General features: G+C 36.0%; 25 protein-coding genes across 60 annotated transcripts; 12 read left to right on the forward strand and 13 right to left on the reverse strand.

Moving 5' to 3' along the window:
* Nucleotides 1-5,874: 5,874 nt before the first annotated feature.
* On the forward strand, nucleotides 5,875-8,210 carry LOC127806800 (cytochrome P450 714C2-like). The gene is made up of 5 exons (XM_052344322.1): nucleotides 5,875-6,309; nucleotides 6,461-6,687; nucleotides 6,796-7,043; nucleotides 7,135-7,495; nucleotides 7,616-8,210. Exons 1-5 carry the CDS (start codon nucleotides 6,021-6,023, stop codon nucleotides 8,039-8,041), a joined length of 1,551 nt encoding a protein of 516 aa, XP_052200282.1. The 5' UTR covers nucleotides 5,875-6,020; the 3' UTR covers nucleotides 8,042-8,210.
* A 4,987-nt stretch (nucleotides 8,211-13,197) lies between these two features.
* LOC127806808 (uncharacterized) lies at nucleotides 13,198-15,953 on the reverse strand. 2 transcript variants are annotated; one of them, XM_052344336.1, is made up of 3 exons: nucleotides 15,604-15,953; nucleotides 14,424-14,665; nucleotides 13,198-13,743 (listed from the first exon to the last, which is right to left on the reverse strand). In XM_052344336.1, the coding sequence occupies exons 1-3, from the start codon at nucleotides 15,835-15,837 to the stop codon at nucleotides 13,551-13,553; spliced, it is 669 nt and encodes a 222-aa protein (XP_052200296.1). In that variant the 5' UTR covers nucleotides 15,838-15,953; the 3' UTR covers nucleotides 13,198-13,550. The 2 variants fall into 2 exon arrangements, with proteins under 2 accessions (XP_052200296.1, XP_052200304.1); XM_052344344.1 differs by having other exon boundaries at nucleotides 14,424-14,659; nucleotides 15,604-15,949.
* A 703-nt stretch (nucleotides 15,954-16,656) lies between these two features.
* Nucleotides 16,657-19,611, reverse strand: LOC127806821 (50S ribosomal protein L17, chloroplastic). Its single transcript, XM_052344354.1, has 2 exons — nucleotides 19,274-19,611; nucleotides 16,657-17,367 (listed from the first exon to the last, which is right to left on the reverse strand). The coding sequence occupies exons 1-2, from the start codon at nucleotides 19,485-19,487 to the stop codon at nucleotides 16,958-16,960; spliced, it is 624 nt and encodes a 207-aa protein (XP_052200314.1). The 5' UTR covers nucleotides 19,488-19,611; the 3' UTR covers nucleotides 16,657-16,957.
* A 134-nt stretch (nucleotides 19,612-19,745) lies between these two features.
* LOC127806830 (bifunctional bis(5'-adenosyl)-triphosphatase/adenylylsulfatase FHIT) lies at nucleotides 19,746-23,553 on the forward strand. Its single transcript, XM_052344365.1, has 5 exons — nucleotides 19,746-19,993; nucleotides 20,096-20,206; nucleotides 22,497-22,643; nucleotides 23,002-23,100; nucleotides 23,218-23,553. The coding sequence occupies exons 1-5, from the start codon at nucleotides 19,868-19,870 to the stop codon at nucleotides 23,332-23,334; spliced, it is 600 nt and encodes a 199-aa protein (XP_052200325.1). The 5' UTR covers nucleotides 19,746-19,867; the 3' UTR covers nucleotides 23,335-23,553.
* A 1,094-nt stretch (nucleotides 23,554-24,647) lies between these two features.
* On the forward strand, nucleotides 24,648-42,875 carry LOC127794709 (uncharacterized). 2 transcript variants are annotated; one of them, XM_052325961.1, is made up of 21 exons: nucleotides 24,648-24,795; nucleotides 25,092-25,204; nucleotides 25,337-25,412; nucleotides 25,489-25,631; nucleotides 26,278-26,364; nucleotides 26,524-26,607; nucleotides 27,996-28,200; nucleotides 28,823-28,908; nucleotides 29,125-29,356; nucleotides 29,496-29,619; nucleotides 36,173-36,309; nucleotides 37,739-37,847; nucleotides 37,970-38,012; nucleotides 38,220-38,391; nucleotides 38,815-38,885; nucleotides 38,995-39,088; nucleotides 40,589-40,801; nucleotides 40,911-41,120; nucleotides 41,255-41,647; nucleotides 41,750-41,828; nucleotides 41,985-42,875. In XM_052325961.1, exons 1-21 carry the CDS (start codon nucleotides 24,778-24,780, stop codon nucleotides 41,999-42,001), a joined length of 2,706 nt encoding a protein of 901 aa, XP_052181921.1. In that variant the 5' UTR covers nucleotides 24,648-24,777; the 3' UTR covers nucleotides 42,002-42,875. The 2 variants fall into 2 exon arrangements, with proteins under 2 accessions (XP_052181921.1, XP_052181916.1); XM_052325956.1 differs by having other exon boundaries at nucleotides 41,750-42,874.
* On the forward strand, nucleotides 42,239-43,772 carry LOC127790569 (LOB domain-containing protein 4-like). The gene is made up of 3 exons (XM_052320177.1): nucleotides 42,239-42,274; nucleotides 42,827-43,039; nucleotides 43,312-43,772. The coding sequence occupies exons 1-3, from the start codon at nucleotides 42,239-42,241 to the stop codon at nucleotides 43,663-43,665; spliced, it is 603 nt and encodes a 200-aa protein (XP_052176137.1). The 3' UTR covers nucleotides 43,666-43,772.
* On the reverse strand, nucleotides 43,760-48,782 carry LOC127794752 (calcium uniporter protein 6, mitochondrial-like). Of its 2 annotated transcripts, XR_008021705.1 has the most exons (3): nucleotides 48,151-48,782; nucleotides 43,965-44,761; nucleotides 43,760-43,880 (listed from the first exon to the last, which is right to left on the reverse strand). XR_008021705.1 is itself a non-coding variant. In XM_052326000.1 (2 exons), the coding sequence occupies exons 1-2, from the start codon at nucleotides 48,544-48,546 to the stop codon at nucleotides 44,282-44,284; spliced, it is 876 nt and encodes a 291-aa protein (XP_052181960.1). In that variant the 5' UTR covers nucleotides 48,547-48,782; the 3' UTR covers nucleotides 43,861-44,281. The 2 variants fall into 2 exon arrangements, 1 of the variants encoding a protein (XP_052181960.1); XM_052326000.1 differs by having other exon boundaries at nucleotides 43,861-44,761.
* A 4,678-nt stretch (nucleotides 48,783-53,460) lies between these two features.
* On the reverse strand, nucleotides 53,461-58,381 carry LOC127794759 (uncharacterized). 4 transcript variants are annotated; one of them, XM_052326012.1, is made up of 9 exons: nucleotides 58,269-58,381; nucleotides 58,027-58,173; nucleotides 56,916-57,004; nucleotides 56,676-56,814; nucleotides 55,059-55,133; nucleotides 54,719-54,840; nucleotides 54,562-54,637; nucleotides 54,310-54,369; nucleotides 53,461-53,867 (listed from the first exon to the last, which is right to left on the reverse strand). In XM_052326012.1, exons 2-9 carry the CDS (start codon nucleotides 58,138-58,140, stop codon nucleotides 53,730-53,732), a joined length of 813 nt encoding a protein of 270 aa, XP_052181972.1. In that variant the 5' UTR covers nucleotides 58,141-58,173; nucleotides 58,269-58,381; the 3' UTR covers nucleotides 53,461-53,729. The 4 variants fall into 4 exon arrangements, with proteins under 4 accessions (XP_052181972.1, XP_052181979.1, XP_052181966.1 ...); XM_052326019.1 differs by lacking the exon at nucleotides 58,269-58,381 and having other exon boundaries at nucleotides 58,027-58,046; nucleotides 58,138-58,258; XM_052326006.1 differs by lacking the exon at nucleotides 58,269-58,381 and having other exon boundaries at nucleotides 58,027-58,254.
* Nucleotides 58,382-59,810: 1,429 nt separating this feature from the next.
* LOC127794718 (ubiquitin carboxyl-terminal hydrolase 2) lies at nucleotides 59,811-65,948 on the forward strand. Of its 3 annotated transcripts, XM_052325975.1 has the most exons (6): nucleotides 59,811-59,971; nucleotides 60,114-60,158; nucleotides 63,985-64,031; nucleotides 64,621-64,667; nucleotides 64,757-64,859; nucleotides 64,939-65,948. In XM_052325975.1, the coding sequence occupies exons 2-6, from the start codon at nucleotides 60,128-60,130 to the stop codon at nucleotides 65,707-65,709; spliced, it is 999 nt and encodes a 332-aa protein (XP_052181935.1). In that variant the 5' UTR covers nucleotides 59,811-59,971; nucleotides 60,114-60,127; the 3' UTR covers nucleotides 65,710-65,948. The 3 variants fall into 3 exon arrangements, with proteins under 3 accessions (XP_052181935.1, XP_052181928.1, XP_052181932.1); XM_052325968.1 differs by lacking the exons at nucleotides 59,811-59,971; nucleotides 60,114-60,158; nucleotides 63,985-64,031 and adding an exon at nucleotides 64,295-64,429 and having other exon boundaries at nucleotides 64,531-64,667; XM_052325972.1 differs by lacking the exons at nucleotides 59,811-59,971; nucleotides 60,114-60,158; nucleotides 63,985-64,031 and having other exon boundaries at nucleotides 64,422-64,667.
* Nucleotides 65,949-82,334: 16,386 nt separating this feature from the next.
* LOC127794831 (CBS domain-containing protein CBSX3, mitochondrial) lies at nucleotides 82,335-85,193 on the reverse strand. The gene is made up of 6 exons (XM_052326088.1): nucleotides 85,076-85,193; nucleotides 83,742-84,005; nucleotides 83,476-83,557; nucleotides 83,058-83,131; nucleotides 82,814-82,874; nucleotides 82,335-82,703 (listed from the first exon to the last, which is right to left on the reverse strand). Exons 2-6 carry the CDS (start codon nucleotides 83,997-83,999, stop codon nucleotides 82,561-82,563), a joined length of 618 nt encoding a protein of 205 aa, XP_052182048.1. The 5' UTR covers nucleotides 84,000-84,005; nucleotides 85,076-85,193; the 3' UTR covers nucleotides 82,335-82,560.
* Nucleotides 85,194-85,791: 598 nt separating this feature from the next.
* Nucleotides 85,792-93,182, reverse strand: LOC127794732 (mitochondrial import receptor subunit TOM40-1-like). The gene is made up of 11 exons (XM_052325982.1): nucleotides 92,893-93,182; nucleotides 92,572-92,653; nucleotides 92,380-92,479; nucleotides 92,199-92,294; nucleotides 92,043-92,093; nucleotides 91,835-91,900; nucleotides 89,244-89,345; nucleotides 88,199-88,267; nucleotides 88,039-88,122; nucleotides 86,470-86,565; nucleotides 85,792-86,188 (listed from the first exon to the last, which is right to left on the reverse strand). The coding sequence occupies exons 1-11, from the start codon at nucleotides 93,023-93,025 to the stop codon at nucleotides 86,132-86,134; spliced, it is 936 nt and encodes a 311-aa protein (XP_052181942.1). The 5' UTR covers nucleotides 93,026-93,182; the 3' UTR covers nucleotides 85,792-86,131.
* Nucleotides 93,183-94,166: 984 nt separating this feature from the next.
* On the forward strand, nucleotides 94,167-113,467 carry LOC127794777 (oligoribonuclease). 13 transcript variants are annotated; one of them, XM_052326032.1, is made up of 10 exons: nucleotides 94,167-94,283; nucleotides 94,433-94,608; nucleotides 95,043-96,063; nucleotides 96,411-96,545; nucleotides 107,821-107,897; nucleotides 109,357-109,438; nucleotides 109,695-109,750; nucleotides 111,719-111,805; nucleotides 112,620-112,710; nucleotides 112,968-113,467. In XM_052326032.1, the coding sequence occupies exons 3-10, from the start codon at nucleotides 95,952-95,954 to the stop codon at nucleotides 113,087-113,089; spliced, it is 762 nt and encodes a 253-aa protein (XP_052181992.1). In that variant the 5' UTR covers nucleotides 94,167-94,283; nucleotides 94,433-94,608; nucleotides 95,043-95,951; the 3' UTR covers nucleotides 113,090-113,467. The 13 variants fall into 13 exon arrangements, with proteins under 13 accessions (XP_052181992.1, XP_052182013.1, XP_052182025.1 ...); XM_052326053.1 differs by having other exon boundaries at nucleotides 94,433-94,525; XM_052326065.1 differs by having other exon boundaries at nucleotides 94,433-94,525; nucleotides 95,923-96,063.
* Nucleotides 113,468-113,524: 57 nt separating this feature from the next.
* On the reverse strand, nucleotides 113,525-119,477 carry LOC127794740 (glyoxylate/succinic semialdehyde reductase 1-like). Of its 2 annotated transcripts, XM_052325988.1 has the most exons (8): nucleotides 119,212-119,471; nucleotides 118,400-118,510; nucleotides 118,224-118,325; nucleotides 117,181-117,282; nucleotides 116,745-116,860; nucleotides 114,767-114,845; nucleotides 114,511-114,681; nucleotides 113,525-113,862 (listed from the first exon to the last, which is right to left on the reverse strand). In XM_052325988.1, exons 1-8 carry the CDS (start codon nucleotides 119,320-119,322, stop codon nucleotides 113,779-113,781), a joined length of 876 nt encoding a protein of 291 aa, XP_052181948.1. In that variant the 5' UTR covers nucleotides 119,323-119,471; the 3' UTR covers nucleotides 113,525-113,778. The 2 variants fall into 2 exon arrangements, with proteins under 2 accessions (XP_052181948.1, XP_052181955.1); XM_052325995.1 differs by lacking the exon at nucleotides 118,400-118,510 and having other exon boundaries at nucleotides 119,212-119,477.
* A 2,141-nt stretch (nucleotides 119,478-121,618) lies between these two features.
* On the forward strand, nucleotides 121,619-137,078 carry LOC127805697 (MLO-like protein 1). Its single transcript, XM_052342454.1, has 14 exons — nucleotides 121,619-121,806; nucleotides 121,946-122,003; nucleotides 122,292-122,536; nucleotides 124,031-124,147; nucleotides 124,257-124,317; nucleotides 124,771-124,868; nucleotides 131,137-131,211; nucleotides 131,351-131,439; nucleotides 131,647-131,696; nucleotides 132,094-132,134; nucleotides 135,930-136,139; nucleotides 136,229-136,296; nucleotides 136,498-136,558; nucleotides 136,659-137,078. Exons 1-14 carry the CDS (start codon nucleotides 121,678-121,680, stop codon nucleotides 136,833-136,835), a joined length of 1,479 nt encoding a protein of 492 aa, XP_052198414.1. The 5' UTR covers nucleotides 121,619-121,677; the 3' UTR covers nucleotides 136,836-137,078.
* Nucleotides 137,079-137,253: 175 nt separating this feature from the next.
* Nucleotides 137,254-144,031, forward strand: LOC127805639 (adenine DNA glycosylase). 7 transcript variants are annotated; one of them, XM_052342398.1, is made up of 9 exons: nucleotides 137,254-138,076; nucleotides 138,744-138,860; nucleotides 138,944-139,041; nucleotides 139,595-140,136; nucleotides 140,300-140,406; nucleotides 141,218-141,354; nucleotides 142,057-142,493; nucleotides 142,626-142,698; nucleotides 142,791-144,031. In XM_052342398.1, the coding sequence occupies exons 1-6, from the start codon at nucleotides 137,408-137,410 to the stop codon at nucleotides 141,227-141,229; spliced, it is 1,545 nt and encodes a 514-aa protein (XP_052198358.1). In that variant the 5' UTR covers nucleotides 137,254-137,407; the 3' UTR covers nucleotides 141,230-141,354; nucleotides 142,057-142,493; nucleotides 142,626-142,698; nucleotides 142,791-144,031. The 7 variants fall into 7 exon arrangements, with proteins under 7 accessions (XP_052198358.1, XP_052198361.1, XP_052198353.1 ...); XM_052342393.1 differs by lacking the exon at nucleotides 141,218-141,354 and having other exon boundaries at nucleotides 137,256-138,076; nucleotides 142,057-142,171; nucleotides 142,402-142,493; XM_052342392.1 differs by lacking the exon at nucleotides 141,218-141,354 and having other exon boundaries at nucleotides 137,257-138,076; nucleotides 142,057-142,288; nucleotides 142,402-142,493.
* On the forward strand, nucleotides 143,947-146,473 carry LOC127805669 (uncharacterized). The gene is made up of 5 exons (XM_052342427.1): nucleotides 143,947-144,186; nucleotides 144,971-145,043; nucleotides 145,469-145,671; nucleotides 145,757-145,829; nucleotides 146,097-146,473. The coding sequence occupies exons 1-5, from the start codon at nucleotides 144,082-144,084 to the stop codon at nucleotides 146,249-146,251; spliced, it is 609 nt and encodes a 202-aa protein (XP_052198387.1). The 5' UTR covers nucleotides 143,947-144,081; the 3' UTR covers nucleotides 146,252-146,473.
* A 506-nt stretch (nucleotides 146,474-146,979) lies between these two features.
* On the reverse strand, nucleotides 146,980-167,938 carry LOC127805680 (uncharacterized). Of its 2 annotated transcripts, XM_052342438.1 has the most exons (6): nucleotides 167,688-167,934; nucleotides 167,541-167,575; nucleotides 164,336-164,527; nucleotides 152,356-152,406; nucleotides 147,403-147,467; nucleotides 146,980-147,286 (listed from the first exon to the last, which is right to left on the reverse strand). In XM_052342438.1, the coding sequence occupies exons 1-6, from the start codon at nucleotides 167,753-167,755 to the stop codon at nucleotides 147,206-147,208; spliced, it is 492 nt and encodes a 163-aa protein (XP_052198398.1). In that variant the 5' UTR covers nucleotides 167,756-167,934; the 3' UTR covers nucleotides 146,980-147,205. The 2 variants fall into 2 exon arrangements, with proteins under 2 accessions (XP_052198398.1, XP_052198405.1); XM_052342445.1 differs by lacking the exon at nucleotides 152,356-152,406 and having other exon boundaries at nucleotides 167,688-167,938.
* A 1,491-nt stretch (nucleotides 167,939-169,429) lies between these two features.
* On the reverse strand, nucleotides 169,430-182,032 carry LOC127805618 (auxilin-related protein 2). Of its 4 annotated transcripts, none has more exons than XM_052342371.1 (9): nucleotides 181,880-182,032; nucleotides 180,929-181,765; nucleotides 176,663-178,298; nucleotides 176,377-176,524; nucleotides 176,178-176,275; nucleotides 174,921-174,986; nucleotides 171,561-171,650; nucleotides 170,486-170,662; nucleotides 169,430-169,900 (listed from the first exon to the last, which is right to left on the reverse strand). In XM_052342371.1, the coding sequence occupies exons 2-9, from the start codon at nucleotides 181,498-181,500 to the stop codon at nucleotides 169,862-169,864; spliced, it is 2,826 nt and encodes a 941-aa protein (XP_052198331.1). In that variant the 5' UTR covers nucleotides 181,501-181,765; nucleotides 181,880-182,032; the 3' UTR covers nucleotides 169,430-169,861. The 4 variants fall into 4 exon arrangements, with proteins under 4 accessions (XP_052198331.1, XP_052198341.1, XP_052198336.1 ...); XM_052342381.1 differs by having other exon boundaries at nucleotides 180,929-181,586; nucleotides 181,880-182,011; XM_052342376.1 differs by lacking the exon at nucleotides 181,880-182,032 and having other exon boundaries at nucleotides 169,430-169,727; nucleotides 169,822-169,900; nucleotides 180,929-181,873.
* A 13,195-nt stretch (nucleotides 182,033-195,227) lies between these two features.
* Nucleotides 195,228-197,550, reverse strand: LOC127813995 (cytochrome b561 and DOMON domain-containing protein At3g07570). Its single transcript, XM_052355202.1, has 4 exons — nucleotides 197,368-197,550; nucleotides 196,839-197,244; nucleotides 195,778-196,064; nucleotides 195,228-195,632 (listed from the first exon to the last, which is right to left on the reverse strand). The coding sequence occupies exons 1-4, from the start codon at nucleotides 197,548-197,550 to the stop codon at nucleotides 195,402-195,404; spliced, it is 1,107 nt and encodes a 368-aa protein (XP_052211162.1). The 3' UTR covers nucleotides 195,228-195,401.
* Nucleotides 197,551-200,380: 2,830 nt separating this feature from the next.
* LOC127798324 (probable cinnamyl alcohol dehydrogenase 1) lies at nucleotides 200,381-204,195 on the forward strand. Of its 2 annotated transcripts, none has more exons than XM_052331831.1 (6): nucleotides 200,381-200,803; nucleotides 200,987-201,100; nucleotides 201,368-201,598; nucleotides 202,210-202,483; nucleotides 202,593-202,743; nucleotides 202,932-204,195. In XM_052331831.1, exons 1-6 carry the CDS (start codon nucleotides 200,718-200,720, stop codon nucleotides 203,126-203,128), a joined length of 1,053 nt encoding a protein of 350 aa, XP_052187791.1. In that variant the 5' UTR covers nucleotides 200,381-200,717; the 3' UTR covers nucleotides 203,129-204,195. The 2 variants fall into 2 exon arrangements, with proteins under 2 accessions (XP_052187791.1, XP_052187782.1); XM_052331822.1 differs by having other exon boundaries at nucleotides 200,383-200,803; nucleotides 202,198-202,483.
* Nucleotides 203,450-223,010, reverse strand: LOC127798313 (ubiquitin carboxyl-terminal hydrolase 5). Of its 3 annotated transcripts, XM_052331813.1 has the most exons (14): nucleotides 222,906-223,010; nucleotides 222,688-222,811; nucleotides 220,892-221,143; nucleotides 220,336-220,480; nucleotides 220,148-220,207; nucleotides 219,934-220,029; nucleotides 217,350-217,769; nucleotides 214,834-214,974; nucleotides 214,577-214,747; nucleotides 212,336-212,593; nucleotides 212,056-212,204; nucleotides 211,270-211,848; nucleotides 210,253-210,526; nucleotides 209,668-210,112 (listed from the first exon to the last, which is right to left on the reverse strand). In XM_052331813.1, exons 2-14 carry the CDS (start codon nucleotides 222,741-222,743, stop codon nucleotides 209,933-209,935), a joined length of 2,781 nt encoding a protein of 926 aa, XP_052187773.1. In that variant the 5' UTR covers nucleotides 222,744-222,811; nucleotides 222,906-223,010; the 3' UTR covers nucleotides 209,668-209,932. The 3 variants fall into 3 exon arrangements, with proteins under 3 accessions (XP_052187763.1, XP_052187773.1, XP_052187751.1); XM_052331803.1 differs by lacking the exon at nucleotides 209,668-210,112 and adding an exon at nucleotides 203,450-203,599 and having other exon boundaries at nucleotides 222,688-222,992; XM_052331791.1 differs by having other exon boundaries at nucleotides 222,688-222,992.
* A 666-nt stretch (nucleotides 223,011-223,676) lies between these two features.
* LOC127798332 (uncharacterized) lies at nucleotides 223,677-241,051 on the reverse strand. 2 transcript variants are annotated; one of them, XM_052331847.1, is made up of 8 exons: nucleotides 240,629-241,051; nucleotides 239,800-239,899; nucleotides 236,299-236,364; nucleotides 230,829-230,946; nucleotides 229,575-229,657; nucleotides 228,494-228,555; nucleotides 227,796-227,907; nucleotides 223,677-224,146 (listed from the first exon to the last, which is right to left on the reverse strand). In XM_052331847.1, the coding sequence occupies exons 1-7, from the start codon at nucleotides 240,820-240,822 to the stop codon at nucleotides 227,838-227,840; spliced, it is 693 nt and encodes a 230-aa protein (XP_052187807.1). In that variant the 5' UTR covers nucleotides 240,823-241,051; the 3' UTR covers nucleotides 223,677-224,146; nucleotides 227,796-227,837. The 2 variants fall into 2 exon arrangements, with proteins under 2 accessions (XP_052187807.1, XP_052187800.1); XM_052331840.1 differs by lacking the exon at nucleotides 227,796-227,907.
* Nucleotides 241,052-247,507: 6,456 nt separating this feature from the next.
* LOC127794552 (F-box/LRR-repeat protein 12-like) lies at nucleotides 247,508-250,646 on the forward strand. The gene is made up of 2 exons (XM_052325729.1): nucleotides 247,508-247,634; nucleotides 248,921-250,646. The coding sequence occupies exon 2, from the start codon at nucleotides 249,294-249,296 to the stop codon at nucleotides 250,467-250,469; it is 1,176 nt and encodes a 391-aa protein (XP_052181689.1). The 5' UTR covers nucleotides 247,508-247,634; nucleotides 248,921-249,293; the 3' UTR covers nucleotides 250,470-250,646.
* Nucleotides 250,647-253,413: 2,767 nt separating this feature from the next.
* Nucleotides 253,414-266,777, reverse strand: LOC127791475 (peroxisomal membrane protein 13-like). The gene is made up of 5 exons (XM_052321380.1): nucleotides 266,606-266,777; nucleotides 255,772-256,005; nucleotides 254,942-255,243; nucleotides 253,927-254,019; nucleotides 253,414-253,768 (listed from the first exon to the last, which is right to left on the reverse strand). Exons 1-5 carry the CDS (start codon nucleotides 266,628-266,630, stop codon nucleotides 253,577-253,579), a joined length of 846 nt encoding a protein of 281 aa, XP_052177340.1. The 5' UTR covers nucleotides 266,631-266,777; the 3' UTR covers nucleotides 253,414-253,576.
* Nucleotides 266,778-267,883: 1,106 nt separating this feature from the next.
* On the forward strand, nucleotides 267,884-271,501 carry LOC127793596 (60S ribosomal protein L5-like). The gene is made up of 9 exons (XM_052324381.1): nucleotides 267,884-268,041; nucleotides 268,549-268,618; nucleotides 268,708-268,799; nucleotides 269,197-269,323; nucleotides 269,403-269,482; nucleotides 269,600-269,716; nucleotides 269,936-270,070; nucleotides 270,203-270,372; nucleotides 271,097-271,501. Exons 1-9 carry the CDS (start codon nucleotides 268,039-268,041, stop codon nucleotides 271,212-271,214), a joined length of 912 nt encoding a protein of 303 aa, XP_052180341.1. The 5' UTR covers nucleotides 267,884-268,038; the 3' UTR covers nucleotides 271,215-271,501.
* The last annotated feature ends 3,235 nt before the right edge of the window (nucleotides 271,502-274,736 follow it).

The following is a 274,736-nucleotide window of genomic DNA, read 5'->3' on the forward strand; positions in this document are numbered from 1 at the left end:
CTCCTTGTGAAAGATACCCAAGCCTGTACCAATTCTAGTGTAGAGGAATTTCACTAGAATATGAGGTACCAAGCCTATACCAATTCTAGTGCTGTCATGTTGTACCCTCGTTGTCTTTGGAGGCCATGCCATGGTGGTAATATGAGAATGAGGTAGAGGAATTTCACTCTTAACATCATTAAACCACACATGCACATGCACATGCAAATTCTAAGGGCAAAAAGCATAAAAATGCCCTTTTAACTTTGTCTTTGGAATCATTTGGCCCCCTCAATTTTAGAGTAGATCTATCATCTTGCTCAATTGTTAATTTGGAACAATCATACATCTCACCTTGTAAATTTGAACCAATCGTGCACCTCCTTTTTTCTATTAGCATTGTGTGTGAAGTCACACACGGTATAGGAGTGTGATGGGTCAACTATAGGTTCCAACGCCTACAGTTACTACAACCGACAACCCATCGACTGGGAAGATAAGGAAGATGACGGACCAGCCACTTACATTCATCGCGTTGATCGACTGAGCTCTCTCACACGAAGAAGCACAAGACGACCAAGCGACCCACCACGCCAATCTAGCCTCCCCTATGTTGATCGACCAACCTCTCTCGCGTGAAAAAACACGAGAAAAATCACCAAGAGACCCATCAGACTGACCACCAACCTCCATCGCACCAATTGACTGACCACCCTTGCGCAAATAAGCACAAGGAAGACGACCACCAACCTCTATCGGCGGACTAACTGCATGTCTTCCTCGTTGCTAACCCGCCTGTAATATTCCAAATTTTCTAAAGAATTCAAGAGTAATTTTAACGTGGGTCATAAATAAAATTATCTAAAGATTAATGACTTAAGTGTAATTTCATATAGTTATAAGTGTCAAATTGACTGAAAGGAATATCCCGGAGTGTAATTGTCTAAGGAAAATGATATGGTATCGATGAGCGTCTCGAAGTAGGATTTATTGTGTTAAAAGAAAACGGAATTGAGACGATTTTCAGTACAACTAAAATACAGTTTCGATTCATGTTGAAAAATCGAATCATCGTAGAAGACTTTCGAAAAATAAACGGAACCTTAAAGGGGCTCCAGTTTTTCATAACAATCAACCCTGTGGTGCCTTCGGGATGAAACAAAAGTCCTATGAAAGCGTAAGGATGAAATCATCATTATCGAGTAAGTTTGAAGTTATTAATTTTGCATTTTAAGTATCGTAATGCAAATTAATTTCATGGTTGAGGGTGTATTTGTAATTAATGAAATGCCCAAGTGTAATAGGGAGGAAATATGGGATTTAATTGTGTAAATTCTCATATATTGGTGTAGTATATGTAATATATAGATATATATACATAAGTGCATGTGTGCTAGTTGCAACTTCTGGGAAGCTTTCGCAAACTTTGTGGGGGTAAACAAGGAATGAAAATGAAGGGAAAGAGAAGCAAGGTAATGGTTGAGAGCAACGAAAGTAGATCGAGAGAGTGAGTGAGATGAAGGATCAAGAGAGAGGGCCGATCGACCATGGCAGCAGCTGCCATGGCCGACAATGAAGCTCAACAGCAGAGGCAGTGAGTTGGATGGCTAATGGCCGATCGACAACAGCAGCAAGCACGTGTGGTATTGCTCGAAAGCAGCAAAGATGGCTGGAGGCACGACCATGGCTGCGGGCAGCAAGCAACGGTGGAGCAGGCAGCAGTGCAGCAGTGGCTGCTGGGGCAAGTGACGGTCGGTGAGGGCGGTGACGCTGGTCACAGTGGCAGCCGACGGAAGTGGGTGACAACTAGAGCGCATGGCGATGGCTGTGTGTGCATGGGGATGCAGGGGAGAAGAAGATGAACAGGAAGAATGAAAAAAAAAATTATGAAAAAATGGAGAAAATTGTAGAAAAATTCTAGAAAGATCTAGGACTTATTTGAGGCTTGAGGAGTATGCCTGGAGCCAAGAAATTGATCGGGCATATGTTTTCAGGTTAGAGCAAGCATACCGAGAAAGCTTGAGAGGCTAAGTTAAGGTGAGTAAAATTTCTTAGAAAATTCAGAAATGTTATTTTATGAATTGTTATAGTGAAATATTTGAGAAAATAATTGAGAAATATTTAGTTTGAATTTATTAAGGAAAAATAGGAAGAAATAGAGAGAAAAATAAAGAAAATGTAAGAAATTATGAAAAATAGATTTTAATGCTTATTTAAATAAATATGATGATCATGATGATTTGAGATTTAAGTGGAAGTGACTGGTCTAAATTTTAAGATTGACACGCAAATCTAGACTATACATGTATTTTGGGACAAGGTGTGAATATCGAGGTAGTCCGATAATCTTGAGAAAGTAAGTGGTACTATTCAGCTACATTTAGTTATGAAAATGGCTTGTAAGTGGTTCGACCCCAAAAAATTCGATTTTATGTAAATGATTTTATTATGTTGTCATAACTTGATATGAGTATATCATGTAGATTGCATTTACATGTATTGGTGATGAAATATGCATATGAGTACGATGAGATTAACGGTCATATGTTGCATGGGTTTGGGATTAGGGACTAGCGTCGTTGTTTTGTCAAGGATGTACCCATACACCTCAGTATGGCAGGGAAACTGTAAAAATGACAGATAATCTTAAGGTGCGCTCGACCCAAATATGAGAATTATGATGTTATGTGCGTTGCATTCATACACGTGTATTAAATATTTTGTTTTCTTAGTATTTAGACTTTGTTCCTAGAATATTCAAATGTTTCAGATGGAGATTATAACAGAAACGAGAATAAATGAGGCATGATATGGCACTTAGCAAAGTGCATGATGAGTTGAATGAATGTTATGTAGCCCATGTATTTAAGTTTCTGCTATTTTGAATTCTGAACGTTTCGAAAAATGATGATGTAAGAAATGATTTATGATTAATGTTAAAATGTTATGTTAGATTCTAGTTTTCCCATTTGATGTTATGATGATTCTCTTTCGAAATAAATGTATGAAATTTTTGGAATGGATATGAGGAATAATATGATTTAGTATTAATTTTTAAGAGAACAAATTTATTATTTTAGAATTGTCCTAAGTTATAATTCACTCGAGAAAGTAGGGTGTTACACCGTCTCTCTCATCCCTGGCCAGTGACCCACTTCTGGCCTCACCGATGAATTTGTAAATGGCAGCCTCATTGGCATTATGGATGGTGGCCTCCCTAACGAATTTGTTGATGGCGTTGAGGGTTTGCATAGCATGTGTACCTTACGCACGCACAATTGACAGTTAAGGGGTGTGTTTGTTACAAAATCAAGAGTTGAGGAGCATAATAGGTTTAGTGCAAAGTTGGGGGGGGGGGGGGGGAGGGAATTTGACTAAAGTTTTAGGGCATATTTATGCCTTGTTGTCAATTCTAAGAAGTTATTCATATTTATAGTAGTTTTGATTTGAGGAAATAATTTTGTATGTTGATGTGACACATGCTTGAAATTGGGACATAAACGAACAAAAATTGCAATTTACTAAAAGAATGTATAAGTAATAATTGACTTTAAAAAAATTCAGAACAGTCTAATCATAATATAAATATTATTATCCTGAGCGGTGAAAAGAAGTATACATATAGATTAGAGTGAGCGAAACATAACGCTTGACGTACTCAAATAGAAAAACAAATTTGATAGAATGAGTTACCTTCAAGTTTGGCGGGTAACAGGCTGTCATATCCACAAATTTCTGATGAGGCTGGCATGCATGTTGAATATCCAAAGTCCCCATGCCCATTCCCCATTCCTGTCCAAATTGGACTTGTTTTGTTGATGAGCTTCACTTTCACTATCATCCCTTCTAGTTTGACTCAACTTTGTTGTATTTTTTTTTATATAATATCATTATACAGAGTGAGCGAGATTATTATATTATTTGTATCAGATAACATAATATTTACACATAAATAAAAAAATAAATTTGATAAAATGAGTTAGTTTCAAGTTTAGCAGATGACAAGGATTGCCATATCCACAAATTTCCCCATTCCTGTCCAAAATGGACATGTTTTGTTGATGAGCTTCACTTTCACTTTCACTCTCATCCCTCCTAGTTTGACACAACATGTTGTATTTTTTTATATAATAATATCATTACATTAGGTGGTGATATAGAGAGAGATAGAATATTATGTTGATTGCGTCAGATAACGTAATATTAACAAATAAATTAAAGAATAAATTTGATAAAATGAGTTAGTTTCAAGTTTGGTGGGTGACAACGCCCTCATATCCACAAATTATGAGGCTGTCATGCATGCTGAATATCCAAAGTCCCCATTTCCATGCCCATTCCCCAATTCCCGTCCAAATTGGACTTGCTTTGTGGATGGGCTTCACTTTCTCTATCATCCCCTCTAGTTTGACTCAATAAGGTTTTACTTAATTTTTTTTTTAAATTGAAACCAAAGCTTAAACTTTCCCTATTTTGAAATATTGTTATATTATTATATAACTCCAAAATTAATTAGCATGCATTTGTGGGCAATATGGGTTTTATGTTTTCCAGCAAGAAAAATGTTGGAAAATTAATGAAAATACCTGGTTGTATTTCTTTATAGAAAATAACTTTTACATATATTAAGTACATAAAAATAAAAATAAAAACTTTAACTTCCCAAATGAAAAAAATGCAAAATTAATATTTTTATATGAGATCCTTACCAACATCAAAACAACATGCATGTGGCATGTTTGTTTGTAACCTAGTGGACAATATTTGATTAGTTTATTATGATTTATGTTTTTTATACATCATTTATGTACATCTCAAGTTATACAAGGTATATAAATATTTCACGTCGCCTCATTACGCATCACCACTTTGAGTAAAGGTATTTTAGACATTGGTACATCATTGTGTCTAATAACATTTTTCATTATTATTTTTTTTGTTAACGCGCCATCACGAGAGTCTCCGTTGTTCGACTCTACAATTTCAGCAGGAGATAAATTAAGGAATCCAGCAGACAGGTTTCAACCATTAACACAACTACAAACGTGAGAACAGTAAGTATTTTTCATTTTTTAAGATCACTTCTTATCTGTTGAACTATCTCTTGGTCAAGATTCAAACACAAAACCTAAAGACCCAAACAATAACATCCCAACAATACCAAATGATCTACGTTATCTACGCTTCGGGCGCATTTTCCATTATTAAATCATTACATGTATCACATGTGCGTTTAAGAAATAAACAGTGATTGTTATGATGGGTTTTCCATTCTTTTCGTCGCCGGATACGACCGGAGTTGCTGCTGCTGCCGCTGTTGGAACGGTCACGTCCAGCGGCGCTATTCAATCTGGACTGTTGACTTGGTTGGCTGAAAATGATACCAAAAATAGTCATTTATTATTATTGTTGCTCTGTTCGGCTCAATTTGACTGGACCACACCCAGGCTCTGCTTGGTTTGATTTTTTTTTTTAAATATTATTTATGTACCAAAAGTGCTTTTATTTTATCCACCTTGATTTGATTCTTTTTTTTTTTTTTGTTATTTATGGAGTTATGTTTAAATTATTTTATTTTATAAGTATTTTTATTATATCAAGCAAGAACGTAGCTGTATATATATATATATATATTTCAATGTTGATGCAAATCCAAAATTTTAAATTATTTATAATTAATTTTTTCCCAATTGATAAAACATTGGACGCTATCCAAACATGTTAGCAAATATTAATGAAGATTTTAGTTTTGAAAAAAGAATACCAAGTAATTTAAGTATATACATATACGTAAGTACGTGTACACATTGTTAATTACTTGTTCGAATTCAAATAGCATTTATGCTGGCAGCTAGTCCTGATTGTCGTCTATTTTCAATTTTCTACGTACGATCGAGCTTCGGTTGCGCCAGCAAACATCATCAGCAATGTGCTCCTTATATTATATATGCATCACCTACTTCTGGTAGTTCCATGTAAAAACCACCCAAGGCCAAAGGGTTGTTCAGCTCAGAAAGAGCAAATTGATCAGCAGTGGAGATATGGATGTCCAAACACTCCACAAGATTCTCGTGTCCGTTGCCGCCCTTCTCCTACTGGGCCTCCTCGTCCGGCTCTACGAATCCCTGGTGAAGAAGCCGGCGAGGGTCAGAGGCCGGCTCACCAAGCAAGGGATCACGGGGCCGCCGCCGGTATTTCTGCTTGGAAACATTCTGGAGCTGCGAAAGGCCAGATCGTCCGCGGGAAGTTCGGCCAAGGAAACCACTCAGATCACCCACGATTACGCCGAAGGCCTCCTGCCCTTCTTTCAGCAGTGGCGCGAGAAATACGGTACGTAGCTAGCTAGGCCCAAAAATCCTAAAGCACGAAAATAGTATTTCATTTGAAAATTGGAATTCTCCAAAATCTTTCAGCTCTTAATCTGTTCTTGTGTGTGTAAGTAAACAACATAGAAGGTGATAGTATTTCATTTTCCACACAGGAAAATTTTTTACATTCTCTCTTGGGACAAAGCAAATACTGCATGTAACAAGAGGAGATCTGGTGAAGGAGATAACGCAGAGCGCATCCATTAACCTAGGGAGGCCATCCTACCACCGAAAAGAGTTGGGTCCTTTGTTCGGAGCAGGCATCTTGACCTCCAACGGACCCCTTTGGCAATATCAGAAGAAAATCCTTGGCCCTGAATTGCACACGGACAAGGTCAAGGTATGTGTCGTCAATTCCAACGTCACACATCACGTCGGTAGTCTACTACGTACTAGTCTACTTCTACTCTTGCCTTGGATCGATGAGATTGATGTTGTTCTTACACAGGGAATGACAAACCTCATCTGGGAGTCGACAATGATGTTGTTGGATTCATGGAATAGCAGAATCGAAGAAGAGGGTGGAGTTGCAGACATATACATAGACCAGGATTTGCTTGAGATCTCGGGCGATGTGATAGCAAGAGCTTGCTTTGGCAGCAACTACTCCAATGGAAAACAAATCTTCTCCAAGCTTAACATTCTCAAGGAAGCCATGTCCAGGAGAATCTTCTCCATTGGCCTTCCCGGCATGAGGTGACTTCATTTCTATTTAACTATCTCTCAACAAATTAATTAATTAAGCTTTAATGTAAAATTAAAAATGGTTGATTTGATGATTTTGCAGCTACTTGCCGACCAAGAACAACAGGGAAATATGGAGACTGGTGAAGGAGGTTCACACTTTGATCGTAAACGTGGTGAAGGAGAGGAAGGAATCTGGCCATGTTCACAAGGACCTTCTGCAAACCGTTCTAGACGGTTCTAAGAACAGTGACTTCAGTGGACATGGCGCCGAGCAATTCATAGTAGACAACTGCAAGAACATCTACTTGGCTGCTCAAGAGACCGTCGCCATCACCGCTTCATGGTGCCTCCTGCTCCTCGCTGCCAACCCTGAATGGCAGGACCGCGTCCGCGCCGAGGTTGTAGACATCTGGGGAGCCGCCCGAGTCCCCGACTCCGACATGCTCCGGAAAGTGAAATTGGTACGCTTACAACGACGACGAATCAAAGTCTTTTATTTTACTTTTACTGAATTAAAAAAAAAAAAAGAATTACTTTATCCCAGCCAAACCACTAAATTGTTAATTTGATGGGCATAACAGCTGACGATGGTGATACAAGAGACCCTAAGGCTGTATCCTCCGGGAGTTGCTTTGTCAAGGGAAGCCCTAAAAGACCTAAAGATAGGGGGAATGGATATCCCGCAAGGAGTGAACATGTGGACGATGGTGTCCAAATTGCATACCGACCCCGACATATGGGGACCCGACTCCTACAGCTTCAAGCCGGACCGGTTCGCGAACGGGGTTTCGGGAGCCTGCACCCTGCCGCAGTCGTACCTGCCGTTCGGGTTCGGGCCCCGGTCGTGTCTCGGGCAGAACCTGGCCATGCTGGAGCTGAAGATGATCCTCGGCCTTATTCTGACCAAATTCACGTTCAGCGTCTCGCCCAAATACGTCCACTCGCCGGTGATGAAGCTGGTGATCGAGCCCAAGCACGGCATCCATCTCTTGATGAAGAAGCTCTGAGTTCGTTAATCACAGTCAAATAATTATATATAATTGCGTACCCTTCTTTAATTCTCTTTCTTTTTTCTTTTCTCTTTTTTTGTTTTGTTAGAAACACCTTCAAATTAAGAGAAAGGTATTGTTATTACTATGTTATTAAAAAAATAATACTTCTGATACAAATTCAATACACAGTGGTGATACTGATAGATAGTGATACCATTTACAGAAAATAGCTAGTTCGAGAAATTATTCTTTAATGTTAAGGCAATGATTAACGATAATAAATTATTGTTACTTAACTAACTACTGTTTAGCCATAGCCATTGATTAGGAAGCTCCCGTCTGAACATAATGAATATAAAATTGTGTGTTATTTGGTTTCATAGCGTTTCTTAAAATGAATTATTTTTTAAATTAAAATATAGAATGATTAAGACTATAAAGTATTTTAGAATTTTTATCGGATCGTTTGTTAATTTTTGTAGAATGCATTGAGGGATATATATATATATATATGTTAATATTTTTTATTTATAAGATTTAAGATAAATTTATCTGAATAATTTTAAATAAAAAAATTATGCGATTTTTTTTTTAAGATTGACAGATAAATTTAATAAAAATAATTTTATCTAGAATATTTTTCATATCTTACTTTTTTTTGACTTATATCTTAGTTAACAAGCATTAAAGTTGAGTTTTCTTTACTTTTTAATTTTTAATTTTAAATTTTTAATTTATTTTTAGTTTTTTGTCTATTTTTAAAAATTTGAAAACGCATTCTCTTTGTTATTTTAAAAAATTATTTTTCAAAAGAGAAAATTAGAAAACGAGTTCTTTTTGAAATTTTGAAAATATTTTTTTAATAATATTTTATTCAATAAATTTGATTATTTAGTAATTAATATATTATTAAAAAATATATACATTTTAAAGTTAATGAATTTTGTAATATTTTTTCCATTATAATAATAAAATATGAATAAATAAATGTATTTTGAATTTAGAATTTATTTTGAATGAAAACACTCAAAATAATTTTTTTTGTCTGATTTTTCTTTATAATTTTTTTTATTTTCAAAAATATATTTTTAAAAACAACAAAGAGAACGAGTTTTTATTATTTTAAAAAATTAAAAATTAAAAATAACTTGAAAATAATAAAAAGAACGCAGCCTAATTATTTGGAAAGAGTTGATAACAGTATTTGTGACAAAATATATTGCATTTGAGCACCATAAGTATTCAATTATTAATTACTAACAAATTTAGATAACAATTAATAAATATTATTATCCCTTTTGCACATACATACATACATACATACATATAGCTTTTTCTTTTGTTTGGGTATTTCTTTTGCTTGAATGATTCCAAGGAGTTGGTTGGTTCTTTTCTATATTGGATCAAAAGTTGGTTCCTTTTTTTTTTTAGTCTTTATTTATTTTGTTGTGTGGTCTGGATGAATATGTGTTTTTGAATTCAAATTTAAAAAAAAAAGACTTATAACACTTTGAAAATGGATAAGTGGTCCAAGGTTCCTTGGACAGAGGGTGGGATCTAAGATTTTAAAGGCTCTAAATGAAGCTTTTATATAAGGTCCTAGACATTTAAAAATAAAATTATATGTAATAAATATGAATAAAAAAATTTATTATATAAAAATATTCAAAACTATCGCAATAATAGTTTAAAATTCATAATATTTTATTTTAAATTTACTCTTCCAGTATTTTTAAATAAAAAATCAACAATTAAACTATTACAATTAATTTATTTTGACACATGTTGTTCAATAAACACCATCGCTAAAAAGTAACATAAGCATTCTATATCAAATTTTGGATATTCTTGCTCATTTTATTTTAGACATCTCCGAATTCATGTTATTCGTACATGTCATTTTGAACATTTTATCTATCAAACTATCACTCTTCATTTTTTATTGTATTACTAATGCTTACAATGACAAACCTGTCCAACCCTCATGCTTAAAATAGAATAAACTCTTTTGAATTTTTTTTGTTACTTTTTTCTCTTTTCATTTCCGAACAAATATTTTGTAGTAGGCATAATAAATCAATTCAAATACGAAAATCAATATAAAATTAAATTCAAATCTAATTAAGGAACAATAAAATTTGGTTAAATTTTATACTTAAATTGAAATCTGAAAAATAAATTAATAAAATAACACAATTGTAAAAATAGAAGAACATAATAAATCAATTAGTGTAGATTTACTAATAATAGAATAATCACAAATATTGAAATATATATACACAAAATCAATTGATAATTTAATGATAAACAAAAAAAAATAAATAAAAGATGTACCCTTTAGGTCACACAAATGGATGATAAAAGAGAAAATTGAAATCGTTGAAGACGAGGCGCACTTGTTAGATTAGTTGAATTTAGGAGCTACGCCTATAGATGCCATATGTCAACCACAATGGTTAAGAAATTGAGAAAGAGAGGAAAGTGTGCTTATAGATGCCATATGTCATTCATAATGATTAAGAAATTGAGAAGTAGAGGAAGGTGAAGGAGTAACCACCAACAACGTACGAGAGAGGGGATCAAAGTGGAGATTAATTTGGGTTTGAAAAGTTAAAAAAATTTTGAGAATCAGACAAGTTAATAGATAAACTTATAAAATGAGGATTAAAAGATTAAAATACTCTCGCTTATATTGTAATGTTGATGAAAGTATTTTAATTTTTTAATTTTTATTTTGTAAGTCTGTCATTAAGTATTTAAAGTTAAAATTAATTGAAAATGCAAAATATAATAGGTGTGAGGGGATGCCCCAATGAAGGAACGTGGGTGACTGAGAATAATTGTAAATTTGCAATGATGGGCATTGATAAAGGAAAGTGGATAATTGAGAATAATTGCAAATTTGCAATGATGTGCAGAGCACCCATCCCCTCACCTCATGTCACTTCAGTATTCAATTTTATTTTTTTAATTAATTTTAATCAATTTAAACTTATAGCTATTATTTGTGGATGGCTGGGCGCAATAATGTTACGTTTTTATTCATTTACGGGTGAACCTTTCTAAAATTATCACCAAAAAAAATTAAAATTAATTGAATCTGAAATGAGCCATAGGCAGCCGCCAAGACAGCCTTGGCCTTGGACCAGTCCTCACCAACCATCTCAAGGTCATGAACCAGACCTCCGTGGCATTGTCCTTTTTATTTTATTTTATTTTATGTATGTATTAATTTCACTATTAAGTTATAATATATATAACAATAGTTTTAATATATCTTACAATTAATTCAATCGAATGAATTTAGAAACTAAAGAAGTTGAAGGCATCGTGAATTGAGGAGGGAGTGATAATTTCTAATACTTATTTAATTTATTAAACTAATTAAGTAGTGAAATCAGGAATAGATGGGGGCCTTGGGGGAGCCAGCACCAGCAGGAGATGGCAGATTTCCAACCCTGGCCAGTGGCGGGCGAAGGCAACGCGCCAGCGATGTTGAGTTGAATGAATGAGTGTGACACATTTGCTCCATTCAAGTCGTTTCCATGTCCATGTCCATTAGAGGTGTGCACGGTGCGATTTGGACGATTTAAAAAGAATTTAATAAGTTAAATCACATGTGCGATTTGGTATTAAACCAGACCACGCGGTCTGATTTGCGGTGCGATTTGGTGCGCTTTCCGCGATTTGATGCTTTTTTATTGTTTCATTTGATGTTTTCTTCACTAACTTATAAACTTTTAATTAAAACATAAAAATCAATACATAAAATCATAATTTTTAAATTTTTATAGTATCTTGGAATTTAAAACTAAAATAAGTTACTATCTAATAAAAAATACAAATTTAAAAGTTTTAAATCTACAACATAACCACATGCTCATAATATAAAAATAACACAAAAATCCACAATATAATTCATGGTCAAGAAAGTATATATTTTTAATTTTTAAATTATTAGATATTTTTATTTTTTTTATTAATATACTACTTGGCCGGTTTGGTTTTAACCAAATCAAAAAAACCACCAACCGCAAATCGCACGGTTTGAGAATTTCTCAAACCGTGCCAAACTGTACTCCCAAAAAATCGCACGATTTGGTGCGGTGCGGTTTGGAGCGGACGATTTCACGATTTGACGATTTTTTTGCACACCCCTAATGTCCATTCACACCCACCCACCCACACACAGTACTCTTTGATTTAGTTATCCTTCTTCTTGGCTGCAACCATTCAAATCCATTAATTAATTAATTAATTAAGACCAACCACGTGGTTAATTTGAAACCTTTCTTTACGTAAAATATATATATATGTATAATAATAATGTAATAATTAAACCCAAGCGAAGCGAGAGAAACAGCCAAGATTCAAGAAAAACAGTTGAGGTGACAGTCCAGAGAAATGGTCAAGGAAGGAAGGGATTAGGGAGACATTGCGTCCCTCTCAAAAATGAAATTTTAAATTAGAGATGAAGATATTTTATTTTTATTACAAAATAAATTTAAAATTTAATAAATTTATTAATAACGAGTCTATTCATAAGCATTAACTGGTTAAATTTAACTGAATTCAAATTCAACTTATTAACAAATTAAGTTTTAAAGTTAGTTTTAACTATAATTTATTTATTTCAATAAATAAATTCGAATGACTTTTTATCGAATCAAGCAATAATTTGTGAACGACTTAACTCACTTGTACCTCTATTAAAACTAACCACGCCCTTATCGATGGTCTATTAGAAAATTTTATTTATGATTAACGATATATATTCTCACCTTACACAATGGAATAATAAAGGATTGTTATTCAAAATATTTAATAAAATTTATTCAAACATGTCTCATTATCCTAGCACCAAACTAAAATTTTATTTATTTATTTGCCTACATCTCACTACTTCAAAAAAATGAACTTGATTTAATTTTTAATTTTTTAAGTGAAAAAACAAGAACACTTTTAACTCTTTTTATCATTTGAAAAATGAAATAGAAATAAATATTTCTATAACCAAAATTCCGGAAATGATGGTTGATGGATGCGGGTAAAAAAGGCTTTTTGCAGTCGATGCATGTGATTTGTCTCCTATTGGACTTTGTTATGAACCCAGAAACTGGCAGGCATCTACATGGGAAAAATGTAGCACCATTATTGGAACTCTACGATGCTGCTTTGCAAGTGAAGTCTTAATTAATATCACATTAAGTAGAATCGATGCTGCTTTGCAAGTTCTCTATGGGTTCAAACAAACTTATGAAAGCTTCAACTACTAGGATTCAATACTTCGAGAGATGATGATGATAAGCACTCCTCATTCAATATTCATGGATGCCTCTCAGGATCATAAGTGTTGTGCTTGAGTTTTCACCTCTGGAGGACATCAACTAACCACCTTTGCCACTGTGACACGACTTCCCTGGAAAACCTTATCCATATCCTTGCCAACTTAATCACACATTCCTATAATTTACTTGGAAGATTAAAAGGGCACAAAATAGGAAGAGAAGGAAGAACACAACGACTACGCTTTTGGCTTTTGTGATCCTGGCGGCAAGAACGGCTCCCACCAGCCAAACTCATACTTCGTATAGGGTGCCACCCACTTTTCCGGCTTCTCAAACTCTAAATCAACAGGGTTAGATGCCAAAGCTTCTTCCAGACTGTCTGCCTCGTGGCTTTCTGTTAAAACTCTGTCTAGCCTTAGCTTCATGAACCTGTACATGGAACAGCATGATGCATCAACAGGAAGAGCACACAATTAAGTTCTAATTTGTGCAAGGTTTACAATGTTTCAACACTTGGAAGATTCGAATAAGTTAAAGAAAATAGTTTCTCCTTCCTTTTGATGCTATAGTCCCATTATATGGTATCAAATTATACCGCTTGGGACAGTTACAATTTCAGGATGGGGGTATGATAGCGCAAATAAGAAGAATTAGAGGCTCTGTTGTTCGAGGGCAAGCACCTTTGTAGCAATGGAAAGGGTGCTACTTGTGACTGGAAGGTCACAGGTTTGAGTTGCAACAATAGTCTCTTTACAAAAAAGCAACAATAAGGTTGCAAGCAAAAAACAACCCATCAACGATCCTCACAAATGGGAAGTCTCATGCATTGAGAATGCTATAGAGGCTCTGTTGCATAATGAGCCTTCACTTAAGGTAAAAGACTTCTTGTTTGATAAGACCTACTACAACAGTTCAACTTGAATTGTTGAATGATCTCCTTTCATGCTATGATATCGTTAGAATTTCTGAAGGCCAATTTTTTTTCTCCTATTTTGATAATGTATTCAACTTAAACCTGACCCGGTCCTTTACCTGCAACTTGTAGGCTGCAAAAGTTGCAGGAAAATTGAGAAAAAAAAATGAAACAAGTTACAGGAGTGTGTCCTTACGTGATCCATGGGCCATTAGTTGAAACAAGAGCAACGGCAGGTCTCTTAAGTCGGTTGATAATGTTAGGAAACTTATCCAAGAACTTGGGTTCAATCACAAGCCAGAAATCCTGCTCTTTGTTACGCTCTCCATAGTAACGAAGCCGCTCGTACATCAGTTCCTTGAAGTGCTCCTCCTCGTCCAGCATGAATTTTGCATTTGCTACTACGAAATAATACTTGGTTGTGGCCTGTTGCTGCAACTTAAAGTAAGCACGGGACATCAGATTGGCTTGTAAATTCATAGACCATCCATCCAGTCAGGAATTGAACTGCTTTAATCATATGATTATATAGCCAATTCTAAGATGTTTGAGAATCTAATTGTGTATTTCCATTCTCTATATCATTGACAGAGCAAAATGATCTTTACGCCCCCATTTATCGTATTTCCATTGATACTCAAAGGTCTTATAGTATAATTGCAACTCGGACAACAAAAACAAACACACGGGCTCTAAAACTCCAATGGCGAAACAATTAGTTCGACTAAGTACTAAAAGCTGCTAAAACCAAGTAACATCCCCAAAAATTTCCTAATGCCCTTGCTACACTAGTATAAGATTCAACACCTTATACAATGTGTGATTCTAGCATGTCTGAGCAGATAATCCCGGAGATCATGAGTGAAATCCTCATCCGCCACAAAAACTGCACCCCTGTCAATCTGTAACACCAAGATTGTCGCCTAAATTCGGTAAGCTGGAACTAATTTTAGAACCATACAACCAAATAATATACCCAAAATCAATTGGTTATGTCTAGGGATTGTGTGAGGCAAACAAGCCCAATACCAGGTCACATAGTTTCTGCTGTAGAGAAGAATTTTATCATGAAAATCTAGGAAGGTTAGTAGAATGTAGATCCGCTTTCAGAACAAATATTAAGAAAAAAAAAAAGAGTTGAGTGCATGAGTAAATCGCTGATTAATACGGATATCCATAGGAGTCATTGAACCTAATTTTAGGTCCGTACAAGTGTATGCTGCATTAACATCTTGAAGATTACTCTTTAATTTCAGTAGAAATTCTGGACATTTGATATTGGAAGCATCAACAACGAAAGGGTAACAAAGAAAGGGGCCTACGTCTCAAAGAAATGCACGAGAACGGATGATGTGAGAGGGGAAAGAGCAACTGACCTTCTCGGCCGGTTCAGAGGAATCAACGGCTGCAACTGCCGTCTTCACAGAGGAAGTTCCTTCCCAACCGCCGCTGCCGCCGGCGGGGGTGGTGCAAGGGCTAATGATCATTTTCTGGGGGAGATATGGGGGCGAGCATAGAGGCGCCGGTAGTCGGCGTTGGAAGCGGCTGCCGGCGACCGGCAAGGCGCTCAACGAGCAAGAATTCAGAGTAGCTGCTGCTGAAGCTAACATTGCAGCTCAGTACTACAGTAGACCGATGTCCAATGGAAAGGATAAAACTAAGAAAAAGGTATCGTCCTTTCCTCTCTCTCTCTCTTATCTACATCTCTCTCTCTCTCTCTCTCTCTCTCTCTCCTTATCTTCTCAATTCTATTGGATTGTTCCTTCTTCTTCTTCTTTTAGGGCTTTTTGAAATATTTTGTTTTTTCGTTCACTGGCTTTAGAATTGGAAACTTTACATCCTCTGATTGCATTTTTTAAAATAGTAATAATTTTATATTGGCTTTTATTATTTGTTACATTTTAATTTCAAAATTTGTTTTAAAGATTTATTATTAAAATTTTGATTTGATATTGATGCTAGTACTAGTACTATTTCAATTTTATAGAAATAATAATTTACCCGCATTGCCTAACACAAACATAAAGGGGTGAGTGGGTGTGGGCGAGGACAGCCTGCACCCCCTTTTGAGTTTATTTATGTTAGGTAAATATTATATTGTTCGATATAAATAATATAATATTTTATTTTAATTTTAAATCAAATAAAATAGCAGAATATATGATTTTTTTTGCTCTTTCAACTTTATGAATAGTTTTATGATTTAGTTATCTCGTGAGAGACGGGTTCGGCGAGAGCACGAATAATAGCACGTAATTTAAAAAAAAAAAAGAAATATCTACAAAATTAATTAATATTCCTAAATTGACCGGTGACTTTTACTTGCAACAACTTACCCTAAACATCCATTATCCAACAGCTGCCATGACACCAACCAACAATCACCAAAGCATTCACTTCAACTTCAACTCCTCTAACCTAAACACAAGTAGAAACAAATTTCTTTGATATAATAATACAATCAATCATGACCATTAGTAGCCAGACTGACTTGACATGTTCTATTAAATACTCCCTCCCTCCCTCGAGCATTATCCTCCTCCACAACTGTCAACAGAGAGAACATTAGTAACTGGGTGGGTCTCAGAAATGACTTGGGAATATTCAAATAACCACCTGTTCAAGGAGTAAACTACAACATCCAGGGGGTTGCAATCCCAATCCGTGCCTAAATTTGGCAAAAGCCATGAGAATCCAGCACAACAAAAACAATCACCAAGTTTTATGAATTTAGACAAGCTCAATATAGGCCATAGGCGCATTGTCCCCTCGCCTTGGCAGGGTTCTGATTATTCTCGTGTATCCACCGTTCCGCTCTCCATACCTTTCTTCAACCTCCGCAAACAATGCATGGACAATCTGTTTCTCGTAGATGAACCCAAGAGCCTGTCTTCTCTTATGTAGGGATCCCTCTTTGGCCAGCGTGATCATTTTATCAACATACTTCCTCATCGCTCTAGCCCTTGCTCTGGTAGTCTTGATGCGTCCGTGCTTGAGGAGCTGACTTGTGAGGCCTCGCAACAATGCACGGCGCTGGTCCGGGGGTCTGTTGAGTTTCGGGACTCTCTTCCCGTGTCTCATGGCAAAGAATCGGCCCCCATTGTCGATAATGGTAAAACTATGGTCAAAGCTAGTGAATTCTGGAAGAAGTACCAAAATAAATAAATAAACTAATCAAAATTCGACTTATGCAATGCAATAAAAGAAAACCCATATTTGACATTTGTGCCAATGAATCCATTAAGAGTTGAATATAAACATTGACCAGGCATGCCCATATCTAATCTCCAGGGAAAATAGTGTTGGATTTACATCCTTACTCCATTATTATATATCAGCTCTAGAATCACAGAAGGTAAAAAGTGACTACATTGAACAACCTTCTCGTGGTGAGAATCAACTACCATTTGCCCAGTGCAGCAGATGTATCAGAAAATTCCAGGACCTGACTCGTGGAAAATTTTAAGCAAGCAATAAATTTCTAATGGTTATCAGCTTTGAGAAGTATGGAAAGAACACAAGTTCATCAATGTAAGTATGCTGCGGATCTTGAATCATCCAGGAACAGCCTCATTTAGTTTATCAAGTAACTTGAGCTGTTTCTCAATGATATTACAATACAAACTCTTCTAAGATTAGAAGACGTCAAAATTGATAGAGATAATTCGAGAGTTATAATTTATGTAACCAACCATACCTAGCGAGATTAAAGCTTAGACGTCATTGTAAAGTCTGTAAAGGTCAGCAAAGAATAAAATAATTTAATATGTACCCAGTTTCATTTCTTTTGCAATTTTTTGTTAGACAATACCAGCACCCACTGTGTCCTAGAAATTCCAAATAAGTTCAAAACTATCACCAAAAGTGCAAGAAGTAGCATATAAAGTGATAGGATACTATTAGATGGTTGAACCATATAAAGTAACATGTGCAATCCAATAAAACTTGAACATGTACCCAAACAACAGAGCATTTTTCTCCAATTGCATTCTGTTTCTAAATTCTGTGAGGTGGATGGTCGTAATTCTAGTTAACAATGAAATTCGGCTAATCTCACGTACTGGAATAAAGACTTAATATGTTGTTGTTATTGTTGTTTTCTTTAGCAAATTCTATTTGCAACTAACTGTTTTGCTCTTCACGGCCACCTTCTACAATTTTATAATTATTTTCCAAAAATACCCTTATACACAGCCATCCACTTGTATCACTCATCGCCGGCCATCATCACCCATCCTCGCCGGCAGCCCAAGCTCCCACTGGTGGCCGCCATCAGCTCCTACCTCCCACCCATCCGCTCTCTCTCCCTCGCCGGCGCCGCTCCCACCAAACCCATTTTCCCCTCTCTCTCTCCGGCATCGCTCCCACCGAACCCACTTCCCTCCTCTCTCTCTTTCTGTCTCTCTCCCATCGGCGTTCCTCATGGCCGCCGGTGATGATGGGTGGCTGCAAGCAAGGTGCGGTGGGTGGGTGCAAACAAGGGTGAAATGACTTTTTCCCAAAATGTGGGTGTAGACAGCAAAATGGTTGGTTGCATATAGGATTTCCCCTCCCCCCCCCCCCCCCCCCCCCCAATTCTTGGATAAATGATAGATCTTCTTCATCTTGGCAACTAAAATTGAAAGTGTACGGCAAAGAAAAGCCCAGTTGAATCACCAACACGAAAAGGCCAAACCCAGCTAGCAAGACGGCCTAGTAATCATCTCGGTAAAACACAAAGCAAAATTCACATATTCTGTGTAGCAAAGTGAAGAAGCAGTTAGATGATAACAGCAACAAAAGAGCCCTGCCCGACCACAAATAACAGAATGAACAATAATGTCATGCTTGCAACTAGGATTCTCAAGAAAAAGGAAAGTGAAATATATTGGATAACCAACCCTACAGAAGTGTTCATTCTATTCACATTTCCTTACCCAACCATAAAGATAAATAAATAAACCCTAATTCCTTGGTTTCCTTGCCTTATCATACTTCCATTTTCTTTCCTCTCCCCAAATCCAGGTTCCAAACACAGAATTTACGTCGAGCCAATTCAAAGGGTACCTTGAGAGGCGAGGGGGAGAAGCGGGTGAAGAGGAGCCAGGCCGACGAAACAACCGAGTGATTTGGGCTTGGGAAGAGAGATTCTGAGGCGGGACGAAGAAGAAGCAATCGAGAAGCCAATTGAGGGAAGCTGAAGAGGCCTTTGCAATTGCACAGAGGGCAGGGCAGATCGGAGAGACGACATGCTCCAAGTAGTGCTCGCACAGGCTGCCATTTCCGGGCAAATTGAAGAGACGCCAACCAGTTCTATGGATTCAACTTCAACTTCCCACTCTCTCCTTCTCACTTCACTTGGCTGCCTGCCGCTGAAAGACGAAGCGGATAATTACACATTCGCCCCAAATTCGCCCACGCTTTTATTTTCTTTTCGGGTTCGGGGCCTCAAGAATCCGTTTTTTGCTTTTTGTATCGTTCTACTTCTATACATAACCAATGGGTAAAAAATTGTCCGCAATCCAGACGCCCATATAAGGAGATGAGCGAGTGACGGAAAGAAGTAAGACTTGGACCATGACCCGTTAAAAAAGTGGGCCCGTTTGGCCCAAGGTTCATCAGGAAAAGAAGACAGCTTAAAAACGAAGCATCTCCAAAACAATGGCGAAAGCCGTCAAGCTGTTGTTGGCTTCACTGCCTCCTTCCAGAAGCCCCCGATCCGCCGCCGCCAATTACCAACTTCGCATCACCAGAGCTTCTTCTACGTCTTCTTATACACACTCCAAGGCGAGCAGTACACATCGAACTCTACTGCCATTTGTTTCGTTCGTTCAATCCACCGGCAATTCTAATCAATTTCAACTTATTATGCTTTGTGGTTACGAACAGATGGATTCGGAGAACTACACATTCGGACCATACAAAATCGACCACAAGGAGGTCTTCTACTCCACTGACCTCTCGTACGCTATGGTTAATCTCCGGCCTCTTCTCCCTGGTAAACTATGCTTGAATAGCGTTTTCGAAAAGTCAATTGGTGCTTTGGTGACGTTTTGTTTCTTTAGGGTTTTGATATTTGTCAACAGTTTTCAAAATGACATGCAAACTTGCGTACTTATTTCGTGCTTTAGGGTTTAGATACCAAATCTGCTTTATCAATTGGGCCAACTTTGCTGCGATGTGTATTGCTTATAAATATTTATTCAGATCATCATTCCATGGTTCTGTTACTTCTGAATTATGTTTGGATCGGGGAACCAAGAATGAGAGATATATGCAGTCTGTATTTGTAAACAGTCAGCATAGGATATATGTAATTTAGTTGATCGAGAAGTGTAAAAAGCTATTCTAGCTCTGCATTAGCCCCATCCTTAGTTATTGTCAGTTGTCATTCTAGACGCAATACTGTGTTCAAGAGTTGTGGATTGTTCCATACCCTAGTTACTTTCCTTGATTTTTAATGAATTCTGTTTTCTTTTGCAGGTCATATCCTTTTTAAGAACTCTTAGTCAGATATTCAGGCTGAACTGGAGTGTTGGGATCGTTTTAGCCTATACAATAGACTAAAACGATGTTGTATTTCAGTAACAATGTTTATATTTGTAGCTCGAGGAGCAAACTGAAAGGTAATTCTGAGAAAAATTCAAAACATTCTTATGGTGCTTTCAAGTTGTCAATAGTTGCTGTCTTGTTGTTGGTCCTGCATTTGGATGCATTCAATAATACAGCTGTGCTTCAACAATCAGTTCAAGGCTTCAAGCAGGTGTTTGATGGTCATATCTCTGTACACTTTGCTTTCTATCTCTGTACACTTTGCTGAATGCATCAATATGCACAAATGTCTGTTAGAACTGATCATGTTAACTATCATGTTGATCTAGTCTTAAGTTTTGAATGCACACCAGAAAGGGCACTCCTTTTGTGGCAGACTAGGTTGTGGAGCTTTGGGTTTTTCCCCCTTAGGTAATTTTCCTATTTTCTTTTAGGATGATTTTCTATTTTTAAGATGATAAATAGCAAAGGGATGACCGACCTGGTGACAGGGGCTGTACCATATGGATATTATCATATATTATTTTATAACTTGAATTAGAAGTTCTCTTTGTTAATTAATTTGGTATGCCTATGTAATTGTGTGTATATGACTATATGTATCTACATGCATCACAATAATTATTGATGCAATCAAAGCATAGTTGCATTCCACATGAAGTATTGTTTGCTTTGGCTTAGAGGTGCATAGGCATGATCATAACTTTGTCTTGAAAAGAACCTTTGTGAGGAAGAGAAACAAACCCTTGCTTATAAGCCACAACTCTCACTTGACTCACACCAATGTGGGATTGTCTCTCCCTAGCACAAGCCCTCAATCATGCGTACATGGGATCTAGTATGGGTTTCTCAAAGATGACACCAAGTGATGTGATCAAAATATGGTTGCACCTTTAGCATTCTATGCTTCAGTATTCATCATTACCATTCGGTGCCCTCTTTTGGGATCCATGCTAGGGAATCCATATGCACTATCCACCCATGACTAGGGAACTTATGTTGGGAACGAATAATCCCATATTGATGTAAGTTAAGGGTGAATTGTGGCTTATAATACGCTCGTAACTCATGAGGACCCTTTTCAAGACAAGACAATAAAGCCACGACCATGTGCCTTTCAGCCAAAGTGGACAATACCTTGTGTGGTATGTAGCTATATCTTGATTGCATCATTTGCCACCATCTATGGAACACTCATTCAAGATCCCTTTTATGCACAACTCACCCTTTATTGGAAGGGATAATCTTACATCAGTATGAGTCTTCAAGAGAGAGTAATAGTTTATAAGCAAACAACCACTCCCCTTCCCTATGAGAGCCTTTTCCAAGACAAAATCCCGTGGCTATGTCTATGTGCCTTTGAGCCAAAGGGGACAAAGCCCTGTGTGGGATACAATAATTTTTTGACTGCATCCATTATCTTTACACAGAGGTTGTGCTTTTTTTTTTTTGCCTGAAGGAAGTGGATCAGAATCCTATGGGCCAATTGGGTAAGCAAACCATCGGTGTGTACTAGTACCATACATCTTTTTCTATCTTGGACACTTTTAGTTGTCTGTGCACCAGTATTTGACATTCAGACTGAACTATTGTTGCCCTTTTTTTGGGGGGGGGTGGGGGGGCTCTGGGGCTAGATATTGTTGCATTGTTTGATTCGTTTGAACATATGTGAAATTATACCCTTAGTCTATGGATTATAAATTTGGAGTTTGTTAGTTGGTTGACTTGACACTATATACATGTTCTTGTCTGCCCGAGGCGTGAAGTGAAGCGCTTCGTTGATCTCACTGCTGAGGAGACTGGTGATCTGTGGCTCACAGCGCAGAAGGTTGGTAGTAGGCTGGAGAACTACCACCGAGCATCATCACTAACATTTGCTATCCAAGTAAGATACCTAGTCTCTGTATTTGACCTGAATACCTGATGCTTCGTATTCCATACCTTGGAGCCAACAGGCAAAAAGGAGTGGATATCCTGGGTTTGTCTTTTGAAGTCTGATACTGAATTGATGGGTATGCATTGCGTCAATTACTCTATTTGTTGCTTGTTGGTTAATCAGTGTAACACGTTATATGAGCCCTTGTAAAAAATAATGTTATATAGATAGAAATAGCTGACAAGTTAGAATTTATGTAGTTGACCGCACGTAATGAGATTAAGGTTTGATGTGTTATTGTTGTTGTTTGTTGATCAGTATGTTATATGATTTAAGTGATAACTTTTTGAGATTGTATACATAATAGGATGGTCCCCAGGCAGGGCAGACGGTCCCTCACGTTCACATCCATATCCTTCCACGACAAAGCGGCGACTTTGAGAAAAATGACGAAATCTATGATGCTGTAAGACCAAATTTGCTTCAGTTCTTCCTGTGTTGGATTTTTTATTTGTTGCCCTTGGGGTGGACAAATCTTGAAAGAACAGAACATGTCATCTGGCTGCCATTTGTTGTTGTGTAGATTAATGAGAAGGAGAAGGAACTAAGCCAGAAGCTTGACTTGGACAAGGAAAGGAAGGACAGAAGCCTTGAGGAGATGGCTGGAGAGGCAGCTGAATATAGAAGGCTTCTGTTGTAGATGTTTGGATAATTGTAACAAACGACAAGGTTGTCGCTTATTCATCGCCATTATGTTATTTACATTATTAGACATCCATAGAATGAAGAATGTTTTTATTTTGTTAGGACGAATGATTTTTTTGTTTGGTTGTTACTCTTGTTAGGTACCAATGTTAAGGATATCATAAGCCTTATTTAACTCTTTTGGAGCTAGTTAGTATTATATTTCATTCGCACCTGGTGTATAAGGGTCATTTATCTAAGTTACCATGAACAACTCCCAATAAGCTATCAATTTACAACATTATTAACTAGTTTACTCTTTAAACTTTACTTTAGCCTAGGTTAACTACTAAAGTAGTATTTATTAACTAAGTCTAAGATATAGACTAAAAAAGGGTAAGATATAGAAAGTTTTTAAAACTTTTGTTATTTATAATGTGTTTGTTAAATTTATTTGTTAATGCTTGAAAAAGAAGTCACGTGACTTCTTATTTTAATTTTTTTATATATATTTATCTTCTCCTCTTTCAAAATAAATATATCTTGACTTTTATAGAAAAAATTATACTTATTCACTGCATTTTAAAAAATTTAACAAATAATTTGATAAAAATTTTAAAATATTTTTTAGTTTTATTTTAAAAATTCTATATTTTGGTCCGAAAAATATTTTAACCTTACCTTACTCATTTTAGCAAACGCTGCCTAAATATATTAACAAATAAATAATTATTATATTTTCTTAATAAAAAGATAAAAGCCAATTAAGTATAAATTTAAATTAAAACTTTTAAAATATTAGTAGAGATGCTTTCTATTTTACATTAATTATTTCTTAATTTGGGAAGGTAACAAAATATTAAAATGAATGGAAAATACTTTTTATTTTATTCTTATAATATTATTATCCTTATACAGGCAAAAAATATATAATATATATAATACTGTTGTATAATAATTATGTTAATTAAGTATAATAAAATTATTTCTTAACATCTATAATAATTGCATATTAAAAAGGAGTGCGAATTTGTTCATCCCCTTTAACGGGATGAACATCATCCTTACAATTTTTGTGAGAGTGAAAAATGTAACGAAACGATATTAATATTTAATACCGTTCCGTTGCTTTTTTTTCACCCTCACAGTTTTGTGAGGGTGATGTTCACCCCTTTAAAAGGGGTGAACAAAATTGCACTCGTTAAAAAGTAATGTTAAGATTCTAAAATATGTAAAGAAATTATTATTTTTTTCTCTTGCCGCTTAAAATATTTTTATTATTATATTAATTAACATCGTCAATCTCCCAAAAGGCACTTTTGAGCATAAAGTAGGTCCTCTGGAGAAGCGCGGGAAACGAAGCGTCAGACGTACACAAATGAATCATCAAATCCATTTCGCTTATTGATACTTTCTCTTCTTCCCCACGGATCGATCATCTCACGGCGAAGCAAGCAGAATGGAAGTCGCCCTTAAGGTTTCTCTTCTATTTTGTCCATTCTTTCCTCATTTTGTTGGGAAAAAAAACCCTTTCTGTTCTGCTTACTGCAACCCTAGTTTCATAGACACCATGCTTCTTCTATTTCTGCTGCCGCTATGTTCTGAATTGATCGTAAAAGGGAAGAAAGATAATTTTTATATATCTTATTTTCCTCTTCTTCTTCTTCTTTTTTTTTCTTTTTGTTGTGTGTGTCGTTCTCTATAGGTTGTCTTCTGTTGTGGACGTACTCGGGATTAAGGAGTGGTTTCATTTTATGTTGATTTTTATTACAGAAATACTTTGGGTATTCGGCATTTCGGCGATGTCAGAAAGAGGTCATTGAGAAAATTTTACAGGGAAGAGATTGCCTGGTTATCATGGCCACTGGAAGTGGAAAATCTCTGTGGTAAACGTGGCTGTTTTCTTTTCTTTTTTTTACTGCATTATTTTCCAATTTAATTTAGATATAGACTCCTTAAACTATCGGAGGATAAACAAATTTTACTTGTAACCTTTTCTTTAATCATGCAATAAAAAGCTATCAGGTCCCTCCACTGATTGCCAGAAAAACTGCTATTGTCATAAGCCCTCTTTTGTCCTTGATGCAAGATCAGGTAAGTCACAGCATTGCTGCCCTTTTTACCCGTTTGATTAAGATAGCATTACATCATACTATTTTTAATGCAATAGGTAATGGCTTTGCGACAACGAGGCATTAAAGCCGAGCATCTCTCTAGTGCTCAAACTGACTCTAGTGTGCAGCGCAATGCCCAGAGTGGTCAATTTGATATTCTGTACATGACTCCTGAAAAGGCATGCTCTATATCTTCCAGGTGCGTGTGGCTTCAGTATGTTTTGATAAAGAATGATTCAAATGGGTTTACCGTGTATTGCAAAAGAAATATTTTCCTTTCTAAATTGTTTAAATTGATAATCTGAATTCTGATAGCTGTTTGACTTGGGAATGATGTATTCATGCATCACAATGTAATATGACATGGTGGGAAGCTGCATTGATGTCTTACATCAAGTTTGTTGCCTAGTTACATGTATATCCCTGAATTGAATTTTGGGATGACATATAGTATTGATTTTTGTATTGACACTTTACATCACTTCTTTTGCCTAGGTACATTTAAGTCACTGAATTGAATTTTTGGATAGAACATTGATTTTTATCCATTCATTTTCTATGTCCATTTTGAGTTCACTATTGGGAGATATTGGTATCTTTTTAATAAGAAAGTTCAGTCAGCTACAATTGTGGGCTTTCTCTGTTTCTACATAATTTTCTCTCTGCTATGTTTGGCTTTGGAAGAAATTGAACAATAAGTGTTCCTATGAGTTCCAGTTGCTTGCATATATTGACTGGAGTGATGCAGCAATCGTATCTGTCTCCATGCATGCATAACTAAAGGTTTAGAGGCATGCTGTTTTATCTCCCAGTGTATTTGAAAATTTTCCCCCTTTGAATGACAGCTTTTGGTTAAATTTGCTAAACAATGGAATATGCCTATTGGCTGTTGATGAAGCACATTGCATTTCAGAGTGGGGCCATGATTTCAGGTAATATGCCTAGTGGAATTTTTTTTTTTTGGCAATTGTCTGCATAATTAACATTGGTAGTTTAGCACTTTGTTGGTCAAAGTCAAACTGATATGCCATAAGGATCCCCAGTAATATCGCATTTGTCTTCTTTACATCACGAGTTACTACTTTTAACAGGGTGGAATACAAGCAGCTAGACAAGTTGCGCAATATTCTTACGGATGTTCCATTTGTTGGCTTAACAGCAACTGCTACTGAAAAGTAGGTAACTTTTTAGGTCTTTTCTTTTTGAGTAATGTCTAGTGGATGCAAAACTGCAAGTTTGATCGTTACTTTTTTGGGTCTTTTCTTTGTCATGTTTTTGGTGTGCCATCTTTATTACTTATTATGATAGATATTTCTGTTCTACTGGTAGAAATTAGCGGAACAAGGCTAGGAGAATGATTTCTATCAGGCATGGCTGCTTCTATAAGGGAGTTATCTATTCTCTTGCATTGCAGATCATTTATTCCACACATCCATGTGGCATTAAACTATAATTGTTAAGAAAAATTCAAGAGCGGTTTCAAATACTTTTACAAACTCATTAGATATTTAACTATTGAAAACTGGTGGGTACAAGTATGCTGAGATTGGTTGTTTGTGTGTGCAAATAGTAAAAAAGTGCTCAATATATGTTTTATCATAGGTTTGTAATTTAGAATACTGGTAGATACATAAAGCTGGATTTTATTGTTTATTTTAGATTACAGACTTGCTCTTTTAGTTTATATCTCAGGAGTACACATGCATGTACATGGGTACATGTATCTTTACTTCTAATGCATTTACTTGTATCAGTTATTCCATATCATGTCAGAAGTGGATCCCATAGCTGCATCAATGCTGCATAGGCAGATACTTGTTACCTATGGTTTTCTTGTTTCATCTTTTTTTTTTATTTACTCATGAAATTGCTGTACTTCAATGAGTTTTCCTACTTTAATAGCATATCACTTAGGTGCTGTATGTCAAATAAGTTTTTCTGCTTCCTCAGACCCATCATTTTTCATTCCTGAACCCTAGAAATGACAGTTGCCTTAAAACATATTTGAGTGTTATGTGCCTGCTATAACTGTAGCTTTCACTTTGGCAGTTATTTCTTTGTTTTTTTGGGAGTCTCAAACTTGCATCGGTGCATGCAGATAGGCACTCTCAGAATTGTGTAACATATTTGAATATGTTTATCACTTTGAACTCACCTTAAGAAATCCCACTTCCAACTCATCAACATGAATCCTTTTCTTTTCTTTTTTCTTTTTTTTGCTTCAAATGCTTGCAGAATTTTCCTCTGCGGTTTTACCATGGTGAGAATGTTTTTAGTTGCTTTCAATCATTGACCACATGCCTATTCATAAGTGAAAGATGTACTGCCTGCCCTCCTGGATGACGGGGAAGCTTTCTATGTCATTGTGCTTCATCTGTTGTCCACGTCTCCCTTTTTCCTAGCTCAGAACTATAATGGATTCTTCTCTGTGCTGTGTAAGCTGGGTCATTTTTTTGAATGATATGTTAGAATAGATATAACATGATGAATTTCTCATCCAGTCAAATACTGACGCATGATTTATTGAAGAAGTTCTGAGTTGTTTTTTCTTCCATTGCTCCAGGGTTCAGAGTGACATCATGAATTCCTTGAAGATGAGAGACCCTTACATTGCTGTTGGTTCATTTGATCGCAACAATCTTTTCTATGGAGTCAAATATTTCAATGGTTCTTCATTCGTGGATGAGCTTGTTGGAGAAGTCTCTAAATGTGTGGCCACTGCTGGTTCAACTATCATATACTGCACAACTGTTAGAGATACTGAACAGGTAATTCTACTAAGCATCTTTGTATTCAGTTTATCATCATGGTATTCCATAATTGTCTGGTCCTGCTTATGATGTAAGATGGTTGCATTTGGGTATAAATAACATACAACAACATATCCAGCCGTTATCCCACTATGTGGGGTTGGCTACATGAATTTTAGACTTCTATGTGGATTACATCTCAACAGATAGTTTGTCTAGAATTCATATTTGGATCTGACTAGGTTTTACGCTGGCTGGCGGCTACCTAACGCAACCCTCCTCCTTTATGATAAGACTTTTTTCTTTTGGGAAGAAAAAAATAAGGAAAAGATGTTATATACTGATTTACTGATTTTCATGATAGAACCACCTAGATCACTGATGCAGTAAATAGTAAAGAAATGTTCCAACATCCTCCATTAATTTGTACTTGATTGACTTGGAAGAATAGGCCAGTTATTTAAGTTGGGAAGTAACCAGGCTGATAATCACATGCTCACATGGATACCAGGGGGCTGAAGTATTTAAAACTGAATCTGATGTTTTTTACATGCTCTTGGATGAACTTCCATGTGTTGCTCATGATTTCTGTTCTAATTATCATGTCTTTTTATAACAATTTTCATCATGTCTTCCATAGATTTTCAAGTCACTTCTCAAGGAAGGAATCAAGGCTGGAATCTATCATGGCCAAATGAATAATAAAGCTCGTGTGGAGTCCCACAGGTTTTCTGCTCCTTTATTGATGTTCCTGTCAATGGTTATGTTAGTTCCTGCATGGTGATTGTTAAGGTTATTGAATATTTAAAATTGATATCGATTTTAGAATTACTTTTATGCAACAGGATATCCCATCTCCTCTTTGTTAATATTCTTCCCTACCCTTAAGTTGAAGTTGAAGCTCTTTGTGAAAGCAATGAATTTTTCTTCTACTTGTTGCAGCTCATTTGTGAGAGATGAATTGCATGTTATGGTAGCAACTATTGCTTTTGGCATGGGCATTGATAAACCAAACATAAGGTATGTGATACACTATGGCTGCCCAAAAAGTTTAGAGTCCTATTACCAGGAAAGCGGACGATGTGGTCGAGATGGTATAGCTTCTACATGCTGGCTTTATTATACAAGAGCCGACTTTGCAAAAGCTGATTTCTACTGCAGAGAAGCAAAATCGGTATGCTAACTTGGTTTTAGTGAAGAGCGAGTGTTGGGAAGGATTTTTAATGCCACTATACTTCAGGCTGTTTTTGCTGGATTTTGTTGCATATATTGGTTATATTGCAACGATTTGTTATTTGGTCTTCATTCACCAGGAAAATCAAAGAACAGCTATTATGGAGTCGTTTATGGCTGCACGAAGTTATTGCATGCTGACAACTTGTAGAAGAAAGTATTTGCTGGACTATTTTGGGGAAAAATATGCATCTGATAATTGTGGTTTGGACTTTACTTGAATCTGTTTCTTTTATTGTTTGTTTGAAGTTGTCTGCTTTGGTAACTTATTCTCAAATTTTCTGACTAAAACTTCAATTTATCTGTTTAGTTGTTGTACGTGCGTGCTACTATAGAATTTAAAGACTCGAGTATTTGACTGTATTTTGTTCTTTTGCTAATTACACCAGTAGATGTATTGATTTATATGTATTATAGAAAATCAAAGGCTTGAGAGACTTTGCAGCAACATTATGAGAGATTATGAAGTGGATCGAATATTCTTACTAGCACATTCTTGAAAAACTGCAGTCACATATAATTAGTATGGCAAATTGGACCCAGTCCCTGTTGCTAAGCTATTGAAAGGAAGTTGTGATTAACTTGGAGGTGTGTTATCTTTTGAGCTTGTGGTGGTTCATTCAAGTTCTCTTAAAATTATCTTTAAATGGACCAGCCAAATTAGTTGTATTGGAAGTAATTACCTTTTGGGGGAAGTGGCTTCTTTTGAAATCTAGAGGACACTGGTTGGGGTCTGTTGAGTTATAAGGTTATATTTAGGGTTAATCTTATGTTAGAGCCCGTGGCTCATGGCCCATTGTATTTTGTATATATATAGGTGTATAGTCTATGAGTTTTATTAATGGTATATACACATTAAAAGCTAGGATTTTCTTCCTAAGCTTCACATGGTATCAAAGCCAAAATACAAACCCTAGCAACCACCATACAAACCCTAGTCACCGCCACCGCCCACATCACTGATGACCACCATCGGTCGCATCGCCATCGACCACTGCAGCTTGCCATGCCACCGCCGTCGCCGCCCACTGCGTTCCCGTCGCTCGCGCTACTGGTCTGCAGCAGGTCTTCACAGTCCGGCCATCGATCATGCACACAGCCACCGCCGTTGCGTTTGCTGGCCTCCGATCTGTTGACCCCTGAAGGCCCATTGCTATTGTCGCCTCTCGCACTGTTCGCGGAGACGTTTTTACTCCGATCTCTCTCTCTAGTGCTCCAATTGCAACGCCGTCTTCACCATTAGACTCGCCTCCTTCAGTCCATCCCAGTCCCGGTGGTTTCGTTGCCATCCTCCATCTGCCATCGCCGGTCACCGGCATCTGCCGTCTGTCGTCACTCTAGCGAGCCTCCATGCTTCATTCTCTATGCTGGATCATCCAACCTTTCTTTTTGGCTTATTTAACCCATTTTGTTTTAGATATGTTGATCTTGTAAGGCTCTTTTTTGTCCAACATGGTTGGTACCAGTAAATCTGGCTCATTCTCTGATATTCTGTCTCCCTCTCCAGCCATTGCTATTGAGAAGTTGATGGGCAATTTCAATTATATCTCTTGGTCCAAGGCAGTTGAACTATGGTGTATGGGTCAAGGTTTATAGGATCATCTAACTACCAAGGCCGAGAATGTGACCGCAGATAAAACTGTGATAGAGAGCTGATGCTCCGTTGTGCAGTCTCCTGTGGCAATCAATTGATCATTCTCTTCACCCAATCTATACTAACTACACCACGTATTATGAATTGTGGGCTTAGGCCAAGGCGCTATACACTAATGACATTCAACGTTTGTATTCAGTGGTGCCTAATTTTCTCAGTTAACGACAGCAAGCTCTGACTCTTCTTGATTTTCTTGGTCAGATGGCCTCTATTAAAGCTGAATTTAACTCCTTATTACCTGCTGGTAAGATTGCTGCAGAGGATCTAGCTCAACGGGATAAGTTTTTCATGGTGTGTACTCTTGCTGCCATTGGTCTTGAGCTTGCTCTTGTTTGTGATCAGATTCTTGCTAATCCTACTATACCTACTATGGATGAAGTGTATTCTCGTCTTCTTCAGGTTTCATCTGTTCCTACAGTACCTCCCTCTCCCTCTTCTGCAGGTGATCATTTAGTTATGGCTTCACAGGTTCAGAGTAGTGGTGAACAGGGAAGAGATCGTGGTAATCGGGGCAAACGCCCCAAGTGTAACTATTGTCACAAGTGGGGGCATACTAAGGAACTTATAAGTTGCATGGCCGCCCTCCTCATGTCAATGTTGCTCATGCTGATGGTTCTCGATCTGAGTCCTTTGATGGTCATCCACTGCAATCTGTCATTCTCATTGGGGCTGACTATGATGAGTATCTCAAGTATAAGACGTCCCAACAATCCTCATCCACAGTTGCTTCTATCGCCCACTCTGGTGATTCCACTGTCTGTCTCGTTCAGTCATCCTCTTTAGGACCATGGGTCCTGGACTTAGGTGCTTCTAATCATATCTCTAGTAATCCCCATTTGTTCTCTCATTTTACTAATTATATTTCTTTACCTTCTATAACATTAACTAATGGGTTCAAATCGGTTGCTAAAGCTGTTGGCACTGCCAAACCCTTACCTTCTTTGCCTTTAGATTCTGTCATTTATCTTCCTCATTGTTCCTTTAATCTTGTCTCTGTTTGTAAACTTACGCATGTCTTAAATTGTTCTATCACCTTTGATGATCATTCTGTTACTATCCAGGATCGCGATACAGGACAAATGATTGTTATCGGATGTGAGTCGCAGGGTCTCTATCATCTCAACCTTCCTGCATCTCATGTTGCTTTCTCGGTGACTGAGTCTCCTGCTCTTCTCCACAATCGTTTGGGACATCCTAGTTTGGCTAAGTTTCAGAAGATGGTCCCCAGTTTGTATAGTTTGTCGTCTTTTCATTGTGAGTCTTGTCAACTTGGAAAACAATCTCGCATTTCTTTTCCAAAGCGTGTCAATAATCGGGCTGTGTCCCTGTTTGCTTTAGTTCATTCCGATGTCTGGGGTCCTAGTCGTGTCGTGTCTGTTTTGGGTTTTCAATATTTTATAACGTTCATCGATATTTAATGAAAAATCGTTCTGAGTTATTCTCAATTTTTGAATCCTTTTGTGCTGAAATCAAAACGCAATTTCATACATCTGTCCAAGTATTGCGTAGTGACAATGCCTCTGAGTATTTTTCTATTCCCTTTACTACCTTTATGTCTTCTCAAGGGATCTTGCATCAGTCATCTTGTGCATATACCCCACAGCAGAATGGGGTTGTTGAGCGTAAAAATAGACATTTAATTGAAACTGCCTGCCCTCTTCTTCTACATCATCACGTCCCCTTTCACTTTTGGGCTGAAGCTGTCCTTGCTGGTTGCTATCTCATTAAGAGGATGCCCTTCTCGGTTCTTCAGCACCAAATTCCTCTCTCTCTCTCTTGTTTCCTGATCACCTATTATATATTCTTCATCTCCGTGTCTTTGGTTGCACCTGCTTTGTCCATAACCTGTCTCCCAATCTAAGATAAATTGTCTGCTCGGTCCATCAAGTGCATTTTTCTTGGTTACTCTCGCCTTCAGAAGGGTTATCGGTGTTATTCTCCTGACACCCGCCCTATCTTCTTTCGGCAGATGTTACCTTCTTTAAGTCGTCTCCTTTCTACTATTTGCCTCATTCTGAGTGTCAACCCATTTCTGAGGCCATCCCTCTCCCCACGAGTCTTCCTGCTCCTATTCTCCTTGTTCTTTTTTCTACCCCATTGCAGGTTTATTATCGGCGTCATCAGCCTCAGTCTCCTCCTAGTGGAGATGTTGTTCCCGCGCCTTCTCCTGTGTCTCCTACTACTTCAGCAACTCCTGCTATGTCATATCTTGCTCCAGTCTCTCCACCTGTTGCGGTCCTGCCTTCTGAGGATCTGCTTCCTATTGCTCTTCGGAAAGGTACCCATTCTTCTCGCAAACCTCACCCTATCTATAATTTTCTTAGCTATCACCGTCTCTCGTCTCCTTTTTGTGCTTTTGTGTCTTCCTTATCCTCTGTTTCAGTACTTAAGACTGTTAGTGAGGCACTTTTTGATTTGGGGTGGCGACAAGCAATGGTGGATGAGATGACTGTTTTGCATTCCAATGTACTTGGGATTTGGTTCTTTTACCCCTAGAGAAATCTCTTGTCGGCTATCGGTTGATCTATACTATCAAGATGGGTCCTGATGGGCAAGTTGATCGCCTGAAGGCCTGTTTGGTTGCCAAAGGGTATATTCAGGTTTATGGTCTTGACTATGGTGACACTTTTTTCCCTGTTGCTAAGATGTCCTTTGTGCGTTTGTTTCTCTCTATAGCAGCTATGCGCCACTAGCCGTTGTATCAACTAGACATTAAGAATGCCTTCTTACACGGTAAGCTTTAGGAGGAGATTTATATGGAACAACCTCCTGGGTTTGTTGCTCAGGGGGAGTTTGGGCTGGTTTGTAAACTTCGTCGCTTACTATATGGGTTGAAGCAGTCTCCTCGAGCTTGGTTTGGTCGCTTTAGTATTGTCATTCAAGACTTTTTGTATGACTCGCAGTAAGTCTGATCATTTGATTTTTTATAAACACACATTACAGGGGAGGTGTATATACTTGGTTGTCTATGTGGATGATATTGTTATTACAGGTAATGATCAGGATGGTATTGTTCAGTTGAAAAAATATCTTTTCCATCATTTTTAGACTAAGGACTTCAGGTTACTTAAATATTTTCTTGACATAGAAGTTGCTCAGTCTAGTTCTGGTGTTGTTATCTCTCAACAAAAGTATGTGTTAGACATTCTGGAAGAAACTAGGATGCTTGATTGTAAACCTATAGATTCTCCTATGGACCCTAATGTAAAGCTCTTATCAGAACAGGGGGAGCCTCTTGCTAATCCTGGGAGATACCACAGGCTAGTCGGAAAACTTAATTATCTTACTATCACTCGCCCAGACATTTCTTTCTCAGTCAGTGTTGTCAGTCAATTTTTACAATCTCCTTACGATAGCCACTAGAATGCGGTAGTCCGGATTCTTAGGTATATTAAGGGAGCTCTAGGTAAAGGAGTATTGTATGAGGACAGAGATCATACTCAAGTAGTCGGATATTCTGATGCTAATTAGTCAGGTTCTCCTTCTGATAGACGATCTACTTCATGATATTGTGTTCTAGTTGGAGGAAACCTAGTATCTTGGAAAAGTAAGAAACAGGAGGTTGTTGCTAGGTCGAGTGCAGAAGCAGAATATCATGCTATGGCCTTGGCAACATGTGAATTTATCTGATTAAAACAATTGTTTCATGAGTTCAAGTTTGGAGAGATATCGAAGATGAGATTAATTTGCGATAATCAAGCTGCATTACATATTGCTTCCAATCCGTCTTTCATGAGATGACCAAACATATCGAGATAGATTGTCACTTCATCCGAGAGAAGATTTTATCTTGTTGTATTATCACAGATTTTGTCAATTCCAATGACCAGTTAGCAGATGTCTTCACTAAGTCTCTCAGGGGTCATCGAATTGAGTATATTTGTAGCAAGCTTGGTGCATATGATATATATGCTCCAACTTGAGGGGGAGTGTTGAGTTATAAGGTTATATTTAGGGTTAATCTTATGTTAGAGCCCGTGGCCCATGGCCCATTGTATTTTGTATATATATAGGTGTATAGTCTATGAGTTTTATTAATGGTATATACACATTAAAAGTTAGGGTTTTCTTCCTAGGCTTCACAAGGTCCAATTTTGGTGCCAGGGCTCATGAAAAATTGATATGTGGATGAATGGGTTTCTTGATCATGGTGAACAAGACAGGGGAAGTCTTTCACCTATGAAACTGATGAGTTTTTTTTTTTTTTTTTTTTTTTAAGTAAAAAGATATGTAAAGATAGAGAAAACGTTTGTACATAATCCAAACCAAGGCATACCCCAATGCACAATAACACTAACAAACGAACTAAAGAAAACACTCAAGATCCCCACACAAATGAGATCAAAACAACATAGAGAAATAAAGAAGCAACACGAAAGAAATGCTAAGTTATAGCTCAAGATTAAAGTGTCAGCTCTAGAACCATCGGCACTTTAGACACATCTTCTGAATCAGTGAAGCTCCGCGAAGACCAAGATCATGCAGTGAACATGTAGGCAGCCGCAGACAGAGCCACCAACCTGACAACGTGTACAAAGTGAAAAACTAGGACTAGAGGGATAACCCAGCAAGATATGTTTTTGACATTATTTTAGTTGGAGTAATATGGTTTATGTTGGGTGAAGAAACAGTTTCAGATTAATCTGAGATACGATGTTAGGTTGAAACCAATAATCACTTTAAAGACATTGGAAATGGACTTCTACAAGCTGCCAAGCATTGTGCCCGGACATGTGTGATCTTGAACCTTTGCAATCCAAATAGATTAAAGAAAAAAATGAGAAATTATGAGAAGCTATTGCATCATTTATTTTATTCAAAAAGATTAAGATATAGGACTGTGGCCAACTGGATGGACCCAAGAATCATTATCCTGAAATGAATACCCAATTAGAGGTGATAGTCTGATATTATATCATTTTGGAAGGAAAGTTGGGATGCTATTATTACTGTGATGTATGCCTGTTCTTTATTCTGAAAATTTCTGCTATGCTTACAACTTTCTCAAGGTTTGAATAACAGGAAATTAACTTTGATTAATGTTCCCTGGTGATATTGATTATGCAAAGTTATTACTTAGCTATATTTGTTTTGTATTTCCAGGAACTTGTGATAATTGTACCACCTCACAGAAGAAGAGCGACATGTGTAGAGAAGCATTTCTTCTAATGGCCTGTATTAGGTCATGTAGGGGTAATTGGGGCCTCAATATGCCTGTAGACATTCTGCGTGGATCTCGGGTAAACTTCTCCTGTTTTATCATAAATTATCATTCTCTAAATACCTGATGTACATGTGTAGGTGTTTGAGGCTTGGTTGCTTGTTACATTTCAAGTGAACTTCTTTATAGACATGAGATATGCATTAGATCCTCAACTAGTCAATGATCTGAAAGTATGGAAGGTTTTTGAATCTTATTAATCTTGGAAGAAGTTTCTCCTTTATATCTTAATCTCTTCTGTACAAGTAGGCTATTGTTTGGATGTGTTGAACAGGAAAATTTCCAGCCATTAGATGGGGCTGAAGATAATGTTTGGTGGCCTTCTAATCATTTTTTAATAAGCTGACTTCTATGTGAGTCCAACTAATGGAGGATGGATATGACCATACGATGGGTTTTTGGGTGCAGAAATTTTTAAGGTCTTGAGATGAAATAAATAAATAATGAATGAATGAAGTGCACTCAAGTACCTACACTGAGAACTTTGTTTGTCAAGGGAAAGGAAAAAAAAATCTCTAAATACAAGAATAAAAGTGATATTAGCACCTTTTTTGGTTAAGGAATCATGTTATTGGTGTCTATAATTACTGTATCCTCTTTCAAGAGAGAAATTCTGTTTTTTGGTTGACTTCAACCTGAAAAAACCTGGCTGTACCGAGAAATTGTTTGTGATTTAATCTATTTTCTGGTTTGGGCCATCAAAAATATTATGTCAGATAAAGATATACCTTGATTTGTCAATGGTTTTGATGGAATATTTTGTGAAAAGTTGCAAGAGATTTCTTATCTTCAATGTGACAGGGATTCAAAGGCCTTTATGGTCCCAAAGTTTTACCACTTCTGAAGTGGCTTTCCCCTGTGAAGAACATTTTCAATAAGCATGTAGTACAACTGAAAAGAGTTTCTTGGGATATTCAGTTATTTTGGCCTGAATTTGTGTGGGCAACTTTCTAGACCTTTTTAAATCCCACAGGGTAGCACAGATGGTCCTCCGCACGCGTTCAGGAGCTTGGGTGCTATAAGGTTGTGGGTTCGAGTTTGGATCCATGCGGGCAGTGTATCAATTGTGACTATCCATGGGGCCAGGGCCCAAGTTTCAACCCATGTTATTATCTGTCCTACCCAATTGCCCTAGAGGTTGGACCACGGTTTGTAGGGAGGGTGTGACGGTCCAAGGCCGAAGGTTGTCTGTGTATCAGGACCCCTCGATTTCCATGATAAAAAAATAGTTTCTGAGGAATTAGTCATCTTTAAAGCTCTGTTCATCTGAAGCTGCTGTCTATGTGATTAATTATTAATGTTTTCTATTTGCCAGCACATGGATTTCTGTCTTTTAAGTATAATGAAATTCTTATAAAGTTATATATGCTCTGTTTGCTTCTACTGAACTGATATTTGCTCACTAGCTAGCTCTGTTCCTGATACTTTTGTCATTTTGTGTGCATTAGTCTAAGAAAATTCTCGATGCTCAGTTTGACAAGCTCCCATTTCATGGGCTTGGGAAAGAGTTGTCAGCAAATTGGTGGAAAGCACTAGGTTACCAATTAATTTCTCACGGTATCTTCATCAAAACTTTTTTCTGTCTAAGCGTGAAGCAAAGTTGACCTATTTAGATTTTAGGTTTTCAACACTACTTTATTCATTGAACAATTTCTTAGCTGATCTCAGTTCTGGTGCAGGTTATTTGTCTGAGACTGTTAAAGATGTGTATAACTTTGTGTGGTAATTTTTTTTTCCCCCCTGGATTATTTATTTGCTGTATTGATTTATGGATTTATTGCAAGTTTCACCAGTTCTCTTTGTAGCTTAGTTATCAATATGTCATCTGTTATCGATTACTGAATCTCTTCACATGGCTGAGAAAGGCAGCCTTCTTACAGAATCCATTCTGAGAATGTTGAATGATTTTCTTTCTCTGTCCGTCATCAGTGTCAGTCCTAAAGGATTGCAGTTTCTGAGTTCATCAAAACCTGATCATCAACCTGCCTTAGTTCTGCCAGTGACCAGTGAAATGTCCAGCAAAGATGAAAACAGAAACAGAGTAGGTGCAGTTGGAGTTTTCAATGGTTTCACTCCTCTGGAATATGAGGGTCTGTCAGAGGTTCGTGCTCCCAATCTGCTAAAGGATAATGTATATCATATTATAAGTAGTAAAGACCAATCTCTTTTTTCACTGTTTTCTATATCATTATGTTTTTCTCTCATCTCAATTGTTTTCATATTATTGTTGTAGAAACCACCTGGAAATATCTTGTTTCTTTCCTCTAGATCTTTGATCTTGCCCTTTGTCTTTGTCTGAAACTAGTATTTAGAACAGAAATATGTTTTATTCTTTGGTTAAATTACACTCACAGGTTTCCTCTGGATGAATTCTTACTGTCCTGTCTTTAAGGACTAGAGGTTTTTCCTTAAATATGATTAAACTAAGAGACCAAACAGTTGCTTGAAAACTTTTCTGAATTCTTATATGGTTATTTTTGCATTTTCTTATGCCCCGGTCAATATAATGATTTTCCTAGTTCAGGCTGAAGTACAGCTATACAAAATGCTTTTAGATGAGAGAATGAAGCTTGCAAGAGCCATCAGAACTGCTCCGTAAGTTCTTGTTGCATGATTGACACCAGCTGATGTACATATGCACTTCATTACTTCATAGGAAAGAAACTGTATTAAATCCTGCTATTGAATACTTTGAACTTCGCAGGTATGCGATATGTGGTGATCAAACGTTGAAAAAGATAGCACTGGCAAGGCCCTCTACTAAAGCGAGATTAGCAAACATTGATGGTGTCAACCAGGTATACAATGCTCACTTACATGGATGTAATCTACTATTTTTCCCATGCAATCTCTTGTTTTTGTTAATTTTTTGTTTTAAGTTTTTCCCAAGAAATTTTTGTAGCATACTCAATTGTAGACATTATTTTCAAGTTCTTGTTTTATGCATTTGGACATGAATACTTGTCAAAACTGTCTGTAAGCCTTGAATTGGAAAGAACTAAGCAATCTTTATATATGGGTGCTCTAAAGAGTAGGGTAGCTTCAAGGAAGAATAGACATTTTGTACTGTTGGAGTTATTGCATTCACTGGTTGGCAGCTTATGAACTCATTATCATCTACCGCTTTCCTTTTAGACTATCCAGGTTCTAATGTTTGGTTTACTTCTTATTCTTTTGTCATAATTTCACTCAAGAACTTGTCAGTTCTTGTGCATTATTTAGGAAGAATTACCTCGATTGAAATTATGGTAGGAACTTTTTTGCCACATGGAGAAAGAGAGCAGAAAAACTGGTGTCATGTTTTCTTTATGTGCTTCTTTCTTGTTTCCTTTACTCTCCTTATTTCCCAAACTTCTGCGCATTTCATCATTATTCTTCAAGTATTATAGTCATATCAATATTGTTCTATTAAAATAAAGTAAAATTGGGATATTGGGCCGTTATTCTATTCCATATGCACATAAATCAACATACAGTAAATCTTTTGGGTGGAAACATGAAAAAGTTCAAATTTTATTCCTGTTGGTGTTCAAAGCACTTATTTTCCTATAATCAAGCTAAGCTATGACTGACAGAGTTTTCCCTTAATCAAGAAAAGGTTTTTTTGTCAATGCTTCTCCTCAGTTAAAGGTTTTTTGATGCTGACATCCTGAATTTTCTTTCTAGTGATAAAGCTTGCTTTCTACACCATTGTTCTCTAAAACAGTTGGTTCTGAACAGAGGGACTATGCACTTATGTAGGATTCTGAGTTCCTAAGTAAGTTTAGATATGGCATCTTTCTACTTTTATTTCTATTTCTCCAATAGGGGGAGATGTGAAGCAAGATTCCCGTGGTAGGTTGCCTTTAGACATACTGTACCAGAAAAAAGAAACTAGAACCAGTTGAAAGTTCCCTTCCTTTTATAAGCCTGGATGCAAGCAGGATAAGGATGCTTTCCTGGTGGTTTGGAGGCTATGAGCAAGGTTTGTCCTTCTATTGTCTGGAACAGTCCCTTGACAAAGAATCTCTTTTCTGAACGGTGAGTGCAACTAAAAGGAAGACAGGTCATCATGTGTATGGTTTCTCTACTTTGATGGTAAACAGCAACACTTTACATAAGCACTCCTATCAAGGTAACAGGTGCATGGTAGGTTGTATGAAGGTGTCACCAACGCATTGGGTTGCAGTGTTCTGGTTAATTATGTCAAAGTTTGACGAACTTGTTTCTGGAAAAGCCTAGCTTTAAATGATTTTTCTTTTTCATTTTTATCCAAGGCAGAATTATGTATCCAAACTAAAGCTTGAATAATGATGCAGCACCTTCTGTCTAAGTACGGAGATCATTTTGTTCAAAATGTCCAATCTCTATCACGAGATTTAAAGCTTTCACTGGATGGGGATGCAAGTGCACAAAATACTATTACGAAACCCTTCCATACAATACCAAACTCCGACAGAAAACTAACACCATCCAAAATTGAGACTTGGAGAATGTGGCAAGAGGATGGTGTATCAGTAAAGAAAATTGCTGTAAGTCTTAATTAATAGATAACCTACACCTGGTCTTCTTAATATTAAGTTTGCTTCTCGTTTAGTCTTTTTTCTTCTTATAATGATTTTCTGCTTTCATTGCTGGTAGAATTTCCCTGGCAGATCAGCCCCAATAAAAGAGGAAACCGTTCACCAATATATCCTTGATGCTGCTCAAGAGGGACGTCCAGTTGATTGGACCAGATTCAGCCAGGAGATTGGATTAACAAGTGAGATTTTTGCAAATATACAGGGAGCTATCTCAAAAGTTGGTTCAAGAGACAGATTGAAGCCTATTAAAAATGAGTTACCAGAAGAAGTAAGCACCATGAATCAAGTAACTATTGCATTATGGATATGCATTTCATTGCAGTGCCTATATCTCAAGTAACCATGAAAGGGGTTTTTTCTTTATGCATATTAGAATACTGATAACTATCTTAACAATGGCAGATAAGTTATATGCATATCAAGGCATGTTTGAAGATGCAGGATTTGGGGATATCAGCAGATGTAATTGCCCCTGGCCAACACCTTTGCCAAGCAGAGGAGCATTCTATTGAGACATCAGATTTACTTGCAAAATCTGGCTGTCCATGCCATATGGAAGAAGAGCCTTGTGAATCTAATATACCTGTCGGGACGATGGTTGGTGAATATTCTTCAGATAAAAGCAAAGAGGCAGATTCTAATTTCCCAGCGAATAACACAAGCCCAAAACAACCCACAGTCTCAATTGATGATCTGCCTTCCCCTAACAAACGCCAAAAAGTTAACAAGAGTTTACTTGCATTGGAGGCAACGGAGAGCTCACTGTTAAACTGGCTTAAGAATTATGGTGATGGGGTGAGTGGTTGAACCTAGGATACATATAAACCAGCAGTGAATTCATGTTGTCTAGTTATTCTTCTCAAACTGAGTTAACTGCATAGTGATTTTAACTTGCAGGTTTGCCTATCTGATATTTTGGAGCATTTCAATGGTTCCACAGGAGAGTTGGTGCTTGAACTACTGAGCTGCCTGGAGGGTGAGTTTTTGATATTTAAGAAGAATGGCCTGTATAGACTCATGTAACTCATAGATCCAAAGTTTGCCGAGGAAGTGTGTCATGTATAGCTAAAACTTAGCCGAGTCTATGTAGCAATAAAACCCTATAATTTCTCATAACATCTCAAACTTCCAGCGCTTACCAATAGTTGAAGATTGACTACCAGTTTGGTTTCCCGGCTCTATCTGTGGGCAAAAGAATACTGTCAATCCGACTTGACATCACCCAAATGTATTCAGTAAGCTGTTGCTTTCAGCCTTGAAGCCTCGCCTCTCAAGTTCTATTTCAGTCTGCTGGATTTTCTATTTTACTTTTGAACATCTATGTGTATTAGACGATGCTGTTTATAATGAATTGATTGATGTGTTGCTTATCCCATCAGTTTCTACATGCCGCTAAGAGCGTCTAAAACAGCACACAGCACTGTTACTTGCAAGTTGGTCCCATGCTTCTACTACCCTTGTATAGATTTTTCTAGTTCATGCATCTTATCCTCTCACATGCATCTTAATAGCTTAGTCAACTGACCTCTTTGTTTTTCTTAATTGTTCTTGCTGCTGTTCGGGTGTGGTGTGGGTTGCCCTCGGCAAGTTTGAACCTTGGTGGCAGAAGTTGTTATAGCCTTGTACCACCAAATCAATTTTTGGCGGTTGAGTCAAGTGACACGTTTACTCAGCATCCTACTATTTGCCCTAGAGAGGCACCGCCATTGCTGAGAGTTGCTTGAACCTTCCCTTGAAGCCACGTGATATGTACGGCACTATTCATTCATGGGATGCACTTAGAAAGGACAAAACAGATGATTGGATATCCTCATGCTAGTTCTACCATTTTCCATAAGTTCAGAGCACCCGTGCCCATGAAAACGATGGGCTAAAATTGCAGCCAATGAGAAGGCAGATTGCTTCAATCTCTGAAATATTTTTGGCAAAATCTGGAGGATATTTATTGAGGAGAAACTGAAATGCTCGACATAGTTGGAGCATCTTGGTTGCTGTAAGTACCCAGTTGTAACTGGTTACTGGTCTCCAGCTCCAGGTATGAGCATGCCTTGTGCGGCTTGCAAGCTTCTCCGCAGGCGATGCACCAAGGACTGCATCCTACTGCCATACTTCCCACCAACTGAACCTGACAAATTCGAAGCCGTGCACCGGGTTTTCGGTGCCAGTAATTTCTGCAAGATGTTGCAAGTATGTACTACTCGCTTCAGCTCCATGTCTTGCTGTTAAAGTAGGCCTCAAAAAGAGTTTTTACTACTTCGTTGTTGTTTCACAAAACCAAACAGAAGAATACTAGAATCACTTTTATTTAATTAATTTTATTAATTAAGTACCCACTTTTATTTAATTAATTCTGCGTGCCCACCTTCCCAATTTATATCCTTTTGGTTGAACAAAAAAATACTAGAATCACCTGGTTTGGTTTCATGCAATATATCTTTTGACCTTGCTATTTGGAACAGGTGATTCCAATTGATAATAGAGAAGATGCCGTGACCAGCATGGTTTATGAGGCCAAGGCAAGGCTGAGAGACCCTGTATATGGGTGCGTGGCCTGCATCGCATCTCTGCAATGTCAAGTTTCCCAGTTGCAGTCGCAGCTAAATACAGCGCTGTTGGAAGCCATGACATTGAGAGCTCAACTGGCCAAGGCCTTATCGAAGGCGGATGCCGCCCAAGGCTGTTCATCAACCGATATGGCAGAGACCCACCAAAGTTATTACCAATTGCAGCCGGCTGAGTACAGCAATTATCATACTGGTATCTTCAGTTCGTACCATTCAGAGTCTTGGTGCCAACTTGAGGATACTTGTTAACATCTCTTTCTTTTGATCATCTTCTCTTACAAAGCACTTCCAACTCTTTTTCTTCTTCTTCTTCTTCTTCTTCTTCTTCTGTTTTTTCTTTCTCCTTCTTCTTCTTCTTCAAAAGAAAAAGGCAAAACCAAAACAAAGTCTCCTACTAAGACCAAGCACTATAGAATTTCATTTCAGATCATTGGGTCACCAATATATGGATCTCAACAGTGATCCTGTAATAGTATTTGTTAGATCATTAGCAATAAGAGGAGGGAATTTTATGGTACATGATTAACTGTAACGGCAAAAAATGGTACCTAAAGACATTGTACAGTTTTAGCAGACTTCGAAGTCAGGATCTTTAATCTGATGTGGGAGTCTCCTCTGGGATGGGAAGAGAGATTCACCAAACGGAGATATTAAATGTGTTTGGTCATAAGCCAGTAAAGAGCTTAAAGTTGTGTACTCCCCACACCTCATAAGTTGCATAAGACAAAAATTAGTGTCGCCCCCCTAATGAACGAAACTCAGGCAACATAAGATTTACCCGACGCGGAGAGGGGGGCCTGGGCCCCATGGGGGGTGGGACCCACGCCCATCCCCCACCTGCGTCGAGCAACAGATCGTCCCTCCCCTAATGAAAAGCATCTTCAGGTTCGAGTTCTGCCCCTCTACTATTTTTGGTGATTGGAGAAGCATCTAAGGGATGCTTGCATTGCTTCTGTAATTCCATGAACCTGTTGACATCGAAATTATGCTTCTTGATCAGCCTCCTCTGCCTCGATAGATATAGCCGCTTCATTAGGTCCTGGTAAGATGGGTCTCTTGAGGTAAAAAGGAAGTAGGCATAACCAATGACTATGCCAGTGGCTGTGGCGAAAAATGCAATTGGCTCCATAACATCCCAAGAGAATTCCCAGAATGTCAGGCGAAAGAAGAGCCCGACCTGTACAATAGCCATTCCTAGCCCTGACCAAAGGATGCGCCGGACCTGTCTGTGAGCCAGCATGTCAATTTTTCCCTTATTCTCCTGCAGCATTTTTAGCTCTTCCCTCCTGGGGTCATCTTCAGAAGACAGCACAAGGGGCACTGCTCTTCTAACCAGATCCACGACCTGGACACAAGAAATGAAGCAAGAAAGATCAACTTTGATATTTACAAAGAAATAACTGAAACGGATTGGAATGGTCAAATGGTGACTCTCATAGGCTCATTCAAATACCAACTTATATTTTGAAATAACTCAAAGCGCAGTTCAAATCTGGGATAAACTACATAAATTTGATCGATTGGGCCAGTGCATTTAAAATTTCAATAGGCCACCAGCAAAAGAACAGCAGTGGACCATCCAAATGCTTCATATCAACAGTCTTAAAAGGTAGAGGAGTCAGAAACCACCTTGGGAAGTGAATTACCATAGAAGGATTAATCTTCCAAGAAGGAAGAATTCTAATGCATACAACACAAAATGTGGAGATATGTAAAGAAGACAACTCACCCTGCAGTTACAAAATTTTACCACTTTTAACCATCATGAGGAATCAACCCAAAACCAACCAACCGTGAATCAACTAGATCACCAGCGAACAACATACCAAGGCTTAATCTCACTAGGTGAGATTTGATACATAGATTCTAACTTCGCCAATTGTCCTTATCTATAGCCATATCTTTTATTAGGTATTATAACGTACATCATACCAAAGAGGTCCAACCAAGTTATTTACCCTTTTTGTTAAAAACTTGTTCCATTTCATCACTCTCCTTAAAGGAGCATTTATTGGTCTTCTTGTCCCGTGACCAAACCAACTTTAACCTTGCCCACTTTGCCTTATGATGTATAACCTCATTTTTAATTCTCTCTTTTATTATATAGCCACATATTCACCATAATATTCTCATCTCCTTTACACTCAATGCTTCGCATGTTAATTCAGCACCCACTTTTAACAAAAACTGAAAACTGAAAACATAACGGCTGCCCAACTGATCTAAATTATCCATCAAGCTATGGTTAGTAGCAAGCCGATTAATTCAGCACCCACTTTAAACAAACAATATCTGCTCCATTATATTTTTTACCAAATAAGAGTATGGATGGCCTGAAATGATTAGTTTGCACTTGTCTCTGTTATTATTTAAACATAATTTTATTCTCCTTCTCAAGAAATAAGCTTGCATTTGGTATTAAGGGACCATCATGGGTATGGGGGTTGGAGAGGCATTTCTTGACTGGCAGTGGCTTTCTGATAGGTCTCCACTGCTCCACCCAGGTAAATGTCATACATACTCCTGTTTTAATGAATAATATAAACAGGTGCATCATTTAACTCATTTCTGACTATGTGCTTTACCATCAGATCTACAATACATGCAACTTTCAACCAAATTGAACATTAAACATTGAACATGCCCTTTAGTCCTTAATTATTTGGTAGTACATATGATGCCATGCCTAGAGAAGCATCATAGCAAATAGAACCAGTTTATCTTGAGTAATCCAAACAAGATTGATGGTTCGCAGAAAAAAGTTCACAACAGGATTCAAGAGAAAGTTATTTGAAAATACGGGAAATAAGCATGCCTAAATTGAAAGCTTATTTAGAAGAACCAAGAAAATAGGAACAGAGGAAAACAAAACCTGAAAGTGCAAAATTTATCATAGGGTAGTTTTTATATGGACGGGGATGCCAAAAACAATTTCTCGTCCAGTAGAAAAAAAGACAGTCTGAGATAGTATTATGGTACCATTACCATAAGAACAAAGAATAAGTAAATTAAAAAATAAGAGGCCATAAAGGGAAGAAAACTACTTAATAGAGGACAGGTATGACAGTAAGCATGAGGCAAAGTTTAAACAGTAGCAATCTATGCCACACATGAGGTGAAACGATCTGAAGAAAGAGGATAAACCAACTGGGATTGAAACACAGTCATGCAGATACAACATGGATATCGCGTTATGCAACACAAAAAATAATACAATAGCAAGCCCAAGAGAAACAAGGAAACATTATTGAAATTCTGGAATAAGAAAAGCCTCAATCTGAGAGAACCTAATTAAATTAAAAAAAACTACCACCAACTACAACCATAAACCATATCACAGGCCTATTGGGTGGAGTCTACTGTATTCCAGCTCTTTTTAAGTATCTCTATTCATGGTCGTATCTTTTGTAAGACCATTATATCCTATGTCATATCTAAGGGTTTCTCAACAAGTTTTCCTTGGTTTTTCCTCCTCTGTTGATACAAATTTCTTCCATTCCATCCACTCACTTCATAAGTGCATCAATTGATCTTCTTCTGACCTGTTCAAACAACATTAATCACATCTAACAATCTTATTTTCAATTGGCACCACACAAACCATATTACAAATAATCTCATTTCTAATTCTATCTTTTTTCATATGGTCATATACCTATGGTAATATTTTCATCTTAATTACGCTTATATTTTACACATGTAAGTACTCAAGTTCCAACATCTTGAACAATGCAACAAAAATGATCTTTATAGCAGATCAATAAATTGCACTAGAAGAGATAGACTCCATAGATTCTAGCTCCCCGGTCATCTTTATGCCTAAAAATTTTTCATCAAGTTCTTTCACAATAACATATCTTTGGTCTCTTGGGTGATTAGTCGTTGAAAAACTAATGGAAAGAAAAGTCGACTCCCAACCAACTTAGTGAAATAGATCACCGCCTAAGATAAAGGCCCTTGATAGCTCATATAAAAGAACAATGGAATAGGTTTCATGGCTCCATGTGCAAAAGTATCAGGCAATCCTGCATATCCTGCAGCTTAAATCCTTCTGCCAATCCTTGAGCCATTCTTGAAGAAAAGCAGGCTCTTGAAGCACCAAAATAGCCTAAAAATTGCTAGCCTACCATACAGCGGACAAATCATCTCCTATACACGAATAATTGCAAGGAAATAATCTGCATAAAACTACCAAATAAATTGGACCTAAGATCAAGTGTATGCAAAACTACCATACAGAGTGAAAAAAACCATGACTTTCGCCATTAATTCTCGATAGAAAGCCGTGGAAATGAGCATTCTTTCATCAATGACCCCCTTCTTTCTTTTACATTTCTCTCCCTTTCCTTGAGAGTCGACAAAATCAAAGCTTTGGAGGACCCAAAACCGAAATGGCACCGAGATCCGGTTATTGTCACTTCATTTTTATCAAAAATAAGAACGGCTGGACATAGAGAGTCTCTTTCTATCTCTGTTGCGGATATTACTTCCTCGAGACCCAAGAAAAGAGGAAGACCCCACAGATGACAGCTAGATCGAGATCAAACTGAGTCGCATCAAGATTTCCCAAATTTTTGTCCTAAGCAGAAAAGTTTCATCACCACCAATTAACTGGAATATTACGGATTCAAGTTTCTGGAACAGGATGCGTCCAGATACGACGCTCCCTTATCTGGAAAACAAAAAAAGAAAGAAAGAAAAAAGGTATAAGAGACAGAGAGAATAGAAGAGCACCTTATCAGGATGAAGATAAACTTTATCTCTGAAGAGAAGAATAACACCGGCCTCGTCGAGAACGCGCGCAAAGGCGGTGGCCTCGTCGCGCGATTTAGCTACGCCCATGGCCTCGCAGGCCTGGAGGAGATCGGAGTAGCCGATCACCTCCTTCCCCTCCGTGCCGAGCTTCATCTTCAAAGCATCCACATTCACCAGCCTCATCAGCCTCTTCGCCTCGGCGAACGAAATGCTCTCCCCTTCCCCCCCGCCGCCGCCGCCGCCGCCGCAGGAACTCCCCTCCGTCGAGAACGCGGCGGCGGCGCACAGGCGGCTCAACCCTAGCGGCGGCGACGGCCCGCAGCGAGCCGCCGACTTGAGAGTCCGACTCAACAAAAGACAAGACGATCTCCACATCCTAAAACGAAGTAACCACTGTCCTAAAAAGATCACTCTCTCTCTCTCTCTCTCTGTGCTGCGATCCGTAGTACTGTGATTACATCATATTTAACATCACCGCACGGGGAGAAGTTTCGTTCCATTGCCCGCGTTAAGTAACCGAATTTATTGTTGCGGGCAAAGGGCAGGGCCGCCCGCGCCTCTAAAACGACGACGACGCGCATTCGTGGCCACTCCCCCCCCCCCCCCCCCCCCCCCCCCAACGGATGCGGCTTCCCTCTCCTTCACTCCTCCTTCCTGGTCTGACAAAGACGCTGTTTGGCTTACGTTTTTTAAGATGATTTTTAACTCTTTTTATTTAAAAATTTTAAAATTATTTAACGTTTAAATTGATAATCTATTATTTATATAATTATGTATTTAATTTAAAAAAATTAATAACTTATTAAAATTTAATAAAAAGACTAAAATAAATATGTTACTAAATAATATAAATAAAATTTATAAAAATATTATTTTTTAGTAAAAATAAATATCCAACTAATAAAAATTTTATCATTAGACATTATAAAATATATAGTTATTAAAATATATTAATACAATACTTTATATTTATATTTAGGTTTAATTCATAAAAATGTTAAGTAAATATGTTGAGACATTAAAATATATATATGTAATATATATAGAGAGAGAGAGAAATGGAGGAGGCGGCAATAAAGGCGTTGATGAATAGAAGAGATGGAGGCGATGATGACAAACAAACATGGAGGAGGTGGCTGACAAAGAAATGAAGAAGATGACGACAACGAACAAAGATGGAAGAGGTAGCAAACAGAGAGATGGAGGCGACAACGACAGACAAAAATGAAAGAGGCAGCAATGGAGGTGACAATGACGAACAAAGATGGAGGAGGCAACAGACGAAAGAGATGAATGAGGCGACAACGGATGGAGATGAAAGCGACAACAACAAACGGAGATGGAAGATACGGCGATAGGAATGGGGATGGAAGTGGCGGTGGCAATGGAGGAGATGCAAGCGGCGGCGACAGAGAAAAGCTGGAGGGAAACGATGTAACACCTAATGTTATTGGTGTTAGGAAAATGAGAAAGGAAGTGAGAAACTTTTAAAAATGCTCTTGAGAATATGATGAATCTTTGAGAATACTAGTGTCCTATGAGAGGGACATTTTGGTAATTTGGATAGTGAAGTCCAATAAATGGTAAATTGGTACATTGAAAATAATTCCTAAGTGAAATTAAGTATGAAAGTGAATTAATTTCCTATTTTTATATTTATGTAGAGATAAATAGTAATTTAGAGTGAAATTTCATAAAAGAATTAAATTATGAAAAATATAAAAAATTGAGAATATTCAATTATGAGATAAAATAATTGATTTTCCTTAATTTTGGTAAATAAATGTGGTGGAGACACATGGATGGTTGTGATGGAAGCTTGGAGGCAAATGGTTGTGTCTAAATGTGACACTTGGCAAGTTCTCTTCCAAGAGAAAGGTGAAATTAAATAATTCTAAAAGAAAAGAGAAATTGGTCTTGTAAGTATTTAATGAAAGGCATAATTATGGTGAATTAAAAAAAATCTAAAATAAAATGGTATTTAGTCACCATTAATGCCTTAGAAAATATGAGAATTTAATTAAATAAGAAAGGAAATAGAAATTCAAGATGATCCAAGGGTGGAAGATTATTCTTGAAAATGGAAAGTGATCTAAGGGATGAGATAAAATCCTTCAAGTTGGCATGGATTGCCAACTCATTTAAGAAGTCTTTTTTAAATTGATTTTGGATGGTGGAGATTATGGGTTAAGAAGATGGAAGGCTATGATTAAATCTTAGTAAAACACTTGGATTATGCTTGTTTCAATGGTTGAGATTTTCTCTTGAAAAATAAATGAAATCTAATGATGAGATTAAAGAAGAAAAAAAACACATGGATTGTGCTTTCTTGTGTGGTTGAGATTTTCTCTCTAAAGGCAAAGGGAAATCTTGAAATTGAGATATTAATTGAGATGAAGTCTTGAAATTGAGATATCAAAGGGCTAAGATGAAGTCTTGAAATTGAGATATCAAGACAAGAGGAGTATAAAAAAGGAAAGAGAACTTTATGCTCAAATTTTTCCCATATGAAGAGTTTGGAAGGAGAAGTCTTCCAATGGAGAGAAAGAAATAAAGAATGGGAGAAAGAAAAGAAGAAGGAAAGGAAAAGAATAAGTAAAGGTAAGGATTCTTTTTTAGTATAGAAAATCCTTGTGGTTTTTCTTGAATGGTGGCTTAGCTACCTTGTTTTTTTTAAAGGTTTCTTTGAATAAGAAAGTTGGAAGGAATGAGGTTCTTGGAAGTTAAAAATTGTGGAAGATTTAAAGGAAAAGGTAAGGGATAGCCCAATAGGATAGTGGCTAGCAAGGTTGTAAGTATGATTCATGAATTTTTATGTGTGCATTGACATGTTTTTGTGTTTAAGGACCTATGACTATGAGATTGTGTGGGGTGGGGTAGGTTAAAGCCTCAAACCAATATGGTTGTGAGGATGTAGAAGTCTTAACTTTGTTGCATTGCATGCATTGACATCACATTTTATATTCATATTCATGGTTATTGTCATTGCACCCTTTTTGAGCTTAATAGCTCATGAGGTTTTACCCTCACATATAGGTTGTCAAGGCATGAGAAAGTCAAGATAAATATGGGATAGCATGTGAATGCATGAGAATAAAGATTCAAAACTATTGTATGGCTTATGAAAGCTTATTTTTGTGGTATTGTTTTATGTTATGATAAGCACCATGAGTGAGTGTAAGAAATATTAATTTTTTCTTTTTGTTATGTAAGCTTATGTGGAAAAAAAAAGTGGGTATTTGTTGTATGTTGTGGAAGCATCAAGAGTTTTGTGTAAACTTTATTTATGAAAAAATAGAAGCAAAATTGAATAATTGTGGAGTATAATTATTGTATTTATATTCTGAAAAATATAGACTTAAAAGCCCAAAAGAAAGGGGGAAAAAAAAAGAGGTAGAAGGCAATAGCTGGCAATAGTAGGGCCACAAGGTGGCCTACGGGGGGGTCACAATGGGTGTGGCCACGTGTGGGCGTGCTGCCTCACACTAGTAAGTCCTGCTGCCTAATTTTTTTAAATTTTTTTTGAAAAATTGGTAATTTTTGGGGCATTTCTTAGTTAATTTTGGGTCACGGAGCAATTTACAAAAATAAAGGAATTTTGGGTATTTTTAGAGAAAATGCCAAAATTTTTGAAAATTTAAATTATATGAGTTTTTCCTCAAAATTGGTAAAACAAATCAATGGGTTGATTGGAATTTTGAATTTTATGGAGCTCGGTGGAATTTTTGGAAAGAAGAAGAGTTGAAATGATGATTGAGCAAGTTTAACGGAAATTAATTAAACCAAGTGTGGTATGATTAAAGTCCAAGTCTATTAGTTGATCCTGGGATTGAAAGAAGGGAATGACGAAACTTAGTTCTTACCTAAGGCGTTTCGTGTCGAAACATAGTTCGCCTTTCACAAATGACCGGGTATGTGAATTGGTCAGATAATTGTTCAGGAATGACACCCGTAAGTGGGAGTGGGATATCATAGATGACGATAAAAAAAATGCAGAAGGATAAAAGAGAGGGATAAAGTTGAAAATATTAAAATTTTTGGAAGATAAAATTATAAAACACTTGATCAACGAAATAAACTGATAACAATATTTTGAAAAAAGATGAATGGAGATTTTCTAAAATATTATTAAAATAACGTTTAAACTCGGTAGTATTTAAATTTTTTAATTTTTAACAAACCTATAATTAAATAAGTTATACATCATTTAAACTTCATTGTGAGCTTATAAATGGTCAAACCACTATCCCAAACACCCCCAAAATCACACTTTTAACTGATAAACGTAAAATAAATAATTTATTATATATATTTTTAATTCTTAAATAATTTTATTGATTGATAAATAATATGCATTTATAGAATATTAATTATTGTCTTAACTAATAATAAAAAAAAATTAGATAAATAATTAAGTGAGGTAGAATGAATCCAGTCAACTTACCCAAATGTAACGTAATGTGGGGGGGGGGGGGGGGGGGGGGGGGCTGGCGATTGGACGCCAAAGAAGAAGAAGAAGAAGAGCAGCACGTGTTGGAGTTTGAATTTGAATGGAATGTAGGAATGCAAATTTCATAACAAAGTGGAATGGAAGATATGTAGGTTACATGGACAGTGGAGTGATAAGGACGCCGACTCCAACCTAACCTTATCGGGAAATTTCTTTGTTTTGTAGAAGAAATTAATTTCCGACCTTATTGCCCAATCCCAAAACTCCAGCATTGATTTGAATTAGTTGTACATGTCGGCTTAGGAGGAGACTTCCCACAAATTGGCAGTGGCACCTATGTTACAATTATGATTCAAAATTTAAATTTGATCGTGATTAAAATTTTTAATTTGATCGTGATTGAAATACTAATGTCATCATAATAATATTTTGTTCTTTTTATCTATGATTTTTTTCAATTTAAAATTTTCACATTAAATTTTAAATTCATTTGTATATTTGATGGTTTGATTGTGATTTATTTTGGATCAAAATCATAACAATAATAATATTAATGTGATATTTTATAAATTATTTTGTGTATATTTTTGTCTATGTGTGATAGTATTATTCTGATGTCACTTGTAACGAATTCGATATTTTATCCTTGTATAGCGCAGGGGCGGATTTAGGAGAACAAGCACGGGCTCCAGCCCCCCCCTCCCCCTTCTCCCTTACAAATCTGACCTGACCCATTTAGAGAGAGGAGGGTTGAAATAGCTTATGGATCTAGGGGCCAGCCCTCTCCCAAATCTGTTCCTAGATCCGCCCTTGGTATAGCGCTTCCCATTTGGTAGAGGTTAAAAAATAGAGACAGTCTTATTCTTTTAATGATGAGTAGTATAAAATACAAATAGACATCCTTGATGGTAACATGAGACCATCAGAAGATCAAAGCAATGCTTCATCATTTAGACCAAAAGAATGGGCAAATTTGCAGAGAAAATTTAATTCAATTCACTGTAAAAGTGACAAGTATACAACTGTGGGGATGGATGCACAGACGAAGGAATCCATAGCCATTCTTCAGTGCAGCTGGTCAAAGAAAGGCCACGGGGGCCATGGTTGATCACTGACTGTGTCTTGCCTTGGAGAGAGTTTTCAGCATGCCTTTGGTGATCTTCCAAAGCCAAACCACATTCATCATTGCCAGCAATGGAGGCACTGTGAGCAAGCTATAGAAGCCCAAGGGAAACACTTTCTTCACCTGAAAAATGAACATAACATAGCCATGCTTTAAAAGACCTTAATGATGCATTTGGAATTAGGACCTGTTCAAGGAAACTTAAATGTTCTTATGTACATCATAAGGTACCCATTTTGTTCTCATTTTCCTTTCTATCAAAAAATCCTTATTCCAAGTGTGGCATAAAAGATTCTGAATCTTCATTTTACTTAATTCGTTAGCATTCCAACACATCATGAAACTAAAGGATTTAATCCATTTGAAGAACTCTGATTCAAAGGTTAACAACTGTGATTATGCATCAACTTTGTCCATGTCGAAATCAAGATTATACCTGTGGGGGTCAGGATCTCGAAAGGACTTTATGTCTTCTAGATAGGCCGAAATTTCATAGTTCAACTACCAGACACTAGTTCCTAATAACCTACTTTTTGTTCAACTTAACCACTGATAATGCGCTCACCTGATCAAAATGAATAAGCAAGTGGTAGAAGAAGAAAACGAATAGAAGAATCCTCGCAACCTGAGACCATCAGAATTCACTTGTTAAAAAGATCTATCTAGTACCATAGATGAGAAGGGACCAATGTGGAATACAGGCCAACCCTTAAGTTGAAATGCTATGCTTGCACTTGTTTCCAGAAGCCCAATATTCAGCATTTGGCAAACACAATCACGAAAAGAAGGAAAGACTATAAGGTTTTGCAGACGTTACCAACCACCCAAGGAACAGCAGAACACCATTGCAGATGTAAAGTTCAGAATTTTTCTTACCAGCAACATCCAAGTACCTGCAAATGCATTAACATAGATGAGCCAATGTTGTGCAGCAAGAACGGAGGTTTTGGTGGAATTTCTGATGCTTAACATACCATCTTAAATTGACAAAGGGAGTTGTGCTCTCGCTAAAGAGAACCATTAGGATGTAAATCTGTCCTTGCCCACTCACAACGGAGAGGAAGATCGACAACAATGACAGTCCATGGTGTAAGACCTGACAGAAATAACGGGACAAAAAGAGTTCATCATAAGGTAGATGGGTCAACCATATCTTAGCTGATTCCAACTATATTCCAGAAGGGCAACAGACTAGAGAACATCTAAAATCACCCAGGATATGTTCTTTAGAAGCTTCCAACTCGAAGATAATAAACTCACAGAGTTCACTTGAACAATATCTTGATGGGATATGAGATGAAAATTTGTACTTACATACTCTAGACCACCCAAAGCCGGAAAATGCCAGAGAATCATTGCCAAGTCTGATACAAAATAACCCAGGGATATCTGTACAATGTTTGCACAAAATAAATAATAAATAAATTTGATAATAAAGAAAGAAAATGGCATGAGAGAAAATTATGTAAGGGAAACTACTTGAAGTAAACTCTTAACATTCTTAATCAAGAATGCAGCTTAATTAACATCAGTTGATCACCATGAAAAGTAAGGCACCAAAGATTTTGGCACCCACTGTTGCTTCCAATCAACCATGCAATGGGGATACTATGGGAAGAACATTTCATGATACCAAAATTTGGTTAGATTAGCCTAAATTTCTAGCAAACAAACAAATATCCGTCAGCATGAGATTATGAAAATCATGGCATGGTAATTAGCAGAGGATCAGATTATGAAAAATTGTGAAAACCACATTTTCCAAATCTCCATTTTCTATTTGGAAAATTTTTTTACTTGAACAAGTTTTTTAATTTTTCTTTTTTGTGGAGTAATTTTTTGGAAAACTAGGACAGTTTTCCACAACTAAAAAGCCCTCATTTTTTCTATTTTTTTTTTCACTTTTTTTTTTTATAATGAAAGCAACTAACCAAACACCATTTTCCATTTCTCTTCCCAGAATTTTCAAAACTAAAAACAAAAGCACAACCAAATGGCCCTTAGCCAATCTCTTTCTTCCTTTGAAACATAAAAAATGACGGTCTTTATCACATGTGACATTGACTTCCATAAGGACATTAAAAAATTAGGTATATAAATAAAGAACACTAGTGAGTGGCCATGGATAACCAATTACACTAGATGGTTAGGAATTACCAGAAAGTAAAAAATGATGTACTTCCAAATCTAAACTCCCCATTGTTTGGAGCAACTTCTAGAATTCTTAAAACTAGTGACCATCTGAACTCCTTTACTTTCGTATCAGCAAATGAAATACTTAACAAGACCAAAATGATGCATAAAACACTTTAATAGATATTCAAAACTCTTCCCTAGACTCATTTGCTAATCAGACGGTTCATTTTTCTTCCTTTGGGAGCTTGTTTTGGATCTATAGGAATTTGTTTGGCTTGATCATAATACTAAGACAGTTACTAACCCTTCTAGATGTCAGAACCATCTTAATCCTACTTCCCTATTTACCCATCAACAAAGAAATGTGGACTATCCATTGGAAAACAGCTCAAGTCTTTGTCTAATGCCAGCCCTTGTCGAAGTACAGCATTTCATGTTATATTCAGCAACATTTAAAGGAACTAACACAAAGACCACCTTATTATTCTGCTTAAAAAAGAGTTAGGAATCTGGCATGAAACTCCATCTCTGAAAAAAAAAAAAATGCTACTGCTGGCGGGCAGCAAAGAGAAAAAGATATCACTTAATCAAAGTTCACTAATATCTATCAAATTGGATTTTCAGGGTGATTTTTGTTGATTAACTAACAATAATAATATTATACAAGATTCTCAGTTGACTATAAAGACCTTGCATGTTGTTCGGCCAGAAGAGGATAAGTCAAATCAAATAATCAGCAAGCTCTATTAGATATGGCAAAATAACTTCAAAATCGAGCTTTCTGCAACAACATACCCCCAATATGGTGTCTGATAATGTAGACCTTCTATTGATAATTAATTCATCATAAGAACCCTCATCAAAAAGGTCCGAAAATAGTAATAGATAGAGAGAAGAAACTGCCACCACAAGTGCATGGACTGTAGAGAAACCCCTGTTTGACAAATGCCAATGGCAATTACGTTGGGGGACAAGGTATTCAATTACAAGACAATAATATTCATACAAAATGGGATCAAGTGAAAAGAACATCACCTATTGTTCCATTCAAGTTTTTCTGCATCATTGAGTTTGGCATATCCCTTGAAGAACAAAAGGCTGAATGCACCTGTTAATTCGTAAACCTTCAAAAGGCAAAATTTGACCCCTTTAAAAGGTACCAGTAACGCTTCAGATAAAGTATGAAGCATATCATTTTCCATTATGATGAATAAGTATCAAATGTATAAGAATTGGAAAAGATAAGGGCAGGGAGAAAACATTAAATCAAAAAATGCATCTTACAGGTTTGTAATTGAAAATAAGAAGACATTTCATGATGCATTTTAGGGTTGTAATGCAGGAAATAGAACTAATAGATCTTTCTTAAACAAGTTGAAGTAGGAAAATGTTGACCCCTGCAAGGCCTTCTAACCGCTATCTTACTGTGTTTCTAGTCCTAATGAATAAAGTTTGATAACTGATCTGAACTTCTACATTTATTTCAATTTAAAGTTAAGCACATGTTTATAGGAAAGTAAGATACAAATGAGGTGCAGTAACCGGTAACATTTCAGTTTGACAATAACATTCACTCAAAGAAGCACAAAGAAGGAAATGAGCCCATATACAAGAAGAAGATGAAGGAATGCTTGGCTGCATTTTGAACAGTTTATCACCAAGTCCTCACAGAAATGACGACTTAAAAAAGGTCATTTTTGCATCTTCAGTACCATTTTTATTCAAGGATCATGAAACAACAGAAAAACAAAGGGGGATACACATGCATCTTACTCGTTACCCTGTACCGGCCAGGCAACAATAACATGGCCTTGATCCCTGAAGTTCAAAGACCAAGTAGATGCCATTAATACCGCATGAGTAGTTATTTCTCTTCTTATATGCTCCCAGTTGTTATTCATCCTCTTCAGCTACCTTAATTACCAGATTTCTCACGTTATTCTAATAAAGAACATCTCACCAAAAAAACAGAAGAAGGCTTCCCCGAAAGTAGCATACATGAAACAATTTCCAGAAGAATAAAAAAAGTGGTGATTATATACTAAGCTCTTGCTTTATTCCTTTGCTTTAGAGGCTCAAACTCAGTATTCCCTCGATTTAAAAAGCTAAAAGCAAATATACCATGTTTACTGCTCTACACACTTACAATTTTGCACATAATAACGCCTGCAAATACAGAAAACAACCAGTGAATTTCTCTGCCAGAACTAGAGTACCCAGCTATGTTCATCAAACCAGAAGAGAAAAACAAACTCGCCATGCTGATCTCCCGGAACTCCCCGCCAAGACCCAACTGCAGCAAAGGCAACCCGATTAGGAACGAAAGTTGGTATTCATAAAAACCAATTTTCGCAAGTTGAAAAAACAATCGGCAATTTAGCGCCTTACGAGTCAAAAACCCAACAAAAACAAACGACGAAGCACAGAGACGGCAAAAAATGACCCAGAAAAGTCACGAAACGGTGGTTTCTTGGAGAGATTTGTGAATGAAAACGATGTTTTGAATGTTCATGAGGTGGACCATGGGAAAGGAACCAGAAGATGACGAATCGAAGCTTCAACTTTCTTTGCCTGCGCGTGGAAATGGAGGAAGAAAAAATGTCGAATGGGGTGTGCGTTGTCTCCGATGCTTTGATACATATATATATATATATATATGGGGATACAGATGCCTTGGTACAACTGAGCCGTTACCAATTGCCAGAATTGAATTTAGGCCACTCTTGAGAGTTATTTTCTTGGAGAGTTTGTTAGTTGTAATTTAATGTCGTTTTATATTGGGATTAATTATCTATAGCTCATCACCTCTCGAAATATATTATAAATAAATTAAAATTATTAGTTACATAAACATGTTTTACACATTTTTTAATTTTATTTTATAAAATAGTGTTCGTTATGACTTATTCTTATTACATTATATTTAGAAGTTGTTTATTATAAGATTCAATAGTAATATTACTAATCTTTTTATTTTTAAATAAGGAATAACTTTCCGACAATAGATTGATCAAAATAGGATGGAACAAAGTTATTCATAATACTCAAATTCAAGATAAATGTTCTGATTGAACTATTATGTACTCCAAATGTTAAAAAAAGATGTCGAGTTGTAAAACTTTTTTATAAGAGTAATGTTATGAGTCATGACTGATGTGACGCATTCTTATTAAGGGAGTATTTGTTAATTAAGATATGAGTTAAAAAAATCAAAATATGAGATGCATCCCGAACTTCTATTCTTTCTAACATGTTTGTTAAGGTTATTTAATCATTCTAAAAAAAATTATTAATGATTTCTTATCTTGATGTTTCAAGATATGCTTATCTCTCCCCCCTCTCAAGATAAGCATATTTTAGTCTTTATAGATAATAAAAAAAATGACATTTGTGTCTTTTAGTGCATTTTAAAAAATTTAACAAACAGTTTGATAAAAATCTTAGAATATTTCTCAATTTTATCTTGACCATTCCATATTTTGGTCGAAAACCATTATGATTTATCTTGATACTTCCTTATCTTACTCATTTTAACAAATGCTACCTAAAGAAGATATTAGATAAAAAAAAAACATATATTCTCCTTAACCTTTTTTAATAAATAAGCGTCATTGTTATCGACTCATATTATTATTTATTTTTTTATAATTTATTATAACTCAATTGTCAGCGATATTTTCTTTAAAGTTTTCGAGGAGAGATAGAGGAAAAAGAAAATAAAAAAATAAAATAAAGAGTTAATGATGGGATTTTTTATTAGAGAAAGAGAAACATTCCTAAAGAAACAAGACTTGGTAACTGATGGTTGACGTGGGTTGGGTCGATAGAGTTTTACGTTACAAGCCCATTGAGAACTGGGCCCATGGGCCCCGTAAGGCCCAACCTAAGAAATCAACCCTATGCCTATCCATTAAGGCCGAGCTCGCTGGAAGTTAGAACTTGCAGGAATCACCAAAAACACCGTCCACGAGCACTTCTCCACTCGGATTGACTGGAACCAGAGAAGCCAACAGCGCCGCCGTCCGTCCACCGCTACTGGTGTCGCCGTCATCGTCGTATTTGAATCTAGTACCGCCACCGTAGAGCTTGAGGTTTGGATGATAACTTCCGATTTACTGAACCGTGTGGCACAATTTCGACGAAGAAATTGCGCTCGATTTGGTCGATGTTGAATTTTAGTATGTGTTCAGTCCGTGTGTGTTTCTTCTGAATTAACTTATTATCTTGTGGCAGCATTACTCGCCATTATGTCTTGGTGCACGATCGAGTCCGATCCTGGTATACTTTACTTTTATCTGAATTACAAGATTTACTTTTTACATTGATTCCATGCTTTGAATACTGAAATTGATGTTTATTTTGGAAAACATACCAGTATTGAATGTGTTAGTTATAAGGGACAATTCTGATGGCACTGGCAAATTTATCATGAATGCTTGTGTGTAAATATCTCGCGTCATTTCCTTGTCAAAGTTAAAAGAAAAAAAAAAAAAGGAAAATTCTCTGAAGAGTTCTTATATCCCTAATTATGGGGAAAGGTGATAACAGCAAAGGAGATATGTCTCAGGTCCTTGTGCTTTTTCTTTTTTTTAGTTTTACGTTGTAAATGGTGCATTTGTTAGATTGGTTGGTGTTACGAACAGACAAATAAAGACTGTAGGGAAAAACAGAACAGGTTCAATCACAGAGAACATACCTTCATGGCCGGAAATTTACGCACAGAAAATATAAATCGCAAACAATAAAAATAAAAAAGGAGAGGCCAAGATTTTACCGTGGTTCACGCCAAAATAGAGCTACGTCCACGTTGAGCTTTGGTGAGAAGAGCTCACTGCACTATGAATGAAGAACGGAGATTACACTCTCAAACACTCACAAACGCTCTCAGTACATCAATGGTTTTTCTACCAAAATGCCCCAATAATACACATACAGATTAGAGGCCAATCTTATAAAACCAGAGAACACGAAGAAAAACTATACAAAGCATTTACAGAGCAATCGAAAGAACCCCAAAACCCTAGCCCGAAGACGAGAATCTCTCCCTATCTCCATCTTGCTTCTTTTTCACTCTTCTTACGCTCCATGTCTTGAGGAGATAGCTAAATAGCAATTCTTGACGGTTGGGATGGAGCCTCATAAAGCTTGGATGAGCAGCTGAGATCAGATTCTGCAACATGATCACTTATTCCAACAGAAAGGTAATCGGGCGCCTCATGGACAGAGCGGATGGTTGCCGCATGTGACCATCCTGCAGGTGCCACATGGCAGCCTGCGGTTGCCGCACGTGGCTGTCCTATCCGCTAGACCACAGGGCATCATTTGGTGCTTCAATTAAAATTACATCAGTTGGGCAAGACATGGCAATTGTCAAATAGCATCTTTGATGTCTCACTACAAAGTTAAGGTGTAGGAATTTCAGAAGGCTTCATGTAAATGCCATTTTAAGGTAGTCCATCTGCAAGGCCCAAATACCCAACCACAGTGTTGAAGTGGAACATATACTTTCTGCTTTGCCTCCTGCCACAGGAAGATTCAGCTAGTTTTAGTGTCTTAACAAGAAAATTTTTGTCACTTTTAGTGTTCTTATTTTCTAGCATTCCAAGATTTGATGTCTTGCTTTTTCTTATTTAAGACTTTTTTTACCTTGACATCCTTGATGCAACCCATCCATTTGTGTAAGTTCTTTGTATTTACAATGGCTTCAATTGATTATCAGAGACTGGAAAACTGTGTACCCACTTGATTCTTTGTAGGTTTTTGTATTCATATACAAGTTCAGGTCTACATCTTCTGGTTAGAGCCTAATACCCTTATCTTACCCAATTCTTGCAAAATTGTACCAATTCATTCTTGTAATTGTAAATCTAAGGAGTGTCCTTTGGTGGTTATAGTGGATGAGTTGTTAGCAAGCTTGTCCATGTAAAAAACACAACATTCAAGAATTTGACTTAAAAAAATGTAGATACTAATATAGTTAATCAGCCACACTATGAAAGTTTGTGGGAGAGTGTGATTGAGCAAAGATTAAAATGAGAAACCAAGGTATCTGGAACCAGATTGGATTCATACCTGGTAGGTCAACAAGAAAAGCATATAAATGAACAAAATGATCAACATATGGTCTTTATGGATCTAGGAAATGCTTATGACAAAATTCCTAGAGAAGTTTTATGGAGGGTTTTAGAGAATAAATGAGTTTGAATTGTGTATAGACAACTATTAAAGACATGTATCATGGAGCAGAGATGTGTGTCAGAACATGTGGAAGAGATATTGAGGCTTTCCAAATACAATGGAGTTATACCAAGGATCTACATTAAGTCTTTACCTATTTGCCTTAGTAATGGATGAACTCGTTGAACACGTTTAGGTAGAGATGTTATAGTGTATGCTATTTCTAGATGACATAGGGTTGGTGGATGAGACAAAAGAAGGTGTGAATACTAAACTTGAGATATGGATGAACACTCTAGAATCTAAAGGTTTTAAATTAAGTAGAGTAAAAACCGAATATACGAAATGTATGTTTGGTAAAAAATATGTGTGGATGATGTTATGGAAAAATTGGAAGATCAAATCATACCAAGAAAAGACCAATTTAGATATCTTGAATCAATCATCCAAAAAGATGGAGAGGTGAATGAAGATATTACCCATATCACTAAGGCGGGATGGTTAAAACGGAAAAGTGCATTTGGTATTTTATGTGATGGTAAGATTCCATTAAGACTAAGGAAAATTTTATAAGATAGCTAGAAGATCAGCTTTATTATATGGCATAGGATGTTGGTAGTAAAGTACCAATATCTACAAAATATGTGTAACGAAGATGATGATGTTAAGATGGACGTGCAACCATACAAGAAAAGATAAAATTAGAAATGAGGTTAATTCTAATAAGGTTGAGGTGGCTCCTATTGAAGATAAGATGCATGAGATATGATTAAGATGGTTTGGTTATGTGAGAAGAAGACCAATAAAGAGTGTTTAAGGAAGATTAAAAAAGACTTGGTGGGTGACACTTAGTCCTGAAAGTATTTGGGTCTTACAAAAGATAAGACAATGAATAAAAATAAATAAAAAGCTAGAATTCATGTAGACGATCCCACATAGTGGGATAAAGGCTTGGTATGTTGTTGTTATAATGATTTTTAAGATTGAGAAGGCTCATTTTTACTAAAAGCAAGCATCATGGGCAAAGAAACTGGTGATTAGGTTAAACATTGGCAAATGGGAAAGTAGGGACATTATTGTTTCCCTTTTCTGGACAAAAAACAAGTAGAGCTGCATGAGAAAACTGTGTGGGAGACTTAATCATGCTATCCATGGGAGATTTCTTTTGTATGTACGTATTAGAACATACCATGGTTAAGAATGAATTATGTTGAACTGGATAGGGAAATTGCCTTACAAGGTTTTAATGTTGGTGAAGAAGTTCATTATTATGGTGGAATATCTTATTTTAAAAGATTCTAAATTTTTGCAGGATTGAGTTTGTTTCTTGAGGAGAATCTTAAAAAAAAGGGTTTTTGGTTAGAATAGCAAGATTGGGCTGGTGGGCCAGCACGAGTTCATTTAATTGTTTGCCCTTGCTGACTTTTAGACCTATCATGACCATTGATGGAGGCTGGTATAAGATGGTCTGCTGAATTAAACAGTGGAAAAATGTGAGGAGTTATATATTTTGTTATAACTGAAGTTATGGATTTCCTCCACCCCCTCCTGCTGGTCTAAACAGTGAAAAAAGTGTCTCCATTACATTCTAGGTGAAGAAAGAATTTACATTAGTCTTACGGAAGGTTATGGCTGTTCAGAGCCTCAGAGCTGTTGTCTTTGACATATTTTATGACCTTAAAGATGGTGGTGCATGACTCAAATCCTAGTGAAGTTTGAGAGGGTCCTATCTTACTTTTATAATGATAACAACTACTTTAAAAAGAAGCGTCCATAATCCAGTTCCTGATGCGTCTAAACTACAATGTGAGCTACAAGTTTGGTCTTCTCCTTCTTCTACTTTTGGGTGGGGAAGACCTGCTACATTTTTTTAATTTCTTAGTCAGTTTTGTCATTGATTTATTGAGATTCTTCTTTTGCACTGCAGGTGTTTTTACAGAACTAATACAACAGATGCAAGTAAAAGGCGTGCAGGTAAAACTTTGGAATAACATGATTTTTATATTTTTGGTGTTTAATGGTTCTAACAATTCTCATTGTTATGTGGGACTCTTTAGTTTGTTGTTGTACTGAACCCTTTGGAGGTGGATGCTCATTTAAGCTACTGTTTTCCCATATTCAATGCTCTTCAACATTGGTTTTGTGATATCTAGCAATACATGCTTATGTTCGTTTCCAGTGTCATGGTTGGTTACTCAGTGTCATGGTTAGCATAGTGTTGCAAATGTGTGTACGTTATGACCCAAAAATGGGGCTGTGACCGCTGCTGGCCCCTATGGACTAATATGGGCCCCACAAGGGTGCAACAAGCCTCAAAGAATACCAAAACAATAGTAACAGGGGGGCGGAGGGAAAGGTGTTCACATAAGCACCTCACTAAAACAAATAATGCAGAGCCAAAAAAAAAATAAACATGCTGTTTGCCTGCTTGCCTGTTTCCAATTGGAATGAAGACATTTGTTCACATAAGCACCTTACTAAAACAAATAATGATGGTTCAGAATTAGCACCTTCCCCTTCTATTTACCATATGCCATTATTCTGCTTCAATATGTTCAAGCAGGTTGAGGAGTTGTATTCTCTGGACCTCGATTCTCTGGACAATCTAAGGTTAGCTGTTAATTCAATTGTACTTTTACTTTGAGCTCATAGACATGATCATACAATGTCATATATGTTTTCCTTATCCTAATTTTCAGGCCGGTATATGGATTGATATTCCTTTTTAAATGGCGTCCTGGGGAAAAAGATGACCGTCTTGTAATTAAAGATCCAGTTCCAAATTTGTTTTTCGCTAGCCAGGTCAGTTGTCATGTAATTTATGTTTTCTGGGAGAATTAAGTGTGACATCTTATGATATACTTGTACATACTCTCCGCAGGTTATAAACAATGCATGTGCAACCCAAGCCATCCTGTCTATTCTGATGAACTGTCCCGATATTGAAATTGGCCCAGAATTGTCTGCATTGAAAGATTTTACCAAGAACTTTCCGCCTGAGCTTAAAGGTTTGGCTATCAATAACAGTGAAGCCATTCGTGCAGCCCATAATAGTTTTGCGAGACCTGAGCCATTTGTACCCGAGGAGCAGAAGGCCGCTGGAAAAGACGACGATGTTTACCATTTCATAAGCTATATACCCGCTAATGGTGTACTGTATGAACTCGATGGGTTGAAGGAGGGACCCATCAGCCTTGGCCAGTGTGGGCAAGGTGACACGGATTGGCTGCGGATGGTCCAACCTGTGATTCAAGAGCGCATCGAGAGGTACTCCAAAAGCGAGATTAGATTCAACCTCATGGCTATTATAAAGAACCGGAAAGAAATGTACACGGCTGAACTGAAAGAACTTCAGCGGAAGAGGGAACGCGTCTTGCAGCAGCTGGCGGCCTTACAGTCAGAGAGACTATTGGAGAGCAGCAACGCGGAAGCACTTAACAAGCAACTTGCAGAGGTGAATGCTGGGATTGAGGGTGCTACTGAGAAAATCCTAATGGAAGAGGAGAAGTTCAAGAAGTGGAAAACAGAGAACATCCGGAGAAAACACAACTACATACCTTTTTTGTTCAACTTCCTCAAGATTCTTGCTGAAAAGAAGCAGTTGAGACCGCTTATCGAGAAGGCGAAGCAGAAGACAACCAACCCTAGGTAAATGTAACTCTGACTGCCTTAAGTTAGCTGAAACCTCCATTAGAATTTTCTCTGCTGTTTTGGAGTCCTGCAACCTTCAGTTGATCACTGTACTTTCTATCAAAACTTCTTTTTCTTAAGTTATGTTGTTGGTTAAAAAAGAGTTGTTGAAGTGGCTAATGCTTTCAATTCTGACCATAGAAATTCAAAGTATGGAGTAATTTTAGGGTAAAATTTAGCCAACTCTGGCTTGGTACTTAAGGTGTGCTTCATCTTGTCCAATGCATAATATATATATATATATATATATTATGATTATCAAGGCTCTATTGTAAATCCAATTGCAGATATAATACATAATTTTTATTAATTCCAACTTGAATAAAAATCGTTGACAGTATTAGTTATGGGTGAATTTTATCCATTAGAGTAGTGTTTGTTAACTAAGATATAGATCATAAAATGTAATATATGATAAATATTTTAGACTTTTATTATTTCTAATATGTTTGTTAAACTTATCTAACGACCATTGAAAAAGAAGTTATGTGATTTCTTATATGGTATTTTTTATATATGCTTATCTTCTCTTTTTAGATAAGTATATTTTGAACCTTACAGATAAGAAAAAATTATGCATATATATTTCAGTGCATTTTAAAAAATTTAACAAATAATTTGATAAAAATCTTAAAATGTTTTTCAATCTTATTTTGACCATTTTATATCTAGCATTCTAATATTATATTAGCACGATTTTATCTTACTTATTTTAACAAATGTTACTAGACAAATTTAAGAGAACAAGATTGATAAATTACTTTTAAATATATTTTTTAAGATTCTCTCCAAATACAAAAAGTTTATAGAGCAAAATTTACAAGGTGGTATAACCTTAAAGCCAGACCCACAATCCATGTTGATTTAACTTGCAATATGATGGCATTTAATTACTTATTATTATTATTATTATATTTTGAAAGTGAGATATATTAACAAAAAAAAAGAAGTAAAAAACTTACAAACCAACGCAAGGGCATACCTCACGAAATAAAAAAATCACACTTCAACAAACAAGATACAACCAAATAATTAAAGCAAACTAAACCATGTTGAAGAACAACACAAACCAATACGGAAACACAAACCAAACCAGGCGATAAGGGAATTAGACAAATTATCCCTTAATTGATATGTGAGATATCACATTGGGTCATGAGAAGCAAGCACTCCAGGCCCAAAACCATGCTTGACCCTAGCAAGGACATTCTACTTCTTCCTCTTTCTTTTTCATGGAGACTTTGTCTTCATCGAGATATAGTTAAAATCTATACTATCACCCTTAGAAGATGACAACTCCTCCTCGTATGCTCATGCCTATTCCTAATCTCCATGGTTATCCTTACATCACTAAGAAAGTCTCCTCTCATGGGTAAAAATGCATCCCCACTAGATGAGATTTCCCTATCATCTTCCATAATAGCATAAAATTATTTTCAATCTAGACCCCTCATTGACTGACCCATGGTAGTTTTAGAAGCATGCTCAATAACAACCTAAAGATACACATGAGAAGAAACTCTACCTACCTTATTCTTAGCCTTACGAATTTTTGAAGCCTTATCATTAGCTCACCCCCTTCCTTGGCAAGTCTCAACATGCGATCCTTTGCCAATAAAAGTTTGCTCCTGATGCCCCAAGGATGGACTCTTTAGACAATTCACAACTTGATGACCAAACATGTTGCAATGGGTACAAATTGAAGGAACCCATTGATACTCCACTAGGAGGCAAGCAATTTTTGGCTCTCCCGTGACCTCATCCACTCGTTGATCTAGTAAGACATGTTTCGAGAAAGAAGAAGAGATCTTAGCAAAATTCACTCTCGATCTATCTTCTGTAATAAGATCGATAAAATGGGCTTACCCAACCAACTAGCAAGAACACCCACCCCTCTAACTGACCATCCCTCAAGAGGGATGTTATAGATGTTAACCCACATTGAAATTTTAGAATGGGCTTCTTCAGAGAGTATCATCCCAGGCTCCCAGCAATTTAAAAGAATATAATGATGAGCAAAATGCCATGGGCCTGCATAAAAAATTCCCATCATTGCTATTTGAAATTACCTCGATCAAACCATGTCGTTTTCAAAGCTTCATTGCCAACGATCGAACCACGGAAAAGGCAAGGCTTTTTCAATAAAATATCTCACCAAAGTACCAAGCCAATAGGCCGTATTCTCTTCAATAATCTCCACTTTTTGGGGAGGAGTATACTCGAGCCTTGGTGGGAATCCGAGGCCCACTGGAAGCTAGCAAACCCGCCCAAGAAGGCTTATCCTTATCCTCCTCCCCTATATGTGCTGCCAAAGAAGTGTAGCCACGAGGCTCACCATTTCCACTCTGCTCCGCCAACTGCCACGCCTCCATGCCCCCATTAAAATGGCCTTCATGGGCAGAAGTCGGCATTGTGCCCAATCCATTGGACCCATTTTTACCACCCCCCCTAAAGCTGGGCTAAACTCATCACAACCCATTTTGGTTGTTGTTCTTTAATAATTGGCTTGAAAAGAGGAAAAAAATAAAAGAAAGAAAAAAAGATGATAACATTTGAAAAACATATGAAGAAAAATAAAACTATTTAAGAGAAGTCCTTGCGTCAATTTAACTTGAAATATGAAGATATTTGATTCTTGTGTTTATCAATAATTTTTATCTTTATTATTAATTTGAACGACTCAACATAAATGAAGACAAACATTGAGAGAAGGATACGAAAATAATAATAAAAATTCTTTTATTGCAAAATTAAATAGGCTTACAGCATTTTTTTTTTTAATTTTTACAATCATATGGAAACAGCTCTATACATAATCATCTCAGTCAATAAATATGGAGGGATGAACCATCCATCCCAAAGTCCCCTGGGGACAATAAACTTTTTTCTTTTTCAAAATCCTACAAATTGGATGGAACTTAGCCACTCCAAAGCGTCCTTCTTCAGTTGCCTGTTCATAGTCTTCAGTGGAACAGCATTGCCATTATTCCCTTCGCGATCAAGACACTGTTCACAAGCTGCGATATTAGTAGAGAATGAGTCATAGTCTTCGTTAATTTCGCTAACAAATTTAAATTTGGTGGCTCCAAGATCAGCGTCGGCTTTCTTGAGGTCATTAATAATTGAGGCGTAAGCCTTGGCACATGGCTTCATGCATACTTCTGGAATTTGTGCATCATTTGGAAGAAATTCAATATCTTTATCGGACTTGAAAACCCCTTGAAATCTGTCTCTGATGAGTTCAATATCTTGTTTTATAACATCTCCATATACTTGAAGAACACCACGATCCTTGGGAGGTTGGGGTTCTGGGGATAGGGAAGATGGTTGGGGTTCGGGGGTTAAGGAAGAAGGAATAGTGCGGGTAGATTCTACCAAAAATGCAAAGATGAGGCAACTGATGATAGAGGCAGCTAAGAAAACTAAGTTTTTATTGAAAGCCATTGCCCTTTTCTCCTTTTAAAGAATAGATAGATTGGGAGAAGAGGGAATGAAGAGATAGTGACAACGGCCAAGGGTTTATATAGATGATGTTCATGGTTAGTTTGTGTGTATAAAAATAGAATTCGATCTCTGACTAAATGCTAGGCTAGCAATGTGTCATCTAAATATAGAAGAAAATATAGTTACATTATTTTCGGATTTGCCTCCCAAAGCTTATAAATTAAACCTTTGAAATTTTACACCATTAGCAACAATGGGTAGAAGATTTTACGGGAGAGCTGGTTAATTATTTGAAATTTATTTTCCTATTAATTACAAGATGCAACCTTCTTTAAATAGGAATTAATGTTGGATCAATAACTTGTGCTTTCAAAAGAGAGAAATGGATAACAATAGTGTATGTTAGACAATATATAGTACTTTTGATTATATAGAATTTTATTATTGAAATTAGAAATATTATGACATAGTTATAAATATCAGACCCATATCATGACGATTCTATTACATTAAATTATATTTTTATTTTAATTGAATTATCAATTGATATCAATAGTGGCATATGATATTGATAACAAACCCATAATTTAATATGTTAGATTAATTTCAATATACAATATATTTAGTATTTATAATTTAGGGTTTGTAAAGAATGAATTTCATAGATTTACCTCATTGGACACTATTTTCTTCTTCACTTTGGGAGGCAAATTCTAATTGTTTTTTTTCTATATTTAGATAATACATAACTAACCTAGCGATTTGTAAAAAAATTCTGAAGATCTATATAAACTGGTGATACTTGTCGTTTTCTCTTCATTAATCCACCAACATTCTTTCTTTTTCCTCTTCTCCAATCTATCATTTAAAGAGAAAAGGAAAAAGTAGCCTCCACGGGCGTAGCACGATTGGTTCTCAGATAATAGATTACATCCAAGAATGCAGGTTCGAGTTATGGCAGTCGCAGTGTGAGAGTTTCACCCTCCTGTAGGGTGGCTCCTTATGGGTACCATACAATGTATCTCTTACTTGGTGTGCTACCGTGTACCATGATTAATCTCTCTTACGTGAGTGAGGCAGTGTGTGGGGGGGTCCTTAAGGTGAGGGATTTCACTTTCTACACCCAAAAAAAGAAAAAAGTAAAAAAACGCAATGAGTCTGAAGAAAAGCTTAACTTTCATAACCATCTCCATCACTTGCCTCGATTGTCTTTTCATTGTTGGTGGAATCAACCCGCAATACTCATTTCTTAACCCCAGCACCCGAACCTTCTCTATCCCCACAATCCCAACCTCTCAAAAAACAAAGTATTCTTGAAGTATATGGAGATAACATAAACAAAGACATTGAACTCATCAAAAAGAATTTCCCAGGGGCAAGACAGAGAAAGATCTTAAAAGTCTTCCCAGCGGTCTGTCTGTATGTTCCAAAGGCATGTGTTGAAACATGTGGTAAAGCTTACATCTCAATCACTAACAGCCTGAAGAAAGCTAATGATCTTTGGAGCGACCAGTTTTGAGTCTGTTAATGAAGATTATGACTCATTCTCTGTCGATCTTTCAACTTGTCAACAATGCCTTGATCTGAATAGGAATAATGGCGATGCTTCTCAACTGCTGAGTGTGAAGGCCAACTGAAGAATGATGCTTTGAACTGGCTAGCTACTATGCAATTTGCTGGTTTTTAAAAGAAGTTTATTTTCTCCGTATGAGAAATTTTTATCCTTGACAAGATTTATCTGTCGCTATATATATATTGTTGATGATCTGATAATATTCATATATAGAGAGAGAGAGCCACTTTCATTCATTTGCAATCAAGGAAAACAAGCTTTAAGCATACTTGTGGCCAACCTACCTAGCTTGCTTATTTTCTTTAAAAGTAAAATAAATAATTATTTAATTCATATATTGGCAAATTTATCAATTAGGGTATATTGCTTTAAACTCTTATGTGTGATTCGAGCCTTTTGCCTAAACATTGTTTAATTATATTTTATTATTCACCTTTGTTAAGTTAGGTACAAGCAGGGTTGACTAAGTTGAAATTACATATACTTTATTAAACTTCCTATCAAATTAAGATCTCTCTCTCTCTCTCTCTCTCTCCAGGAAGGGAACCCACTGGTGGTGGGTTTTATGTTAATCCATTGCCACAATCCCCTCAATTTTTATAATTTTGCTTGCTATAAAGGGTGCATCAATTCATTTAGAAAAATTAGCCTGAGACTTACGCTCAAGAACCATAACAAACATAGAAGAGTGGATGGGTACGTACGTAACCCGATCGCTACGAATCCCAATAGAATCTTAAGAATTCACCCAATTCGATATATATCCTACCAAATTTCAACAACCCACTCAGCGTCAGTCCTATCAAAATTCAATAATATGTATACAATTCCAAGCCTATTATAAAGGTGGGCAACCTCTATCTATAAGGTGGGTGTTATTGTGAAGCATTTAGAAGAAAGGGCAGCGGGGTGGTCTCAAGACTACTCAAGTTTTATTGGGTAGGTAGGAGAAGGATCTCTTTTAATTGGCTCTCTTCAAGTGGTTTTTTGTGTGTTCGTTGTGGCTCTCAAGTAGTAGTGTCTTTTGGCTCTCAATTTTTAGGCTTTCTTTGGGCTTGTTTGTTAGATTATTGGGTTTTCCTTTTTTGTTTTTTTTCCCCCCCAAATATGGGTATATCTCCTGCTCTTAATTATATATTAATCATTTCTGTTATTATTATTTGAATAATTCACTAAGAATGAAGGCAACAATAACAAATGTTTTTTTTTTTTTTTTTTGTGAAACAAAGCATGCTTTCTCCATTGCAAAGATACCAAAATGGCTCTGAATATCATTACGATTAATACCCATAGATAAACTCATAAAACTCTGCCAAGGATTTCTCTTAAATACAAAAGGAACTGTTTTAAAAAGCATATTATTGCAGGGTAATTAGCCAGTCCAAAACATCATTCTTCAATTTGTTCTTCATACTCCGTAACACAGAAGTATCCCCGCGATTCTTATCAAGATTAAGGCATTGCTGACAAACTGAAATATCAACGGAGAATGAGTCATAATCTTCGTTAACAGACTTAAAATTAGTCGCTCCAACATCATCAGCTTTCTTCAAGCCGCCAGTGATTGAGGTGTAAGCCTTGGCACATGGTTTAATGCATGTCCTTGGAATATATGTGCTTGGAAGAAATTCTAGATCTTTCTCTGCCTTGGAGATCCCTTGGAATTTCTCCTTGATGAGTTCAATATCTCCTTAGACTTGAAGAATACTTGGCTTCTCAATGGATTGGGATTGTGGGGATAGAGAAAGGATAAGGAAAGAGTGTTGCAAGTCGATTCCACCAACAATGAAAACAATGAGACAGGCGATGGAGATGGTTATGAAAACTAAGTTCTTAAAAAAAAATGTATTTATTAAATTTATCAAATTATGTTGAATTATAAAGTTAAATGATTAAAAAAAAACATTTAAGATAGCTATCACATGACATTTCATATGACCAAACTCACCTTAACCTTCCCAAATTAATGAGGTTGAGTTTGGCTTTCTAAAATCACATCAACTAATTGAGTCGAAAGAATTATGATATTATTAAATACATAATTTATAACGTTTGAGAGCAAACTCAAATAACTTGCTCTCAAACGAGGCCTAAATTTTGAAATCTTATTACGTTATATCAAACATGTACAATCTTAAATTTGAATACGCTAAGTGTTATATTTGTTTTAATTATATATGTTAAATAATCAAATGTTGTTTTAAATATTACATTATAGTCATTATATTTTTTGTAATATTTTATTTGGTTATAAAGATTATAAATGACACAATACCACAAATCAAATCAAGGCTAATACAGATGTAGCACAAGTTTTGTGTCAACTAATTAAGAGTTCAATTTCAAGTTATAATAATCCAAAACTTAAATATTGAACTTTCATTTTAATTTCAATTTTCTTATAAAGAATTTTAATTCCTTTCAACTCACACACTAAATTTATTTTTTTTATCTAATCGTACATGAAACAATTCCTAAACTTTATTAATTGTACATCTTCCCTACTTTAATTTTAATTTAGGGATTATGAGTTCAAATCTTATTAATATAATTAATTTTAATTTTTAAATGAGATATATAAATAGTATTTTAAGAAATCACTTTGTTAAAAGAGTTTCTAACACTAAAATGGGGTGTTTGTTTATATAATTAGATAGATAAGTTTACATTTATATTTTAGAAATATATTTTAATTTATAGTTACATTTTTTATTAAAATACATTTTATAATTAAAAATATATTTTTAATTAAAATATTGAGAAAGGAAAGAAAAAATAAGAGAGATATAATAGATATGGATAATCGCCACTTCATCATCCAATCTAATTAACACCCTTTTAGTGTCACACCACCATTTTAATGATAAAATTAATGAATGGTCATGACATCGTATGATTGACACCAAAAGAAAAAAAAGTGTAGTGTAAATTGAAAAAGTTTGAAATTCATTTTAAGATTAAAATTAAGCTAAAAATACAATATTATTCCTTTTGATAATTTACCCTATTATGAGTTGGCCAAATTAAGTAAAAGGCTGGCCAAGGCAATCAATGGCATGTTAGGGCAACACCGATCTTCATCTCTTCAGGGTTTGAGTGCCCTAGAGACGAATTTGATAATGGTATTTGATTCTTGTATATATGTATCAATTGTTTGTACTATTATTATTTAAATAATTTACTAAAAATGAACAAAAAGTCCTTCGTTTTGGAATCAAGTGTGTATATATGCTTAAAGCTTGTTTTCTTTATGCTTAAAGCTTGTTTTCTTTATTGCATTGTATATGGAAATGGCTGCATAAATATTATGATGAACAATGGTTAAGAGATCATAAACCACACCAAAATACAATTTACTTGAGAGACAAAAAGAAACTTAATTTTCTAAAACCCCACAAATTGAACAGAAGCTAGCCACTCCAAAGCATGTTTCTTCAATTGGTCGTTCAACTTATGCAGTGGACAAGCATGCTTGCTTTTCCCACCATGACCAAGGCATTCTTCACATGCTGAAATACTGTCTGAGAATGAATCGTAATCTTCATTAACAGACTGAAAATTGGTCGCCCCAAGATCGTTATCGGCATTCTTAAGATCCTTAATGATTGAGGTGTAAGCTTTAGCACATGGTTTAATGCATGCCTTTGGAACGTGTGAGTCGCTTGGAAGAAATTCAAGATCTTTCTCAGCCTTGAAAACCCATTGATAGCTCTCCTTGATGAGTTCGATATCATGTTTTACAATGTCTCCATAAACTTGAAGAATACCATATTTCTCGAGAGGTTGGGGTTCCGGGGATAGAGAAGGTTGAGGTTCTGGAGTTAAGAAATGAGTAGTGCGAGTCGATTCCACCAATAATGAAAAGATTAGGCAAGTGACCGATATGGTTACGAAAACTAAGTTTTTGTTGAGACCCATTTTTCTTCTCTCCTTTCTCCTTTTTCTCTTTTCTCCTTGAAAGATGAATTGGAGAAGAGAGAGTAATAGAGAAGAAAGGGTGACTATTGGTGGAATGAAGAGATAAAAGAAGATCGAGGGATTTATATAGATGCGCATGCATGGCTTAATTTGTCTAAAAAAAAGGGTGTCTTTAAACCGCTAGACTAGCAACGAAATGTATAAATATAGAAAAAAATAGTTATAATGTATAAAAATAGTATTTTTTTTTCAATTTAAATTATACTATTTTAGGATTCGCCACCCAAATTTGTATCTTTTACCTTCCAAAATTTTTAATATTCAAAATGTCTGTCTATAAACCATGTTCAAAAAATCAAATCAAGATGTAGTTTTATGAAATATAAATATATATATATATATTAATTCAGATTAAAATATAAAAATAAATTAATTACATAATATTTAATAAATATAAAAGTGTATTAAGTACCATTATCTCATAATTAGAAAATTTTATATTGATTTCAATTTTACAGAAAAATTTTAATTTTTTCAATAATATATTGAACTTTGTGTTTTGTTTGAAGTTTATAACCTAAATCCCCAATAATTTTGGTCATTTACACCGAATCTTTTGGTGATTCAAAATTATCTCTGAAATTTCTTATAATTTATTCTTTTTACTTAAGGACTTTTTTGTTACTAATAATTTTAATTAATTAATGTTTTAATTATGAAAATATATTTTTGAACTATAAAAATATTTTTACTATAAACTAATAAACATATTTATAAGTATATATATATATATTTATATATTTGGGATTAATTAACGTTTTTAGTGTAAAATGGGTCATAGCGTAAAATGAATAAGTCATAGAAACCTCTAAAGATGTTTTCAAATCACAAGAGTTTTTATGTAAAGCAAATTCTATTTGCAATCACCTATTTTGCTCTTCACAGTCATTTTTTAGTAAAATTCAATATACTTGAAATACCCTCAATTGAAAACTCATTTTTACCCTTCATTCTTCTAAATACGTAACCACAACTCACCCATCATCGCAACACTTTCTCCCTCACTATTACAACCATTTTTTCTGTGACTTTCCCTCTATTCATTTTTTCTTTTACACCGGAGTGAATTGTGCCATGGATTATTACACTCAAATGTTGACGACATGGGAGGAGTTTGATGAAGAAAAGAACAATTCGCAAGAACAACAGTGGAAATTGGTTGAAGATTGACTCCCGATAATTAAGGTACGTCATTTTGAGCTTTATCACCATTTCGAGCTTTATCTTACCAAACTGAAGAGTTTGAGAGATTTGGTTCTCCCAAACTGTAGAGTTTGGGAGAAATCAATTCTCCCGAACCCAACGATCAATTCTCCTATGTTTGGGAGAAATAAAAGGAACTCTATTTTTTTTTTATTTTATGTTTTCTTACTTGGTTTTTGTTTTATAATATGGGAATTATCAGGAAAATTTACAAAATGAAACCGTTTTGACAATTGATAAGTCATTTGATGCTATTCAACATTTTACTACTAATGAGGTGTGAACAATCCTTATTACATTTTGATTTAATTATTAATTTAACCAGAGACAAAAATATATCAATTTACATATTAATTTAGGTTTTTTCATCAGCTTTTCAGCAATAGAGAAACACTTATTGGATGAACTAAGACAATTATGAAAGAAAATGAAATTATTATTGTGATAAAGAGCTCTAAATGTGGGGGTCTCGAAAGGAAACCTAGAGTTCATCTTACTTGTGAATGGAGTGGGAAGTATAGACCATCAAAAAAAAGGAGAATAGGCAATAAGAGAATTAAAACCTAAGTCCATAAGTTCCATTTGAGTTACTTGGCGTGAAATTGTCAAATGAGCCATGGATGTTGAAGGTTGTATATAGATTGCACAATCATACACCAGTGACTCAACTTGAAGGTCATTCATATGCGGGGCGACTGACAGAGAAAGAGAAATAAATCTTGAAAACAATATTTAAGAATCTTGTGAAGCCCAGAAATATTTTGATGACCTTAAAGGCAGGTGATGAGAAAAACGTAACTACCATCAAAAGTACATATAATGCACACCAAAAATACAAACTCATAGAGAAAATGTGTCGATCACAAATATAACAATTGATGAAGAAATTGGGGGAATGTAACTATGTGGAGTGGCATAGAAGCGATGGATCAATAGATTGTATTACAAATTTATTTTGAGTTCATCCAATGGCTATAGAGTTATTAAAAATCTTCTCACATGTGTTAATAATGGACTATACCTACAAAACTAATAGATACAGGTATCACCTATTTGAAATTGTTGGTGTGACATCAACTGAGCTAGCTTTTCCTGTTGCATTTGCATTCATGGATCATGAATATAAGAATAATTATACATGGAGAATGAAGAAATTAAAGAGTTTAATGACTCCTAATACATTTCCAGGAGTAGTTGTCATCGACAGAGAATTGGGATTGATGAATGCAATACATAAGTGTTTCCAACCATTACCACCTTGTTGTGTAAGTGGCATATATCAAAAAATGTGTTCGCCAACTATAAGAAGTTATTTGATAGAAAATAGACATGGGAGAAGTTTATGTTAGGTTGGAACCTTATTGTTTTTGTCTCAACTGAGAATGAGTATAAATGATATATTTATGACTTAACATTTAAGTACCATACATATGATGATGCACTTGATTATGTGAGAAAGACATGATTGAATGATTATAAGAAAAAAATTGTTACAGCGCGGACAAATAGAACAATGCATTTTGCTAATGTTACTACTAATACGTATTTTTTATGAAATTCAAATACCATATATCCTTATTTATTTTTATTGTAATATCTTCAATCAGTCTAATATATTAACATGTTTTCGTTTAATAGTTGAGAGTGCGCATGTGAAACTGAAGACATATTGGATCATCTCAAGGTGACTTTAAGTCATTATGAACAATTATCAACTCTCTTATTGAGTTACAACATATAGAGATAAATGGGTCTCTTATTGACTTCAAGCCAGAAATTTTTAAAGAATTGCGAAGTGTTATATCTAGAAGTGCAATGAATATGATGCTAAAACAATCGCAACTAGCTCAGAAAATTAGGGTAGACAAGGTTGCATGCGGATATGTAATCAAAAACACACATAGTTTGCCTTGTGCACATGAAATTACAAAGTTCGTGATGCATGGACGAGCAATTCCTTTGTCGATTGTGTATCCTCATTAGACAAAGTTGCAGTTAGTGCAAACCGCTTCTGAGTCATCCAAACTAAGCATTGATACGGAGATGGAGAGCATACATAACAAGTTTCATTCAGAACCTGAAGCATGCAAACTAGTCTTGAAGTAAAAGTTGAGAGAATTAGTTGATCTAGCTATAACTTCATTACTACAGCCAACCGTGAAAGTTGAGACGAAAGGTAAGCCATCTTAATTTTAAATAATTACCTCGAGTAATGTTAGATATCTACCGATCCATTTGACCTTTCTTTTGCTCGCAATACCAAACTGTCTATTTAGATATGCTAGGCAGGCAAGCTCTTCATGCATATGTACCGGTCAGACTCAAGTCGTCCAATAATTCCAGATAGGCATATGATACCATCGTACCATTTTTATCTACAGATAATGTACAACATAATAAAAATAACAAGTACGCCCTACTGGCATGGTGGATCTCTTCGTCTGAATCTAAATTTGGTACATTCATGAACATTTTTTTTTAGCCAATCTAACTTGACATATGGTCTCCATGTCTCTGCTATCAATCTTACTACTACAGCTGTTGAAAACCCAAGTAAACGACATAGCAAGTCACGTGTTTCATTACTAGTCAAATAAGGGATAGATACATGACTGTTGGCGATTGGTATCTTAAATACAGCAATAACATCATCCAACATTATCGTCATCTCACCAAGCAATAAATGAAATGTGTTAGTCTCTGACTATCATATCTCTAATAAGACTAACACAATTGTAGGATTCTTAAAATAATATGTGCATTCTATCAATGATGCCAAACGAGACCCTACAACAATGTCAAGAACATGTTACTAATTAGCCAATTGCAAAAAGGGAATTTTTTGTCCATGGCTTCTACATTTTAATAAACCTCTCTCATGTTACAAAAATAAAATAAATAATTAATAAATTTATAATAACTAATTGACATGTAAAATCTTTTTCATAATCCATTTCTTAAAAGAATCTATCTCTCTAGCTCATATGCCAATAGCAACATAATTTTTAAAGCTCTTCAAAATTAATGGATCTTTAAGGCCTTTAGAAAATGATCTAGAAATATCTTCTTTCAATGACTGCTCGAAAGCACTAATAGATGGTTACTCACTTACTTGTATCGATGATGAGTTAGAAGCAGATGCATATGACTACTCAATAACGTGCGTCACTGGGTCTGGAATGGATGCATCGGTTAGGGACTGACCACCATGAGTCTTGACACTTCTTCTCCTTGTGGAAGCTATCAGATGCTCGCGAAATGAAGATGGGCCACCTCTTCATACTTCACCTCTTCGGATACGCACCATACCTATACAAATAAATGAGCATATACATGCACAGTTATTTCTTCTTAAATCATTTTTTGTCTTACCCATCTATCTGGCGTGTTCTTCTCAAGAGTAGTTATATCTGTCCAACCTCTATTAAAGAATACACAATCCAAACAAGGGTTATGCAAATCTATTGATTTATTTTGTTACTATCACAATTGGCTTGGTCCTTGCAATAATGTCAATTAAGAAAGAAGAACCACAACAAAAAAATATTACCTATTGCAAAATAAAATTAATATTTCTAACAATCCAAGCAAGGGTTATGCAAATCTCCTGATATACTTTCTTCGTTTGTGCAGACATGGTTACTAGTCTTGTATAATTTACGGTGTAATTAAGATTAAATTGAAAGGACACTATTAATATTGTATTGTATAGTTTAGTGGTAACTGATAATATCGATAAGTCTAAATTCTTAAATTCAAGTATTAATTAAGATTTTCTCATTAAATTTTAAATAATGTAATTTTATTAATAAAACAACTAAAGGGACTGGAGCCAAAGGTGGCATTATTTTGAAGCTAAACCCAAGCATATATTTAACATGGAATAAATTGATATTTTATCTTTTTATTATACCTTTTACGACAATGATAATTGGAAAAAATAAGTGGGGCCAAATTCAAATTATTATTATTTTACATAGAAGTCCCCTAAATAAATTTAATTAGCTTGGAATATGTGAGGAGATTCAATCATTGTACTGTCTATTCCTGTTATAATTGTTTGGATTCGTGAGAAAAAAAAAAGACATCTATATATGAAAATAACCTTGAAGATATCTTCTCTAACAAACTCACTCTGATCGATGGTTAAAACTTGGCAAATTACATAAAAGTTTCTTATTTTCAATGAGATTTACCCAAACTGCATGGGGGTTTGAATGCAATTCACCTACACTTTTTAAATAGTGTTAGTAATAAGAGGGATCTTTAAGAGAAAATAGCAAACAACAGACTTTGAAAGATATCTTCAAGTCATATAGGGTTTTTATGCAAATAGCCCAAAGATATATATATATATATATATACTACTATTAGCTATTTGTGAATTTCTTGAGAGGTAAAAATTAAAAATGGACAAACTGAATAGAAGCTAAGCCATTCATTCCAGATCATGTTTCTTCAATAAGTTGTTCAAAACCTTGGCAATGATCACTTGGGGTGTTCAAAAAAATCGGTGTATCGCAAAAATCGGTCAAACCGAACCGAATCAAATCGATCTGATCGGTTTTTTTTTTTTTTTTACGGTTGAAAACGGTTTGGATTCTGTCCAAACCGCGCGGTTTGTGGTTTGGACAGTTTGCGATTCGGTTTTAAACCGAACCGCCCAAGAAAATAATAAAAAAAATTATTATTATAAAAATCTAATAATTGGCAGCCCATCCTATTTATTTTTTACACTATTTTGTCTTTATTTTTTGCTCTTATTTATTTACATTTAATTGTCTTTATTTATCAATATTTGTGTCTTTATTTACCATTTTTAAATATCTTTTTTAGTGATTTTAAATAGCATTTCAAACCGTGGTAAACCGCACCAAACCAGATCGCAAATGTGGTCTGGTTTGGTGCGGTTTGGCCGAACCCAAACCAGACCGCGGCCTGATTTGGTTGAAAAATCGCACTAGCGATTTGGCGTGCTGAAAATGATTCAGACTGACCAAACCGCACCGCGAACACCCCTAATGATCACTAATTGAGGTGGGAATGAGTCATTATTATCATTGACAAAATTAAAATTGCTCACTCCAAGATCACCATTTATTTGCTTTCTTAAGATTATTGATGGTTTGATGTGTAAGTTATAACATATTTACGCCTCTAAAATGTGTGAATAACTTAAAAACAAATTCAAGATTTTTTTGGGCCTCAAAAGTTCGTGTTGTAAACCGTCATTGACCCTTTTTTTCAATTTAAAATAATAATAATAAAGGTTCATTTGGATTTGGACAGCTAAAAATAACACAGAGAGAGAAATTTGCTTCTCATTTTACGAGAGAAAGAAACTATGTTGCATATCATCATTGCCCAAAAACTGTGAGATTGGAGCCATGCCATGCCAAGCCAGAGCTTTCTTAGAATTCGAAACCGGTGACGTCAAAAGCGCCCAAGCATTTTTGAGAATGCTGCTTCAGTTTCTCGTTCAAATCATTCAATGGGCAATCACCGTTAACCTTGTCGTCAATGCATTCTTCACAATTTGACATGTCGTCAGAGAGCGAGGTGAAATCTTCATTGACGAAGAAAAAGTCCCTTGCTTGAAGGTCGTCCCAAGCTTTCTTGAGGTCATCAAGGATGGAGACATAAGATTTGGAACACTTCTGAAGGCATGCCTCCGGGACGCATGATTTAGGATCTCGCTCGGCATTCAAAAGCCACCTGAATTTCTTCTCAATGAGTTGAATATCTTGTTTTACGAGCTTCAAGCAGGCATGAAGACTACCATTCTTCGCAACGGGTTGCGATATAACCGAGGAAGGGCCGTTTCGGGCAGCTTCGGCGGACAACAAAAAGATTAGGGATGAGAGGGAGATAGTAACTAAAACCTGCTGGTTCCTGTTGAGCCCCATTATCTCCCTTTCGTTTAGATAGAGGAAATTGGAGAAGAGGAGCAAAAATGGGAGGTATAAGAGTGGTAAAATCTTGGATAGAGGGTTTATACTTTATATAGAGGTTGTTCGATTTGGTTTGAACAAAAATAGGGCTGCTTTACAAAGGCTATATGCCAATTGAACGGTGTTTAAGAGGAGAACCACTCCTTTCCCATCTTCACCAAAGCCAAAAATGGACTAATCCTCTCACATTGTAGGATCTTGGTTTTGGGGTAAATCCTGAGGTATCAAAATGGCCTACTAAAAATTCCTGAATTGGACCATGTAAGGTGACAAGTTTGGTACGGGTTGATCAATTAAATACAGTTGATACCTCAAGTCATAAAAGAAGTTACTTCGTGGAAGACCAACAATGAAATGTCGGAGAAAAATTAGGGTTACCGAAATCCAATACTAGGGTATTCTCAAGTTAGCCATCACCAAAATATGAAGAAACAGACGTGGCAGGTGGACTTATAGAGATTTTTATTAACCTCAGTATGTATGCTGATTCTGACAACGTTCTGATTTCTATATCAGCATAAAGGATGATGCATCACTTAACATGCCGCCCGGCCGGGCACACACCAGACAGTATTAACAAACATTCAAGCCTGTTGGTTTTTTTTTTGACAGGAAATACCATCCCACACCTCAACAGCTTATTGTCATCATTTTTCATCATCATCTAGTAGCCACCATGTATATAAGCATTCAAGCGGTCCAATTCTTCTCGATGTTCACTTACCACTGCACGAACCACATCTCCAATTGATACCATGCCTATCATTCCTGCGTCATCAATCACTGGAATGTGCCTGATACGATTATCTGGTCATCAACAAGATGTTCGAGTTGCATTAGATTCCTTAGTCAACCATCATGGGAAACAACAAGAAGTTAGTATGCAGCAATATGAGCAATGAAGCAGCACACTGTACCTGTCATCAGTTGCATCGCTTTCAGAACCTTGGTGTCAGGTTTGACTGTAACAAGCTTATTCTGGAAACACAACATGATACAAGAATAGCATTTCACATAAAAAGTTTTCATAATGTAAATTGATAGGACATTTAGCATTAAAAGTTTTCATCATATAGATGATGTTTTGGTTTGGGTGAGGGAAGAAGCAAGGATAGTAAAGAAAGTTCTATTCTTTTGGTGGAAGGAAGCAGAACTTAATACCTCTTCAGTCATGATGTCCCCAACTTTAGTTGACTTGGAAGATCTTCCCTGTACTATGATCTTTCTGAGATAGTCTGGATATGGAATGAGATCATCAACTAAGGCAATTATTATATTGACAAGAATTACAATGTCATCACATTGCTTATAGGAGGCAGCCTATTAACCTAGTGGAAATATGACATATTATATAAGACCACGAATATGTTCTTCAAATAACTCTCTGGCAACTCTCCGTACAGGCATCGTTGTTAGTGCACTCGGGTCCAAAATTGCAATTCACACTACCAATTTCTATATCCTACAATTCTAAGATTGCAAATTAACTCCTAAAACTAACTGTAATGGATGGGTTGGACTTCAAACATGTCCGTTATAATCTATGAACTCATCGAAGTGGATAAAGACTTTCTGTTACCTCTCTCTGTGATAATCCCAGCAATTGACCTCTGCTCCCCAGGTTTCACAACAACCAAGGCTCCAACGTTGTGTTGTGTCATCTGCAACACATTGATTTTTTTGTTTTTCCACTCAAATGCTTATGACAACAACCATAGCCACAAAGATATAAACAGCACACATACATTCAATTCAACTGAGTCACAAAATGCAAACGTATCTGACAGACTAAAAGTATGACCACAGTTGGGACCATAACTAGAACATTTAACAATAATTACATACCGACTTCACAGCATCATACACAGTGTCATCTGTAGTACACCAGAGCCAGGAGCCATCTGCATTTTTACCTTTGGCTTTCAAGACATCGGCAATGGTGGTGCTCTCAAACCCATGCTCTTCCATGCGGGCAGGAGCAACTGATTCATAGCGAGGAAACAGAAGAGGGCGCATTACTGGATTCACCAGACGGATGTGTTGCAGAACTGCACTCTTGAGGACAATGCCATGGGACAACACCTTTTGAATTCCACCTAGCATCTTTACCTGTTACAAAAAGGGAAAAAAATAATAATCATTAACAGTTCAACCAGCGTGAATATTGTCACAGATTCTACTTAATTGCAAGTGAACAAGCATCAGCCCACAGAATACAATCACTTCAAAAACAGAACTAACTAATCTCATCATTGTAACTTTTTTGCCCATCAGACCCCTGAGAAGTGCAAACTAGTTTTCTGAGATTAAGTGGAAACTCATACCATGCTCTTAAATAAGATTTTCTACAAAAAGGAAAATCATTCTTTGTGGACATATATAAATTTATTTTTTAAATTTATAATCCAACAAAAATAAAGAAATAAATCTGGTTTTAATCCAACCAATTTATCTTTTCGTTTCACTCCATTACCCTAGTTCCAAGACTTAGCAATAAAACAAGAATCTCATAATCTTGAACAACAATTCATCAACAAGAGATGCTACAATCCGTACAGGGATCATCTTGATCAAATGAACGTCGTGTCTTACTTCCAAGCAGCATCTCTTAAATTTTCAAAGCTTCCTCAATCAATTCGGTCTAGAACCAATTTGATATAGAATTCGAAACAGATATTCCAATTTTTCCTCCACTCATTTATCGCCATAAACTTCAACGACATATGGATAAAGTGTTTATATAGCCTAAAACCACTCATTCGTTGCCCGAACTTCAACAACTTTCTCTCAACAGATATTTCTCAATTTCCTTTCTGAGGCATCTTAGATCATCAAATGCATAACAGGTCGAAACAGAATAAAGTTTTCATAGTACGCTCTCGAGCGACATGTCCGAAATTGTTCGTCCAGAAAACAAATCTAAAGAAGCCGCATCAAACAATAATTAGTAATTTGACAACGCACATATCTAGATATACACACACACACATACGAACACAGAATCCGATGCTTCAGATAAGTGATCCGTTCAGGACGGATCAACATCGGTGTTCTTGACGCGCGAGCTACTTACAGCAAAAACGAGAAATATACATAGAAATAGAGACAAATACGTAGCATTTGACATGGATTTAATTCTGCAAATCAGGAGAGTTTGAAGGAACAGGAGGAGGCTTCACCTGAATTCAGATCTCCGCACAGTTGGAGCTCACTATGAGAGCGAAGAAGATTAGAAAGACACCATCGGCTTTTATTTATTTCATTTCTTACAGATTGACCGTCTTGCCCCTCAAGTTTATCCACCGACCCTAGAGGTCGCTTTCACTAAATGGATATTCTATTTTACTTTATTTTTATATTTTTCTGTTTTCCCCATAACGAACAGTTTTTTTTTTTATATTAATTCGGATATTGAGACAAAAAAAATGAAAATTTTCAATTTTTTATATTAAGATAACCACAATCTTAAATTTATATTATTTTTTATTTGAAAAACAAAACGACAAAAGAAGTGACGGGGATACGATAGGGCTGTGGGTCACATGGCTGCAATTGAAAATGAACGAGTGGGCCTAAAATGCTAGGACCACCCGACCCACCATCGCATTTAGAAAGTCTTCTCTTAAATTAACCTCCCCCCCCCCCCCCCCCCCAAAAAAAAAAAAAAACCTGTCAATTTCAGTAGAATATAATACAAATATTTGACAAAAGGGGATGCAACGAGCGATAAATCAAGAAGTGGAGGAGTGAACCTTCACTTTGATTGTAAATTTCAAATTTGCCAAATAAAGTCCAACCAACAGTTTCCTTGCTCAATAAAAAGCTTTCAATTTCCCAAATGCACCGCCAGCCTATCACTAGCTACTTCCCAATCCTTTTTCTTTACCCCCCCCCCCCCCCCCAGCAGTAGTAATGGCACCTCAAAGATGCTATTCAAGTTAAAACCAGCCTCATCTCAACGCAATCACCAACCAATGGTAAAATATTGCTCCATTTCCATGTCCATGAAATTCTATAGCTGTAAAAAGGAAAAAAAGAAATAGCAATAACTCCAAAATGTGGGGTGCCAAGATGACTATGGAGGCTAAAACTCTTGGCGCTGACCCATGGAGTAATGGAATTCCAGAAAACAGTACAAAACCGGTCCCTTGGACCAGCATCTGAAAACAGAGGAAACCTTGTATGCGCGCAGCATCAATCTAACTGCGGACAGCGGGCCAAACCTTCTTTCTATCTTATTCTCCTACAGTCAACCCGAACCCAAATTTGTAGTCTTTCTTCGAGTGATCTATCTGCGAGGTTAAAGAAAAAAAAATAATTAAGACTTGTTAAGAATAATCATCACAGTTGTACCACTAGTCATCAGTGTTTTGGAGGATGAAATGCATTACCACTACTCTGCAACAAAAACTAGTTGATGGACCAAGCAAAGCAACCATGCCATTACATCCGTCCAGGAGAGACTAGATAGATATATAAGTGGTTCTCGACTAAAAGAAATCTATGAACAGAATCTTCTTCTTCTTTTTTTTAATTCAGAAACAAAATAATCGGAGACAAATATGATTCTAACCTCAGCAGATAGAATAAAGTTAAGACCCATATTCAGTCGCTCTTCCATAAAAGCAGCTACACATCCATTGGAGTCAATCTTGCCTCTAAGACGGCACTGCAACAAACACATCAAACAAAACAATGATGACAATAACTAGTCTGAAATCTATCCTTAGTAAAACTCAAGCTCCGGACATGAAATCTGGTTCAATTTAAAAATCTATTCGCTAAAGCGGAAAACCTTGAATTCTGGTTCACTGATATTCTTTTTTACTCATATACTTTACTCCTTAGTTATCTGTTAATTCGGTGGTTTCAATTCTTATCTTAATCATTCTCCCTTTCTCTTTCCTAACAGGAAACCTACATATATATACGCACATGCATATAAAAGACCTGAAAGATGCAGCCTCAAATCTGAATATGGTAAGACGTCTTAAAGACCACATCAAGAAAAAGGTTAACCAAAGCAAATTCAATACCCTTCTCAATTCAGCTGTTTAATTTAATAGAGGCAGATTTGGATAACAACAGAAAAGATGCATACTGCACTAAGCTATCAGTGCATGTTTTTTTGACAAGCAATCATGTATTGATGATAAGAACCCTGTACAAAAAAAGTGGAGAAAAACCCCACAGCAAAATGGAAACCATAAATGTACAGGCACATACAAATCGCCAATAAAATGAACAAAGGAGGAATCTCCTCACATCCACACATACAAAAGAATCGAATATTGGTTGTTACACTCACTTGCGACAGCTAAGGACCCAGAAAGGCCCAGTTGTACACTCCCTCCACCCTCCACATATCCCATATTACACAAAAAGGAATGACAAGCTTAACCCTGGGCACCTCAAATCTGGACAATCCCAAGCCTGAGGCTGCAGGAGGAACTGAACAGAGACGGGTATACCCCAACAGATTTCAAATATGAAGACCATGAGACTCCAGATATTACAGGCAACCGCGCAAATGAAAGAAAAAATAATCATGAGACTCTCCATGCCTCTTGCACATAAAGTACCAGTCCAACAAGATCTGTCTCCTCATTATCAAGTTGTCAGTGGCAAAATATTCTTAGGGGATGCACTGGACACAAAGAAAGCCACACTAGAGGCAGCTCCATATCTCTAATTACTTCCCAATGGAAGCCAGATGCACCCTGGTAATATAGAACCCCACAAAACCAGCGGATGGATAATGTACATGTTTCTGACAGGTGTCAAACCCAAGTATCTACCCCTATTCAGAAGGGGAATGATCTTGAAGAATGTCATAAATAGCTGTCATAAAATCAATATCCCAGTCGTCTTTTAGGTTGTAGCTAGAACCTGTTTATACACAAACAGAAAGAGACAAACTTATTTATATTACCACCTAGCTTTGTGATCTAGTGATATTGATTTAACATCTCATCTAAAATCTAAAGATCATGTTCCCAAATCTTGTCCATGTAATGTGCTTCAAGGATATTGAAAAGTAAAGAGATCTATTACCTAGACCAATTGTGAACTGCATCGAGAAAAGATGTCCACATAATCAAGTGGCACACACATATTTAGTGTTTACAACTTTTGGAGTTACCTGTCGGAGAATGTAATCATAACCAAAGCTTGCAGTGGCATCTTTTGACATGTAGTTGTACATGTAGTCTGCTGCCAAGGAAACCTATATGGAAGGTGATCACTGGAGAGATGTGTATTGTTAACAAATCACAACAAAATAACTGGACGATTCAACTTACTTTCTCAGACACTTTTTGAACATAGCTCAGAGCAACCATTCCAGTACTAGCAACTTGGCCAGTGGCAACCTGCAGGCACAAGCATAAAAATTCAATGGATTTCATTTTATCAAGGTACAATCAGTTAGAAGGCAAATCAAAACCCCCTGCATCCATTCTTATGCCCAAAAGAATTGAGCCATGCAGTAGAGATTTTGAAAGAGCTCCCTTCCGCCCCCCCCCCCCCCCAAACCAAAAAAAAAAAAAAAAAAGAACTCCATATCTCAGTCAGAAGTACTAAGAAAAAAGGTAAAATTATTTAAAATAGTACAAACAGAAACATACTTTCCAATTGAGGGAAAGGATAGAAAGAAGACGGAGAAGGGAACACAATAAAAGGTTAGGCTCTTTCCCTACATTTATACAACTTGAGTTTCTGAAGGAAAAAAGAGCATGACAGCTCCTCTGTGCCCTAAGGATCAAGTTTTTGACTAATCATTTAGGAAGATTAAATACAAAGCAAAAGTTCTTGTACTCTTTTCATGGATTATTCTGGAAAACCCTATCAAGAGAACCTCAGCATGCCAGATATACATTAAGGTTCCAGTATAGACATTAAAAACACAATCAACAAACATGGTGCCTCAGCTCCTTTTCATTCAACTCTCACAAAAAATGTACTAGAATAAGAAGGAAATCAGCAAAATTCCACATTTAACCCTGGGGCAAAATATAGAGTCAGAAAAGTTAATCCAACATTTCTTATGTCATTCCAAGCATGTATTGCTACCAATGCATTCCAAAACTATATGCTTATGCTATATCAAAATGTTCTCTTACATCATCCAAGTTCAACTGAAATCACATGGCTAGTTCTTTTTTTTTTTTAAGGAGTAAGAGAGAGCACATGAGCATCAGCTAATCACTCAAAACTCACTTCTTAATGGTGCACCCTGAGAAACAATATATATAACTTAACTAGCAGTATTATCACCTTTGACTAAAAAAAGGTATATAGGAAAGAGAAAAAAAAAAATTAAATAGCATGCTATTAAAGTTGCAATACCATCTTATCTGTGTTGTATCGGGCTGCATAACCAATTCCAGATTTCCGATGCTGACCGGCCCAGAAGACTTCACCACCCAAAGACAAATTTGGAGTCACATTCTGCAAACAAAAAGACATTTGAGGAAAAGATGGCACTAATTTACACAAATTATGGTATCCATTGCTTATAATGAATATGGTATTATGTAAAATCTTCAAGCAGAAAAGGCAAGTGCAAATAAGATATCATATAGAAAAACAGATAATAAATAAAGACATGTCAACAGGTCAAAAGAATCTATAATAAGGCACTACTCATGCCATTTCACTTGCTGTCCGAAAACTACAGATATTCCAATTAGTGTTATTAAAGGCGCGCCTAGGCGCAAGGCACACCTTTGGCGCCTGGAAGGGTCCCAGGAAGGTGAATGCTAGCAAGGCGCGACTAGGCCCTCAAGCGCAACCTTGGGCTTAGGCACGCCTGGCTGTTTTTTAATAGAATTTTGATTGTTTTATCTTTTAAATGTTTATTATTGTAATTTTTAATGGAATCCTAATAAGAAAAGGAAACTTTTCAGATTCCAAGTAAATACTAATTGGAATTGGTATTTTATTTATTGTTGTGTTTTTTAATAGAATCCAATCCTAAAAGGAAAAGAAAACTTCTCAAATTCCAATTCAAATTATAACTAAACACAAATTGAAGATGAAGAGGAAGAGGGATATGATGTGGAAGAAGAGGATATTGGAGATGATGCTTCTCATGATGGGAATATGGAAATCTTAGATCTTGATGATGAAGATGATTTTTAGATTATTTTAAAATTCAAAATTAGTTAATCTTAATTAAGATTTAATATCTACAAATTGTTTAAGATTTAATCTAATTTTAGTTAAAGACTTTCTTACAAATTCTTTTAACTTTGTGATGCTTGTATGTCGGTTTCTGAAATATAATTGGACGTGCTTTTCAGGAATTTACAAGTATATAACTTGTTTTAATATTTTTCTTAGTTAGTATATGTTGAATTATTTTATTTTATTTTTTTGATAACATGCTTGTGAATATAATATTAGAAGTTAGGATATATTTTATATCTTATTCTTCGACTAGGACATATATTTTTCCTTTTTATTTTTGTTAGCATGCACCTAGTTCAACTAGGCACACGCCTCGCACCTAGTGCCTCAAGTTCCAAGACCCTTGTGCGCCTTGAGCCTTTAATAACACTGAATCCAATAAGCATATTTTCATTATCAACTTAGAATCCATTTTCTTCCTTTTTTAGCTTCAAAGTATCATTCACATATGCATGAGAAAGGCTTTATAGGCCAAAGGGGAAAAGGCTATGATCACAATAGTATCAAGAATAATCTTTCCCCTCCTCATCTTTAAACTAATTCCTTCAAACAAACTCCTGGAATCACATAATGTAACTGTAGGTACTTAGTTGTCTAGATAGGATTGGTCACATCACATGACCACCTCACAGAAAGTAACATATTATCCTTTGCACGGGACATGGGTTTGGCCCATTGCATAATAACAGAATGATCTGGACCCCACAAAACCAGAATGTGCCCACAAGTTTGAGGTTGGTAGGACCCAGATGCAATTAAGTATCATACTTGGCTCGGGCACTATACTTCTCCGAAAACTGAATAATCCAGCTTGAATGAGCACTTGGAGGATAGGATAAGCACTGTCTATGGGAGACAAGAGAGGACATCCGTAGATCTTGCAATAATGCTTACAGTAGAATTCTAGTATTACATGGCTTAGAAGCTTGAGATCAGTATCACAAAATGTGAAGTTGTTTAAGAGAGGAAGCTTATGTTCCACATCCTATTAGGAACAGATTCTAGGGGATGAAGCACACCCAAAGATACTCCAAACCTATTCGGGTTAGAATCATCCATATCCTCGACAAAAACCTTAGGAGGACTAGGTTTCCTTACTCTATAAATTGGGAGTTTCACCTCAAAGGTTCACACAATTCAACATATCGCAGTCTATCTTTAAAACTCTTTTGCCTCTTTACCTCTAACCAACTGCTTTGCCTTTCAATCCATCTCCCACTTTCACCTTATTCCCTCTTCATCTCTACAACTCATATATTGTCTTAACACAAGTACAACTAGTCACGCAAAATTAACAATAAAAAATTTATCAACAAACTTGGATCTCCACATTCATTGATATCCAGCTATTATATTTTTTTATCCTTCGTGTCCTGCAATGTAAGACAACAAACTAGTATAATATGATTTAGAAGTATGGTGGAGTGGAAACAATGCACTGAAAGCAGTTAATATGATTTGTCTTAATCGAAATGGACTTAGAAAGGAACTTCAATTTTAAATGAGCTCAAACAATATACACATAAATTGGAAACTTCAAACAAATCATATAAATAGCCAAAATTGGGTATCTACAAAGTTCATTTTTCCTCTTCAAGTTGGATAGCCTTCAGTTGCAATGTGCAGATTATGACTTGCAAATCTGAATCATATTTCCATAGAAAAAACTGATTATTTTCACTTCATATAAGCACAAATTCAACTTTGTAATATTCCATATGTATGTGGGTGAGGGGGAGTATTTTCACCTGTATGTAGTTGGCTCCGAATAAGGCACCATTCCCAAGTTGAAATTGAGTCCTATAGTCTTTACCCTAAATCCATGACAATGAATCAAAACTGTCAACATAATTACACATAGATGAATCAAAGCATACTCCAAATACCAAATCACGCACGCATGCATGCATACATATATATATATATATGTAGATGCTATCGAGTTAAGCAATTTACCTTGTAATCAAAATTGGCCATGACATGTGACATGTGAGGCTCATTTGCAAGCTGAAAAGATAAAAAAAAAAAAAATCTCCCCTATTATTGAGTAAAGAATCTCTTGCTAGCACCTTAGGAATAAAATGAAGGATACATGTGATGATTAATATATACTTGAGCATTAGCCTTCAGGGTAAGATTTTCAGATAAGTCACATTTCACCCGAGCATTCACCCTCCCATCTGTCAACACTCTCCCAAAAAGCATCAACTGGTGACAGCATTGGACATTCTTCTGGTTAGATATACACTCATAAGAATACATTTATCCCAATGCTATTGTATTAACTGTATACCTTTGGGTCAATAAAATTGGCACCAAATTCATAGTGAGCGGTGGGAATCTTGATAGGCTCGTTGGACTGTGCAGGAAATTCAGTAGGTCCCATGAAGACACTGATGAAATGATAGACAAGGCAAAACAGCATTACTACGCACAATGTAGCAAATAGAAGGAAACACACAGTAAAAGGAAAATGGAAACCTACCTGTGACTAAGTGAGAATTTCTGATTGAGCCCTTTGGTAAAATCAAAGCGCAATCCCTCAAACAGTTCCGGCTTCAAGGACACTGCAAAATCAGCACTTTAAGAGAATCAACATCACTTATGATGGAGTCGCTCCTAAACAAATTCGACCGCACATCCACCAAAACACACTCTAGGGTTTCGAAATTAAGACTAAACAGGTCAAGCGATACAAGCACGTGCAGAAAGTACCACCAAACACGGCCTCTAAACAGTTAAAGCAACAGTGAGGAATAAGAAAATGAAAACGAAAGAAGCGAGAACTGATTTGGAATATACTAACTGAGCGCTTCGCGGTGGATTTCTTCGTAGGGAATAGGGCAAGGCAGGTTCAGGTAATCCACTTTCTCCGGCTCCACCGCTGCCGGCTGCGATGCCGGCGGCGTGGCAGCCGCGGGAGGGACGACGGTGGCCATTCCTTAATCCTCCTCTGATTAACAACAAACCAATAAGAAGAAGTTGTAACGCTCTCTCTCTCTCTCTCTCTTCTCCTTCTGCCGCTTCCCAGGCCACAGAAAAGAGAGGCTCTGTGAGTGGAATGAAAACTGAAGACTGAGAGAGAGAGAGAGAGAGAGAGAGGGGGGGGGGGGGGGGGGGGGAAGAGAGGAGGGAAAGAGCCAAAACCCTCCACCAAAAAATACGGGGCGGTTTGTTGATGCCCGGCCCGTTGCCGTAATTAAACTGGGAAATTAATGTCAGACAGCTAACTTTTAATGTACGATTAAAATAAGTTATTTATTGTGTCGAAATACCAAATCAGTCTAATATTTCCTGTAATCTCTATCACTGTCTAATTAAATTTAGCCTCACAAGTCAAGTCATGGGAAACCATGAGTTGAGTAAATTAATTTACTTTTTGATCCACTAATCATATATTAAGTAAAGGATACTAGTGTGACAATACTATAGATCAAACAATCATTTTACAACATCTTTTATTAAATTTTAATTATTATAGCGTCAGATAACTATCTATACAATGTATTTTATTTTTTACAATTAATGATTTAATTTATATTATAATCAATAGTATACTTTTCAATAACTGATAATATGAGAAAACTTATAATATTTCTCATTGTAAAAATTTAAATGGCATTGCTAATAGTTCGTTTAATGATAAACGCTTGTATGAAAGTATTTTATGGTATGTTATATATCTTTATGACTTATTCAATCACATTTTATATAATAAGACAGTTAAAACTTATTACTAATGTCTTTAATTATTTTAGTTATTGATGATGATTAGAGTTAAAAAAGGTAAAATTATTTTTTTAAATTTCTACATTTTTATAAAGTTTTCAAGATGTTTAAAAACCAAAATAAGCAACTGAATATCATTTGCTTTTTTATTTTAAAAATAAGAAAAAACAAAAACAAAAACTCGAAAGTGACAATTCACGAGCGTACCAAACGGGCCTAAAGAATCCGGACGACTCAAGTGAATTCAATCAAACGGGCTGGCCCGTTGCCGGAAGACCATATACATTCCGGGCCCACCCAATTCTCCAATTTATATCCAAGACGACGATTTGACTGTCGAGTCCACAAACCAAGGCAGGCAGGCGATAGAAAGAAAGAAATAAGCAAGTGCATTCGCCTGCGTTGTCGCATCCAGTTTCCTTCACCGGTAGGCTTCCGATACACTCGCTGGTTCTTGATTACGCACAGGTGCGTGTATATAAATATATGCATGCGGACTTGTTTAAATGCCAGTGCCATTGATTTCTTCTAAGTTACACAATCGTTGGTTTTACTGCCGCGCTGTTGATTTGTACTACTCACACGTGGATATGGATACTTCCGTTGATTACGCACAGGTGCGTGTATAAGTGTACTGCCGCGCTGTTATTTTTTAGGGTTCTCCATTCGATTGAACGATCGATCGGCCACTTCGGTTGCTGCTATTGGCTGTAAATTCCTTGAGCTGAAAGGCGTGCTTTTTTTTTTTTTCTCGATGGACTACCATTTCTAGGCGCACCGTTGGTTTCTTGGGGTATTCGAATGTGCTTTCCTTTTTGGTTTGGTTTGTCCAGAAATTCTTTACTGGAAAGAAAGTTGTATCTGTGTTTTTTTTTTTTCTCCTTAACAGACTAGAACCCTAGCTGCTCTTTCCTTTTAAATTGCTTCTGTGTGTTTCATATTTGTTTTGAGTTAATTATCAAAAAAAGATCCACCTTTTACCGCGTTTTAACTATGCTTCGAACTTTTATTTTTTTAATATTAGAATCAGACTGCCAATTGCTTCAAATTTATACTGCTATTTTTCTTTAGTTAAAATAGTCTGTTAAATGCTAACGTTTTATTTTCTCTTAAATGACGTGGCTTTGAAAAAAGTAAAAATCTTGAATGATTTGTATGCTCACTTTGTAGGTGGCACCAAATATTTGGTTGCACCCAAATGTCTAATTTGATCATCGTGTTTTGCAGGTAGGGGATTTGGAGGGAAGTGAGGGGGCATATCACACCACCTCACTTGGCCAATTCATATCCTTTAAAGCCATGTCATTTAATCGAGAATGACATGACATGTCAGCAATTAATGGCCTCTTTTAACAGCAGATTGACAATACATTTGATACAAATTGAAAGTCTGATCCTAGTATTGAAAAAATTAGAAGTTAGGTATATAACTGAAAACATGGTCAAATATGGGCCTTTTTTGGTAACTAACCCATTTTTCCCCCATTCTCTTGTCGATTGAACAAAGATATTGCATTCTACATGAATTATGCCTTTCGATGAAGAGTTGAGCAAATGATTTTCAAGGCCCTGTCACTATCTTGCACAAATTGTGGCTCTCAACAGCATAGCCAACCTAAGATATTTTTTTGAAAAGTGCAGCTAATGAGATATGTTTGTTTGTTTGTTTACTTTACTTTTTTTTTATAATTGCAGCTAACTAGATTTTGAGAACACCAAACTTGTGACTGGATTTATTTGTATTTTATGTGAGTACAATATTTTGAAGAATGAACTTAAAAAGGTTTTTAACTGATCATGAAATTAGTGGTATAGAGAGTGGGATGGAGTTGAAGTCCTCGTATCCAATGCAACAGCAGTTTGAAAATGGCTGCATAAGAAAATGTTAAGAGTGAATTTTTTCAGTATCTTTGTTGCATTTATCTTGGAACCATTAAAGAAACTGACCCATCTCTATTATTTTTTTGTTTGGAGGCAGGGGATTAAGTTGTCCGTTTCTTTATGTTGTGGTTATTTAGTTTTATGTTACAATTTTTCTCTCTAGAAGTCTAAATCCGCTTGTCTTCTTTCCAATCTAACTTTAAGATTTGTTGCGTTCAACTATCAGTGAGGTGCTTAATGCTTAAGAAATAGCAAATGGATCAGGTTGAGAATGCATTCTCTGTGCTTGAATTGGATGTACCAGATGACAGAGAGCAGACTGCCACTGCAGTTACTGCTGATGATAAAGGAACTGCTAATGGAAAAGGTCTAACTGATCCTATGTCTGCTTTAATTATGAGTTTTTTTTCTTTTTTTTTAATTTGATCAATTTTATTCTGAACTTAGAGTAAGTTTAGCTGAATGCAGTTACTGATGATGATATAGGAAGTGCTAATGGGAAACGCTTGATCCTATGTCTGCTTTAATTATGTTTTTTTTATAAATGCGATTTGTTTTATTCTGACCTTAGACTTAGTTTAACTGAACCTTTTTTTGGGATGACTCTTACTGGTCTATAATTTTTATACACTGATCATTCTTCTTCATCAGCTAATATTGCGTTGCTGTTTTGAATGAGAAATTGTGGCTAACAAAAGTATCTTCATGATGCAGGTAAGGGTAAGAAAAAAAGTGAGAGCTCTGGAAACATGGCTGTCTCAAAGAATGACAATGGGGGTCAACGAAACGATCAGATGGTTTTAGAAGAGTACAAATTGCCTCTTGTGTGGATTGATCTGGAAATGACTGGTAGGTATTGGTTTTTAGTTTATTAAATTAAACTGCCTTGGCCTGGCTTAGACAAACAAATGCTTGCCTTATTTGGATTATCTGTTTGTATCATATGCACATGTCAGTAGAATGAAAGAAAATTGTGTTGACCCAAAATTTGTGTAATGTAATAGTAGTTGTAAATCCCAGGGCTCTTCTACTAAGGTCTTTAGTTGGCCACCTTCAGTGGAACTTGATTCTTCGATGGATATGAAAGTTTTAGATGTAGGTTACTTTTATTCTTAGTTGCAGAACTGTTTTACCACGTATTCTGTTTGGGCGACCATCAATTTCATCCTTATTTTTGTTAATTAGTTGATAGCATATGATTGAAACCAAGAACTTCAAACTCCTTTTTCCTAGGTTTCAGAGAAGCAGTTTGAATCCTTGCTTTATATCTCATTGCTGAGAAGCAATTTTGTGGCTTCCATTGATGTCAATCAGCAATATCTTTAGTTCCTTTTCCCAGGTTTGTTATCCCTTCACCTTTCTGCTCCAATTTTTTTTTTTTTTTTCATTTGTTCCATTTTCCTGCACTCTTTTTTTCCCCCCTTTGAGACATGCACATATTTTGTCACTGATTTCCAGTAGAACCAACTTTTCTTCACTATTCATCACTTTCGTCACTCCCTAAGTTAAATCCCATTCTTCAAATTTATCTTCAGGTTCAATTCTTTTGTTTCACCTGAAGTTTTCATGTTTTCCCTTTGTCAATATGACTGATTTACTCTTCTTATTAGGGTACCCACTTTCATCTCTAAAGAATGTTCTCGTTGCATGAGGCTCCCCACTTTATGAAGGTTAAGGAAGGGCGTTTTTGTATGCAACCTTATTCTTGTATTGTACAGAAGTTGTTTCCACAACAAACCTGTAAATTTCCAGCCATAAAGGAGCAACCTTACCGTTCTTCTCTTTTTACTTTCTTTCTTTTAACGGGATAGTTTAGGGCCCGTTTGATTTGCTGGAATGGAAGTAAAGGGAATGAAATGGAATCATTAGTTCCATTGTAACGGGATAGTTTAGGGCCCGTTTGGTATGGGCAACAATGAAATGAATATTCCATTCTATTTGTATTGTTATGTGTGGTATGTTAGAATATGGGATAGAATGAAAAAAATAATTCTATGAAAAAATATCCTTAGTCCAAAAAATAATGAAATATTATTTTTATCTTTTTAGGTGTTAATAAAATATAAATTTTTTGGGTGTTGATATTTTTTTTTAATTTTTTGGTGTTAATAAATATTTTTTGGTGATAATTGAAACAAGCAGAAAAACTCTCTTGCTTGATTGATTCTAACGAAAAAAAGAGCAGAAATATATACAAAATACATCCTTATCTTTTCTCCTATAAAGTAGAAGATGAGATAGAATATACTATCTCCTAAATATTAGAATATTCTATCTCCTAAATTATAGAGACTAATTTAAACTTTAAAATACAAGTTTACAATATTTAAACTACAAGACTAAAGGCCTTATCCATCGGTTAACTATCTTCAAATTTGAATTTCTCTTCCTCGTCCAACACTCCCCCTCAAGCTGAGGAGTAGATGCACGTCATCTCTAGCTTGCCAATTAGAAATTCAAAACCTGATCTTACCATTGCTTTGGTGAGAACATCTGCTACTTGATCAGTGGTAGGAATATAAGACAAGATTAGGTTAGGACATCATAGTAACTTTGAAGGGAACGCGAGCTATACATTTTATCGATGCATAAGTTCAAATAAAATAAGGCAAGTATTAAAAAAGATGAAAAATCATAAGTAGTGGGACCGGATAATATACCAATAGAAGCATGGAAATGCATGGGAGAAGAGGGCATCTCCTGGCTAACGAAATTATTTAACGCGATTCTTAAATAAAAAAATATGTCAGATGAGTGGAGGAAGAGTACTTTGGTTCCTATATATAAGAACAAATGAGATATTCAAAACTGTGAAAATTACAGAGAAATTAAGTTAATGAGCCATACCATGAAACTCTGGGAGAGAGTAATAGAGCAGAGGCTCAGAAAAGAAACATATGTCTCGGAAAATCAATTTGGTTTCATGCCTATTAGGTCAACAATAGAAGCTATATACCTACTGAGGCACCTAATGGAAAGGTATCGGGATCATCAAAAGGACCTGCATATGGTGTTTATATATCTAGAAAATGTCTATGATAGGGTCCTTAGAGAAGTATTATAGAGGGTTTTAGAGAAGAAATGAGTCTGAATAACCTTTATACAAGCTATTAAAGACATGTATCACGGTGCAGAGACAAGGGTTAGAATATGTGGAGGGGATACTGAATCGTTTAAAATTACAATGGGACTGCATTAAGGTTCTGCACTAAGTCCATACTTATTTGCTTTAATAATAGATGAACTCACTAAACATATCCAGACAGAGGTGCCATGGTGTATGCTATTTGCAGATGATATAGTGTTGGTGGATGAAACAAAAGAGGGAGTGAACACTAAGCTTGAGTTGTGGAGAAACAATTTAAAATCTAAGGGATTTAAATTAAGTAGAAGGAAAACAGAATATATGGAATGTAAATTTAGTAAGAATGCAAGAGTGGAGGATGTTATAATAAAATTGGAAGACCAAATCTTACAAAGAAAAGACTATTTCCGATATTTGGGATCAGTGATTCAAAAAGATGGAGAAATTCACGAGGATGTCATGCATAGAATTAAGGCAGGTTGGCTAAAATGGAGAAATGCATCGGGGGTGTTATGTGATGGTAAAATCCCATTAAAACTGAAAGAAGAATTCTATAGGACAATTATAAGACTAGTCTTGTTATATGGCTCAGAATGTAGGGCAATCAAATACCAGCATGAGCAAAAGACGAACGTAGCAGAGATGAGGATGTTAAGATGGATGTGCGTGCATACAAAAAAGATAAAATTAGAAATGAGGTTATTCGTAATAAGGTAGAAGTAGTGTCAATCGAGGAGAAAATGAGAGAGAATAGACTAAGATGGTTTGGTCATGTGAGAAGGAGACCAAGAGACACCCCTGTGAGGAGAGTTGATGAATTGGAACAATTAGTCAAAAAAGAGGTAGAGGCAGACTCAAGAAGATTTTGGGAGAGACATTAAAGTTTGATATGAAGTGTATGGGCCTAAATGAATATATGACAAAAGACAGAAATACATAGAAGTCTAGAATTCATTTAGCCGACCCCACATAGTGGGATAAAAGCTGGATATGTTGTTGTTTTATCCTAACATGTTTCATGCGATCATGTTGGATAGGATTCTTCACTATGCTTATTGTCGACTTACTATCATTGTATACCCTTGTAGATTGAACTAAGGGTATCTTTAGGTCTCCAAAAACCTTTCTAGCTAGATTACTTCACACATTCCTTGATCAATAGCTCGAAACTCTGCCTCAGCACTACTACAAGCCACCACTGATTGTTTTTTACTTCTCTATGTCACCAAATTTTCCCACACCTTGGTACAATATCCGGTTGTTAATTTGTTGTCCTCACTTGATCCTACCCAGTCTGCATCCACAAACCCCTCAATTCCGGTGTCCTTTAGCAAATCCATGGTGTACTTCCTTTGTGAGATAAATAATCCTTCTCAGCTTCTAGCAACCTTCATGCCTAAGAAGTATTTCATAAGCCTGAGATCTTTGACTTCAAATTTGGACTTTAGTTGCCTTTTTAAGGTCTCAATCCCTTGTATGTCATCACCTGTGACAATTATATCATCAACATAAACAATTAAAATAGATTTCCTTCTATTTTCCGAGGATTTTACAAACAATGTGTGATCGGCTTGTCTTTGTTGATACCCAAATTGACCTAAGGTCATGCTGAACTTTTTGAACCAGGCCCTAAGTGATTGCTTCAACCTATATAGAGATTTCTTCAACTTGCAAGCCTTGCCTATACTAGCCTTCCTTTCAAAACCTAGTGGGACTTTCATGTATATTTCCTCATCCAAATCACCATTAAGGAATGCATTTTTAATATCAAACTGATATAGTGGTCAATCTAAGTTTACAACAATTGAAAGGATTACCCGAATCGAATTTCATTTTGCCACAGGAGCAAAAGTCTCTTTATAGTCTATCCCATAGGTTTGAGTAAACCTTTGGGCCACCAATCGAGCTTTAAATCTCTCCACATTGCCATCAACTTTGTGTTTTACTGTAAATACCCATTTGCACTCAACTATTTTCTTTTCTAAGGGTCTTCTCACTATATCCCACGTTCTATTATCCACCAATGCCTTCATTTCCTCCATAACAGCTGCTTTCCATTTCGGATCCTGCATTGCTTCTTAAATATCTTTTGGAACAACTATACTGTCAACTTTAGCAATGAAACCTCTGAACTTAGGAGATAACTTAACCTAAGTTAGATAATTTTTGATAGGATATTTTTCACAGGACCTTGCCCCCTTCCGCAGGGCTATTGGCATTGCCCAATCTAGCCCATCCTTAGGGACTGCCTCACTGTTAGCATCATGTGTCGGTCTAATGGTTTTTGTGTTGTCTCTAGTTATTTCCCTTCCAAAGCTGCAGTCATCTTTCGATGGACCAACTTTTGGTAGAGATGATTGGCACTGCTGCTGCTCTGTTTGGTTCCTTGGTCGTCGGGAATAGACAAACTTAGGGTCAGCAACTAATTTGATTTGTGGCTGGAAGGAAAATTGACCAGAACAATGGTCAGATATTTCTGAATCAACTGATTTTGACTCAGATGCTATTTCAAGAGCTGCTAGAACTATTGTAGGAAGGGATTCCACTGGCAGTGTATTGTCATGGGTAATGATTTTTCCCCCTTGAGAATACACTGGCAGTGACAGTGGAAGGGCCGAAAGAGGATCAGTAGGTATAGCCACAGATGTGTTGGACTGATAGAATGAAATATCTTCATAAAATGTGACATCGGTGGAAATGTAATACTTGTGGGTTGTAGGGCTATAACACTTGTAGCCCTCTTGGGTAGGTGAATAACCAATGAAAAGACATTTTAGGGCCTTGGGATCAAGCTTAGTCCCAGATGTACTGTGGTTGTGAACATAAACAACACAACCAAACACTTTAGGTTCAAGAGACTGTACGAAAGGAGCATGAGGATATATAGCACAAAGGGTCTCAAGGGGTGTTTGGAAGTTCAATGTCTTGGAGGGAAGACAATTTATGAGATAGGCAGCCGTAAGAACAACCTCCCCCCAATAGGAATTAGGGACATGAGTGGTGAACATCATAGCCCTAGCAATTTCTAAGAGATGCCTATTTTTCCGTTCGACCATTCCATTTTGTTGTGGTGTGTATGGGCAAGAACTTTGATGTAAAATCCCATGGTTAAGAAAGTAATTGTTCATGTCATGAGAAAAATATTTCCTCCCATTATCAGTCCTAAGAATATGAATAGAGACTTGGAACATGTTCAAGACAAACTTGTGAAACTGTTTAAAAATACTGCTAGTTTCAGATTTCTCTTTCATAAGATATACCCAACAAGTCCTAGAATGGTCATCTATGAATGTTATGAACCATTTAGAGCCCGAAACATTTGGGAGTTTAGAAGGACCTCAAATGTCACTATGAACCAAGTGGAATGGGGATGAGGGTTTATACGGTTGAATGGAATGATGAGCTTTAGGTTGTTTAGCAAGAGTACATTGCTCACATGAAATATTGTGATCTTTATTAATGAAGAATTGAGAGTACAAAAATTTGAGGTGAGGGAAACTAGGGTGTCCTAAACGTTTATGCCATAACATAGCTTTGGAATTTGAATTAACATTTAGAACAATTTTATTTGAATGAAATGGGTTTGAAAGACTTCCTTTCAACCAATAGAGATCATCCTTAGCTTCAGCACTGCCAATCATCATCCTCGAGACTTGGTCTTGAAATAAACAAAAAGATGAGAAGAAGATTACTTTGCAGTTCATGTCCTTGGTAATCCGATTTACAGATAGCAAATTGTAGCTTAGTCTTGGTACATATAGGATTGAATTGAGTTTTAAATTAGAGACACAAACTTTTCCAAGTCCTAATGCAGGTGCAGTAGACCCATCTGCCATAGATATCTCAATCATTGTTTTACATGGCCTATATTCAATCATACAATCTATAGAACTAGCCATATGGTTGGATGCCCCAGTATCTATTATCCATAAATCCTTAGGAATCTGTTTTGACATAAATGAGTAGTGACGATTACCTTGTAAAGCAACTGATCCAGTAGGTTGATGATTAGAAGACCCGGTTGAGTTTGTACCTTGGTTTAGCAGTTTGTATAGGGTTTGGATTTGTTCCTCTGACAGATTGAGATCTGTTTTTTATCCTTTTTCCACTGATTTTGGCCCACTCTCTCCGGATGTGGCAGCCACATAAGTTGATTTGGTGCCTTCTCTCTTATTCTTTGGTTTCCAGTTGGTTGGTTTGCCATGGATCTTCCAACATGTCTCTCTTGTATGATATGGTCTCTTGCAATAATCACACCATTGCTTCTCCCTCCGAGCATCCTTTTGAACAAAATCTCCTTGACTAATAGTGGCTAGGGCATACTATTGATGGGATAGGTCATCAGCCGATTAAAGCATTACTTTGCATTGGCTTTCTTCTCGCCTAACTTCTGCAAATACTTCTCTTAAACTGGGCAAAGGTTTAGTACTTAAAATTCCGCCACGCACTTCATCTAAATCACTGTTAAGTCCATAGAGGAAATCAAATATCCGGTCTTTCTCAGCCATCTTATTATACTTAATGCTATCAGCCACATTCTCCCAAGTAATACTATAGAATAAATCCATCTCATGCCACAATTCTACCAAAGTATTAAAATAATCTGTAACATTCAAGTTACCTTGTCTAGTATTTCTTATAACTGACCTGATTTCAAAACTCTGAGATGAATTCTCCAAATCTGAGTACATCTCTTGCACCGAATCCCAAATCTCTTTAGCCGATTTGTGAAAAAGGTATGTCCTTCCAATCCTGGGCTCTATGGAGTTTATCAACCAAGCCATTATGGTTGAATTTTCTGCAGTGTTCGAAAATTCGGCCTAGACGCCTGCCTAGGCGTTAGGCTGCCACTGGCCGCGGCGATTAAGGGCTGTTAGGCACCCCTAGTCACTAAGCCCGATAAATTGGGCCACAGCGGCGCCTAACCGCCTGGGTCGTGCGCGTCCTGGGCCGACCTATTTCCCCGTTCCCTTTCTCTCTCTGGTCGTTCATTGCGGGTCGTCTCTCTCTCTCTCTCTTTCGCTGCCGATCTCATCTCTTGGTCGTTTGCCGCCGCCGTCAATCTCGTCCGTTGGTCGTTCTCTCTCGTTGACGCCGATCTCATCTGTTGGCTGTCATCTCTCATCGTTGATCTCATCTTCCTCCGATCTCGTCTGTTGCGTTGCTTGATGTTGTAGCTGCTTGCTGCAACAATAAGCTTGATGTTGATCTAGTCCCCGCCTAGGCGCCTTAGGCACTAAGCGCTAGCTTGCCATCCGACTAGTGCTTAGCGCGTTTTTGAACACTGATTCTCTGCCTCCCAAGTGCCATAAGTGACTGTTGTTGGTGGAGAAGCAGGGGTAGCACCAATTAAATAGCCTGATTTTCTTTTTCCCTTGATCACTAGTAAAACGGATTGAAATCATTCCCTAAAATTACTCCCATTTAGCTTATGGTGAGTAATTTGCAATGAATGGTTGTCGATTGAATGGCTGGACAGGTTTGGGAAAGATTGAGAGGTAGTCGAGGGATGAATAACACTTGGAGAACTGGTGGCTGAAGTTTATGTGAGACTATGGTTTTGATTTGTGTCACCCATGATTTTGAGGAAACAAGCAATCAGCTGAGATCGACTAGAGAATTTTCCTTAGCTCTATTACCATGAAACAAGCAGAAAAACTCTCTTGCTTGATTGATTCTAATGAAAAAAAAAGAGCAGAAATATATACAAAATACATCTTTATCTTTTGTCCTATAAAGTAGGAGATGAGATAGGATATGCTATCTCCTAAATTATAGAGACTAATTTAAACTTTAAAATACAAGTTTACAATATTTAAACTACAAGACTAAAGGCTTTATCCATCGGTTAACTATCTTCAAATTTGAATTTCTCTTTCGAGTCCAACAATAATAAAATATGATTTTTATTTTTGGGCGTTAATAAAATATCATTTTCTTTTTTTCTCATATCATTTTATTTTTTTCTCTATGGATATTTTGTAACTCTCAAAAAATATGAAGGGTAAAAAAGTAATTGAAAATATTTTTGATGTAATGAAATCAGGATTTCGTCCAATTTGGATGGAATTGCTATTCCCAAATATGATGGAGTGAGCATTCCCTAGGGAATGGTTATTCCCTTTCCAAAGTTGCAACCAATCATAATTTGGCTTCGTTTCCATTCCCTTCACCCCCATTCTATCAAACCAACAGACTGTTAAGGATTAGAGTATTTAGGTCCAAGAAGCACTGATGCGAATCTGGGTATAGAAATAGATACAGACATGGGATATGTCAATTTAGGGGCGGAAAAGGATCTGGATATGGCAAGAATACAACAAAAAATAATTTTTTTAATTACTCTTATAAACAAAACAAGAATATTTCTAAAATATTGAAAACGTAATCCAACATGAAGATACCATTCAATGTATTATAATGCTGAATTGTTGATAGAAAATGTTAAAAAAGAGCAATAATCTAACTCAAAGAGAGAATTTTTTATATTTTTCTAGGAGTTGTAATTAGGCCAACTTTTGTGTGTGTTTGTCTTAATCCAAAAAATTTGATGCAGGACAACAAGGGAAAATTGCTGAAAGTTGGAGAGAAGGAAAAAGGGGAAAAAGAGCGAGGGGAAGAAGAGAGGGAAATAATTCAATAAGGGAAACAAGAAGGAAGAAATCTCAATTAATTTTCCAAATTAAATCAATCAATCTATAACCACTAATTACATCAATAAGGCCTATTTATAGGCTAAAGACAAATCATACTAAAACTAAAACCTAATAAAATCTCACCAAAAATAAGGCCATACTAAATATAAACCTAATAATCTTACAAAAATAAAAGGCTGAAAACCTGGTTCTAAATTAAAAATTAGAACAAATGAAAAAATCAAAATCATATTTCCCGTCATTCTCTCCTTGTCAGAAGAAAAAAAACTCAGCCTAAAGTTTGTAGATCCTTCTCACTAGTGGTTGAGCCTCATTGTTAACACCAAGAACTCACTGGTTCCATGGCTAGATCCTACTGGCTTCTGTATATACTCCACTATACCAGGGTCAGACAGTAGCAATGCCCCTATAAGAATCCAAGTGTAGGCTAAATATAGGGGATTCACCCAATGAATTAAGAAATCATTGAATCTGTCAATCCTTGATAAAAAGATTCTGCTCACCTAAAATAATGTCAATTTTATTTGTGTGCATAAATGTAATTGCAATGGGATCTTAAGCTCTGAAGTAGGCTCATGAATGGGTCAACAAGATGTTCATTTAGAGGAATTAAATGGTATTTATACGCAATAATGTCCTCAATATTAAATATAGTGTGGAAACCAAAGTTAGGTGATATATTATTAATGTCCTCAATATGAAATATAGATCTTACTTAGGTTGAATCATGACATTATTATTATCCTTAATATGAAGTTTGACAAGTTGTTTATGTGAACTAGCTCATCATTTGTTAATTTCTTTATCTGAGCCAACATGTTCAATGAGTTCCTTCTGTGGTGAGGCCAGAGTAGGAAGGATCATTTGTGAGACAAATTGTGGCATTTCAATGTTCAGTCAAAGGGAAAAAATGGTTGGAGAATTTGTTAGGGAAAATATCACGAGAATTCTTTTAAGTACCTAGCATGTTTCTTTTGGTACTACTATCTGAGTGTCCTTAGGAACTTCCTTAATTGCTATGGGTGATTCACCCATTACCTAATGCTCAAGCTCTTTTTGGTTAATGATTTGAAATTCCTTTTCTTCACTTAATTTCGCTATCACAATCTTCATCTAAGTTACCCAATTTATTGATATTGTGTTCATGATTTTCTTCTTCTTGGCTTTCTTCCTTATTTACTCTTTTATCCATAATGAAAGTTAATTGTGGACAACTAGCAATCAAGTGACCAAAACCCCTCGAGTTAAAACACTGTGATTGTGAGTTAGCATTTAAGGATGGCATAGTAAGCAAAAGAGGACCTAGCTTTAACTTGTGGTCCACATAAGAGATATGGTTCACAGGAAAGCAATTATCTCTACGCTTTCTGAATTGGATTCTAGCGGATTGTCTTTTGACAAGTTGTTCAATCCTATGGGGTCAATGATGCCAATTGAGCTCGTGGCTCTTGTTGAGAGGCAGTCATCTGGCAATTTGGATGTTTATGCAGCTATACTAGATTTTGACTTTTTGCTCCTTTTTTTCAATAACTAGTGGGACTAAAGCTAGACACTGTTGGCCACTAACTAAGAAAGCTCAAATCTAAAATGAGGACAATGTTTGCATGATATGGATAATTGTGATGGGTCAGTGGGTAAGGGGTGTAGGCGATAATGTGTGAATGTGGTTGATGGGATTGGAAATGTAAGTTGTGATGGGACAAGTAGGGTTAAAGAGTGAGAACAGGGTGTACTTGGGTTTAACAAAATGGGTAGTTAATTGGGTAACTAGTAGAATGAGATGTGGCTATTTGGGTTGGCTTGGATTGAATGAAATGGGTAAGGGTATTTGGATTTCTGGAATTGGATTGGGTACAATAAATTGGGTTGGATAATCTAGTTTGTCTTGATAAGGTAAGAACACAAGATTCAAGCGGGAGAACACAGTAAAGGGAGTTCCAACCTTGGGGAGGGTGCAATTGGGGTTTGTCATTGTCATCGACAAAGGCTTTTGGGTAGGAGTGGAGGTGTTAACGGTGCTGATGGTTTCTTCTGCAAAACCCAAAGGAGCTTGTTGGTTTTTGTTGTTATGTAGATGATGGCTCCTGTTGGAAGCCTCAAATCTCTTAGATGATTGACCAATGGTAGGCGATGATCATCCGCAAGGTTACTCAATGGATTTCAGATGGATCATGCATTTGTCATTTTTAGTGAGATCCATATATATTGCATTGCTTTGGTCTTTATTGAAGCCATGGAGCTCATTTCAAACCTATTCAGTTGTATTTGAAACTATTACGAAATTTTCATGACAAACGTTCAGATACCCTGCCATTATCTGCTGCATATTCTACTTGATTTGGCTGGTGATACTTTATGACAATTCTTTTGGTTAACCATGCAGGTTTAAATATCGAACATGACAGGATACTGGAGATAGCTTGCATAATTACAAATGGAAGTTTGACCAAATTGGTTGAGGTAATTTTGTCCCTTCACACAGGATAACATTATTTAACAGAATCAGTGGTTACGCAGTTCTGCAATGATTACATCTATTTTGTGTGCTTGTATTCTTTGTGTGTTGCTTAGTGCCCTTGTTTAACTATTACCTAGTCTTAGATTTCTCTCTCTTTATTTATTGAAGAGATTGATAATGGTGAAGGCCATCAATTCATGTGAATGCTAGAATCTTCATTGAAAGTGATGCAAATTGAAACAGTCATAAGTTGGGAACTTGCATCTCTGTAATTTTTATGCTATTCTGTATTCTTCATGTGTTCTTTTTTACTTGTCAAAAAGTGAAGCCAAGTACTGAGACTGTTTTACTATGTTTATAATGTTTTTTGAACATAGGAAAGAGAAAAGGGAAAAGTGAGTGGAGAAGTTGTTGCCATTTTGAAGAAAAGTAATGCCTCTATCAATGCTTTTCTTGTAATTTGTCCTGTAATTTTGTCCATAAACAAAATCATGTATGCCTAATAGATTATAGCGTGCTGGTGATAACTAGTTTAGTACACTTAAAATAGAGAGAGAGAGAGAGAGGGCAACTAGTTTGGCATGAATGCACAAATTGAAGCGGTATAACTGTACAAGTCTTCTCCTCTTTAGGTCTATTTTACATTCTAATTTTCATTGTCCTGGTTTGATAGTATGCTTATCATAATAGTATGCTTATCATATGACATATATAGAGCTTGCAACATTCTACAAACTATAATGCTCCTTTGCTTTAGAAACAACGGAGTTTTTCATATGATATCTTGTTTACATAATAGTTAATGTTTTTGTGGCCATAAAGTGGTTTATGGTCAGAGATGGTGCAGTAAGAGTTTTGTACAAAAGAAATCTAAGACTTGGAAGGATTTGTCTATAAGCTGCAACTTGTGCATTTATAACAACAAAATGGCAACTCACTGTGTGCTGATGGTTGGGACCTAGCCTTAGAACTAAAATGAGTCTCAAGAGATGACAGGATCATCATGATTCAGTGGTGCTCAAAGATGTTCAGTTGTGGTTTATGCTTCATAAGATCTCTTTTAGCTTAATTTTGATGTTTCGACAAATATAAAGACACTCTTGTCAGATTGACTGAAGGAGAGGGAGTGTGATCTTGCTTTGTTATTTGTCAAAATTTGGCCTGGAGTACGTTATGCTTTGAGTTGCTATGCAATTTTCTTTTAGCCTGAATTTAAGCCCGAACTTCAGATAAATGATATCTTTTGCTAAATATAGAAACATTCAATGTCAACTTGTTTGTTCTTGATGGTTGTATTTCTTCATTTGGTTCATTTTAGTTTAATAATTTAACTCTTACATCATGTACCGTGATTACCCTTTCTTGTACTTTTTTAAAAATCAATTTTGTTCATGTTGACCTGTTTATGGAATCCTTTTTACCAATTCACCTGCTTTTCGGAACTAAATCTCAGTTTATTAGGGTCCTGATTTGGTTATCCATCAACCTAAGGCATGCATGGATAGAATGGGAGAATGGTGTCAGACTCATCATGGAGAAAGTGGTAAGCAGCTTTTCAGAGTGTTGGGCTATGAGAGCAATTTCTGCAACCTTGATATAGATTCTACATGCAATGAAATATCGGAACAAAAAATATTTAATTTTCCCTCCATCAAAATGATGCAAACATTTCAACTTCCCAACTGACACAGATTGAAGTTTAGTGGTTTAATGATGCATTTGGTTAATATTCCTGCATACATCATTGCTCTTATTACATCTGGAAGAGTCAAATTGATTTGGTACTCTGTTTAATTTAGGGTTGACAGAAAAGGTGCTTCAAAGTAAAATTAGTGAACAGGAAGCTGAAAAGCAGGTAAGCTTATCGCTGATGTATATTTTAATGTGCATTGTTCTAACAGAAAACATTGTCAACTTTAATGTGCTGCACAAAAAGTTGTTAATCTACATTCTAGGAGCAAAATAGGAGCCTAGAGTTGTATATTCTCTGCTGGCCCTTGTTCCTTCCATGTTGTACATGTTAATTTTGAAGGTTATCTAGTCTCGAATTTGTAATATATCTATACAATCCTGGTTCAAATATGTTTATTCCTGTATTTTGGTGCGTGTTATTCATTTTACGTCCACACATAGAGGCACATGCATGTTGTGTGTTTCACATTAAAGAATTTTATTTCTGAATATTAATCCAAAACCAAATGCTTAAGGAGCACATACTTAACTAGTCTAAGTCAAAACCCTTAAGGATGCAATCCATAAGGCTTACGGAGCACATGATAAAGTTGGTGTTGAGAAGAACTTTTCTTATTGTCTTCATAATATTTGTTCCCAGATTCTGGTAATGGCCCAATTAGGGGGTGATTTTCTGTTTGATTTGTGGAGGCATTGCGTCTACTTTTCATGGTCAAATTCTTCTAATAGACAATCAGCTGAAATACATTGTCACCAGCATGCCCCATATCAGACAGACAATCTTCTGAATTTAGGAATCTTCACACAAGGAGATAAGAGCATATAAATGTATTTTGTTGATTTCACTGTTTCCCTACTATCTGCATTTCCACCATGCATAGTTTTGTGAACTGCTTGCCCAACATAATTTGGGCTTTTTAAATGATTCAGAACACACTGGTGCTGTCTTAATAATGTTGCAGATTCTTTGTAATGCCATCTTTGAAATGGTTCTGGGAACGAATGCTGATTAAGAAGTGTCCATTCTAATATCAACTTCAGGTGTGCTAGGATAGCTGCATCCTTCACATGCCCCATACATGTGATGAAATAGTGCTTGTTTCTTGTATCTGGATTTTGGATAGTGCTTTTTTCCTTATGGGTTAAAAGTAATCCCCAGAACTTGTAGAGGCTGAAAATGGTTGGCCTGTTTTGGTGAGGGCTTTTCTCCCTCAAATTATCCTGTAATTTGGTTATACTCCTTCCATTAGTTTTTTGCTCATTTTACTTAATAAATGCCTCTTTATGGGGCTTATATGTTCTTTTACATCATAAGTACATCTTTTTTTGTGCATGTATGTTGATGGGCTGTTGCTTCTGAAGCTAACACCACTTTTAGCTGGTGACTCGGGTCCATTTACGGAATTTATCCTCTAAAGATGCATGGTTGTTTGAATATTATGACCATTGTTTTGTTGTTAATACCGGAGCAACCAATGGCTTTGAATTTGTAAAGAGTATTTCGTTATGTAAAGTCTAGGAATTACGGAAATAATATAACATTTTATTGTATCTGTTTCCCATGAAAACCTGAATGTGCAACAGAAGTTTAAATTCAGAAACAAACTATTTGTATTATGACTCAGATCCATTATTATATACAATAAATTTTGGTAATCTCTGTTTAGTGACTTTAGTCTGCCAAAAAACCTGTCCAAAGGAAACCTTTCTGGAAATGAAGACTTTACCTGATTGAAATCAATCTAGACTCTTGACTGAAAGCCTTTAAGGGGTTTCAGTTCTTTCAGGTTCTGCCCTCAATAAACTGAAAATAAGTGCTGCTTACACTAAATATTAGTTGCCCTTATCTTTTTAGAAGGGCTTCATTCGTGTGTACCAGCATGTCATCCCTGCACACGTTTTACAGGCCCCTTTTTTAGTGAAATCATATATAACAATGCAAGACATGGTTGCATGGTTGACCAATGAAGTATATGGCTATATATTATTTATACAGTTCATTTATCCTTTTAGTAGAAATATGACTAGCATTGCTTTCCAGACTTTGTTATCCTTCTTCACTGCTGGTTTCTGTTTTGGTTGGACATTGATTCTATTTTTTCTCTGTAATGTGTTTCTTCTCTTGTTTCAGGTTATTGAATTTGTGAAGAGGCATGTAGGCACGTATACACCTCTTCTTGCTGGAAATTCAATTTATATGGATTATCTGTTTTTGAAGGTAGGCGTAATTTGATGTATAGGTTATTGGAACTGTGCCGAAGAAATGAACTAGCATTGAGGAAATATTTTTGCTTGGTTCATGTTGTGTGTGAGGTCTGCTTGTTCTTTGACATAACCATCAATAAACTTTCACATGATTTATGAGGTTTATATTTATAGCTTTTGCTGTATCAGAATTTTTAAATAAACGTTCATTTCTCTTTATTGCCTGATTCGTAAACATTCAGACTTTCATTCTTCAACTGTTCTGTTCATGGAGATAATGAACTAATATTACTGCAGATGAGGGAAAAATAACCCGGAATTTTTTTCTTTTACATTTTCTTTTTTCTTGTCTTTTCCATGGGGGCTGGGGTCAGGAATGGATATGGAAGGGGATTAATGGGAAAAAAAAAAAAAGGTGCCTCTTGTGATGTAACATGAATTCCCAGCCCCTTGTGATTTAATTTATAATCTACATTCTTAAGAACATTTCTTTTTTAGCATTCCCCAAGATGAGAAATGGGTGGTATGTTTCTGTCCGACTGTTCTGTTTTAGCTTCCTCCAAAATAAAAAAATGGATGGTCCATTTCTGTCTTGACTGTTCCAACCAATGGTTTTTGGATATTTAGAGCACTCTTGAACATGCTGCATATGACACCTTTTTCTGATAAGTGTAATTGCATTGGAAAACCTCCTTTCTAACCAACCAGCCTCTTTACAATTTTGGGATATATGTTATCTTGCATTGTTTTTGTTCTTGCTCTGTCGTTTTTTTTTTTTTTTTCAAATAAAATTCAATGCCTCTACATTTTTTTTTTTTTTTTTGCAGAAGTATATGCCAGATTTGGCTAGCCTTTTCTCCCATGTACTCGTTGATGTTAGCAGCGTCAAGGCTCTCTGTCTCCGTTGGTACCCTAAAGGTAACAATTATACTCTTGCTATCTATGTCAACTACCACTTCAAACAAAAGAAAGGCTAAATATGACTTTAACATTCTGTGAGTTATGTTAAAGACTTAGGAGAGGATGTATCATCCTCTCTGCTTGTATCTCAAATTTCAGAGATGTGCATGCATGTTTTGTCGCCAAGCATAAACAGAGTGGGTTCTATCTGCCTGGTCTTTTCTCATAATTAATTTCACTGTGTTCCATGTTCAATGTCATTGCAAATTTGCTAGAAAACAGGAAGGCTCCTTCAAAGGAGAACAAGCATAGGGCAATGGATGACATCAAGGAAAGCATAGCAGAACTTAAATACTATAAGGAGAACATATTTAAGTCATCCAAGTCTAAGAAGTGACAGCAGAAGCAGCACAAGAAAGATTACAGATTGAAGTGATCTGGCTTGTTGAAAGTTTGGCCTCTCGTGCTGATATTTAGAATTTGTTGTACGGGCTTAAATTATATAATTTTGTGATTTACCATGGAACCAGTGGTCTTATTATCTCACAAAATTGTGTAACAAACTCCAAATTTGTCTATTCTGATTAGCGATTTAAACTCCAATGTTTCTGTTGAATGATGCGAGGTGACCTAAACCTGTGCAACCGTGCATGATTGACTGGATTGTTACATTGTACAGTTGATTTGTGTTATTTGGAATTTTGGAGTCCTGTTCTTTGGCTCAAGTTCAAGAAAATAAATGCAATAAAGTGGAAAGCTTTATCCTCTTGCATCACCCTTTATGGAGCTACCTCATTTCCCTGTTTTCTTGTTAAGAAACGAGACAAATGAGTGGATTAACAAACATAAAAGGATCTATTGCCGGAAACGCGAAACTGGAAAGGGATATCTGAGTGTCTTTAGTCTTTACTTAAAAACAGGGCCCTCAGAAGGGTACATGGTATTGAAAACTTCGTCCCTTGCAGTAATAGACTACTGATTTAACTGACAGTAACCACATCACAGCAAATTCAATTTTGGATGGTAGCCGTGTTGTCGGTATGCCTGCCAAAGGGCTTGAGTCCCAAGGCTAATGAATTGTATCATTCAGGATGGTCTGAACCCCACAGCCTCGCACACAGCTGAAAAGTCGAGGTCTCCCAATCCCATGCCTCGAGCTTTCTTGAATGCCTACATGCAGAAAGCTTATGTTTTCAACCCCATTATCAATGAGAGTGAAATCTAGACAGATAGAAAGTTTCCTTTCATTCTCAGTACTATATATATGTATATATGGTAATACAAGCTCTCTAACACAAATATCTGCAACTTCAGTTGTTGTTCAAGAGATTCAAATTGAACTATGCAGCAAACACATTCCCAATAACAGAAACGAGGAATACAGCAATGCTACTTAATATTTCATGTGTTTATGATGTTATTTTCCCAAAAAAACTTTAAACCATATTCCTTTCTTAAATTGTCGTTGGCAACCAGCTTAATCTGAATGTGTCTACGCGCTGTTGAGAAGGTAAACAGAGAAGCTTAATCACAGATACTTCAGCTGGGTAGGCCTACAAATCAAGGTGTGTGTTTTTGCTCGCGGTTCTGCATCAGTGATACTGTTGACTCCTCATAGCCTCCAGAGAGAAGTCTATATTGTTATTATTATTGCACGAGTAGGCATTTCAGATTAATTAAATGAAATAATATACTCCAGTGGTATGTTCAGTTGTTTGTTTTCCTTCTGCATTCAGCTATGGGTAAGACCACTAGCGGAACCTCACTCAAAGAAAGGATTATCTTTTGGTAAAGGTAAATGAAAAAAATTGCCCGTACCTCATTGGCAGCAGCTGCCACAGGCATGGATACTGCATTTTCATCACCAAGGGCTAGAGCCAATCTCATGTCCTTCTGTTGATGCTTCAGAGGAAATACAGGTGAGTAATTCTTCTGAATCATAGTGGGTCCCTTCAACTTGAACATTGGGTTCCCAACTGCACCTAGCTCCTGAAAAAAATAATGATATAGAGAGTCAATTCAAGTAAATATATAAATACATTAAAAACATAAGATTCATGGTTTGCTATCTCACCAACACATTAAGAAGAGTTTGAGGGTCGAGCCCACTTTTGTCAGCCAGTACAAGTCCCTCAGAAAATGCATTCATCATACTGCATGTCAGAAATGCTATGGAAATTAAACCAATTCTGTGAGCTTGCAATGCATATATGTACTCCCTTTTGGACATCAACTTTTGCTGACACATTGCTTGAACCAAATTATGCCAAATGCCTTTAATAAAATCAGCATAGGACAGTAGCATAAAGGATACTAGAAGGAATTGTGCCTAGCTAAGTTAAGAGATTCCTTTCAAGTCAATCCAGGCCATTAAAATTTAGGCAGCAACTGATTCACTTCAAACAATAGACTCGTGTAGATTTATGATGTATTATGCACTCCATCACAAGACAATAATAATAAAGGAGTAATAAGCCACTTGTGCACAAGACTGATCTCAAAAGTACAGGTTACTCAGCCCAAAAACATATTAAAAGACTCAGACATGCTAGCTTCAGGCATTATTAATTTTACACAATTTAAGGTTGAAGAGCGGCAGCAGTTCCCACATGTGACCCAAAAAGGGATCTCAAGCTAGTAGAAAAAAATTCCAGGCACTTGCATAATTGATTCTAGCTTATTCCTGGAGAAGTTTCAAAAATGAAAAAGATAGTTAAATACAAAGGTAAAATGGTTAACCACAAGGTAAAACAACTTAAATTTTAAAGTGACTAGTAGTGCACCAGGGAAGAAAGGTGGTCCAATGCTATCCAATTGACAATTTCACAGGAGAAGTTTCATTTTAGTGGAGGTAAAGAAGAAGCCAATAGGACATAGGCAAATCAAGAGGAACAATGACAATGATTACAATAGAAATTTTCCCAAAACACAAACACAATTTCAAAAAACTTAGGGCTTGTTAGGCAGGCTTCCAATTTCCAATTTTCAGCTTTATTATTTTGAAAACGGAAATGAGAAATGGCATTGATTACTTGTTTCAAAAATTTGGAAAACTTTTCAAAAGACAGAAGATCAAAAGCAAAACTCAGAACAAACTATAGTTATAAAACATGTTAATTTTTCACTTTTTATTGAAAATGACAACACAAAAATGAAAATCAGAACAGAACTCATTCAAAACATTATAAATATATAAATTGCTTCTGTCAAAACATCATAAATATATAAATTGTTAAGTGTTGAAGAATTGGAAAGAAACCAAATTAATGAAATAGTAGGAAAAAAGCCAAATTCATAATACTAGTAATACAATAACTATCACAGGAGATTGTACAGTCTAGAATTCAATATGGCATAATTTCTTATCTCTAGGTTTTCGTTGTTGATAATAGCCCAAAATATGTCAATAGCTACAGTACATAACCTCCCCACTCCCCCCCCCCCCCCCCCCCTCCCTCTCTCTCTCTCTCTTCCCCAGCACCATTCATGATTTGTTCTCCCAAGTAAACATGGAAGCCTTCTTGCATGTGAAAGAAAGAAAGACTCACATATAGACCAATATATGTAAATGGGAAACTTGAACCTAATGTTGTCAAAATCAAAGCAAGACCATGCTAACAAGTCTGCGACAAGCAAAGACAGTCCCCCATCAACAATATAGGGAAAATAATGCAAATATATTAGTAAATATAGTGATATGACACCCATAAACACCACTTAGTATATGGAGTAAACTTCCAAAGTCCAAACTAAAATTGCAGGGATACATGAAGAAAGAAAGCTAAGAATAAGCAAATTAAGAACCCCAAATCCAATGAAGTTTATTATATATTAAGAATTCTCCACAAGTCAACATGTAAATACGATAAATCGCTTATAGCAAGATTTTCTTTTCTATACAATGTTCATTTAACTTACAAATAAACTAAGCAGCTTTAGTTGAGCATTATGCATATCACAGCAGTTTATCTAGAATGTCCCCTTTTCTGGTTCTCCAAACTACTGAAACCAAGTTATTTTAAATATTTTTTGGCTTGAAAAGCAAATATTACCTCCCCATAATCATGTTAACAACAAGTTTCATTCTTGCTCCATTTCCAACCTCACCCAAGAAGAAAGATTTCTTTCCCATGACATCAAAAGCAGGAAGTGCTTCCTCATACAAAGACTGCAAGAAATAACTGGAAATGATCCAATCAAAACTAAAAATAACAAGAAAGCACACAAGCCTAAAGGTGCTTACTATATGTTAATTGTTAAGTGAATGCACAGAAATGTACGGACACTGTAAATATGTTTTGACATTACATGTGCTGGGCTGCTAGCATCTATGTTACAACTGTGCCTTGTCCAATGCTTACCTCTTTTATTTGAATTTTTTCTTAATAAAAAAGGTCACAGTCTGGTAAAATGAAATTGTAGTTCTAGGAAACCTACCAGAATAAATGTGAGAAACAGTTGAACTTTGCACCTGTATTAATGCATTACCTTCACTCCAGCAGCAAGAATTATAAGTTGACCATCTTCAGCAGGCTTTTTGCTACCCGAAACTGGAGCTTCAAGGAAATGACCACCCTTTGATGTAATTGCCTGCAGATAGCAAGTACAAAAATATTACTTATCCATATATAATAGGCAATGTCTTCAAGAAAGAAATAGAAAATCTCAAGCAATCAATAATTTTACATGTAAAATTTTGCAGAGGAAACAATTGAAGTGTTGCAGTTCTTTCTAAATTAGATGTTTTTTTATATGAAATAAACAAAAACCGATTACTTAAATATTGATTTGATATGCACAAAGTTGTATAGAATGATCAAGTCTATGAATTTTCTTAAATAATTCTTTTTAAATTTGTTTATCTATTGTAAAGATAAAAAAAACCAAATTTCAATTTTTATTCCAAAACTCATTTATTTTTTGTTTGGACAACGAATGTACATATAGTTAGAAAACATGTCAGAATAGATATGTTCCATTTACTTGAGAAAATCTAACAATTACAATATCACCACAAGCTAGATAAATTACAGTGTAGACCATCACTAAATAAAGTTAACATCTTCGGTGACAGAGATACTTAGGCAAGCGATTGACAACTTGTCTAGTTATCAATCAAATTGTGTAATTATTAGAGCATTTTTAAAGAACCTATTTTTTGTGCAGACCTGTATAATGAAGACATTGACAACCACCACCATCAAAACCCTTTTTAGAAGAACAAGCAAGTTTTCTACAATCTAACTATTGATTGGGGTAAGCTGTTAATGATCTATTGCATCACCAACGAACATATAGATACAACTGACAACGAGGAACTTTCTGTCTATCTGGTGTCTTTGAAAACATGCATAAATGTATATAGTAGATAAGATGTGGTAAGTGTTTCTTCAATTAAGATTACAATGGATCTTTTTTGAGTATACGGGTCACTTCCAAAATCATGTGGGAGAAGGATGGGGCAGGAGCCCCGGGGGGGGGGGGGGGGGGGGTTGACGACAAAAGCAGTATCACAGGCATAAAATCTAAACCTCGCTGATCTTTGTAGAAGTGTCAGCATCCACTGTTGACATGTCAATATAGCCTTTTCCACTGCAAATTTGCTCAAGGACGCCATCTTTGTCAAAAACAACCTAATAAAACCAAAATATGGCTTAGTATGGACAGTAATAACATTAATAGTATAACTGCCAGACAATTTATTAACCGAGAGAGCTGCAGAAGGATCAGACAACATCGCAATGGTGTACTTGCACTTCTTGACTACTGCTGCAGGAGTTTCAGCAACAGAAGCCCCATGCTCCCGCAGCTCATCACACTGAAATAGCAAAGTGATGCTGATGAGGAAAGGCTTCACTGCATGGCATGAGGAACATGCAAAAAATATAGCCTATTGTTTGAGTTGCTTGGTAAATTATCTACCAGGATTAAACACCAAGATCAAAGTGCAGAGCCCCATATTGTTTGTAGGTTAGAGTTAATCTTTGAAAGCTAATTATGAAGTTAAATAATAAATAGGCAAGAACCAAGAGAAAGTCAAGCTCAGCTTTCGTATTAATTGGCGTGACACTAAATAATTGACGGGGTTATTAACTTTTACGTCAGAAGGTGATCAACCTTGGCCAAATGGATTCCAGGATTTAAAACACTGGTTCTTTAGGTCAAAAGATTATTCTAGGATTTACAGTACCGAGCCTACAAGAAGTATAAAATGAAAATAAGTATCTCACTATCTACAGACTGAACTGAACCAAACAAAAAAAAAAAAAAATCTTCCGTATACCAACTCAAACAGCTTAGCATCAATCACAAAACCAGTCACAATCTTATTCTCCCATACTCAACCTTCGAACTAGCCCATGTATTCCGACATTGAGTATTGTAAACTTAAACCTGACTGATTCGACACGCCAACAAGTATTACTCGGTAGCATTTGAAAGTAATCAGTCATCCACGCCAATACACCACACCTCGAATTTCGTAGTTGCAAGTGGAGAGAGAGAAAGCATGGAAGATACCTTAGAGAGAGATCGGTTCCAAACCGTGAGCTTAAAGCCATGGCGGAGCAAGTTCATTGACATGGCCTTCCCCATTATTCCCAAACCTAAAAACCCTATCTCTTCCTCCATATCTTCCTTCCTTCCTTCTTCACTCTCAGCGCTCTGCAATGCCACCACAACTCTTAACTCTTTAGATCCAATGCGTATATACCCTAAACAAATAAACTAAAAACGAAGATGCTCCGTCCACGGACAAGCAGCATTGTTCTTTAATAGTTGTACGATAATACGATCGAAATAAGAGTGACCGAGGATTATCGGATTGCAATCCTTTTGGATCACGGGTCGGATCCATCGCCCTCGATACCCGCCACGTCATCCATCGTTGCTTTTTCTTCCACTCGTTCTATCTGGTTCTTGATTGGTCGGCTCGCACCCCATTATTCTGGGATCTGAAAGTCGGGGAATGATTCAGTACGCAAGACCTTAGGGTACTCTTTGTCGATAAAAACCAATTGAAGTGTGCCACGTCAACTCCGGTTGCAACGGTCGTAACTCCGGCTAAGTACTTGTTTGGCATGGTTTACTTAGATCAACAACACAAATAATTTGTCCTTGGTTTTGGATATGCTAAAGTTAAAAACGAAATTAAACCATAGAGTTTGAAATAAATATCGAAGACAAATCATATCATGCACCAATGGCTCTTGACCTAACTGAAAGAGCAGTTTTTATTATGTTGTATTTTAAAGTAATGTTAATAGAACAGTATTTTATAACTAAGTGTTGTATTATATTTATTAGTGTTAAAAGTAAATAATAAATGTTTAGTTCATATATTTATTATCACTGTACAATAGATAAAGTAAAAAATATAAAAAATAATAATTGTCCTTGAGGTAATGGTATATTATTTTTCAAATAATGTGCATTTATTATATGTTATTGTTAACATACAAATAGTTTTATTAGTTGATTAAAAATTAAATTGATAATTTAATCTCAATATTTTAACCTTTTTATTTTTCGACTAAGACTTTCCATTATTTCAATTAAATTTCTGAATAATACACTTTCGAATTAATTATACATTTCAATAGGATGACAATAAACTCGTGTTATTGTCGAGTTAGACTTGATTGAAGACTTATAGAAAAAACTGACGTAAAATTTTCAATGTCCATTGTTCCTCTCTTGAGTTTCTAGTATCTAAAATATATCTCTTTTTGTTTATTTCAATTTTCTTTTTTTATTCTATCTATTATTTTGAGTATTAAAATAACAATTATATTCATCTAAAGTTGGAGTTGATAAAAATTAACAATAATGGAACAAATTATCTTATTAATTACCATTGTAGGGTAATTACACAGTTAAAAGTGTTTTATAATGATGTGAACCTCAAAATGAGGTTATACGGTTGCATAAATTACGGAATAATTTCAAATTATATTGTTATTCTCATATTTTGTTATGATTTCGATAGACATAATGTTGTATTCTCATTTTTGTAAATTTAAGATTTTCTTATTAATAGATTTGTATTCTTATTCAATCATTCATAATTTTATGTAATTGGAAGGGAAAATATTGAAAAATGTTTATAATTTGATAAATCAATCAAAGTGTTACTTCAAAGTGCTCACTAATTTCACTTGACTTTTTTTCTTATATGTAAACACGTGTGTATCGTATGCTCTAATTCAATTTTAGCAAGATATATAATTGATTTGAAAATGCATAGTTTAAGAATATAATTAAAATAACAAAAAATTCATGCTAATACGAGAAAATAAGTCAATGCATGATTAAATTATGAATATGGCGTTGATTAAATGATTTAAAACATAATATATTTATTATCGATTAATAAAATTATTTAAATATTAATAAAAGACACAATAAATATATCTTATTTAAAAATAAAGTACATTTATTATTTTTTAACCTAGCTAACATTATTCCCAATAATTATTATAGAAAGTGACATAATTATGAAAAAAAGGTAATAGTTATAAAAGTAAATAAATATTTAATGATTATAAATTTCAGTAAAATTTATTGTGTTTTTCATAGAAAAGTGAATTACTTTGAAACAGTTTAATATAATTTCTTAAAAGAACAGTTACCATTTCATTTCATTTTTTTAAAATCTTAGTAATATTTTGAAAATTAAAATAGTAATAAGATAAAAAATATTCAAAATAAAAAGGGGTAAATCATTTTTAAATATATATATATATATAAATTAAGTAAATTACTCCACCGTTTATTTACAAGCGAAAAAACACGTGAACTGAGCTTGCATTATTTACAGGTAAGAAAATGCAAATTCGAGAGGTTTTTGTTCTCATTTAACTGAAAAAGCGGCAAAAGATTTGACTGATGCACGAACGCGTATATATATATATATATGTGCGTGGCCATAGACGGCGAAGAAGAACGGAAACGATTGGAGGCGAAGCCGTTTATGAATTCTGAGAAATGGCCGGCGAAGGGGGAGATGAAGGAACGTCGTTGGAGTTCACTCCGACATGGATCATCGCCGGCGTCTGTACCGTCATTGTCGGCATCTCACTTGTCGTTGAACGCCTTCTTCACTTCATTGGCAAGGCAATGCCGTTTCTCTTCCTGTTTCTGTTTATTTCTCTTTCGGCGATCATGTCGATCGTTTCTGGTTGTTATCAGCTTGCTCCACGGTGTTAATTTCAATTCCGAAAGTTTAACTTGTGACTCGTGTGAATGAACGCAGTATTTGAAGAAGAACCGCAAGAAGCCCCTCTTCGAAGCCCTACAGAAAATCAAAGAAGGTAACAAAGCCGTGTCGTCCATCACTTGCATTAAAGGCCTTATTTATCTGCCGAATGCTGATTAATAATGCCAAATGTCTAATACTATTATCTGACATTCTGTAATTACTTTCGCATTCTTTCTATTCCTGCCCGATACATATGTTCTCTATATCCATGGACAGTAGAGGCTGCATTTGTATCGTTGTGTATTACACTCTGTTTTTTCTTATTAATCCATGTGGGTGCATCTCTTTCTGTCCCATGGAAGAGTTTCTCAATTGTTTTTATTCTTGTGCGTTGATGCAGAGTTGATGCTGATGGGGTTCATGTCGCTGCTTTTAACAGTGTTTCAAGACGTTATTGTCAAAATATGCGTGAAAGAGGGAGTGATGCATCACTTACTTCCTTGTAAGTACCCCTCGAATACTTCCCACCAAGGAAAGTTGTCTTCTGATGCAACCGACACAACTGGAGATCATGATCATTACTTTGGCAACCATGAAGTCGACATCCACGAGGCATCTCCTGGGATTGGTTACTGCGCCGAGAAGGTAATCATTGGATTTAAAATCCTCCCTCTCCTCATCCACAATTATTGGTGTACACAGATTGTTGATTCCATTTAACATTTTTATTGAATGCGCATAATCAGCATCTATTCTTCTACCCTAGAAGCATATCCACGAATAAATCTTTTTTATTTGTTCTACTACTAGCTTCTTTTGAATCTGAATTATATGGAATAGTTAAGTTCCATTGCGATTATATGCATGAATTCACCATTTGGGTAAATAGGATGAATAGTTAAGTTCCATTGCGATTGTGCAATTTTACTGAGGTTGTTGTTCATATCATTTTGATGGAATCTGATTGTATTTGTGACTTCTGCTGTTTCTTTTAATCAGCCACCAGTTTGGAAATGGTGCTTCTAGAAAAAGAAGAAAAAAAAAAAAATAAGATTGGTGTTAGGGCAGTTGCATTGGTTACTTGTTATAGATAGAATTTTAATATATGCTATTGGATTGATTAATGTTGCCTAGTTAGCGATCCAAATAATAGGAGGTTCAGATGGCAATATGTGTATTTTGAGTATACAACTGCAGCAACAATCACAAGCCTTAATCCCACTAGGTGGCTTGGCTAGTCTATTTTCTGAGTATCTTGGAAAATTTTATTCAATCGATGAAAAATGGAAAATGCTCACTGATATGTATTTCCTACTGACCCACTCATTAAAACTTGACTCAATGAAAGGAGAAGTGTTGCATGCTGTATGGTGATAAATCATAGTTGACCTATTCTCATGAAAATCTATTTTCTCTTGAAAAGCAAAGAAGGGTTCATAATTAGTGGACTGAAAATATTCAAAATGTTATGCCAGAAATGGGTGGTGAATCAGTCAACTGGTATTTATAAGTGGTTGAATGAAAGGGGCCAGAATGAGAAGCCAAGGTCCTAACTGAGGGGAATAATTAGGGAGTTAGTTGATGAATATTAGCAGTTAAGGTAGTTATAATTCTGTTGGTAATTAAGGAAGTTATCCAACTGAATAACTATATTAAGAATGTTCCAGAGCATTGCATAAAGGGGTATCCAATTGTAATGACTTGATTGATGAAGGTCATATGTTTCCTTTTGTCAATTTTGCCCATCGCTGCCCCCCCCCCCCCAACCTTCTCTTCTTTGTCTGACTTAATGTGGAATAAGCAGGAAAATGATCCTATATAAAGCATGAGGGTCTGCCACTTGCATGCAAATAAACAGAAACCATGATTACTAGGAATCTCAAGTGCCGGGTCAGATTACCTTCATAGATGTGTTGGTGACCTAAGAAAGCATTGATACTATGATGAGATCATTCAGTATTAATCTGCCAATATTTGTAGCCCATCATTAAGCTTGCACATTTATCCTTTGCATTTCAGTTCTATAATGCGTTCATATTCTAGTAGGCATCTCTTTTTTCACATAACAATCCACATTAAATCTAATCACTAGATGCTTAATAATGTAAGCATATTTTTTTTTATTTTTCTTCTGTACAGGGCAAGGTCCCATTGTTGTCTCTTGAGGCATTACATCATCTACATATCTTTATCTTTGTGCTGGCTGTTGTTCACGTGACATTTTCTGTTCTCACTGTTGTATTTGGAATGGCAAAGGTGACTAATTTGCTTCTATTTTTCTACAAGCTAAACATTGTTGGCAGTTCTGTTTGCACATTTAAGCATTTGTAACATTGTGTCTTTATTTTTTGTTTATCACGGGTAGATGCGTTCATGGAAACACTGGGAGGACTCCATTGAGAATGATAATTATGACACACAGGAAGGTGAGGGTTATTTTAATTACAGTTTTGCCTAATTCATTGTTTCCTTGACCATTTCATCATGGAGTTAACCACAAGATTAGGGATTTATGCACTTAGATGGTAGATGTGTTAATGTTTTCAGAAATATGTTGCAGAAGGTTATGCATGGACCGTATTTAACTTAACAATTCCTCAATTTAAGTCTTATGACACAGAAATGCATTGCATGTACAGTTAAGGTATAGGTTTATGGAATAACTGTTAACACTTACTGCAGCTATGACATTGTGGCTGTGATAAATAATGTTCATGAAAATAAGCTTTAGGAAAAGTATAGAAGAAAATAGAAATGAAGTGACCCATGATGAATAAGGTAGTAAAGGTACTTTGATCTTCTGGAGCTAGCTTTTCATTTGTTGCATAAAAATTACTTCCAGCATGTGCATAATACTTCAACCTGTCTACTTTATTCAGCAGCTCTTCAACCAAAGTTCACGCATGTCCATCAGCATGACTTCATCAGGGAGCGCTTTCAGGGTATTAGTACTCATTCAGTTTTTTTGGGCTGGTTGGTGAGTTCTTTCTATCTCATGGTAGAATGTTACATCTGTTTGCAGTAAATAACGATATGTCTTCACTTTTTTGTCTTAAGACCATAATTTTCTCCTATTTTATCCGCTTCTTCTTTAGCCTCAACTTTGTTTTCTAAGAGTAGATCTTCATGATGCTATGAGACAAACTGGTCAACAACCTTAGTTGGTTGAGGCATCCATAAGCACATTTTTATTTCTCTGTTTTGATCTAAAGGAAGTTACTGGTTGCCCAGGAACTTGTAATCCTTGTCCATGACAGTAAATGCTGTTTTTGCTTTAGTCTAGATGAAGGTGGAAGTTGATCCTGGGTTCTTGATACACAAACTAATACACACACAAAAAAAATTCTTGGAATAAATTTTCCAATGGTTGGTTTGTTACAATACTCTACATTATTGATGCATTTGAAACATGTAAGATACAATTGATATGCACATACCATGCAAATGTTTTTAATCAGCCGTTTCACACTACATGAAAGGTTATGCTAGCTGTTTTCGGGTTAAAAAGTATTCAATAGTTGTTTTATTCAAAGAAAAGGCAACTTCTTTTTTTCCCTCTCTTTCTGGCGCTTAGACCATCCTCCCTATATTTAGTTCCATTTCATCTTTGTTTTGTTGCAACACTAAAATGTTGAAAAGTTAGTAGTTTAAGGATATTATTATGGGCTTTTGAATATGTCAAGACTCTAGTCCTAACTAATGTTTACTTTGAAGATAGAATTGGAATTGAGAGATAAATAGGAAGAATTGAGGGAGAAACAAACTGAATAATAGGGAGAATATATAGAAATGAGGGAGAAAATTAACAGAAATGTAGAGAGAGATTTGAGAGTAAGAAAGAAACTAAGTTCTAATATTTCCATAATTCTGATGTGATTCTTGGAACTGTGCATAGCCTTATATATAAAGTTATTCAGCAGTTACTTAGTAGTAGTTACCACTACACCACTACTTCCCCATTAGTCCATAACTGTAAATTAATTGTAAATAATACCAAATTACTCCTAAAACATAACTGTAAATAAGAACTAAATAAAAATATAACAACATAATTGCCTAATTCACTTGGGGTCTTGACATTCCCTCCCCCTTAAAGGATTGCTTATCCCCAAGAAAACATAGCAACAACCACTGTTCTTCACCCAATCTCAGCTTTCACTATCTGTTTCATCCTTCTTAGACCTGTTCTTTCCAGTGATTTCGTTGGAAATGCCTAAAAGATCAGTGAGGTTTGTTACCAGTTGAGGATGAATTTTAACTCTCTTTTCCTCCTCCTCTCTGGCTCTATCCAGTAAATCCCCAATTACTAGCTTTGCATTGACATCCAGTATTAGAGGGGTACCTATTCTTTCAAGAATAGCAAGTGTAAAATCATCAAAATCCGAAGTTGGTGTAACAGTAACCTTCTCCAACTTCACAACATCTTTTGCTTCTTCATCCAGTGTAGGTAATTCATCAGCTTCTTGCAGACTAAAGGTCTTAGGTTGGATTCCAAATCCTGTTGGAATCGATTTTGCAGTAAATCTTGAATAAAGATCCATTGGTATATTGACCTAAAACTTCTTTGAAATCAAATCCCCAGTAAGTCATCTAGCTTTTTATTGAATATTCTTCCTTCAATACTTTCTCCAGTGACTACATTCTCTCAAGAGTTCCACCAGCCATCATTTCCTAAGTCAAATTCTTTTGACTTCACTTAGAACTGCAGCTGGAAATGCTTCCAATAATCAGTAACTACCTCTGAAGCCGCTTCTAGAAATCGTCTTTACTGCTCACCTTCAAAATCTGATTGGAAACACCTAGATCTAGCCAAGAACCGGACTACTCTGATACCAAATGTAAGGAGGGCCATAGTCCCAACTAATGTTTACTTTGAAGATAGAATTGGAATTTAGAGAGGAATATAAATAATTGAGGGAGAAACAAACATAAATAATAGGGAGAACAAACATAAATGAGGGAGAAAACTGACATAAATGTAAAGAGAGATTCGAGAGTAAGAGCGAAACTGAGTTATGATATTCCAATAATTCTGATGTGATTCTCGGAACTGTGCATAACCTTAATACATAAAGCTATCTGGTAGTTACTTAGTAGCAGTTACCACTACACCACTATGTCCCCATTACTCCATAACTATAAATTAATTGTAAATAATATCCAATTACTCCTAAAATATAACTGTAAATAAGAACTAAATAAATATATAACAACATAACTGCCTAATGAAGGGAATCGATAATATGGCGGTAAGGGCAAAAATAATATTTTTACCGTGTATCAGGTACACGTAGTAGAGTATAATATACATGCCATATATAGTTTGGGTATTTAAACAATACGCATATTCATCAAATGAATACAAATAAATTCATACCTGCTGAAGGGATGAAGTACAAAAACGGTTTATGTATTGAGAGTGAATCTATCTCAAGATGTGGTGGTCCTAGTAGGTCCACACCTACTATGCAGTAAGGTACCATTCCGGTCACCTCTTCTCGTGCTAGACACAGAGATTCCACGTATCACTAGCACCAACATCTAAAGATTATACGCGTGACCTTCACGCATATAATTTTCTGACAGCATAATGTTTTCAGAGGAAGCTGAGGAAGAAGAAAAAGGAACGTGAGAAAAGAAGAATTCAATTAATTGAAGCAGAGTGCTTTTTTTAATTAATCCATTTCTCTCTTAATAATTCTCTCCCTCCAATAATTAAACTATTCCTTTAATTATTAATTAAACTATTCTCCTCAAGTATTAAACTTACTCCTCCAATTCCAATTTCAATTTGAAATCCGTTGCCCCCAACCAGTGTTAGTGTATGCCATACAGTTTAAGAGTTAAGTTGTACTTGATACATTAAGACATGGTATATTTGTTAAGTAATATATCTAGTTGTTTCATATTCATGTTATTTATTGGCAAGCTTTGTCTTTTGTATTTATTTATCGATTACTTAAATACAAGATGCCTAGAGACAAAGTCCCTAGGTTTACTCTGTGTAGAAAGGAATTGAAGTGTGACTTCAATTGTAAGGTTCTTGATTCACCTAAGAGTACAACCTTAAACTTGTGCTTGGTCAAAAGTGTCATTGAGACAGGACATCAATGACACAAAGAGACCGGTGTGTGCTATGTCGTTACCTTTGGGAAAGGTAGTAGTTGATCTCATAGACTATGGGTATGGGATACCTAAGCTAGCACACGGGTGCTTATTGGTGAGTACAAGTTCACTAGACTATGACCCAACCAAAAGGATTCCTTATGGATCTTGCAAGAGTGTCTAAGGAAACCTCTAGTGGCGGTTGTGCAAGTGATCCTTCGACTTGAGGTTACCACTCTGTCTAACATGTGGATTCATATACTTTGACACTGTTAAGGAAACATCTCAATAAGAGGTGTGAGTACAACAATGATTGGGTATGCCATGAAGCATGTGAAGGCTGCGTGTGAGCCAAGATAGGATTCATCGACCCCTAATTTGGGGAGATATGTCTCATGGGCCCTTTGGGGAAATATAGCTTGTAAGTCTATGGCCATAGTAGAATAGAGATCCTATGAAGTTATACTTTCTGGGAACCAAAGAAATATTATAATCAAGCACTAAATGGGGATCGATGCACAATCCATGTCCCCACTTGATTGAGACACTTTAAATCAATGAAGGGATTGAATTGCATGAGAAGACCATCACTGAAAGGCAGTGATCGTAAATTGATCCTTCAACCAATTGGGGGCCATGATAGGTTGCTAGACTCCGTTCATAGTCTATGGCTTTATTTAATAAAGTCATGGCCAACATATGTAGAAGCCTAATAGGGTACACACAATATGGGTTTGCAATTACAAGCTAATGGCGGGCTCGATTAGGATTGGGGAATCCTAATGAGGAGCTAGAGTTCTTAAATATTAATAGTTAATATTTTAAAATTTATAATAAATAAGTTTTTTAATTAAGTTTGTCATAATTCACCTAAAACCCTAGTTGGACTAGGCTACCCAAATTAAGGGCTTGGGTCTTGGTGGGTTTTTACTTAATTAATATATGGGCTTATTTATGAAACTAACTTAAGGACATTGGGTGGATTAAGGAGCTTAATGAGCTATTTTAAAGTGTTTAAAACTAAGGCTCAATGGGTTGTTTTAAAGTGTTTAAAACATAAAGCCCAAGAAGGAGAATAAAAGGGAAAGGAAAGCCCTCTATGTTTTAAAGGGTTTAAAACATGGGCTTAAAATACCATGCGGCCCAAAACCTCATTTAGGGTTTTGTGCCTAAGGGTTATAAATAGCCCTTATGTGGTTCCTTTTGTCTTTAACCGTGTGCCTCTCTTAGCGATTGATGCCGTTTGACGCACATGAGAGAAAGTTCCCGTGCCACCCTCTTGAGCTAGCACTCTTTCGTTCTTAGCGAAGCCACCCCCTGCTAGGTTCTTGGATTGCAACCTTGGGTGGATATTGTTAGAGGCCGAGCACTTGAACGGCTTCATGATCACCGCTTTTCGGGATTTGATCTTTACGTCAAGATGTAATCTATTCCCTTGGAGAGATCCTAAAGGTATTTACGGTTAAAATTTTTATTTTTCCGCTGCGTTATGATTCGTAAATACCTTTAACCAACAGTTGGGGGGCTAAGGGTCAACTTTTGACCAATCACTCCTAGAGACATTTCGAGCACACGATGTCAATACCAAATGCAACACTATATGGTGTGTGACTTTCTAGGTTCACTACCCGCTAGCAATCAAATAATATCGAAATCTCTTTTCGATATCGGCCAACCCCTTGACCCATCACCGGAATGTCTCCAAATCCTAACGACAATCCAAGAGTTCCTGAATAGCACCTAACAACGGTTCAAGACAGTATAAGTGGCAGTGAAGTCTCACTTTAAGTGAACCTATTACAATTGACGATTACCATGTGCTATAATCCTTCCATCATCTAACGTCCTGATTGAGTGAGAGCCATGGAGTGACAAACTCATAAACTCAGTAATTATGTGTTAAACCTCATTAATGTGACTAGATGACACCTCAAGAAACACCTTTCTTGACTCTCAATCTGCCCTGACCAGGGATTGTCCCGTCACACTAATAGTAAATCACATAGGATGTTCATCCCATCAAATACCGATGAGAGCGACAAATCCTATTCCCAACATCTATCTCCATATACCAGCAATACAGAATCACATAGATAAACGTTTCCACCTCCCAATTGAATAGTTCAGCTCATTAGTAAATCTCACACACCAATATACAAAACAACCGTGCCAGTTCAAGTCTAAGGATCAACACACCATTGTAACCTGATGACTTGACCATTATCCACCATTCTATGTGGTCAGTCATTAGCATCACATTTGGTTGATCGTTCCCTAACGACCACCCACAAATTTACTAGCGACATCTCATGTTATATGGCGTGTGACACATCATCCTCCCATCGATATCCTTATACCGAACAAGGTAGTAATCCCTGTGCTAGTCCATACTGATTAATCGGAGTCCCCATCCAAATAATCTAAGGACTAGGAATAGTTTGAGAAGTTCTGTTACCAGAAAATTCTGTCACACAGTCTCAACACCTTGAGAATAAGATTCTCAAACAGAAGATCTAGGGACTCATTCATATAATTGATTGGAGAAAATATGAATGAAGAAAACCTTACCTTTTATTGATTCAAAGATACAATGAATGCATAAAACAAGCCCGCTAGATGTCATCCAAATCTAGCATTAGGGCACATAACACTAACACCTAATTCACTTGGGGTTGTGACATAATATGCTGTGCTAAGTGATTGTTACCTTGTGCTATCTCATTTTTCCTTTCCTTTAATTCATATTCATGGTAGTTGAAATTTATTTTATCTTTGAATATAGATAAGATACTGCTAAATGTTAGTGAAGTGTCAATCATTTCTTCTGGTGACAAATCAAAAGTTATGTCTAACTCAGGTAGGCAAAATGCAACGAGTGAAAAGGAAGGGTTTTATGAACTTGTGGTATCAGGATTGGGACTTTCTGTGTAAGGCTTCACATAATCCAATTACCAAACCATTGTATACACTTTTCAGACTGTATGCTTATTAAATTTGTGAAGCACAAGATATTTTGAGGATGAATCCAATTCTCAATGATTGCATAGTCATATAGTCTGAAACCACCTAAAGTGATATGACTTGCTTCTTTTTCTAAATCAGAAGCATTTCTGTAAAGCAATCCCTTGTTGAACTTTCAGCATTCCTTCTTCAAGCAATTTCATGCATCTTTAACCAGATCGGACTACATGGCATTGAGACTTGGTTTCATTATGGTAAGTATGTTACTTACTGTTGGTATGTTTCCTTTGAATTTCTTTATTATTTCTTAATCCTGCTTTGTAGGAATTTGTATTAATATTTCTGTTCACTTCACAGGAATTTCTGTTAATGTTGTACTTATTCCACCTGCAGACACATTGCCGGGGAAACCCAAAATTTAATTTTCACAAGTATATGATCCGTGCCCTGGAAGATGATTTCAAGAAAGTCGTTGGTGTAAGGCAAGTTCTCTCTGCAATTACCTCTGGATGTAATACAGCTTCTGTGGATTATGATCTGTTTACTGTCTCTAGCACTGACTGGGAACTTGGGAGTGCTAAATGGGGAATATTGCCTCAAAATAGAAAGATTTTTGTCTTTTATTTTTCTTATTTCTGCTTGTCATTACATTTTTGTTAATCTATTCATCTCCAATTGGCTCATTGCAGTTGGTATCTCTGGGTATTTGTTGTTATCTTCTTGATGCTTAACATCAATGGTAAGACAACTCACCGTATAAAACAATTATTGCAGCCCTTTTAAATCCTAATTCTAAAGGTTGTTGAGTGAATTGATTGTCTTCTTGTGATCTGGAACTTCATCTTTTGGGTTGAACTCATAGTTATTTATACAAAAGGCCCTTTAGAATATTTTATTCTCTTTTGTTAAATTGTTCGCACAGGGTGCCCGCAATTGTGTAACATCAAAATAGAGAGGAAGAAGTTTAGATTTACACTTATAATTACAAGTTCACGAGCACAAAAAGTTGGACATTTTTAATTTTCTAGATACTTCTGCATTAGGCTTTTCTTTAATTGTTTACTTGTTATTTTCTTCTTTGGTTTGCGTGTGCAATCATCAGATAAAAAATGATATGCCGTGATTTTGTTTTGCAGGGTGGAATACATATTTTTGGATATCTTTCATACCATTCATTGTGAGTCATCCTATATCTGTTTGCTTGGTCTTGCATTTTCTGCTACCATACTTGCCAACTCCACTTTAAAATACTATATTAAACTATGTGTTTGTGTTGTTGTTCTCATTGTTGTTTGCTGTTTTATGTGAACTTTGTAAATTTTTTGTCATGTATGAATATCACAAAGTGTGTTTAGAATTCTCTAAAAACATATTGTATTTCTTAATTGGTTATTTTGTCCCAAGGATGTGTTGAGAGTGCTTGAAGCACATTTATCACTGAATCTTTTATCTAGCCTAGCAAAAAAGGAAATCATGTATTTGTCCTACACGGTTTCTTAAATTTCCATCTACTGAAATCATATATGAGAATTGATTTATGATTGAGTGCATTGCCTAATTGATCTTAGTTGGTCCAAAGCATTGCAAGTGTTTGTTGCATGAACAAAGTGATAGTTCGATTAATGACAAAAATATCCCAAGAGGGGGGGGGGGGGGGTTGAAATGGGATATCTGTAAATTTTAAATTTTAATAACACTATATAGAGAAAGAAAGGGGAAGTTTCGAAATACACAATATATGTTTCGAAACTAACCTTTCTGTTTGACAGGTTTCAAAATATGGATGCAATGTTTCGAAATAAAGCTTTCTGATTTTGGATATTTCGAAATCTTAAGCTTATAATTCAAAACCTTAATTTTACCAAAGTAACGACTTTCTTGAGAAATAATGGGGACAATGTTTATGATCAATTTTCCTAGCTTGCTTTAAAAAAATCTTTTTAACTTTTAACAAAATGCCTAAAAGTGATTGAGCAATGGACAATAAAAAAAAATAGAAAAGAGAACACAAGAATTTTAGAATGGTTCTGCACCAAGTCCTAGTCTACTACCTTCAAGTCTCTCCACTTGAAAGATTTTCAGTCCCAAACACTATCAATCAAAATAAACAAGGGTTTTACCAATGTTCACCCTAAAACCGTTACATACAATGAGTTTTAAGGCTAAACTCAAACCTCACAACAAGTGATAAAAGTAATTGATTTAATTTTACAACCCAAAAGGATTTATAACAATAACTCCTTACCAATGGCTGTACCAACCTCTTACCAGACCTTCAGACAGGGAGAGCCTAGAAGTAAATATGCCACTTGAATTCACTTGCTCTTCCTTTTCACATTCAATGCACAAGATTGATTGAGGAATGTAGCTTGATGCTTCAATAAATGTTTTTGTTCTGCTCTTCCTTGTCTCTATTTTCAAACACCTGTTATTTATATCAAAACATAAAGTTTTAGCCGTTTCTAGCCATTAGAGACAAGTTTTCACGAAGTTTGAAGACATGTTTTGAAACACAAAATATGAGGTTTCAAAACATCCCAATTTGCACTAAGGTTTCGAAACATATATCCCATGTTTTGAAATCTCTGACCTTACAGCTGGTCTTGCAGACTGGGATAGCATTTAATCCAAGGCAAAGACTCTTACCTACCAAGATTTGCTATGATTACCTTTTTAAATTTGAAATAACTTTCATAAAAATAGTTCCAACAACTTGAAAAACTTTTAGATACAAGAAGAAAAATTTCATAACAATGTATTTCAAATTTTCTTTAATCTGCTGTCAGAAACGATAGACGTTTTGAAACATGTAATGCAAGATTCGAAACATGAACACTTAGACAAAAATGCATTATAAGATGTTTCAAAACATAGCATAAAAACATGTTTTTTAGAGGTTTCGAAATATACTCACCAAGTTTCGAAACATTACTAACATAAACATATATTTCAAAATATGAGCAATAATGTTTCGAAACATTATGCACAAACTTTAGAATTTTCAAACTTTTGAAATTTTGAGCCAAAACTAGTATATGCAAATTTCGAAACATGAAATAGTTGATTCGAAATATGAATTTAACACATTGAAATTGAAGGGCTCTAATTTGGTTTTTCATCAAACACTTTTCTCATATATCAAAAAATATGTCACAACACAAAGTTGTACATTGCTCTGGCAGTAGAGCTATCCTGGTTTTATAGTTTCATAACTGAGTTGAGAATATTCATGGAATCAACTAGCCAATAATCTGCCAACTGTGGTATCCAGTAGCTTAGGATCACAAGCACAATAGGAGTATCCAACCAAATCTTAGGCTAGTAAGATGCTCTTTTTAGGATGAGGAAATGCTCAGTTTCTCTGAAGTTAAAATTACTAGGTTTTAGGTGACAACTACTTATGTCAAGGTCATTCTTTGTTGTCATAACAATAATAGCAAGAATGTTTGACAAGCATACTTGAAATGTCAAAATTTCTAAACATTGTAGATAAATTTAATGAGAAACTGACTGCATTATCGGTAGGAAATTGGGGTACAAGTAAACATGCTAGAGTTTCTTTTCTACTAGTTACTTTGCATGTTGCTTATCCAGTAGATCTCAAACTTGATATGACAATTTCCTTCCACTGTATCTTGAAGAGAATTTAGTCTATCATCTTATTACTTGAGTAGGTTGCTGCATTTGCTTATATCTCTTTGTTACCTATGTTATTTGTTTATAGTGCTGAATTGAACCATCTGTTCATCTCTACTAAAATATGAAGAGATAGGTTCTATGATATTCCTTTACTAAATTTGATTTATTTGACAAATCTAAAAACTGAGTCATCCCTTTTCAAGCTGAAAAAATAGAACTCAGAAGTCAGATGTCTTGTTTATAATTGGCAGTTAAATTTGGTTGGAACACCTGATTTTGCAACAAAGCCCACTTAGAACTAATAATGGGATGGGAACCACATTAGCTTTCAACTTTAAAGGACCTTGTGACTTAACTCTTAAGGCTATGAAAGTTATTTACTAAAATTTGAATTTCCCAAGATAGGAATGACAGTATTGATAATTTGATGGGATTATTGGGCTTTAACTATCATTACCTAGTCTACTACACTGGAACCCGTTCTTAGAAAATTTCTCTCTTGTGAGTTAGTTTTTGAAAAGAACAGTGGATGTTATAACTTTTTTCAATTCAACTATATCTGGTGCATCTGTTTCCATCTCAAAACTGAAAATCTGTATAAAGTCATTACAGAGGAGACCCATGGCTTTTTCTCAGCTTCCTTGTGTTGCTTGCATGCTGGTGGGTTTCACATGGAAAACCATCAAGTGGCAATGTGGTTAGCTGAAGGAAGTGTTCTTTCTGTAATGGGTTTGTTAAGCTAGAAAGAAGATCTTTTGGACAACTTTAAGATGTTGTATGGACCATAATGTTAGGTAGTTAAGCTTCAATTTGGGCAAAATATGTGCGCAGTTAATACGAGAATATTATGATGGATGTGTGTTCATACAAGAAATGACAAAATAAGCAATGAGATTATGTGTAATAAAGTTGGAGTGGCACCTAATAAAGGTAAGATATGAGTATTACAGTTAAGATAGTTTGGACATATGAAAAGTATAGACACACCTATGAGGTGAGCGGATGAAAAGGTGGGATGTTTGTAACAAGGGAAAGGAAGACGAAAATAAAACTTGGTAGGAAACCCTTGAGTATGACATAGGATATAATAGCCTTATAGAGGATATGATCATAGATAATGACTGGAGACCAAGAACTCTTTGTAGTCAACCCTCACCTAGTGAGATCAAGGTTTGTGATTATTGTTGTTGTCATCGTCATCATTATATCCTTCAAATGCATACACTTGAACGAACAGAAGATGCATAATCATAAATCCTATTCTAGGAAACTTATACTACATCAGTCTTTGTTATTACATCCCTCATGTTTGTTTTCTTTATGTCCTATACAGCTTCTACTTGCTCTGGGCACTAAGCTGGAGCATGTGATCACCCAGTTGGCTCACGAGGTTGCAGAGAAACATGTAGCAATAGAAGGAGAATTAATAGTTCAACCTTCAGACGATCACTTTTGGTTCCACCGACCACAGGTTGTCCTCTTCTTGATACATGTTATACTGTTCCAGAATGCTTTTGACATTGCATACTTCTTCTGGATATGGGTAAGCTGATATAACCATGCTCATTGTCATCTCTTCCTAAATCAGACTTCTGGACGGACACTAATCGCACATACTTCCATAACTTGTAGGTTCAATATGGTTTGTACTCCTGCATCATGGGACAAGTCCACTATACTGCTCCAAGGCTCATTATAGGGTGAGAAACATTGCCCCATTTATCTTCAGCATCCTATCATATTTTGGTTTTACAACTCATTCAATTATTAACAAAAAGAAAACAAAGGAGCAACGTGCTCATCTTCCAATTTTTCTCATCTATGCTATTCTATTATTTTTAGTTGATGGTTTTGTCATTCCATGATGCAAATCTAATAAACATTGGCATTTCACCTTTTAGGGTGGCCGTTCAGCTACTCTGCAGTTGCAGCACCCTTCCACTCTATGCCATTGTGACACAGGTGAATGCATTGCCAAATATCGTAACACCAAAGCTGCAGTTTAAATTGACCGATACTGATTCTGATCCCTTCTTTCTTCCTATTAACATTCCAAATGAAGATGGGAAGTTCTTTCAAAAAGGCAGCGTTTGACGAGCACGTGCAAGCCGGTCTTCTTGCTTGGGCGGACAAAGTGAAGAGGAGGTCTCGGTTGAAGGCAGCTAATGGCTCCGGGCATGGCAGTTTACCTGATAGATCTTCTTCAAGCGGAATTCAACTGGCTGAAACTTCCCACTAAAAGTACTTAACTAGCTAGGATGAGCTTACAGACATGAAGACGTGACAATAGCATCTGGCTTTTCTCGTACGTGTAAGTCTGCTTCCTGTACAGACGCTGTGCCCATGACTAACTAACTATATCATTCATTATAGCTGTAGGAATGGTTCTGCTATTGTCCATGGCTACTGCCAATGAATTAATCTAGTGTTCTTTGCAGTTGTGAGCCACCCAATTTGCTCTTCTCAAAGAAATGGGAAGCCTGCTCTTTGGTAATATGATTTTAATTTTTTTTATAATAATTTTTAAAGCTAATTAAAATAATTTTTTTATCAGATGGATTAGAATTTTCCTCCTCCAGGTGGTTACAAATTTGAGAGGAAAGAGAAAAAGAATATTTTCTGCCTTATTATTTACTTTCCTTTTTGTTAATTTTGAAATGAAAAAAAGAAAAAAGTTATGTGATAAATAATCTCTTTGAAATTAAAGAGAATAAAATTACCACCTTGTTTGTTTGTTTTTTTTCTTTTTGTGGTAAAGAAAATTACCACTTACCCAACAAGTGGGTCGAAGTTCCATACACAGCCTTAAACATGTCCCCGGCAGCGAATGCTAACTCATATATTCAAACCAATCAGACGGCGGGAAAAATTTGGCACTTGTTCCCATCGTCTCTGTTGCTTACCCATCGTTCGCCGCCAACGGTCGCATCCATGGAAGACGCCGTTGCCGCGAAGAAGAAGAAGAGGAACACGGCGGCGGCGACCACCTCAACCGCTACCACAGAGAAGAGACCACGGCGGGTCAGGCACAGGAAGCCTGAATCGGACGTAGGAGACATAGAAGACTTCGATTTTGGCAGAGACGAAACCCTAGAAATTAGGGTTTCTTTGCTGGACTGGTACGACCGTAACAAGAGGGACCTCCCTTGGCGAAGAATCAGCAGCGTAGATGAAAATGACGACGAAGATGAAGCTGGAAGCGAGAGTAGGGCTTATGCAGTGTGGGTTTCTGAAGTGATGCTTCAGCAGACTAGGGTGCAGACTGTGATCGATTATTTCAACCGTTGGGTGCAGAGATGGCCCACTGTTGGCCATCTTGCTTGTGCTTCAATTGAGGTTTTGTTTGTTTCTTTTGTTCTTTGGTTGATTACTTGGTCAAACTGTGATAACAAGCAGAAAGTATTACCGCAATGGTTGCAGGAGGTGAATGAGATGTGGGCAGGTTTGGGCTATTACAGACGGGCCCGATATCTGCTAGAGGTGTTATTCTCTTTCTCCTTTTAAATAGCTTTGTTCCTCGTGCAGCTAGTTATTCACTTTAACAGGTTTGGTCAAACATTATCCTTCTCATTTTCTGTGAAAATGTAGAAAGGGATTCAGAAACATGATCTGCACTTTGCACATGCGGCTCTGTCTAGCGAAGAATAAATCTCCTTTTGTTTTTGTTGTTGAAGAAATCATCCTTCGTTAGTCATTCAAAAGAAGATTTTATGGCCACTGCCACTTGGTGTAAACAAAAAGTCTAGCAGGTTAAAAAAATGGTAATGCTCTTTGTACGCTTAAGGAATTAGTTGATAATTTTGTGAAGAAATGTCACTAATTCCTTATAAATCTACTATTAATTTATTGAGTGTACAAATATAATTACCGGTAGACATTTCTTCTACATTAACTCTAGCATGGTAAATTGTCTGAGTCTATTATCACTATTGGCTTTATGGGTGCATGACTATTGGCTTTATATGAACCAAAATAAAAGGTTGTCTGATTTTGTCAGGGAAAAATATCTGATCTTTAAAAAGAGCAACAATTTTATAATGAGCAATGGCAGGCATAATCATAATAATGCCCTAAAATAGTTTTCCTTGTCCTGCATCATAGTTTGCCGATTTATGTTACTCTTAATGGTTCTCCTTTAACCTGTTAGGGAGCAAAATTGATTGTTCAAGGAGGAAAATTTCCTGAAACAGTTTCAGATCTTTTGAAGGTCCCAGGAATAGGAGATTATACAGCAGGTGCAATTGCCTCTATAGCATTCAAGGAGGTGGTTAACTTATGTTAAATTATGTGTTATTCATGAGAGGAGATTTTTCTCTGGTTCCGTAATTCCAGAATTTAGTATTTCAGGTGACCCCAATTGTTGACGGAAATGTAGTCAGGGTTCTTGCTAGACTGAAGGCTATTTCTGAAAATCCCAAAGACTCAGTGACAATCAAGAACTTATGGTGCGTTTTTAGTTACCATGATGTTATTGTTCTGCCAAAATCAACTCATTATTGATTGAAGATGGGATAAATAACTCGGTTCCCTGCTTCCCCTTCCCCCTTATTTCACCTCCCCCCTTCAAAGTTATAGGCACGCAAATGCATATTGCATGCATCTGCTTTTCCATGTCTGGTCACTAAAATATGTAGTACAATCTCTGAAATTTGAATAAAGATTGTTGATATTCACAGCTTTAACATTTTGTCCCATATGTCTGTCATTTGGTAGCTCTCTCTCTCTCTCTCGTACATCATTCTTGTCATTGATTTCTAATTGTGGAAATTGTTTGATAGTATTTCTATCTATTATTTACCAATTCATGGTCAGTGCTGTTTGAACATGTATGATGCATCTACAATATTACCATATTCTTGCCCATTCATGATTTTCCTTGTGCGATAAAAAAAAGGTGTATGGTTAGAGCATCAATCTTCCTAATATTCTTCCGTCTTTATTTATCTGACAACTTGTTCAAGTTCTTCCTGATTACTGTTGTATAATCTTTTGGGCCAGGAAATTAGCAGGGCAATTAGTTGATCCTTCTAGACCTGGGGATTTCAACCAGGCTCTGATGGAACTTGGTGCAACATTATGCACTCCCTTGAGCCCAAGCTGCTCTGTCTGTCCTGTTGCAGCCCACTGTCAAGCACTATCTCTGTCCAGGCAGTATACGTCATCACTAGTTACAGATTATCCTATAAAGGTTGTGAAGTCCAAGCAAAGGCATGATTTTTCTGCTGTTAGTGTTGTGGAGATATTGGAAGGTGAATATACTATAGGGGAACATCAATCTGATGGTAAATTTCTTCTTGTTAAGAGGCCAGATGAAGGTTTGCTTGCTGGCCTCTGGGAGTTTCCATCTGTCCTGTTGGGGGGAGAGGCTGACTTGGTCACAAGGAGAGATTCTGTAGATCAATTTTTGAAAGAGTCCTTCAACCTAGATCTCAGGAAGTCCTGTACTGCAGTTTTCAGGGAAGATATTGGAGAATACATCCATATCTTCAGTCACATTCGTCTGAAGATGTATGTGGAATTGTTGGTTTTACATCTAAAAGGTTTGATATGCTTATACTCTCTCTTTCACACACACACATGCATGCGCACACACCGTGAGTGTGAGAGAAATGTGTGCATTATTGCGCACACACTTGCAGAGATATTCATGAGTTAGCTTTCTGTGTTATGCTTAGATTTTTCTTTGCTTTTGTTGGCATTAAGGTGGGATGCATGTTTTGCATGGAAAAACAGACAGCAAAATTAAGGCTTGGAAACTTGTTGATACAAAGACCCTTTCAAGCATGGGATTAACATCTGGAGTAAGAAAGGTAACCAACAATCATCAATCTATATTATTTTATTACCCATTCAGAATGTTATTTGTAGGATCTGACAGTTTCATCACCAATATGGTATGAAATTAGTATTAGGTAAGAGCTAGTGGTTTTCTGACTTTAGTTAACCCAAGTTTGTTTTATGTCAATCACTTGACATTTTATGTGAAATGATGGTTCATTGTGCCTATTATGTTGTTACTGGACACATCAAAGTTGAGCCTCCGTGTGCAAATCGGAATTGGGTAATATAGGTATTGATTTCTACTGGGGCTCAAAAACTTTCCAAGAGGATTAGCAAAAAAAAGAAAGGGGACTGGTTGCTGACCAACCTCCAGCGATATATGACATCGCACAAAATGGCTGTCCTGAGACTCAAATCCTGTTGAGCAATCAAGAGTTTTGATGGCATTCTGTACCATTGTTCTAGATCTTGATTTCTTCTAGTCTTCCTGTTGCATCAAGATTCAGGTCCTTTTCTCATATGATAGATTGATGATTATATATAGATGATGTTTTTATGGAAACCACACGTTAAATTCCACAAGAAGCTCAATGACAATTAGTATCATGAACAGATAATAGACTATAACACATTAGCATAAGAAATTGAACAGATTTGTTTATAGTCAACCACAATCCACAACCAACTTAGCCTCCACAAGATAGGAATAATGATAAGGATACTGCTGCTTGCATTATCTGATTTTCTTTTTCTAGATTTAGCTTAAAATGTTTGGACAAATATAGATTACATGGTTTCAGTTTCAATTTATGTTCCCTATCTGGTTTTTGTCATTCAAAGGTGACTGTGTGACTGGAGAGCATAACCAGGGGAAAACTGATGGAAAGAATAGAAATAGAAGTAATTTGGAGACCTTTGAAACTGAAAGAAATCTCTGTGAATCCGGTTTGACAGGACATGGCTGTCCACCTTCTCAGGTACTGTTGTAGAAAAAACAGTTGAGGGCATGTTTTGACAAATGCAAACTCATTAACTGCAAATTTGATCTTCCTCCTTGATATTTGGATTTTCAACTTTGTACTTTTTGGATGAAAAGCTTGTACTATCTTTTTTCATTATGGCTGTGGTTAATTTAAGATGCACGATTGTACTGTCTTTTCACATATGGTCTCTGTTTTATGCATACAAACTGTATTTTTCATAATTATCTGCATTTGCCATGCCATCATTTGCGCTGTCACAATCATCCTGACGCAGGTATTGAGGGAGATGAAGAGTTGTAAAATTCTAATTATTTAGAAATTTTATAATTCTGGCTATGTGAGGTTTTAGTTATTTAAGAATTTTAGGTTTTATTCCTACTTTAATTAAATTCCAAGTTTAGTTAGAAATTAGGATTTGGATGTTATGTTTTTGCTTCCTTTTTTAATTTGGCTTCTTAGTTTGGCATGGATTTGTGGGCATTGTAAATACCTCACAAATGTAGGATTTATTTACGTTTGGTTTATTGATTGCTGCATATAAAACGTTGGAGAATTGCTCATGCTTTCTCTCTCCTCTAATTCATCTTATTTCTTCTCTATTCTTCTCTACTCTCTAAATTGTCTCAATATTTCTCTGTAATCCCTCTACCATTAATCTTCTCTTATTCATCTTCATCTTCTTTGGTTCTACGCCAGGTATACTCCATGATTCAGAAATACAAGCAGAACAAATCTAAACCCTTACCATGCAAGGCGGGAAAGAAAAGTTCATCAAGAAAATAAAAGCTTTTATGGAGTGAAACAAAATGAGGTTCTTGAGCTCTTTTTTAATCAATTAAGGAGCTACTTTCATAAATTGCTTCAAGGCTTGCTTTTCCAGAAGACTGCATTATTTAGTTTTGGTCAACTAAACATCCACATCTTAGGGGTTCGTGCCTCATAACAAGATGGTTTTCATTTCCTGTCTTAACTTTTGTATGTATTATTTTTGAGACAATCAAAATGTATGTTCACCTTTTCCGTTCCTTTCTTCCTGACCAGATATGGCATCATCTTTCTAACTTCTAAATCAAATGGAGGCCCTTTAACAAGGAAATCCTCACTGGTTTACCTTTGGACAACTTATTGACGAAGTACGTCAAAATATTATTCGCCTTTGAATACTTTTACTACTACTAGGAGGCTTTTCAGCTTATGAGACCCAATACCGTGTTGTAAGTTATTCCAGTTGTGAATCAATCTTGCTTTAACATTGCTGCTAACAGTATTGTTGCGGTTTAAACTGCTGTTGACGATGACAATATAGCAGATGTGGTAGTCAACTCACTTTTTCCAGAGGTAATCTTATTTGGAATCAATTTCTCTCTTTCGAGTTTAGTAGCAGTTCAAAAGTTTCGTTCTTGAACTGAATATTTCTGCTTCTCTTTCAGAAATTTTGCCCCTGTTATTCTTTCTTCTTCACTGGATCATCCGGACCCATTGCTGGCCTTTCACAATCCTTTTTTAAATTCAAGACTCCATGTGTGGTATGACAAACGAATTCAAGTATTTAAAATTTCTATATAATCTGAGTTCAAATGTTTGTTCTGCTCGGTTTGTGTGCTCGAGCTTTGCAATATGGAATTAGCTGTTACCAATCTTTTTTTTTTTTTTTTTTATGGTTTGAGAGGGAGGACCTGCCCTTCTCCCTGCACATTTCATAGATGTTATTAACTTTTACTTATAATTTACAAAGTATGGAAATGAAGATATTATAATAGATAGTAATTATACAAGACAGGATAAGATTAAAATGGAGGTATCCATCATAAGATTAGAATACCTCTTATTAAAAATAAGACATTTGAAACGTAATTAGAATGATATAGTTATGTGAAAAAAATGATAAATATTTTTCTAAGGTGAGTGAATTTTAATGAAAGAAGCAAGGAAGGCAAAAAAGAAAAAGTGGAAAACTCTTAACCATAACAATGTGTTATAAAAATTATAGACAAAATATTAATGAATTAAAATTTATATAACTGATTTTATTAGGTAAAGTAAAGGATTATATGTTATTGTTTTATGGAGATAGACAAAGAAGTGGATGCCCATATTCCATTAGAACGACATTTGTTTGTTTTTTTGCTAAGTATACAATAACGTACTTTTATTAATACCTAATATTCACCGGTCCACTCCGAAGAGAAATATTAAACATTGCCAAAATTTCTGTCAATTTGGGTGGAGCTTAAAAGTTGATGCGATACATACATATGAGTGAATGGTGATTTGTTATCAAATGGGTATGGATATATTTAGTTTGGTGATTTTTTATTTTAATTTTGATAATAGAGATTATTTATATAGGGTTTGGGGTCAATTAAAGCAGAAACCTTTTCTTTTTTTGTTGTATTTGTTCTGGACGTGGGTATTAGAAATTAGGTGAAATTTTGGGCAACACCACACATTGTAAAATGATATAATACTTTATTTGTATTATTTGCATTCTGCAACTGCCAAAAAAACCAGTGGCACGTATTGCCTCAAAACGGCTTGTGGATCAAAGCCACCCTCTTCTTTTCCTCTTTTCTACTTCCTATCGAATCGAAGCCCCTCTCTCTCTCTCTCTCTCTCTCGCCGCAAACCGGAACAATGTCCCACTAACCGCAGAGAAGGATTACTAGAAAGAAAAAGGCATCCCGAATTGCCCTCTCTCTCTCTCTCTCTTTCACGAAGAAAATGGCGGCGGCGGCGGCTGCAGGAGCAGGAGGATCGATGGCAATCTCGAGCTTTGCGTCCTCTTCATACTTCAGACGCGAAGCCAACGCCTCCAAACTGCCAATGGTATTTTGCACTTTCCCGCTTGTAAATATAAATATGTGTTTGTATCTGCTTCGTGGTGCAGTTTCTGAGTCACTCTCTCTACCTTCTGGTGCAATTTGGAACTCTTTGGAGTGTTTCTATGAGGAAGGTAGGCCTGTTGCTTTTCGGCAGAGAATTTAGAATTACATGAAATGGGTGGGTTATGGAAGTCTTGTAGGAAAATGGTTCATCATCTCGGTTAATATCGACACAGGTCTTAACTGATTGATCCTTATTTTTGCAACGCAGAATTTAACCATAAGGGAACATAGAATTACTTTTGACTTGATGGTAAATGGCGAACCAGAAGTTCATACCGTTTCGAGTGCTTTGTACCGTGAGTGTGATTTGTGGACTAATATATGTCTTTGGTGAATTTGTTTAGTCCACATCACAGGAGAGTAGTTTTAGGTTCTTAAACAACAAACAAAAAACATAGAATTACTAAGCCAAATAACCGTGTTCAAGGATACCTGCCAGAAGTTCGTTAACTAGCTCTTTTGTGTGCAAGTGAAAAGAAGTTCTGTGACAATAAAAGAAACTCAAGTGGCGTTTGGAGTATCAGGTCCAACTAGAACAAAAAGGAGCGCTCAGCTGAGTTTTCGATAAACTAACTGGAAAACTCAGTTGAGGTAAAATTTTATACATTCTTCAGGTACTAAAAGTTGTGATTTTTGTCTCTCAGTTCTCTGAAATTATCCTGCAAGAATCATCCTAACACTGACATCATCAATAGTGAAGCCCTTGATATTTGTGATCATTGCAGACGGCTGGTAAATTACCCACTTTGCGCCCGATAATTGCTTGCTCTGCTGTGCAAGAATCATCTACTCCTACAGGTATCGCTTGTTTTATCTTTTAGGTAATTTTAGCTAGATCCCTATTGCTTTGAGCCATTTTAAGGAGACGTCCTATGGCTTAGTTTTGATATTTAAGTCCATGTGCTTTACATTTTTATTTTCTTTTTGTTAAGGCACCTCTTCCAGTTAAAGAACAGATGCAAATATAGCCCAGAATAAAAAAAAAAAAAAAAATGTAAAGCACAAGGAAAGAGGTGTTTATATATATAATAAAGTATAGGTGTCAAGGACCTTTAAATGCTAAAAGTAAATCACAAGACATTTATTTGAAAATGGCGCTAACCACAAAAAATCTAAGTATAGTTTAGCTTTTTATCTCTTCAAGTCCATCTAGTTATTCCAAAATAACACTGTACTGGCTTTTGGGGGGTCTTAGTATTGACATTTATGATTGACAAAACTAGTTGCTCCTGAAACAAAGAAGAAAGAGGAGGCAAAGACAGCTAAAGCAGAAGCTCCTGCGAAGCCAAAGCCAAAACCTCCGGCAAAAGCTCCAGCCAAGCCACTGCCTGAGCTCATGGAAGAGGAGGTGATCCCTTCACTGAAAGCAACTCTTGAAGCCCAAGATGACATCTCTGAGCTTGAGTTATCCTTTGAAGAAAACAGGGTTAGTTCTAAACGCACCACAAATTTGGCCGCTGCGATACAATCTTGCTAATTTTTTCCATTGGTCTTTGCCTATGTTATAACAGCTACAAGGTTCCTTTCTAACGAAGGGCAATCCTTATTCATTTTGGGCCTTCTTCCCCAATGGAGTTCTCACCGGTAAGCCTTCTGATCGAAACTTGAAACCATGCCCCCTACTTCCCCTTCATTGCAGTATAAATAACCACTTTCATAGCATAGCGCTACACATCACCCACAACACTACCAATGGGCAGCCAATGCACCTAACCTCTTGAGCAGCAACCGATCGACCTCACCTCACGGAGTTGACACCATAGTCCTAGAGTTTCCTCATTTTTTTTTTTTATAGAGGGAAAAAAAATACCAAACAAGTGCAAAAATCATTGCTTTCCCCTGTTGGTTCAGGTCCGAAAGGTTTTTCCCTGTCATCGTACGGGTCAGGAGCAAGCACTGTTGAGCCATTCCTCATTGATGAGAAAAAAATAACGGCAAAACACATTGTATTCTGGGTGGAGAAGCGTTTGGCAGCTCAAGGAATAATTCCTGTGTGGAAAGAATAACTAAACTAACTAATTTTGAGGGTAGGTTCCCAATGCAACCAGTTACTACATGTATCAATTTTTGGTTTCATTTGATGATAATGATAATAGCGCTTTCTGTCCATAAAGATTTGCAATTGTTCATATGTAAATGCGTTAGTTTCTTCCAAGAAACACGCCAAATATCATCACTAGTAGTATCATGTTATTCTTGGTACTTTATTTTACAAGAATTCTGTCAAACGATCTTTAAGCAAATCAAAAGTGATGATGAGAGGCAATTCTAGCAGAGGGAAAATTCCCAGCGATATGGGCAAATTCACTTTCATGCACATAATTTTGCCTTAACATGTATTATTATTATATAATTGGCAATTTTTTACTGACTAAAACTAAGAGAGCCTGGAAGACGGGGGACACTTGTGTGCAAAACAAGTAGATCCAACCTCTCACCCATTACGTTAGGCTCACTGTTTAAACCCAACTGGTAATGGTGGGAGACCACCAGGCCCCAAATGATAAGGCTGTTCACATGACTTGAAAGCAAGACCTCCCAGGCAAATCAACGCTGCAGTACTACTAAGCTACCACTCCGATGGTTTATAATAGGAATTTCTAGTAGAGGCCATGTTTACTTGAGCCAAGGCGAGGTAACACCAGAAGCAGCAAGATCTGTGTCCAAACAGAGGTTCGAGGAAAGACCTGGAATCATTTAAAAATCTAATTGGATTTTATGGGGCAGCAAAGCAGAAATCAAATGTTCCATTCAATAATTCAACCAAACAAGGATTGTCTATATTGGGCTAAGTCTACCTATAAACTATGACATACATCATACAACCATACCCTGCCAAATAATTAAGGAGTGCCACCTATATATGAAGCATCAAACTGGATTGTAAGAGTACATACAACAAACTCCTTATCAGAAACTCTTAGCAGTATTCTGGAAGTCCAAAACCAAACAAAAAGATTCTAGCCCCATGAATCCAATTTAGAAGACGGGTTGGCACTTGCATTATGCATTGCACGCCTAAGCTCATTCAAGAAATCCATCTGCAAACCAGAAGGTCCAGCACTGGCTATAAGAGGCATCAACTGAAGACAGTTCCAAAAACATACAGGGTATGGGTGTGAGAGAGAGGTCTAGCAAGGAAGTTTTCTATCCTGACCTGATGAGGAAGTCTAAAGTGTCCCCATGCCGATGCACTACTCCCTGAATACATAACAGGCCTTTCTGCAAAACATGGTAAACGATAAAAATATCAGTCGAGGCAATAGTTCAATCCACTATCTTCATTCTGTGCTTGGGCACTGCATTTGGACATGCTGCAAGGTCAGGATACGTGTATAATTGCCTGTAGATCAATAGAGTTAAAACTTTCTTGGGCTGGATGATAAGTTTAGATTAACTAAAATCTGTAATTGGACAAGGACAGCAGCAACTCTCTCTCTCTATATATATGGTGCAACAACTCAAGAGCCAGATTTTTCACATGAATCATGATAGACAAAGGAAACATGCAACAGTAACTTTTATGTCATGTCTAATTAATGGTCCAAAACCAAAGTATCACTTTCACAATTTTCAAGTGTGGATGTCATGATGAAAATGGCTGATGGACTAACAAGTATGCATATGAAATTAACTTTTACATTGCTAACAATAAGATGAGCACTTAATTAAACTGTTAAGTAAATTCCTATAAACACTCTTGCTCGATTAATGCTATAGTGGAGATCCAATAAGCATCAAAACACTAAAATAAAGGCGAACATGTTGAGAACTTGCAGAATATGACAAGGTCTCCTAAGAATGTAGAAACTGTACTAGCCAATTACAAATGAAGCCAAAATCAGGCAAAGGACAATAAAACAATAAAACATAAATAAAATAAAGGCCTAATAGCCTGATATATCCTGAACTTAGGGTCATATTTCAATTTTATCCTATTTTGACATTTGCTTCACTTTGGTCCACAACGTAACTTTTGTTTTAATTTTATCCTCAATTGGCCAGACATGTGCCCCAACATACGTGGCGCTAAGGTGGCGTGGATAAATCAGCAAAACAACATTGTCTTGTTGTGATGTTGCTGCAATGCACAAGGCAAAACAATGCCGTTTTGCCTTCTGCATTTTGAAACCCCAAGTAATGGGTCAAGTTGACCCTAAACCAGATTCGACCCAATAGGTCGATCCAACACTTAATGGGTCAAAACCCATATTCTTCCCCAAATCACTTAGGCTGCATTCTCTTAATTGTTTTCAAGTCATTTTTAATTTTCGATTTTCTAAAATAATGAAAAACGCATTCTCTTTGTTGTTTTTAAAAATGCATTTTTGAAAACAAAAACAAAAAAAAAATGTAAAAAAAATTCAAAACAACAAAAAATTGTTTTGAGTGTTTTCATCCAAAACAAACTCTAAACTCAAAATACATTTATTTATTTATTCATATTTTATTATTGTAATGGGAAAAAATATTACAAAATTCATTAACTTTAAAATGTATATATTTTTTAATAATATATTAACATTAAATATTTCTAATTTACTAAATAATCAAATTTATTAAATAAAATATTATTTAAAAATTATTTTCAAAATCTCAAAGAGAACGCGTTTTCAATTTTCTAAAAACAGACTACCAAAATAGAAAACTGAAAATGAATTCAAAACTCAAAATTGAAAAGCAAAAAGAACGCAACCTTAAGGTTTCTGCTTTCCACCTTGCGTTGTCGCCGTTTCTGCCTTTACCGCCACTAGCTACCCCCTTCTTCCTCACTCTTCATCGCTCGCGACTCTAGTTGTTGGCTTGCTTCCATTAACAACGGCCACAGAGCCAGCTAATCGGAAAAAGAAGAGAGAGGGGAGAAGACCAGAGGTCATCGAAACCAATGCACCGCCCATGAACCGCAACATACGTGGCCGCCCATGAGGGGAAAAACAAAGCGGCCATGGCGAGACCCACAACGAGAAGACAACAATGCCCATGGGTGGCTGATTTGTACGCTTCACTGACTACTAGTATAGCGTATGATGGAAAACGATGGAAATCGGCCATGGCAGTGGCTCCTACCACTCCACCCCTCGTTCGCCGGCAACTCAAACGAACCTCCCACTAGCCACGACGAACACGACCGCCCATTCATGTCAACCATCAACGAGATCTCATCCATGGCCACAACAGAAAACAAGTGTTGCGATCATGGCAGTCACGGGCAAGAATGGCCATGGCAATGACCATCAGTCACTGCTGCCCCACAAGCAGCAAGCCCATTGGCCATTTTGCCTTGCACATTTTGCTGATGTGTCCATTATTAGACATCTCAACACCACGTATGCTGAGGCACACACCTGGCCAATTGAGGATAAAATTGAAACAAAAGTTAACGTTTGTGGACCAAATTGAAGCAAAGGTCAAAATAGGATAAAATTGAAATATGACCCTGAGTTCAGGATATATCAGTCTATTAGACCTAAAATAAAATGGGGGATAAAGGGAGAGAAAACACAAATATGAATGGTTTGGCAATAAATATAAATCATAGAGGAAGGTAATGACGCTGCTTCTTTAACTCAACTCAATTCAACATTAGGAGAAAACAACATACAAATTTTAAACCCAAGAGTCAACTACATGGATTATAGCTCGCAATAATATCTATTTGAGACCGTACTTCTATAAGGTCATTACATCTCATTCATGCTTACAAATTTGTTTGCCCTTTTTTGATTGGGAACTAAAGGGTTTGAGTTGTAGAAACAATTTTTGATTGTGCACAAAAAAGATTCCCCTAGACTGAGTCTTGTGCATCATGGATTCCTTTATTTCTTTACTTATTTTATTACTTCTTCCACTTTACCTACTCTCTTCACAATTGTTTATTGGTCTTTGTCTCATATAGTTAAACTATTTTAAACGTATTTAATACCTATCATCTTCAATAGACATTGCTCCAACCTCATTAATGTTAACCTCATTTATATTTCTATCTTTTTTAAGCTGTATATCATCATAACATTCTCAACTTAGTTATACTCATATTTTGAAAATGCTAGTAACCAATAGCCCGAATTTTGTGGTATGAGCTAGTCTTATAGTTGTCCCATAATGAGATTTTACGATCACATAAAATGCCATAAATACTGTTGAGAATCCCACATCGCCTCCATAAGAGAGACCTGGGCTATATATAAGGAGGAGGATCCCTCCACCTGTTAAGCTAGCTTCTCAGGTTGGAGTTCTACCTCTAACTTCTCACATGGTATTAGAGCTAACCCTTGGCTGTCGTGGTCATGGACCAGTACTCTGTCCGATCACCTGGGCATGTATCAGTTACTGGAGAAGCTTCGGCGTGGGGGGGAGTGTTGAGAATCCCATATCGCCTCCACAGGGAGACCTGAGCTATATATAAGGAGGAGGAGGATCCTTCCACCTGTTAAGCTAGCTTCTCAGGTTGGAGTTCTATCTCTAACTTCTCACAAACACTATCTCTCTAACTATCTTGTCTTGATTATGTAAATAACATTCTCAATAATCTCCCCATCCAAGATATCTAAACTGGTCTTTTCTTGAAATAACTTGATCTTCAAATTCCATTACAACATTATTCACACTTCTATATTTACTCAACTTAATACTCCATATATTTAATTTTTGTCTTGCATAAATTATAGCATTTAGATCCCAAAGTGCCCTCATAAGTTGAACCTGGAATCCATGCCTTCTTTTATATCATATCATCCACTAGATAATGTTGTCTACAAATAACAAACACTAGGGCATCCTTTACTTGGATGCGTTTAGCAAGTGCAGTCATCATTAAAGTGGTAAGGCCTTACTATATATTCTCAGTGTAATTCAATTCAGTATAATTCAATTGTCACTAAAAAATCTCAGTGTCTTCTGCATAAGTCCTAATAAATGTTTCTACTCTAATACATCTCAATAACCTATATGCATCCAAACTACCCCATCCTCTAAAACCTTCCACAGTCATCAAATGCCTCAGCAAGTAGATAGATTCTACGGTTGATCTACTAGGCATGAAATTAAACTGATTTTTGGAGACACTGGTTTTTGTTTTCAACCTTTGCTCAATCACCCTTAATTTCGGGATACAACAACATAAGAATAAAGATAATGATTATCTTTTCTATTTAAATATAATACTTGTCTCTATCTGTTTAAAATGTTCCTCTTTTATATGAGCATTAATTGGAATGAGAATCTCGTATATATGTTTCTATTTTACATCTCTCTCTCTCTCTCTAACATTCCTCTTCAAGATAAGTTTTACTCTCACTATGCAAAGTTTCCCCACTTTCACTAATAAGAAAATTCCTCTTTCCTATTACCTAATATGGCCAAAGTGACCAGATTCAGCCACTGGGATATCACATAAGCAAAAGCACAACTGTATAGAAACATCCCTCCTAGTGATGGCCAGAGAAAAATATGAACTTTTAAAGGGAATCGTTTTAGCCAATCCTCAGCATATACTTGCTACAATAACTAGTCTAAACCTCCAAGAGGAAGCTGAGTTGACAACCAAAAGAAATTTGAAGCTTGTTAGGCGTATGTGAAAGTTTATCTAGTCAATAAGAATACCAATTCAATTATATTCCACAAGTATCGCCATTAGCTGGTCTAGGCCACACTCACCAAAATATTTGGATGAACTCTCACCACATTCTAGTCTCAGCTACATTAATCAACATCGTCACATGACCCCTCACCAACACCCATGGACAAATGCCATGTTAAATAGTCATACCTGACTGCAGCTGTACCACAAGTTGCACCCAAAATACAGAGACATACCCCAGTTAAGGAACCATAAACTAGTTATACAGTTATAGTGCAACAGCTGAAAAAGGGAAAAAAATAAAACAAAACAAAATTTGAAAAGTCAACCACATGGAAACTTGTCTCCAAAATGCAAGAGTCTCATGTGCACATGAACACAGGTCACAACTACAGCAGTGTTACAAATACCCTAAGGTAAAGAGGATCCTACACCTGGGCAAGCACCTATACCCAATACTCATATCCAAGTCCATATGACACATAGAACAAACAAGCAAGCAACTAGATATTTCAGAAGTCCTTTACTCACCAGCTAAATCTATTGATGGATCATTATACGCTTTTATGGTAGCAGCCCAACCTGTAGAAGATTAAAGAGAGAAATGGTTCATAAAATATAATTCATCAATACTGACTGCTCTATCACTCTTAAGCCCCAATGAATTAACAAAAGTAGGTTTAATGTATTAGTTTAACTCCAAATTCTGATACTGCCTTTCAACACTGGATGATGTGAATAGCCAGCAAAGCATATTTGTTGAAATGCAACTGCATAACTGCATCTGCTGAAAAAGCTTGGACATGTACATATATATTTTTCTCTTGAATAAAAGTAAAGAAACATGGGAATCAATTGGCATCATTCTATGAAAAAACTAAGAACAGATATTATGCATAAACTATGATACTAGCTTGCAAAATCAGCTAAAATTAATCAGTACAAATCACTGTTTACGCATTGTTGGATGATTCAAAAGTTAGAAAGGAAGAAATGTGGTCAAAGATAAAGGAAGGAGGCGTGTGTTGTAGAAAACAGATGAATAATTCTTAGTGTGTGTTTAAAAATTAAAGTTAAATCTACTCCTAAAAGTTAGGAGATAGGTCCCCTAGTTTTTAGGGGATAAAGAACCTAAATTCTCTCCCAATTTATAGGAGAAAAGTTAGGGTGTAGTATTATGTATAAATTTCTCATTCGTTTCTATACAAATCAATCAAGCCTTTTGATTGTTTTTTGGCTTGTTTCATGGTATCAGAGCCATCCTTACGATCATAACCAGCCTTTATTCATTCTTCAACCTTTGTTCGTTTCACCCATGGTCGATGCCCAACCTAATCCTACCCTAACAGAAGCTTCAACTACCAGCTCTCCTAGCACTCTCCCCCCCTTTCTTCTTCCCAGCAAAATTTTCCCACAATCCCCATTAATAATCACCCTTTGCAAATTACTCAACATAAGTTAAATGGGAGTAATTCCAGAGAGTAGTTCCGATTGGTGATTAAAGGGAAGGGTAAGGCATGATATTTAATAGGGTTTACCTCTACTCCACCAACAACTGCAACCACCTATGGCGTATGGGAGGTAGAGAACTCAACTATTATGGCATGGTCAGCGTTCTAAATTGCAGCCTACGCGGCAGCACCAATTAAGTGCAAATTGGCACCCCTAGGTGCATGCCCAATGTGGCTTGGGCCGATTAATCTTTTCCTTTCTCTCTCTCATTGTTACTCTCTCTCGTCGATCGGCGCTTTCCCATTCTCTCTCTCTCTCGTCACGTGCTGCCTGGGTCATCTCTCGTGGACTTGTTGCCGCAGCCGATCTTGTCGTTTCTCTCTCTCTCGTTGCCGATCAAGCCGTTCTCTCCCTGTCGGTTCTCACTCTTCTTCCTCTAGTACGTATGGCCATCTTCCTCCTTGCTGCTTGCAACAAGCATGGTGGCTATCTCCCTCCTTGCTACTTGGCCCCGCCTAGGCTCCCTAGGCACTAGGCCCCCATCTGGCGCCCGACTAGAGTTTAGTGTGTTTTAGAACACTAGGCATGGTTGATAAACTCAATGGAGCCTAAAATTGACAAGACTTATCTCTTCTACAAAACAACAAAGGAGATCTGGGATTCAGTCCAAGAGATGTACTCGGACATAGAAAATTCATCTCAATGCTTTGAAATCAGATCAGCCATAAGATCAACCAAACCAGGTAATCTAAGCGTTACTGAATATTTCAATATTTTGGTAGAGTTGTGGCATGAAATGGACCTATTTCATACTATTAGTTGGGAATCTCCTACAGATAGTCATAAGTACAGTAAGATGGTAGAAAATGATTGAATTTTTGATTTTTTATATGGGCTTAACACTGATTTAGATGAGGTCAGGGGAAGGATTTTGGGTTCAAAACCCTTACCAGCCCTTAGAGAAGTTTTTGCAGAAGTCAGGAAGGAAGAAAGCAAGCACAAAGTCATGCTACAATAAACTGATCTTTATAAACCATCAAAACTCAGCACTAGCCACTAGTAAACAGGGGGAGGTCTTTTCAAGAAATCAAGGAAAGGAAAAATTGTGGTGCGATCATTGTAAGAAACCATACCACACGAAGGAGACATGCTAGAAGATCCATGAAAAACCAGCTAATTGGAAGCCAAAAATCAGAAAGGAAATATCAAGATTAGCATATGTTGTTGAAATTTCTACATAACCTAAAATTGATACCAATCTGAATCTTTCTGAGGAACAAATTTAGGCCCTGTATAGGTTAATCAAGGTATTGCTACTCAACCCACATCTGTAGCATTACAAGGTAACACTCTATTCCGCTCCTCAATTTCAAAAAGGCTTCTTAGGAATGTGTGGGTTGTAGACACGGGTGCATCTGACCATATGGCAAGTTCTGAAACCCTAATGACTGACTATACATCTTGCAAATTATTGATGCGGTCACCGATCAAGACCCGACACAAGGCGGACCCGACCCAAATTGAGCAGCCCGGAACAATAGAGTCGGAACAGTAGCGAAACTTCATAAGTTTTAGGATTCTACTTCATGTTTGATTAGGGTTTTATTTCTATTAGAATTCTAGTTGAATTTTATTTACAAGTATTAGATGGATTAGTCAAACTCTATAAATATACCTAGAAGTTAGGGGTTGTAATCAGTTTTATTATTAAATAAATTCTAACAAACCAGTTCGATTTTTCCAGAAAACAACTTCGGTTCTTGCGCCTAGTTGAGAGTCTAGCTTTGGTCATTAAAGTTTGTTCTCTCAAGGGTACTTGAAACTTATTGTTTCAAAGGTTTCTTTGTGTGTTTTCTTTACACGCGCTACACGTTGCGTCAGGTGGTATCAAAGCGATTAACCAACCAATCAGATGGCCAATCTTGTAGGCAACGGAAACAACCAACCTCATGACGATGATCAGGGGTTGTCCATATTTTGAAGAGTAATCAAAGAACAATGAGAAGCGACTCGTACCATCTAGCAACAATTGGAGCAAATCAACAATCAATTGAGCGCCTTACTACAAGTTGATGATGACAGGAACCTGAATAATGGGGTGAACAAGTCAGAGCAGGAAGACCACCCATTAATCATGTTTTTGTTAATCCTAAAAGACCAATTATTGAAGATAACAATAAAAAGGATGATCTTGGTCGAGGAATAGGTAATCCTAGTGGTACAGGGGTTAGGAGGAATGTGCATCAGCACAACCATTAGGGCAACGATGAGTATAAACTAAAGGTTGATATTCCTACATTTAGTGGAGATCTTGATATTAAGAGGTTCCTAGATTGGATCACTGAGGTTGATCGATTTTTCAAATATATGGAGATCCTAGATGAACACAAGTCAAGTTAGTGGCTTATAGATTGAAGAGCGATGCATCTGTTTGGTGGGGGCAATTGAGAGAGACGAGATTGAGGGAATGCTGACACCCAGTTCAAACATGGAGACGAATGAAGTAGTTGTTAAGAGGTAGGTTTTTACCCCCTGATTATGAACAATACATGTTTGAAGCCTATCAAAGATGTGCATAGGGAATGAAGAGTGTGAATGAATATACCTCTGAGTTTTTGAGATTGACGGAGAGAAACCAATTGTTAGAAAGTGACAATCAACAACTAGCTCGTTACTTGAACGGATTGAAGCTTGTTATTCGTGATAAAATTGGACGTCAGATGGTTTTGAGTGTGTAAGAAGCAAAGAACTTAGCTTTAAAGGCTGAGTTAATGTTGAGTGAGAGAGCCTACAATGATAATTATCGACGGTATAGTGGGAATGAAAATAAACAAGCAGCTTTTGATAAGAGGCAAATTGATTTAGGGAGCGCGACCTTTCAATCCACCTCATACAGTCAACCCTAATAAGGCTACAACAGGGGGGAAACATTCGAGGTATTATTTCTAATATTCCAAAATCCCCTAATCATTATGCAAAGCCAATTCTTTTAAAGTGTTTCAAGTGCAATGAGGTTGGGCATCGATCTAGTGATTGCCCAAGGAGGAAAACAATTAACATTGTAGAAAAGGAAGAGGAAGATGTGGCTGATGAGGAAGTCTATTGCAGACCTGATGGGGAGGATGACAAAGAAGAGTATGACCATGAAGTGTATACATGTCTATGTAGTAAGGAAGGAGAATGAGATTTTGCATAAGCAGGAAGAGGAATTGTTGAGGAAAGAGCACATTCAGACTAGCATGAGTCCATGTGTAGTGCCAGCATTATTGACACCAAAGAAAGATGAGAGTTGGAGGATGTGTATTGACAGTAGAGCCATCAACAAGATTACTATTGGATACAAGTTTCCAATTCTTAGGCTCGACGACATGCTTGATTAACTTGATGGGGTTGTGGTTTTTACCAAAATTGATCTCAGAAGTGGATATTATCAAATCAGAATTCAACCGAAGACAACTTTCAAGACAAGAGATGGGTTGTTTGAGTGGTTAGTCATGCCCTTTGGACTAACCAATACATCAAGCAGTTTCATGAGACTAATGAATCAGGTACTACATCATTTCATTGGTAAATTCGTTGTGTATTTTGATGATATTTTGATATACAGTAAGTCTATTGATGAGCATGTGGGGCATATTCGAGAGGTGTTGAGTATGTTGAAGGATAACAAACTTTATGCTAATTTGAAAAAGTGTACTTTTATGATTGAGAGCTTGTTGTTCTTGGGCTTTGTTGTAAGCAAAGTGGGCATAAAGGTAGATGAGGAAAAAGTGCGAGCTATGAGAGAGTGGCCAACCCCTAAAAATGTTAGTGATGTGAGGAGTTTTCATGGGTTAGCAACTTTCTATAGGCGGTTTATCAAACACTTTAGTAGTATTGTGGCTCCAATTACTGAGTGCTTAAAGAAATGGAAGTTCTATTGGGGTGAAGAACAAGAGTAGAGATTCACCTTGATAAAAGAGAAGTTATGTACTGCTCCTATCTTAATTTTACCAAGCTTTAACAAATTATTTGAGATTGAGAATGATGCGAGTGGAGTGGGTATAGGTGCTTTGTTGTCCCAAGAGAAGAGACCAATTACATTTTTCAATGAGAAGTTGTGTGAAGCCAGAAGAAAGTGGTTTACTTATGATAAGGAGTTTTATGCAGTGGTGAGGGCTCTTAAAACATGGGAACATTACTTGATTGCCAAAGAGTTTGTTCTTTACACGGATCACCAAGCTCTTAAGTACTTGAGTAGCCAAAGGCAACTGAGGAGTGATATGCATGCTAGATGGTCTGCTTTTGTTGATAAATTTCCATATAAAATTGTGCATAAGTTGGGACAGCATAATCGAGTAGCGGATGCTTTGAGTAGACGTGTGGATTTGATCAAGACCCTTAGTGTTGAGATTGTTGGGTTTGAATGCTTGAAAGAATTATATGCGACAGATAATGATTCCAAACACGTGTGGGAACAATACGTGTCTTGGCAACCATCAAGAGATTTCTATGTGCATGATGGGTTTCTCATGAAGGGAAATCAGCTGTGCATCCCTTGCACATCCATTCATGAGAAAATTATTCGAGATTTGCATGGTGGTGCCTTAGCAGGGCATCTTGGCAAGGACAAGATTATTGAAGCTGTTATGGGAAGGTATTATTGGCCAAGAGCAAGGAGAGATGTTTCTATTATTGTGGCCAGGTGTTCTATATGTCAAACAACTAAGGGGCAATCTTCTAACACCAGTCTCTACATGCCATTGCTTGTTCCCAATGTTATTTGGGAAGATTTTTCTATGGACTTCGTGTTGGGTCTACCGCGAACCCAACGAGGTATGGATTCTGTTTTTGTAGTGGTTGACAAGTTCTCCAATATGACGCATTTTTTTCCATGCAAAATGACGACAGATGTAGTAACTACAACCAAACTGTTTTTCAGGGAGGTTGTTAAGACTACATGGAGTCCCTAAAACTATTATTTTGGATCGTGATACAAGGTTCTTGAGTCATTTCTAGATTATCTTATGGAGGATGTTCGATTCATCTTTGAATTTCAGCAGCATAGCGCATCCCCAGACTAATAGACAGATAGAAGTGGTGAATCGTACCTTGGGAAATCTGATACGCAATGTTTGCAAAGATGAGCCAAGACAATGGGACCTAGTCATAGCTCAAGCGGAATTTGCCTACAACGACGCCGTGCATAGCTCAACAGGAAGATCACCATTTTCCATCGTATACATGAAAGTTCTTAATCATGCATTGGATTTGGTAAAGTTACCAAAGATACTAGGTTTCAGTGTTGCAGCTAGTGACTTAGCTGAGCAAGTTCAAGCGGTTCAGGAAGATGTCAAGTAAAAGTTGCACAAGGCGAATGAGAGGTACAAGGCGGCACCTGACAAGCATAGGAAGCACAAGGTATTTGAGGTTGGAGATGAAGTCATGATATTCTTGAAGAAGGAATGAATTCCAGCATGAAAGCAAAACAAGCTCAAGCCAAAGAAGTATGGTTCTTATAAGATTACAAAGAAGATCAATGATAATGCTTATGTTGTGGATTTGCCTAATCATATAGGTATTTCCAAAATCTTTAATATTGCTGATCTTTCTTTATATTTGTCGGATGTTGAATTGTCATACCTGGATCATAATTCGAGAACGAATTCTTCTCAAGTAGAGGTGAATGATGCGGTCACCTATCAAGACCCGGCCCAAGGCTAACCCGACCCAAACCGAGCAGCCAAGAACAGTAGCGAAACTTCATAAGTTTTAGGATTCTACTTCATGTTTGATTAAGGTTTTATTTCTAGTAGAATTCTAGTTAGATTTTATTTACAAGTATTAGATGGATTAGCCAAACTCTATAAATATACCTAGAAGCTAGAGGTTATAATCAGTTTTATTATTTAATAAATTCTAGCAAACCAATTCGATTTTGTTCCAGCAAGCAGCTTCGGTTCTTGCGCCTAGTTGAGAGTCTAGTTTTGGTTATTGAAGTTTGTTCTCTCAAGGGTACTTGAAACTTATTGTTTCAAGGTTTCTTTGTGTGTTTTCTTTACATACGCGCTACACGTTGCGCCAATTACCCATTAACATCTCTATGGTCGATGGTACAACATCGCCTGCTTTGGGTTTTGGAACGGTGTGTGTACCATTGAGGCTGAAATCTATCCTACATGTGCCAAGGTTAAAATGCAATCTTTTATCAGTTAGTAGGGTAACTAAGGATATGAATTGCAATGTAATTTTCCCTCCATCTCATTGTTTGTTTTAGGATCAAGTCTCAGGGAGGATGATTGGCAGTGCTAAGGCAATAGGCGATCTTTACTATCTGGAAGGGGATACTCCCGACTCTCCTACAAATAAGGCAGTTCTAAATGTAACTTCCAATACCAAAGTCTTGTTATGGCATAAACAATTAGGACATTCTAATTTTCCTTATCTTAAATCTTTGTATCCTGAAATTTTTATCAATAAAGAGCACAGTTTTTCGTGTGAACCATGCATTCTTGCTAAATAGCCTAGATCTCATCATCCTATTCAATCTTGTAAACCTTCAAAACCCTCCCATCTGATACATAGGATATTTGGGGTCCTTTTAAACACCCTAATATCACCGGCTCTAGATGGTTCATAACATTTGTCGATGACTACTCTAGAGCCTGTTGGGTCTATCTAATGAAGGAAAAATCAGAAGCTAGCAACATTTTCAAAAGATTCCATAGATTCATTTTGAATATGTTTCAAACTTCTATTCACATCAGTCGAACTGATAATTACTGAGAGTATTTTTTTGAATGATTTCACTAACTACTTGGTTGAACATGGAATAGTTCATCAAAGCTCATGTCCTTACATACCCCAACAAAATGGGGTGGTTGAAAGGAAAAATAGACATCTCCTAGATGTGGCATGAGCTATGATATTTACTTCTAATGTTCATCATTCCTATTGGGGGGAAGCTACCTATTTAATCAATCGTCTTCCCTCTAAAACTTTGAAATTCCAAACTCCTCTCAGCATTTTGTGTGATATATACCCCCGTGCTCCCTATCTCTCTTCTCTTGACCCTAAAGTCTTTGGGTGTACCGCATATGTTCACAACAACAGCCTATCATGGACAAAGTTAGATCCCAAGGCCCAAAAATGCATCCTTATTAGGTATTCACCTTCTTAAAAGGGCTACAAATGCTATTGCCCTACAACCAGAAATTTTTTTTCTCTCTACTGATGTTACCTTTTATGGGGACCTACCATTCTATCAATCCGATAGTTCTCAAGAGGTGCCTATTAACCCCAACTTGGATCCTATCCTTTCCTTTCCTCACCTTGATCCTCCACCGCCAGTATGTTCTCAAGGGGGAGCATCTTCATCTTCTACATCTGAGAACACACTGGCAGATCCTATTCCTCCTATTGCTTCTCATTCTAATACTCCTATTACCTATAAACCTGAAATAGTAGTGTTTGTTCTCCAGTGTCCTCCACATTCAGAGCCAAACAACCCTTTGCTTGTTTATTCCAGACGTCCTAAAGGCCATCCAGAACCTCAACAAAGTCAGCCATCTATTCCAGAGGCTGGTCCATCAAATGATACCACTACTTCTAGGGAAGATAGAACTAACAACAGTACTGCCAATGAAGATGATATGGACTGGGTCAGTCCTATTGCTCTAAGAAAAGGGGTAGAATCATGTGTCAAGTACCCTATTGCTAACCATTTGACTTATGCACAGCTATTTCTTCAATTCAAAGGATTTGTTGCAAATATTGACAGCACCAAAATTCCAAGAGATATTCAAAGTGCCATGAGTAATCCTAAGTGGAAGGCTACGGTTATGGAAGAAATGAATGCCCTAGTGGGGAATAATACATGGGATGTTGTGAAACTGCCCCCAAACAAGAAGGTGGTAGGATGTAAGTGGGTCTTTACAGTGAAATATAATGCTGATGGTAGTGTTGAGAGGTATAAAGCAAGATTGGTAACCCAAAGACTTACTCAAACCTATGGGATTGATTATGAGGAGACTTTTGCTCTTGTTGCTAAGCTGAATTCTATTAGAGTGCTATTATCTCTTGCTATTAATTTAGAGTGGCTTCTCTTTCAATTCGACATTAAAAATGCTTTTCTTAATGGCGATGGATGAGGAAATCCATAGTTGTTAAAGGCGCGCCTAGGTGCAAGGCGCTAGTTCAGCGCCTCGCCTGGGCCGAGGCGAGGCGATTTTAGTGAGGCGCGAGCTCTGCACGGTGAGGCACGAAGGCTAGAGGCACGCCTCATGAAACCTAGGTATGAAACCTAGGTTTTAATTAAAATCTAGGCAGCTCAATTCCTCCCCTCTTCTCAGTTCCAACATGTATACATTACAACACATTTACATTTCTTTAGTTTAAGTAAATGTTTACATTTTCTTTTATTTATATTTTACCTTCCATTTACTTTAATACATAAATGTAAATAAGAAAATACCCCTCATTTGGATTCAATAAAAATATCTAAAAAATCAAAATCCATAAGAATAAAAAAATAGAATTTTGATTTTAGTACAAACTCGAGATTTAGCGATTTTACCACCCCCAAAATACATACCTACTATTTCTTGAAAAATTCATTAAAAATCATTTTAACAACAATGAATATTAGCTATCAAAATACCGGGAGATAGTTTTTCAAAATGAAAACATTTTCTTGATTGGAGGGGATGATGAAGATATTGACTTTGATGTCGATGATCTCCTTGATGATGATTGATTAAAACTTTTTTATTGATTGTGGACTTGTAGTGTTTATATGTTTGTTTAGAACTTTGCATGATGATTGGTACTTGTTTGAGTTTAAGACTTTAAGTTTGATGATGTTTCTAGTTTAGAGTTTGCATGATGAATGAATCAACTTTGATGATGTTAGTTTAGAATTTGAAGATAATGAATCATTAATGATATGCATGTGTTATTATTGATAATTTGATAGTTTTTTATGATTTTACAAGATTTTGAGTTTTTTTCTAAAAGGTGCGCCTCACTTCGCAAAGGCGCGCCTCGCGCCTCAGGCTCCGGGACCCTTTGTGCCTCGCGCCTTTCAGAACTATGAGGAAATCTATATAATGATCCCCCTAGGATTTGAATAGAAAGCTGGCAATGGGAGTGTGTGCAAACTCAAGAGGTCCTTGTATAGCTTAAAGTAGTCTCCAAGGGCATGGTTCAGAAAATTCAACATAACTCTAAGCCGATTAGGGTATAAACAAGGACAAGTTGACCATACCTTGTTTATAAAACCCACTAAAAATGTAAAAAGAGTTATTTTAATCATCTATATTGATGATATTATTGTAGCAGGTGATGATATGCAAGAAATTGACAACCTGAAGAAACAATTGAGGGCTAAGTTTGAGGTTAAAGACCTAGGAAACATAAAATATTTTTTAGGAATGGAGGTGGCTCGAAGCAGAAAAGGCCTATTCATTTCATAAAGGAAGTACACACTCGATCTATTGAAAGATACAGGGATGTTGGCATTTAGACCAGCAAGCATTCCCCTAGAGAAAGGCTAGAATTCGAAAGAAAAGGAAGGTAATACTCCTATAGAAAAAGAGAGGTATCAAAGGCTGGTTGCGAGATTGATTTATTTTTCACTTACTAGGCTAGACATTGCATATGTTGTAAGTGTGGTTAGTCAGTACACGCACTCTCCTACTCAAAAATATATGAATGTTGTGTTTCACGTTCTAAGATATCTAAAAGGGACACCTGGCCAAGGTCTAATGTTCTAGAAAACTAATGAAAGGGGAATTGAAGGGTTTGTGGAAGCAGATTGGGCAAGATCACATGAGGACAAGAAGTCAACATCTGGTTATTGCACCAAGCTGTGGGGAAATGTGGTTACATGGAGGAGCAAGAAACAATCAGTGGTTGCTCGCAGCAGTGCTGAAGTTGAACTCTGAGCCATAGCTCAAGGAATGTGTGAGGTGATATGGCTAGAGAGGATAATGGAAGATTTGATGATACCTTTATCTCAACCAACAAAGGTATATAGTTTTAGCAAACCAACTATCAGCATTGTGAAGAATCCGGTTCAACATGACCGAATGAAACATGTGAGAATAGAAGTTTTATAAAGAGAAAGCTTGAGGAAGGAAGGATCAATTTATCCTATATTCCTACCACAAATCAAGTTGTTGATGTGTTCACAAAAGCTATGGCCAGACCAGGGTTTGAATCATTGGTTGGCGAGTTGGGAATAACTTGTATCCATTCTCCAGCTTGAGAGCAAGTGTTGGATGATTCGAAATTAAAAAGGAAGAAATGTGGCCGAAGATAAAGGAAGGAGGTGTGTGTTGTAGAAAACAGATGGATAATTCTAAGTGTTTAAAACTTAAAGTTAAATCTACTCCTAAAACTTAAGAGATAGGTCCCCTAGTTTTCAGTGGATAAAAAACCTAAATTCTCTCATAATTTATAGGAGAAAAGTTAGGGCGTATTATGTATAAATTTCTCATACGTTTCTATAAAAATCAATCAAGTCTTTTGATTGTTTTTTGGCTTGTTTCACGCATGAATACTGCTCTTGGATTCCAATTACAGCCCTTCTCTCTTTTTGTTTCTTTTATTATTTTATTGGGAAAATATAGATTATTATGTATAATACAGTGAACTTAATATTTTTTAGTTAGACCTACCAGGATCAAGGTATGGCCAAACTTTATTCAAGCTAAGAAAGAACAGAGCCTATCAATTACTAAAAGATTCAGTTAGGTGCAAAGAACAAGATGCAACTCAAACAGAGAGACCAAATTAAAACATCTTCACAGAGGACAGTTAAAGATTCTAAATTATAGTAAATTACAAGACCCGAAAGTATAGATTGAGAGAGGAAATATACAACGGAGAGGAGGAATGAAAAGAATGGGCTTCTAATTCTACATTCTCTGTTATTCATTTTATTGAAAGTTTAGCATCTTATTTGTTAGCACAATGCACAGCCATGATAAATCACATTAATTAAAAATAAAAACTTAAATCTACATAAATTATCGATTCAAATAAATCAATCATCAAAGATAATATAATGAAAACATACGCTGATTCAGAAGCTGAACTGATTTACTCTTACTACACCCGTGCAAGGGTATTAATCCTGGATTAGTATTATCATTAGCCAGATAGCTGCCAAGTGCATCCCCATGACCGGCAACAGGAACATTTCTTGAGGAAGCAATTTGACTCTTCTCTCCATCATTAGGGTAATTGCTGTTTATTCGGTCAATCCGTTCTGCACATTACAGGCATTCTTCAGCAGACGAAAGATGAGTAGTTGTTTTGCATGTAAAGCTTTTCCACCAAAAGAAGCACTAAGAGTTATGTTTGCTTGACAGCAGGCAGTCATTAGCACACATGAACGAACCTGTAAATCTTCCACATAAAGCAGCACTAAGTGCCTGTTTATTTGATCCATTGACTTTTCCTTATAACATTTTTAAGAGTTACATTTTACACCAAATCTCATGTTGCACCTTAAGTTCTTAACTATCACTCTTAAGCTCTAAGTTAAGGTCAGGGTACATATCACCCTTTGTCAGTTGCCATGTTTGAATGTAACAGAAATAGGAAAGTGCCATTAACAGAAAATGAAATGTCAGCTTCACTTGGCCATTTTTCATTACATTTACAAATGAAAACCTCAAAAAGAAGTGATAAGATTCATGAGTGCAGGAAGTCAACATTTGCAATTGAAAATTCACAGAGCAGGTGTAAGGCTACAAAATATATTTAGTTTTTCCAAATTAATATGCTCAATTATCTAACCATAGATGAGGGAAAGCCTTGGTACTAATGTTAAGGTTCTTTGTGATTGAAAGGTCACAGATTTAAGTTGTAGAAACAGACTCTTCACAAAACAAGGATAAGGCTGCATATAAAAACAATTAACCAATTTTGCATTTCTTTAAGTACCAAAGATTCAACTCCTAAAAATAAAATACCGAATTTTGAATTAAGTTTCCTACTTTGATATCATTATTTGAATAAAGTTTTACAGTAAAAACCACATTCGATCATCATCAGAGAGGGAGATTTCTATTTCTTTTGGAATTGAACCATCAATGATGTAAAGCAGATAGATTGAACAATAAATAATTTTTTTTCATGAGATAAACAAAAGAAAACTGACGTAAGGGATGATTTAAGTCCTTATTCTTTCGATTCTTATTTTATCAATTGTAAATTACACAGCTAGTCTTTAAACTTTGCACTTTATAACAAATTGGTCACTATACTTTTAATTTTTGTCATTACAACCACTAAATTTTAATTTATGTTAAAATTCAAGTCCTTTTGATTCTTCATCAAATTCTGTTAATGAAAAATGATGTGGCATGCATTAATATAAACCCCAAAAGAATAGAAGTTGAATGGGAGTTCCACATCAATATTCACACCATCAGTAAATAAGATCTATGATTATGTACATGCTGACCGACAGGGTAAAACTAGTACCTTTTTAAGGCCTTGTTGCAAATAATCTACTAATCTATTTGGACGAATTCAAAGATTGAGACCATAATGAGCTAGATATATAGAAGAATATATTACACAATATTTTATTGCATAGTCAACTGAACTGCCTCAACATTGTAATAATTTATTGAACAAGTACAAAACTAAAAGAATCATACCATTTTATAAGGGTAGAAACCATTAGCTAAAAGGGTGAAAGAACTAATGAAGACATTTAAGGGAACAAGTTGAATTCCGACACAAAGTCAACTGAACTCCACGCCTGAACATCTGTAATAGTTTTATTGAGCAAAAGCAAAAAACCAAAAGAATCCCACCATTTTGTACGGGTAGAAAACCTTCGGGTAAAAGGTTGAGACAACTTAAAAATGCATTTCAGGGGACATAGATTGAATTCCAACACAAAGTCAACTTAAGTCCATGCCTCAATACTGTCACTGGGCAAAGCACAAAACCAAAAGAATCCCACCATTTTATAAGGATAGAAAACTGTTAGCAAAAGGTTGAAACTTTCAACTAATAAAGACATTTCTCAGGCGACAAACATTGAATTCCAACATGAAAGAAACTTAACTCCATGCCTCAACATCCATAATACTTTTATTTAGCAAAGCACAAAACCAACGTTTTGTAATGGTAGAAAACTGTTAGCTAGAATGTTGAAGCAACTAGACATTTCAGGGGACAAAAATTCAATTCTTTCGTGAAGTTCTGACATGAAGGCAACTTAACTCCATGCCTCAACATCCATAATACTTTTATGTAGCAAAGAACAAAATCAACGTTTTGTAATGGTAGCAAACTTGTTAGCTAGAATGTTGAAGCACCTAGACATGTCAGGGGACAAAAATTCAATTCTTTTGAGAAGTTCCGACATGAAGGCAACTTAACTCCATGCCTCAACATCTGTAATACTTTTATTTAGCAAAGAACAAAACCAACGTTTTGTAATGGTAGAAAACTGAAAGCTAGAATGTTGAAGCAACTAGACATTTCAGGGGACAAAAATTCAATTCTTTCGTGAAGTTCTGACATGAAGGCAACTTAACTCCATGCCTCAACATCCATAATACTTTTATTTAGCAAAGAACAAAACCAACGTCTTGTAATGGTAGCAAACTGTTAGCTAGAATGTTGAAGCAACTAGACATTTCAGGGGACAAAAATTCAATTCTTTCGTGAAGTTGCGACATGAAGGCAACTTAACTCCATGCCTCAACATCCGTAATACTTTTATTTAGCAAAGCACAAAACCAACGTTTTGTAATGGTAGCAAACTGTTAGCTAGAATGTTGAAGCAACTAGACATTTCAGGGGACAAAAATTCAATTATTTCGTGAAGTCCCGACATGAAGGCAACTTAACTCCATGCCTCAACATCTGTAATAATTTTATTTAGCAAAGCACAATACCAACATTTTGTAATGGTAGAAAACTGTTAGCTAGAAGGTTGAAGCAACTAGACATTTTCAGTGGACAAAAATTCAATTCTTTCGTGAAGTTAACTGAACTGAATGCCTCAACATCCGTAATACTTTGATTGAGCAAAGCACAAAACCAAAAGGATCCCACCATTTTGTAAGGGTAGAAAACTACTAGTTAAAAGTCAGAAACAAGGTGCACGTAATAAAAATTTGTTGAAGTTAGGACAAGGTGCAGGTAATACAAGTTTGTTGCATATTCAACGAAATATATCCATTATTAAATGTACGCATGCGATAATTACCAAAAAATGGAGATCAAGAGAGAGTTGATATTATATATATTACCTCCTCCCGATTTGCGCCTGCCGAGAGAACGAGCCCTGCACATTACCAATTCAAACCCGCCCCAATAAACACATTTCCTAATTCACCCAACAATCAATTGATCACAGAATCGAAAACGAACAGAGAGAGACAGAGACGGAAAGGGACCTCTGATTGGGCGGACCATAGCGTTTGACGGTGGCTGCGGGGGACGAGTCGCTAGGGTTTTCCAGCATCTCCGTTCTCTCTCCACCAGCACCAGCACCAGCACTGGGAATCCGATGTATTGCGGCGGCAAGCTGATGCTCAGCAGAGAAGCATGGGAGAAGCAATTCGGAGGACTACGCGCTTCGCATCTCCTCCGCCATTCGCCTGCCTCTCAAAGTTGTTGTTGTCCCCCTTGTTGTGGAGAGAGAGAGAGAGCTTTCTTATTTTATGTTTTCTTGACTATTATTATTACCACTATTGATATTGATTCATCACCGATCGTTTTGTTTTTCCTGGCACAGCCCCGCCGAGGCCGAGGCCGAGGCCGAGGCGACCCCCTTCCTCCTGCCTGCCTCCACGCTCAACACTAACACACACTTGCCCTTTTTTATCACTTTCTTTTCATAAATTACACGTCGTAACTCTACCTCCACCCCTAACCTAACCCAGTAGTATAATCAATATCATTTAAAATATAAAAAATAAAAAACATTAAAATATTTTTATATTTAAAAATTTTATCCTTATTATTCAATTTTTCTTTATACTTTTCCCTTTCGCTTGGTCGATAGCGATCTAAGTTGATGGCGACCGCATTGCTCTCACTCATTATAATTTTTTTTTATAAATACTTCACTTACAAAATTTACTAAAATTCATTATTTCTTATAAATAAATTTTTGAAAAATTCAGTAGTCAATAGCCCTCGATTTATAAGAATTAAGAATAGAGAGAGAGAGTCATTTGTTTCTGTTTTTTTTGGGGGGGGGAATAAAAGAGAGGTTATCCAAACATTTTTAATGGTAAGTTTTCATAAATTTTATAATTATTATAAAAGAACATCAAACGAAAAAATGCTTGTTTTCGTGATTATACGTTTCAAAAACAGATAGATGGGCAAAGGAAAGATAAAATAATAGAAGAAACCATGCCATTAGAATTTAGAAAGACAGACCAATCATCAACCCACACCATCTCTTTGGGCAGGCAATTGTTTGGTTGATTGATATTGACAGTAGAGCTAGTTATATCTATATTCCATATGAGGAAAAAGAAACCCCACCCACCCCCCGTTAGTAATGCTAATGCATCATAGAGAATACCGTAATAAGAATATTCTCCCCACTCCTATCAACAGCTCCACCATCACACACTACAATCAATAATTACTAGTAACTCTTACCTACAATTGAATTAGGCTTCATTTTTATTTTAATGTTATGTGTTTGCTTTTGGATGTTCTTTTTTATAATTTTGTGTTCAGTTTCAAATTAAAATTAAAAACTGAACCTGTCGTCATTTAATTATTCTATTATTAAACCATAATTAATTCATTCATTCATATAATTATACTTATTTTTCTTTTCTTATCACGTGCGTAAATTCAATCATAAAACATTAAAATGTAACCCTTACAAATTAATAACTACCAAAAATAAAATTAGAGAAAAATATCTCAGGACTTTTGCTTTCCCACCGCCGCCAACACCAAACAGTGTTTTTTGTTTTATTTTTCAGAATTTTGAAAATGATAGTAGAGAACGAAGAAACTGCAACGTGAACAAAAGGCTTCAAATCAGAGCATTCTTCTACAGGGGGCTACTTGATTAATAGAGTTTCAAACCAAAGAACCCGATTTTTTTTTTTTTTTTTTAATTTTGCTCAACACAAATACAATTGCTCATTTCCAGGTCCTGACAATATCAATAAACATATTGGTATTCTTTTCAACAGATCAAGTACCCACCACAAACCAAGAAAAACAAAAAAAATGAGGGGGGGGGGGGCAAGAAAAATATCTTAAGGATACAAAACTATATCATGAATATGAGATGGGTGATTCAATTTGACATGCTCGTATATTATGTGACCGGCCAAGAATACTCTACTCTACACAGACCTCACCTTGACTCCCCATATATCTGCAGGAACTGATGTCAATTTACAGCAGCGGGAGCTTACACTTACCAATTCAGGCATCTCGTCGCGGTTGGAAGTCCCCTACATAAAAGCAAAACCCGCGCAAGATAGCAGCAGACAAGCCAAATATATTTGCTGGAGCAGTCATGAAAATTTTCTCCCAACAAATGGTTACCTTCTGTAGTAGCTTCAAGTGAAAGAATGGTCACCAAGATTCAAAAGAGCTCCTCTGAATTGAACTTGTTCCAAGCCTCCTGAAAATCACACCAAACTTTACTTGAGAACAACTAAAAACAGAGAGGTTTTCAACCCATGAAGTCTTTTCTCTACAAGGAAAATCATAATTAAACAATATTAATGAGAAAGCTAGCACATGTATAGTAAATTCAGCCTGAAAAAGGAGACGAAGAAAAAAGGGGGGAGTGGGCAGGCAGGGAACTAGTCAACAGCACAGATCTATACTTACAAGCATTGATTATTTCATACTCACTTGTGCTTAACCCATGCAGGTGATCTAGATTTAGGAAATTTGCCATCTTCAATAAGCCAAGTTCACTTTTCCAGATATATAAAATGTGTAACTTGCCCGTTAAAGTTCCCAAAAGTCAGTCCTTAAATGTGAACGCACAGCAAAGAGTATAGGAAAATGATAATGGAACTGACAACATACATATAATGCATTCGGATTATATGCTGAATTTGATGAATAAGATCATATTCAATGATCAAAAACATTAAAAGCAGAAAAAGAAATATGTTCCCTAACAAGATAATACTAAACAAACAACGAAAACTAGTCAAACCAACAATTATCATTCCTCAGATCATGAGGCAAGTACCTTAAGAAGGTCGAACACCTTCTCAGCAATATATTTTTGTTGAAGGGTGGCACCTTTTTGTTGAACCTTATCGGGATGGATGCACAAAGTCGCCTTTCTATAGACCTTTTTCACCGAAGCACCGGTAATCAAATCAGTCAAAGAAACAGGCTGCCAACCACATTCAGGCCATAGCACCTGACCACCATTCAACACATTTAAAAAGTAGAATGTAAGCAACAGTTGGCAGATTTAAAAAGGAGAACCCCGTTCACAACACAACCCCCCCCCCCAAAAAAAAAAAAATAATAATAATAATAATAATAATAAAATAAAAAAACAAAGGTGCCTGGGGAGGGTGATGGCCTAAGATTCCAGATTCCATAAAGTTTAGTTGAATTCAAAGGCCAACGCTGAATCTAAATAACAGTACAATTATAAATTTAAAGTAATAAGATTTTTAAACTTTTTTGCAGTTCCCTTTATGATTGCATTATGAAATTAACAACAAAAAAATCACTGCATTCAAGGGCAGACTATTTGTAACAGAACACCTTTTAGAGGTGCATTATTTCAAGACAGATCCATTCTATTGTCCATTACAGAAATCCCAACAAAGAAACCAACAGGGAAAAAAAATCAATGATCATAGTACACTTGGCAGTGAAGCTGACTAAAATGAAAGCTATAATTGCTTCGCTCTTTGTTTATTATTTTCCATTTAAGTTGTTCTAGAGATAAATTACAAATTGAACCCATCAACTATATCACACAGGCATTCATAAGAAATTCAAAAATCATTAGAGTAATGGGCAAAATACTGAACTCGCAACAAGGGTCATTAAATATATCACAGAACCATAAACAGGTACTTACTAAGAATTTTTTAGTGAAGCAGAACGTGTAGTGCAGACCCAGATGAAGGATGAATCAAGAAAAGCAAGTATACATTGCAGTGTTATAGTGTTAAGAAAAGGGTAAATTTCAGAACCCAGAAACCAACAAATGTTTGAAAAGAAAGCCATAGAATAAAGTAATGATAATTCTGGGTTTAATTATCAAGCAACAAAGTTTAAGAGAATATAAACAAACGCACATATTGCAGTGTTGAAAGCAGTGCACGCAAATTTCCCTCTTTCCCAGCAGACCAACGCTTGATTTCAAAATCTAATGCTTCAGCAATCCTCTGAAACCAGTAGCAACAGAAAATCAGATAAATGAAATATGACAACAAAAAAATACAACCACAATGAGATGCCTTAATCCCACTAGGTAGAGCCATTTAATCAGATATATGAAAAATAATTAAAAAAAAAGTAGTGTTCATCACAAGTCTCCATTTCTTATACAACACAAGCACGTTGGAAAAAAAAAACCCTCTCAACACACTCCCATAAGCGAGAATGCATTACTCAGATACCTTGTTATTTGTTTATTTATTTATTTTTAATAGCAAGAGAGTATATAACTAATAGTTAGATATATATTACTTCTACTCTAAAGCAGAAGAATGTCCCTGTTTCAATTGATAACAAGGGAGGCTTTTGTACTTACAAGGGAGGCTTTTGATAGTTAGATATATTTTCATTAGAACTGAACAAGGGAGGCTTTTGTACTTTCTTCTCAGCCTCCTTTCTGTTATATGTTCAACTCATACAAAGATGTTAATGAGAGGGCAATCATTCCTAAAGTGTGTCCCGATTGCACAAGGCTCCCTGCTTTGTGAGGATCGAGGAAGGGCATTTTTAAGCATAACCTTATCCTATCCTTGCAAAGAATCTATTTGCTTGTCTTTGAACCGGTGACCTTCCAATCAAAAAAAGCAACCATACCATTGCTATCAAGGCTCAAAACAGCAATCATCCCTAATGTACAAAAAATTCCAAGGATTCCATTGCCCAAGGTATGTGCCATCATAATACTATTGCATTACCAGTTAACTTTATTTTAATATACACATTAGTCTTATGGTCTTTCACATAAGACGTAGAGGAAGACCCAAAAAACCTTGGTGAAAGACACTGGGTATAATATGACTTATAAGGGCTTTATAGAATAAGGCCATAGAAATAATTGTCAAGCTAAAATTCATGTAGCCTTTTCTACAGTGTGGGATTAAAGCTTGTATTTTTGTGTTCTGTATACACGTTAGTCTTATGCACAATCAAACAGTTATGATGTTTACTGAATTACCTTTCTCAGAAATTGCAAATTCATCCAGCATCCATCATTCAAACACATTAGTTTCTAAGTATCATTAACCATCAGAATCATTAGTGGATTCTATGCATTACACCATGTAGTGGACTGCTCTTATGTGTACAAGAGACTTAGCCTGCTTTACCATCGCAGTGCAGACCATTTTGGGTAGAAAATTTGACAAACAAGCCGGGCAAAATTGGACCCTACTGCCTTGAGGTTTTTGTTCAAGTAATAAATTCCAGTAATTCCATTGACCCAGCACAAAGGCCATTTTGCCCATTAAAGTCAACAAATAATGAAACAAGTTTATGCTGCCAAAAATGGCAACCCTCAAGTTAAGAGCACAGACCTAAACACTCCATTTTCCCCAAAAGGCAAATAGGGGATAAAGGCAATTTTCCTATTTTGTTGGTCATTAGAATGTAGAATGACAGAAGCTTATGGATGTGTTTCGCACAACAGAACAAATATACAGTGCATTAGGGACAGTGACCTTTAACAAATAAGAGACAGGAAGTTTAGGGTTTCCTTGGTGGCTACGGAGCCTAAGACAGGAGTTTTGTTTTCATTTCTTTTTTTGTTTTTTTTGGCTAATAAAAAGGCAGTGAGAGGTTATGGTGAATGTTGATGACAGACAGGCAGCAACAATAGTGGTCAGAGAGAAGATATATCACCAAAGAGAGAACGAAGTAACTGTGTAAATGCTCTAGTATAGTAGTAGAACCAGATTATTTGGTTTCACTTGCATTCCAAAGCGTACAGGTTATCACAAAGGTTCAACCCTAATAGGCTAATGCAGTTGTTAGTGGTATATGCCAAATGAGAATTTGATTACTTCAAGGACCTGCACTGAAACCAGACCCCTTTGCACTTGTGATTGATGAACTTGTAGGCACATCTACAAAGAGGTGCATTGGTGTATATTATGACGATAATGCTTTGGTGAATAAAATAAAAGAATTGTGAATACTAAGTTTGAATTATGAAGGGATACATAGATTCCAAAGGCTTCAAATTGAGTAGGTTGAAAACCAAATATATGGAATATGAGTTTGGTAAAAATAGAAATGTTGAAAACCAAATATATGGAATATGAGTTTGGTAAAAATAGAAATGTTGAAAACATCATGGTGAGATTGAAGATCAAATTATTCCTAGACAAAACCAGTTTAGATATCTCCGAAGAGATGGGAGATTATTTAGAATGTTATTCAACAAACTAAGGCAAGATTCTGCGATTGTAAAATCTCCTTAAAGCAAAAAAGAAAGTTTTATTGAATGAGTATTAGACCATCTTTATTATACAACTCAAATGTTGAGTAGTTAAGAACCACTATGTGCAAAATATGAGTGTAACTAAGATAAGCATGTTGCAATACATGTACAGCCATACCAGAAAAAATAAAGTTAGAAACAAGATTATTTCTAATAAGATCAGAGAGATGATTATTCAAGATAAAATACACAAAACGCATTAAAATGGTTTTCACAAGTGAGAAGAAAACCAATTGATTCACCTATGAGGCAAATTGATGGAATAAAAAAATGATAGCAAAAGAGATAAGAGGAAAACCCTAAAAGACTTGGTGAAAAACACTTAAGACATGAAATGCAATAAAAAGGATTTATAGAAGATATAGCCATGAATAGTGAGACAATAGAAAACTAGAATTGATGTCACCAACCCCATCTAATGGGATTAAAGCTTGTAGTGATGATGATTATTGTTGCCTTGTTCATTCATTACAAACCTGCAAAGAAAGGTGGTCCCTGCCTGTTTGAAACTACAGTTTTCATTTCTATTTTACTTGGAGTGGAAAAATAATGCTAGTAGCAGTAGCAACAGTAATAAAAGCAGGAGAATCATACACAAACTTTCAGAAAATGTCAAATTGGCCAGAATAGGTTATTGCAGAGAAAATAACAATAAATAAGCTAATTTTCATGTGTATACAGTGTGAATGAGTTTTTTTTTTTTTTTTTTTTTTGAGGGAGGGGGGGGGGGGGGGGATTGTTGCAGCGGTTGTGGATGGCTTGTAGAACTGGATGAAAACAGGAGTAAGGTGGAACAAAGGCATAGAATAGAACCATGTTACGCTTTCATCTAACAAAATATGTAAATAAATATTTACATATTTATTTATGTTACTCTTTTGAAATCATATTTACTAGGAGGGCAGATTTTACAAATACAAAATTAAGAAATTCATGAACACAAACAATTGTGGCAATATGAGATGACTAAGGCACTTACATGTCTTTCTTCTTGATCCTTCTGAGCCTGAAGGTCCCGTTGATTCTTTTCGGCCAGTGCCTTAGCCTGAGCATACAGGTAGCCAATTAAAAACTGGTAACCTAAAATGTTTACGTGAAGCTAAGTGATACAAGAGAAAACCAAGAGCACCATTAAAGCATGCTTGGAAACCTCAAAGGCTCTAGAATTGGAATTTTTAATGAATTCCTGTGTTTGGAATTGAAAAAAAAAAGGGGGGGCTAGGAAGTGGAATTCCATTTACCCTCAAACTCTGGAATTAGAATTCTGATCAAACTTGGTCCGAATTGTTAAATAAAGAATTGGAATTCTTAGGTCCTACCTATTTATTAACTTTATTTTCATAAATCCCATCTATTTACATTCCTAGGGGTTTCTCAACCCAGGGATTTTCTCATCTTCTCCTTCTTTATGATGTTGATTTTCTCACTGTAAGATAATGAAGAGCTGTGTCTAAGGTATGTGTGAGGTCTACCATATTCTTTACTTGTAATGTAATTTAAATCTATCTAATGTTCAATTTTCATATTTGTTATTGCCTCTGTTCTAGCTTTAATTGTTTCGCACCACTGAATGGTGTAGTTTATTAGATATCAACAATTCCAGTTTTGTTTCATATTCCACATTTGTCATTTTTCTGGTCTTTTTCAAGCTCTGTTAATGGTGGCTTTATGATGTTATTTACCGGAATGAACAGATCACACAAGCTTTTTTCATGACAAATGAATAAAGAACATAAGCTTAAGTTAAAAATCAAAACCATTGTTATTTATTTTGTAGAAAACATTTGAAAATAAAAATCAACATATAAAAGGTAAATCTGTATATTAACTTTGCATTTTGATTGAGTTGATAAGGGTAATATGGTCAAACCATTTATTTAACTCCATTTCCATCATATTTCCAAACATAAGAATTGGAATTTAATCCTAATTTTTAGTGTTGTCTTCCAAACAATACAATTAGAATTGTAATTATATTGGAATCACCGTAACTATGGAATTATAATTATAATTCTAATTCCATTTGAATTGGTTCCCAATGGGCTTAAAGAAGATAAAACATTCATCACAGAAGCAGAAATAAAGTAACAAGGATATTGCTGTCACACCTTTAATTTTACCAAATCAAAGCTTAACAGATGAGAATGTAAAACTACTAGGGCTTTGGCAAAAGGATATTCTGCTTTTCCAATAGCTATGACCAAATTAGATATACATTGAGGCAAAGAACACATACCGCACGTTCCTGAGTCCTTTGATGGCGTTCCAATCTAGCTCTTCGTCTTTCTTCAGTTTCTCCTTCAACTTCCTGGAAGTCTCCAGATGATGGAGGAGCTATTGCAAGCAAAATCATTTCAGAAAATGACCATGAAAAGGGGTGTATACCACAAGTGCACAACTGTTAACCGAAAGTTATGATTGCAAAAGTTCATCACCTCCAAAAATTGAAGAGAGATCATCAACAATATTAACAGTTGAAGATGCTTTCCTCATGTTGGATGACATATTAACAGATGATGTCCTCCTTCCACCTTCAGGTACTCCCTTATTCTGAAATTGGGGATCCGACACAGGGTCCTGAAACTGTGCATAGGAAAGACAACCAAAGACAGCATGAATATTGCAGCCTTCCAAATTTATTTATTTTTTTATTTTATTTTTTTTGGGTGGGGGGGTGCAGGAAAAGAATTTAGTGCAGCTGTGGCAGCTTCAAGTACTCACAGAAGAACTTGCCCTTGGTCTTGGTGCACTGCTTGGGCGGGAACCCATGCTGAAAAAGGATTCAAGATCATTATCATTCTTTTGTTGGTTCAACCTAGCAGCAGCAGCAGCCCTTTCCCGAGCCTCAGCAGCAGCCCTTTCTACAGCTGCCCGCTCTGCTCTGCGTCGTGCTTCAGCTTCAGCTCTAGCAGCAGCAGCTTTCTCCCTAACTTCTTTCTCCCTTGCTTCAGCATTTGCCCTTTCCCTAGCTTCTGCAGCAACCTTTTCTGCCCTTTCTCTTGCGTCAGTAGCTGCCCTTTCACGGGCTTCAGCTTGTGCTCTCTGAACTGCAGCTCTTTCAGTTCTTAGGCGTGCTTCAGCAGCTGCTCTCTCACGTGCCTCAACAGCCGCTCTCTCACGTGCTTCCCTGGTAGCCCTTTCCACGGCTTGTTTAGCCTTTTCCCTTTCAATCTCCCTCGCTCTCTCCCTCTCCTTCTCAAGTCTCCTCTTCTCTCTTTCTTCCTCCTCCTTTTGTCGTCGTTCACGATCTAATCTCTCCTGGTTTTCCCTGAATTCTCTCTCCTGATCGTCTTGCATAGCCTCTTGATCTTTTTCTGAATATACAGCTTCTTTACTTCTAGCTGCCTTTGCATATTCTCTTTCCCTTACTTCCTTTGCATGCTTAAATTTAGCCTCAGCTTTTTCCATTGCTTCCTTCATGGCAGCTGCAGATGCAGCAGCAGAGGAATATGCATTTGCCTCTTCACCAGAATGAATATTAGCATAATCATCAACATTATTCCTGGACCTACCCATGGCAAACTCCTCAAGTTCATCTATCGGAGACACAGTTGAGCTCTTAACAGGAGGACGGGTTGTCTTTGGACTCTGAGAATATTGAGAGGAATGTGAGGAAGAAGAAAACTCATAACCCTTTTTTCTTGCATTTGAAGTGAACAAACCGGCTTCCGACTTTGAAGCCCTCGCTGGTATTGGAGGAGGGGGTCTAGAAGGAGGGGGAGCACTCATGGGTTGCGTAAATAGAGGAATCTCTGTTACAGTAAGCCAAACATCATCAGATGGTTCCACATGATCCTCTGATCCTGGAGAAACGTCTGCCTGGCTATTTTTCTCACTGAAATTAGCATTTACGAAAGAAGGGGAATTAGTTTGACCAACAGGCTTCCTAAGGTCTGTTGGAACACCTGGCATGTCAAACATAGCACGATCGGATTCCTGAAAATTATCAGCAGACATCTTCTGTGAGTGGCTCTCAGAATCCCTGAAAGATGATGATGCAAATGTTTCAGTATTAGAAGTTTCCACTCTACCCTTTCTTGATCCCATCCTTGAAGGGCTCTCTTCCCTTGCCCTATTATTTGTCTCAGATGAAAATGTAGGAATTGAATTGCCAAAATCATCAAGGGGATCTATATCTTCAAATATTGGCCCACCAACTGTCGAATTGCTAACTTTTGTGCTTCCAGAATTACCAATCTTACTGATCTCTTCAAGTGGATCCGTGACCGGTGCTGAGGATGAAGCTGCAGGTGTTGAAGTTGATTCTAAAACAACAAAGGGATCTTCCATTATGTCAGAATTTGGTCTGACTGAACTAGCAGTTGACCTTTGCGGCCGGCTAGACTCAGAAAATGACCTGTGAATATGGAGCCAAAAACTAATCAACAGACATTTAAAGATTTATTCAAATGAATATTGTTCATAGGCAACCAAGCATTGTCAACATTTTGTTGCAATGAGCTTGCAATTTTTCCAAACATCATGGATACAATTCGTAGCTTTGTCAAATTTCCTCTTCTCCTAACACTGTAAAGTTATTGATAAACCTTAAAAATTTTGAAGTTCAAGCATGTGTATAAATATCTTGGATAAAATCTTATTAAACTGTGTCCTCTTCCAAAGTGGGACGATTTTATAGCTCATTTGTGAGATTCAACCCAAGAGAAAGGTAACAGGTGGGGTATATGGAAACCTATAAGATCATAAATTTCCCCTTTTCTAGTAAGCATGGTTGTTCCACATTACATCGTTACAAACACTATTTTCACATATAATCTGACCAAAACCTTGCACCAAAATCATCTGCAAGGCTGCAACTCCTCAACTTCCCCCATGTGGTGGAATCTTGGCATATTAACTCCAAGGAAGTCAAATACTCAACTGAGATTTCCCATAGAAGAATTTGTTTTATTTCCCTGTATAAGCCTTGTCGCATTCAATTTAAGTAAAAGAATAGCAAACAGGTCTCTTTGGCACTTCTAACTTGTAGAAACCACTCAAGAGCACACACAGCACTCTGTTAATTTCTGTTTCTACATACAATTGTACATGTAAAATGATGAATAATATTAAATTCGCATAACAGTTTAAGGTCTTCTGATGCTCCAACCTGTACTAATTCAAGAAACTGTGTGGCTCTATTTGAATATTGGAATTCTATCCACTGATGCTAAAGAATTAAAAATATGTTTTATGGCAAGTTAACTCGGGGTATTTTTTTCACAATTTAACTTAAATAAGTAGTATTTAAATCCATGTGGCCTCTCTTCAAAATTGGTATTAGAAACATTAACAACCCACTACCATGCCAGAAATCACATTCTTGAGATTAGAGATGGGCAATCAAGGTCAAGTACCCCTAGCATTCTCTTTCAGTTTGTTCAATTTCATGTCACATAAAAGGATTGCGTTCCCCTACACTGCTTGCTGGAAGAAAGGAACATGTTTTGGTAGAATGTTAGTAATGGAAAATAATGGAAATGAATGAAAAATATTTTCTCCTTGAGCATGGGATGTAAAATAATATGAAGTAATTTAAAATATCATCTTATTTAAGAGAATGAAAATGGATGAAATAAAAAATATTAAATTACAAATGATGATTATATCCTCTTAATAGATATACAATTAATTGAGATTAACCCAATTTCTACTTTATTCAATCTCTACTTGAATTAGTACGTATACAATTTTGATACAAGATCATCAATAAATGAGAAGCACCATAAAAACTTATCTTTCAATTGATGAGAAGAAGAAATTGCGCTGCATAGAAGAGAGAAGAACATTAACGGAACGGCTAGAAAGATAGATAATAAATGAATGGATAGACACAATTTTGACACACTTTTGTTAAGTTAAGAGTAAATTCAAATTTTCAAAAAATTATTAAGAGTAATCTTATCAACACAAAAATAAAATTTTCAGTCCCATTCTCCCAATTCAGGGGAGATTAAAAATGATGCTTCAGAGAAAAATGAATGAAAAGTATTAGCATCTACTTTTATTCTGTTCCATTAGTATTGTCTCTCATGCTTAACAGGAATAAACCATTTCCCCCTGTTTTTATTTATCCACCTCATCCAAGACACTGAAAAAAAAATTATAGATCCTTCAGTGTATTCAGAAGATGAGATTGGAATTGAAATGGATGGGAGGAGTTTCTTCCTAATTGGAAAAGACAATACTAATAAAATAAAATGAAAGTGCTTGCAAACTCTTTACATCTGTTCTCCTCTAAAACTCCATTTTTATCTCTTTTCAATTGGGGTAGAATGGAAGGAATGAAAATAGGTGCAAGTTTTTATTTTTGTGTATTGACAAAACTAATCTCCATAATTTTGTAAAAACCCAAATTCGTCCTTGACTTATAAAATCCTTATCTATCCATTCATTGTTGTATGTCTGACAAGTCAACTCCTCAACATTCTTCTCTACCATCAGCTGTAACATTCTAACTTATCATTAATTTAAAGGCAAGATTTTATAGCACTTCTTTTCTTATTAGTGAACTTGTCTAGTCTTTCTTATTGAAACAGCAATAGGCAGAGATTGAATAAAATAAAACATGGGCTAATTTCATTAATTGTATATATATTAAAAGGTATAATCGTCATTTGTCATATAATATTTTTTCATGCTGTCCGTTTCCACTACTCTTCCAAACAAGGAGAAAATATTTTACATTACTTCTCATTCCCTACTCCTAAAACATGGAGAAAATATTTTGCTTTCCATTCCAATACAACAAATCAATTGCAGCTTCCAGCTCAAGTTACTTAAAACCGCTAACAATCATAAATCAAAGTGATCTCAAATACTACCTGAGAATTGCCCATAAATAGACACTCTCACTCAAATGTCAAGATTTAACACGAATTGAGGACGAAATGATATAGTAAGCCAACACATTTGCCACATGAACAAAAAAGTAGCGGAATCACAGTAAGCAAATAGCAGTGGAACTGCAGCATGCAAAAGAAGTACCTGCTGCTTCTGGGGGGACTGCTATCAGCAAGCCCAGGTATCAAATCATCCAAACCTCTTGAGCTCTTGTTGTTCCTCGGTTCCGGCTTCTCTGTCCGACCCAAATTCCCAAGAAGATCATCAAATGCAGCACTCTGATTCGAATTCTGAGGCGAAGAAATGCTCGCGAAAATATTCTCGTCGTAATTAACCTTGGAGGACGTCGTGGATTTACTCTTCAACCCAGGCAACCCATCGAAAATGTCCTCATCGTAAACCGGCTTATCGTACACCGGCGAAGATGACCTATTCTTCGAATCGCTGGCGGACGAGCTCTTGAAAATCGAATCGTAATCGAAATCCGCCACCGACGACGCGGGTTTAGCGTTGTTGGAGCTCGTATACCTTGGCGGTCCACCAAACACGTCGTTAAACAATAGCCCGTCGCGATCGTCGCGGAATGAAGCAGACGACGGTCGAGCTCGGCGATCTGCGCCGTCCGATCCGCCGGTGGTCTTGGGCGGAGCCATGGGGGCCGACTTTCCTTGGGGTCTGTACCCAAAATCTCTGGCCAACGTACTGAAATCGTCCATTGTTTGGCAGATGCCTCCCCAAATTGACTCTCTCGGATCTTGCAACCGAGTCAGATTCAGATCTGGCGGAATTGCCCCTTCTGGATCTGAAAGCGGACGCAATTGAAAAGGCCAATCAAGGTCCAATCAAACAACAATACGGCTCAGAATAAGCAAGAAACGATGAAAACCCCCAGCGCTTCGGATGATCGGCTCTGTGAAGAGAGAGACAAGGAAGAGACGGGAAGTAGAAGACGAAATGGGGAATTTCCTTGAAAGTTCAGCCCTAGAAGATGCATACACACAAGTTTGCATATAAATATATATCTACGTTGTAGAAAATATGTATGTGATTGTACATGTAGAGAGAGAGAGAGAGAGAGAGAAAGAGAGAGAAAACCCCTGGGCTGGGAGGTTTGGCTGCTCTGCTGCTGACTGCTTCTCTTTCTCTTTCTTTTTCCTTTTCCTTTTTGTTCTTCTTCTTCTCCTTCTTGCTTCTTGCTGCTCTTCCCTCTCGCCTCTTCATTTTCCTTTCCTTTTTACCTTTTTTCGATTTATTTCCCCCGCGCTCCTCCTATTCTCGTGATTTTTCACTTCGACCGCTGTAGTTCCGGCTATTTATGTTTTTGGCCTTTCTTACGATTTTACTTTTATTGCACCGCACGACGCCCACCCGTCTTCCGACAAGCAGTAATTCTGATTTTAAAAATGTCCAAAAAATAAACCTCTACTAAATAAACATCTAGTGTACGTGGTAAAGATATGATATAAATAATATTAAAATTAAAATATATTTATAATTTATACATATTATGTTATAATAATTTTATTTATATTAAACGCTCTACAAAACTCAAACATATAAGATTTATAATGTTTATTAATATTGTAAATCAAAATATAAGAACAAGTAAAAAAAATTGTAACATTAAATAAAAATTAAAATTAATGTATATTTGTTATCTTTTATAATAAAAAAATTATTAAATCTATATAATAAAACATATCAGTAAGTGTTATGCAATCTGAACAAATTAAATTAAAAATTAAATATGAAACAATACATACCAATCGTCGTCGGTCGCCATGGCAGCAGCCATCAATCGGGAGAAACTCTGGCTCAGGGTTGGAGAACCTTTGGTTCTTGACCATGAGTGGTTGGGAACCCTTGTGTTCTCAAACTTTGGGTTCTCCGACCATGCGTCGTTAGGAACTCTTTGATTTTTATATTATTTTAATTTAAAATTTTAAAATATAATTAATAAAATAAAATTAAAGAAATGAATTTTTTTTTAATATTTAAGTAACTCAATATAATAGATTAACCAATTTTACATTTCTTTAAATATTAAAAATTCAACACCTAAAGATAAAAATATTAAATTTTGAATTAAACTTTCTACTTTGAATAAAGTTTTACGCTAAAAACAACATTTAATCATCAATGATATAAAAAATAAATTTTTATTTCTTTTAAATCATCTATGTCAAATTCTTATACATTAAAACTTACATTGTTGGTGTTTTTTTATTTAAAACTTACATGATATTTCAAAACTTACATTGCTGATATTTAGAATACTTAAAAATTAATTATTAAATACTTTTAAAATTAGAATATTTAGAATGATACTCTTTAAGAAAAAAAATTTAAAAAAAAATCGTAGTCTATGATACTCTTTATTTTATAGTGGTCAAGTAAATACAAATTATAATTATAATTTTATCTTATTAACAGACATACATAAATAAACACAAATTATAAGAGTAATGTTTCTAATTTTAAATATTGATTAAGGTAATTTTATATTAAAAAAATTACTTTCTATTAATGTTTCTAACTTTAAATATTTTATCTAAAAATATTATAAATGTAATGTTCTTAATTTTACTATAAACTTTAAATATCGATTAATGTTTATAACTTTAAATATTTAATTTAAAAATATTTTATCTAAAAATATTTTCACAATAAAAAAGAAAAAATAATGGGAAGGGCCCGACCCGCAAAACCAACCCATCAACAATTTTCAAACAACACCAACCAAATGTTTAAATAATTTAAAAATAATTATTTTTACATCAATCAATCTAGAGAAGAAACCCAACAAATGCTCACACCTGTGTCGCCTCTTTGGCTACTTCCTTTGCACCAAAACCCACCCATCAACAATGTCATTTCCCTATTTATTTTCTTTATTTTTGTTTGTATTTTATTTTATTTTTTCATTTTTTCTTTATTTTTTTTATTTTTTTCTTCTCATCTTCTTCTTTCTCCTGTTTTTTCACGGCTGAAACCTTTTTTTTTCTAGATTTTATATTTTCTTTTTATATTTTTTTTCTTTTTTCCTTCTCATCCTCTTCCTCCTGCTTTTCCTTTCTTTTTTGTTTGTGTGTGTATATGCCTCATTTTTTTTGTATGTATATATATGTATGTGCATATGTGTATATATATATGTATATGTGTGTGTATATATGTATGCGCGTATGTGTGTGTATATGTATGTGTGTGTTTGGGGGCGACAGGAATGAGCAATGGCGTAGATAGGGTCTGTGAGTGAGAGAGAGAGAAAAACAGTGAGTGAGGAAGTGTGTGGGTTTATGAAAGAGAAATGGAGGATGGGATGGTTTTCAAAAATGTATCTTAGACATTTTATTTAGATCTATATAATAAAACAGAACGGTTTTTGAAAATGTCCAAGATACATTTTGATCCTACAGTTGAGATTAGTTTTGAATGTTGGTCAATGGCTAAAATCAAATACCCAAAATATTTTCCCCCTCAAAACCATCATCCCATTAGCCTCTCTCTCTCCCTCTCTCTTTCTTTCTCTCACAAACCCACCCATCTACCCACTCTTTCACTCATTGTCTCTCTCCCTCTCTCTTTCTCTCTCACAAACCCTCACCCACGCCATCACCGACCCCCTGTCGCCCCCAAACACACACATACATATACACACACACGCATACATATATATACACACATGCACATACATATATACACTCGTCCTCACTCACTACCCCTCTCTCTTTCTATCAGTGTTATGTTGTATTTTTTTCTATTTGTTATTTTTCATTTTGATCTTCATAAAGGCATTAGTTTGCTACAATTTGGGCTTTTATGATGTACTTTGAAGTGAAATAGTAGCTTTGAGCACAGCTGGCCAACTTGCCATAGAGAAAAAAAGAGGATGAAAAATATGAGAAACAGAACCAGAGTCACGGCGATGCAAGGAAGAAAAACCAGAATCAATAAGGAAAAGCAACGTGGCTGCGCCAGCTTTGGCTACTTGCAGTGGCAATGGCAACTCCAGCAATAGCAGCGACGGCAGCTCCCTCTCCAGCATCCAGCAGGTGCCTCTGGGTTTGTGAAATATGGGTTTGTAATTTTTATTTATGTATTTTATATAAATGTTGTATATATTAAAGTATTAGGTTTTAATTATATTTTGATTAATTTGTGTATTTGGTTATATATTTGTTTGTATGCGAATATTTGATTTATTTGTGTATTTGATTATATATTTGTTTGTATGGGAATATTTGATTAATTTGTGTATTTGATTATACATTTGTATGTATGCGAATATTTAATTAATTTGTATATTTAATTATACATTTGTTTATATGCGAATATTTAATTAATTTGTATATTTAATTATACATTTGTTTGTATACAAATATTTGATTAATTTGTGACATTTGAAAAAAAATTAGTAAATTTATTTAGTGACCTGATGTTGGGACTTGGGAATGATTTTGCATGCCTTGATGTTGTGGGATTTAATGGATTTGGATGTTGATGTTAGGTGTAAGTTGCTTGCAAGCTATGTGTAAGTGGTACGGGTGTGATCGAGTGTATACGAAAAAAAATGGTAGTGTTTAACCTAAGGCATCCGAATGAGGCTTGAGTCATTCGGATGTGTTGGATGCTTGGCTACATTCAAATGAAGCATGATGCATTCGGATGGTTTGGGGAAGCATTCGGACGGAGAGGTCACACATTCGGATGTCACTTACATGGGTTTCTCACCCTTTGTGTTTAACATTCGAATAGGGGCATGAAGCACATTCTAATGTCACTCTCATGCTTTCTTATCTTTTTCTCTCATGCATTTGGATGTGGGCTCCATAGCATTTAATATAATGATATCAAAGCATTAAAGATGCAGATATTAAAAAATAATCCATTTATTCGTATTATTAATCAAATTTTTTTTTTTAAATCCAAAGAATTCTCGACCACGCATGGTCAGGGAATACAAGGTAGGGGTGAGCATAAAATCGGTTTAACCGAACCGAACCGACCGGTTCGGTCTATTCGGTTCAATTATCCATGGTGGGTGGTTCGGGTTCGGTTAGTTTTTGCAAAAACTTCGAGTAATCGGTTCGGTTATTTGAACAAAAATACCCACAAAATCGAACTAACCCACACCCAACAAAATCAACCCGTGCTGCTACGGTGCCACTGCCACCCATTCTGTCCATGAACCATGCTACATGTACTAAGAATATGTACAAATTTGATGATCGAATCGGACTTTATCCGATAATGAAATTCGATTCGGACTTATCCAATGATGAAGTCCAGACTTCTTTGCCCGGACTTCATCTTGGATGAATCTCGACCGGGCTTAATCCGCCAATGAAGCCTGATCGGGCTTAATTCATAAAGCCTAATCGAGCTTAATTCATAAAGGCTAATTGGGCGTAATTAGTAATTCATAAAGCATAAATCAGGCTTCATCCAGGATGAAGCTCATATAAAGGCGGCATCGACGAGGTGACAAGATGGTGCAACAGCGGTTGGTGCGAGGCGCTACGGCGAGGCGACGACAAAATGCAGCGGTGATCGCATAAGGCATTGCAACGGTTCGATTTTTGAGCTATTTTTTCAGTTCAGTGAGTCCAAACTCCAAATCGATTAATTCGATTTCGGTTATTTCGGTTAGTGTATTAAGTCTATTCAGTTAGGAAAACTAGGGTAGCTCGGTTCGGTTAGGCAAAATGGGACAGTTCGATTGGGTTATAACCGAATACACACCCCTAACACAAGGGATCCTGACCACTCACGGTAAAAAACCTAAGATTCTCTGACCCCAAGTCGAGGTTCCCCCTTCCCCGCTGTTGATGGTTGCGACCATAGAGACTGGCGGCGACTGGTATGTATTGTTTGATATTTAATTTTTAATTTAATTTATTCAGATTGTCGATCATTTATTAATATATTTTATTATATAGATTTCATAATTTTTCTTATTATAAAACGTTAACAAGTGTATAATAACTTTAATTTCTATTTTTTTGTTCAGTGTTTACAATTTTTTTTTTTTTACTTGCTCTTATATTTTGATTTTCAATATTAGTGAACATTATAAATCTTAAATGTTTGTTTCTTATTTGAGTTTTATAGAGCGTTTAATATAAGTAAAATTATTACAACATGTTACGTATAAATTATAAATGTATTTTAATTTTAATATTATTTATACCGTGTCTTTAGACGCAGGTATATGCTAGACTAATATTATTTAATATTTAATATTATACCGTGCCCACGCGTCTTCCGACAAGCAATATAGATTTCTACATAAATAAACACTTTGTTTTGGTGTTATTAAATTATGTTAAAAAATTGTTTTAAAATAATTTTTGTATATTTTGCTTAAAAGTAAAAAATAACTATATTAATACTAATATACTAATTTATTACATCTAAATATAACCAAATTATAAATATTTTATTATTACACCAAAACTTATTTTATTTATAAATTTATCTAAAAAATAAAAATACAATTATCTAGCACCACTCAATAAATTTTTATTTTATTTTTTATTTATGCATTTTGTCTCTCTAGTGTGTGTGTAAGTCTACGAATAAAATTTTTAGCTTAAATTATTATATTTTAGCTTATTTATTTATTTATAAGATATTATTTATAAATATTTATATATTTAAAAGTAAAAAACTACTGAGACGATTGTTAACTCAAATGTGAAAGGTATTCAAGTAAAATATCTCGTGTTTGAGTTCATAAAACGACATTCTTACTTTTCACGCATGATTTTAAATTCTTAATATTGTTTTGAGCAATATTAGTTTGATTTAAAAAGTAAAATGAATAATAATATTATTGCAAAAAATATAAGAAGAATTTGTCAAACCATTTATACGAGATTTGATGAGTGTATGAGTTAATACAATAAGGCAGTATTTGTTAAAATTAGTAAGATAAGATTATATCAAAATAACGTTGGAATGATTTCTGGATTAAGATATAAAATGATTGAGATAAAATTGTGAAATATTTTAATATTTTTTTATCAAATTGTTTGTTAATTTTTTTTTAGTGTACTAAATGATACGTACACAATTTTTTCTAATTTGTAAGAACTAAGATAAATTTATCTAAAGAGAAGATAGAGATAAACTTATTTAAAAAAATCAATTTAAGAAGTCACGCGATTTCTTTTTTAATGGCCATAAGATAAATTTAACAAATACAATATTTTTTTTTTTTATAAATATTCTTCATATCTCATTTTATTATAAATTTATCTAAAATGTGATTTCCCCACAGACACACTGTGTAGTGGCCCACTACCGGATAGTCCCGCTAGCATAGGATATCCGAAAGGAGATCATCAAAAGTGTGATATAGAACAATAACATATAACACCATAATACTATCCTTAGATAAACTCAGCGGAAGCTAACATAAAGGTTTACAACATCTTAGACCATAATCTAAACAAAATAAAATACAAGGGCACTAACAAATTTTACAACATAAAATTTCCTCACACTTGCCCTCATCACAAATGCTAACATAGACCATCTAATTTGGAAGGTCTCTGTACACTTCTAACCCTGGGCTTTAGCCCCACTGGGCTCGCCCTCAACCACTGCTCTACTTGTACCTGGAATGACATGAGAGTAAACAAGGTGAGCCACAAGGCTCAGCAAGTGTATTTACAAAGCATGGAGATATAGAATCAAAGGCAGGGATAATCAAGATAGAATAAACAACTCTATGAGGAGATATTAGTATAACGCGACTCATAAGTTCTCGGTTTACATTAATTTCCCATGCCTTGATTATTACATATATTATGCACTCATTCCCATGCTCATGCATATGCACCAATAGTAGGGAATTTTTCTGCATAATTCTCAAGGCTCTCACGGCCTATATATATATATATATCCATTCATGAATATATATGCATCATGAAAATACATCAACAAATGATAACAATTTGAGCCACGCCTTCTGGGTTGATGGCCACCTCACCCGCGTCAAGCGCTCATAGGATATCCTTTCTCATCCACGGACTTAGCCGTCGCGCAAAATAATAGGTGCGCAAATCAGTATAATCATGCATCACATATGCATATCCCCATTTCATGTCAATCCTCAATGATTAAGAAAAATCTCAAATCATGCTTAACATGCACAATTACATAAATTAAAGTGTGCACTATCTTATGATCACAGGGTAAATTTTAATACATTTATTGACTCATACTTATAGAAATGCCCAAACCAATATTTACGGTATATTTTTACCCCAATAATAATCGCAAGGAATCAAAATTTATACATGCAAGAAACACTAAATCTTGCATGACACTAGACCCTAATGAATAAATGTCATTCCTTAAGAAATGTAGGGTGACACAAAACCCTATTTAGATTTTTGCAATGTTCAACAAGAAAACGAATTAATATTGCAAGCTTTATCGAAATAAGGAAAATAAAACCCTTTTATCCAACAATGAGGGTTATCAAGAATAATTCAAAGAAACAATGGAAGAACTATACAAAAATCATAATTTTAAACGTAGGAAGGATAGACTACATAGGAAGAGTTGAATAACAACATATTTCAGAAATTTCCAGATTTCAAGCATATTTTCAAAAATCCAATCTGGGCTCAATATTTGGTCAAATACCACAAACAATATACCAAATCAAAGCCTAATGAGTCTAGTTTCTGGAACATCAACTGGATTTGAAATCGGAAATAATCACAAGGAGATATTCTACAAAAACCGAAACAAGGCAGAATTTGTAACAGTAATTTACAGAATTCTACATAGAATTCAACAAGGTTGTTATGAGTACAAATCATAACCAAAAATTTCAAATCTTATACCAAATCGAAGCCCATGAAGTCTATTTTATAGAAAAAATAAATTGATCACAATTTGGATATAACCACAGAGCATTATACCCCAAAAACCGAAGCAAGAACAGATTATTCAAAAACAGAGCAGAAAATTTCCAGATTCTGGGCAAGAATTTACAAGGATACTGTAGGCTCAAAACACAGCCAAAAATTCTAAAAAATTTACCAAATTAAGATTATCAAGTCTAGTTTATATAGAAACAAACGGATCTTGAATCGGATATAACCACAGAGAGTTATACCCTAAAGAGTACAACAATGTCAGTTTACTCGAAAGCAGTAAAATTTCCAGATCTTAGCAGGGATTTACAAGGCTATAACATGATCAAATATTAGTCAAAAAATTCGATTCTTGTGTCTAAAATGAAGCTTAAGATGTCTAGTTTACAACCCAACAAACGGGTCTCAATTTGGATATAAACACAAGGAGTTATAGACCAAAGAACATAACATGGTCAGTGAATCCGAGAATAAGAATTTAAGAGCAACAACTTAAAAATGAAGGAAACAAGCCTTCTAAGATGGAAACAAGGTTGAAGAACTTGCATTAAAAGATAAAAAAGAGAAGAAAAACTTACACAATCATAAGGAGAAGAAGAAGAAGAAGAAGATCTTGCGTATGAAACAAGAAGGAAGGGAACTTGCCTTAGATGGTTGCAAATCCAAAGAGATGAAGACACCCCTTGAAATTGAAAATTCCATAGTCTCCACTTAAAGCTTCAATGAAGAAGAACAATGGAGGAAGAAGAGACAATCGGGAGAGGGAGAAGAAGAAGGGAACAAGAAAGTAAGAAGAAAGAAAAGGAGGAAAAAAAAATGTGGGAGACTTGTCTCCCAACTCCTTTAAATCCATCTCCCTTTTAATTTTCTCTAATTTACCCTTCATACTAACACACACAATTCACATATCTCTTACCCATTTTGTTCATTTTACCATTTTCTTAATATTTTTTTTTTCTTTTTAATTAAGATACCATTCTCTATGCCCATGGCCCAAGCCCAAGTCAAAATATATAGTCCAAGCCCAAGTCAAAATATATGGCCCAATCCAATTAAGGCCCAATGGACTTTTCTTGAGATTTGGGTTCAACCCAATTCATTTACACTTAAGATTTAATTATTTATCAATAGTCTAATTCAAATAAGGCCCAAACCCATTTAGCCCACAACTTTGAGACTTTTTCACACCAAATATTATTTTCATTAATTTACCCCCATTACCAACTCATATAATATTTTTAACAATTAATTAATAAAGGCAACAACTCTAATGTGCAAACTAAAATACCCATAACACCTAGACCCACTAACGGGTCGTTACACACTGTGTATGTAAGGGGATGAATGGTTCTTCATGCCATGCACACACTTCAATAGTTCCCTCCAAATTTAAAATCAAACAACTGCATATTGTATTGTTTTTTTGTAATATTTCAACTCATCAAATGTATAAGTTCTGCATACAACAAACAAATAGAATCATGATAGGCTCAAACTCTTCATCATACCAAAAAAAAAAAATATGTGTTACCTTTAACAACATGAATCTAAGATTATTTCATAAAATAATACATAATAATAGAAAAAATGCAAAACAAAATAAATGTGTTTACTTTTTCATCCACATTTTTATTTCCAAAATAGTTGCAACGATAAATAACAACACAAGAACACCGGCGTAGCCACCATTCCAACCAGCCCCTCCACTGGCCAAGTCAATCCCATAGAAAATGTTTACCATTGCAAAAATTATGGCGAGTCGTCCAATCGTAAAATGGTACCAATTCCAATACTTTCTATACTTTCTATAACGGGTTTCCCCATGACAACGTTATACGCCGAAGAGCAGTCGATGATCAAGAAGTCTGTCATCACAGTAGCTTAGCGGTCTGAGTCCCCAATTGTAAGTGGGAGGCTGATGCGTCCTATGGGAGTCACTGCATCTCCAGTAAATCCATAAAATGGTTCTGGGGAAGCCCTGAGTTGATCCGACCCCAGGCCTATTTGGTCAAAGCATTATCTATACATTAAATTTACCGAGTTGCTTGTGTCAACCATAATCCTTCGCACTTCAACGTTTCCAATTCGAGCTCAAACCACAAGAGCGTCATTGTGAGGCCAATGCACATCTCTTATATCCTCTTCTGAAAAGACGATGTCACTGGGGGTTGTTCTGGCTTTCTTCAACGGCATTCCCTGTTTGCCATACTCGGCAAGTAAGAGGTGACCGGCCTCCCGTACATAACGTTCATGCGACCTATTAGAGGTCACTGCAATATGAGGCATATCGTGAATAGTGAAGATAGTTCTTACCACATAAGCTTGATGCTGCTCGGGAGCTTGGCGAGGTTCAAGTTGGACTGGATGCTGGGGCTGTTGATCTCTCAGCCGCACTACATAACCACGCAAGCGGCATTTCCTAATCAGTTTTTCAATCGCATCCTTCAGTACCCAACACTTAGAGGTGTTGTGTCCTGCCTCGTTATGGTAAGGGCATAACCTGTCATTGTTCCTGAATTTGTCGGGGGTCCGTATGGGACTAGGCCTCCCGAAATTTTCCTTTCCCTTCTCAGCGGCAAAAATCTTATCTTACGTATCTAATAGAACACTATAGTGCTCGTAGTGAGCTTGGTGTGGAGGTCGCTCATTTCTCTGCTCGTTCCTTACTTTCTTAGCGAACTGATTGTTAGGATTTTGGCCCTAGCCTCCCTTATTGTGACGCCATTGCCCCGTTTCTTGCTCTAGCTATTGCTCTCATCTCGATCCTTTTGGTTGCTGGGCTTCTTTGAATTGAAGGTTTCCTCCCACCTGATCTCTTTCTCAGCTCACTCATAGAACTCACCTAGGTCTTGTACAAGGGACTTATAGATGCTCTCATAGAGCTTTCCGTCTTTGCAAAGTCCGGCGGATATCGCGGTCAAAATGCTCTCGTTTGAGGGGCTCTCGACATTATTGACCTTGCGCCTAAACCTCTCTATGTATTCCTTCAAGGATTCACTAGATTGGTGGAAAATTGTAGCGATGTGACATGTTGGAGCGAGTTATCTCCGAAGCAACCTGTATTGGTTGATGAACCTTCTCTTGCGCTCTTCCCAGCTACAAATGCTACAGGGGGGAGACTTCTTAACCATGTCCGAGGTATATCCCCTAAGGTCGTGGGGAATGCTCGGCATTTAGCTAGCGAACTTGAAGTCTGCAGGTCCATTTGGACGTTAAAGGCATCCGGATAGTCATAGGGGTCACCGTCTCCATTGTACTGAGGGATGTTTGGGATCTTAAATCTGTGGGGTAGAGGCTCCTATTCTACTTCTCTTGAGAATGGGGTCATTTCATCACGTTCTTCCTTTCGATCATGAGCTCCATGTCTTGCCTCCAATTGTCGAACCCTTTGCAATAACTCATCTATAGTTGGATTTTGGTCTAAAGATCGCCCGGAGGGAGACCGCCTTTCCCATATGCTACCTCGATCTGACGAATAGCGAGCTCTAGGCTGATGTCGTCTTCTATTCCCTGGTGAGTTAAAATGAGTGGTGTGACTTGGACCGATGTTAGCCGAGTTCTCCAATGGGCGTGGATCCCCACGTCATCGGCTCTCTTCATGAACCTCGTCACAGTGATTTTCATAACGATTTACTCTCGTTCTCGGGTTTATGGGGTGAGTCTCCAGTCCCTTTCCCTGAGATCGCCGTTCTTCCGATCTCCTAGACCGTGAGTTTGAGGAATGCGCAGATCTAGCCCACCGTGATATTTCTCTACCTTCCATTTCATTTGGAACAAGTCTTTCATCTCGAGGTTGCAAGATGCCTCCTGGTGGTGCGACCTCTACCCGATTTTGTATAACTTGGACTTGCATTTGGGCCAACATCCAAACGGCATCCGCGAGCTGCCTGACTGTATTCTCCAATACTTCTTGACGTTGTTTCCAAGCTTGAACTTCCTCTATCCCTGGAACAAGGGTTGCCGACTGATAGGGAACCCACGAGGGGATTCTTGAGATTGTTCCAGTCAATGGGGGAATGGAAACAACTGCAGCGGTCACGACTGCGCCTTCTACAAGCGGGATTTTTAGCGGCCGACTAGCATGATCTTCGGGTTGATTGACCACAATTTCAGAACTTCTTGTGTGTCTCCCATTTTCCATTGACGTTGATAAGAACGAGCCCTCATTCTAGTGCCAAAATATAGACGTTCAGATTTGGTCAATCGAGATTCGTTGGCCCATACTGATCAAATAATAAAAAATACGAAGGGAAGAAAGCAATAATACCATCAACAAACAATGTGCAAGAGTTTTTTATGTGGTTCGGCTAGAATGATGCCTAGTCCACGACTGTCCTCTGATCATTTTGGCAAAGTAAGTATTTTTTTTCCTGTGCTTACAATGGTTTTTTAACCCCCTATTTATAGCAGGGGATATTTATAATTTACACAAAGTTTCAAGTAATGGGGCCACATCGTGAAGGACAATGTGTCGTTATCTCCATAAAACATGAAGTAAAAGTTCCGCATCATATGGGGAATGGTTTCCATGGATAAGGACATGTAGACATCAAATCCAGTTATTCTTCTTAGTGGTCTTTTTTTGCGAGCTGATCGGGTTGACCAGCGAGTTAGAGCCATCACCAAGAGCTCGCTTACTATCGTAATCAGAGTTCATATTTTAGCAATCATGCGACCTCACAGAGATAGCTTCGGCCTTGGGACCATTGGACTTCAAGAGGTTGGGCCCAATCCTTAGACTATTCCCAGCCCAAAATAGTCCAACCAGTAGCCCAAAATGGTCCAGAAAATGCCCGTAACATAAATATTTATGTATTTGAAAAGTAAAAAACTATTGAGACGATTGTTAACTCAAATGTGAAAGGTGTTCAAGTAAAATACCTCGTGTTTGAGTTCATAAAACGACGTTCTTACTTATCACACATGATTTTAAATTCCTAATATCGTTTTGAGCAATATTGTTTGGTTTAAAAAGTAAAATGAATAATAATATTATTGTAAAAAATATAAAAATAATTTGTCCAACTATTTTATACGAGATTTGATAAGTGTATGAGTTAATACAATAAAGTAGCGTTTGTTAAAATTAGTAAGATAAGATTGTATTAAGATAATGCTTTCCGGATTAAGATATAAAATAATTGAGATAAAATTGTGAAGTACTTCAATATTTTTTTATCAAACTATTTATTAAATTTTGTTGAGTGTACTTAGATGACACGTGCAAATTTTTTTATTATCTGTAAGAACTAAGATAAACTTATCTAAAGAGATGGTAGAGATAAATTTATGTAAAAAAAACTCATTTAAAGAGTCATGCGACTTATTTTTCAATAATCATAAGATAAATTTAACAAATATAATAAAAAAATATTTTTATTATAAATGTTTTTCATATCTCATTTTATTATAAATTTATCTAAAATGTGATTTTCCCACAGACACACAGTGTATATGTAACCATGCACACACTTCAATTGTTCCCTCTAAATGTAGAATCAAACAACTGCATATTGCATGTATTGTTTTTTCTAATATTTCAACTCATCAAATATATAAGTTCGGCGTACAACAAACAAATAGAATCATGATGGGCTCAAACTTTTCGTCATACCAAAAAAAAGAAAAAGAAAAAGAAAGGTTACCCTTAACGACACGAATCTAAGATTGTTTCATAAAACAATACGAAATAATAGAAAAAATACAAAACAAAATAAATATATTTACTTTTTCATCCATATTTTTATCTCCAAAATGGTTGCCACGATAAATAACAACACAAGAACACCGGCGTAGCCACCATTCCAACCAGCCCCTCCATTGGCCAAGTCAATCCCATAGAAAATGTTTACCATTGCAAAAATTATGACGAGTCGTCCAATCGTAAAATGGTACCAATTCCAATACTTTCTATACTCGGATGTCTTATTTGGTCGAGCTAACATGGCCGTCACCTATGAAAACCAATGTTAGATTAGATTGATCGTAAAAAAAAAAAGAACAACAACAAAATAATTGACAAATAATTAATCAATCAATTAAAAGTTAGTGCGATAATTAATTTTAATTTCAAATGTATTTAAAGATTTGTAATAATACCTGAAGGCAACCGAGAACGAGGATGAAGATTCCAAGGCCTTTGTGTTTGTTGACGCTAGCACTAGTCTTGTCCTCTAAGACAATCCCAGAGACAATGCCAGCAACGCCAAAGATGAAACCAAGGGTTTGGATCGAGACGTGCGAGTAGAACCAGATCGGATCCAATTGCTTGAAGTAGCGAGCGACAATCACGCCTATGGGCATTAGGATTCCCCAGCCTACCATGCCTAAAATCCCATGGCTCTTTCTCAGATTTGAATATGGAATTTTTTTTGTATCACTTTTTCCTGTCACCAAAGAAGAAAAAATATTTATATTTAAAATTTAAAATTTTATAAACGGGTCCAAATGGTCAAATCATTTTTGTTAAATATGTCAAGTGGAACCAAATTATTCTAATATGTAAATAAAATCAAATTATTATTTTAGCTTAACCCGATTTGATTCGGTGGCTGAGGCTTACTCCAGAACCAGATTGCAGTCTCTTGCAAGGCAGTTGCTTTGCGTCCGAGTGGGCCACGGGCCATGATGTGGGCCGGAGGTTCACGGCCCAGCCAATGATATATATACCAATTGATTGATGACGAGGCATTTCAACGATTCTATCAACTGAGATCTCACCAACTAATGATGCATGAGTAGTGGCACGTGCTTCCCACTCATAAGAAGGCCGGCCCATTCTTTATTTTATTTTGTTATTTAAAGGGCTATATTATATAATAATGATTCCGTATAAAAAAAAAACAAATATGTTTAATAAATTTATAAATTATAACCAGAAATTTCATTTTATTTTTACAAAAATATATGTGCCGTCGTAGCTCGTGGGTTTCCATTTTTGCACCCTACGCTAGCTAGCCAGTCGGCCGGCCGGCCGGCAACTAACGAATGGTGCTTTTGTTGTCCCAACCAACAGTCGTTAAAGAAACCCATGAATTTGATTCTTTTGTTTCAGAAATTTAAAACTATAAAAATGTTACAAAGTTGCCTTATTTTAATGCTAGCAAGACATTATTTGTAATCCATTTGGCATTGTAATTATGGGATAGAAAATTGTGTACCTGTGACATAATTGATGGTGGTGGTGGCGCGGTCGCTGTGCTCGGCCAGGCGGTTGTCGCCGGGGGCGGAGGGGAAGACTCCGGTGGGGCCGACGGCGTAAATCAGGCGAGTCTCCGGCTGGGCGGTTTGCAACTGGAAGGCCACGTATACACGCGTGGACGAAGAAATGACGGACGATGAATTTCCGGGGATGGCGAGCTTTCCTTTGTCGGGCTGCACCGAACTCGGCGTTTGGCCGTCCAGAGAGTACTGCTTGATTCCGGCTGTGCCGTCGGACGACTGCCACCCCACGACGGCACTGGAGCCCACCATGTTGCCGTTGGGAGAGAATCCGATGGATATGTAGGCATTGTTGTTGGGTGCCGAGAGAACGAAGCTCCACAAATTCGGTCCTGCTTGTGAGTACTGATCAAAAGTTAACATCAATTCAAACATGAATTAGCAACCAGAATTATCGAAGTTTTTGAAACTGATATATATATATATAGAGAGAGAGAGAGAGAGAGAGAGAGAGAGAGAGAGATTTACTCTGAGGATGAAATCTTGGGAGGCCCAAACGGGGTTGCAGATTAGAGAAGAGGTGTCAAATGGAATTTTGCCATTGAGGTTGAGATTGGAGCTGCATGAATCTGCTTGTGAACTCACTCCCCAAGATGATAAACTTGCAGAGATGAGGAAGAAAGCGATGAATATTGAGAAAGATGCCTTCATCTCTCTCTCTCTCTCTCTCTCTCTCTCTCTCTCTCTCTCTATATATATATGTAGATCTCTGGAATAAGAAACGGAACGTGGAGGTGGGTGATGATGTTCTAATTAAGAAACTGGTTTATGGAAGCAGTTGTCCAAAGTTCGTTCATTTATTTATAGACATATATGTAATGTATATGCATAGAATATATAAAATAAACCACTTGCCTAGCTAGTTGGGCAGAATATCTAATTTTGTCATTGAAATCTTTCTCAATAATATCGACATTTATATGATATAATATATATATATATATTAAGTTATTAATTATTTTTAATAAAGAGTCTTACTAAACTCAACTAAAATTGGGTGACACAAATGGGACTAATCAAAATTTTGATTAAACCAAAATAATTGAGTCAAATCTATTGAAATTGACTATTCGATTCTATTTAATTTGTATATCACTTTGGTTTGACTTTTAAATTTGGATTTTTTGGTTTGATTCAATATTCTTATTAAAAAAATTAAAATAAGCAAATCGACCAAAATTTTTGTCATCGAATTATTATTTGATTAAAAATTTATTTTTAATATAGTAAATTCATAGTTAGTTGAATAACTAAATGTTTTCATCTAGTAATAACTATTGAATAAGAGTGTTAGTCTCTATACTCAATTTATTAATCGACTAAGAAATTTTTTTTAATTATGTAATATCATTTTTACTGGAATAATATTTTTATATTAAAATATACTTACAAAGGTTAATTGAGTAATTATTTTTAGTCAAGTAACACTTATATATTCTCAAAATTACTTCTATCTATTTGCGTTTTATTATTTTTAAATTTCTTTTCTTTTTTTGTCTAAACAACTATTTAGTCTATTTGGTTTGATTTTTGAAAAATGTTTGATCTATTCGATCTAAATAATTCAATCGATTTAGCATTCTTAGATACGAGCTAAGAAATTGTATATTACCCAAAAATTAATCTTGAAAGTGAGTATATAAATCTTCAAGAAAATTATTAAATGATATTTTATTATATTTTTTATTTTACTAGCTCCAAATTGTCTACTTTTAGGATATTTAAGATCTAAGAATAAATATAAACTCACAAAAAATAAAACATAATAAATGCTCAAATAAGGTGTTCATTTCATTAGTAATGTTCTTTATTTCTTAAATGAAAATTTACATCTCTAACTCTTGTTTAGACGATGATTAAATATATAGTCTACGTATATAATTATATAACGAGAAGTCAAATTATTTTAAAAGATAAGTAAAATTTATGAGAGTTAATCTTCAATTTGTAAAATTGGTAACACTATTTGCTATTGCTAAATTATTATAATTTCACATCATAACCCTCTTAATCAGTCACACTACATAAGAGATATATTTTCATAATATAATCGAAAATATATTTATACAATTAAATTTAATATTTTTATTAATATGATATATGACATAAAATATTATTATAAATGTCAATCTTAAATTTTCAAATAACATTTTCATATTACAAATGATGAATGAGAGACATTCACGAGATGCCAAATGTTCCCATAATATTCCCCACAGGCCATACCCATGATGATAATTTTTAATTAATTAAAATGGGATTCGGCTCCTCTCTCTTTGTATTCTACGGCCGGCGGAATCCACGAGAAGCTACTCCCTGTAGCCGGATGTTTAAGGAGTTATATATTTAAATTTGATCTGGGTGTTGAGAAAAAATCCAGACAAAGTTTGCAGTGAGTTCTTTTTAGAGAAAAGTCACTTTCTCATATATTTATATCTATAATTACATTTATGTACTATTTTTTAAAAATTAAACATGTGACATGTAGCTATTGATCGTAGGTGGAGATTTTATCTTATTATGTAAAATAAAAAATTAAATTCATGATTTATTGGTGTGAATCTTAATTTATCGTGGTCCAATTACTTAATAAAATATTATTTTAGAATAGATTAATGTTTAGGATTATTAATTACATGTAACATGTTTATCTTTTTAAATAAATTTAAATAATCATTTTTAAAGGATAAAATATTATTTTCTACCTAAAATTTGTTGGATGTAAAGAGAATTTGTAGGTAAATGGACGGCTAAATTGTACATGAATGAAAGTGAGTATAAAAATATTATTTAATTTTAAATTATAATTAAAAAATAATTAAATTTTAATTTAATATATAATTCTATAATTATCGTCCATTACTGTTTAAAGAGGTGAGATGTTGACGTGGTTAACAACACGAATGGTTAAATAACACAAATGGTCACTAAATTTTATACTAAAATATAAAAAATATTATTAAATTTTACACTAAAATATAAAAATGTCAACATTTTGTTAGTATTTTTTAATGATAATCGACAATAATTATGAAATTATGTACTAAATTAAAGTTGAATGACCATTTAATTATAAATTGAAGTTCAATGACTTTTTTTATAGCTTAATATAAAATTTAATAACAATTTATACAAATTTACCCATTCACAATTGTACTGCTAATTAAGCCAAACCCTTACACGAAGTTGTATATTTCACTCACAAAATTTATACACGGTAGGGATATTTTTATAGTTGCTTTGCTTATGAGTCACTCAAAAGTTTTTTAATTTAATTATACAAAAAAAATATTAACAAATCATATAGTTATATATACATAAAATTATTTTATAAACACATAAATTAATGGAGTAACGCGAATCAAATGGAGGTGGGATTAAATACGTTATTTGACAAGAATGATAAAGAAAGGAGAAGCGAGGGAGAGAGAGAGAGAGATATATATATATATATATATATATGGAGACGAAGAAGAACAAGAACAAGGAGAATAGAAAGGTGAAAAAGATACCTTATCTTATGAATAATCTCTACATTGGGGGCCGCCCCATTGGATGGTAAAAGCCCATGTCGTGACTCATATATCCAATTATTATTATCCAATTAACCTAGTTGAATGTCAGTTCATCGATCGTCAGATCATGCGTGAGAGTTGAATCAATATTCGCATTTGGAGCAGTTGAGGGTCAAAAAACAAATTTATTAGCCTGATCTAGTCTGCTGCTATAAACACCGGGCTAGATAGATTATCGATCCAAATTCAAGGCGACCAAGCGCTGTGGAGAGAGAGAGAGAGAGAGAGTTGGAGTTCGCGAGAATGAGTGAAGAAAGAGCCGAGAATTGCTTGGGATGGGCGGCAAGAGATGTCTCTGGATTTCTATCGCCTTACAAGTTCAGTCGGAGGTATGCGAATCGCCTTTCCTCGATAGATATATTACCAGATGGAATCAATAATTAGGGTTTTGTGGAGTTTGAAGGTTTCAAATATATCAATCACGTATGTATGGGTCTCCCTGTGTGTGTGTGTGTGTGTGTATAGATGTTGACTTTGTATTAACTGGTTTCTGGACGAATTGAACAACGTAGGGTTGTTGGAAGCGATGATGTATCAGTGAAAATCACGCACTGTGGAGTCTGCTATGCTGATGTTGTATGGACTAGGAACAGGTTTGGGGATTCGAAGTACCCTGTGGTGCCAGGGTAAGCCCTTTATTTCCATTGCCATTTCAGCTGGACTATCCTTTTTTGTTCTGTTTTCAATAATGAGAATCAGTTGCCACTACCTTCGGCGCCTCTTTGGAATATTCACCTGACACGTCCAGTAGCACAGTATATAAAAATTTGTGCTCCGAGGAAGATTTGAATCATAATTATAGAAGTGATCACTGTAAATTTTACTGTCGGACCAAGTTAATCTCTTTCATGATAGTGATGATCGTGTTTTGTTGGACATATTTGCATTTTCAGGCATGAGATTGCTGGAATAGTGAAAGAGGTTGGTTCCAATGTTGCTGGCTTCAAAGTTGGGGATCGTGTTGGAGTGGGGACTTATGTTAATTCGTGTAGGGACTGCGAGTACTGCAAAATTGACATGGATGTGTATTGCTCCAGGGGAGCTATTAACACTTTTAATTCTGTTGATGTGGATGGTACTATGACAAGAGGTGGATACTCAAGCTACATAGTTGTTCATCAGAGGTAATCCCGTCAAATTCAGTCATCATCTTATTCTTTGCTCAAATGACCGGCAAGCTAGTATTTATGTGATAAAAGTATTTATATATTATTATTATTATTGTTATTCTTTGCTTATTCTCTGTTTACCTACAAAACCATCAAATTATAATATGGAAACTTAGAAGGGCACGTTTGGTAGCATATCAATTTTCTATTTTATTTTTCCTGACTAAAAGGGAAAACCCAGATATGGATACTAACAAACAAACCACTAAGGGACTTGGAACACCCAGCTACCCTTGTGTGTTCGTCTGGAATGGCTGCACCGTAGACTCTCCTTAAAACACAATTTGCCAAGCTATCCACGTGAGTTGGGTAAAAACCCATGCTAAGGACCTCATTCGTAGCAGCATTAGACCCCTCCTCCTTGTTAAACGTGTGTTCTGAGTGACTAGGGACCCAATCAGGTCACAAAGGATAGAGTGATGCTGCCAACAAGGAACGTAAATTTTGAAACCTTTCTCAGGATGCAACTCTATATTTGTTTCTATTTTTATATTTTGAAAGAAAAATAAAAACTGATATATATATATATATATATTTCCTTGGTTAACTCGCAGGTACTGCTTTAGGATACCTGCTGAATATCCGCTGGCCATGGCGGCACCGCTACTGTGTGCGGGAATCACAGTTTACAGTCCCATGATCCGCCATAAGATGAACCAACCAGGCAAATCTCTGGGGGTGATTGGACTGGGTGGCCTTGGTCATTTGGCAGTGAAGTTTGGCAAGGCTTTTGGATTGGCTGTAACTGTTTTCAGCACAAGTTTATCCAAGAAAGAGGAAGCTCTGAATGTGCTCGGAGCAGATAAATTCGTGCTCGCATCTGATGAAGACCAAATGAAGGTAAAGGGCATACAAACAATGTTTTAATTTTTTAATTATTATTATTTTTTCAGTGTGAAATGTTATGCTGGCCATACTCAGAAATTTAACACTGAATGGTCTCTTGCAGGCTGCAGCAAATTCACTCAACTTCATTATTGATACAGCCTCAGGGGACCACCCGTTTGATCCATACATGGCAGTTCTGAAGACCGGTGGAACCCTAGTTTTGGTTGGTGCCCCCAGTGAAGTGAAGCTCAGTCCTGCCCATCTCTTGAGAGGTACTTCCATCACAAATCTTCAAAAAAATTGGGATGAAAGGATTAATTCTTTAAGGTTCAGGTTGCATTAAAAACTGATGATCAGAATCCCATAGCAACAATGCATATGGTAGAATTTATATGGTCAAGTCCCACGTGATGAGATGAAGATGAAGGCTTAATATGATGTCGGTGTCTGTGTCTGACAGGTATGAAATCCATTTCGGGGAGTGCCACGGGAGGCACGAGAGAGAGGCAAGAGATGCTGGATTTCTGCGCGGAGCATAAAGTTTACCCGAATATTGAGATTATCCCAATGCAGTATATAAATGAAGCTCTGGAGCGAGTAATCAAGAAAGATGTCAAGTACCGTTTTGTTATTGACATTGAGAACTCCTTGAAGTGACAAATAGGAGAGGAAAGTAAAAGCTGAAGGTCCAAAGTCCCGATCAATTATCGTAACCCCTTATATATACAATGCCTAGTCTAAAATTTGCTTTTGCTTAAGCCTCAAGTTTCATCTTCCTACATACCTGTTGCCTGAGCTCAATAAAGCCCCATCTCCATGCTATTTAAGGTTTCTGTACTTCTTAAGTTTTTCATTAATGAAATGAAGAAGAAGATTACATACATACAACAGTTAAATTCCCCCCCCCCAAAAACATTATGAGTGCGTATAAAGAGTCCCAAAGAGCCTACTTCTGAGCAGAAATGTTGTGACCGGCTGAGGACGGTGTCCAATTGCCACCAGAGGCATCCTCAGTTCTCACCCTCCTGTAGAAAAGCACATCGGCGGCTGCCGCGACTTTACATCCTCTTCATTTATGGCTGAAATATGGCTGTCGTCGAAGTTGTACCACCTGTTTTCATCTACAAGCTGCACATTACTCGAGAATGCTAAAGAAAAAAGTCGCAAGAACAGCAAATCCGCAGAGCATCAGGGAACGTAAACCTCCTGAGAGACTTGGGGCAGAATAAAATGAAAAAACAAGAGCAGGCTGGATCCCTCTCACCTTGATATGTGCAGTGTAGTGGCCACTTCCCATCCCGCCATAGTGATTGGTCAAGGCATAGAGTTCGTAGAGCTGAGGCCTTGGGTTTTTCTTGTTGGCTACATAATTTGTCAGATCAAAGCCATGTATGGGAAAATTGACCAAGGTCTCCAGCTTGTGCTTCATCGACCTGCTGTGTGGGAACCTCTTTAAATGGATCACAAGCACATCGGGAAGCCTCCAGATATCCAGCTTCTTGCTTGCTTGCCTTCGCTCCTTGCATCGAGGGCCGTACCTGATCATGCATCCGTCAGAAAATGTGAGAAAAAAATCTAGACTGCAGATGAGTTCTCCTCTCGGACAGACAGGACAGGAATTGCAACCAAGACAGTGGTATCCACAACTTAAATTGGAATGCTAATTTAAGTTTAATTAATTGTAAGTCCTTCAATCTATTAATGGAGAATACTTTTTAATTTAAAGTACTGCTATTCAAGTGCTAAAAAGTAATTTACACATTAAGTAGGTTATCACATTTCTTCGCTTATCTTTTCACAAGATTCTTGAAACTTAGCATTGTCTTTGTCAACGACTTCTTCAATTATATTTTTAATAAAATTAAAAAAATATCAATTATAAAAACATAAATAATTGCATAATCAACTTTATACTTATTAAATAATTCATTTTTGTCAAGTTCAACTACACTTAAAATATTAACAAATGATTTAAAGGTAAAATTTTGTATTGAAAAACTTTCATCCGTAACATCTATGTTGTGGAAGAATACTTACCAAAACAGAGGGTTAGTACAGATTATAAACAAAACCAAAAGATTGAAACAACTAAGAACACAAATAGAGTAAAAAAAGTAGAACTCTTTGTAAGAAGGTGTTTTAAGGCTCAGATCTAGATTTGTCCAGTGTGTATACCACCCAGGTAACTCTAAGAAATAGGGACACCAAGCCACACAGAAGCACACAAGAGCCAAACCCCCAAACCCCCAAATCTGACCCCGAACCCTCTCAGCTAGAACACAAAATCTCTTACCCAAAACCACACAAGTTATGCTCACAACAGGATCCACCAGAAACAAAGAGCAATCACAAAGATATGGGACGAAGAGTAGTGACTAAAAGCTTACCTCCAAGGGAGACCATCGAAAGGATTAATAGAGGACCCCCACAGATCGTCTAAGCCATCCACAAGGAAAGACACGGACATCAACAAGGAAAGACAGATCAGACCGAGAGAGAAAGAGGAACACATCGGATTGGCCATACAAGGAAGCTATAGGGTGAGCAAAGAGAAAGAGAGAGAGAAGCGACCGTCAATAAGGGCAACCAGAAAGGAGAGAGCCCTTATATATGATAAAGGTAGGGTAAGGTAAGGGAGAAAATGGGCTTGGGCTCGGGCTTCCTTAAGCCTTGGGCAAATGGGCTCAACCCATTTCTCCTCCCAAGACTTAATAAATGGCTTATGGCCTGATTTCTTTAATGGGTTGTCAATAGGTGGTACTTTTTGGAGTATACTTCAATCCCGAGCCAAAGCCTATAAAGATCAACTCGAATCTTCATCATAGCATTGGGCCTCATTGGGAAACAAAAAAACAACAATCTATAATAGTAGTCTTTGACATTAAGTTTAGCTTGTATTTATAATCTTGTATTTCATATTGTTATATCTAAGTATAAAATTGGGTATAAAATATAATTGTCTTTCACAAATCAATATTTTGAAAAATCGAACCAACTAACGCTTGATTGTTGCATGAATTCTTCTACCTTATAAATTTGATTGTGAAATCTATATAAATAATTAATAATAAATTTATAAGAAAATAAAAAAAAAAACATGTTCATTCATAAAAATCATTTCAATTGCAATGCTATAAGTTTCTGACTTATTTTCAAAGTATGAAATCTCTCAAAGTCTCACAACTCGAACTTTTAACGTCCATTGCAATTTGCTAGCGTTGATTTAATTTACAAAATCAACTCTTTTATCCATATTTTGAAAAGTTACTTTAAAAAGACTTTTATTAAATTGCACAACATTATATAAAATAAAATTTTTTGACATGAAACAACAAAAGCTATTACATTGAAACAACAAATTATTAAATATTCACATTAAATTAAAGGTAGTGATTAATTAATTATTAGAGTAAAATTATTTACTATATTATATATTTATTTATAAATTATAAATATAAATTAAAACTCCTAAATCTAAGTATGGGTTTTTCCAATGTTGATTAAAAATTCTCTTGAAATTTTTAATTTCTACTCTTGAAAGTTAATTTCTGCAATGATAACAAAATAATGAAAATATAGATTTTGACTTATTTGTCTTTCACAATGTATTAATTTTCTTCTATGATCTTGAAAATATGATATATTAAATCTTAATTAGTATTAAAAAATTCATGCATTAGTCTTGAAAATGTGATATCTTAAATCTTAATTAGCATTAAAAATTTAATGCATTAGTCTTGCATTAAATTAAAGAAAGTGATTAATTAATTATTAAAATAAAATTATTTATTATATTATATATTTATTTATAAAATATAAATATAAATATAAATATAAATTAAAACTCCTAAATGTGAGGAAGCATGAGTTTTCCAATGGTAATTAAAAATTTTCTTTAATTTCTGATCTTGAAATTTAATTTCTGTAATGATAACAAAATTTTAAAAATATGAATTTTGACTTATTTTTCTTTCACTATGCATTAATTTTTTTTCACAGTCTTGAAAATGAGATTTCTTAAATCCTAATTAGTATCGCAAAATACATGTATTAGTCTTGAAAATATGATATTTTAAATCTTAATTAATATTAAAGAATCCATGCATTAGTTTTGAAAATGAAAAGAAAAAAATTCATATTTTTAAGACTATGGAAAGAAATTAATGCATAGTTACTGATTTATTTAACTATGCAAGTTTTCTCATGGGATTACTATCATACAATGCATATGTTTCTGGTAGGTTCATCAATGCGAATTAAAATATATTATATTTTCAAGATTAATGCATGGATTTTTTAATATTCATATGTTTCTAAATAAATATAATATAATAACTGATTTTACTTTAATAATTAATTAATCATTATATTTAATTTAATATAAATTTTGGAGAGAAAACAGATCACCATTGATTATCATTTGACAAAATATTTTGACAGACTACCTTACTTTACTATATTAATAAAAATAAGATAGAATTTTAATTTATACTATTTAAATTTAATTTCTACAATAATAACGCCCTTAGCTACAAACAAAGAAGTTGTATATTACCAAAAACTAATATTTAAAGTGAGTATATATATTGTCAAGAAAATTATTAAATAATATTTTATTATATTTTTTATTTTATTAGCTTGAATACTTTGAGGATATTTAAGGTCTACGAATAAATATAAACTAAAAAAAATGAAATAAAGGTCAACTAAGGCATTAGATTCATTAGTAATGTTCTTTATTCCTTAAATAAAAATTTAATGTCACAAGGTCTTCAACTGCGACTACTTATTATATGGTCTACATAAACATAATTACATGGTGCGGAGTAATTTTTTTTAAATATCTTAAATTACCAAATTGATAATTCACTATTAGGTAATTAACTCCCAAATCACTTTTTTTTAATAAAATAAAATTACATCACTTAATACCTATTGAAAAGGCAATTAAAATTTATGAGACTTAATTTCAAATTTGTAAACTTTGGTAACACTATTAACTATTGCTAAACTATAATTTCATGCGACAACTCTGGTAATCAATCACACTACATAGGAGACATAATTTCATATCGTAATCGAAAATATTATTTGCATACCTAAATTTAATATTTTTATTAATATGAGGTATGAACTAAAATATTATTATAAATGTAAATCTTAAATTTTCAAATAACAATTTCACATTACAAATGATGGATGAGAGACAGTCACAATGGGAGGATTCCATCAATTGAAATGAATAATAATCCAATAATAATAATAATAATAATAATAATAATAATAATAATAATAATAAAATGGGATTAAGGCTCGTCTCTCTTGTTTTCTACGGTCGGCCAGGCCCATCTTGCCGGGCTGCCGGCCCAAAGTCCACGAGAAGCTACTCCCTCTTGTAGCCGGCCGGCCTGTTTTGGTTTAACTTTCTACAAGATGTTTGTTTAAGGAGGTAAATGAGTTACATAATTTCATGTAGAAATAAATAAAAGGGAAATAATAAACAATACATTCATTTACGGGTAAATGAGTTACATAATTTCTTTGCCACCCTCTCTCTCTCTCTCTCTCTATATATATATATATATAATTACATTTATGTACCATCTTTTAACTTCTTTGCCACTTCCTCACTTCTCTCTCTCTATTTAAGATAGAATTGGAGAGTATTCTTTGAAACACATGAGCAAATGGGCGGGCCTATTTGGATCCATGACCCAGATCCAAGTTAATATTTTTTATATTTATTTTCTATGACAAAACATACTCAAAGGGTAATTTTGAAAATAAGAAATCCTAAGAAGCTTTGCTAACACTCAAGTTACATACCTTCAAGATATAGATCGAACGATCAAATGAGCAATATGTCAGTATCAATCCGATAAGTTGTGAGTTCGATCCCCGTCTTACGTAAGAGTCAAATGTCTAACCTGTAATTTATTATTTTTAGCGTAATCGAGAACACGAATACTGAAAGTTATGCAAGAGTGGTCATCTCAAGTTGCATGAAATTGCAAATAGAAAATAAAAAAATAATAATATTTTATTAAAAAGTAAAAAAAGGATATGTGAAAAAATGTGTAAATAAAAAATATAATTTTGTTATAAATATAATTTTTAATTTATAAAATTAAAAAAATAATTATTCAATTAAATATAACTATAAATTAATCATTTATTCAACAAATAAGAACATAACTTCTATTATCTATGAATTATGATTTGATAATTAAAAATAAATAATAAATCTAAAAAAAATAATAAAACATAATACAAAATTATTTCAAGCTCATTTAATCAAGAGTCAACTATCAAGTTCAATATCATTTCATCAACATATCAACTGAGAATATATTTCAATTTAATGTCAGACTAAAGTCTGTGTTACAAAAAATAAAAATAAAAAACTAAAGTCTATCAACTTGAGATCTATGAACTCTATTTTTTTTTATTAAATAATAGTAATTGCAACACATGCACACAGAAATCAATCAAAGCTATTATGCCAAAACTCAAAAAAAAAAAAAAAAAACAAAACCTAAAAAGCAACAAGAGAAAAGCACCCATCAAATTATTCATAAGCATACATTTATAAATATAATCACAGTTATATATAGTACTTATAGATGATGATTTTTACCGTCGCTAGTCAAAGACAAGAAAATGAATGAAGTTGTGATTATTAGTCGAAGACATTAGAGATAGTGGTTGTTAAAGTTGCTTGATAAAACGTCGGATAGATAACAAAATGACAAGAAAACGAAAAATTTTCCCACAACAAAGAAAGAATAAACCGAATCTTAGTTAAAGATAATTTTTTCTGTTTTTAATGTGATTGCTAAATATAGAAAAAGCGTCTTTTTTTTTTTCAAAAATTATGAAATGGCCATAAAATATTTTTGATATTACAAGAACTGTCCAAAAATATTTTTTAAGTGTTTTTTTTTTTTTTTTTTGAGATTTCATAATATGAAATATTTTAAAAATATCAGTATAACATTATTTCAGAATTAATTTGTTGCTCGTGTTAGGCAATCTTATGTTGCCTGACGCAACCCAACCCCGCCCCCGCGCTACACGCGTCGCCCCACCCTCAGTATATAAATGAAGCTCTTGAGCGAGTAATCAAGAAAGATGTCAAGTACCGCTCTGTTATTGACATTTAGAACTTCTTGAAGTGACAAATAGGAGAGGAAAGAAAAAGCTGAAGGTTCAAAATCCCAATCAATTATCGTAATCCATTATATATACAATGTCTAGTCTAAAATTTGTTTAAGCCTCAAGTTTCATCGTCCTACATACCTGTTGCTTGAGCTCAATAAAGCCCATTTCCATGCTATTTAAGGCTTCTGTACTTTTAAGTTTCTCATTAATGAAATGAAGAAGAAGATTACATACATACAACAGTTAAAATTTTTTCCCCCTAAACATATTTATGAGTACGTATAAAGAGTCCCAAAGAGCCTACTTCTGAGCAGAAATGTTGTGACCGGCTGAGGACGGTGTCCCATTGCCACCGGAGGCATCCTCAGTTCTCACCCTCCTGTAGAAAAGCACATAGGCGGCTGCCGACTTTACATCCTCCTCATTTATGGCTGAAATATGGCTGTCGTCGAAGTTGTACCACCTGTTTTCATCTACAAGCTGCACATTACTCGAGAATGTTAAAGAAAAGAAGTCACAAGAACAGCAAATCCGCAGAGCATCAATCACGGAACGTAAACCTCCTGAGACTTGGGGCAGAATAAAATGAAAAAAACAAGAGCAGGCTGGATGCCTCTCACCTTGATATGTGCAGTGTAGTGGCCACTTCCCATCCCGCCATAGTGATTGGTCAAGGCATAGAGTTCGTAGAGCTGAGGCCTTGGGTTTTTCTTGTTGGCTACATAATTTGTCAAATCAAAGCCGTGTATGGGAAAATTGACAAAGGTCTCCAGCTTGTGCTTCATCGACCTGCTGTATGAGAACCTCTTTAAATGGATCACAAGCACTTCGGGAAGCCTCCAGAGATCCAGCTTCTTGCTTGCTTGCCTTCGCTCCTTGCATCGAGGGCAGTACCTGATCATGCATCCGTCAGAAAATGTGAGAAAAAATCTAGACTGCAGATATGTTCTCTTCTCTCAGACAGACAGGAATTGCAACCAAGAGAGTGGTATCAACAACTTAAATTGGAATGCTAATTTAAGGCGAATAAACTCAGTCCACTAAGCTAGTTTTGTCTTCACCCAAGTAAAACCAACAGGAAAGCTAAAACTCTTTTAGCCAACCTTACATAGTGAGATAAAGGCTTGGTATGTTGCTGTTGTTGTTATTCTTATTTTATTGCCCCTACTTGCATACCTAAGACCTCTTGTGCAAACTCCAATCTTGAACTAGACAGAGACAAATGAAGATCAAAATCATCACAAATTTCCCACCCTTTATCCCATTTCAGGGTATAATCAACCATGCATGTTAAAGCTGCCTCATGGTCCCTTGAGAATTGACCACTAACCCAACATTGTGGTGTCCCTAAGCTGATGTGTTTGTGTGCTTGCTTGCCCATGGCACCGTAGACAATAATGAATATGTAATCCGGTTTGACAATTGCCTAGCACCACTGCTGCAAACTTCTAAACATTAAATTCATGCACATGCTAGCATAGGTCTGAGTCAGTACAAGAGCCACACCTAAAACAAACTTGTTGCAGTAATGAAAATCCAATCAATGAGATAGTCACAGAATTATCATATCAATACCACAATGCATATATTTTTTTGCGACCCATAACTGGAAAGCAGAAAAGAATAAAAACACTAACCACATGTCTTCAGGGACCAATGGCTCTTCACGAAGAAAAGCCTCCAGGCAAGTGTACAAGGACAGAGGTTCATTTCGAGCTTTCTTTGTCACGGGCCCATATCTGAACACTTCTGGCAAGTTTTCCAAGTAATGAGTATCATAGTTTTCCAAAAGTTTCTCTGACCAATCAATAAACACCAGTATTGAGGTTGATGACATGGAAATTTTCACAGCTTTATCTTCCCCCATTGATAGGTCTATGCATGCATTGTTTTCATCAACCAACTGGAGAGGAAGTTTACGGAAGGTTCCTGATTTTGAGCTGCCACCATCCCTCTGTACTGAATCTGCTATATTGGACTCTTTACATCCTTCAATAGAAGTAGCTGTTTGAGATGGAGTTGAAACTGGTGGAGAGGTGTTAGAATCAGAGAGATCAGGATGTCCCATATTCTCGGCTCTTAGCATGGGAGAGAGCATTTTATGAACCATTGACTGTATATCACCTCTCCTAATTATTTCATCACAGGAGATCGGTGAAACAAGAGGTGTTCCATATGGCTTCCATCCCCGTGTATTTTGGCCATTGCCAGTTTCCCTGAAAGACAGACATGTTATTGAACTAAAACAATAAATGAATGTGAAAGGACCACACCATTAGAAAGAAATAGTCACAGGACCACTCAATTAGAAAGAAATAGCAATTATAAAGGAGGCCGGCACTAATTCAACTGGAATAAAGCAGGCCGACTTTTTATCTGCTCCTAATCAGCAAAAATTTATGCGCATGGGTTCAGATACATACTGTTCTTCTCGACGGTGAATCAACTGAAGAAATTTTGTGTTCTTCATAAATTTGGGAATCTTGTACGCAGCTAGGTGGTCATCGTCTTTTATGGAAGATAACAGTGTTAAAGGTTCATCCAAGAACCGGTCAATTATGTGACATTTTACCTGTGATAAATAAACATGAATGATCACAACCGGATCAAAATGAAATTTTGAGCTTCACCTGAATAACTATTTAAAATATTTAGATAACCTCAATCTAATAATTGGATCTAGGAGAGTAATTAAATTATCACCTCTGCAAGCAAAAGTTTCTGATGATGCTTTAAGGAACAAGCGTTGCTAACAGCTTGGATCAAGTCTCGGCAACGTCCCTGCTTTGGAACAGTTACTGTGCAAGCAGTCGGTAAAGCAGTTCCATCACAAGTAAAGACTGTCACAGTCATAGTACGAGTGGTGGTGGATTGTAGTGGCAAAGAAAGGTACATGAAGGGATCAAATGTAACTGAAATTTTATTGCAATCAGGACAAACCAGAGTCGACTTGTATTGGCCCTGTAAGATGCAGTACAAGCAGATAATTAAGAAAACTTGACAGATTTGTCAGTGATGATAGCAAAAAGATAAAGGGGTAAAAACAACTAAAGACAAAAAGTGAAAAAATGGGAATCAGTGGCATTATATAATGGAATGACATGATTACAGCAAGCAAGAAATGAGATAAGGCTACCCCCCCCACCACCCCTCAAAACCTTAAAAAATTAGAGAAAATATATACACTGAGTCACCTTTTATGGTCATAAATATTTAATTAATAATTAAATACCTCAACAAAGGAATATGTGATCCAAATTTCCTTCATAATGTATCTATGTGATACACAAAAATACTTGGACAGGAATATATTGATTTCTCCCTGATTAATAGTCTTCCAATTACCCCTCCAACAGGTTGATTGGTGTAAATCCAAGCATTATATCTAAGTAGAGCATAGTTGAGTAGGAGCCTCATAATGCTTCCATGTAAATCATCCAGTATACCTTATGGATGAAAAGCTCTGTGCGCACTTCAAGAAGCCCAATTTATGCTGGTAATAGAGAGTGAAAACCAACTTACTGTTCCCAGTGAAACAAAATTACCTGTCAAGATTGTGTTTAACAGGAGTCTACATCAATAAATTTGACGGACATCACTACCATACAAGTCATTGCTTTTTGGAATTCTCTAATGGCATTATCTAATCTCCACAGTTCCAACATACTCTGCAAGGTTGGGATTGAGTAGATGATTACAGTAATCTTCAGCACCAAGTTACTTCAGGGCTAGGGGATGACAGATGGGAATGCTGTCCTTCAAACGAGTGATCCTCTTTAGTTAGTTGATTTTACAGTGGGGTTTCTGATTACAGGCTTTGTTCCCTTCGAAGATGATTTGAAGGAAGAGAGGAGCCCTCCCACAGTTTTTCAAGGGAGATGAAAAGGAAAGCTTTTGAGTGGTTGAGAGAGTGGAGAAGAGAGAATATCAGGAGAACAGAAGAAAAGAGAGAGAATGAACACCGAGGAGAAGAAGGGGGAAGAGGAAAAAAAATAACAATCTCTAAATCCAACACGCATTAAGGTGAAGATTGTCAATCAATACATGGTGAACATAAACTTTTTTGCCTTTTTACCAAATCCTTGACAAAAAAGGAACTCAATATTATTTCATAAAAACAGTTTTATGAAAAACCACACTTCTGAATCACTTAATTATACATGATTTCTTAGGTCAACACCATTTGATATTTTGTATAATCTTCACCTTCTATCAGTTCTCAGTTAGCAGGAGGGTTTTCCATAATAGGTCTTATAAAATTCCAAGAACTTTGTCCAACCAGCACAAACCATTCTACAGAAGGTTCCTACAATGAAATAAGGATATTAAAAAATGCACCAATGGAGTTTGACGCTCCCTGTGTGTTCATGTAATTTAAGCACGTCCAGACAATAAATGTGCATCCTGTAATAACCTTCCATTAAGGAGCATAATTACAAAACATAACCCTCAAAGTAGAAGTAGAAAAAAGCTAAGATTATAAGATTAAGAAAATATTACTTCATGGATTTTTCAGGCTTGAGAAACTTCTTAAATAATATTATGGACTACGGCACTAAATCAAGTATAATGGTAAAAGTATCATGCATAAAAATGCATGTTATGCTCACCAAGCCGGAGTAAATGGTTGTAAACAATCACTCAGCAATTCCATGTATTAAGAATATGCAAGTCCAATAGCAGTATAGAAAGGAAGCTAACAATTCATAGCAGCAGCCACTTATTTGAGAACTCCAGCAATAGACAGCATTATCAATGTTAAAACTTTCAAACATCAAAGTCATATTCTTTACCTAGATAAAAATGTAAATGAATCGCTTTATTTTCTACTTTGAAGTAACTCAACTTCAACTAATCAAAGAATCTATACACTACAACACGAGAACCGAAAAAATCATGTGTTAATTTACCGAGTAGATCATAATGGTGTTAACGAATGCTTACTTGGCACACATCCACGATTATGGAATCATTACGAGCAATGTGATTTGCCCAATACTCATCAGCAACCTCTTCATCAGGTCTTCCATCTGCATCTCTTGATTTTATGTAAGGTTTGTGTTTGACACGATTCAGATCTTCATGAAGACCATCTAATAAAAATGCAAGGAGTTCCTGGATAGAAAATTTAGCATTTAGTTGTCAACCACATTTTCCCTTGATAAACCTAAAAACTTGAAGCATAATTTGATTGACCAAACCTGAGAATCATGCTGATTGTATCCACTGAACTGTGGTGCAAAGCGAGCAAGTTTTGTTTTGAATGGCCGCGGAGCAACTGGAGTTCGCCCGGGTGCCCATAATTTTCGGAGTAACTCACCAAATGCCAGAGCTAGCTCACCCTGCACATTTCACAACTTGGACCAGTTGGAAGCAAACATAACAAAAAACCACATCATAGATTTGAATGAGTTGAAAGACAACAAAAAACCAAATAAGTCTTTGAAAAATGGTTGGAAAAAAGATACCAAATTCAGCCCATATTTGGTCTCTAACCAAAAAAGTAACAAGGCTACATATTTTCAACAATATAAGCAATTCCTAGCCTCAGAGTAAAAAGCTTAACTCAGAATAAGGAGCTCCTACGGAGTAAGCAACAATTAAGAAAATATGGTACCAAACTTATTTTTTCCACTCCTTTTGTTTAAAGATAAATTCTTATTTTCATGTATTCATAGTCAGTAACATAGCCTTCAGAACAACTATTTGCACACACAAAAAACATGATCAAGGAAGAAATTACTTGTTATAGGGAAGAATAGACATCCAGGTTTAGTAATAAAATTGATTGCTATTGATTGCCTTTACAATATCTCATCAGACAGATGGTCCATTTTGATCACACTAGTGTCAGGACCCTAGGGTGTATAGTAGCTTACAGTAGGGTTGAGTGTAGCAGATTATTCTTCAGGAGTAGTTAATTCTGTTAAGTTGTTAGCCATAATTTTACTTCTTGTATTTTCTGTTGTCTTTATAATAGAATCCTAGCATGGGAGAACTGGAGAAGTAGCTATATAAAGCTACGGGGGCTGTTGTAGAGGGATCATTCAGAAATATCAATTGAATCTTCTGATTTCCTCTCTCGAAACTCTCTCTCCCTCTCGGATCTGTGTCTTTCTCTCCCTCAGCTTCTCTTCCTCTCTTTTCCCCCTCCCGATTCTGTCTGATTCTCCCTCTCAATCTCCCTGTTTCTTCGGCCTCCTGTTTTTCCTCTCTTTCTCTAATGCTGCCCTAATCCTTCCTAAAATCTGCCCTAATTCTCTGCTGAAACCCTAGGCAAATCCTAGGATCCTAACAACTAGGTCCCTCTCTAAGCACATGTGAAAAGAAATTGATTAAAAAAATACAAATGTTGCCTAAAAACTAGCCCTTCCTACACCTGTTGAAAGAAGAGAAAGCCAAAACAAACAAACAAAATGCATAAAAAAATGAAAGAATATTTGGCTGACATTCTTGAACATATTCACCAACAGGTTGGCACTTGGCAGCATGCGTCGTGCCAATCTCTTTCCAACCTTATTTGCAATGAAGACAACAAAGAAATCAACAGAAAATGGAACTAAATCAGAATCCATGGCTGGGATTTTGGCCATAGTTGTCGAAAGCACACACAACAACATACCAGATTTATCATTGGTATGGTACATTATTGGTAACAGTACCATTTCGAACATATCATTGTTGATATATCTATTTTAGATTATATCAATGTAATATAGAATATGTATAGTAAATAACTGAATAATAAACAAACATCACTCAAAAAAATTTACAAGTAATAGATTAAGTCATCTAAAAGTATTAAATTATATAAAAGAAGCAATGTTTAAGAAATAATTTATTATTCGTATACTAGTATTCAAAAATTTACAACAAAATAATTTGATATTATAATATATATTTAAATTATATTATATGTAGTCGTATCTACTTAAGTTTTATTATACTATATATACATATATTAATATTACATATCTAATTAATAGATTTTGATATATATTTTACTATATATATTATAGGTACTATTAATTTTTTCGCATGTGTCCTGTCACATAGCCACTGCAGGGACCATGAAGCAGGTTGCTCTCGCCAAGGGATGCAATCATGCAAATTCAAAATTTCAAACACAAAGAAACTCAAAAATAGGTATCGGCCAAAAAAATTATCTGGAATTTTTATACCGGATTTTAACTGAAGTAACATATACCGGGCAATATGGAATGGGATTTACAGCTATGATCGACCATTTCAAAAACAAAGTGTGAATTAAGAAATCTGATTGTTAATCATTCTATCTTCTTGTTTTGGCTGAGATTTTAGTTCAGATGAGGAAGAAGGTATGGATTTGGCTTTCAATTGTGGATGAACAAATTGGGGGGGGAGAGAGAACCAGCAACCCACATAAATCACAAGCCCCTTCTCTGGGCAAAATCATTAAGAAGGGAAGCAAAGTTGCATTTTAGTGACATGAACAAGAAAGGTACTGCATAAGAAAAGAATTAAATAAATAAATCAATAGCCAACCCAATGTTTGGCACAAGTATCCATCCCACACTTCAAATAAATAGATTGCCTTGACAAGAGTTCTTTCAACATTATCAAAAGATTCAAAACTGGAAACTTATTGTAAGCAGGATTCTAGTAGTGTTCTAAACAAGCCTTCTGGGGAAGTAACAAAGTAATCACTTTGACTACTATTATATAATCTAAAACTTACCACCATGCCGAGAGGATTCTGCCAGTTTATTTCTTTATGGTAATCTTCCCGAAAATATCTAGCAAACTCTGGAGTATGGACAAGGCACTGTATGGCACTATTCATAAAGCATGTGTTTCCAAGATTCACCAATCCAGTCAGACCACCAGAAGACCCCCTTGTGGTAACACCAATTGTCCCATATGTATTCTCTGGTTCCCTACCAGGGGAGGTTAGGTTCTGAAGTGCTGGTGACTCCAAATTGCAGTTTTTTGACAAGCCTTTGCTAGCAGATAAACCTCCTGCAATTGAAAAGCTTGACTTGGAAGGCTCTACGAAAACTGAGGTTGTTTCCTTGTCAGCAGACCCATTCGCCTGAACAGAACTGACATGACCACCTAATGCAGCAGTATTACTGTTGTCAGCAACCTCCACCAAAATCTGTTTCAAATAATAGCATGAAAAAGAAAATAAAGTCTAATATTAGAGAATGAGGGAGAACTCAGTAATAATAAAAAAAGGAAAAAATCAAATCACTAAAAGATAAAGGAGATATTTATGCATGCAAGTAGGATATCAATTTTCCATAAAAAATCAGGTCTTAAGCAAATCAATTTCCCAAACATAGATGTGAAGAATTGCATACAAAGAAAATACTTGTGGCTTTAACAAACATCCATAAATACTTTGAATGGAATTTCAATGGAATATCAAGTCTCTCAATGGAATTTCAATTACTTTGGTGCTCCACTTTCCCTAACATGTACTGTTGAAGGAGTCCCCCCTATTTACAGCTGATCACAAGCCCAGATAAAGGAGTAGGGTTGTGTAGGTAGCAGATAACCAAAGTAAAACTCATCAGATCAAACATTATAGATTCTAGTTTAGTATGCTCATCCTCAACACTCTTGGAATATAAAGATTCTCTCCAAGATTCTAACAAAATAGTTACCCTGATTTTTTGTTTCATATATTAAAAATATCCAAACTAAATATTTTTCACCATAGAAACCTATCCAAAATGTCTAATCAATTCAGCCATAGGCCCCAACAAGATCATAATGCTAATTCCTAATGAAATCCTTTTGCTTCATCTCAAAAGATATCTCAGACAATGGTTTCAACATGAGAAAACCTCCAGATCAAAATCAACATCCATCCACCATTATATCTTAGTCATTTGAGCTAAGGATGGTATTCATGCCTTCTTAGCTTTAACACACATTACGACCTACATGCTAAAGCCTAGAAGAATGTTCAAGATTGATTTCTCAACTATGCAACATATTTTGTCTTATAAGGTGGTAATTACGAAACAAAGGGAAATTGGAAGAGGATGATGCGTGGAGAGAATAGGAAAGAAATAACTATGTTCCCCCACTTGGTGAATATTTCCGTGACCAAAAGCTAAAGGAATGGGGAAAATCCCGTGAGATGTTAAATAGTATTACTACCAGATAAAGGCAGGAAACCTAGAGATCTGGTAAGCGAGTGTAAAAGTTCAATCTTGTGAATATCTTATCATGAAAAATCAAGCAATTCTCAATAAGGCAGGCAATAGAGCTTCTTCCCAAGGGTGCAGCACAGATTTTTAGCCCATGGCCTAGAAGAATGTTTAAGAACTGGTTTCTACATAAGTGCAGAAAAAAGCCAGCATATAATCTACTCTTCCTCTAAATAGTTTGTCCCGGACATGATGGCCTCCTTATGCATGCCATTGTTTCACAAAGTTTAGTCAATACTAAATCAATGCTAGAGATATTGAGTCACAGGGGGCTTAATGCAGCAACACCCAAAACCAGATCTGCCTCAGCATTTTTCTTATCCTTTCCATATTTTACCAACCCTAATTCTTTCCCTTTAAATCCTTTGTCAGTAGCCGCCATGCACCATTCAAAATCAGCTGCTTAATGCCATTCACATCCCCAAATCCTTGCCTGTTTGTCAGAATTTTCTTGTATCCAAAAGAAACATATGGTATTTCCCACAAATTCTAGGCATAATTAGCCAGTTAAACCCATATTTCCATCGGTGCCCAAAATGACTTGTTTTGTACCAAAGCTTGTTTGACTCCACACTGCTCATAGATCAGATAGATAGTGAGTGCACCTTATCATTATGCACATTAGATGTGTATGATCTAGTAAGAATGGACAGAAGATAAGATAGGTGTTATCTCGCTAATATTGATAAAACTTATACATAATTATACTGCACTTTAACAAGTTAAATAACTTAAAACACATAAAATTGAAAACACCAGAAATCCTAACAGTTTGATGCTGTCAAAAAAGACATTTACTAAAATTAGCCCAGAACAGAAACCGTACTAGAGAAATAAAGGATATGATTCTTTGTCACATGGAATTTTTATTGATAATAGTAGGCACCAGCTTAACTAGGACAACTAGAAAGCCAACATTTACTATTGACCAAGGGCAGAAGCTTAAAATCATAGAACATGATTTTTAACATCCAACTTCATAGAAAACACCAATTGAAGCAATGATTTATCAATAAAAGATAGATCAAAATAGAGCAACTTAAAGAACCATATACTGATCCACCTAAAAGATTAAATGTGGAGCAACATGAAAAGACCCACATCCTGATCCATTTGTATGTTGGCATCATCAAGTGTTTTATCCATTTCATTCATCAAAGCATGTTTGCGGCGGCCATAATAGTCCCAAATCCATACCTGCGGCGAAGGAAACAATTGCATATTGGACAATTGACAGAAAAATGATCTCCAAAAAGCAAGGTAGATGTTACCAATAATAGTTTACATAAACAAGAAATACACATAAGCTGTTTACTTGCTCTGAATGGAGATAAAAAATCTCACAAGCTCTTCGGTGAAGCTCTCCGATAGATTCCTGACCAATATTCAATTTCAAACAACGCATTCAGAATACATAAATGTGTCACACATAGAAAGGGGAAGCGGAGAAGGGTGGATGGTAAGATAGAGGAAGAGAAAGCAATTCAAAAGTCTGATAGATACCTTCTTGCTTATTCTTATGGTAGAGTGTTCCCCTTTAGTCATCAGATGCAACTGAAGCCGCAAGGGATAAACTTCAACAGCCAATTCTGTCTGTGAGAGACCAGAATTGATCACCTTTCGAGCCAACACGGGACCCCCTCCATACCTAAGCCCAACAAACAGTAAGATTGATTCTTCAATAGAACCCATAGGCATCCTTATCATTTGTGTAATACCATCAAAAGATTATCCACTTGAAATAAAATCTTCAGAATTAACACAAATATGGAGAGGGAATAATCCGCACACAAACATATTATAAGTCATTCTCAAATTTTCTGAGACTGATGTTAAAGGCCTAGGTTTGTATGTCTTGTATAAACCTATCATCAAGTTGGCCATAAATGTTTAATAGAAAAATGTTGATCCAAATAGATCAAAGACCAGGATAATATCCTTATCACTCTGAGCTTTTAGAAGGATAAAAATGCTGGAACTAAACCCTGAAATTATAGAAAATGAAAGATTTTCCAAAGAAGAAAAAATAAGCGACAAAAATCCACTTTAGTCAACTTACCATGCATATAACTTGTTCCAAACTTCTTGAGGAAGCAATATATAGTCTGTGCCTTCTACTAGAGTATCATGGAGCTCAATACCACTAGTGGAGTCCTCTGGTGCTGCTTTATATATCAAATCAGAATTATCAATAGCAGACGGCCTCTTTAAATTACTTAAACCAATAGAATCAGGCCACTCAGTAGAGGATCCATCATTTATAGTAGTTGTCTGGTTTTGGTTCACATACTGCAGCCAATCTTGCCACCATCTGTGATCAACCAGTGGAAAACAAATTCAAGGCTGACTTCCAAAACAAAAATAAGTATACCTAGCATTAGAACCTTACGGATTTTAAATCTTCAAACAAAAATAACCATGAAAGGAACAATGCAATATTATATATTGGCTTTGTCAAATCTCTACTAAAATGGTAAATATTAAAAATGGAATTGCTAATTGGAATTTACTGTCTATGCTTTTTGTCCAAGTTTACAAGATACAGTAGAAGAACAGAAGTTTTATTGGCATTTATTGTCTGGGACTCTGGGCTCAAACTTCTACAATCTCAGACCAGCAAGCAGCTTGTATCAGAAGGATAACTAGCAAAGTAGACATCTGAAAAATAACACTACCATCTTTACTGCCCTTAGTAGTAGTAACAGATCACACATCTTGTAGAGACAAAAGAAAAAGATGTCAAATTTCAATCCAAGGACATCAATTTGGTGTATGGATCAGTTAGGGGTTGGGTCCACCATTGAGAACGCAATGTCACATTCTCAGTCAAGATTTGACAAAGAGCTAGTTCAAGAGAAATTCATGACCTAGCTACTTCCATCACAAACATTTTCACAAGCTCTGACTTGATTTTAACCTCATAAAAGGCACAGTAGCAAAAGAACCCGTAAAGAGTTCACTCAACTATAAATCAAGGGTACAAAACTAAGTCTAGCGACAAATTCAGGATTACCAGGAAGCTATAAAGGTGCCAGCAACACGTGGAAGGATTGTCAAATATAGAAAGACAAGCATGGAAGTTAAGTGACACAAAAACACTATTGTCATGCTTCCACAAAGCTTTGTTATTGGTCATTTTTCATTTGTGAAAAAATTGGGTAATGCAGCCTAAAATTTTGAATGGTGCCAACCAAATTTTCATGGGCAATTGGTAGCTAATCAAAAGCCTGTTGATCTAATAAGAATTTTGAAACCATCTGAACACTGAGAAGAAAGGGCCTTCAATCACTGTGAATAACCTCATGCAAAACTGGTGTTTAAAGCCTTTTAAGAAGCAACAGCTAACGTGATTTGTCAGTGTCAATTTCAACCCGCAGCAAAAGACAGTAACACTAACCCATCCTATTATAGCGATTTAAGGAAATGTGAGCTGAAAGACTCTTCAAAAATAGGACCAATGAGTTGAAGAAGCCAACTTTTTATGTCATTAGCAAACTAGTTCAAGAATTCAAACGAGAGAGAGAGAGAGAGAGAGAGAGAGAGACAGAGAATCTATCCACATTGACTAACGCATAAACTACGTCGCCAAATTAAGGGGACACAACTCCTGAATCAACGGCCCGCAAAACAAAACCCTCAGCAAATCTCAAATAAAAACCCTAGCTATTGAAGAATTAGAAACAACAATCTGAATTCTAGAAAAGAACCATTCCTCGGGCCGTCGGTAGTAAGAGGATATCTAACAAGATAAAAATCATCAAAAGGAAAACTCCGGGAAATGTTCACGATCGTCAATCTGAACCGACCTCCACACAAATAAAAACACATGTATGGACGGCAGTTGTGTACAAGTACCTTTGGGTGATCATATAGAATGTATCCCCTTCTTTCGTCTGCGATTCGGCAGCCATAGAAATGTCCCTAATCGTCACCTTCTCTTCCTCCGGCGTAAGCGCCGGCGGCCGACACGCCGCCGACCCTGCCATCCCTCTCTATGTTGTAAATCAAGGAGAGAGAGAGAGAGAGAGAGCTTTTTGAACGAAAAAAAAGCTGTAGAGAGCTTAGCAGGGAACCTGTGGGCTTCGGTATCTTCTTCTTCGTCTCTGATCTGTACAGAGAGCGTTCGGTTCGTTCCCGTGCCGTTTGTAACTTCTCAGGCAGAGGAGGGTTTTAGCTATTTGGCTGTGATGCTGTTAAATTCCGCCACGTCATTATGCTGAACTGGAATATTATAAATTTATATATTTGTCCGATGTATGTTCCAATCAATTGGATTCAAAATCTCTTCTATTGGGCAAATTTTGCGTTTTTTTTTAAATTAATAAAACTAATTTTCTTTTTATTTTTATACTCAGAGATCATTTTCACCTCTCATTAAGAAAATATTACAATTTTTTTATTTTATTTTTACAAATTTTCAAAATTCCCTCCCTCTTCTCTCCCTTCCCGCTTACCTAAAAACACTTTAATAATTCTTGTTTATAACTAAAACCATACTTAATTATTGACAAATCACACTCATATACACAAAATTATCAAACCTAATTTAATTTTTCGCACGTATTAATTACATTTTCAAGTAATATATAAAACATATATACACGCACGCACATTCTGTACAACAAAACTAGCATTTTAGAACACTTTTAATTTTTTTTTTTTAAATACATGCCAAAGACCCAAGAAAAACTATTTAATATAAAATGTTTTATATTAAAACAAACAGGGCCTAAAACCCGAGTTCTGAAGCCCATTCGATGCCCAACCACCAAATGGCATCAAAATATGCGAAATATTTGAATAAGAAAACCTCAACAAAATGTTCTCTCTACAAATGCAGGAACTGCTTGAATACAATTATTTTTATTGCATTTGTTCATTTGAACCAAAGACAAACCTAAGATCAACTTTTTTTTCTTTTCTTTTTTTTCCATTAGATTATTTACAGAGCCCAATAATAATGCCTAAACAGCATTCACATGCTAAGCGATCTACTTCCTAAAAACCAATCAAAGGAAAAAGATGTAAAGAAACAAGACAAGAGAATGGAGCACCAAAACAAAGGGTTGCAACTAGGACTTCTCCATTCCACACTAAAAACACAATCTGCTGCATCTAATTAACTAGTTCATTCTGCCTTCACAGATTATAACAAAGCTCGCTGCTGCCTGGGGTTGCAGGCATAACTAAGAGTCAACTGGATCACGAGTTCTTGGGCAAAGCTGACCGAGGAAGGATGGAATTGGCAAGCTCTTCGTTCAGTTTCACTGGCAGCGGTGGCATCTGCCTCATTATCTCCGGCATGTCATTCAAACTGCACCATATTGTAATTAAATATTAGCAAGCAATCTATAACTCTGCCTTAATGAGATCGCAATGTACACATCTCATATGCATGTCAGGCAATAATAACACGTGACCATGTTTCAAGAAGACTAGATTTAACACACCCCCCCCCCCCCCCACCCCCACCCAACCACCACAAAAAAAAAAAAAAAAGAAAAAGGAGCAATCAGCATAATGGCCTCCCCCTTCAACATCATGTTTGTCCTTCCAAGGTAGCTGCTACAGAATGCAGTATAGGCTCCAATAGTAAATCACTGCTGAAAAGAACACCTCAAAATGGATTCCATAAAAGGAATTGAAAGGGAAAAAGGCTGTATAGGCTCCAATAGTAAATCTCAGACAAGTCCAAGGAAGAACATCCTACATTAAGCAGAAGAAGCCCTTTACCCAAACCTAAAGATGAAGAAATGCTTCACATTAAGGAGAAGAAGCCCTTTACCCAAACCTAAAGATGAAGAAATGCTTCAGTGTGCATCTCTTCTCAAAGTAATCAATCAATTTTTGATCATATAACATGTTCATGCACATTAATGCAAGCAAGCAAGCCAAGTAACTCAAGTTGACTGCTGCATAACAACACAGTGTCACTTATTTTTGTGGTCTTAGATTTCACATGCCAAATAGTGTTCTTCAATATTTAAGTTCCTTGTCGATTCCTAGCGATCATTTCAGATTGGCAAGCTACATACCAAATAGTGTTCTTCAAGTTCAAATCTAGATTGGCAAGCTAGAATTCGCGTAACTATCCCTGCCTAGTGGGATTGAGGCTTAATATGTTTTTTATTGTTGTTCTTGTTGACTCCTACATCAGAAATCCCTCAAAAAGCAATCATTTCCAATACAAATCTAGAATCCTATTCTTAATTTTTCAAATCAGGACCAAACATAGATGCAAAAATTATAAAGATGGATACATAAGATTACAGGAAAAAATAGGTGAACGTTTTAACAGGCTGGAGCAGTGAAATTTTAGGGGATAACTAGCTGAAAAAATGTCTCATATTTTTTTAACCTTGAGGATGGATAATGATTACAATTATTCTTCTCCAAAAGGTCACACACCATCTGACTTTTTTCCCCATATGGTGTGCGTGTTTCATGCCCCACTTGCTTTATTCAAGGGGGTCCTTTCCTTTTTCCAACCTCATTCATTATCCAATCTAAAGAATATTTTCACTTTTTGTATTGATTTTTAGAACCAAATCCAGTGTTGAACATTTCTTTCTCTAATAAAAACATTCACACACATAACTTTCGGACGGTCATCAAGAGTTGTGTATAAAACTTCAAAAACAGAAAAAGAAATGTCTTTGGAACTGGAAAACCATGACCCACAAAATTGATGGTTGTGGTGAATAGAAATAGTCGAACTTACTGGATTGCCCCATAATGTTTGAAGCTAATATTTGAATACTTCATATTTGATGAATGAAACTAATGTTTAAAGATGAGATCATATACCATTGGATTCTTAGGTAGTGAAGGAGCATAGAGAGAATCATGCATCATTATCTTGTTTTCAAGTCTAGACATGATAAATCTCAAAGATTAATGCAAGTCCATTGGTGGCGAGGTGAAGCTCCTTGATGAACCATCTACTCTAGCCGCAAGCCATATTATCCCAGAGCTTCAATTTCCATCAAGGTGCATTCTTGTAGATAACTTATATTGGAGATGAGTAAGGTCCCACATGGCATTGAGTTTACACCCGCATTGAGGTGAGTTCAATGCCAAATGCAATAAACAGGGTTTTTGGTAAACTCGAAAGCTTTTCAACCCAACTTCCGTTAGGTGCGTCTGGGGCTCAAACTCAACTCAAGTATTTTTGTGTGTTAGGTGAGTTAAAGTATTTTACCGAACAAATCATTGAAACTCTACTCAGCTATATCAATTTACCAAACATTTTTAATTTTATATAATCAAATCCACCTGACTTACCCAACCTCACCTCAATCCCAAATGGGGCCCAAGAAGGCACTTTGCAGATGAGGCACAGAATACGTAACACCGCATAGGATGCCTTACAAGCCAGGGAGACAGGGTGCTTTGGAGCATGGCCCAACATGTTGGAGTCGCAAAGGAGTTCTAGAGGTTGCTACATTTAGGTATGCTATATTTATGTGTCCCTTCAAGAAGCACAGATGAGGGGATGTAGGGCAGAGCAGTAGATTTTATGAATTACTATCGTTTACTTTCTCTCTTTGGCCATACTTCCAACATCCCTTTTACAAATGCTTAATCTTTGTTGCATTCTAAAGAAGGTAGTATCTCACCAAGAATGAATTTTTTGAAAACACCAATAAACACGTCATAAAGCTAGTGTGCACGTCATAAAGCTAGTGTGCGTGCCAATAATAGTTCATATGTGAGAGAGAATATGCACATGAGGATACCTCATATACTTGCCCAAATGGAGTTTTATTTTACAAGAAGGGCTATTCACAAGATTCTGCACTTTCACAATTGCCGCCTCCATAACTTTTTAAGTTCTCTTTTGGAGTTAAATCAGTTGCTCCAAATTCACCTAAGTGCAAGCAAGCTTGTTCTTGGTTTTGCATCAATTGGTATCAAACTTATCTTTCTCTTGTGTTGAAGATTGTCTCAAGTTAGTGATAGGATTTTGTGCAGTTGTTTATATGCGGTTAATGGTTAGTTGATAGGCGTTGGGCCTCAAGTGTAATTAGTTCAAAGTTTGGGGGTCAAACTGTAAATATCAATTATGTGCCTAGGAAATTTCACTGTTGTATAGGGCAGTGAGGGCTAGGGGTTAGAGGGCCGCATGTTCTCTTTCTGTTTTTCATGAGAGCTTTGAGAGTGGAAGGCTATATGTGTGTGTAAGTAATCTTCGTACATTCTTGGGAGAGGCTTGTATCGTAAGAGAGAGAAAGAGGGGAGTTGTTGTACTGATCATCTATCAAATAAAGAGGCCGTGCTCGGGTTTGAAGGCTGGATGTAGGGCTGATTCAAGTCGGCCTGAACCAGGATAATCTTTGTCTCCTTGTGTGGTTTGATGTTTTCATTTCCTATTCTGTTCTTGCATTAAATTTCTATTCTTTAGTATATGGTTGTGTTGTGGTATGTTGGCCGGGTGAGCTGTGAGGTGTTTTGAGTGGTTTCTTGGGTGATTTAAAGGCTGCCAGTGTTCCCAATTTCTAACATCTTGATCAGTCTCTTACACCTAGATAATTGCGAGCAACATAATTTAAGCCCAAAAGAGAACGCATAAGTTATGAAGGAGGCAATTCCCCTTGGATGAGTATATATGAAGTATTTCTCATGTGCATATTAACTATTGCTACTCACACCAACTTTATAACATGCTCATTGGTGGTTTAAAAGATTTCATTCATGATGTACCACCTACTTTAGAATGTAAAGAACATGGAGCATGTGTAATGGGGATGTTGGAAGTATATGGAAAAGTCCCAACACCATCTTTATATTGAAAATTTGATTAGATGGTGGTGAATGAAGATAATTGATATATGGTAGGGCTCCGTTAGTTATATAGTTGATATTGTGAAACCAACAACATACAACATGGAAACATGACATTTCTAATATCTTAAAATCCACTTTTCTATCCTACATCATGAGGAATTTAGCCCATGTGGTACCTTAACACGACGTCACCTCAAGGTCCTGCTGTATTGGGAGACTCAGCCAAAGAGGACTGGTAATGTCTTGGTGATTTGAGCAAATGCCACAATGAAAGCCTGACACATGTACCTACAAAAAGGGCCAACACCACCTGACTTTCTTCCCCATATGGTGTGCTTGTTTCATACCCCCTTGCTTTATCGAGGGAGTCATTTCCTTTCTGCAACCTCATTATTCACTTTTCACGTTGATTTTTAGACACAAGTCCAATGTTGGGCATTTCTATCACTAATAATAACACACTATCAACTTTTGGATGGTCATCAAGAGACATAGAACTTCAAAAACAGAAAAAGAAATGTCTGTGCAACTGGAAAACCAGGAGCCATAAAATTGATGATGATGGTGAATAAAAATAGTTGAACTTACTAGATGGCCCTAATATGTTTGAAGCTAATATTTGAATACTTCGTTTTTGATAAGTGAAACTAACATTAAAGATGAAATGTATATAATAGATGTAGGAGCCTCTACATGTAGAATAATGGTGAAAAAAAATAGAACTAAAAACCCAAAAAAGTTTGAAGCTAAAATTTGAACACGAAAAGCATATGGTATAAGCAAGTGGATCATGAGCCAGGAACTATTGCTATGTAACATAACGGTGAGGATAGATAGCACAACAACCATAAACCACATAGAGCATCAGACATACTCATTCAAGATTGAGAGGATGTTGTTTCGAGCTTGGCAAAACAGATTGATATTATCATGTATCTGCAAAACACAAGAGGATGCATACATCATCAATATGGTACCCACATAAATCTTTTGTGTCTGATGCTGCAAATCAATTTAATAGGAGCAATGGTCATTCTAACAAATTCCAATGATTAAGAAATAACACAGTACACTACAGTAACATGTATCAGTTTGTATTCATGTCTAAAATAAAAGCAGTAATCGATCATGATTTTGGACATCAGCAGTAAATAGATCTTATTGCCACATTGAACACTTTATCCGACCCCACCTACTTGGATTAAGGCTTGAGATTGTTTTTTTTGCCATACAAACACTTACCCCAGTTTTTTTTGCCATACTAACACTTACCCCTCAGACCAAGTTAGGATAACATGTACCCATAGGCATTCAAGTCTAGAATAATAGTCTATCCATCCGGTCATATTTTTGGTACTCAGAACAAAGTTATTTTAAAATTTGAGCATCAATGGCAAGTAAATTCTGGAATATGAGCTTAACATCATTATGGTATCAAAAATCATCAAGGGATTGTCATGGGAACTGAATCTTGCTTGGATGATTCACATTACTTGGTATTGTAATGTACTTATCCATGTAAAACAACGAGATACATCCAAATCCTGTGTGAACAATATTCTCTAACTACAAATATGAAAGTATTGATTTGAAGTTATCAAAGTTACACATTAGTTATTGTTTGGTCCAACATGAAACACATTTAGCCAGTGCAATATATAGCTAAATATTGAACTACTTTATATGAAATTCAACAGTGTGTTAAGTTTAAATTTCCCTATGCTTGTGTATACAAAATCAAATATCCTTGTCATATGGTTAATGGTTAATTAATGTAAAATAAATTTCCAGCAATTAAGAATAAGATCTTCAAGTGACAGCTCATACTCATGTGATTATCAGAACCATGAAATCATAACTTATTTCAAGAATAGTGTGTTTTATGAATCCAGAATTAATTAATACATTTATTAGTAGTTTTATACATTGCTCAAGAAAATAAATGTTTACGTCACCTTGAAAGCCACCAAATTTGCAGATATTTGATCCAAGGCCTGGGCATTTTGCTCAAGAAGCTGTCCAGTCATACCACCAATGGCTGCACACCACATTGCAACATACTTTATAACTCAAGCAAGGACTATAATTGACCAATTCCATGCTAATGGTCATAACCAAACAAGTGAAACATTTAGTGGAGAGGGCAAAAGGAAGATGGATCGGTTGCAAGCAACCACAAAAGTTGTTAGTCAAAGAGTACTAGCATGCAGAAGTAAAAACAGAAAAGCTTGACAAACCCACAAATACTATAATATCAACAGGAACCAATACTATATAACATCAACAGTCATCAATTCCAGAAATTCAGTTTCATGTTTGAACCACCAGGTCCATTGATGTGGCATCTGCATTAAGAAAAATGTCCACAAGTGGAATTCTGGTGCTAGATTCTAGTTCATTTGTTGCCTTCACCAAGATCACCGAGAATAAGTTGGGTCAGTCCATGACCGTAGCCTACAAAACTCTGCCAAATGTCATAGGTGGAACATTTTTGAACAGGACTAGGTTTTGTCTTTTACCACTCCCTGCAGGTCTAAACAATTGAATATGCAGCAAAGTAGCCTTTTCAGCAGCAAAAGAAAGGGTCGTGCTGGTAGTGTGCTCACATCACTTCATTATAGCATATGAATAGGGAGAGCTACAAATGGTTGAATGAAGAGCAGCGTGATTTATTGAAGGCAGTTTGTGCATGTTCAAGGCAGATGCCAGTCTTTTCATGCATTTTTCTTAAGCAAATTATAATTCTTCAAAAGGTAGTCTACAGGGCAATAAGCAAGCAGTTCCATAAGTCCATCAGCACCGTTATTGTGAGAACACTTCTAAAACAGCATCCTGACATGACTTTCCTCACTTAATTCTCACCTCATTGTTTCTCTCCACTTACAAATTCATTACCATCAGAACAACCCTACACTTCAGTTAAAAGTTGCTTGCTTACTTTTTTCACATTTCAGGAGTAGAAGGTACACTGGAGAATCTATATTTTTTGTCTCCAAACATCATATTTCATGCATGTGAAGCTTTATATTTAACAGTAATTTTATTCCAAGGCCATCATTTGGATCACAGTTACGAGTTCATGCAGAAATTTTCAATCTTTAAGAAATGATTAAATAGATATGAAGATGTACATATGCATTACGAACATAATGCTTCATAATTGCTCGCCTCTAGACTTGTATACCTAATTAGATAAGACTGCAACTAACCTGTGTAGGGAATTCCATCATCTGTATCCATAGACATCATAGATTGGGCATATGGAGGACCATTTGACCGATTTGCAGCATGAGAAGCTGACTTTGACATTGGATCCGTAATTTTTTCCTGAAAATAATAGTCAGAATTAAAAAGAGCTCTCAGGAGTTTATATGTAGAATGAACATTCTTCCATGTAGAAGCAAGCAATTAATTATTAACACACACACAGAGAAGCCTGGGAATTGGCAAATATGTAAGAAAGCAAGCAGACTACATCATGTGCACCCAAATACAGACAAATAGCACAAAACGCAGTGTGTAGAACCCTAAAATTGATAAACTTAATACATTTGGCTAGACTTTTGAATAATTGAATACATGACAACTTTTTATCAAGTTTGTTTTAATTTTATTATGCCAAAATTGGCACACGCCTATATCACTTGACAATAAAATGGCTAACTGCACAAGGTCAGTAGTGAGAGCACCTCCCAGGAAATTGCTCTACTGTATTGGGTGTCCAAATTTAACAAAAATAGTAGTCAATCCTCAATGGATCATGTGTGTCCTACAAGGACAGACAAATAACTACTGACAACCACAGATATGCCATGCACACTCTGCAAACAAAAGGAACAAAATCCAACTCTTGAGTCAGGTAACAGCCATTGCAGAATTGGACACTCATTCCCCCCATCTTTTCATATAGTTAATTGAAGAGCAACAGTAACATTATCACATTCAAAGCATGTAGGAGTGAAATTTCAAAAATAATCTCCAATAATTAAAAACCAACTGTTCGATATAACATGGCTTTTAGGATTATGAAAACAAAAACTGAAAATAACAAAATCATTTATATACTGTACCAAAATTGACATTGTTTATGAAGTCCCTAAGCACATGTTCAGGAGGCTCCCAGCAAAAGACTGACTGGCTTTTAAGGTCTAGTGGCTGCTACCACTTGCTTTCTTCAACAAGGGAGAACTGATAATATTCTAGAGACCTTACTGATTTGACTTCATGTTACCACCTTGTGTATTTTAATCATAGATACAAGTACAAAACAAGAACATTAACATTTCAACCAGTAAAAAATTCCAAAAAACTGGCTGAGGAAGAGTTACGGAGCATAAAACCCAACAAGGGAAGAATCATGGTTACACCCGGTGAAACAAAGATTGTAGCCCCCATGGGATTGCAATTCAGATACTTCCTGTGATCCAATCATGCTGGATTTGCACAATAGATCGTGACAAAGACAAACCCCAATCGGAAGAACTATAACTAGGGAGATTACAGAAAAAGTGAAGAAAGAATTCTAAGTACTCCATATATAAAGACACGTTCTTGCACAATAATCTCATATAAGTCCCTCACATAGCGCCCCCCCCCCCCCCCAGTGAAAAAAAAAAAAGGTCCTCTGTCATGCCAAACCTGTGAAAGAACTTCCTACTAATAATTAAAGCATAGAAGTCAACCCTGGAGAAACAGAATAGACAGGCCAGAATCGACACCACTACACTGAATGACTGAATAAGAACCAAATAACAAAGATGTAATTTTCTCCAGCAGTTAAGAGTAGAAAATTTCTATATACTCAATGACCATGTCACCTCACAAATCAAACAGAAACCACTCCTCCAGATCAAAGTAGAGCAGTGAGACATGAAATTTTCTGTAGAACCTGATTAAGAGCCAACATTCCAAAGAGAAAATGATAAAAATAAATAAACAATATCAAAGAAACCTGACTATCAACTTTGAAAACTAATTATAAAGTGGTTTTTTATTAGGGAGAAAAAAAAAACTTTCTGAATAATTGATTTCCAACATAGTATATTTAAGAGGTCACGTCCCCTGCCAATGATTACCTCTGCATAAGGAACACATGTGTCCACATGTACATATTTACAGAACCAACTGGAGTATTCTCTACAAATTTCAATAATTAATTACAAATAATATAGATCTAGAGGTAAGGCAACCACAATGCACAACAGCAGAAAGAAGCATGCATAGCCTAGACATATATATGTCATGCACCTAGGGTTTAAGAGATAATTGGAAGGAATTTGGGGAAGATAGATTGGAAATAGATCGGAAGAAGTGGGAGGGAATTTAGGGAAGAACAGAAACAGTGAGAGAGAGATTAGGGAGAACTGAGGAAGAGAGGGAAATTGAGAGAGAGTTTGAAATCATATTTTCATTCAATAATATTGTTGTATTTTGAATCAGATTGGATCAGCCTTGTATACTGATCCAGTTGCTAGGTTTGGCGCCAATAAGGCTGCCAATTATTCAAATCAATATAGCTGAAGGCTACTATAATACACTAAAAGAAATTCATTTATTATCTAATTACTACTATGTCCTTGGGTCATGACAATTTCCCCCCTTAGAGAAAGTTTTTGTCCCCAAAAACCCGCTGCAATTGGACCCATCTCTTCACCCAATACTGACTTGCTCTTCTTCTTCTTTTCCATCCTCCAATCCTTCCATATATAGTAACTGTTTCTTGCACCTGTGACCTCTAAACTGTTCTCCACACTGGTAGCACAGCCCTGCCTATCTCCTTTGTTCCATCAAAAGAGACTTGGCTGAATTAGGGTTAGCATAAACCCCTATGACTTGGATTTCCTTCCCAGTGCGAACTGTTTGCAGGATGAATTTCAGTTAGGAGCTGATGTTTTGTCATAAGGGCTTCCACCGACAGCTCTTGCAGTGAAGCACCCTCAGCTGCTTCCTAAACCGTCATAGGCTTCAACATCTTCACTGTTGACCGAAGCTCGTCGCTCAATCCACTTACAAAGCTTGATACAAAATACTCCCCTATCAAATAAGGATTCCGGCTCAACATAAGGGATTTCAATTCTTCAAATTCCAGCTGATATTCATGTACTGATCCCTCCTGTCTCAATCTGTTAAATTCCTCCACTATGTCCATCATGCCTCATTCACCAAACCTTCCACACAACACTTTGGTAAAATCATCCCAATTATACATATCCCTAACCCTAGACCATCCTTGGAACCACACATCACCAACATCATTGAGATAGGTCAATGCCAAGGCCACTCTCTGGTTCTTAGCTACCTAGTGGATACTAAATAATTTCGCACATTGCCTTATCCACCATCGAGATTTTTGTCCCTTGAATACCAGTAATTCCATTTTCGATATTGAAAAGCTGGATTGATGTGGAAAAGTTTGAGTCTCCTATCTCCTTTCCACTACATTTTCTTCCACTGTAGCCAAATCCACCTCAAATTTTGAGGATCCCACATTTTGGTTATTGGTTCCAATTCCAAGTAGTATTGATTCCAACCAATCTTTATGAGGGAAATCAGGAGAAATTCTTACCTAATTTTGGTTGGAAAACATAAGCATGAATTGCTACAATTGATCACGCAGCAGATTGCCTTGCTCCCGCATCTTCTCCCATATGTAATCGTGCATATCCCCACATAATCTCTCTGCAACTACCTCCAACTTCCGATCTACCACCGATTCAATCTTCTCTTCCATGGATCCCACTCAGTTCTATATTTCCGCCTCCGTTGCTGACACTTGTTGCAACAATATCTCCATCTGTTTCATTCGAGTACCATCAGCCACAGTGTCTGATCGCTTCAAAGATCGCCGGCATGAACTTGCTCTGATTTTTCTTCTCTATTCACTGCAGTTGTTCGCCACTGATTGCGGATGCAGCAAATCAACAATCCTCCAGTTTTGAGAGCTCACTTCGTTGAATCTATTGCCTCGGCATTGCCTTTCAATTCTGAACCAAATTATCAAAATCCACAATAGCAAAGGAGTGTCGAAAAATGCAGCTGAAATCACCTCCTATTTCGCCTGCTGCAACAATTCCGATACTCACCGGAATTACCGTCGAAAATGCCTGGCCTACTTGCCTCCAAAAGTCAAACAACACTTATTAGATTTCACAAGCCGAGAGCCAATCCTCCTGCTTCGCCTTCGAAATTCATACAACACAACTGAGATTCAACCTGTCACCTCCTCTATCACAGTCGGATTTGAGAAATCGGTAGCCTGAGAGTCACCCTTAGCTCAACTTCTTGAATTGCCTCCTGCGACTCGACCGGCTCTGATAATCACTCGCTCCATGTCGCCTTCAAATTGGAACGCGAGGTGATCGTTAGGTCCTTTGCCTTCTTTGATCAACTCTATTACTCAGATTGCGCCAATAATCATTGGCTTGTTCTACCTTCAAGAGCCTAACTCGGATTGATTCTGGCTTTGAAAGTCGCACTCTAATCGTTAGCCAATTGAATTACAACAGCTCTAACCTGAAACCGTTTCTAAAGTTCGCCTTCAAAGTCGCCTTTGACACTACTCCAGGAGTCGTTGAAATTCACAATTGGAAATTAGTTGTGATTGAATTCGTTTGATTCTTAGCGCAAGAATTTACAAAATTTGTCACCGAGAATCGTCTCGCTCTGATTCCAAATTGTCACGTACCTAGGGTTCAACCTAGGGTTTAAGAGATAATTATAAGGAATTTCGGGGAAGAAATGGAAGGAAAATAGGGAAGAACATAAATAGAGAGAGAGAGAAATTAGGGAACCGAGGGAGAGAGGGAAATTGAGAGAGTTTGAAATCAGATTTTCATTCAATAATATTGTCGTTGTTATGATTAGGAGCTCTTTTGATAACTCAAACAATAGTTTATTTGCCAATTCTCTCAACACTCCTCACCCGAAATCAAAACCAAACAATAGAAATAAGACGAAAATTTAAAGAACGGAATTTAAAGGAATGAAAACATAAATGAAACAATCAAACCACAAGAAGAGACAAGCGATATATCTTGGTTCATATTGCAGAAATTGCAACCCTACATCCAACCTTCAAACATCCACCAAGAATAGCCTTCTTTATTACCATGAATGATAAGTACAACAACTTGAGCAATTTCTCCTATTCCCGAGTACATCCAACACTCATTCTCCAAGATTACAAAGTTATCTTGCTCACTAGCCTTTCTCTCGGAATGAATATCCACACGATACAATAGAATGAGAAAATCCCTCTCTCTCAGCTACCCCTTTCCCTCTATTTATAGAATAAGGCGGGCATCCCAATGAAGACTTTAGATATTTACAGTTTAACCCCATAACTTTCACTAATTTCACATGGGATACAATTTCCTATCTAAATCTTCAATAGTCACTTATGAACACTGCCTTCACTGATCTACTATGGCTGACTTTATCCTATACTCAAGACAACAACATAACATTATATCTTGAATCAGATTGGATCAGCCTTATGTACTGATCTGGTTGCTAGGTTTGGCACCAATAGGGCTGCCAATTATTCAAATCAATACAGTTGAAGGCTACTAAAATACAACTAAAAGAAATTCATTTATTATCTAATTACTACTGTGTCATTGGGTCATGACAATATATAATAGATCAAAGAAGACAGATTACAGTCTTAATGGAGCGCACCTTTTTGTCCTTGTTTTTCCTCGCAGAACTATGATCCTCCTTCCTTCTCTTACCATTTTCTTTTTTCTGGAAAAACAAAAGCAATCAATCAGGTTAAGACAATTGTTAAGAAAAACAACAACATAATCAAATAAAGAACCCATGCCAAACTTCAATTTTTCCCTGATCATAAACCTAAACTGAGCCTGTTTTCGCAGGTGGAATTTCAAACTTACTATAGTTTCATCTTTTATCTAGTCTTCTAACATAGTCAACAATTAAGCAACCAGATCCCCATTATCAGTTTTGGAGCCTCCATAATGCTTTTTTAAGGATTTCTAGACAATGAAAAGCTCGAACAACACACAAAAGCCAAAATTGTTCAAATTTGTAGATCAAATAAACCACTTATATTAATCTACAGCTATTTATAGCACTGCCAAGAGCTCCCTGTAAAAACCTTTCACAAAAGGTACTCTGATAATGAATGATAACTTTACATCATGCCACCCTGAACCAACAACAGGTGAGCTCAAACTAAGCCCACAAAGAAGAAGCTTGTTTAAAGCCAAGTTCAGGCCAACATCACAAGGAGCACACTTTTCTAGCAAAAAATATGCCATTATGAATTGCATTCAATGCTGAAACAGCCTAACGTGAAACATACTGATGAACTGCAGGACATGTCAGGGCTGCATCATCTTATCCAATCATAAGCTATTATTGGTTGTAACTTCCACACCCACCCCCCACCCCCCTCTTTTGTAAATAGAAACCAAAACCCAAATCAATTTTTACGACAAAGGTAAATAGATAATCAAGAAGCTCTAGTAAAGCCAGACCCAAGAAGATAAGCAAAGTAGCATATGGCTCACAAGAAAAGAAGAGAGAAGCCTTTTGCTACTCTGCAGGCTTCCATGTTTCTTCAAGGAACAAGAAAGCATCAGCAAGTTATAGTATGAGGCTGGGTCAACCCAGACTAAATCAAATGAGATTAGGACCACCTAACCTCAGCCAAACAGGTGAGCCTAGCGGAATTTATATCATGCGAACTTATCAGGTCAGTCTCAAGGTTTTGCTGGCTTACATGTAGCCCAGAATAATTAACAAGATTACAAGAGGATGGATACAATTTACTGTGCATTGGTGTTTCCATAAGATCTCCCCACTGAGAAGCCAACAATTGCAGGAATCAACTTACTGACACTCACTGAAATACTCAAAATCATGGGAAGCAGCTTACCAACCTACACCTTTTCATAAATTAGGAATGATCTACACCACAAGTTGTTTTATGATGACATATTAGTTTCCATGCTTATCCATCCACAAGGAAGCAGAGTCATTACCACATAGGAGTTCCAAGCAATTTCAAACAATTGATAGTAGTGATTGAGAAGAGATTAGTAACAAATGCATTAACAAAAATAATGGATTCTTTACAGATCCAGGAGTGAACCATGTACACAAAGAATAAAAGGAAACAAAATGAACTTAAAAAACTCATCCAAAAAATGAGCAAAAGAAGAAAACAATTCAAGAATAAAGTGAAAATTTTATATGAGCGGTTATTAATAAATTTATTAATGGATAATGTTAAAAAATATGAAACATCTTGAATGTCTTTACCCACAATTGGTTTTAAATGTATCCAAACCATGGGAAAATGTGGAACTGCTAAACAGTAGTTCAGTTCAAATAGAGGGCCCATGGCCACTTCCAATGAACAGGCATGACCAGAAATAGAATCCCAATAAGCACAAATGTCACGTGGGTATATAATTAGGGTCAACCAAGGAATTTTAAATAACATATCCAGTTTTAATCCCACAAGGTGGGGTTGGCTAAGTGACTTCTAGCTCCCTGATCATTTCTACCCATGGTCATATCCTCTATAATCCAGTCTTGGTCCTTGCCAACCTCTTTTGCTAAAGAATAAAGACTTGTTCCATTTCATCCATTCCTCTAATGGAAGCTTCTATTGGTCTTCTTCACCAACCAACAAACCATCTTAATTGTGCAGCCAGGAATTTTGAAAAAAGAAAAGAAGAAGGAGAAGAAGAAATAAAGATAAAACAGTTCCAGATTTAGGAAAACTCAGTGCCTGTTTAGTTGTGGAAAATGTCTTCCAGTTTTCTATCTCCAATTTTCTATAAAATCTCTAGTTTTCATTTTCCACAGAAAATTTGAAAAGACATGTTCAAATGTTAGAAGTACAGAAAAATATTTCCAATTGAGAGAATTGGATATGTTCAAAAAAGAGAGCAAGAGGTTTTTCTTCTATGTAACCTGTGTTAGAGAAGAAGGTAGAGATGATTTTGGGAATATTTTGTGGAGAACCACATTTTCCAAATCTCCAAATTAGTAAGGAAAACTTGGAAAACTCATTTTAGGAGTTGATTTTTCCAAGGTCAGATTAATTTTGGAGAACCGCATTTTCCAAATTTCCATTTTCTATTTAGAAAATTTTTGAATTTGAACAAGCTTCCCAATTTACCATTTTCCATAGAGTATTTTTTTGGAAAACTGGGGCTGTTTTCCACAGCCAAACAGCCAGTTACTGTGTTTAATATTTGGCGACTGCTTTCAGTGTAATAAAATAGGCTCTTTGTCTTTTCTAAATATTGAGGTCCAAGCCACCATTCATTGTCTGAGTGTTCTTTTTTGATATTCCAATGAATAATCGAGAGGGGGGTGACAGGGATCTAGGTTTGTCCTGGTTTTTAGTGGAAATTGGAAGAAATCGAGAGGAAGGGTGATTGAAAGAGAGAGAGAAACAGAAATAACAGAAAGACAGAGAGGAAAAACCGAGAGAGAGGAAATGATCGAGAGAGAGAATTGGAGAATTGAAGACAGATAGAATTGAATTCTGTTATTGCTCATCATAATTCCACATTCTCCAATTAATGGCCTATTTATAAGCTTGCTATCTTTCAGATTTAGTTGTAACTGAAAGGTACAATATGAATCAGCAGCACTAAAGTACAATGTAGTAATTGTATTAAACCACAATTACTATTATATACTCAGGATCATGATGGGGGGAAACTGATACACAACAAAGGATAAAATCCTGCACGTAAATGCATTTGTCCATATCACATCAACTCTGCCCCTTGACCATTAAAATATAAATTGGATTCTGAATCTTAACCTATTTAAGCCCAATCAATAATACTTCTAAGCAGTGAAGATAACAAACCAATGACAACAATAAGCCAACCCCCCTACCAATGAGGCGCTATTATGCTGTACGCACTAGAATTACATGCGTAGAACTTACAAATCTGTGCCAATTGAGCACTAACATATTCTAGTAGATCAATGATTAAGTCCATGTTCTCAATAAGACCTTTTCAGATAATGAATTATTAACCACCTTCAGAGATTCACAGAATTTAGGAAAAACTATACAAGATATAACAGATTTAACCAAGAACAAAATAAGGAAAAAGTAAAAATGGCAATAAGTGAAAGCAGAAATATAATAGTTAACAGACTAATAGAAACTGCAGGACTTACACTCATCCATCTACAGCGCAATGCCACATCCCTAACCGTCTTATCTTTTAACTGCATTGCAATTTTAGCATACCGAATAACAATACGTTCTGAGGCATACCTGTGAAACGAAGCATTGAGTTGGCAATTAAAAAACAAAAGCAAGGAACAACGTGAGAAGAGCAAAGGATATACAATTTCTAGTAATTAAAAAAAAAAAATTGGCTGAAACTAGCACAAAAATGGAACCATATTGCTTATCTTATAGTATTTAAGGTGGTTTTTTTTCCTTAATAGATGAGGTGCTCCTTAAATTACAGTAATCACTTCCAAAAAAAACTCATTGCCTACAGTGTGCAAATCTTTTAACCAACAGACATCTATTAAGCCCATCAAAGTTAATAGTACACAAAGAGAAAATACATATATACCAGAAAAACTTAGGGCATTATCTTAGAGAAAATTATTTTAGTAACAGAATACCATAATCGGCATTATAATTTAGGTCGCTTGACAGGCTTCGAACAATATTGAAACACATGCATCTTCTGGTACACACGTAGACATACGAGTTTAATTGCATACTATCATATCGTAGATAAGTACTGACGGTTCCTTAAATGAAACAAAGGGCAAGCAGGAACCGATTCCTAAAACGGAAAAAACTCCTGATTCAACTCAGATTCACCCTTGAAACCAGGCAATGTTCAAAAACCCAACCTAGAAACAGAGAACACTTGTATCTCAACCAAGATTCAGCCAATTCCCATCAAGAACCCGCTAATACACCAAAGAAACAGAAACGAAACACATGTAGACATAACATATGTGCATCTACAGAATCACCGACTTGTTGAGCAAATCCTCGAGGATAGACTGCTCCTCGGCGGTCCAGTCGACGGCGAGGCCGGGGTTGTGACGGAGCGCCGCCTCCGTGGGCCCCGCGGCGGCGTTGTCGTGTGGCACCGAACTGCCGTTGTTAACGCCGGTCCCGTTGCTTGCGCCCTCCTGATTGTTCCCCGTAGGGTTCGCACTGGCGGCCATCAACCAGACGAGAAGAAGAACGAACAATCCAGCAACCGAAATCCAACGAATCTTTCACGCCTCAATCACTCCACCGAGCTGCTTCAGAGGGAGAGATAGAGACAGAGAGAGGGAGCAAGGGAGTTAATCCGCGTAGGAAGAGAAAATCGGTACGGAACCGGAGGGAGGATCTTCGGGTAGCTTTGTAGGCAACTTGCGCTTTCGATGGGGAATTTTGAGATTTTTTCATTTCAATCCCTTTGCGCGGATATATATGCCCCGTCTTCTTACCCCGATAGATAATATAAAATATTGATTTCACCTAATTGCATTTGCACCCCGGTAATTTTTCTTTTTCCTCTTTACTATTTTCTTTTTCAATTTTACCCTCCCAAGTACACTCGCTTCAATTTTTGTATGTTTTGAAAGCTTACTAATTGCGTTCGACAAATAATGTTAAAACCTTAACAATATCGTATCAAGTACAATTAATGTCTCAAATTGAAAAAATTATCAATTATAATTATGATCATAGTTATGAACATGTTATTTATCATCACAATTATGTTATTTTTTTCTAACCAATCAAAATTGATAGTTCTATTCAAATTAAGATAAGAGTCAATTTGGTTCAAATTTCAAATTTAACAATTTTTGTTATTTTTTATTTTGTTTAATTTTTATTTTTGTAAAAATTAAAATAAAATAATTAATCAAAATGTCAAAAATTATATTTTTTATTTTTTGACTAATTTAATTTTTTTTATTTGTTAGATTCTCATATTTATTCAATTAATTCGATTTAATTTTTATTATATATTTAATTATTTTAATTTTAACATTTTAAGATATTCAGTAATCAAATAATTACTACCCTTATTCATCATTTTTACCGAGCCAAGACACCTCAGTAAAATATTATAATATATCGTAGTATTTTAAGTAATATTATGTAAAATATTGTAAATACGGCATAATGCATTTTTTTGTCATTGGATTAATCAAAAAAATAATTTTAAGGACTTGTACTAAAAAGTGCTCACAATTCATCCTTATACTCAATTAATTTGTACACTTTTCGTTCCTGACTTAACAGTCATTAAAATGTGTTAAATTTGTCTCATTAGCACTGTCACGTCACACCGTATCACTTCTATTATCCTTCTCGGCACTGTCACGTCACCACATATATATACATATATATATACACATACACACCCAACCATGGCCTTCACCACAACTGAGCTCCTTGACCACAGTTATGGAGAGGTTGGGTTCCCCGACCCAACCATGGTTGGATCCAGGAACCCAACAGTTGGGCGGCTGGGGTCGGGAAACTCAAGGTTCCCCATCGAGGGCCATGGTCACAGGTTGTTGGGCGTTGGGAAACCCCTGAACCTTGGTTCCCGACCCTCAGCATTCCCCGACTGTTAGGGGTCGGGGAATAGATATGGGCAAGAGAAAGAAAAAGACGTTTGTATGTTTTTGTGTAGGTTTGGTCGATCTTACTGTTAAATTCAAGAGTAAGTAAATATGATTTTGATGATAACAAAAATGAGGAGATTGTCAAGCTCAATGGTAAATAAATATGATTTTGATGATAACAAAAAATTGTTTATGATATATGTGTATTTTTTATTCATGCAAAATCTAAATTTATTTTGAATTAAAAGTAGATAAAAAGATTAAATTTATTTTGAATTAAAGGTGAATTGTCTTTAGACATTTTTTTTGTTTTAATCATTTATATCTCAAAAATTTATGTTTAAATTTTCATATATTGATAAATGTATTTCTTACTCATGCATAAAGTAAATTTATTTTGAATTAAAGGATAATTATTTTGAGACATGTTTTCTCTTACTCATACAAAAAAGTAAATTTATTTTGAATTAAAATATAATTATTTTTAGACATGGTTTATTGTTTTTATCATTTATATTTCAAAAACTTATATTTGAATTTTCAGATCTTGAATTAAAGGACAATTATTTTTAAACATGTTTTCTCTTATTCATGCAAAAAGTAAATTTATTTTGAATTAAATAATATTACTTTTAGATATGTTTTATTGTTTTAATCATTTATGTTTCAAAAACTTATATTTGAATTTTCAAATTTTAATTTCTTATGCAAAATTAAATTTATTTTGAATAAAATGTAAGACGTGTTTTCATATTATTTAAGAAAACCTACAAATTTTTGAATTTTAAATTTCATATTAACCATTTCTTTAATGACTAGTGTGTTTGGAATATATATATATATATAGGATAAGTATGGTGGCTCAAAAAAGAACAAACTTGATAGAGTATTCAAACAATAGTGAGAATGTTCAAAGTACTGGAAGTGTGATGAATGATGAAATTTTCAATCGTTGCTGACTTATTTGTAATTGACTCTGATTATAAATTTGTTATTTGTACTAACTTGTTGTATGAAGAGATTATTTTACTCACTTGTTACGTGAGGAGATTATATTTTCTAGTAGTATGTTAGTGGTTATTGTTTAGACAATGGATTGTATGTTAGTTCTAACTCTAATTAAAAACTAGTGTTGATTCTTCTTAATGGAACCTCAAGTTAAGTATTGAGATAGAGGATTAGGCTCTTTAGAGCCAAACCTCTATAAATTTCTATTGTTCTTTGTAGTTGTGTGATTTTATTGTTATTAATCATTCTGCAATCACCACGTATTAAAATTATAAATTTAAGAATTTTTAAGAGAGTTATAAATTATTAATTAATTTTTTAAAACTCAGTTCACCGGTATCTTTGGTATTTTTCTGGACAACACTTACTAGTTTGGTCAAAGACCGGATTTGGTGGAGACGAAGCTTAGTCGGCGATCGCCTAGATCTGGCAGGCATGAAGCTTGGTTGGTGGTCGTAGTGGTTGGTTGTCCCAACAAAAAGAGAAAGAAAAATATGAGGGAGAGAAGATTCGATTGTCGGTGTAAGGAGTAGATCTGTAACGCCCCGTTTTTCGAGCGCGCTATAACTTAGGACAATTATAGGATAATAATTTTTTTTTTCAATACTACTAAAACTAAACCATATTATTACTATTATTCATCCTAAATTTTTCATACATTTATCCCAAAAGATAATCAACACAGATATTAAATTTGAAAACTATAATCGAACCTAACACCTTAACATTAATCATAAATCAATTATTACATTCTCATTAACCATAAATAAGGTTATACATCATCATTAACTATAAATGAGACTATACATAATCATTTATCAAAACGTTCAAAATTTAAAGTAGCATGACTTAAATACATGGACTACATAACTTACATTCAACTTATCATGCACTTTGCTAAGTGCAATTTCATGTCTCATTCATTTTCATTTCTGCTACAATCTCCATCTGGAATGTTTAAATATTTCAGGGACAAAGTCCAAATTAGATGATGAATCATCTAAGTAAGGGAACAAAACATTTAATGCAATGCATATAACATCATAACTCTCATGTTTAGGTCGACTGTACTTTAAGATTACCCGTCATTTTTTCAATATTCATGTTAGACTGGGGTATATGGGTGCACCCTTGGCAAAACAACGACGCCAGTACCTAATCCTAAACCAATGCAACGTACGATCGTGAATTTTATCATGCTTATATGCATATTTCATAAATAAAAACATATAAATGCAATCTACATGACATACTTACATCAATGCATGACAACATGACAAAATCATTTACATAAAATCAGATTTTGGGTCGAACCATTTACAAACCAAACATTTTCATAAAGTTAAATCCAGTTAGGAAGTATCACTTATCTTGCAAAAAAATAATTTTGCCTTTAGCATAATTTTGCCTCAATTCGCGTTGGATTTTTAATCGTACTCAATTATGAACCTTAACGTACAATGGACATCATAATTATTTAAAAAAAAAACAGATTTCTAATTTTATTTAATTTTCCTAAGTTATCCAATTTCCTCTTATTATTTATTCAAGATTATGAAATAAATACTTTCTCATAAAATTTTCTCAATTTATTTTCACAATAATTCCTAAAACAATATTCCTAAGTCTAAAAAATTTCCTCATAATTTTCAGAATCAATATTTTATTTATTTATCATTTTCTCTTTGATTTTCAAGTATCTATTGCCTAAAAAATTCATAATAAATACCAATCATGCATTTCTCTTACAATTTTATCATCAAAAATTCTAAAATATCATTCTCATATTTCTAAAGTTTTTGAAGAAATTTTCGAAGATAACTCACCTTCTCGCGAAACGATTCGGTATTCTTCTATACTGCGATGAAGCCTCAGTTTGCGTATCTAACGACACATTCTGTCACAAATTTTCACAATAACTACTAAACCCATCATATGGGATTTTTTTATGAATTTTTTATATTTTTCTCTATATTTTGTTTTTCTTGTTTTATTTATTTCTCTTTTTTCAAATCTCTCTCTCACTCTCAAATCTTTTGTTTTACAACTTTTCTATATTTAATTTAAATCCTCAAATCTTTCAAATTTTCTCTATTTATAGAAGGTTGAATTAAGCTTAACATAATTATAGTGACCCACTATCTTTAATTATTTTGTCACATTTCTTAATTATTTTTTACTAAATCTCTCCCATAATATTTAATTATTTGTCCACATCCTATTTTATCTCATACATTTCTCTATTATTTCACCCATTATTTTTGATTATTTGTCCACACCTTACTTTATCTCCCACATTTTTCAATTATTTCACCTCTTATCTTTAATTATTTTGTCACATTTCTTAATTATTTTTCATTAAATATCTCCCATAATCTTTATTTATTTGTCCACACCCTATTTTGTCTCCCACATTTCTTAATTATTTCACCTATTATTTTTTATTATTTGTTCACACCCTACTTTGTCTCCCATATTTCTCAATTATTTCACCCATTATCTTTAATTATTTTTCACTAAATCTTACCCATAATTTTTAATTATTTATCTACACCCTACTTTGTCTACAAAATTTCTCAATTATTTCACCCACTATCTTTAATTATTTTGTCACCTTAATTATTTTTCACTAAATATTCTTTTGAATAAATTATTATTTCATTGAGTTCATTAATTTTAAGTCTACTTTCTTAACCTACTAATTCTAAGCCCATTTATTTAATATTTCTGTTTTTTTTCAACTTAACCCACTAACTCTAAGCCCATTCATTTTCTCGACTACAATCTCTAATAGATGTTAAAAATATTTTAAATACAAAAAAAAATAATTATTATTATTCTCAAAATACTATAATATTACAAGATCGACCGATGATGGCTATCGGAAGAGACAATAAGCAATTACAGTTGGTGGCTGAAATCACGAGTTACAAATTTGAGAACCAGAAACGGGACTAATAGTTGAATGGCTAGGCGACGACGAGAATGGCATAAATAGCGGCACCTAACGGCGTAGAGGTGAACAGTCACAGTGGTTGAACAACAACAATGACAATGACAATCATGATGCATAGGAGGTTGGAGTAATGTTTATTGATAGTGACAGAGGCGATCGACGACGACTGGTGTTGGAGAAGATAAAGACGATGATGATGACTACTGTGTTCGAGGAGATCGATGGTGGTTGAATCGACGATGGGTGCAGAGGTAAGAATGATCCAGAATAAAGAGAAATGAAGAAATGGGAAGAGGGAATCATGGGCTCTTTGTGGTTGCCGATAACCATGGTTGAGTGTGTATACATATATATGTGTGTATATATACATGGTGGCGTGACAGTACTGACAAGACAAATTTAAAGCCTCTTTTAATGACTGTTAAGTTATAAACAAAAAGTGTCCAAATTAATTTGGTTTAGGGATAAATAGTGAACACTTTTTAATACGTGTCCTTAAACCCAATTTTTTGATTAGTCTAGAGATGAAAAAATGTATCATGCCTTGTAATATTACATCTGAATATAATATTATACTATATTATAATTATTTAATATAATGTTACTGTTACTATACTATACTATTATAATATAATATACTATTACTATTATTTCGGTAAAAATATTTGTCAAATAATATTTTGCTTTCAGCACAATATTACTTTGACAATCTTTTATTTTAAAATGAAATAATATTAATTCAGCCCATACATAAATCAAAATATTATTAGTTAAAAAAATCTTACATTTTGTTTTTAATTAGTAATAAATGAAGTGTTCTGAATAATTTAATCAATCAACGTAATCGTTTAGATATTAAAAACAAAATGCAATCAATTAATTTTCTATGAAAATAAAATACATTTATTATTATTTAATCATTATTTTATTATAACGTTAATTTTGTGTAATATTATATTAATATATAATCGTGTAATGTTAACCATAACCTATAATAAATAATATGCATTTATTTATTTTGTTTTTGGCATATAAATAATTTAATAAATTGATTAAATTTAATACACCTTAGCCTGAATCTAACTGGAGAATTAATAATTGAAAATATTTGACACTAAATTTATTTTGAGAATTAATAATTGTAAAAATGTTGGATTTTTTTTTAAATTATAATCACATAAGGATTAATGGGCATCTACCAAGCATTGAGTTCAATTCGGAATGGGCCGGGCTAAAAATGGGCAACGGCCATTGGGCCCAGCCCATGTACCATCTGCCGAACGATGCACTAATCTTCAGTTGTTTCTTCATTTGATTATCTGAAGAGCCAGAAAACAAGAGAGAATTGCGCCTCCTCTGCCCTCTGCGTTGTATTCGACCTATCGGCGAGTTTCATCGATCAAGAATAAGAATAAGCTCGAGCTGATCTCTCTTACAGTTACAGGTTTGATTTAATCGTAATTTGGCTGCTAGATCTTCCTGTTGGGGTTTTCTTTTTCTAGTATTATATTATGTGGGTTAATTTGGTTTTATGAGCGATTTCGCTTTTTGATTGTTGATATATTCGGATTCCATGTTAGATAGCGCTTTAAATTCAAATCAAGTTGAGTTTGGTGTGAATTAATCTGGTAAGTATGGTCTGAAAGATAATGTGTCTTGCATAATCCTGCGTTGACTGTTGAGTAGATACAGTCATACAGGGATTGAGGTAGAAGACTCGATTCCATCGGGCCTGTTGCAAATTGTTTATAATAGGCTGCGTCAAGTAGAGTTAGAGATTGGGTGAGTGGCAGGACTAGATAACTAAGTTGTTGGAATGCGAGTGACCAGTTATACGAAGAAGTGATGATAAGGGGTTTTTTCAGTTTTATCATACAAAATTGCACTTTGGTTGATTTAGCGGATTGACCTATTGTTGTGGGAGCATAAGCGTAGGCTTTGAGGCCGGACCATGTTAGCAATTTTCTATACGGCCGTTTTCTCTTGATTTTTTCGTGTGATTGTGTGCAATTCGATCCAAACACTGCAGTCACCTTACTGGGTCGTGGATGCTGAAAACTATGTCGTGGGGTTCATGCTGATCTCTTGCTGTATGGGCTTGGAGTGCATGCTATTAACGTGGGTTTTTATGAATTTCCCTTTCATCTCAAGGCTGTTGGAGATAAAATCTGCTGAAGATGATGCTAATGATAAGTTAATTCCATGGTGTTTGAACTTGGTGCTAAAACATGCAATCAAGTTAATTTCCCATTTGGAGAACTGCATTCACCCATTTAACATCTAGTTTTATTGGCATGGTGGATGTAATTGCATAAGCACTAATGACTAGCATCATAGCACGGAGATAATGGAGTAAGGCTCCAGAAGAGATGTTGTAGGTTCAAAGACTCAGAGGCTGCAAATGTTTGATATTATTTCTCTTAAAGTCTTTTGACTTGTAAAAGATAAAATTGAATGTCTTATATCAGACCCGTTCATTGTTACAATAACAACAATATATCAAACTTTTATCCCACTATGTAGGTCGGCTATACCTTTTGATTGTTACTGATGTAAATTTGTTTGTGTGCTTGCATTTACATGATGATGTGAAGAACTTAACACATCAAATACTACTATAATGCATTAGGAACTTTTACAGTGCAATCACATGCTTTTCAGTTGTGAATTTTCTCAGTGTGTGAAGGGCTAAGCGCGTTAATCCAAGTAGGACATATTTCCTTTTTGCAGGGTTCCTCATGGAAGACATTGGTGACTAATTTATGTTTTCACTTTAACTACCTTGCCGCTATATATAGCCGTTATGGTGTTATCGGAAATATCTTCACACTCATTACCACTTTCGGCATGGGCTCTGAGTATCACAAATGCATCAAGAAAGCTCCCATCTCAGTCTTTTGCATTGATCACAGTTGATTTAACAGAGGTCCGCGAGGGCGTTTGGGCTGTTATAGTTCAAAACACAACTTCTTTGGCATAAGTGTAACCATGGAGTTCATAGTGTTTTGAGTATGGAAACTCAAGGACTTATCAAGGACTCCAGAGCAAATTCATGATAAAGATCCGAACTTTGTAACCTTTAGAAGAGTGTCAACAAATTGAAATGGAGAGTGATTCTAGAAACAGTGCTACCTCCATCATGCACCTTCCTGATGATTGCTTATATTTTATTTTCCAACGGCTTGACTGTGGATCCGATCGAAATTCTTTTGGCTTGACTTGCCATCGTTGGCTTTGTGTTCAAAATTCAAGCCGTCAATCCTTACAGTTCCAATGCTCATTTAGTGTACTCAACATTTCCTCACTCTCTCTCACTAGCGCCAGTGTTAACTCCTTCCAACTTCAGAAGTTGCTCACTCGTTTTCGCCAGTTGCAGTCATTGTCCCTATCTGGGTGTATCAAGCTACCTGATTCAGGTTTATCTGGATTGCAATATTATGGCCCAGAATTGCAAGCTTTTTACTTGGACTGTTGTTTTGGCATCACCGATAATGGTCTGTCATTGGTTGCTGCTGGCTGCCCTTCCTTGTCAAGAATTAGTCTCTACCGATGCAACATTAGTGATGTTGGGTTAGAGATCCTGGCCAAATCTTGCTTGGCCTTAAAAGATATCGATCTATCATATTGTTCACTTATTACTGACAAGGGAATAAGAGCCCTCTCACAAAACTGCCATCATCTTAGGGCAGTCAGGATGTCTTACTGCAGAAGCATCAGTGGCGTTGGTTTTAGAGGGTGTTCCCAAAGCCTATCTTACTTAGAAGCTGAATCTTGCAAGCTGGAACCAGAGGGTATAATGGGGATTGTAAGTGGGGGTGGCCTTGAGTACCTGAACGCGTCTAGTTTAAGTTGGTGCATCAATGGAGATGGTTTGGCGTTCATCGGCTGTGGATCGGCCACAAGGCTTAGAGTTATTAATCTCCGGTTGTGCAGAAGTGTTAACGACGAAGCTGTCATGGCAATCGCGAAGGGCTGCCCGTGGCTGCAAGAATGGAACCTCGCAGTGTGTCATGAAGTTAGAATATCGGGGTGGGAATCAATCGGCTCGGACTGCCATAACTTGGAGAGGCTTCATGTGAATAGATGCAGGAATTTATGCGATAGGGGGCTGCAGGCGCTGAGGGATGGCTGCAAGCGTCTCTCCATTCTCTACATCAGCCAGCGGTGTCGAATTTCGACTACAGCGATAGAGCTGTTTAAATGCTTTAGAGCTGGTGTGGAGATCAAAGAAGAAGAAATGATGTGCACTGGAATGCAACAAACTAGGATCCTTGATTAATACCATTAATGAAATGAAGAAAGCTTTAGGGCTGCTCATATGTTGAAAATATTTTCTGTTTTGTAATTTTAATTTTTTTACTAAGAGGCTGTTTGGCCTACCCTTTTTTTAGGGGCTCATAAGCCTTTATACTTATAAGTTGTGTAATGCTTAAAAATTGAGTAGCCTTTAAATTGAGTAGCCTTTAGATAGTTATGTGTTTAGTTTGAAAAAACTGATAAATTATTAAAACTTAGTAAAAAGATAAAAATATGCATGTTGAATAATATAAATAAAATTTATAAAATATTATTTTTAATAAAAATAAATTATAAATTGATATATAATTAATAAGATATTTATAATTATATATTAATATAATATATATATGTTTAACATATCTTTCCTAGACATCTCTAGAGGGGGGACAATAGAGACGTGAGCAATGGATATGGAGGCAGGAGTGGAGACGAAAGGCAATAGTCATTGGGGAACATATCTTTGCTAGACACAAAGATAGGGTGGAGGTAGAGAGGGACGATAGAGACGTGGGCAATGAATATGGAGACAGCAATGGAGACGAAAGGCAACAATCATCAGGGATGGGGATAGGGTTAGAGGCGATGGTCGACTGTCGCCATGGAGAAGATAGAGGCGATGATAGAGAAGTTGGAGGAAAACGGCAACAGAGAAGGTAGAGAAATGAAGGAAAAGTGATATAATTGTAAATATTTAAAATATTTGAGGGTAAATTTATAATTTATTTGATTAACAAAATAACCCAGAGCTTATTTTAAAAAACTAGAGGAAGAGCTTATTATATATAATTTGCTAAAATCGTTTATAAGTTCGATAGCATTTAAGTTTTTAAATTTTTAATAAATATATAATAAAATAAATTATACAGTTTATAAGTTGAAAGAGTAACTTATAAGTGGTCAAATTAATAAGTCAAATACCCTTTAAATAATTGATTTTTTTAAAATAGAAAACTCAAATTTTTAATATTTCAGCTTTATATTATAAATTAGAAAATATTATTTTTGATGTTTTTTTTAAATGTTATGATTTTTTTAAAACACAAAATGTTAGGTTATTTTAAATTATAAGATTAACATTAAAAATTAAAAAAAAATATTTTCCAAAACTGAACAGAACATAGGTGGTGTTTTCATTGTATTTTAGTTTTGAATTTTGTATTTTTGGTATCTATTTTGAGATTTTTGAAAACACGTTATTTCTGTTATTTTTGAAAAATAATTTTTTAAAACAAAAAACTAGAAAACACGTTTGCTTTGAAATTTTAAAAATGATTTCTTTTTTGTTATTATGCTATTTTATTTAATGAATTTGATTCAAAATAAATTATAGACATGTATTAGTAAATTATAAATTTGATTCAAATACTTTAAACTATAAAATAAAATAAAAAATAAAAATCTTAAAAATATCATTAAAAAAATTAATACAAAAAAATTATATCACGTTCAGATTAATATTAAAATAAAATAAATAACACACAAAAAAAAAAAATTGCAAAGGAAGGGAGAAGACCATCTTCTTCCATCTCTTAGGGTTGTTTACGCATCCCAATGCCACTGTGTATTCCTTTCACCGTCAACCACATCTGTTTCTCCTCCTCATCATCACTGATCGCCCCATCTCCTTCCTCACCCATCATCGTGGCGAGATTTGTTCGAGAGGAAAGGGGGATGAGACCAACACCATGGCCGAGAAAGAGCAACTCAATTAGTTGGCCATGGCAGTGTCTTTAAACCATTGATTGGCGAACGACAACGAAGAACAACGATGACAACCAAGATGATGACCCACGATGGGGAAGGTAGCAAGGCCCATGTTCGTCGATGACACCGATCAGATCTGATTTCTACCATGGCGTGAATAGATGAAATGAGAAATGAGATAAGAAATGAGAGAAATGAAAGATGTGGGTCTGCGCGGAGACGGTCGATGGTGGCTTTCGACAATGGCGAGCGAGATTGATGGTCAATGTTTGAGAGAGAGAGAGCAAAGATGAGAGAGAGAACAAAGAAATCTATTTGAATTTTTTTTTTTTTTTTTTTTTTTTGGGGGGGGAGAGAGAGGCTGTTTTCCATATTTTTCAATTTTCAATGGATTTTCACTAAAAAAGCTCAAAAGTTGTTTTGAGTTTTTTTTATAAAATTTTTAGTTATTTTTCAAAAATATATTTTTAAAAATAACAAAGTAAACACGTTTTTAATATTTTAAAAAATTAAAACAGACTAAAAATGACAAGGATAACATGCCCAAGTTTGGCTGAATGGGTATGTTTTTGTTTGTAAACATCGCAATATCCATTTTCCAGTTCCGCTCTCCTCCAACCGGCTGAATATTAATATATTCTTCTAAAAGTCTTGTAAACTTTCCAACGAAACAGGTAAAATAAATGGTAAATTGTATCAAATTTTCCTTCTACTTAGAATCATATATAACTTATCTCTCTGTATTTTATATTATATCCAAAAACCCCTTTACACTTTTAAAATATTACAATTAACCATAATCTATTATTATTTTATATAATTTTATGTAATTTACTAATTAATTAATATAAAATTTTATATTTTTTTGATATATTAAAATTCTATACGTAAAATTTTATATTTTGTACGTAAATTACTGTACAAAATTATGTAAAATAATAACAAATTATAACTGATTATAATATTTTAAAAATATAATTTTTTTTAATGCAATCGAAAATACATAAAAATAAATTATACATGACTATAAATACAGAAGAGTTTCATATAATTTATCCTAAAATAAATGACAAGAAATAGTTTTTCGAGCTAACACTTCTTTCAATACTACTTTTTTTCCCACTATATTATCATCTATTCCATTGCAACATTGGCACATGCTTGGGCCAAGATCGGCATAAGAAAAAGGGCGTAAAAGTAAAAGTAGGGTTCGTTTGGGAGAGAAGAAAAGTTTCTATTTTGCTGCGAGCACCATTATAATTATTAATATATGGCTCCAATCTACAAGACCATGGCAACACTGACCCAATATTCACATATTTTCGCTTATTTCAATGGGCTCCTGCACTGGGGACAAAATGGCAAGATGAACCATCCTAATTACTAAATACCATCTCTCCATACACCATCCCATGCACCAGTTGGAGCAGCCTTAGGTCCTTCAATGGAGTTTTCGGCCCCTTGGAGATTGCGAGATCCAGGTGGGTGACCCGCTTTGGGCTTTGTTCTAATTCCCAGCAATCTGAATACAAATCTAGCAAGCTCTCCATATAGTAATCCTGATCGATCTAACAGCTGCATGTGATAGTCCAGCAGTCGTGAAGCAAACAGATCAATTTCAGCATAAGCCATGGTTTCAGTGATATAGTTTCTATGCTTCACATTTTAAGAAGAAGCAATCCTACAATGTCATGTTTAAAATAACTAAATTTGGACATAAGAACTAAAAGTACCTGGAGTAGTGCAGTAATGAACATGTGAAATGCCTGTGTATTCTGGTCTATAAGTACAGCAATCCTACCAAAGAATGTTACAACACCTTCCATCTGCGATAATCACAGCATGATATAGATAAGTACACCTTGTAGCGTCAGTTTAAAGATCCAAGAAGTTTGTTAGAAGAAGGTTGCAGTTTAACTTGAGAAAGAATAACCTCAATTGGAAATTTGACAGGAACTCTAACAATCACTCGCATGCTTGTCCCCTCCCCCCAAATGGTGAATAAATATAAAAATGAAATAAAACAAAGATTGCAAATGCCAATCCCATGATCGTGTGACTGCAAGCTTCATTTTGCAACCAGAAAATTGGTAGATAGTTGCCAAAACTAGGGTGGAAGCATTAATGCAAATAGTTGCTGAGTCACGAATAGTACTGGTTGAATGCTCAGCAAATTCCCTTATTAATGCATTCACACAAGAAGCAACTTGCACACTAAACAACATATTTTAAGAGTTAAAACTATGTGAACCACGCATCAAAATCACTTATTAGCATTCTAAGCATGATAACAAGTTATTACATTCTGACATTCAAAATGCATCCTTGTGCAGAGGGAACAAAATAGTACTTCTCAACCATGACTGTCAATGGTCCTGAATAAACCCTCCTTATCTTCAGTGTGAATGAAAACTTAATTCCGCGAATGTAGTTAAAATAGAAAATCCCCTGCATTGACACTCACGCATACATAATAGAGTATGATAGCAATCACAGATAATGCAAGAAATTTTTATATCCTGAAATGCCATGCACTTACCAGCTAAATATTTTAAATGAAAAAAACCAGTTCTTACTTACGATGAAATACAGGGTCTTATAACCAGATCTTCTTAATCATCAAAATAATGTACTAAAAATGTTAAAAAGCTGATAGAAAAAGACAGACTAGATCAACACATTAGGTTTTCCCTCTTAAGCATATCAACAGTAAGAGATTAAGAGAATAAAAGGTTTATATTGACTTACCACCCGGAGGAACGAAATCCAAAACCCTGGTGGAGATGGTGGAGGATCAAATGGATTATTTGGATCATTATTGCCATATGGACCCCCCATGCCCATTCCGTAGCCACCCATTGGGCCTCCAAAACCACCATTGAACATTCCCCCCCCTCCATACAAGCCAGAACCCCCATAGGGCCCACTATATCCTCCTCGATGCATACTGTTTCCGTACAATCCCCCACCATAAGACCCTCCTAGTCCACCATACGAACCATACATTCCAGATCCATACCCCGAATTAGAATCCAAACCAGAGCCATAACCTGCATTTGGCATGGTCAAGCGTATGCTCCATTAAACAGCACAATTAATAATTTGGAATTTTGAATGATTTTCACCAACGCATCTAGCATTTTTGTCTTCGTTTTCCACCTAAATTTCGTATAAAATTGGCTCAAAAGACTCCAGATAAACTTCATACTTTTGTTTTTATTGAATTAATTTCTGAAATCTCATAAAAGAATGCTCAATAATTCATTGCATGGTGCTATATATATGATCATATGCGTAAGCTGTGGTAGTAAACCTCTCGAGAACTATCCTGCTGTCTAACCATGGCAAAGAGCCATGAAAGAAACAAGGCATGTATGGAGTGTCAAAACTTAACAGGTATGGCCTTGTACCATTAATAACACAAATTGCACCATGAATCACATAAACTGAAAGTAGAAAGCCTAACGTAGTACTGTTATAACTTAGAAATAAAAGAAATTAAACCCCAAGCAGAAAAGGTGCAATATATAATATCATGAATTAGCAATACATCTACTGGAAGATTAGAAAAGAAGTACCTCCATAAGTGCTGTTGTACATCTGCTGTTCCCATGGCCTAGTGGGTAAAGGCCTCCCGAGTGCACTTCTACTCACAGTTGTATTCCTATCAGTCGTAGAAACAATTTCACCAGGGTTTGCAGTTCCAGAAGCCTCAACCACATTACTTGTGCTACCTGGAGAGGGGGGTTTAAAAGGCGTAGGACCAGACGAGGTCCCAGCTTGTTCCCAAGGTTTTGGAGGTGGGCCATTACCTGCAAGATGTAAAAATCAGTCAGATTGCCACAACTTCAAAGCAAACTAAATAAAAGAAAAAGTACAGTGCAACCTGTTAAAGCAAAACAATGCGACATAAAGAACAAGGAAAGCTTGAGAAAAAGTACAAACCACACAGAGGTCTAACTGTAGAGCAAAACCACAGCAACGGCCATGGGACAAAGAATATCCAGTCTGATTTCACTTTAACAATGATGAGTTGGATAATCAATATAAAAAATCTTGTGCGAGTTAACTCATATAATCGTTTTCTTAGAAAATTGACAGGATGATTACATTACAATTAACATCACTCACTACAGAGAAGGGAAATTTATAAAAGATCAAAATGGGCTGAAGATCAATGTTAATGAGTGTCACATTCCAAGGGTAGTATTTGTAATTTTGGTTTTATTTTCTGTTTTTTTTTTTTTATTTCTGTTAGGGCTATTTGTCTTGTAATTAGAGGTTGTTAGGATATTTTCACTCTCTTGTCTTTTCCCCTTTTGTCTTGTAGCTAAGACTGTTACAACCTTTGTTTTGTAGCTAAAGCGGTTATAGCTGTGAGACCATATATTGAGCCATAACCAGGCGTTGGATTTTATGAATGGTATTGATGAATATTCTGTTATTCTCTCTAATCTTCTTCTTCTCTCTGTGACCTCTTCTCCCTTTCTCTCGAATACTCTCATCTTCTTGTTGTTTCTCTTCCTTCCATCTGATATGTCCCTCTAAATTCTTCTATTAATCTTCCAAATTCCCTTTCACACCATAGCTCAACCCTAAGTGAATTGGTTGATTTTTTTCGATTGTAATTTCTGTCGCCAATACACAGTGGAGTCCGGCGACCTCTGTTAATTGCAACAGAGCCAGCCGTCTTGGTAGCAAGACGGAGGTGGGTCAATCGGCGAGCACGTCGAAGGCGATGCGAACAGATGGTGGGTTGGCTGGCGAGCATGTCGGAGGTGACACGAACAGAAAATTGTTCGCGAGAAGCGACAGTTTGTAGAGGAGTGACGAGGACCACCAGGTGTTTGCGACTGTAGCAGACGTCCGAGGCAATCATGAGTCTGTCAAAGGTGAAGCAGACAATCAGGAGGGTTGTGACTGGAGCGGAAGACAAGGGCAAGAGCTCTGTCGAAGTTGGCGACGTGGGCGAAGAAAGGTGTTGTAGCTCGTGTTAAACGCATTCGATGTTAACCAATATCAAACGAGGAAGGATTTGAGGGGAGGATGACTGAAGAGGCACAAGAACAAAACAACTGGAGTCAAGATTGGACGCCTTGGAAGTGGACCTCTGACAGAACCATGAGCAGGTAGACGAGAGGCTAGACACGGTGGAAGTTGGGGTTCAACACACCCAAGAGGAAGTTAGCCACATCCGAGCAGATGTGTCGATGATAGAGAGGAACATACGGGAAGATTTTGGGTTTGAGCTAGTAGCTAAGTGCTACCCTCGCCATCTTTTCTCGACAGCCCAATGCAAGCCTGCCAGTGGATTTCCCTCCCCGAGCCACGACAACACTAACTTTCCCGGATCGAGGGATCGGCCAGAAGTGGATGAGTGAATGGAGTATGTTGCTAAAGGCTCTCTTCAGGGATCCCTAACAAACTAGAATAATCAACCAACATTGAGACTCGAAATCCCGATGTTTGAAGGGGACAAACCCCAGTGGTGGGTCAGACGATGTGGACAATTTTTTTTACCACTATTGAATAGCCGAAGGGAGTAAGGTAAACATGACAACTGCTTATTTGAATGATGTGGCAAATTCATGGTTTTAAGGGTGGAGCGAGCAGAGTACAAAATGGCGGTGGCCTGAATTCGTAGAGGAATTCTGTGCTCGTTTCAGGGAGTGAAATCTAACTGATGTGGTGGAAGAATTTAACAAACTGAAGTAAGAAGGAATAGTGGAAGAATATCAAGTAAGGTTTTAGGCTCTTAGGTCTATAATAAGACAAGTTCACCTGACTCTAGATGAACATTATTTCGTATCTAGCTTCCTCAGTGGATTGAGTGATGAGCTAAGACCAATGGTTAAAATGTTACAACCCAGTTTGGGAGGGCAAGTGACGGAGAAGGCCCGTTTGCATGAGTTATCATTGGAAACGTTTGTCAAGAAGCACAGGACTGTAACAGAAGGGTATCTTTGGAGCAATAAGGAATTGGGAGAAAATGCTTGGAGGACGGCCTCAGAGCAGACTCAAAGAAACATCCTCAGGTAGCCAAATCTCCTATTATGGAGTCTCAGAGAAGACTTGGACTATGCTTTAAATGCGGGGACAAATTCAGTCTGAGCCACCAATGCAGAAGGCAGTTGCTACATATGGAGGGTTTAGAAGAAGACAATGAAGTAGGAGAGCTAGCCGGAGTTGGATGAAGTAACAATAGGATTGACGGAAATAAATTTCTTGGGGACAAAAAATATTTGAAGGCGGGAAAATTTGTCACATTCTGAGGATAGTATTTGTAATTTTGGTTTTATTTTTTGTTTCAATTTTTATTAGGGCTATTTGTCTTGTAACTAGAGGTTGTTAGGATATTTTCTCTTTCTTGTCTTTTCCCCTTTTGTCCTGTAGCTAAGGCTGTTACAGCCTTTGTCTTGTAGCTAAAGTGGTTGCAGCTATGAGCCTATATATTGAGCCATAATAAGACGTTGGATTTCATGAATGGTATTGATGAATATTCTGTAATTCTCTCTAATCTTCTTCTTCTCTCTGTGATCTCTCCCTTTTGTCAAGTCTCCGAGGAGAGACTTAAAGGTATCGTGAATTAAAAGACGAGATAGAGGGGGAGAATTTAGAGGGAAAGAGATTATCATTCAAATTGGATAACTCCCATCCTCTAATACATGGCCTTATATAGGCTCTTTCCATGGAATATGAACATAATCGTGAGGCACGTCTACAACTACTTGCATGCAAGTGGCCATGTGCCCATTTTTATTACAAAAATTTCAATAATACCCACGAGTCCTAACATTTCCCCACTCTTAGAAACAATTATTGTCCCCAAGAATTTAGAGCAGCCTTGTAGCTCATGGGAATTGATCGAGTAACTCAGGCAAGTACTCCCCTGTTGTGTGGTTGGGGTCCTTCTATGTCCATCTTACCAGCACTGAGTTAAGGACACTGAGCCTTGATATAATACCCTTCTATCCAGAATAGCCTGGGGTTTTACTACTCCTTTTTCTTCTTCATTCACATGGGGTAGATCTAGACTGATAGTAGCATGGGGCTCAATGGACTTCTTCAGGAGGGACGTGGAACACCGGGTGCATGTTGACTCCTTTAGGCAATCTCAGTTTGCAGGCCACCTTCCCAACCTTTGACTCCACCTCATAGGGCCCGAAGTACTTTGGGCTTAGTTTAGATGATGGTATGGTTGTAAAAGGTTGTTGTAAGAACCTTTTCAACCTTAAGAAAACCCTATTCCCCACCTCAAAGGACCGATCACTCCTTCGATCAGTGTGCTACTTCATCCGGTTCTAAGCTATGCTTAGTTCCTTCTCGAGTCTCCTCAGAGGGGGCTTGCAACCAAATACTACTTTGACAGGGCTCCTATTAATGGCACTGTGGTGGCTTGAATTGTACTACCACTGGACTAAAGACAACCATTTATGCCAGCTCTTAGGTTAAGTGTGACACATGCATCTCAAGTAGCCTTCCAAGCATTGGTTGACTCTCTCGGTTTGGCCATTTGCTGAAATAATGTGGCCTTTTGAGGGTCAGTCCTCACTCCCTCCCCTGAAATAATGTGGCCTAAGTACTCCACATTTTTTCGTTGAGCAAATGTACACTTAGATAGCTTAACATACAGTTTGTTAGAATTCAAGACCTCAAATGTTATTCTTAGGTGGGTTAAATGCTGGTAAAAGTCTTGGCTATATACAAGGATATCATTGAAGAAAACTAAGATGAATTTCCTTAGGTAAGGTTGAAATATTTGGTTTATCAAGGTCTGAAAGGTAATTGGGGCATTGGTGAGCCCAAAGGACATCACCATAAATTCGTATAGTCCTTGATGAGTACGGAAGGCTGTCTTATGTATATCAGGGGGTGACATTCGGATTTGATGATATCCGGATCTTAGGTCTAATTTAGAAAAGATTTTGGCCCCCATGTAACTCATCTAAAAGGTCATCAATGAGGGGTATAGGGAATTTGTTTTTGATGGTATTAGAGTTGAGTTGTTAATAGTCAACACAAAACCTCCAAGTCCCATCCCTCTTTTTCACGAGCAAGACAGGGGATGCAAATGGGCTTTGGCTAAGGGCGTATGATGGTTAAAGAGAGCATGCTAGCCACTTGTTTTTCAATTTTTGCTTTTTGTATGGGAGAATATCTATAGGCTCTCAAGTTCACTGGTTTAGAGTGAGGTTTAACGAATATCAAATGGTCTAAGGTCCTTTATGGTGGTAGGGTGTGAGGTTCAACAAAGAGATCCTGAAATTCCTTTAACAGTAAAGTCAAGCTATTCGGAAGTGATACCTGAGTGGTGGATTAGAGTAGTGCCAAGCTTCCTCTCCATGGAAGATTCTTTTTTGTATCACTGCCCTCTGGTTCATGCCCCTCCGATGCGTGGATTGAATACAATTGGGTTATCTGACCCCCTTTACTCTTCATCCATCTCTGTAGTTTCTTTCCCCTTCTCCATTTGCATTTTCCTTGCTCCATGGTCCCTTTCAGAATGAGCTTAGAATTTTCCCTTTCCACCATAACTTCCAGCTTGTTGAAGTCAAAAGTGAGAGGGTTGACAGTCTTCATCTAGTCCACACCCAACACTATGTTACAACCACCTAATTCAGAACCCTCAGGTCAGCTTGGAATGCATGTCCTTGCATCTCCCAACAGAAAGCTTCACACCTTTTGTGGCTATACATCTTACTCCCATTAGCCACTATCACCGAGAGAGGAGTTGTAGCCGTTAATTTGCACTTTAATTCCTTGGCAGTAGCTTCATTCAATAAGCTATGGGTGCTACCACTATCAATCAATACCAACAAACTCTTTTGTCCCACCTACCCCTACACCTTTATGATTTGACTAGTAGGTCCCCCTTTCAAAGCATGGAAGGAAATTTCTCCTCCCTCATGCTCTGTTTCTTCTTCCCTCACTAGTCCAACCGCCTCTTGAGTCACCTCCTCCTCTTCTTCTAATCCATCAAGCATTATGCTCCTCCTCCCCTTCCATGTTAAGGAGCTGCCTCTTGCACTGGTGCCCTGCATGATACTACTCACCACATTTGAAACACAACCCCATAAGTCGCCTCTGCTCCATGGTTGTGGAACAGGGAGGCAAAGGGTTAACTTTAGGACCCCCAGAAGGCCCTCCCAATAATAATGGCCTGTTATTCCCTCCTGCAGGGTAATTAGGAGTTGGCATTGGCCTAGTAGCCACCCTATTCCTTTTGAATATCGCCTTTAGCGTCAGTTCTTGCAACCTGGCCTTTTTTGTCACTTGCCTAACCATTGTTGGCATCATCATTTTTATCATGGATCTCAACTCATCCTTGAGGCCACTAATGAAGTTGGATACAAAGTATTGATCGATGAGGGTCAGTTGACCACTCCACATCAATGCTCCTAACCCCTCAAACCTTTCCTAAAATTCGGCCATTGACCTTTATTGTTTGAGTTTATTAAACTCCTTTATCACATTCGCCATATTTCGTTCCCCGAAGCGTATACACAATTCCTCTGCAAAATCGATCCATTTCCCTTGATCTATACCCATCTAGCATCCATTCCCCTTGATCTATACCACCCTTGAAACCAAGCATCAGCCGTATCACTTAGATAGGGTGTGGCTAGATTGATTCGCTGATTCTCAGCAATTTTGTAAAACTGAAAGAACCTCTTACACTTCCGGATCCACCACCTAGGCTTGGATCCTTCAAATAGAGGAATCTCCAACCTTCGCATAAATTCTTAATGAGAATGAGGAGAATTGAATTCCTTTACTTGTTCTGTAGTGTTCTTGTATGATGAATTCCCCATTTCTGCCACTCCTTATGGTCGGGGAAGAATTCCCACTTCTGCCATACCAACTTCTGGAACTGACCGGGGAGGAAATTCCGGTAGCAACCAGAATTGAGGGAGAACGGATAACATGCTAACCACGTTGCCTATTCATTGCCCGAACTGATCTAACATCTCCCTCTGCCTCGCCAATTCCCTTTGGACTCCTTCTCGGGATGACGCCATCTCCTCCCTTAATTCATCGTAGATCGCCCTGTTCTGTTCCTTGCTCTGAGTTACTGCTTCTTGCATTTGAGTCATCCTGAACTCCATTGCTTCCATGCGATTCTCTAGTTGTTTCAATCGAGTTCCTTCCGCCATCTATATCTAACAGAGAGCTTGAAATCTAACAGAGAAACACACGAGAATTAAAGGCTTCACTGACCCACTTTATTGATAGAGATCTCTGCCTTAAATATGCCCTAAAACTAATACACAAATTACAGAAATGTCCTTGAGACAAAAAATACAGAAACTCCACAAAACATGAAAATACAAATGTAAGCTATTACAATACAAAACAGAATATAACAAAAAAAATACAACTCTATTACAACTCTATTAATATCTTCAATCACTTCGCCTCAATCCTACCAATTGAACTAACTCCCACTCTCGAAACCACAGTTGAGGATGATCGGCTCTAATACCAATTGTCAAGTCTCCAGGGGAGAGACTTGAAGTTACCGTGAATTAAAAGACGAGAGAGAGAGAGAGAGAGAGAGATTATCATTCAAACCGGATAACTCTCATCCTCCAATACATGGCCTTATATAGGCTCTTCCCATGGAATATGAACATAACTGTGAGGCGCGTCTACAACTACTTACATGCAAGTGGCCATGTGACTACTTTTATTACAAAAAATTCATTAATAAACCCGGGTCCTAACACATTTCTCTTGAATACTCTTATCTTGTTGTTTCTCTTCCTTCCATCTGATATCTCCCTCTAAATTCTTCTATTAAGCTTCCAAATTCTCTTTCACACCATAGCTCAACCCTAGGGGTGTGATAATGAGATCAACAAAATGTTTTCATCCATTTAGTTCTTTGGACAACTGAAATTAAAAATGAAAATTGGTACATCAAAAACAAGCTGACGGCTGAAACACTAGTCCAAACTCTTGAGTCTCTCCTCCTTTAACACCACCAACCCCCAACTTTAAAAAAACATAAAAATAAAATAAATAAACACCATCATCATTATAACAAGCCGAAATCCCACTAGGTGGGATCAACTACATGAGTCCTACTACATGAGTCCTAGCTCTCCAATCATCTTCCCCCAAACCAAAAACAAAACAAAGAAAAACACCAAGGTTCATCTTCCCACCATGTTCTTAATAAGGAAGGCTGAAAACCTTCTTCTCACCATCGTTTTCTTACACATTTTCATACAAGTAGGATCTTGAATATCCCAATTGGAGAGATAGAATCCATGTAATCGACTCTATTTAGAGGGACTAAGGCTTAGTTGAAAATAGACACCTGCTAATTTCAATATCCTTTCAAAAGTGTCACGGTGCGACAATGTAGTTGGCCTCAAACCAGTGAAAATACAGAATAGGATAGAGCCAAGAAAGAGAGAAGAGGGAGAACGTAGAAAGAGAGAAAAGAGAGAACAAGGAGGAAGGATAATTGGAAAACTGTTCTATTGAATTTCGATAACTCTCCTACAAGCTGGGAGAGCTGATATAATTGCTTAGGTGGACGTGAATGCAGCAGATTGCTCCCACCGAGCAGTTACAACCATAACTTTTGTCTTTTCCTAGGGCCTGTCACGTGGCCCCTTGATTCTAACAAACTCACAGCTGGAAATTAAAAATACAATACTAATAGTAATGCAATAGTAGCCCTAACAGCAAGCAGTAACGAAATAAACAAGAATTTAAAAATAGCATAGTGGTGACAAAAAGTTTCATTAAACTGCCAACTTCCTATATCCTATTGACCTTAAATTCTTCCTGGAGAAGTAATTGGATTTGAATATTATTCTTACTGGCCTCATTACTAGATATCTTCATCTTCCAAAATATTAAATTCCACACTGCTCAGTAACCCCTGTCCTTTTTACACAAACGTCCTCCAATCTCCCCCTTTCAAACTCAAAATATGTAACTGATCAACAGAATGATGAAAACCCTTCTTCATTCAAATATCACTCCAAGCCAGCACACCTGTCTGACCTGACTGGCCCATTCATCTTTCAACATCTTATATTTGCCTCAAGCTGTTTGAGGAAAGCTGTACCTCTATTAACAATTGCGAGCTCAAATCTTATTTAGAATAGAATCATTGGGCGCATCTCAGGCTCTCTTAACTTTGATTTAACTAGTAGATACTTGTGATCATGAATATATAAGTGTTTTTTTCCCATTTACTAAGACCATATTAAGGAAATTCCCAAGCAGAAATAGCATTCAGCGAATAAAGTCTGAAACAGGTCATAGTTAATAAAAAGAAAGGAGAAAAGTGATATCTTCAGAAAAGGACTTGCAACATCAATTCAGACAATTAGTTAAACTAATTGCAGCTTCTACAAATTTCAAAAATATCTTTCATAAAGCAACATGCATGCGGTCATTTTGACATGCATCTCAATAATTTACAAGAGCTTAAATGATACAGGCAAGCATAGTTGTCAAAGGCACAAGGCATGTTGAGGCACAAAGGGTGCTTGGAGCCGAGGTGCAAGGCACAGGTGTCTGCCTCATAAATGTAAGGGGAACATTTATTCAAAATGTGTAAAAAATGCTTATATAAAATTATTTTTATTACTATAAGATTTAAATCAAAATCATAAAATCATAAATGACAAATTTCCTAAATGCTATAAAAAATGAACAAAAGATTAGCTTCATAGAAGAAATAACAGACAGGCACCTAGAGGTGCATTACAACATATCCAGCCGTTATCCCACTATGTGGGGTTGGCTACATGAATTCTAGACTTCTATGTGGGTTACATCCTAACAAATAGTTTGTCTAGAATTCATATTTGGATCCGACTAAGTTTTACGCTGGCTGTCGACTACCTAACGCAACCCTCCTCCTTTATCCGGGCTTGGGACCGGCAGTGGATAATATCCCCTGGCGGAGTAATGATGAAATGAAGTTTGAACACCATCTTCACATGGAGAAGTTTCATGAGATGGTGGTGGGTGGTAAATGAAGATAATTAATATAGTTGTGTTCCATCACTTAGTTGATATGGTGAAACCAACAAGTACAATATGGAAACACAACACTAAAGGACATAAGCTCAAAAGAATATATATTTAAATAATAATGAAGAACTTTCTGTATAGTAAAAGCGTGAAACAAATTTAAACAAATAAAATAAAAGCCCAGTTTAAATAAGTTTGTTTAAAAAATAAGTTTAACATACAATTATTAGAAACTAAACGACTAAGCTTGTAAACAAACTCACTGGACTTTGAAACATTGAGTAGCAAGAGAGAAACAACAAGCACCAAGGGAAAGAGAACTTGCAAGAGAGTGGAATAGGCATCAGGTTGCCAAAAGAGTGAAACACCCTCCAGACCAACACTGGTCGCTGGAGTTTGAGCTAGCCTCTGAAAACACTGTTGGTAAGACTAAGTCACTGGATGAATGCCCATGTGCTCCCCATGCCAGAACTTCTTCAGCCCGTGAACCTTACTCACTGGAGCCTCCCGGCAACTAAGTGTTTCTTGAAGCTTTGATTGACAATTGATGAAGGTTTCTTTATTGCTATTCAGCAGAGAATTTTATGTTCTAAAAGAAAAAGAGGTTTATATCTTCTATCCACAAAGCGAATGAGGTGCATGCTTCATGCACTTAGGTGGGAGCCTCACCTTGGTTTGGCAGAAGTGCAAAGTGTTACGCCTTGCACCTCAAGCTTGCCTTTGACAACTATTCTAGGAAGGTGATTTTAGCTAAGTTATGAAAAACTCATCTAATATAAGCAAGATAAAAAAGAGCAAGGTCAACCGGTGTTCACCATAACTGGAGATGCCGTGTAATAGGTTAATGACATATGCTAAATCAAAAGTTAACTAACAAAGTGTAATAGACATGATCATGGTGCAAACAAGATAATTAGAGCAAACTAGGCCGAAACATGCATGGACGTGTAGGCATAAAAAACTCACTAAGCTCTGTTACACCTCAAGTCTAACCAAAGTAGTGAATGCAAAAGTAAAACACAGCACAATTTGGCTGCTGATAAGGAAAAAAAAAAAAAAAAGGTCCGATCATGACACCTTCGAAATTTAGGTGAAATTCCTAATTCCGTACGAGAAATTCTCATCCGAGCTATAAAAATCAATCACAACTTCATTTACTATTTAATTCGAGGATAAGTAGTCTCAACCATAACTATCAGTACTAAACCTAGGTTATCTCAAGTCTTCTCGGCAACAAAAAGGAGAATAAAGCGCATGGATGAAATCAATTCAGGAATCTGAATATCAGGAATCTAAACACTTTTTTTCCAAATAAGACATCGAAGCCTTAATTAACAGCTAAAACCTTAACCTCAATAACATCACGAAATCATAGGAGCGAATAAGAACAGGATTTAACTCTGCACCGACCTGAGGGTTGAGCATTCGACGCCATGGCGAGAGAGAGAGAGAGAAAGACGTGTCAACCCCGCGAGGACCACGAGGAATGAGTGCCGAACGGTCAAGACCGCGGCCTCGTGTGTGTATATATATATATATATATATATGAATATTCTGTGCCTGCTGTCTTTCTTTCAAAGCGCCAGAACATGAGCTGTAACTTCCCACCTTTTGATTACTGTGACCTTCTTCTGTTCTCGGCCAATTCGGTGGGCCTGATTCAGGTAACAGCCCGTCAAGTCCATTTTGTCTTTTAATTCTACTGCATATGGAGCAGACGGGGAAGGTTGGGCTGGTCAGGGGGTCTGGCCCATAATAATGGGCCGAACCATGTCACGAGTCTCAAGGAACTCGGCCCAGGAAGGGCTAATTGACATCTCTGTTGGCAGCCCATCAAACAATTTTTTTTTTGAAATATTCCTATTACTGTCTATTTGTTGCAGCTTAAAAACTATAACTTTTAACTTCTAACTTAAAAAAAGTGGGTATATAGTGTTTGTTTTAATTTTTAGAATTCTAGTTTATAATTTCTACTAGATTTTAGAAGGGGTAGAAGGTGGCCTTTTCAAATGTGGGGTACCCCAACTTCTACAACTTCCGATTAAACAGTTACATTTTTTTAACAATTTTACCTTTGTTTTTAATAAAGAATTACTTTTATGTCCACGCAATTAAGGGTCTCTCTTCTCTACCGCCATCTCCATTTTCAAATCTCTTATTCTTTCTCGCCATCTCCCTTTCTCTCTATACACTAATTAATTTTTTTATAACACTTGAAACTTATATATATACATTAATTAATTTTTAAATTATCATTCTATAACTATTAAGAATATTATGGACAATTATACAAAAATAAGTTATTTTATAGTTTATGATATCAAACACCATAACTGTTTAACTACAACTTTTAAAAAATTGTAACAAACAAGTTCACAACTTATTCTAAATTTTAGAAGCTATAATCTAAGAAGTTAGAATCTATAATTTCTTTAATTAAGCTGCAACAAACGAGGCCTATATATGTTATGCCGAATTTACTTATTTTTAAAATACTCTATAAGTTTTTTATTTTAAAAAATAAAAACTATCTTTATCAACAATTTTTGAATTTATGAAATATAAAATTAAACGGCATTCTTGTGTAGTTTTAAAGGAAAGAAAACAAATAATTTTCCTTGAATTTAATAAATAATTATCTTTTTATTCGCTACACTTAAGAGGCCTCTACTCAAAACCCTAGAATCGGCAGTCAACGAGAGATTCAATCCTGTCCGTCGCTTACCCTTGCCATCCTCAGGCCGCTAGGGTTTTGATATTAGAGCGCTTTCGCACCTGTTTCTCCCCAGTTGCTGCCTCTCCCCCCTCTCTCTCTTCCCCCTCCCCCTAATCAAGCATCGACAATGGTAAGTCCCTGCGATCTCCTCACTCTTCTGGATTGCTTTCTGTTTGCTTGTTGAGAAAATGAAGCAAAAAAGGAACCGTGCTTGCTTCCGAGTCTATTATTGTTGCTTCTGCCTTTAGTTTTTGTTTTGGCTTCGGCATTTAACTGAGTGGTTTTAATACAAGAAAAGACCTGGAAGTTGAGAAGTATGTTTTCTAGTTCCTTCGGCTTCCTTTAACCAATTGGAGCTTTGTAGATCGTGTTTATGTATGATATTTCAAGTTGATAATTTAGTTCCGTTTTTTCTTACAATTACACGCGTGATCAAAATTTTGTAGATGTTTCACTTTTTTGCGATTTTATCCGTTCCATAGCCGAGCTTTATTTGCAATTTCTTTGGGTTTTAGTTTGACCACCTAATCTAATACATTTTGCTTCGCCAAATTCGTTCAAACTTGTGCATTATGCAGTTTGTTTGATAATGTCATGTTTATGTGCATGCTAAAAGAAATGCTGAACTTATTTGCAGGCTTTTGTGAAAGCTCAAAAGTCAAAGGCTTACTTCAAGCGGTTTCAAGTTAAATTCAAGAGAAGGAGAGGTATACTTTGGTTGTTGCCCTTTCAAGTCCTCTGATTGTATATATTTATGAATGGCCTTGTTATAGCATCGCATTTTAAATTCGTGTAGAGGGGAAGACGGACTACCGTGCCAGGATTCGCCTGATCAATCAGGACAAAAACAAGTACAACACTCCAAAATACAGATTTGTTGTGCGATTTGTATCCATATATGTTTTGGTTCATTATTGAGCTGTTTCATATTGTTTTAACTTCTGGGCTTCACGATTTGTTTGTGTCATTCTTTGTTCATAATGCCAACTACCTTCAATTTTTTTATACCTTAAGGCATTCTGAATTTTGTTGGTTGGAGATAAAAGAAGCTTCTCTTGGATTTGGACTTTGATATCTTTTTCTTGCTTTATGCGTGGGTATAATTTTTTTTCTCATGTATGTTTGTGTAAATTATACTGGACATTACTTGAAGAGATGAAGTCAAGAACTCAAGTGTATGACAATAACCTGATGGAGTAATAACTAGTTGAGTTTTGAAATGCATTTATTTTGTTAACAAATGTGACCTTTTACTTGTTTTGGTATGACCTTGACACTGGATTAGACTAACAAGAATATACTCGCACAAATTACATCTGCTAGCATAGCTGGTGATATTGTTCTTGCAGCTGCTTATGCTCATGAACTGCCTCATTATGGTCTTGAAGTGGGCCTTACAAATTATGCGGCAGGTATTCTGCAATCCTCAGCCAACAATTTATATTTCCCACTCTTATATTTGTGTTTCCTAATTTTGTTGGCTGCACTTAGCCTATTGCACTGGACTTCTATTGGCTCGTCGAGTCCTGAAAATGCTTGAGATGGATGTTGAATATGAAGGAAATGTTGAGGTAACGGGCATGTGTCAGAACTTATTGATATAGTTTTGAATTTTGTAAATTCTGTAGGATTAGGTATAGCCAAAAAAATGTAGGATTGGTTTAACGTTAATTTTATTGTTGTTTCAGGCAACTGGAGAGGATTTCTATGTTGAACCAGCAGAGAGCAGAAGGCCCTTCCGTGCTCTCTTGGATGTTGGTCTTATAAGGACAACAACTGGAAACCGTGTTTTTGGTGCTCTCAAGGTATCATGATTCGTCTTTTATAATCCTAAGAGTAAGTGTGAGAAAATTTAAGAGTCATCTTGATTGGGATGTTCATTTTTGTGTGTGTATGTTTTTTCTTTTTATCTTTGTCTTTCTATTTGTCTTTTCTCCTCCTTTGATACAAACAGCATTTGGTCTCACTTTCAATGCATTTTCTGTACCTTGAATTCATATGGTTTCATCAACATTTAATCTCAGGGAGCCTTAGATGGTGGACTTGATATTCCTCACAGTGAAAAGAGGTTTGCTGGATTCAGTAAAGACAGTAAGCAACTTGATGCTGAGGTTCACCGCAAATACATCTATGGGGGTCATGTTGCTGCATACATGAGGGTGAGTCTTGGAATTTTGTCAGTTCACTAAAGCGTGTTATGATACCAGATTGTTGGTTTAAAATAGAGAGAATCTGGCTCTTCTTTATTCCTTGCTATATATCTAAAGTTCATCTTGTTATTGAGCATACAGACTCTGATGGAGGATGAACCAGAAAAGTACCAGTCTCACTTTAGTGAATACATAAAGAGAGGTCTTGGTCCAGATAACATGGAAGAGATGTACAAAAAAGTTCATGCAGCAATTCGAGCTGATCCTACCAAAAAGAAACCTCAGAAGGAGCCACCAAAAGAGCACAAAAGGTAATGCACCTTTCTGGATTATTGTTGTTTGCTCAATGTATATGCTGTAAAGTGGTCAAGTCGCTGTAATACTTCAGTAACACAAATATAAGGTTCTGAACTAAGTACAAATATAGAGTTTCCTCTTTTGATGGAGAAAACCTATGAAATTGTCAATTTATTTTGCTCTCCTGGGTCTCCTTCAACTCAATTTTCTGCTTGCTTCTATGCCTGGGATCTTAAATATTTATTTATAGTATTTTGTCATCTGATGACAGTTTCCTGAGCTAATTGACAATTCACACCTAAAATTGAATTTTTTTTTGCTTGGTTCAATAGGTAAAGGTTTCTTATTTGTATAGAATTCATGTAGTATGCACACATTTCAACTCTTATTTAAGTGGTATCAGATGCAGTCCATTCTGTTGGAGAGGCCATTTTCTTTTATACTTTTGAGAAAGTACTATTTGCTGCTGCCAATCTTTTGCAGATCTGAATTATGGGTATTATTAGCCGGACTCTGCAAGACTATAAATTTGCTACTTGTTCATCGTCTTTTGAGTGCTGTCATGGCTAACATATTAGTTTGTTCTAAATGTGAAATATCACTAAATCATGAGAATGTTGTTCCTTTCCAAGTTGGATTCTAGAGAATGTTTATTCAATTTTGATAATTTTCATGATAGCAACTAGGAAGATATCAACTAGTAAATTTATATCTTCTGTGTTTGTTTTTCCTCTGTAGGTATAACCTAAAGAAGCTAACCTATGAGGAGAGGAAGGCCAGGTTGATTGAGAGGTTAAATGCTCTCAATTCAGCGGCTGGTGGTGACGACGATGAGGAGGATGAAGATGACGAGTGAAAGGAGCAATAGAAATTTTTCAATCATTTCTGTTTTTGGGGTCCAGTTTTTTATTTAGTACTTAAGCAGCTCGAGTTTTGCCTGTTTCTGTGGTTTGTTTCTGGATTACAGAACTGAGGATTTATTCGTATTATACAAATCTGTTACGCTTTACCTTTCAAGAATTGCAATATCTTGTATTTTATTTGTACGAGGTGTATTCTTGACCATAGTTTACCATTTTCGGTTTATACGTGTGGAATGAGCCCACATGCGTGAGTACCAGTTAAAGATGACCTTTTCCATTCTGCTTAGATTTTTAAGACTACATATTTGCCTTCTGCTTTGGTTGAAGTGGTAAAATTATAGGCTAATGAAAGGAAGAGTTGACACTTTTATGGCACTCCCATGATGTTACTGTACTTGTGTTGATGATTATTTAATTAGTTGTGTTGTTGTATTTTGCTATATAGTAGGTTGCTTTGATATGCACTTATGTTGTAGTTATTCAATCTTAGTTAGGCGTTGGCTTAGGTTTGTTGAGTATTCAGTCAGCATTGCCTTCATTTTATTTTTTAATGTTCTCATTTGTTCATTCTATTTCCTCTTAAGTAAAGATCGGAGTATTATTTTCTCTCAATTGTGCCCTAACTTCATTTGCCCTAGTTTCATTCATTCATGGCGTTAGAGCCGTCGACCCAAGTCTTATGGCTTCTAATCTTGATCACAGTGCCTCCTCTTCCCTTCCACCTCATTCTTTTTCATCGTTATTCTCTGCCTTTAGTCAAACTTTGTTGCAATGGCAAAAGCCTGTAGTTATTATATACCAATTAGGTTGGATTCGAATGATTACATCCTTTAGAAGGTGTAAATCTTATTTAGAATTAGAGCCTTCGATCTCCAGTCATTCCTTGACAAGGTGCCACCTCTAACAAAATATGTGATGGACCATGATGTTGGTGAAGATGGATCTCTTGTGTGATGAATTCAGATTATTTGAGTTGGATGTGATCAGATCAATAGTTGCTAGGCTAGCTTTTCTTCACAATTAACAAGGAAGTTTTGATTTAGGTGATTTATTGTGAATTATTGTCGAGGTATGGGCATCTCTTAAAAATCTATATTTTTGTTAGACTATTGTCAAATTATTTCAATTAAAACAACACCTTAGATTGATCAAGAAGGATTCTCTGGTAATAAATGACTATGTTCTTAAAATCAAAACAATAGGCCATTTACTTTCTATTATAGGAGAGCCTTTAAGTGACAAGGATTTGCTTTTTGCAATCCTCAATGAACTAGATCATGAGTATGAGACAATCATTAGTCTCATTACTTGTTAAATGGATGATATTAATCTTGAAAAAGTTCAGCATTCATATGCATGAGCAAAGATTAACTTCTAAGAATCTGTTACATTCATCTATCAATGTTGAGTCGATCATGCCATCCTTTATGCATGTTAATATAATTGCATATACATTGGGAGGTGTTGGAAAATTTATGAATAATAGATATGATTTTGTACAAAATAGAGGTGGTTATGTAAATCGAGAGGGAAGTGGTCGAGATAGACAATTTGGTAGAAGATTTTATTGTCAACTATGTTGAGTCGATAGATGTTATTATCGTTTTGATTGAAATTTCTAAAGAAATTCTACTCCTATGTTTGGTCAAAATTTTGGAAGATTTTTAGTAATTCCTCACTCAGATTTGAGAGCATTTTTAGCCTCTCTTGGTGATTCTAGCAAGACCTACATGAGTGATCTAGATTCTATTCAAGGGGCTCATTATAGCCATTTTTCTTAGCCTTTTGATAATACTCCACAATCTTCTTTGTTAGATCCTTCTTAGTTTGTTGACTCCGGAGCCACAAATCACATAACCTTAAATCTTGACAATCTTTCTTTGCATGCTCCTTACATTGGTAGTGATAAAGTCTCTCTTGGTAATAGTAAGCAATTTTCTATCTCTAACATTGGTTTTGGACAATTGCATACTCAAACTTAATCTATCTCTACTATTTCATTATCAAATGTCCTATATGTTCCTAACATGAAAAGGAATTTGATTTGTGTCTCACAACTTATAAGAGATCATAATCTTGTTACTGAATTTAACTCTCATTCTTGTTTGATTAAGGATAAGAATTTCGAGCAGGTGCCACTCAAAAGATGCCTTAAGAATGGGTTTTACCAGCTGAGTTTAGCACTTGATCATGTTGCGTCCAGGACTCCAGCCCAACCTATTGAGTCTAATTCGATTGTTGGCAATACATTTTTGTCAAAGTGTAATGTTTTTCCGTTAAACAAATGTCAAAGACAACATCTATTTTGTCATCGACTATCATCTAGTGTTCATGTAGCTCACAATGATAAGGTGTGTCAATAGTGACATGCAAAGTTAGGACATCCATCATTCAATGTACTGCATTTGGTTCTTAATAAAATTCATATTCCTTATTCTCATTTGATTCTTTCTTTTTGTAATTCATGAAAAATTGGAAAACTCTATCAACTTATCTTTGTTGATTGTCCAAATATAGCAAAAAAATCACTTGAATTGGTTTACTCAAATTTGTGAGGTCTTCCTACTTCGTCTATTGAATGTTATCAGTACTATATTGTTTTTGTGGATGTCTATACAAAATATACATGGCATACCCTTTTGAAGCTCAAATCTGATACCCTATCTACATTTATAAATTTTCATAAACTCGTTGAAACCCAATTTCAAACCAAAATTCAGGCCTTACAAACAGATAACATAAGGGCGGGGGCAAGGGGAGTTCAAGGTATTCTTACCTTATCTTCATAGCAATGGCAGACAACCTTGATTTACTTGTCCCTATATCCATTAACAAAATGGTGTAATTGAAAGAAAACATAAGCACATAACAGAGATGGGGCTCACTTTATTATTTTATGCTAACATAAAATAAGATAAGGTATTCTTGCCTTATCTTCATAGCAATGGCAGACAACCTTGATTTACTTGTCCCTATATCCATTAACAAAATGGTGTAACCGAAAGAAAACATAAGCACATAACAGAGATGAGGCTCACTTTATTATTTTATGCTAACATGCCACTTAAGTTTTGGGTTGAAGCTTTCCAAACAACGGTTCATACCATCAATTTGCTTCCTTCCTCTCATCTCAAATTCAAGACATCATTTGATCTTCTATATCACAGGCAACCTAATTACCTAATGTTGCAACCTTTTGGATGTGCTTGTTTCCTTTATTCCCGGCCTTATAACAAGCACAAGTTCAATTTCCATTCAACCAAGTATGTTTTAATTGGGTATAGTCATGAGCAAGCAAGTTATAAGTGCTTGCATTTTTCTAGTTGGGTTTATATTTCACGTCATGTGTAATTTAATCCTGATGAATTTTCCTCTCCTTCCCTTATATCTCAATCTTATTCTAATGGGTTTTCCACTTTATTTTTCCAATCACTTCATTCTTTTGCTTCCTCTACAGTAGCACAACCCTTAAATTCTTCCTTGTCAAACATTGATTTCTCAGCTTCCTTATCCAT

This window comes from Diospyros lotus, chromosome 1 (assembly GCF_014633365.1).
Source record: "Diospyros lotus cultivar Yz01 chromosome 1, ASM1463336v1, whole genome shotgun sequence".
Taxonomy (NCBI): domain Eukaryota; kingdom Viridiplantae; phylum Streptophyta; class Magnoliopsida; order Ericales; family Ebenaceae; genus Diospyros; species Diospyros lotus.

What these genes read in the sequence shown, in the direction of transcription:
- LOC127806800 (XM_052344322.1), top strand. Translation starts at nt 6,021, where the DNA reads ATGGATGTCCAAACACTCCACAAGATTCTCGTGTCCGTTGCCGCCCTT. An exon ending in ATTGGCCTTCCCGGCATGAG is followed by an intron (nt 7,044 to 7,134) that starts GTGACTTCATTT and finishes ATGATTTTGCAG; the next exon opens with CTACTTGCCGACCAAGAACA. An exon ending in TGCTCCGGAAAGTGAAATTG is followed by an intron (nt 7,496 to 7,615) that starts GTACGCTTACAA and finishes TGGGCATAACAG; the next exon opens with CTGACGATGGTGATACAAGA.
- LOC127806808 (XM_052344336.1), bottom strand. Translation starts at nt 15,837, where the DNA reads ATGTTAGCTTCAGCAGCAGCTACTCTGAATTCTTGCTCGTTGAGCGCC. An exon ending in CCTCTGAACCGGCCGAGAAG is followed by an intron (nt 14,666 to 15,603) that starts GTCAGTTGCTCT and finishes GCTTACTTTAAG; the next exon opens with TTGCAGCAACAGGCCACAAC. An exon ending in ACTAATGGCCCATGGATCAC is followed by an intron (nt 13,744 to 14,423) that starts GTAAGGACACAC and finishes TTCCATGTACAG; the next exon opens with GTTCATGAAGCTAAGGCTAG.
- LOC127806821 (XM_052344354.1), bottom strand. Translation starts at nt 19,487, where the DNA reads ATGGCAGCCTGTGCGAGCACTACTTGGAGCATGTCGTCTCTCCGATCT. An exon ending in TCTCCCCCTCGCCTCTCAAG is followed by an intron (nt 17,368 to 19,273) that starts GTACCCTTTGAA and finishes TACTTCTTCCAG; the next exon opens with AATTCACTAGCTTTGACCAT.
- LOC127806830 (XM_052344365.1), top strand. Translation starts at nt 19,868, where the DNA reads ATGGCGAAAGCCGTCAAGCTGTTGTTGGCTTCACTGCCTCCTTCCAGA. An exon ending in CTTCTTATACACACTCCAAG is followed by an intron (nt 19,994 to 20,095) that starts GCGAGCAGTACA and finishes GGTTACGAACAG; the next exon opens with ATGGATTCGGAGAACTACAC. An exon ending in TCCGGCCTCTTCTCCCTGGT is followed by an intron (nt 20,207 to 22,496) that starts AAACTATGCTTG and finishes TGACACTATATA; the next exon opens with CATGTTCTTGTCTGCCCGAG.
- LOC127794709 (XM_052325956.1), top strand. An exon ending in GGAAGTGGAAAATCTCTGTG is followed by an intron (nt 25,205 to 25,336) that starts GTAAACGTGGCT and finishes TGCAATAAAAAG; the next exon opens with CTATCAGGTCCCTCCACTGA. An exon ending in GAGTGGGGCCATGATTTCAG is followed by an intron (nt 26,365 to 26,523) that starts GTAATATGCCTA and finishes TACTTTTAACAG; the next exon opens with GGTGGAATACAAGCAGCTAG.
- LOC127790569 (XM_052320177.1), top strand. Translation starts at nt 42,239, where the DNA reads ATGCCGCTAAGAGCGTCTAAAACAGCACACAGCACT. An exon ending in CTAAAACAGCACACAGCACT is followed by an intron (nt 42,275 to 42,826) that starts GTTACTTGCAAG and finishes TGCTCGACATAG; the next exon opens with TTGGAGCATCTTGGTTGCTG. An exon ending in ATTTCTGCAAGATGTTGCAA is followed by an intron (nt 43,040 to 43,311) that starts GTATGTACTACT and finishes TATTTGGAACAG; the next exon opens with GTGATTCCAATTGATAATAG.
- LOC127794752 (XM_052326000.1), bottom strand. Translation starts at nt 48,546, where the DNA reads ATGTGGAGATCGTCTTGTCTTTTGTTGAGTCGGACTCTCAAGTCGGCG. An exon ending in TTTATCTTCATCCTGATAAG is followed by an intron (nt 44,762 to 48,150) that starts GTGCTCTTCTAT and finishes TCTTGTGTCCAG; the next exon opens with GTCGTGGATCTGGTTAGAAG.
- LOC127794759 (XM_052326012.1), bottom strand. Translation starts at nt 58,140, where the DNA reads ATGGCGAGTTTGTTTTTCTCTTCTGGTTTGATGAACATAGCTGGGTAC. An exon ending in AAACTTGAATGGAACAATAG is followed by an intron (nt 56,815 to 56,915) that starts GTGATGTTCTTT and finishes TTTGTCAAACAG; the next exon opens with GGGTTTCTCTACAGTCCATG. An exon ending in CTTTGGGTGGTCTAGAGTAT is followed by an intron (nt 54,841 to 55,058) that starts GTAAGTACAAAT and finishes TATTTCTGTCAG; the next exon opens with GTCTTACACCATGGACTGTC.
- LOC127794718 (XM_052325968.1), top strand. Translation starts at nt 64,295, where the DNA reads ATGACCCAAAAATGGGGCTGTGACCGCTGCTGGCCCCTATGGACTAAT. An exon ending in AAAGGTGTTCACATAAGCAC is followed by an intron (nt 64,430 to 64,530) that starts CTCACTAAAACA and finishes TCACATAAGCAC; the next exon opens with CTTACTAAAACAAATAATGA. An exon ending in GATTCTCTGGACAATCTAAG is followed by an intron (nt 64,668 to 64,756) that starts GTTAGCTGTTAA and finishes CCTAATTTTCAG; the next exon opens with GCCGGTATATGGATTGATAT.
- LOC127794831 (XM_052326088.1), bottom strand. Translation starts at nt 83,999, where the DNA reads ATGCTAGGTGGAATTCAAAAGGTGTTGTCCCATGGCATTGTCCTCAAG. An exon ending in TGTATGATGCTGTGAAGTCG is followed by an intron (nt 83,558 to 83,741) that starts GTATGTAATTAT and finishes AATGTGTTGCAG; the next exon opens with ATGACACAACACAACGTTGG. An exon ending in AGCGATGCAACTGATGACAG is followed by an intron (nt 82,704 to 82,813) that starts GTACAGTGTGCT and finishes GTTGATGACCAG; the next exon opens with ATAATCGTATCAGGCACATT.
- LOC127794732 (XM_052325982.1), bottom strand. Translation starts at nt 93,025, where the DNA reads ATGGCCACCGTCGTCCCTCCCGCGGCTGCCACGCCGCCGGCATCGCAG. An exon ending in TGGCCAATTTTGATTACAAG is followed by an intron (nt 91,901 to 92,042) that starts GTAAATTGCTTA and finishes TCATGGATTTAG; the next exon opens with GGTAAAGACTATAGGACTCA. An exon ending in GATACAACACAGATAAGATG is followed by an intron (nt 88,268 to 89,243) that starts GTATTGCAACTT and finishes TTGTGCCTGCAG; the next exon opens with GTTGCCACTGGCCAAGTTGC.
- LOC127794777 (XM_052326032.1), top strand. Translation starts at nt 95,952, where the DNA reads ATGGATCAGGTTGAGAATGCATTCTCTGTGCTTGAATTGGATGTACCA. An exon ending in AACAGGAAGCTGAAAAGCAG is followed by an intron (nt 109,751 to 111,718) that starts GTAAGCTTATCG and finishes CTCTTGTTTCAG; the next exon opens with GTTATTGAATTTGTGAAGAG. An exon ending in TGGATTATCTGTTTTTGAAG is followed by an intron (nt 111,806 to 112,619) that starts GTAGGCGTAATT and finishes TTTTTTTTGCAG; the next exon opens with AAGTATATGCCAGATTTGGC.
- LOC127794740 (XM_052325988.1), bottom strand. Translation starts at nt 119,322, where the DNA reads ATGGAGGAAGAGATAGGGTTTTTAGGTTTGGGAATAATGGGGAAGGCC. An exon ending in ATCCTTCTGCAGCTCTCTCG is followed by an intron (nt 118,326 to 118,399) that starts GTTAATAAATTG and finishes TGGTTTTATTAG; the next exon opens with GTTGTTTTTGACAAAGATGG. An exon ending in CTTCTACAAAGATCAGCGAG is followed by an intron (nt 117,283 to 118,223) that starts GTTTAGATTTTA and finishes TGCTATCTGCAG; the next exon opens with GCAATTACATCAAAGGGTGG.
- LOC127805697 (XM_052342454.1), top strand. Translation starts at nt 121,678, where the DNA reads ATGGCCGGCGAAGGGGGAGATGAAGGAACGTCGTTGGAGTTCACTCCG. An exon ending in TTCTTCACTTCATTGGCAAG is followed by an intron (nt 121,807 to 121,945) that starts GCAATGCCGTTT and finishes GAATGAACGCAG; the next exon opens with TATTTGAAGAAGAACCGCAA. An exon ending in TCTATGCCATTGTGACACAG is followed by an intron (nt 136,559 to 136,658) that starts GTGAATGCATTG and finishes TTCCAAATGAAG; the next exon opens with ATGGGAAGTTCTTTCAAAAA.
- LOC127805639 (XM_052342393.1), top strand. Translation starts at nt 137,408, where the DNA reads ATGTCCCCGGCAGCGAATGCTAACTCATATATTCAAACCAATCAGACG. An exon ending in GGGCCCGATATCTGCTAGAG is followed by an intron (nt 138,077 to 138,743) that starts GTGTTATTCTCT and finishes TTAACCTGTTAG; the next exon opens with GGAGCAAAATTGATTGTTCA. An exon ending in GTTGGTTTTACATCTAAAAG is followed by an intron (nt 140,137 to 140,299) that starts GTTTGATATGCT and finishes GTTGGCATTAAG; the next exon opens with GTGGGATGCATGTTTTGCAT.
- LOC127805669 (XM_052342427.1), top strand. Translation starts at nt 144,082, where the DNA reads ATGGCGGCGGCGGCGGCTGCAGGAGCAGGAGGATCGATGGCAATCTCG. An exon ending in ACGCCTCCAAACTGCCAATG is followed by an intron (nt 144,187 to 144,970) that starts GTATTTTGCACT and finishes TGATCATTGCAG; the next exon opens with ACGGCTGGTAAATTACCCAC. An exon ending in CCCCAATGGAGTTCTCACCG is followed by an intron (nt 145,830 to 146,096) that starts GTAAGCCTTCTG and finishes CTGTTGGTTCAG; the next exon opens with GTCCGAAAGGTTTTTCCCTG.
- LOC127805680 (XM_052342438.1), bottom strand. Translation starts at nt 167,755, where the DNA reads ATGCTGGAAAACCCTAGCGACTCGTCCCCCGCAGCCACCGTCAAACGC. An exon ending in CAGGCGCAAATCGGGAGGAG is followed by an intron (nt 164,528 to 167,540) that starts GTAATATATATA and finishes TGTAATGTGCAG; the next exon opens with AACGGATTGACCGAATAAAC. An exon ending in TCCATCAATAGATTTAGCTG is followed by an intron (nt 147,468 to 152,355) that starts GTGAGTAAAGGA and finishes CATGTTTTGCAG; the next exon opens with AAAGGCCTGTTATGTATTCA.
- LOC127805618 (XM_052342371.1), bottom strand. Translation starts at nt 181,500, where the DNA reads ATGGACGATTTCAGTACGTTGGCCAGAGATTTTGGGTACAGACCCCAA. An exon ending in GACCAAGGGCAAGTTCTTCT is followed by an intron (nt 176,525 to 176,662) that starts GTGAGTACTTGA and finishes TCCTATGCACAG; the next exon opens with TTTCAGGACCCTGTGTCGGA. An exon ending in TGCTTTCAACACTGCAATAT is followed by an intron (nt 170,663 to 171,560) that starts GTGCGTTTGTTT and finishes AATGGTGGTCAG; the next exon opens with GTGCTATGGCCTGAATGTGG.
- LOC127813995 (XM_052355202.1), bottom strand. Translation starts at nt 197,550, where the DNA reads ATGAAGGCATCTTTCTCAATATTCATCGCTTTCTTCCTCATCTCTGCA. An exon ending in CACCATCAATTATGTCACAG is followed by an intron (nt 196,065 to 196,838) that starts GTACACAATTTT and finishes CTTTGGTGACAG; the next exon opens with GAAAAAGTGATACAAAAAAA. An exon ending in TCGTTCTCGGTTGCCTTCAG is followed by an intron (nt 195,633 to 195,777) that starts GTATTATTACAA and finishes TGGTTTTCATAG; the next exon opens with GTGACGGCCATGTTAGCTCG.
- LOC127798324 (XM_052331822.1), top strand. Translation starts at nt 200,718, where the DNA reads ATGAGTGAAGAAAGAGCCGAGAATTGCTTGGGATGGGCGGCAAGAGAT. An exon ending in AAGTACCCTGTGGTGCCAGG is followed by an intron (nt 201,101 to 201,367) that starts GTAAGCCCTTTA and finishes TTGCATTTTCAG; the next exon opens with GCATGAGATTGCTGGAATAG. An exon ending in TACATAGTTGTTCATCAGAG is followed by an intron (nt 201,599 to 202,197) that starts GTAATCCCGTCA and finishes GTTAACTCGCAG; the next exon opens with GTACTGCTTTAGGATACCTG.
- LOC127798313 (XM_052331791.1), bottom strand. Translation starts at nt 222,818, where the DNA reads ATGGCAGGGTCGGCGGCGTGTCGGCCGCCGGCGCTTACGCCGGAGGAA. An exon ending in ATTCACCGTCGAGAAGAACA is followed by an intron (nt 211,849 to 212,055) that starts GTATGTATCTGA and finishes TCTGTCTTTCAG; the next exon opens with GGAAACTGGCAATGGCCAAA. An exon ending in ACTACACTGCACATATCAAG is followed by an intron (nt 210,113 to 210,252) that starts GTGAGAGGCATC and finishes AGTAATGTGCAG; the next exon opens with CTTGTAGATGAAAACAGGTG.
- LOC127798332 (XM_052331840.1), bottom strand. Translation starts at nt 240,822, where the DNA reads ATGGCCGCCAGTGCGAACCCTACGGGGAACAATCAGGAGGGCGCAAGC. An exon ending in CTCGAGGATTTGCTCAACAA is followed by an intron (nt 239,900 to 240,628) that starts GTCGGTGATTCT and finishes TTCGTTTCACAG; the next exon opens with GTATGCCTCAGAACGTATTG. An exon ending in ATCCTCTCAATCTTGAATGA is followed by an intron (nt 224,147 to 228,493) that starts GTATGTCTGATG and finishes AATATGGTGCAG; the next exon opens with TTTGAATGACATGCCGGAGA.
- LOC127794552 (XM_052325729.1), top strand. Translation starts at nt 249,294, where the DNA reads ATGGAGAGTGATTCTAGAAACAGTGCTACCTCCATCATGCACCTTCCT.
- LOC127791475 (XM_052321380.1), bottom strand. Translation starts at nt 266,630, where the DNA reads ATGGCGTCGAATGCTCAACCCTCAG. An exon ending in GTCGAATGCTCAACCCTCAG is followed by an intron (nt 256,006 to 266,605) that starts GTCGGTGCAGAG and finishes TACATCTTGCAG; the next exon opens with GTAATGGCCCACCTCCAAAA. An exon ending in TCATTACTGCACTACTCCAG is followed by an intron (nt 253,769 to 253,926) that starts GTACTTTTAGTT and finishes TATCACATGCAG; the next exon opens with CTGTTAGATCGATCAGGATT.
- LOC127793596 (XM_052324381.1), top strand. An exon ending in TAAATTCAAGAGAAGGAGAG is followed by an intron (nt 268,619 to 268,707) that starts GTATACTTTGGT and finishes AAATTCGTGTAG; the next exon opens with AGGGGAAGACGGACTACCGT. An exon ending in ACAGATTTGTTGTGCGATTT is followed by an intron (nt 268,800 to 269,196) that starts GTATCCATATAT and finishes ACACTGGATTAG; the next exon opens with ACTAACAAGAATATACTCGC.